General features: G+C 29.6%; 5 protein-coding genes, 1 long non-coding RNA gene and 1 pseudogene across 21 annotated transcripts; 4 read left to right on the forward strand and 3 right to left on the reverse strand.

Annotated features, from left to right (window-relative positions):
- The first annotated feature begins 12032 nt into the window (after nucleotides 1-12032).
- eIF3m (eukaryotic translation initiation factor 3 subunit m) lies at nucleotides 12033-15223 on the forward strand. Its single transcript, XM_088204196.1, has 7 exons — nucleotides 12033-12190; nucleotides 12307-12486; nucleotides 13010-13104; nucleotides 14098-14313; nucleotides 14391-14656; nucleotides 14726-14869; nucleotides 14939-15223. The coding sequence occupies exons 1-7, from the start codon at nucleotides 12146-12148 to the stop codon at nucleotides 15154-15156; spliced, it is 1164 nt and encodes a 387-aa protein (XP_088060322.1). The 5' UTR covers nucleotides 12033-12145; the 3' UTR covers nucleotides 15157-15223.
- A 79-nt stretch (nucleotides 15224-15302) lies between these two features.
- On the reverse strand, nucleotides 15303-20521 carry LOC148226490 (uncharacterized). 4 transcript variants are annotated; one of them, XR_015812303.1, is made up of 5 exons: nucleotides 19715-20521; nucleotides 19496-19649; nucleotides 16488-19415; nucleotides 16180-16386; nucleotides 15303-15549 (listed from the first exon to the last, which is right to left on the reverse strand). It is a non-coding gene; the product is annotated as an uncharacterized LOC148226490 (long non-coding RNA). The 4 variants fall into 4 exon arrangements; XR_015812304.1 differs by having other exon boundaries at nucleotides 16180-16324; nucleotides 19715-20520; XR_015812302.1 differs by having other exon boundaries at nucleotides 16180-19415.
- A 1123-nt stretch (nucleotides 20522-21644) lies between these two features.
- On the forward strand, nucleotides 21645-90829 carry LOC148226491 (uncharacterized). Of its 5 annotated transcripts, none has more exons than XM_088204204.1 (8): nucleotides 21669-21729; nucleotides 21912-21976; nucleotides 22042-22117; nucleotides 22320-22399; nucleotides 22480-22550; nucleotides 28528-29848; nucleotides 90553-90625; nucleotides 90696-90829. In XM_088204204.1, the coding sequence occupies exons 1-6, from the start codon at nucleotides 21711-21713 to the stop codon at nucleotides 28769-28771; spliced, it is 555 nt and encodes a 184-aa protein (XP_088060330.1). In that variant the 5' UTR covers nucleotides 21669-21710; the 3' UTR covers nucleotides 28772-29848; nucleotides 90553-90625; nucleotides 90696-90829. The 5 variants fall into 5 exon arrangements, with proteins under 5 accessions (XP_088060327.1, XP_088060328.1, XP_088060330.1 ...); XM_088204203.1 differs by lacking the exons at nucleotides 90553-90625; nucleotides 90696-90829 and adding exons at nucleotides 41475-41613; nucleotides 41684-42003; XM_088204201.1 differs by lacking the exons at nucleotides 28528-29848; nucleotides 90553-90625; nucleotides 90696-90829 and adding exons at nucleotides 25148-25289; nucleotides 25364-27418 and having other exon boundaries at nucleotides 21645-21729.
- Nucleotides 31955-34951, reverse strand: LOC148226492 (membrane-bound acylglycerophosphatidylinositol O-acyltransferase MBOAT7-like). Its single transcript, XM_088204194.1, has 6 exons — nucleotides 34230-34951; nucleotides 33666-34107; nucleotides 32921-33132; nucleotides 32664-32849; nucleotides 32356-32491; nucleotides 31955-32286 (listed from the first exon to the last, which is right to left on the reverse strand). Exons 1-6 carry the CDS (start codon nucleotides 34460-34462, stop codon nucleotides 32068-32070), a joined length of 1428 nt encoding a protein of 475 aa, XP_088060320.1. The 5' UTR covers nucleotides 34463-34951; the 3' UTR covers nucleotides 31955-32067.
- A 636-nt stretch (nucleotides 90830-91465) lies between the features above and the next one.
- rau (RA domain-containing protein rau) lies at nucleotides 91466-147409 on the forward strand. Its single transcript, XM_088204195.1, has 7 exons — nucleotides 91466-91829; nucleotides 94627-94771; nucleotides 136394-136650; nucleotides 136722-136899; nucleotides 136977-137126; nucleotides 137357-138048; nucleotides 146874-147409. The coding sequence occupies exons 2-6, from the start codon at nucleotides 94628-94630 to the stop codon at nucleotides 138038-138040; spliced, it is 1413 nt and encodes a 470-aa protein (XP_088060321.1). The 5' UTR covers nucleotides 91466-91829; nucleotide 94627; the 3' UTR covers nucleotides 138041-138048; nucleotides 146874-147409.
- On the reverse strand, nucleotides 141343-187244 carry Ca-beta (Calcium channel protein beta subunit). 9 transcript variants are annotated; one of them, XM_088204190.1, is made up of 12 exons: nucleotides 177811-178539; nucleotides 164008-164037; nucleotides 160378-160494; nucleotides 159483-159602; nucleotides 156158-156398; nucleotides 151971-152205; nucleotides 150284-150407; nucleotides 150070-150210; nucleotides 149830-149997; nucleotides 149609-149762; nucleotides 149460-149501; nucleotides 141343-146170 (listed from the first exon to the last, which is right to left on the reverse strand). In XM_088204190.1, the coding sequence occupies exons 2-12, from the start codon at nucleotides 164026-164028 to the stop codon at nucleotides 145773-145775; spliced, it is 1761 nt and encodes a 586-aa protein (XP_088060316.1). In that variant the 5' UTR covers nucleotides 164029-164037; nucleotides 177811-178539; the 3' UTR covers nucleotides 141343-145772. The 9 variants fall into 9 exon arrangements, with proteins under 9 accessions (XP_088060316.1, XP_088060314.1, XP_088060310.1 ...); XM_088204188.1 differs by lacking the exons at nucleotides 164008-164037; nucleotides 177811-178539 and adding an exon at nucleotides 186945-187244; XM_088204184.1 differs by lacking the exon at nucleotides 164008-164037 and having other exon boundaries at nucleotides 177811-178540.
- A 62148-nt stretch (nucleotides 187245-249392) lies between these two features.
- On the forward strand, nucleotides 249393-251724 carry LOC148226495 (uncharacterized; annotated as a pseudogene).
- Nucleotides 251725-288358: the final 36634 nt, after the last annotated feature.

Here is a 288358-nt window from a genome sequence, read left to right on the forward strand (position 1 = left end):
TGTCGCGTGCTATGTATGGTGAGAGGAGCAACTTCCCCAAGATACAACAACGTCATTATCTCGGGCAATCGCTCAGGTGTGACTTTTATTATCTGACGGAACTATTGCGCACGCTTTCATCTCTAATGCGATGAATAACTCGTTTGATACTATGTTTAGTTGATATGGCACATTAAGACGAACAGAGTATAGCATAAAGGGTAAATTATAAGTGGTGCATCTACAAGTTTTGATATACTAGCTTGATTTTATTACATATGAAATTAATTAAAATCACTGATTGAATTTTTGGATACATCAGCTTGGTATATGCCATTTGTAACAATGACATTTTTCCACCTTTATGGTAGCTAAAGGATTCCTATCTTGAATCGTAGTTTTGGCAGGTGCTCAATTCTGGTAAATTTGCACTAGAGTATCATAATTATATGATAATCTGAACGCGCAAGCCAGTGATGAGTTGTTGAAAATGAAAAAAAATTGTTAATCATAGAATCGTAAACAAAATTATGATCCATAAAATTTTCATCGCTCAATTGATGCGGCATCTAAGTATCGAGCTTATTGTCCATTTCGTACATTTCTCGAAACAGTAATGACAATAATATTTAGAGCATTATACGTATCTTCAAATGATCGGGATTCTATCCACGTTTGTTGTGAGGTTCAAGTCGTTCTTTATTATAAAAAAAACATCTCTAAATCTCCGAAACAACTTTCTGCACGTTGAATCTACTACAACATTTGCTTTACATACGAAACATTTTTTCGAATAACAGGTTTGTGATTCATTTCTATATTTTTGATAATTACAAATCATAATATGTCGTGAATGTTTTTTATTAGGTTAAATGATTAAAATATTACAAAAAATGCATGGATACTGATTACAGGCGGCCCTCGACTTTCGCACATAATTGGTTCCTGAAAATGTGTGTGAATGTTGAATGTACGAAAGTCAAGGGAAGTAAAAAAAATAGAAATTGTGTGTATTTTAAAATATTTATTAATCAAGTAAAACTAAGATGTTTAAGAGGCGTTTAAGAGACACGTTTAAATGGGGTTTGCGGGTGTTTCCTTTGAAAATTTATCAAGAGTTAACTGTTTCCCACTATTCTTTTTCTTTTCTTCATATAGTATTTTATAACATGCTATGTCTTTATTGATCGCCCCACGCACTTGAGATATGCGTTCTTCATTGGGATCACAATCTTCCATAATATTTAAAAATTTGTCAAGGTGCGTGAAGGCTTCATTCATATTTTTCATTGTTAAAGAGTTTTCCAAAATAAACCTGTCTCATCTACATTAAATATTTGGCTAGAGGAATATTCTCCATCTTCAATAATTTTGGATAATTAGGAAATAAATTCTTTTGCAGCATCTTTATCCGCATCAGCTGATTCTTCAGTAAATTTAATATTATGAAAAGAATACCTCATTTAAAATTGTAAAACCAACCGTTACTTGCTTGAAAAACCGTGTTAAAATATTTTTTTAATCTATCCTTCCAATCTTTGTGCAAACTACGAGCTTTTGCTTGAATAATTGAAATACTCAGAGGGACATCTTTATGATGTTGGTCATCGATCTACGATGACAAAGATTTTCCATTTCATCCATGTTTTTTTTTTGCTGTGTTTTTTTGGAAACATGTCATTAAAGATTGTGGAAATATATCTTTATTTTCCACAATTTTGAACGTATTCTTTAATTATATTTTTATTTTGCAAAATTGAACATATCGTAGACCTGTTTGTATCATACGAACGTTCGATTGAAGCAAAAGATTCACCGCTATCAGTATGTTTTTAAAAAAAAATTAAATTAAAAAAAATTGTTTTTTTTTTAGATGTGCGATATAGCGAATTGTGTGAAAGTCGAACGTTCGAAAGTTGAGGGCCGCCTGTATAATATTTTTTCTTTAAAATTCTACAATAGTTTTGTGCGAATTTGGTTCAGGACGAAACAGGATGAATAGATGTTAAAAGTATATGTGTTTTATTGGTAATAAAAAATACCATAATTTTATTATTTATTAAATTTAATGAATATTGTTTTTGTTAAGCCAGAAGATCTGATTTAGATTTTTTTTCTTGTAAGGCAAACACTGTGACAAAGATTGTTTTGAACTGCTAAACACTACGAAAAATCGCTATATTTTTTCATTATAAGTTTGTTGTAAATGTATAGGTTAATATACTTTTCAAACTAATTTTATCTAAGAATTATGTTTTTCAAAAACAAAAATTAAGTTGATTCAAGAGATGTCAGTTTCTGGGTAAATAAGCAAGAGGAAAAAATTACACAGCAACAATTTCACAGCTAAAAATACACAAGCAATAAATTTTACACTGCAGTAATTTTACATTCTCCAGTAACATTTTCAACCCTTTCGGTGTAAAAATACTGCAGTGTGAAATTTATCGCACGTGTAATTTTTTACTAGTGTAATTCTTTTCATGTATAATTTTATATTGACACTCAGTTGCTGTACTTTTTTAATAATAAACCATATATCCACTAGCTAACTACCAAATAAATAAATTAGTTAAAATAATAAACTCTCAGTATCACAGGAAATAATTGTAAAGATAAGTGTCACAATGAGCATCCAAAATATTTAAGAGATAAAAGTAATTCAACGAAAAGTCTTGGCTAAGGTCAAAGGTGAAGGATAAGATATAGCTTGGAGCATAACGTGGGCAAATCCAGGTGCAAAATTTAATTCCGTTCAAAAAGTTTTTATTTAAAAAAATACTAATGATACAGCTAACATCACTTTGTAATTCTATATTATTTGATCTTAGTGGCAAACATGTTGTTACAGAAGCACGAGAATGTATTATAAAATCACATAATTTTTTTTGAATTCAAGTTACTTGAACGGGAGCTATAGTAATTGTTATATTGTCGTCTCTTCATCTCTTGACTTATGTTTGAATTCAATACGTTTGATTTTTAATCTGGTTTTACCGGTTATACTTTATTACAGTTTTTTACGACGTATTTTTAAGCTGACAATGAGTCAATAATCAAACTATTTATTAATATTATACAATTAATTTATATTTTGCAAAATACATTTATTTCGATACATAGAGTAAATAAATAAATACAAAAAATAAAATAAATACACACAAGAGGGAAACATACATACGTATAATATGTACTTATGTGAGTCTTTTCGATTGGCCGACCGGACATGCGAGGGTGGGTTGCCGATAAGCGATCCGCCAAAGAGCTTGTATTTTTTTCTCGCTGCAGTTTTCCTATTTTTTATGCTTTTATATCCTTTGGTCATAAATTACGATCGAGGAGAGAGAGGGATGTGTCATCTGGAAAGGCCAGCAGAAGGAGGGCGGTTAGGGTAATGCAACTCTCCCTGCTATTTTTTACGTTACACCATCAGAATTGCACCGACGATAACGATACATATATAGACATATACACATATGTATTTTTATATCGTATATATAAGCAAAAAATACTATTTTTGCAACTCATTGTGGTCAACTCTTTCCCATGATCCTTTCGCTTCCAATCATATGCTCAGGTGAGCGTGACCCCATTGTAACCAAATCGATAATTGTAAACACATTAAATAATTATTATAAATATTTGTAACCCTTTTTTTGTTTAACGGTGGATAACATATTGTCGTTGTGTTTGCTGCGAAAATATCCAGTGCTTCTCAATATATCACTATAAATATATGTATATATTTGGCGGGGCCGGGACTAGACATTTTATTATCTGAGGCAAAAGGATAAATTTTCACCTTAAGCAAAAATAAAATATTAATTAAATTTGAAAACAAAATGGATTTATAATAATTATTTTATATAAAAAATGCCATAGAACACAATAGTACTAAAATTATCAAGTTTTGTAGATATATAATCTTAACAAAAAAAAATGAAATAAATATTATTTTTTTTATTTTGTATGAAATTATTTTTTATTTAGTTATTAAAGTATTTTTTTAAACTTATTTTGTTGAACAACTTACAACAAAGAAGTTGAGATCGTCACATAAAATATTTTTTTCAGAGATCCAAACATACTTTCTCAAAAAATATCAAATATTACAATAGAAACAAAATATTATCTTTTACCCTTTATCTTAAAAGCTTTCTTTTTCGTGCATTTATCTAAATTTAGCATAAAATCAATCTGTTTTGTAAAATCACACTCAATCGATAAAATTGCCGAATTCGATATTTTTTTGTGCAAGTGATGATCTTAAATAGGGTTTTATAATTTGTAATTAACTGAAGCTTCTTTCTGCGGAGACTACAGTGACCAGTAATGTTAGAATTATCCTAAATAAAATAACAAAATTAATTTAAAACTAATTATTTCTTATAATAATTAATTTGAATTATTATCGTTAGGATATTTGGAACCAAAAGCATAAACTGCTTTATGATAATTTTCTCCTGTTAAAAATTCGAATGTTGATGATATTTCATACACTTTTTCATATCCTAATTTAAGTTATGTAATCAAAATATCTGTCACTCCTTTTATGTATACTGTATATATAAATTTATCATCATAAGTTACAGATTATTGAGATCGATCATATAATTTGAAAATTTTACGCAGTCTTGTCTTGGCTCTAGCATGCATCAGTGGACACGATCATTATTCTTGAAGATGTTTCAAAAACCAAAACTAGAATCCCTCAAAAATAGTTTGATTGTCAACAGAACCCTTCAAAAGTTTGAAAAAATGCTTAATGACATAATTTTCTGCGAGAATTGTATCCCAATACTCCTAAAAGAAAATCACTGGGATACAAGAACGGATAATAACTGTGTCTTCATAGGTTTTTTTTCTGAAGATTTTTAATTAAGAGGGAGTATTTGCTCATTCCGACATTCCAAATTATTGACCTTGATTAAAAAATAGCGTCATAGAGGACGCGAATGACTGACGAATCGTCAAAGTGAAACATATTCCTAATAACAAAGCTGAGATTTTAGAGGTTTTGAATATTTATTTTTCAGATGTCGTTTACGTGTAGAGAATCTCCACTTGTTCTCATAAGTGATTCCGAGATCTTTAGTGGAAGTTTCTCCAGCTAAAACGTTTCCACCGATATCATAAGAATAATAAGAGAAAATAACACATCTTCATAGAGAATCTAAGTCACTCACACAAAAGTTCGCAATACATCGAATGCGTTAAAACAGTTTTATAACTGTCGTATTTATGTAATTTATGGCCCTCGAGAAGCTCCCGAAGGGATGAAACATTCTTACGGCAATCGGCCGCGATAGATTACGAATACGTTCAAATAACTCAGGAATAATCGAGTAAGATCATTTGAGTAACCGAAGTATGACAATATTTTCACTAATAACCTTTGACAAACTTTGTCGAAGGTTCTTTGAAAATCAATATATACGACGGCTATTTCTATTCTTGAATCAGGAGATTTCGTCATTGTATTGGTATAAGACATGAAAACGAAAACAAAATAAATATGCCAAAGACATAAATTTGCATAATTATTTCTAATTATTTAACAGGAGCGTCAAAATTGCGATTGGTCTATAGTTATTGATGCACAATTAGTCCCCCTTTTAGGAAATGATGTCATTTTAAGAATCACCAAAGATTAGGAAATGATGTCATTTTAAGAATCAGATCAAACATATGCGTTAGAGAAGATGTGAGACTGATTTGGCAAACATCCAAATCAGGCACAGAAAAATGACCCTTTTTCAACTTCTCAAAATCATATTTAAGATTAAAAACCAGTTATGAGTTATCATTGTCAGTTTATTTAGATTCGATCTACTTAGGTAGTATGAATTAGGGTGAAGTCAATGCTTCACACGCATAAGAGATTTTTATATAATTTACGATACATTGTTATTTATAAGCAAAATTGTTAGCCTTTGTTCAGTTTAAGAATCGCTGCTGCCTCTGGCAGTGGCGAATTTTTCAAGTGGTGTTTTGCAAAGGGTTGTATTTCACGGACGAACGCAACCCTTCGTGGCGCCGGCCAAGGGTTATGTCTGGCCCTCCAAATGGCGCACAATGGCTTCGACCGATTGGGGTCTAATCAAATTTAAACTGTGAATCATCCTACTACGAGTTTTTATACCATAAATGGAGAAATATTTGTTTCTCTACTAAATTCTTTAACGACGATTTAAGCAATACAATGATTTACTTCATTTGAATCAGAAATGAAATGTAAAAAAAAAATAACGAAATTAGTTATTAAGTGCTTTAAGTGAGACTTATAAGGTTAAAATGAACAATAGTTTTTAAGTCCACAAAATATATTTAAGTGTATAGTTAATATTGAAAAATAAATAAGGAAGTGTTCTAAATCAATTCCAAATTGAGTGACTTAAAAATATTACAATTAATTTCAGTGAAAAATGAATTTCATAAAAATATTTAGTACATGAAATAAAAATTAAACAACACTGGAGTTTTTAGAAACATATCAAGTTGCACATAATAAAAAACCCATTTTTAGTGCCTTTTTTTTAAATAATTATAAATTCAGAATTTAATTTATTACTTTGTGTAATAAATAATTGTCGAAAAACTGATTCAGTAGTTTTAGCAGGTGTTCAAAAGTTTTAAGGCATATCTACAAAGTTCTAAATAAGCAATAGTCTGAATGTGCAAGGTCCGGACTATATGGTGGATGTATTAAAAAAAAATTCTATTGACTAACTCTGCCTTTTCCTGTTAATTGATTATTTCAGTTAAGTTAACTTTTAGCAGTACTTAGTAAAATCGATAGTTTGATTTAGTAGCAGCTTGTAATATATGATACATATCCAATCGTACATAATCTTCTTTGGATAATGAAGCACAAAGCTCTTTTTATTGGCTTTTTTATATTTCTGTTGGATGCTTATTTTAATTTGAGAGCAGTATTCATAGTGGGCCTTTCAATATTAGCAATTTCTCACCCTTCTAAGATAGTGAAAATCTGTATCAAATTACATACATATATTTTCAGCAAACGGAATTCTTAATAAAGCAAAGTGTATTTTTGTACAAAAAATTTGAAATCTCTATGAAAAAAAATACATTTAGTAGAAAATGAATTTCTTTTGCAAGCTTAATGATTTCAGCGAAACAGATTCAATAAATAAAAATTATAACTCATATTTTGTATCATATTATTTTATCTCTGCGCGTATTACATATTGCGCGTTTGATATAACATAAAGCTCGTATACTTATGTGCATATTATAAGAAACGTTCATTAGGAAAAATTCACATTTAATATATTAGCCGCCAATGTCGAATCCAGCCTCCACAAAGAGCACAAGAGAGGCCGCGGAAAGAGCCCGAGCAACATCAAAGGATTGCCATGAATGTTTTATGAAGTTTGATGAAAATGAAAGCGCGGACTGGCTGCTCGCTCGCAAGTGAGCCACCGAGAGATGATAAAGTGAAAACACTCCACATCCTTCCCCTTTTCTCTCCTTTAAAAGCCTTCGACTGCGAGTTCTCATGGGCTTTCTCGGCGCAGGAAAAAAATGTGTAATCTACCATCCGTAAATGTTTGCAATAAGACGCCGAATTCGCACAAGCCGAAGGATCTATCTACTTTTAAAATATTTTCCAGCCACTTCTACATTTTTTTGGTATTTTTCTAGTTAATAATTTGCTAATGAAAAGCGAGAACGTTTCATCTAATATGGTGTCTATTGTTTTTTTTTTGAAATATTATGACACTCGGTGTATCTTTCATGCCGAAATATATCCTAGTTGTATCGTATCTATGATTTACAATTATTCGTAGTTTTCATCTATGGCAGTGATCTCCATACCTTTTGAACCGCGTATCCTTATGACGAAAATAATCATGAATTGTACCCCCTATTTTTTAGGAAATAAACGGAAATAATAAAAAAAAATATTTATTTTAAATGAAAAATAGTTTCTAACGTAATTGATAATTAAAAAAATATTTAATAAACAACATAGAATTTCCTTTGGTGATCACTGATCTATGGCATAGATTCTATGCAATATATGAATGTGTCGTCCGCAAGCAGATGTATTTTACATTTTTTTATATGAATAATTATATCATTAATATATAAGCAATAGCCCCAATTTAGATCCCTGTGGTACACCGTGAGATATTATTTTTCTTTGGGATACGCATAATTTATTATAACTTTTTGATTTATTTTTTTAAATAATTACTATACCAACTAAAAACTATTTCACTTATACCGTTATTCTCTAATTTCATTACCATTATTATTCTGTCTGTTATTTCGAAAGCTCTCTTGAAATCTAAGAAAACTACTTTAATGATTTTGTTTGTATCCTTGGCTAACAATCAATCATTTATAACTACATGTAATTTTATCTCAGTAGAATGTTTTTCTCTGAATCCTGATTGTTGTTCACATAGAATGTTTTGAGAAATAATGAAATCCTTGAATTGTTTGATTACTATTTTTCATTCGCATTTGATATACAGGGTAACATCACCTCAAACTATTTACTATTTTTGGTATAGGTATAATAGTAGCAATCTTCAAATTATCAGGTATTTCTCCTTCAAAGAGTGGTTTATTTACTAAATAATGTAATTTAATTCCTAGTATTTCCCAACTTTCTTAAATGTTATTTATATCTAATTCATAAATACTTGTTCCTTTTTCTAATTTACAAATTATGTTGTAAATTTCTTCTAAAGATACTGATTTAAATTCACTAAATTTTACATTCAATGTTTCATTATTGAATTGTACTAAATTATTAAACTAAGGTATTGAATCAGTGGCGTAGTTAGGGTATGTGCCGCCCAAGGCGATCCTTAAAATTGCCCCCCCCCCCATACATTTTTTGCAGGGGCATAAAATTAGCATTTCTTAAAATAATAAATTGGTTATTATTAAGCTCTTGTTATTCGTGGATTTATATATGTTTTAGTGCATTTAGGGTTAAGAACCACACTAGACGATCCCATCGCGAATATGCCGCCCCCAAGCTCCCCATTGCTACGCCACTGTATTGAATACACAATCTCTTCTATACTATCAATGTAGTATGAATTCATTTTTTCTATTATTATATGAGGATCTTTATATGTATATTTCCATTAATATCCATATATATTATATCGTTTCTCTGAGTAGAATTAATTATTTTTTTATTGTTTTCTGCATCTTATTTGGGTCATTTTATAAAAACTACATAAGAATAATCTCAACAATACACAATTAAGCGATAACAAATGTTAAGAAAACTGGACTTTTGTGTAATTGAAAAATATTATAATAAATATATGAAAGGTCAGTATTTATCTTCAGGTCAGTATTTATCATATTACCCTATATATCGGAAAACCAAAAAGTGAATGAAAAAATTCAGCTGTTTATTGAATCTTGTTGTCTATACCTATTGACTTGATGAGAAATGTAATCCAAAAGTATCGAAATCTTTGAAAAATCGCATCGCGAGTTGCATAACGAATGCCAATCATGGACATCGGTCTCCCGCTCGAAAGTCAAAGGATGGTCGTATAATTTATTTGGCACAAAAGGGCTCTTTGTGTGTCCCTTCGAGAAGAAGGGTATTTTTTGCATCAACCAGTCACTATCGGGGTGAGTTATTTCCCTTTTTTGAGTTGCATTTATGCGCACCAACTGGACATCGCATCTTTTGTTCAAATCGATATTTAACGTAAAGCAGAAACGGACTGGGGATATCCTTTACACTATATTAATATGTGTATAAATTTTTTTGATCGTTATACTTAGATAAAAAATTATAAATATTAAAAATATGTAAGTTTACAAATCTACTATGCTAAGTGCTCGCGCTTATACAAATAAATATAAATAAATTCACTTATCAGAATGGTGGGAACAATGTGACATAATTAAATCATATTTACACAAAAGTATAGCTATTTAATTTACACATGAGAATAAAACAAAATATTCAGTATATTTATATTACTTGTATGTATTATACATAAATATTTATTTTAACTACCAACTTTTAATGCAATGATTCTATTATATGGCATTATTATTTACCAATTCAGTTCTGTCTCTCAGCGTGCCGTCATTGGCGATGATCTATTCCTCACATGTTGCGCTATTCCATTGTTGAATCTTTAAAGGCTTTTGCCACTTTGCTTCTTTCGGGGCGCAACCCATTAGTGACCATGGCATTTATGGGTTACAGGAGCCACGTATTCTATTGTCTGTAATTTATATTCCTTGAACTATATAATAATGGCCAACTTCTGGACGTCTTGTGAGGACACATACATTTGCACATGTTCATACATATCTCTCCGGTGATAAATAAAAGATACGTACATGTTTGTAACCAACTTTCTAAAGGAAGCGTACGTTTGTTCGTTTTACAAAAAGGAACATCATTATTCATTATTAACGCCCCAGTGTAATTGAAGCTCGATTTGATTAATTATTAGTATTTTGTGACGTTTACGCTTCAAATGGACAGAAACTATCTTAATCGACTTTTTCACTACCAACCCTTCAATATAATACATGTATATACATAGTGCATATAATAAATTAATATCTACATATGCATATTTATAAAATTAATTGTTAATTTGTTAAGCTAATCTTCTAAGCGTTTTCAAAATATTTTATCATAAAAGTAATTTATCTGGACTTTTAAGATTTGCATATATGAACGGTGTGGCAATGACATAAAAGATCAGCTGTTCCTCGTTGATAATTATCCAGGAAATATCCTGGATTAATAAAATGTAACAGATTATGCGGCATTTCGTTAAAATATAGCACAAAGTTTTTTAACCTTTTATGTGCCTAGGTAATTTTGAGTGGTACGTCACCTCAATGTTATCTATTTTTAGAATTAAAAAAATATTTGTACCGTTTCCGGTCACTAGTTTACAATTTAAGTTCTAGAGTTGTCACAACAAACCATTTTATACAAAGTAAAAATTATTGCTATAGCTTCATCTAAATATATTTTGAAAAAAAATTAATTAGCAATTGCTATTAAAACTTACGTTCCTAATATTACAAAGACGTAATTTACTAGTGGCACCACTGTCGAAAAAAATCACATTAATTTTAGCCATTTTTAAGAAATCTATTCAAGTCGTTATAATCTTAAACGTTTCTCCATTGATGACTATATAAATAAATAATATTGTAATATTATTTCGTAGCGTAAGTGGTTCTTGGCAATACAATCGCGACGCGATTGAGCCCCGTACGTGGCTCATGGCATTAGAAAGGTTAATATCCTCGAATTTCTCGCTTCTTGCTATTTCGTATAATTATTATTTTACAGCTTATAAAACGTTAGATTGGTATTAAATTTGTCATTGACATCGATGACAAGGTTACTAAAAAATAAATTAGTGATACTTTTAGAGATACCGCTAATCTGTTTGATTTATAATAACAAAATTCCCTGCAGCTCAATAAATATATTGAACTTGTTAAAAAATCAAATTGAATTGAAAACTTAATGGGGTGCAATGAAATAATTATATTTTACATAATTACTGTTTATTAGTAATAATACATGATGTTTTTGAATTTTAAGGTTATTTTTTTAAATTATTGACTAACTGTTTTATTCTTTATTTGATTATTGCAGGTTTTTTTACATATTTTTTTTATGTATAAAACGAAATATAATCATTGAAAATGTTTTTTTTGCCCTTTATTGTAATAATAAAACGGTGAATTTGATATACATATAACTAATTTATTTCATAAATATTAAATAGGTCTTAACTATAATAGTTGTACGTTATAAGTTTTTAAAAATATATTTTTCCAATTATTTTCAGACATCTGTTGATAAATATGAACACTAGTTTATTAATATTTTGTAAATGTTAATATTTATTATTATTAATTAAATATTTAAATATTTTTTTTGCAATAAAAATAAAAATTGAAAAAAATAATATTTATTTTTAATTTATTATAGTAGTGTCATCTATTGTCAGAACAATTAAAAGTGCATCGGTAAAACAGAATGCATATGCATCGATATTGATCGGTCGGCTTAGTAGAGTTCTGTTTTGCGCACGTGTCATCGTGGCGTCCGTCTGCGGCATTTTGCGGATTTGAGTTTTTCCAACGTCAAAATCTGCAAAACATCATCATGCAAGCGCCAGCCGTGTTCATGGAGCTGTCGCTCGACGACCAGGTAATTAATTGCTCGCATTTCGCAACTACCTTATGGAGTCTAACCTCAAAATTCAATATGTTACTGTTTCCTTAATTATTGTCTCAATTATACGTTTATATATCGTTTAATAACAGGCTCAAGAATTGCGAAAGTACTTCAAGAGCCTCGGTGCTGAAATATCTGAAGAGAAATCGGCGAAAGGCGTCGAAGATGATCTTCATAAGATCGTCGGTGTTTGCGATACGTGTTTCAAAATTGGAAATGAAGAAGAAATCGACGCTATCCTCAATAGTATTGTTTCCATAATGGTTTCGGTAAGTGAATTTTAATTCAATTCCGTTGATTTTATGTACCAGTGTGAGTCAAATGAAAACCTTACATATTTAAATAACTTCTTGAGAGTCCACAATAATATGCAAAAGCCGTTGCACGTATTTCGCTAAAAAGCAGGGGTTTGTTTGTTACCAAAATTGAGCTGCGAAAAAAAATTCAGAAGGAATGGAAAAAATTGTCATCCACCTGCAAGTCATTAGTTGACAGTATGCCAAAAAGGGTTGCAGCTGTAATTACAGCTGAGGGTGTGTATTAATAAAGTAAAAATAAGCTTATAATAAACACTAAACAACCTTAATCGTTTTATTTTTTAAGTATAACACATTTATTGGGTTGCCACATTATTATGGCAGAAAATAAAAATTATATTGGGCATATGACATAAATGTCTTTGGACCTCTAATAGTTAATTAAAAATGTTATTACTGATTATAATACATTTATTGAGTAGAAAATTAGTCAGGGATTTTTTTTAATAATTCATTTATTAATTAATTATTTCAGATCATGTTGGAGAGAGGTGAGAATTTAATTCTCGCTTTTAGCGAAAAATTATCCAAAGCACCCGGTCAAAAGTTAGGCATGGTTGCCCTTCAATCGTAAGTTGCTTAATACTGATGATCCATAATTCCTTTTAATATTTATTTTCGTTTACTGTTTAATTGTATTTATTTTTATACAATAGAATTAAGAATATAATTTTACGAGCTTTATGTCGAGAACAATGTCACTTTAATGTTTGCCGTTTTCCACAAACGAAATTGCTTATTGCGTGAAATGGGGAAAAAATTGCCTAATTCGTGAAGTAGGCAAATTATCTCCTGAATGCGCATTGCACAGGGATTATTTTGCTTATTTCATACATTGATTTAAAATAGATAGTAGCACTCCTGTGGTGTTTTTTGTTACTAGACTAAATGTCATTACAGTGATGTTAATCTCCATTTTGAATACCAAAAAAGTCGAGAACTATAAATATGACGATGTGCATATATTTTCACGATTTATATAGTGGGTGTATGGTAGATTTTTAAACTCTTATGATGTAACTGTTGGACAGGTTAGGTGCTCGCGAGTGTTGGTCAGAACAGTGAACGCACTATGATTTGTTGCTGAAAGTTATTCACTGTTCTGACCAACGTTAACCTATCCAATAGTTACTTGAAAAACTTGTGATAATTAATAATTATTTTATTTCATTCAATTACAATATGCCAATCTCCTAGCACTAGTTGCACGACCAGATAAAGTATAAGTACATGGACCACTATTTTTAACGGCAAAAAATTTGGACCCTTCAATAAATGTGACATTTTACAATTGTCGAAAATGACATCGGCTCAGTTCAAAAAATCAATACTGGAGCGCTAGTATCTCATTGGCTTAATGCATGCATAATTTGGACATGCACTTTTCATGAATTAGACAATTTTTTGCATATTTCACGCAATGGGCGATTTCATCGATATTTATATTTAGACTTCATATTAAAAACATCTTATAGAACACATTATTATAATAATGAAGATATTCTTTCTAATGTCTCATAATATTTTTTATGAAATTGCAATTATGATTCAATGTTATTTTAGGCTTTGGAGATTATATAAAAATTTAGAGGCAAAGTCTCCTCTTCGCTATCACGTATATTACCACGTGATCGGAATCGCTTCCCGGATCGGACAAGTCAAAGAAGTTTTCACAGGCGTCGAACAATTGAAGAAAGAATTTTCCGCATGTCCTCCATCTTCCGAACAAATGCAAAAGTTGTATAGACTCCTCCATGACGTCCTCAAGGATACGAACAGGTATTTATCATAATGTAGAATATGCTAATATGTAATATCGATAAAAAAAAGTAAAAATTTATTTGTAAATCCGTTAGCGAATTGGCTTCCAAAGTTATGATCGAATTACTCGGCACATACACGTCAGAAAATGCATCATACGCTCGCGAAGACGCTATAAAATGCATCGTTACAGCTTTAGCCGATCCCAATACTTTCCTTCTCGATCCATTGTTGTCTTTGAAACCCGTGAGATTCTTGGAAGGAGAACTCATACACGATTTGTTGTCTATATTCGTATCGGAAAAGCTATCTAGCTATCAACAATTTTATAATGATCACAAAGAATTCGTACAAAACCAAGGTTTGTATTTGTTTTATATTTTATAAATCCAATAATATGGTTCTATAAGTATATTATTTAATACAATAGGCTTAAATCACGAGAAAAACATGAAAAAGATGCGATTATTATCGTTCATGCAGCTCGCTGAAAGCAATCCGGAAATGTCTTTTGAATTGATTCAAAGTGAATTGCAATTGAAGGAAGATGAAGTTGAAGCTTTTATTATTGAAGGTATAAACATATAATTATTCGGATTTAATTTTTCATATAAAATTTTATTAACTTATGCTTTTTTTCAAGTTTTGAAAACTAAATTGGTGCGAGCTCGTATGGACGAGTCTTTGAAGAAGGTCCATGTTTCAAGTACAATGCACAGAACGTTCGGAAAGCCCCAATGGCAACAATTGAGAGATTTGCTGTATTTGTGGAGAACAAACCTAAATGGAATACAGGAAGGAATGAAGAACGTCGTCGCAGCCCAACAAGAATTGATAGCTCAACAACAAAAAGTTCTTTGAACTTGATTTAAATAATTGTCACCTAAAGTATTTAACAATATTGTCTCAATATAATTTTTATTGATGATCTTGGCATTTTTTATTACTAATTTAATTTATTTCCCAACAGTCATTTATTATAAAAAAATAAAACACGTTGATGGCCATTTGTTGTGTTTAGGTGATTTAATGCAAACATGCTTTCCATCAATACTGTATACACAATTTGGCATATTCCAATTCTAGAAATCGGCTTCAATCTTCTTAAAATCGTTACACGTAGGAAAAGACATTGCAATTGGCGTTCATTTTTCTCAGCGGGTTTAAATCTGCTTTATGATTCTTGAAATGTAACTGCCCGAAATTCTATAAGATTATGATAGTGATGCATGGCTTTCTCTCGTTGCAAGGAACCTGAAACGAATGATTTTATAAATAATCTGTGGTGCTGTTGCTTACGCTTCTTTATACATTGTATTAATAAAAAAATAAAATATTGTTATAGCTGAGATTTTTAAAAGCCGGTGGAAGAATATAAGATACATACACATGACAAAAAAAGAAGATGAAATACTGTACAGGATCTGCAGCCTCTAAAAATCCAAGATACAAATTCCAAACATACTGTAGAATGAGTTTTTGAAAAACGTGCAAAAAGAAAGACAAAGTGTAACTAACATTGTAGATACTGGTAGTTCCAACATATTACTACCGGATGAATATAGTGCCCAAAAATCTCAACAAAACCATGTTAATAATTCTCCCCTATCAGAATCGGATAGGCAGTCAGCTGATAATCCAACTAATGTGGAATACGATAATCCAATTAATGCCGATTACGTCCAGAAACGAGATGAAGCTCAACCAATGTCACAAAATGCAGCATTTCATAAAAAAGATGACGCAGATGAGTTGAGATCATTTGCGACACATCAAAAATGTGTTGAAAAAACTCACACCGCTTTTGCACATTCGTACAAAAGAGTTGTTTGACGAATGTACTTACAAAGTACGAAATGATGGTAGTAGATCCTTCATATTTACCCAACATATAGCACTTCAAGTGCATCGCCGTCTGCCCAGCAATTCTAGTTCTTCTTCGAGGGAATGGACAGTCCACATTTAGTTATGAATCTCGCACCAACTAGATTCAGCTTGACACAGAGGCAGCGAACCATTGCGTACTCCTCTATAAACAGAAGTGTGTCAGAGCAAAATGTGGAACCTGCAGATGTAACCCTGCTACAAATACTGGATCTTGTTTACTTTCATCGAAATAATAGTAGTGCTTTTGAGCGAGAATTAATGTTTCCAATAATATGCATATTTATATATTTATATTAATTACTTACTTTAGTGAGAAATATTTTATTCCTCTGGACTAATAGCTCCTTAAGTTTGTGTTAAAGATTGTTGTAAATTAAGGACAAAGTTAAATCGGCAATATTGTCTAAATTTATCCAAACCAAGTACATTTTTATCAATGTTTTGTAAAATCCTTCCCTTCTGCTTTTAATTATATTGGGTTCGTAGGTTTTCTCTTTAAATGAAAGTAATATAATTATATATCATCATTTTCTTCCTCCAAGTATATTTTGAATATTTGCAGGCACTGATCCACCCATTGTAATAGAGAGCATACGCGAAACTGGCTGATTCAAGCAAGTAGTACCGCATGATGCGTAGGATGAAGTCAACGATGCATCATGCGACTGTCGCACCGCGATCGGTGCAAGATGCAAACCGTACTGCTCGGGATCCTACCTTTATTGTTATATTATAGTGCATTAATGATATACGGTACTAATGGCAATTGGTTCCCACCATTCTGATTCAAAATTTCAAGTAAACATAAAAAAGTCTCAAGATCATGTGATATATTCATTGTCACTAAAGGCAACATTGAAAATGTGTAGTTTGCGGACTTGTCTGTAAAGAAAGTTCATCAATGAATTGATAAAAATGTTGCATGTGAATTAAACAAGAGATGAAAAAGAACTATATTAATCTAGATTGTATTATAACTTAATTTCAACGAATTACAGTGAACAACAACTTTTTTTATTTTTTGTAAAGCTAACAATTTAAACTGTCTATGTATCGCTTTGTTAATAATAACTTATTAAGTCATAAGTATATGTGCAATATTAGTTAGGCTACTATAATTCATTTTTTTAATACATAAATTTCTAGCATATTATTAAGACAATGACTTCCAAATATGTATATCGAATTAACCAGTTCTTTCCACGAAGCTTCATATTGTGTGCTTATGAGAGCCAGTTCATCGTCTGTTATTATCTTCATAGTTTAATAATTCTCTATTTTGACTTTTAAGTCATGAGGTATTGAAATATTATAGGCGGTGCTTGGGTGACATTGGCTTGACGGCTTCTTTCGAGTGGCAACCCCAATTTCCAATCCGACTGCCCGAAAGCCGAGTGTAGTTGTGTGCGTGAATGCGTACGCGGCTTAGCGACGGTGCTGCCCTCAAGTGTCAATCGTGCGCAACTTGAAACGTCAAATTCGTGTAATTGCATGCTTGCGAACATTTGCCTTTGAAAATCGCCACTGAGTAAATGTATTTCAAAATGTATCGTAACTGCTCAAATAGAAGTTCATATTTTCATTAACCTTCATCCGTTTCTCAAATAGAATATACAGTTTAGTACCTCGGCTCTTTTTCGACCCATTTAAATATATTTACTCAACACAGTAAAAATGGTTATTTAATTTTTTATTTTAAGCGCCTAAGCATTGTTATAAGTAAGCAACATAAATAACGCTGTGTTATGTCCCACCCTTATTGTTACATTATTGATACTATTGTTTGATGTGAACGAACTTTGTATGTGTTATCATTAAATACCAATCAAGTGTAATTACATGTACTTTATATAATGAAATAGTAATTAACTAATAATATTTTAATTAAGAAAGAATGTAATGTATAAAAGGAGATGTTCTCTCCATACATGGCCAGTTGCAGCCAGTTGCAATTAATCGCAGGAAGTCGCAGACAGTCTAAAGACAGTCAGACAAAACTGAACTCATTATGGAGATTTAGCCAAGCGATCTCTCAGGTTTAAATTGTATTATATAATTTTATTCTATATTTTATATTATGTATATTTACTTCTTTTAACCATTTTTCTTATGTTCATATGAAATATATTTCTAAATTGTTATGTGTGTATTTTGTAACAATCCTGTGAAACTAGTTGGGATCCCGAGTTATAAAAACTGTTGTGTCGTTGGACTGATCCGGCGACACGGCAGCTGCTTTCGAGAAACTACCATCCCAAGACTCCGCTTAAAATGTCACGACCCCGACTCCAAAGCCCTAGTTCATGGCGTATATGAATCAATTCATTCGTTATTAATTTAATACAAATATTTTTTCAATATTTACATTGTAATCCATAATTATAGTTATAGCATCTACTTATTTTTTTGGCTACATTGAAGAAATCAATTGATGAAGTATAAGGATAGTTTGAAACAAATCAAAGAATCGTTCAGTTTTCAATTTTTTATTTTATCCGCTGATTCTACAATAATTATCAGAAAGAATCAGCAAAGAAAACTGATAATGACAGGACATATAAAAACAAAATGAAAAAAATGCATACATACGTACATTAATGTGCTGCCCCATGTGACTTTCCATTAGGTTTATTATTTTTAATATTAAAACTTAAATTATGCAACCGCTTCAAACGTTTTATTTTTAATTTATTTGAAAGTGCTGGGCGACCAGAAGCTACAACTGAGTTGCCCCTGGTTATACCTATCCTTCGCCTACTAATGGCCGTTGGTTGAACTTTAATTTTGGCACCAGAATTACGTTTAATTCTATTTTTATTATCAGTAGCTACTTTTTTAAAAGCGTCCTGAATTTTTTTGGCCAAATCAGGATCAAATACTCCCTTCATTGATGCAAAACAATTATTTTTAAGATCTAAAAAAAAATCGGCAAATTTTTCTTTCATGTCTACATTTAAGTTGTTATCAATTGAAACTATTTCTTTCTCTTCATTTAATTTAAAATCCCCATCAGCAATGGATATGTCACATGGAGCAATATTAATGCTGCTGCTGCTGCTGCTGCTGCTGCTACTAGCTGTAATAGAATCACAAATATCAGGCAGCGGTATAAATAATTCAATTGGCGGAGTCTTTTTGATCTCTTCAGATGGAGGAAAACAAGATGACGTCTCTGCGTTTATTATTGGGTGACTATGTTCTCCGATAAATTGTATTATTGTTTGATATCCGTCCTTAAAATTTAAACAGAATTCATATCATATATGTATAAATATGAATCATATATCAAAAGGAAAAACCATATTGAAATTACCTTCAGATATTTATCACGCCTCATTGTGTCACAAGTCACCTTTTTGACAAGAACGTCTATTTCAGCTTTGCAATACAAATTTTTTGATTTTCCATGCGTTGTTTTTGAAGGGTCAAGTTTGCAGGTTTGGGAATGATGACATATTTTCCTAATGCTACAATAATTATGTATGTGTATAAGAACTGTTATCTATATTATTAGTTTAATTAGAGTACTTACTGTGAAATATATCTTGTGGGGTTTTTTTTCATACTCTTACAGTTCCAACTTGTTCTGGATAACGCACTGTATTCTTTTATCCAGCGCTCCGCTTCCTCGTTAGTCTTTATATCACATCGAAAAGTTTTAGTGTCAACCTCGACGTAGTTAAAAGATTTAGGAAAATGTTCCATCGTGGTAGTTATTTATTAAGCAAATGACGCCCACGCGTAAACAACCGTTACAAGCAAACGACAATGCACTCGATTGACATTTGAGGGCAGCACCGTCGCTAAGCCGCGTACGCACGCACGCACGCACGCACACAACTACACTCGGTTTTCGGGTAGTCGGATTGCCCGCCTTGAACATTTTTCAGGCCCGCGAGATTCTTTACAATGTACGTTTAGTATCATTATTATTATATTATCTATGTTTACATGTAAGAATAATAGTAAACACATAATAATAACTCATTATGTTTCAATTTTTCACTCCAAAAATATGTCTATAGTGTATCTAAGGGCTTATTTACAAGCTGCCAGTTGCTGGCATGCCAGCTGGAAATTGACTGGCGGGTCACTGGCACGCGACGACTGGCATTCCAGTCCACTGGCGCCTTACCATTTACACAGTGCCAGCAAGTTATAGAATTATTGCTGCGAAAAAGCGCTACTCACCTTGCGCCAGTACGGTAGTGTGGTGGAAAGAGGAACTGGCGTGCCAGCAAAACAAAAGTATTTGTTCTGTTGGCGCTGCCAGCTGCTGGCATGCCAGTGGCGCACTGGCTTCTCCAGTGACTGGCGTTAAGCGTTTACATGGTGTTTTTTTGTTTGTTTTTGTTTACATGATGGCATCCAGTGACTAGCAACGTCGACTGGCGCGCCGACTGGCATCGTGTAAATCAGCCTTAATTGCCACTCGTCGCCAAATATGTATTATTTAAAGCAGGATATATATTTATTCTGGAATTTTCTCTTCGTAATGTTACTCTTACAGGTTTGAGAAATAATATTATGAAATTAAAAAATCATTATTTTGTAATGCTTATGTTTTAACACCTTACTCGAGAAGAAGTTGAGGTTCTATCTGTTCACCTGCTAAATTTATCCTTTTAGGAAAACTAAATTAACAGAGAAGAATCAATGAAAAGTCAACATCTACCTTTAAAAACGTTTATTCATAGAATCGCCGTCGGTTTACTTACAATAATTCCACCGAGTAGAATCGCATATCCACGACTGTCGGATGACGGCTCTGGTCAATGAGTTGCTACTGGCCTGCCATGGCTGTTGGCCATGTTGCAAATAAATCAGTACAGCATTTTTTGGTTTTTAATCAAAACATATTTTCATATGTAATATTAGGTTACAACCCTAAATTTAAAGGCAGGCTGTATGATGACTGTGTAACCAGAGTCACACTTGCCATACGTGTGGGGTACACGGGCAGCCGATTTTGGCGGAGTCTATTTCATAATCCTTAAAAATTATACAATTTTTATTCTTGTGGAATTATAGTTCTAGTTTCCAATTTATTTGCTTAAATCTCGAAAAAAATTCAAACCGTTACACGAACCAAAACAAACCACCACCAATTAATTTATAGAGTTCATAAAGTTTTGAAATATAGGCAAGATAAAAAAGCAATGGATTTTTTCAAATAAGAGTAGCTAAATTTTATAAAATACTTTGTATTGACGTTGTTGGGGCCTAATTAAATTTCGATTTTAATATGGCCAAAATTTTTGTTACAAATAAATCACATGTAATTTATACAGATCGTTGTATTTCGGAAATATTTTTCTTTAAAGAAATGTGTTACTATTTTTATTAAAACAAAAAAAAAATGAATTTGAATTACATAATATTTGTTATAAATTAAACAATCCATTTGAACGATAAAATTCTTAAACATTTTTAAATCCCCTTTTTGTCTATCATGCTCGACTATTCATTGTATTTAGACCATAACGATTATAAACATTTTAAGTCATACTCTCAACTTGACAGCTATAATGGCGTTTATTAAAACCGGTATAATCCATAATATTATTTATTTTTTTCCAATTGTCATCAAGTAATATATTTTTTCTTGACATTCCATGAAATTGATTAAGTTAATATTATCATAAGTTAGAAACGAAACCTATTGTATTTTCATCAATAATATACAATAAGTTTGATGTACCTCATAAGTATTAATGTTAATTTTGCAGAAGCTGACATAGTAAACGACGAAGAAACGTTCGCTCCCGTTGACATGGTGCAATGTAAAGACGAGGTAATGAAACATAATATGTTGCGCTTGTTAACCCATGTGATTTTAAATAATGTTTTCTTTTTAAGTTCCTAAATGTAAAGTCTGAATACGATAAGAGCGAAGATACACACGTAGATAGCGCAGACGACATGCTCGAAATAGGTTTGACATACTTAATACATAAGGTGACCAGACGTCCTCTTCAAAAAGTTTGTTCTTACAGCAACTCTGAATGAACAAAGATGTCCGAAATTACCTTTTTTTAGGGTCCTTCAATATTTTAAAAATCTGGACACCTTATATTTCTATTCGGTATTCGGTTACATTTCATATATTTTAATTGTTTATCATTATATGATTTTAGAAATGCATGATGTTAAAGATATTTTTAAGCCAAGTACTACCAGTGTGGACGTTTTATCTCACCAAATTTACAACGCCAAAGTAATAGTTGAATAGATTTTGATTTGTATTTATTTAAATATTATTATAAGCTGATCTAACGAATAAATTTTAAATTTTAGAATCCAGATAGAGGAAACTGTTCCAGAGTTCAAAGTATGCAAGAAGATTCTCGTAAAAACAAATGTGACAGGTGTGGAAAAGCATTTAATTCAAAAAAATATCTTACGCAACATATGGTAACTCACAGCGATGTTCGTAATTTTATATGTAAAACATGCGGAAAAGCATTCAAAGATAAAAGCACACTTTCAGGGCATATGAAAACTCATAGTGATGTTCGGGATTTTGAATGTGAAAAATGTAGAAAAGCATTTAAAAAAAGAGGTTTACTTACACAACATATGCAAAATCATAATGATGATCGTGACTTTGAGTGTGAAAAATGTGGAAAAGCATTCAAAATTAAGAGATTAGTGAAACAACATATGAAAACACATTTCAGCGTTTTAAGTGAATGTGAAAAATGTGGAAAATCAGTTAAATACCTTTCACAACATATGCAAATTCATAACAATGTTCGTAACTTTAAATGTAAAAAATGTGCTAAAGCATTCACAACTAAAAACATTCTTTCAAAACATATGGTAACTCATAGCGATGTTCGTGATTTTGAATGTGAAAAATGTGGAAAAGCATTCACAACTAAAAGTACACTTTGTAATCATATGAAAATTCATAGTGATTCTCGTGACTATGAATGTGAAAAATGTGGAAACACATTCAAACATAAATTCACACTTTCAAAACACATGCAAACTCATAGCGATGTTTATAATTTTAAGTGTGAAAAATGTGGAAAAGCATTTAAATACAAATTCTCACTTTTTCTGCATATGCAAACTCATAAAGATGTTGGTGACTTTGAATGTGATAAATGCGGAAAGACATTAAGATATAAAAGCAGCCTTGCAGGGCATATGCGAACACATAGCGATACTATTGACTTTGAATGTGAAAAATGTGGAATAACGTTTATAACTAAATGCCATCTCTTAGAACATATGAAAACTCAATGTGATGTTCCTGACTTAAAAACTTCAAAGTAAAATCCCATCTTTTAAGACATGTGCAAACTCATAAATGATACATGTAGAAATCACTCACAAATGTATCAAAAAAGGGGCCCTAATGATGTAGATGCTGCAGAAGTACAGTACTGTGTAAAAAGTCTTAGTCACAATTCGTTTTTACTCGTAATTTGAGAGTTCAACAAGCTTTTTTTTCTTTATGCATCGTTTTATGTTCTTGTGTAGTCCATCATCGCCTTAGTTACAATAATAGGCGAATCTTTGACATCTTTCACGACTTTACGTTTAATTCTCATATTTAATCGCCGAATATTAATAAACAGAATTTCTACAACATGTCTTAGTCCACAATAAGCCCTTAAGGTCTAAACAATGCATTAGACGTTAACACTTAAAGACGTTAACACTGCTGCACCAAAACGTGTAGTTTTGTGAGAATTTAGTGCAATGCAAAGTTAAAAGAAAAAGCAGTACCTCTTATGTTTATTTATTCCAAGTATTTAATTACTTGTTTTAAAAAAAATAATGTTATTTTGGAGAATATTTTAATGTGTGTAAAGCTAAATATTATTCATTGGTAGAGTACGCTCGGGATAAGGATTCCGGTTTGTTATTGTGTGCGTGTACATGTATATGAGAGGGAGAAGCGATGTAGCGTGTACTTCGTTGTCTCGCTTTCTCTTTTAAGGACAGTCGCTGATTCGTCAACGCTGGTATTCGTCATTAAAGTGCAGTGTGGCACGGAAGTTCGATCTTCTCTAGTGATTTATTTGAAATAATTTTGTGTTGATATTTGTTTAACCCAAATATGCCCACTGTCCCATGGGTAGGTCACTAAACTCGTGCCACTGTTTTTTTTACTTATAAATGAAATTTTAAGAGAACAAAATTTCTTGGACATATCTGGGTTAATTGATATCAAGGCTTCAAATATACACTGTAAGTTATTCATTCTCTTACCTGTGGATTAAAATATTTTAATTATTTTTCCATTAATTCGTACGTTGTTGGTTTTTTACAGTATTCTCTGTAAGGCTTAAAATAGTTATTATTCTTATCGTTGCGCCAATGATAATTTTTTAATTTATTCAATGAATTCTAATGATTTAATAGTCGTCGAGCCATTAAACAGTCTGCGAATAATTTCGTTCCCCATTTTATATCTTTTTGCTTTTGAAGAATAGCTAAAGACTTCATTATTTTTTTGACTAGTGAAAGATTTTGAATTTTGCAAATATTTAATTAATGACATCAATGTCTGGTTTCTTCGATTAAATAATATATTTTTAATTGTCCATTGAAATTTCCAACTTAGCTCAGATTTTATATTTTAAAATTTAAGCCCCTTCGGCTGTCAATAATAATCGTGAGAGAATTGCCAAAAACAGCTGTTGCTACTTTACAAAAACAATATAAAAAACCTTTTTGGATTATCGAAAAAAAATTTGTCCTTGATCTCTGTGTAATCGAATGGGATTTCTTTTCCTAGTAATAAAATCTGGTGTCTTCTTTTATTAGATCTACTTAAGCAGGAATTATTCCAAAACCCCTATAAAACCTTCCAAGAAGGATATTAGGCATGAAACCCGCCTTTGCTTACACAGCGTTAAAAAAAGGGAATAGAATTTAACAATAATTATTAAAATTAAATTTATTGTCTTTCGACTAGGATAATTAATTATTTATTTAATATTTTTAGAATAATGTCTAAGCTCGGAAAAGGAAAACCACTTTCTGCTCAATCCAAGGAAATAATTTATAATGTCTACCAATTTATGAAGGACGAAAGAGATAACGCTTCAGTGATTGCTAGCGTAGAGTATCGCGATTATTTTCAATCGGTATAAATGTCATTGAAATAAAAGCGTATGAAATCATTATTATAAATAACTAATATCGCGTATATTTTCATCAGGTTCAATGTCGCGTTGCTAAGGCTTCAGGGATCTCAAACAGAACTCTTTTTAATATTATAAATGAATTCGAAAACAACAAAGAATTATCTTCGCCTGGTTTTATATCACCAAAAAAGAAAAGAGCGAAATCAAAAACCATTCAGCTAGACGATTTTGAAAAAGCAGCATTAGTTCGTTTAATTCATAACTATCAGGTATTACACAAAAAAATGCCAACAGCACCAGGAATATTAAATATTATAAAAAAAGACAAGGATATTAATTTTGTTGGAGGTCTGACTACGTTAAGAGATATTTTAAAAGATGTTGGATTTAAGTGGAAGAAAACAGAAGACAATCGAAGAATATTAATAGAAACCATAAAATAAAATATTAGTTTTGATTATGCATTATTAAAGCCACAGCTTTATAATTTAATTAAACAGTACAAACCAAAGTGGCAAAGATATTATGTGGACGAGATATTGAAAGCTCACGGACATGTTGCATTGCGTTTGCCACCGTATCACCCTGATTTGAACCCCATAGAAAAAATTTGGGCTTTATTGAAAAATCACGTTGCAAAAAAAATATAACTAGAAAGTTAGAAGATGTCATATAGCCTTGATTAGGGAAAAGGAAGAAAAAATTACTCTGAACGAGTGGCATAATGTAGTGCGTCATGCAATTAATTGCGAAAAATTATTTTATGAAAGTGAGCAATTAGTAGATAAGAATATGGAACAATTTATATTTTGTATTAATAGTGAAAGTTCTGATGAAACACAATCATCGAGCGATTTAGAAAGTGAAATAAGTGATAAGGACTCTGAATAATATTAATTTTAATATAAATTGTTTTTTTAGTATGTACATGTTAAATAAACATATCATTTTCTGGTTAACTTAGACTTTATTTTAATTTAAATTGTTTTTTTTTAATATGTACATACATATGTATGTTAAATAAACATATTTTTAATAATAATAATTTTCTTGTTAATCTAGACTTAATTTTAATTTACATTGTTTTATTAATATGTATGTATAATAAACATATATTTTCCTTTAAAATAAAAAAAATAAATATTCTGAGCGAAGTTGTTTTGAGCCACACAGTTCACGCATACAATAACAAACCGGAATCCTTATCCTGAGCGTACTCTAGATGCAATCATATATGAGCAAGGTATTTTGACATAAAAAATGTTTTTTATTTTTATCTGTTTTTATGCATTTTTGTAGAAAAATTGAAAGAATATCAACATTCATGAGACGTCAAGTCGTAAAATATCATAAAGAAGGTTTAAGTCAACGGCAAATTGCAAAAAATATAAAAGTTTCAAGACATGCAGTGCAACAATTAATCAAAAAATTTGAAGAAACTGGGTCAGTTGAAGACAAAAAACGGTGCGGGCGACCAAAAAAGATTGATTATGATGCAGCTAATTATATAAAAATTCAAAGCTTAAGAAATACGAAGAAATCTTCGTCAGAATTAGCAAAAGATCTTCGTTCTACAAAATCGACTTTAGTTTCCCCTTCAACTGTACGAAGGCACTTAGTCAAAATGGGGTTAACAGTTAAAAAAAAAGTTCTATGAAAGAAAAATAAATAAAAAATAAAGTCAAACATCCCAAATACACATCCAAAATATTTGGGATAATTAGAAGCGAGAAAACAAATAAAAACCTTAAATTTTGGCCGCAACAAAGTCCTGATCCCAATGAAATAGAGTATTTATTGGAAAACTTAAATAAGGCTTGTCAAAAAAGAACTACAATACTCAATATTGACTATTTTTAGTTCTATGAAAAGAATGGATATAAATGCTTATTATACAAATACAAAATCTATTTGAAAGTGTGTATGAAAGAATTTAATATATATTACAGGCGAATAATTAAAATTAAAAATGCCTTTTAATTTATTCATCTCAAAACATAATTGTGCCTAGGTGGCCTCAATCTTTTTTCACAGTATTGTGTATATTATATAATTACAATATCTCATACTTTGTTACTATTGTTTTCATTTTGTATATATATTGGTTTTGTAATAAAAAAGAGCCTTTACTTATCATTGTTTTAATAAAATGGCCCTATATATTTAACATCCATATCTTACAAGTCTTCCAAGCCTTCCAAATTTTTTTAGTGTATGCATATTGCATTCACTAACTCAGAATGTGGCACAAATATTTCACCTAGAGTTATTTTATGTTTATTTTTTTAATATCAAGTTGTTGCCAATGTCGTTAATTTGAATACATACATTATTAATTAAGGATAAAAAAAGGATATCCGAACCTTATTATGTACTTAACATAATTGTCTGAATGATTTAAGACAATAAATTTCAACCGATATTATTTTCCATATTAGGTTGCTTCCATCCATTTACGTTGCGTCGAAATTATCTGTTATTAAAGATTTGTTTAAAATAGTGATAAAATAATAGATTTGTGTCCATTAAATTTTAATAGAAATCAGAATTTTTGTCGATTTAATAAGCACGGGTTGGCAATGAGACACGGGTTTGCCGCTGCTGATTTATTTTATTGGATAAAGCATAACATCACGTTAGTCGAAAGACACCATTCCGTCGTATTGGCAGAAAAGCGAAGAAAAATCTTAAAACAGCAGTATTTTAAAGTAATTGAGGAAACAATGAGTACCCAAAAAACGGATCAAGATTTATTTAGCGGTGCAACAAGTTCTTAAAAAATACTTGAATTAATATATTTCAACATTAATATTTGCAATTATATACATATTAGTATTATAATTAGTTAAAGTATCACATACTAAATCCAACAGGATTTTCTTTTCCTTAAACTAGATATATTTCACAAAGAGATTAGGTGGAATAATTTTTGATATTGAATGCTGATCTTTGAGGTAGAGATTTCTTCATGGTACCTTACTATTTCAAATAGTGTCAGAAGCCCTCATAAAATGCTATTTATTTTTATAAAATTTATCTTAATGATGTGTTTTTCTCACTTGTTTTGAGTCGTATCACACACTTCAGTAGTTTGTCTACGATGTTTTCCTCTTATACGTCAACTTATTTACATACGACTTTGACTTATGTAAATTTGTATGTGTATGTACATATAATTTCAGCAGCTATTCGTATTTTAATACAACAGCCTATTATATATATAAAACTTTCCTTTTAGTTCCATCATGGGTCCAAAGAATGCTTCCAGAACCAGCAGTTTCGAAGAAGAAGATAATCATGAAAAATACAAGTGCGCCATTAAGATTGCTGAAATCGGCCGCATGTACGGGAAGTCGTCATCCACGATAAGTTCCATTGTGGCGAAAAAGGAAGCAATAAAGGAGGCTAATGTAGCGAGAGGCGTGAATGTGCTAACGAAACAAGAAGATGTCGAACAGTTATTATTAATTTGGATCAACTAAAAACAGTTAAATGGCGATTTTGTTTCGGAGGCCATCATATGTAAAAAGGCCAGACTCTTGCATGCCGATCTCGTTAAGAAAAGTCTGGGGCCGAAAAATTTGTGTCCGAATTCAAAGATTACGTAGAGGCTGAAGGATTCATCCCAAAACAAGTCTTCAGGTGTGATGAAACTGGCCTCTTTTGGAACAAGATGCCAAAGAGAACATTCATTACATAGGAAGAAAAGACACTGCCAGGACATAAGCCTATGAAAGATAAGTATGGTAATGCTAGTGGTGATTGTAAAGTGAAGCCATTATTGGTGTAAAATTCAGAAACTCCTAGAGTATTTAGCAGAAATAATGTGATTAAAAGTAAACTGTGTGTGTTGTGGAGGGCAAACAAGGAAGCATGGGTTACGAGACCAATTTTCATTGAGTGGATGAATGAAGTGTTTGGCCCGAGTGTAAAAAAATACCTCCAGGATAATCAGTTGTCCCTTTAGTGCCTTCTGGTAATGGACAATGCTCTTGCACACCCTCCAAGTTTGGAAGACACATTGTTGGAAGAGTTTAGTTTTATCACAGTAAAGTTCTTGGCCCCTAATATCACACCACTCATCCAGCCCATGGATCAGAATATAATTTCAAGAAATTGTACATAAAAGCAATGTTTCAAAAGTGCTTTGAGGTGACATCAGATACGGAATTGTCCTTAAAAGAGTTCTGGAAAAAAATTTCAACATTCTCACCTGCATTAACTTCATAGATAAAGCTTGGCAGGGAGTGACATCCGGTACGATGATATCTGCCTGGAAGAAATTATGGCCAAGATCTATGCATGAGAGAGATTTTGAAGGGTTTGAGCCTTTCTCTGATGACCCTACATATGTGGTGCAATCAATTGTTGGTTTTGGGAAGTCCATGAGCTTAGAGACGAGTGGTGAGAATGTGGAAGAGTTGGTGGAGGAACACATTGAAGAAGTCGCCACTGAAGAGCTGCAAGATCTTCACCTAGAAATGCAAAAGACGACAGATGAAAAAGTTGCTTTAGATGAGGAGGAAGAGACAGGGAAGAATGTGCTCCGAGACCGAAAAGTGAGTTTTTCCTTTTACAATACATAAAAATTAGCATTGCTTCTGATTTAATGCACATATTCGTTAGCTTTGACTGAATTTAATTACTCGAATTGCAAATAAACCAGATACGTTTTAAACGCGAACTTGTAATATATACATAGTATGTATGAGAATTGAAAGTTAATGTCGATCAAACCATATAAATGCTAATAAAACGTATTTTTTTATCTATTGATATTTGGGAGGCTATCTTTCACGATGATCGCATGACGATGATTGTGATGCAGTTGGTTATTTAGCTGAAGAAATTTGGCTCCATTTTTTCATGGTCATCTTATGGCTTGCTCATGGCTTCTAAAAAATAATTATAAACAATAAGAACTACATCTGTACAATAATTTAAATCTGAACACAATACTGACACAGAGAACTGACAATGATGACATAATAATTTAGCTAGGATGCAAATATTTGAACTTTTAAATTTATTTTATATTTGTCCTAAAACGTCAGTCATGGGATCTCGCATTTTTGATTTTTACGTTTTTTGTGCCAAATAGTGATAATATTTAGGGTAGTGAGTGAGTTGTTGTATACACCAAGATATATAAACAAAATAAATTAAAATCATTATTGCATAATAAAAAACATTCACCTAGATCGTTCCTTTCCGAGCGACGACTAGCAATATATCACCCAATGGACAGCTTATAAATGTGTAGTTTTTTGGATGTTATCTAATGGACGACATTTTACAATGATTATAAATGTGATTGCATACCTGGAATAATCGATATCCAAAATATCTCAGAACGGGTTATTTTATAAATTTTTGTTCTGTGCAATTATTTCTTTTTCGGAACAGCCATATTCAGGATATTTAGTTACATCAAACTTATGTAGTATGTAGTATTCTTTATAAAAAGATAATACTTGCTGACAGTGACTTAAACTTGAGATGATTACTTTTTTTTATGTATACCAATTCTAAGTGGTCGTCATATATGACTGCAAAATAATTAAAAACAATAAGTCCTTTATCAAGAGTTAAACATTGAAAACATTATTTTTACTAATATAATTCATAAATGAAATTTAAACGACAACTGAAGAGCAAATTTAACAGAAGTTACCGTAGACCGTAGAGGATTAAACACGTATATTGGGATCTCTTCTTCATCTGAAAGTTGTCGCAATACGTCATATTTTAATTGTTTGCCATATGTAAATGTTATTAGATCTTTAATTACTTATGAAAATTAACCTTAACAATACTATTATATATAGTGGGTAAAATGTATCTTTTTGTTTACACTAATCATACCATTGTAATATGTTTAATTAACTTTGATATGTAAATCTTTAATTGCCAAATCACTGCTGTTTGTTTTATAATATTTGATCTTAAAGCGTTAATTGTAATTTTGTTAGAATTTCCGTGATATATTATTCATATAATCAAACACTTACCGGTAAATTCATAATTCAAAGTCTTGTTTATATTGTCTATAATTCCAAGTGCTACATCATTTTGAATCATTTTCAATTAACACTTGCTGTGATTATAACATACATATATCACTGTTTATTTAATTGCACTAAGCTCTGTGTTGCGCGCGCTTGACAGATGGCAGAAGAGTTGCCATATGTAAGCAAATTTTACAGTTAAGGGAAGTCCCGGTTTTGGTGCGCTTTAAAACGAACTACGCTATCGATTTTTTTTATTCAAATTGTAAATATATAGAAAAATTATGAAGTTCTAAAAAAATATTTATTAACTTAAAAAAATATTTTTAGTTTATAAGGAATTTTAAATATAATATAAATAATGTGGATTTGAAGTAGCTTCTCTATACAGAAAAAATGTGTAGTTAAATTTTGACGAACGTTGGCAATTTAAAGTTATATTTTTTGTAGATTTTTTAAAATTTCACTTAAAAAAACATTTCCAACAAAAAGGGGCCAAGTCTCAAAATGACTACTATACTTATTAATTTACTTTAAACTAGCTGTCTTACTGCAAAAAAACTAATAACACAACTTAAATTGCCGTAATTAATCTAAATTAATCTTATCTTGGTAGCCAAAATATTGCTATACAATATAATTTATGTGAAACTAAAATTCAACAAATATAATAATATTTATTTAAACAGCATAATAAGTATAACAAATTATTGATGTCATGTTTCATTATCATAAATATTCTATATATCGAAGATGACAAGATATTTTCTTTATTCAGCGATTTGTTGTTTATTATTCCTTCGATTAAAATGCTTATATGCAAAAAATGCTAATATATAAAAAAAAATTGAATAAAAAGCTGGAATCCAAAGCGTATTATTTAAAAAGTTAATGGTATTTTCATAGCTCATTAATAACCAAAGAGTAGTCGCAAATCCAAAAGAAATTTCTTTAGTGATAAACATCAGAATTATTATAAGTATAGACACCTAAAATCATATCTTAGGTTAAAAGTATGTAAGATTAAAACATAGTATGTATATAATTAAATACATTACCAATACATTTACGCTCTTATAAATTTTATTAACATATCTTGAAGCAATACCATATGTCACAATGATAAATTGATGAAACCAAAATCCAATTTCATATCCATGCCACAAGCCACTGACTAGTGATGTTGTTATTATACTGAAATTTATGTTTTGTTATTCGCATGATTGAAAAATCAATGAAAAGTTTAAACAATACATTATTAATTAGCAATTAATTTATAAGTGGGTATTTAGAACAAAAGGAAAAATAAATATAAAGCAGTTGCAATCACATTGAGATTAATATATAAAATCAACATTAAACTTACCCAAATGTTTTAAGTTTCGGATTATTATAAAACTGTCTATAGATCGATGAAGCTAGCCAATATTGTATAGACATATTCCAATATTTAGTTGATTCTAATACCCATGGTGTACAATATACGATTATACTATCAATTTGCTTAACTGTATTAAAATCATAGTTTGCGTTTGCACATTCCTCTTCGGACCTAGTAGAATAAAACAGTAAAAGATCATTACATTAATATAAAACTGGAATATTAGCATGTGAACTATTCACATTAAGGTCAATTTTTTATAGTTCTTCATAGGTCCGTGTCCTGATACACTTTCTCCTTCAACAGGATATGCTCCAAAACCAATCGCACAATATGTCAATTCCATTGTGAAAAAACCAATATGTAAAAATAATTTTAAGGCTTGGTTTTGAGTTAAACTATAGAGAACTTTATACCACAAAGTGCAGCTTTTAAAGTCTTCGCTTAATAGAAACTGAAAGTATAATAAACATATTGAAATATTTTAATCACTCTTTGTATGTAGTTGTTAAGTGCCAACTTGTGAATGATGTGTTTTCTAAGAATTGATATATTATTAATAAAAAATTCTTCGTATTAAGTTACTTTATCAAATTTGTTTCAACGATATATAATAGTACGTAAAATTATAACATTTTATTTATAAACATTTCTTGTACAGATATGCAACTATTTTATTAAATTATATTACAATTAGTAGATAAATAAATTAAGCAACTAATTGTTGGGTTTGTATTCTCTAATTTCATGCATGCCTTGTGATCTAAATATATTGTATAAAACAGTTTTAAAAATACGTTGGAGCATGTTCGCAGAAGTATTAAACGTTTTATTTGCTAAATAATGCAACAGATATTTATATGTTTATGAAAAAAATACAAGAAATACCGGGAATATATATTTTTAGAGATGAATAAATATTGAGAAGTATATTTTGTACTTAATGATTCAATAAATATATTATTTTAATTTATTATAGTAACATACCTCCTGCGGAAAGTATTTTCCATGGAATTCGGTGTATAGAAAATATGTTATCATAACTAGAAAACATTTCCTTATTATAATTTTGAAAGTCTTGACATGCCTTGAAAACGGCAGATTAATGAAATCGTCGTATGTCCTGTATCGATGAAAGGTTCCAAAGATCGTTAAATAAGACATACTGAAATGCATCAAGTCCCATAAGCCAGGATTTGTCAAATAGTCGTCTTGCGGATAAAATGTAGCTCCATTTTTTCCTCTCTCTTTTTCTCTTTTTTCATAATGAGAATTGTTTATATCAAAAGAAACTCCAATCATTACCGCAGAAAACTTCATATATAAAAAATCAAAAAAGATTGTCACGAAAGTTCCGTTTTCCCTATACAAGAATCGTGAGTAATTTATCGATACCAATAAAACCACCAGCGTTACAATGTGACAATATCTGAAATATTTATATTATTAGATTTTTGAATACGTTTACTAAAAAATATTCCTATAAGGAGCATATATTTTATAGATACTATTGAAAAGCAGTCTCTGTTATGTTAATCGCTAAATGCTTACCTGGGGCCTGATAATTTTATCAAAGCTGATGTTATTAACGCAGCAGTGATATATTCCCATATGCGAAATCCTATAAATATAACTGCACAAACAAGCCCTTGGATAGTCATATACCACTTTCTCAACCATGGATCTTTGATTTGTCTATGAAATAACGTCGTAACGAAAAATACCATTAAGGAACGGAAATAATATTTCTCACTAAGAACCACAAATTTGTAAAGATCAAACATTCTCAAACAAAAGTTAATCTTCTATTGACGTGCTTACCTGTGTGCGCTAACGTATATATGTACTGTATCCAACCAGATCCAACGTCTAAGACTACACGATAAAAAAGTGAGCATATATATAATACATACATATTTAATCAGGTCCAATATCTAAGATAATACGATAAAAAACTTTTTACCAAACACAAAATTTAATAATGGTACTGTAAAAAATGGACATGGACAGTATGTATAAGTGTAAATATACAGCTAATCACGAAAATTTCTAAAACCGATTATCAACTGTCTGAGGCTATATACATATTATACATACATGCACCTAATCTGTCCAACAGTTATGCACAAACAATTCGTTTATATGGAACAATTATTTAATGTATTACTCATTTAAATTGTCCTGAAATAAAATTGCAAAATTTATTTCAGGACAATTTAAATCCTCGTTATTTAAAATATCTGAATAAAAAATAATCTAAGGCCTTGAGATCAAGAGAACGTGCTGAAAATAAGTATATCTGAAAATTTTCATATGTGTATTTTCTAAAACAGAAAGCATAAAATGTTGAGTTATTCATTAAAGTTATGCTGTTTATATACGTTGAATATTTTTCTGTATACGACCAACACTACCTAGATACAGAAATACATAAAGGTGTTGATACGACCCATGCGGGATCATCCGCTTAAACCTTAAAACCTTAAAAGTAGACCTTGTTCCTGGAAAGCAATTGATTTTTACATTATATATTTTCCAAGTTTCTGTTCTTAGAATCTGGAAGAAAAACAAAGTAATATTTAATCCCGAAATAGTTATTTGATTTTTTTAAGTGTTAAAGTTTGACTCAACTTGTTTTTGGCAACTGATCTATGAAATTTTACTGCATTTTTATAAGTAATATTAAATTTAAAATCTGTAGTGACCTCACAGTCGATTTTGCCGTCGGAATCCTTAATCATGGTCATTGCGACCAATGAACCTTACCGATACTGCAACATTGAAAGGACTGATTCCTTTATATTTCATTATAATTAATGTACTCGAAAGACAATATAAGATAATAAAAATATTTGGTGAATAATAAGCCAGGAAAAATCTAAAAATAGATTTTTAGTAAGGGACGGACCATTCCAACTGTTTCATTTGTTTGTTTCATGAAGAAGACGCTCTTTGATAAATACTCTGAGATTGTACAATTCAGGCAGAATGGGGTCATTCTATTCACGACGTTTGTAGCGATTCTATAGGCAATTAAAAATTAGTTAAAGCTGGTATAATTTTTTACATTTTTTTTATGGACAGTTCTGTCTTACTGTCTATATTATGGCAAAAACCATTATATATTATTTTACCATGATTTGTATTATATATAAGGACGGTATAGCGTTAACGTTTTAGACTAGTAATTCTGAAGTTGTGGGTTCGAGCTCCGGCAGCATTTTAAAAAAAATTGGCTATTATTAAAAAACCGACCCTAGCTGCAGTCACACCTATTAGTTATAAATTATATTACATATAATAATTTATTATTAATAATATAGATGTCACCGATTCTTAGACTTTCAATCTGGTGGTAAATACTTACTTATAGGTATTCATTATATCTGATTGACTTATTAAGTTGGTACAGATTTACCCCATTATAACGCATTGGACTTACGCCTGTCATGTTACAACCGAAGATTTACTACAAATAATAATATGATCTGAATTATCTACACAGATATTTTATTCTGAAATTCGGTATGTAATACGTATTTTTTATGAACTAAATAAATATATATTATTTATTATATAATATATAACTATGTAAACACTTTTTTGTTTTATCTTTTTTGCAGACGGATGGTATCGGGAGGCAATTAGACACAGATTAAACCACTGCAGTAGTATTTTATTGAATGATGTACAGTTTAGTTATGCATTTTCGCGGCTCAACTTGTGCACTGTGATGTGAAAATATTTTTTTTTTCACAAAATTTTCTTGAGATTTTTAACTAATATTTTCAATCAATAACTGTTCAAGGACATATTAGGAAATCGGTTAGGTAGATATGCCTTTCTTATTGGTAAAACTACACTTTTCAGTGTATTTAATAACGGGATATTTTTAACTCTAAATAAACAACGGCAGTGGAGAGAAAATAATATCAGGTAAGTTATATTATACTTTATGAGTTTGAACTCGATTATAATGCGGTAATAACAGTTAAAAAATTTGTAATGATATGGACAGAGATGGCGTTAAATATATAAAGTGTCAAATGTGGTTCTAAAAATTACGTTCCGGAAATTTTGACATTTAATATCTGCGTAAGGGTAGTCTTAAAAGTTGTTAGTGAGGATAAGAGGGCTGCCATCAAAGCAGGTCCGATATTATCGATACAAAAGCTCAACGTGCCGCCTACACACTTCACAGAATTTAAATATGCTAATAATTAATGATTCTAGAACAGAAAGATTGATTTTTGAGCCGAATTGTTACTGAAGATGAGAAATAGATCCTTTACTTTAACACGTGACGTAAAAGGCAGTGGTTGGATGACAATCAACTCCAAATTCCAACCCCGAGAATAGGACTACACCCCTAAAAGATAATGTTAATGCTATGAAGGACATATCTCATTATGATTTATTGGAAATAAAAAATGTTGGTTCGAGTGTTTATTTTTAGTTTAATTGTGCATCTATAGATGTTGTGGGTAGTGGGTAGATAATTCTAGATAGATACATATTAAAAACTTAATTATTTAAACATAATTACTTACTGTATTTTTTCATTATCTTTTGTTTCTTCTTAATAATTTTCCATATTATTTATTTTATATTGTTATTAACTCCTCTATTTGTATTATTATTTTATCTTATGACTTTCGAGTGTGTTACAACTTATAAATTAAATTATGCACGTAAGATAGCTCCATCGTGTTATGTGTGGTCCAGATATCAAAAATAGCCTTTGTGGAAATAAACGATTGTGTTGGGTAATAGTTGAATGAGTAGAAAAAATAACGGAAGCCACTTCAAAGGCGGTTCACATCCCATTTAACAGCCGAGCCACGAGCCCGATGCGGAAACACCCGGTACTCCTTTATTTACATTATAAGGACTCGCTCATTAAAAGGACTTAACCGGCCAGGACATGTGCGGCAGACGCTACCAAATCGAGCTACTAAAACAATCGTAATGCTAACCGTGTTGTTAATTATATACTAATTTTTAAAGGATGCGTCTCCTACATCCGGCACGCATGTGCACAGGACACAATAAAACATACAATGTTTACGCTGTCATATTTCATATTCCTGATGATTTTATATAATACGTAACTCATGAATACGCGGATTCCTTTTCTGCTGGAATTACAATTTGCAAATTTAAGCTCATTTTCTGTTATGGTCTTGAATGAAGCGCGTGCCACATGGTTTCTATATTTCCGGTACACATAAAGGATATTTCGGGGAGTATAATTTACACAACGGTGGAATATTCAAGTTAGAACATGCATTGAATACCTATATAATTATGCTGCTGGCAAAAAAATGATCTAATGGACAATGACAGTTAAAAATTATGAAAGCTTATTAATCAAATCATAATTTTAGACAGCTTTTGATGTTAAATTATGTTTATATTTAAGGACGGAATAGCGTAGTTTTTAACGTCTCAGACTAGTAATTCTGAGGTTACGGGTTCGAGCCCCGGCAGCGGCACTCGAATTTTTATTTATAAAAAATGCGCTATTATTTAAAAAAAAACCGGCCCCAACTCTAGTGACATCTATTTATTAAAAATTGTATAGCATTTAATAATTTATAATTAATAAAATATAATAGATGTCACTAATTCAGGCTGGTGGTTAATACTTACTTTAGGTATTCATTATGTCTGATTGACTAATTCAGTTGGTACAGATTTGCCCGTTGTAACGCATTGGGTTTACGCTTGTCAGGTTACAACGGAAGATTTCTTGTAAATAAATATATATTCAAAGGATTATTTTAGTACTGTAGACTATTTTTCTTATGTTTTATTAGCAAAGAAAATAATATATCCCCATAGATAGATCAAAATACAAGCGCAAAATATTCCTAAAATAACAAAATTATTATCATTTTTCATAATCTTGGGTAAATTTGACAAGACGAACTGAAAAAATAAAAAAAGTGATACTGTTAACCCAAGTAGCCCTATCGAATAAAGTAATATATAGGGTTTCCTTTTTAGAATTGTTTTCAAAAAATTTCTCGAGAAATATTTGTCAAATGTTGTCTTTAAAGCTAATATTGAGAGCATAATAGAATATATAAAAATAGTTTATAAAAAATGTCAGTTAGTTATATAAATTTAACAAAAATTATCAGATTCCCGTACTTAAGAATATTCTAGACTAAAATATTAAGTGAATTTACTGTAACCTACTTGACATTGAGTTTAACAGAAGAAAACAAACAATAATAATATGCATAAAATTCTCATTTATATTCAATTTTTTATATTTTGAATTAAAAATTACTATTAAACGAGACTTTAGATTTTCGCTGATTTAAATAGAATATTTTTTAAATGCAAACATAATATACAGATCTAAGGCTATCTACTACATATAAACTTATTTTATGTAAAAATGGGAAACCGTCCTTGAGAGGCATAATTTTGATTAAAAAAAGTTCATGTTCCATTGTTTTTTTATTCACGTACAAGTTTGTACTTTAAACCACGTAAATATATATATGCACGCACGCATTGATGTACACGCCAGTATTTGATTGACTATTATTTGAAAATGTTAGAAATTCATCAGTTTGTGATCAATTTTGAGAAACATTGGTTTCCAATATTATTATTTTGCGTAACGGCGATATTTCATAGACAAATCAAAGACCCATGGTTAAGAAAATGGTATTTGACTATTCAAGGGTTTGTTTGTGCATATTTACTGATAGGATTTCGGATCTGGGAATATATCAGCGCTGCAATAATAACATCAGCTATGATAAAAATATCAGGACCCAAGTAAGCTTATGACAATTATTATATAGATATTTGGTTTTATCTGCATCAAATCAAATTTACTATTAAATTATATTTTTACAGGAATTGACTTTTATTAATGTATGGCTTGAAAGTCTAATTATATTTATTTTTCAGATATTGTCATTTTATATCGCTGGTGGTTCTTATAGTATCCTTAAATTACGGTCGATTCTTGTACAGAGAAAATGGAAATCTCACGACGTACTTATTCGATTTAATATATATGAAATTTATTGCTGTAATGATTGGAGTTTCTTTTGATATATATTATACGCAGAAAGAAAAAAGAGACGAGCCCGAAACTTACCCTAAATTATATCCGCAAGATGGTTATGTGACGAATCCTAGTTTTTGGGACTTGATGCATTTCAGTATGTTTTTTTTAACGATCCTGGGAACCTTTCAACGATACAGAACTTATGACGACTTTATCAGACTGCCGTTTGCAAGACATTCCAAGATTTCCAAGAATATAATTTGGAAATTTTTAATTATCATGGTATTACAGTTTTTATATGTCGAACTTCATGGGAAATACTTTCCACAAGAGGTATATTATTGTGTTATATTAAATTTACTTATTAACAGAAGCGAAATTTTCTTAAACTTAAAGTGCCAATTGATAAAACGTTATAGTTTAAATATTATAAAGGTTTCCTATAGAAAAGGAACAAATCCACCTGAACATGTTAATTAGACAATATTTTAAAATAGTTCACAATTAATAAAACAGGTTTCCAGATATGTCTGGTGATATTTCAATATCTACTCTTTCTTGTTGTTATCTCGTTGTAGTGCATTGGGTTATTAATTGTCATGTTACAATGGTAAATTATATAATAGTATATTATTTTTTTACATATCTTATTAACAATTCCAATGTTAAAAACAACGGGATACTACTATATTTATTTGTTTTTTTAATTGTATATTTGACATGTATAGATAACTTTTTTAACATTTGGCATTTGACAATCTTATGAAAAATTATAATTTAAATGTTATAATATATTAACCATACTTGCAGTTTCTATTAACCGAAGACTTCACAAACTGTTCTATGATTTATAAAACGTTTTACAGTGTGACTCAAAACCATGCATTCAGATTATTTCTAGTTAATTTTATGCTCACAATGGAGCTTGTACATTACTTGATGGGTTTTGGAGCATACCCTGTTCAAGGAGAAAATATACCAGGATACGGACCTATGAAGAATTATGAAAAATTTAGCTTAATGTGAGTAGTTTACACGCACATTATAACAATGCTATTACAGTATATTAATACTATACTCTTTATTTTATTATATTAGGTCCGAAGAGGAATGTGCTAACTTAGCTTATGATTTTAAAACTTGTCAACTTATTGACTTATATAGTGTATATACCTCGCCATGGCTATTTCATTTAGCAAAATATTGGAACATGACTGTACAGTACTGGTTATCTTCGACGACTTATAAGATTTTTTATCCAAAATATAAAGTATTGGGGTAAGTTTTTACATTTATCTCATCGTGTATAAATTTAGTGAAATAATATATAAAAACTCAGTGTTTTACGAATGTATGCATCAACATGGGCATATTGGGCATATAGGGTATATTGTCTATTGTATGTATCAGCATAGACAAAAAAATGTTTTTTTTGTCTATGTTGATGTATACATTAACAAAAAATTTAAAAGTTTTGTGATTTGCATAATTATTTGTTTCACACTAATATTTAATTTTTAATCATAAACTGAACTATTTTATCTCTTTTGCAGTAAAATATTTAGGGGAAGATCGTTTGTGTAAAATGGATAAATTTAGAATCCTTGCTTATGCACAAATTTTGAAACGAATATTGTCATATTTAATTATGTACTATAAACAAATAATATATTTTATGGTTAACATATTAGCTAACTAGTCCACTTATATGTAACAACATTATAATTATTAATTGATTTATGTTTTATTTTTAATTTCAGTATACTTTCAACAGCATTACTCAGTACCTTGTGGCATGGATATGAAATTGGATTTTTAATATCTTTTGTGATACTTACATTTCATGCAATGACTGCGAGATTAATTAATAAAATTTATAAATATCATACAAAAGGATTGGTAATTTTTTAAATTATATAAATAATATATTGTAATCTTACAACATTTTGAGCCTGAATTGTGTTTTTAGTTGTCTATTATTTTGATGGCAGCTATAAAAATCTTTCAAGAATTGTATATGGGAATGGGAATGACTTGTGCATTATTGGTCGGCAATGATGCTAGGAAATATTTAGACGATATGCATTGGATTCCTGTTACTTCTGCAATTGTTTTTTATATATTGTCATTATTGGCCTTTACGTATATAAACAAGAAGTATAAGAGAAAGCAAATATCTGAATGAAAATACATTTTACAATATTCGATGATAATTTTGTTTTGTCAATGTTCATATGCTTGTAGCATATATTAATAAAGATAAATTATTTAAATTATTTTTGGTAAAATAAATATTATTTTTATTTAATTTTTAGTTTAAAAATACCAAAAAAAAATTTTTTTTTCAAAAATAAAATACATTGATTTATTATACATACGCATATATTTGCTGTATTGCCTTGTTTTTTTTTGACAACATCGACAAATGGTTTTTCCTTACATAAACATTATCTTTGCTTTCGATTTAATACACATACACGTTAGATTTGACTGAACTAGGTATGTTTTAAACGTGAACATGTAATATATACTTAGTACGTATGAAGATTGAAGTTAATGTCGATCAAACCATATAAATGCTAATAAGACGTAATTTTATCTTTTGATATTTGGAGTTACTATCTTTTACGACGATCGCGTGACAATGATTGTGATGCAGTCGGTTATTTAGCTGAAGAAGCTTAGTTACAGCAAAATAAACTAAAACTATTATTGCAGCAAAAAAACTCACTCGCAACGTGACGACTCGCAATATACATATGTATGTGTAATTTCTTGGATGTTACCTAATAGACAACATTTTACAATTAATATAAATATGTGATTGCATACCTGAAATAATTGATAACCAAAATATCTAAGAGTGGCTTATTTTTAATTCCGATGTGGTAAAATTAGTATACGTCATGCGTTTTAATTAATTTTTGTTCTGTGTCATCATACCTCTTTGGGAATAGCCAAATTCAAGCTATTCAGTTACATCAAACTTATGTAGTATGTTCTTTATAAAAAGATAATACTTGCTGACAGTGACTTCAACATTAGAAGATTCACTCTTTGTTTATATACACCAATTCTTCGTTGTAGCCATATAGATCATCAAATTGTTCCATCATTGCTTCTGAAATATAATTAAAAACAATAAGACCTTAACAAGAGTTTAACATTGAACACATTATAACTACTAATATAATCCATAAATTAAATTTAAACGACAATTGAAGAACCAAATTGACGGAAGTTACTGTAGATGATTAAATACGTAGATATACATTTCTTCATCTTCTTAAAAATTGTCACAATGTACAGAAAAAAACTGTATTTACATTTTGGTGAACGTTGGCAATTTAAAGTTATAGTTTTTAGAGAATTTTTAAAATTACGCTTGAAAAAACATTTCCAACAAAAAGGAGCAAAGCTTAAAAATAAGTATTATTCATTAACAACCAACTACTAAACACAAAGTGTTGCAAAACTCCCTATTATTGACGCCTTCTAAACGAAACTACACAAAATTGTATAACACTAATTTAAATATTTTTTAAATTATCTACTTTTAGAATAAAATTTCAAATTTATTAAAAATATTTTTTTCAACCTTAAAAATAAGTTTTATTTTATTATGGATTTTAAATATGCTTAGTTTATTATTTATTTTAAATACAGTGAAAACTTTTTGCACTCTTTAATTATTAAAATATATAATTCTGTGCCGCAAAAATATTTTCTTTAAAAAATATATGAATCAAAATATTTTTTAATAAAAATAGACAAAGGTGTCCAAATTGTCAATATTTTTTAAGCGCACTTTAGGTCTAAAGTAACAGATTAGGTGCTTGTTATTTTCAGTTTATTGTTTCTTTCTAATTAGTAAATGTAACTAAAAACTGGCTTATATATTTACACATAAAACATATAAACAACTTTTTTAAATTATAAAGTAGCTTATGGTGTAACTAAAAAACGTTCTTATTACTAAAATTTATGATAAAATTGTGTTATATGCGGCGTTAAAACTGGCCCTCAAACACCTAAAATACGCTAAAACATAATCAATGACCTATAATCGCTCACATTGCACTAACTATTGGTGATCGATTGTGTTGTAGCGTCAGTAAGGTGTAACAAAATATTTTTTATTATCAGTAATATTTTTGAGCGAATTTGTAGCCGATGCTCTTTATTATTATTATTTATTTAAACTGTAAATCTACTTTTAAATGATACAAAATGTTACGTTTTAATATTATTTTTTAGGTTTTGGTATTTTTTTGTTTTATTCATATTTAGTTGAGCTACAAACCTATTTTAAAAGTTAATACAGTGAAATCTCTTTGTAACGAATACCGAAATAACGAAATTCTCTGTATAACGAATCTTCAATTTGTCCTCGAAAAACTTTCATACAAAATATTTTCACTGTAACGAAGACTGATCTCAGTATAACGAAATATTTTGATTCGAATTTAAGAATGACGTTACAACTTGACACAATATTTCTCCGAATTCAGTTCGTCTTTGACTTGGCATGTGCCAGATGTGTTCAGAAGCAACATTACAGGTGTTTCGCTGACCCTCAAACTTTTTTTATAAAACATTTTTTTCACAAATTTTATTGTGTTTCATACATTTTCCTTAAACAAGAACAAAAAACGATCTGTCAACCTTATAAGAGGTTATTTTGATGCTGTAGTAATATAGTAATTAAAAATAAAATAAAAATATATCATCTTCCTTACATTCAATATAACGAATTTTCAGTACACCAAAATTTATTCATTGGTTTCGTGAGCTTCGCTGTATTGAAATTTCATAGTACAATTTTTAATTTATTATTATCTAGCTAAGTTCTTCCTTATCCTTATATCCTTCAAATAGGACAAAAAACAATCCTTATAAAAGTTTATTTTAATGCTATAGTAATATGGTAATTAAAAATAAAATAAAAATATATAATTTTCCTTACATTCAATATAGCGAATTTTCGGTATACCGAAATTTATTCAGATTTCTTTGTAAAATATTATTAATAATTTATTCTATTAATAATACTATAATTAATTTATTATTATCTAGCTAAGTTTTAAACCTATTCATAAATGATTCACAGTATTTAGATTTATCATTAATCAAAGTTTTAAATCTAACGTTGAATAATATTAAATGTTTTCTTCTGAAAATATTTAGTCAAGTAGTAAACTTATTTTAAAATGAATTGAAAATGTTAAGTAGTTTTTTATAGTTTAAATCATTTTGACTATCATAGAAAATCATAAATAATAATGTCTAATTTGAACCATTTACCTTTGTTTACCTCATTTAATATCTTAATCATTGAACAATCAATTTCAATTAACGTTGATCTGATTTAATTGCAAAAATAATTGTCCAAATTTGAATGTTTTGTAATGTAAACTTTAAAACTAATATTGAGAGCCTAATAGAATAAATAAAAATAGTTAAGGAAACTTGAAAGTCAGTTATAGAAATTTAACAATAATTATCAAATTACCGTAAATTATATTATATTAGAATATTAAGTAAATTTACTGTGGGGACCTTGAGTATACCAAAAGAAGACACAATAATAGTTTGTATAAAATTATTCATTTATAGTAATTTTTTTATATTTTGAATAACAAATCACTATTAAATGAGATTTTTGCTGATTTAAATAGTATATTTTTTAAATGCAAACATAGTATACAGATAGAATAATCACATTATACATAAAAAATTATTATATACAAAAAGGTGAAACTGACCTTGAGATGCATATTTTGAATTAAAAAAAGTTCGTTTGTCATTATTTTTTAATTTACGTACAGATTTGTACTTTAAACCACGTAAACATATATATGCACGCACGCATTGATATACACGCCAGTAGTTGATTGACTATTATTTGAAAATGTTAGAAATTCATCAGTTTGTGATGAATATGGAGAGACTTCCAATATTATTATTTTGCGCAACGGCGATATTTCATAGACAAATCAAAGACCCATGGTTAAGAAAATGGTATTTGACTATTCAAGGGTTTGTTTGTGCATATTTATTGATAGGATTTCGGATCTGGGAATATATCAGCGCTGCTATAATAACATCAGCTATGATAAAAATATCAGGACCAAAGTAAGCTTTTGACAATTATTATATAGATATTTGGTTTTATCTGCATCAAATCAAATTAACTATTAAATTATATTTCTACAGGAATTGACTTTTATTAATGTGTAGCTTGAAAGTCTAATTATATTTATTTTTCAGATATTGTCATTTTATATCGCTGGTGGTTCTTATAGTATCCTTAAATTACGGTCGATTTTTGTACAGAGAAAATGGAAATCTCACGACGTACTTATTCGATTTAATATATATGAAATTTATTTCTGTAATGATTGGAGTTTCTTTTGATATATATTATACGCAGAAAGAAAAAAGAGACGAGCCCGAAATTTACCCTAAATTATATCCGCAAGATGTTTATGTGACGAATCCTAGTTTTTGGGACTTGATGCATTTCAGTATGTTTTTTTTAACGATCCTGGGATCCTTTCAACGATACAGAACTTATGACGACTTTATCAGACTGCCGTTTGCAAGACATTCCAAGATTTCCAAGAATATAATTTGGAAATTATTAATTATCATGGTTTTACAGTTTTTATACGTCGAACTTCACGGGAAATACTTTCCACAAGAGGTATATTATTGTATTATATTAAATTAGCTTATTAACAGAAGCAAACTTTTCTTTAACTAAAAGTGCCAATTGATAAAACGTTATAGTTTAAATATTATAAAGTTTTCCTATAGAAAAGGAACAAATCCACCTGAACATGTTAATTAGACAATATTTTAAAATAGTTCACAATTAACAAAACAGATGCCTAGATGTTCAGTCTGGTGTTATTACAATATCAACTCTGACGTGTTGTTACATAGTTGTAGTAATTTGGGTTATTAATTGTCATGTTACAATGGTAAATTATATAATAGTATATTATTTTTTCACATATCTTATTAACAATTCCAATGTTAAAAACAACGGGATACTATTATATTTATTTGTTTTTTTAATTGTATATTTGACATGTATAGATAACTTTTTTAACATTTGGCATTGGACAATCTTATGAAAAATTATAATTAAAATGTTATAATATATTAACTATACTTGCAGTTTCTATTAACCGAAGACTTCACAAACTGTTCTATGATTTATAAAACGTTTTACAGTGTGACTCAAAGCCATGCATTCAGATTATTTCTAGTTAATTTTATGCTCACAATGGAGTTTGTACATTACTTGATGGGTTTTGGAGCATACCCTGTTCAAGGAGAAAATATACCAGGATACGGACCTATGAAGAATTATGAAAAATTTAGCTTAATGTGAGTAGTTTACACGCACATTATAACAATGCTATTACAGTATATTAATACTATACTCTTTATTTTATTATATTAGGTCCGAAGAGGAATGTGCTAACTTAGCTTATGATTTTAAAACTTGTCAACTTATTGACTTATATAGTGTATATACCTCGCCATGGCTATTTCATTTAGCAAAATATTGGAACATGACTATACAGTACTGGTTATCTTCGACGACTTATAAGATTTTTTATCCAAAATATAAAGTATTGGGGTAAGTTTTTACATTTATCTCATCGTGTATAAATTTAGTGAAATAATATATAAAAACTTAGTGTTTTACGAATGAATGCATCAACATGGGCATATTGGGCATATAGGGTATATTGTCTATGTTGATGTATACATTAACAAAAAATTTAAAAGTGAAGTTTTGTGATTTTAATAATTATTTGTTTGACACTAATATTTAATTTTTAATCATCAACTGAACTATTTTATCTCTTTTGCCGTGAAATATTTAGAGGAAGATCGTTCGTGTAAAATGGATAAATTTAGAATTCTTGCTTATGCACAAATTTTGAAACGAATATTTTCATATTTAATTATGTACTATAAACAAATAATATATTTTATGGTTAACATATTAGCTAACTAGTCCACTTTTATGTAACAACATTATAATGGTAATTGATTTATGTTTTATTTTTAATTTCAGTATACTTTCAACAGCATTACTCAGTACCTTGTGGCATGGATATGAATTTGGGTTTTTAATGTCTTCTGTGATACTTACATTTCATGCAATGACTGCGAGATTAATTAATAAAATTTATAAATATCATACAAAAGGATTGGTAATTTTTTCAATTATATAAATAATATATTGCAATCTTACAGCATTTTGAACCTGAATTGTGTTTTTAGTTGTCTATTATTTTGATGACAGTATTAAAATTTTTTCAAGAATTGTATTTGGGAATGGGAATGACATGTGCATTATTGGTCAGCAATGATGCTAGAAAGTATTTAGACGATATGCATTGGATTCCTGTTACTTCTGTAATTGTTTATTATATATTATCATTATTGGCATTTACGTATATAAACAAGAAATATAAGAGAAAACAAATATCTGAATGAAAATACATTTTACAATATTCGATGATAATTTTGTTTTGTCAGTGTACATATACTTGTTGTATATATTAAGAAAGATCAATCATTTAAATTGTATTTTGTTAAAAAAAATATTATTTTTATTAAAATTAAAAATAACCAAGATAACTTAATTTTAAAAAAAAATCATTGGTTTACATAGGCATATTTTTGCTGTCTTGTTTTCTTTGACACCATCGACCAATCGTTTTTGTTATAGTTTTTAAAAATGTATTGTTTGGATTGAATATCCAAAAATATTTCAGTTTTAAGATTGATTATGTATGACTGATCAAATATGAATAATAAATTAATTTAAAATTGGGTTTTAAATTCAGTTGTAAATTTATCACTACAAAAAAATTGCTGTGAACATCATATACATATGTGTAATTTATTTATTGTTAAAAATCTATCTTTACTTAACTTAACATTTGTCCGTGTGTGTTCGCAGTGTGTGCTTGTGTCTGTCGTGCAATTAGCTAAGATTGTGGTAACCATCCTCTTTGGAGGTGAAAACCGGCAGATATAAATACATAAATGTTACCATACCTTATTAAATAATATAAATAAATAATTATTATCTTATCTTCCACTTCCATACGCGCATAACTTAAAATGAAACATTCTCCGTTCAATTCTCTACTCTGTAAATCGTATTACTTTGTATGAACGTAGACAAAGTAAATTTATTTAATTATAATAATAAATATTTATTATTAAAATTAAATATATATATTATTCACGTAAACATAGAAAATACATTTAATTATAATAATAAATAATAATAAAAATAAAAATTGAATTTGCTTCATTGCTTTCCGAGGCACCGGTAATGCATTCTGTTGTTTCGACCAATGAAAAATAAGCATTCAAATATAAAACAAGATGGCTGACAGTACCATGACAACAGTTTATAATAAATATTATTTAATAATAAAATTTTGCTACGCGACAATAATTTTCATTAATTCGTCATTTTACTGAATATAAATAATTGGATTGCAAATTAAGTAGGTGTGTTATAACTATGAAAATGAAATATATACATAATGTGTTGAGGATTAGAATAATACATTGACTAAACTAGATAAACAATCATAAAACAATCTTCGTAATGAAATCTTCAAATTTTGAAGTCCCGGCGACGGGCTTCGAGGCTGAAAAGTGAGTTTTTCCTTTTTTAATACATAAACATTACCATTGCTTTCGATTTTATACACATACACTTTAGATTTGACTGAACAAGGTATGATTTAAACGTGAACATGTAATATATACTTAGTTCGTATGAAGATTGAAGTTAATGTCGATCAAACTATATAAATGCTAATAAAATGTATTTTTTTGATATTTGGGGATACTATCTTTTACGACGATCACTTGATAATGATTGTGATGCAGTCGGTTATTTAGCTGAAGAAGCTTGGTGACAATAAAATAAATAAAACCATTATTGCAGCAAAAAAAATCACCTAGATCGCTCCGTTCCGAGTGACGACTCGCAATATACATATGTGTAGTTTCTTGGATGTTATCTAATAGATAACATTTTACAATGTTTATAAATATATGATTGCATACCTGGAATAATTGATAACCAAAATATCTAAGAGTAGCTGATTTTTAATTCCGAAGTGGCAAAATATGTATACGTCATAGTTCTTAATTAATTTTTATTCTGTATCATCATTACTCTTTAGGAATAGCCAAATTCAAGCTATTTAATTACATCACACCTATGTAGTATGTTACTACTAATATAATCCATAAATTATTACTACTAATATAATCCATAAATTAAATTTAAACGACAACCGAAGAACAAAATTGACGGAAGCTAATGTAGAGGATTAAACACGTAGATTGACATCTCTTCATCTTCTTCAAAATGGTCGCAATATGTCATATTTTAATTATTTGCCATGTTTCATTATTACTAGCATTGTAAAATGTTTAATTAACTTTGGTATATATACCTTAGTTGCCAAATCACCGCTGTGTCTTTTAATATTTGATCCTAGAAAGTCAATAGTAATTTTGTAAAAATAACCGTGATATAATATTATTATTTTATTTATTTTATTAATTTATTTAGCTTAATAGCTAATCTTTACATCTAACAAATTTAGTAAACATATATAAAAATATATAAAAAATACATAACAGAAAGAAAAAATGAAAATATACAATAATAAAGTCTTAATATTATAATTTATTTCTATATGTACGAAGGTGTTTTTTTATTCCATTTATGAAACCCGTTATATTTTTGCTGTTTCGGATTTCTCTTGGAAGACTATTATATAAATTAAAACCTCCGTACATAATTCCCCTAGCCGTACTCGTTTTCTTATACTTAATTATCTTTAAATTTTCTCTATTTCTAGTATTATATTTATGTACATCTTTATTTCTTATTAAATACTTATTAAAATATTTTGGTAATATATTATTTTCTAACTTATATATAAATACTAAAACATTCATACTCAATATTTCTTGAACATTCAACCATTCTAATCTATCAATCATACTTTTACAATTAGTTAATCTATTTTTATTTAAAATTACTCTCATTGCCCTATTTTGTAATTTTTGCAACATTTGTTTATCTAATTTATTTAACATATTTAATAGTGTTGCACAATAATTAAAATGGGGCAATATTATACTATTATAAATTTTTTTTTTTGTATTTATACTTAATATATTTCTTAATCTAGATAATAAACCTATTTTTCTACTATTTTTTTTTAATATGTAATTACAATGTTCTTTAAAATTTAATTTTGTATCAACAATTACTCCTAAATATTTTATATTATCCACTATTTCTATACTAGAGTTATTTATTACTATTTTGGTACTATTATCTAACACATTTTTATAATTAATAAACATACATTTAGTTTTATTCTCATTTAATTTAAGTACATTATTCTTTAACCATATTTCTAATATACTTAATTCATGATTTAAATTATTTACAATTTCTTTAATGTTATCACCTATGCAATACATTTATGTGTCATCCGCAAATAGATGAATGTTACATTTTTCCACATTATTAACTATATCATTAATATACAAAACAAATAACAATGGTCCCAATTTAGACCCTTGTGGTACTCCATAAGACACTAATTTCTCTTCAGAATATACATTATTTATTTTAACTTTTTGTTTTCTTTTATATAAGTAATTATTAAACCATCTTAAAACTATATCACTTATACCTATACTCTCCAATTTCTTTAACATTATTTTTCTGTCTATTGTTTCGAAGGCTCTCTTGAAATCCAAGAAAACTGCTCCAATGATTTTGTTTGTATCCTTAGCCAACAGCCAATCGTTTATCACTACTTGTAATGCAGTTTCAGTCGAATGCTTTTCTCTGAATCCCGATTGTTGTTCACATATTATGTTTTGAGAAGTAATAAATTCCTTTAATTGTTTGATTACTACTTCTTCTATTATTTTTTCTATACACGGTAGCATGTTGATTGGTCTCATTTCTTCAATTAATATAACCAAAGGCTTACGGGCACACTCATAATTTATAGTTTTGATTATATTGTCTATAAATCCAATGCAACATCACTTTGAATTATCTTCAATTGATACTTTGTAAGAAAAATGCTGTGATTGTAACATATTTCACTGCTTACTTAATTGCACAAAACTGAGCGCAGCGAGCGCTTGCCAGATGACAGAAGAACTGTCACATGTAAGAAAATTTGAAAGGGAAATCCCTGTTTTGGGCGCGCTTGAGAACGAACTACGAAATTGATTTTATCGATTTAAATTGTAAAACACTTATCAAAATATGTATAAAAAGCATGAAATTTTAAAATAAGTAGATTTTTAAATATATTCAGTTTATCCATTATTTATATTAAAATATAAAATAAATAATGTGGATATGTATTAGCTTCTCTATACAGAAAAAAGATGTATTTAAATTTTGGTGAATGTTGGAAATTTAAAGGGGCAAAGTTTCAAAATAATTACTATTCATTAACAACCAACTACTAAGCACATAGTGTTGCAAAACTCCCTTTTACTGACGCCTTCTAAAGAAAACTACACAAAATTGTGTAATACTAATTTAAATATTTTTTAAATTATAAAGTTTCAGAATAAATTTTCAAGATTTATTCAAAATATTGTTTTCAACCTTGAAAGTATTTTTATTTTATTATTGATTTGAAATATGCTTAGTTTATTATTAATTTTAAATACAGTGAAAACTTTTAGCACTTATTAATTATTAAAATATATAATGCTGCGCAGAATAAACATTTTCTTTAAAAAATATGTAAATCAAAATATTTTTTAATAAAAATAGACAAAGGTCTCAAAATTGTTAATATTTTTAAAGCGCACTTTTGGTCTAAAGTAACAGATTTATATTGTTATATGAATAATATATCACGGTTATTTCAACAAAATTACTACTGACTTACTAGGATCAAATATTAACAAGCAGCGGTGATTTGGCAATTAAAGGTATATATACCGAAGTTAATTAAACATATTACAATGGTAGTAATAATGAAAAATCTCATATTAGTGTAAACAAAAAGTTATATTTTACCCACTATATTGTACCATTTACAGTTCATTTTCAGAAGCAACAAAATAAGATTTAAGTATGAAAAACAATTAAAATATGACGTACAACTTATCAGTTTAAGAAGTGATGCTAATCTACGTGTTTAATATAATTTCTGAAAACAGTAGATATTTTACATTTAAATTAATTACAATAGATATTTATTTATTGCTCAATTTGCAGCATAACACATTAAAGGATTGTAAAGATCTCTAAACACTACGCCAAAAATATTATACTTAAATTTTCATGACAATTTGTGGTTGCAAAATTTGCAAGAAATAGAAGAGCCTTGTTGCATCCAGGCGGGGCGCGCTTTCTTGGCCTTTTATCATATATCAATTATTTATCTAATTTAATTGCAAAAATAATTGTCTAAATTTGAATGTTTTGTACTGTATTGATTAAACTAATATTGAGAGCCTAATAGAATAAATAAAAATAATTAAGTAAACTTGAAAGTCAGTTAAAAATGTAAGTCAGTTTTAGAAATTTAACAATAATTATCAAATTCCCGTAAATTATATTATATTAGAATATTAAGTGAATCTACTGTGGGGAGCTTGAGTATACTAGAAGAAGACAACCAATAATAGCATCTATAAAATTATTCAATAATGTTCATTTTTTTTATATTTTGAATAACAAATCACTGTTAAATGAGATTTTCGCTGATTTAAATAGCATATTTTTTAAATGCAATCATAAAATACAGATAAAATAATCACATTTTACATATAAAATTATTATAAGCAAAAAAGTGAAACTGACTTTGAGATGCATATTTTGAATTAAAAAAAGTTCATTTGTCATTGTTTTTTAATTTACGTACAGATTTGTACTTTCAACCACTTATATTACATATATATGCAAGCACGCATTGATAAACACGCCAGTATTTGACTGCCTATTATTTGAAAATGTACGAAGTTTATAATTTTGTGATCAATTTTGAGAAACATTGGTTTCCAATATTATTATTTTGCGTAACGTCGATATTTCATAGACTCATCAAAGACCCCTGGTTAAGAAAATGGTATTTGACTATTCAAGGGTTTGTTTGTGCATATTTACTGATAGGATTTCGGATCTGGGAATATATCAGCGCTGCGATAATAACATCAGCTATGATAAAAATATCAGGTCCCAAGTAAGCATATGACAATTATTGTAAAGATACTTGGTTTCAACTGCATCAAATCGAATTTACAATTAAATTTTATTTTTACAGAAATTGATTTTTATTAATGTATGGCTTGAAGGTCTAATTATATTTATTTTTCAGATATTGTCATTTTATATCGCTGGTGGTTCTTATAGTATCTTTAAATTACCATCGATTCTTCTACAGAGAAAATGGAAATTACATGACGTTCTTTTTCGATTTAATATGTATGAAATTTATTGCTGTAATGATTGGAGTTTCTTTTGATATATACTATTCGCATAAAGAAAAAAGAGACGAGCTGGAAATTTACCCTAAATTATATCCGCAGAATGGTTATGTGACGAATCCTAGTTTTTGGGACTTGATGCACTTCAGTATGTTTTTTTTAACGATCGTGGGAACCTTTCAACGATACAGAACTTACGACGATTTTCTCAGACTACCGTTTGCAAGACATTCCAAGATTACCAAGAATATAATTTGGAAATTTTTAATTATCATCGTATTACATTTTGTATATATCGAACTTCATGGGAAATATTTTCCACAAGAGGTATATTATTGTGTTATATTAAATTAACTTATTAACAGAAGCAAACTTTTCTTTAACTTAAAGTGCCAATTGATAAAACGTTATAGTTTAAATATTATAAAGTTTTCCTATAGAAAAGGAACAAATCCACCTGAACATATTAATTAGACAATATTTTAAAATAGTTCACAATTAACAAAACAGGTTTCCAGATATGTCTGGTGATATTTCAATATCTACTCTTACTTGTTGTTATCTCGTTGTAGTAAATTGGGTTATTAATTGTCATGTTTCAATGGTAAATTATATAATAGTATATTCTTTTTTTACATATCTTATTCACAATTCCAATGTTAAAAACAACAGGATACTACTATATTTATTTGTTTTTTTTTAATTGTATATTTGACATGTATAGATAACTTTTTTAACATTTGGCATTGGACAATCTTATGAAAAATTATAATTAAAATGTTATAATATATTAACTATACTTGCAGTTTCTATTAACCGAAGACTTCACAAACTGTTCTATGATTTATAAAACGTTTTACAGTGTGACTCAAAACCATGCATTCAGATTATTTCTAGTTAATTTTATGCTTACAATGGAGTTTGTACATTACTTGATGGGTTTTGGAGCATACCCTGTTCAAGGAGAAAATATACCAGGATACGGACCTATGAAGAATTATGAAAAATTTAGCTTAATGTGAGTAGTTTACACGCACATTATAACAATGCTATTACAGTATATTAATACTATACTCTTTATTTTATTATATTAGGTCCGAAGAGGAATGTGCTAACTTAGCTTATGATTTTAAAACTTGTCAACTTATTGACTTATATAGTGTATATACCTCGCCATGGCTATTTCATTTAGCAAAATATTGGAACATGACTGTACAGTACTGGTTATCTTCGACGACTTATAAGATTTTTTATCCAAAATATAAAGTATTGGGGTAAGTTTTTACATTTATCTCATCGTGTATAAATTTAGTGAAATAATATATAAAAACGAATGTTTGCATCAACATGGGCATATTGGGCATATAGGGTATATTGTCTATGTTGATGTATACATTAACAAAAAATTTAAAAGTGAAGTTTTGTGATTTGAATAATTATTTGTTTCACACTAATATTTAATTTTTAATCATAAACTGAACTATTTTATCTCTTTTGCCGTGAAATATTTAGAGGAAGATCGTTTGTGTAAAATGTATAAATTTAGAATCCTTGCTTATGCACAAATTTTGAAACGAATATTTTCATATTAAATTATGTACTATAAACAAATAATATATTTTATGGTTAACATATTAGCTAACTAGTCCACTTTTATGTAACAACATTATAATGTTAATTGATTTATGTTTTATTTTTAATTTCAGTATACTTTCAACAGCATTACTCAGTACCTTGTGGCATGGATATGAATTTGGGTTTTTAATGTCTTTTGTGATACTTACATTTCATGCAATGACTGCGAGATTAATTAATAAAATTTATAAATATCATACAAAAGGATTGGTAATTTTTTCAATTATATAAATAATATATTGCAATCTTACAGCATTTTGAACCTGAATTGTGTTTTTAGTTGTCTATTATTTTGATGACAGTATTAAAATTTTTTCAAGAATTGTATATGGGAATGGGAATGACATGTGCATTATTGGTCAGCAATGATGCTAGGAAGTATTTAGACGATATGCATTGGATTCCTGTTACTTCTGTAATTGTTTTTTATATATTGTCATTATTGGCCTTTAAGTATATAAACAAGAAATATAAGAGAAAGCAAATCTCTGAATGAAACTACATTTTACAATATTCGATGATAATTTGGTTTTGTCAGTGTATTTATGCATGTAGTATGTATTAAGAATGATCAATCACTTAAATTATATTCTGTTAAAATAAATATTATTTTTATATTTTTAGTTTTATAATACCGTTAACTAATTAGTTTACATACGCATATTTTTGCTGGTAGCCGGTCAAAAGAGCGTGCGTCAAATGAGCGCCGTCATGTGAACGATACATTATAAGCGCTGCATCATAAGAACGCTTACCAAAGTAGCGCTGTAACAAAATAGCTTACGTCAAATGCGCAGACAGTCATATTAGCTCTTGACAAAAGAGAGCACGTCATAAGAGCGCAAAAATACTTAATAAGTATTTTGCGCTCTTATGACGTGCTCTCTTTTGTCAAATGCTCATATGACTGCCTTTGGTAAACGCTCTTATGACGCAGCGCTTATAATGCAGCGCTCATTTGACACACGCTCTTTTGATCGGCTACCATATATTGTTTCTATTGGATACCCAAAAATATTTCAGATTTAAGATTGGTTATGTATGACTGATCAAATATAAATTTTAAATTAATTCAATATTGGGTTTTGCGCTGTCAATTATAATTACGATTTTTTCTCTATTATTAGTAGCAATAGGTAAATATTTATTAATCACTACAAAAAATCTATCTTTACTTAACCTAACAAGTCATTCAATTAATCAATGTATGGATAATTAAGATATCTATTTTTATTAATTGAAAATTATTTTATAATGTGATTTTAAAATTAATATATTGCTCCTGTAACTTGCATTTATACACATATCGTTATTAAGTTGAACCTAAGTCGATTTATAGTGGCAATTACAATACTATGAAAAAGTTTTGCTTTTCACTATCAAGTAAATTTAATATATATTTACCTTTGATTCAGGAATCAATAACAAATATATTTGTTCTATAGTTTTCATCAAAACGTCATTGGTTTTAAAGAAAAAGAAAAAAAGAGATATTTCTAGCCACAACATATAATCAAATATGTCACTATTCTTCTTTATTCTTTGAACGAATTCTTCATAATTCTTGCAAAACCTACCTTCTTGAAATAATGATACTGCGCTAATAATAAATTCTTTATTTTTCTTTAAGATTCAATCCTCTTTAATTTAGTGTTACTTACTTTTCCAGCAATGAATTGGGTTTCAGAGTGGTTAAAGTTTCGGTCAGATATTTCTCTGCAGTTTTAATGCAAACTAAACTAAAAATAATAGTAAAAAATAGCAGGAAGCCCCCGATAACAGAAAAGTAATATCAATATGCTTATAAAATGCGATGGACATTTCAGAGCGAATAATTATTTATAATTACATACACTTAATATTTTACGTAATTACGCATTACAAATTTATAAAGTGGATAACAATAAAATGGATTCCGATTTTCAAGGTTAAAAATGATAATTTATAACTTAAATATAATTTCATAAAAACTCGGGGTTTCCCAAACCCCAATGATAACGCCGAAATATTTTATTTTTATTTTACATGAATGGATTTGTTTCTTCAAAGCAATTTTTAGTATAAGCATTTAATAAAAATTTCGATAAATTAATAAATATTATCGTATTGATTGCAATAGCAGACTCGCATTAAAGCTTACCATAACGTAATTGAATTATAAGATTCTAAATTAAAATGGGTAAAAAATTGGCTAAGCTTTTTGTGTTTTTTTACTTTATCACAAATACACAAAAAATTGGTAAGTTAATCATCGAATTCTTTAAAGTAAAATAAAAAACGTCATAATTATATGAAAAGAAAAATAAGCTGCAAAAACATAATACATTATTTATGTTAATACATTAAATATTGTCGGAACTTTTGCGATTATAACTAAAAGACATTTTTATTTTACATGAATAGATTTGTTTTTTGTTGAAGACAAGAAAATAAGTGGGAGGCCGAAAAATAGAAATTACAATTCGGGCAAGTATTTTAGATTACGAAGTTGATCTTCACTGTTCAAAAACCATTTCGGTTGATCTTTTAACTGGTCGAAGGCACCTATATAAAATGGGGTTAAAGGGGTGCGAGGTGACTAAAAACCAATTCTAAAGAAAAATAATATTATAAATAAATATTTGTCGGAATACAGTAAATTGGGACAGGGAAGAGCATTATCAGGACCAACTAAAGAAATGGTTTTAAATGTATATACATACATATTTTAAAAAGATGCACGATACTTGCAGTTCGGTAATTATAGTTAAAATAGTATTCTATGCAAAATATTTTTTAATTAAACAATGTGTGTATTTTTAGGTGGTAGAATCCGTTATGAAGCAGGTTGCAGGTACAAAAAACAATTTAAAAATAACGAAATACGGATGGCCATAAGGAATCAATATCATTTGTAAGATCGGAAAAGACATTGGGTGGAATAATTGTCAATGATTTAGGATATAAATGGACAAAAACGCGTGACAATTAACCATGTTTAAAAGAAAAGAGTGATGTTGTATACAAAAGGATTGTATTTTTAAAATAAATTGCACGATACAGACAGAAGGAAAAGCTATTGTATACACCAACATCAAACTCAAAAAAGGCTGAAATAATGGAGTGGCTTTCGAGAAAACGTATACCCTTTTTACAAAATATATTGAGGGTCGAATTATATATATTGGTATCCACTCAAGTCCAAATTTAAAGAATTTACAATAGATGCCATTTTTTACGAATTTGGCCACGATGGATTAAGGATCGGGCTTTAATACATCGTGGCCAAAGAGAGTACTTTGAAGGAAATTAATTAAAATTTGCTCTAAGCTTATTATTTTGTTCGTAATAAAATGATTCATAGTAGTTTTTAATCACACCTATTATAGCTTAGTCTGTTGCATTATTTAGCAAACAAACAGTTTAATGTTACTGCGAACATGCTCCAACTTATTTATATTTTGATCACAAGGCGTGTATAATGTTTTGAACTACAAAATAAGAGTGGTATATATTTTTAAAATACCTAAATATATTATTTTAACAAAAACAAATATCTAAAAATTATAATAAAATTTATTAAAATAATTGCATATCTGTACAATAGATGTCTCTAAATAAAATGTTATAATCTTACGTATAAACATATTTGATAAAGAAACTTATACCAATATAATTCATTTGTTTCCAAAAAACTTCCCACAATCATTGGTACATGAAGAATTTTTTTATGAATATTATAGCAATTACTAAAAACACTATATATTATACAAAGAGTGATTAAAATATTTTAATATTTTTTTTGTACTTTCAGTTCCTATTTAGCGAAGATTTCAAAAACTACGCTTTATGGTATACAGTCCTCTATAGTGTAGCTCAAAACCAAGGCTTTAGATTATTTATATTTTTTTTTTTATTACGATGGAATTGGTATACTGTGCGATTGGTTTTGGAGCATATCTCGTTCAAGGAGAAAGTGTATCAGGACACAGACCTATGAATAACTATAAAAAATTGACCTTAATGTGAATTGTTAACATGCTAATATTAAAGTTTTATATCAATATCTTATACTATTTTATTCTACTAGGTCCGAAGAGGAATGTGCAAACGCAAAGTATGATTTTAATACAGTTAAACTATTTGATGGTATAGTCGTATATTTTACACCATGGCTATTAAAATTCTCTAAATATTGGAATATGATTGTACAGAACTGTTTATCTTCGTCGATTATTAGACAGTTTTATAATAATCCGTAACTTAAAACATTTGGGTAAGTTTAATATTGATTTTATATAATCTCAATGCGATTATAGCTGCATTTTATTTTTTTTCTAAATACCCACACACATATTAATTACACATATATTAAAACTTTTTATTGATTTTTCAATCACGCGAATAAAAAAACATAAATTTCAGTATGATAACAACATCAATAGTCAGTGGTGTGTTGCATGAATATGAATTTGGATTTTGGTTTTATCAATTTACCATTGTGACATATGGTATGGCTACAAGATATTAAATAAAATTTATAAGAACGCAAATAGATTGCTAATGTATTTAATTATATACATACTATGTTTTAATCTTACATACTTTTATCCTAAGATATGATTTTATGTGTCAGTACTTATCGTAATACTGAATCACTCGAGAAATTTCATTATGATTTGGGATTACTTCTGTATTATTAATGAACTGTGAAAATAACAGTAAATAAAAAATATCTTGCCATCTTCGATATCTAGAATATTTATGTTATTATAAATATTATTATATTTGTTATATTTTAGTTACACGTAAATTATATTGTATAGCAATATTATAAGATAAATTAATTTACATGATTTCTGTTGTATATTTTTATAATATTTTTTTTTTCATTTATTCTTATTCTTATCTTTAAAACAAAAAATAAAATGATATCGTTCCAATCTGGACGCATGCCATTCACTTCCTTTAGAATCGACTTCCATACCTTGAAGCACCTGGCGTTTCCAGATGCCTGTTTTCGTTCCTGTCGATTGCCCACCGCACAAATATTATCCACCTAAACGCTCTTGAATTGTATCCTTTTTGCTTTGGCGGACCTCGTCACAGGATGTCCTTTGTCACCTGTATTATAATGGTACCTGTTCATGGACTTAACATAATTTGTGCGCAGAACGAGCATACACATTGTCACATAAACACTCTTTTTTAAGGAATGCTCCCATTCATTTTTTTCATAAGGAATTACCATCAATATAGTGTTGTGTCGGATTTTATTTATTACTTCCCCACTTCACCGTAGAATTCCTTAAATTTTCAATATGGAACGCCGATATGGGGGAATTCTTGGTGACCCAGTGATAAAATGTTGTCGTTGATTGAGACCGAGCTATGCGAAGTGTTTGGAATTTCAAGTTTCATAACAAAACTTTTTATTTTTGGAAAGATAATAATTATCACAGATATCTATACTTCTCATTCATCACATTTTTTTATATGACCAGAATCTTTGTGATTTTTTTTATTAATGTCAATTAAAAATATAATTAAATAGATATCTTAGTATATGTGCTTGAATATAATAAAATAATGACATTCTAGATTCTAATAACATTTATAAAAATATATATTAAATCAATTTATAATAATATATTTTTGTATCCGGTCTTCATCACTTCAAGTAAATTAACCCAAAGGGTAATGAAGGCTCAATAAACCTAATATATAAATAAAATTACACAAAAATGTTTAATTTATTAAGCGCAGCTAATTACTACTATTATTTTAGCAAATTCTAGAAAAAGTACATCAAAGAGATTTTTGCCCCAACGATAAATCTGTCATTCATTACTAAAAAAATAATCATAAATAAATGACAGATTTGAGTTCTGAATAAATATCATATTCAAATACAGGATCACTTATTTTATTGTTATATATATTTCATAGATTCAGTATATAGAAATCAAAAAATCACCGTAAAATCTATAAATACTATAATTTACAATTTGTACGCAATTAATGTTTTCTTCACTTCCTTTGTGTTATATTTTATAATAACATATACACAGTAGCTTACACCTCTATTAGAGCTATTAGCATTTACGCCCATACTTTTAATTCCATTATTTAGATCATTATTAAATTATTGCACCATAAAAGCATACCCTATGTCTAAGTTGCTTAATCTTGAGAGCAGGGCGAGGTATGTTGCCTCAGGTAAGCTATGTAAATTGGCTATACTTTTAATCGATGCTATGAACTAAGATGAATCTTTTTTGCACCGGAAATCTTTTCGCGAGGGTAGAGTCACAGGCGAATTGTCAGACTCCTAGAGCATGTCGCCTCGAACAACAAAAGTAAGTCATACATAATTGGTGACAATTGGACGGAAATGACCCTCAAATCCGCTCGCATTGTGACCCCCCCTATTCACTACTGTGACATATCTTCTCATTTATCCCTACATATGAGTAACTATGATTCGATATTTGTCATGTCCGGCAAAATGCACTTTAAAGTTGCACTTAGTTTTAATTGAAACTTCTCTATATTTATTACCATAGATAAATAATCTGTAAACAATGTAACCTATTGCTTGAAAATATTGGTGTATTTGATAAAAGATAGTTATTATTCTAGTATGTTTATTTACTATCAACATCAATTAAAATTGTTTTATTATTTTTTAACAAGGTATATTAAAAAATAAAAAAACTTTAATAAATATATAAATATATATTTAAATATTAAAATAATTTGATAATAAATTTAGGCAAGTTTAAAACCATTTATAAAATATGTTTTATTTAAATATTGATTCGTCATAAACGAATAAGCGTATTTATATATGTAGATAATATTCATGTTATGGTACATAAGAACACTTTTAATAAGGATTTTTGTAATTCAATAAATACAATTACCTATGCTATAAAAAGTCTGATAAAATTGATATTTCAAGATAATATAAGCAATTTTATTTATAATAAAAACAACTTTTTATAGTATTGGAGTCATACATAAAAGGCAGGTATTTTCATGTAATGGTCAACGAGGAATACACTAACCTAAATAAGATCAATTTAGGAGTACCACAGAGTAATATACTGGGACCAATACTTTATTTGATAGTTACTGCTAAATCCTTAAGTACAAGACGATCAACAATTGCGACATTTGCGGACGACATAGATGTGATGGCTTTGTATATAGACTCATAGAATCTTCAGAAGAACCTTGATAAAATATGAGAACAGTTAATAAAGTGGTAAACCCATCAAGCAAATGTCACTTTCTGAAGAGGCATCTGAAAAGTGAAATTGAAATCAAACATGCTTAACAACAAAATGATTAATATCATTCGTGTCTATGCAAACATGTCATGCAATTGTCGCAGGTCGCGATTTTCATACTAATTTACTTATTGTTCGATTCCGTCAGATTCATTCAGTCAGTCAGAGTCTTCTAAACAGTAAATGGCGTGACAATACCCCGTGTGTCAGGAGAAAATTAACTCTACTCGAAGTACTTTCGACGAGACAATGCGCCGTTTAAATTGGTCGCTAAGGAAAACGTTCAATTGACATGTGAACCCGTGTGTCTTCTTCGACAGTTAGCCAATTTGCAATGGAACGTCACTGCCATTGCTTTTGTGTTCTTAACGGGAGGCAATTAAAAAATGCATGCGTAGTGTGTATAAAATACACGCGAAGGTTTCAAAGTGGGATTGCATTCCGTTAATGAATTAAAATATGTATCACTGAATCTGATCTAAGTAATCAGTTACATGAAAAACTTTTCTACTTTTTTGTATTAAAAATTCATGGACATATCCAGGCCTGCCAATAGCGGACAAATTCCCGGGGCCCGTTCTCATTGAGGGGCCCAACTCTGGTAAAAATCATAGCAAGAATATATTTATAAAAAAAAGTAAAAACCGACTTCTAATATAAGAGAGTTAATCAAAGTATTTTTAAACCGAATTTTAGTCAATAGGAGAGCGCAAAAACAATTATCACTTCGCAGAAAACAAAAATTCACGTCGAAAGCAATAAAATCGAGTCGGCGCCGTCGCAGTGGGAACGCTCGGCAACGAGCGTTCTCACTACGACGGCCCACTGAAAATCTCAGATTTATTTTATTGATCAAATGATAATAGACATATAATAATATGTTTTTTTTTTATGTATATATATATATTTTTTAATTTTTACTTTTCAGTAAGGCGATTAACTCCTGAGTAATCCGACGTAAATGTTTAGCGCCCATTATGAACCAACGTAAAATAAAAAGTTACTTTTATTTTTTTTAAGCAAAAGAATACTTTTGGCGGCATTGAAACGATTGCATAATAAGATAAAATTGGTCTTGAACGTTGTTCTTTTTAACCAATTTCTGTAACGGTAACAAAGTAGCGATGCGCAACCGACGACTCGCGAAACATATGGTATGTTTTGCGCTAATCTTGAACGCATCCTTTGTGATTCAAATTCAAGTCTTCCAACCGAGAACATTGTGCGGTTTTGATCAAATCTAAAATAAAAAATGCAGACGTCCAGTTCAGCGTGAATACAGTTATTTTAGACCGGATGTCTAGTGACCCTAACCCTTTGACTATTTTACAATTATCTAATATCAAATCACCGTAAACTATGCCATGCTTCAACTACGTAACAGTAATTATTTATGCTTTATATGAAATTGAGTGAAAACGTTGCCATTATTGCGTGGGATGAGATCGAGTAGTGTTGCAATTTGGTAGTTAAGGTTTTGCCTTTAACTCCTACGACTTTTTCGAAGGGACACAATAATAAAACATGTAGTAATTTGCATTTAGTTTCTAAATTAACATTATTTGATAATAAATTTAGAAAATAAATAGTGATCATGACATATAAATGCTCTTTGGTATAGTCCAAACAACAATATTGCTATTGACCGTAAGTGCTCTAACTGTTATAAAAAATATGTGCGAAAACTATATAAAAAAGACTAAAAGTACACCCTAATAAAATAGTTAAGGAACTAATAATTGTCAATAACTTTAATGTAAAAGAATAAGTATTTTACTTTAAAAAATCCATTAGTTTTACTTATACATATTTTTTATTAGAAAAAAGGCAAAATTAATTACTAAATATTTTATATAAACATTTTTTTCCTATTTTATTTCACAATCTGTCTTTTGATAATGAGTGATTTTTAAAATTGTTTTTCTCTTTCTTTCGGTCAATAAGAACAAGAGAAAGAAAACAACACGTTGGAAGATACTCAGTGAAATCTTCCTTTACTTGTTCTATTAAATTTTAATATATTTGTATTGAAAAATGTCTATAGTTAAGCTTTTAAACAAAAGCTCTCTTTTTTAGAGCTTTTGTTTTATTATTATGCACAGATTTTCTTCACCAATGAAATATTCTCGAATTTAATTAGAATTTTTATAGCTGCCGAATTATAACGAGTTTTTAACTATTATATACTAAACTTAAATGTATATTTTTTTAAAAAAAAAACATTAAAATATAATTGAATAATATAAGCTGAAATAATTCCCTTTAAGTGACATCTTATTAAATACTAAAAGCTGCAAATTTAAATATATATTATAAACATAAATCTTTTTGTATTAAATATCTATATATTATATATACAATATAAAAGCATTTTCATTATTAGTGGTAGTATAAAATAATGACATCATTCTTAAAAATGTTTTAGCCACAACATCACAATAAGTTTATTTTATTAGTTTTTTTATGTTATCTTTAAATTTTAATTATTAAATATAATAATAATAATAAAATTATTAAACCGTTAATATATATAAATTTTTTTTTTAAATGTTTCATGATTAAGTTTCTGAGATCGTTGATACTACAACGTCACATTTTTTATGCATGTAAATTAACAACGTGCAATAATTTGCAAACGCTTACATAATACTGCAGATTGTTTACTTCTCATAAATCCTTCTTGTAACAATTTCAATTCAATTTCATAATGGAAGTTAATTATTTCCCAGAGAATCTTTTAGTGCAATGAATAGATCTTCGACTTATTTTTGTTGTATTGTCATATTTTTAATGTCACATTAAATTTAATAAACAAAGTATAATACACACAATTAGTTGTGGACTCAAAAAATCATATCAATACATAAATTACGAACAGATTATGTTTACAATTGTTTCAATACACACTTTTAAATTTAGATTAATAGCAAAAATAGTGCTAATTACAGAAACAGCAGTTTCTGCATCATACCAAGTACATACTTTTAAATAAGTTTAGTTGTCTTAATAAACCGGGTTTCAATTTATTCAACTCATTATTTTTAAATTTTACTGTAAATTAGTCAATATCTCATAATATTTTGCGTATAGTGATGTTAATTATAGTTTTCTTTCGTAATTTTATTTTTTTAAGCAAATTCACAAATTCTTTGCTTGAAAATGGTTAAAAAATATATTTACTCTATCTATTATATTATATTACCTTTTAATGATATAAGAAAATACTGTGAAATAAAAAATGCATTTTTAAAAAATATAGGCCTTAAATAGTTGTTTGGTTGTTAAAATTAAACAGACTGTTCTAGATGTATCTAGTTCTCTTCTATCCCTATACGTTTTATTACTTTATTCACGTTAAAAATTTCTAGATTTTTGGGGGCATAAGTAGGCGAGGGCGGAGCCCCAGCGATGTAACTGGCTTCTTCTTCTGTTTTCGATGGTGAATCAATTGCGACTGCCAAAGAATTGTTTATTCGAACCTATTTTCTCTGGTGAGAGCTTAGAGAACGGAATTATAAGATTTTGATCACTAGTCGTAATTTACATTTATGAGTCATCTCTTATCTCGTCAGCTCGCCTGTGTCATTGGTATTACGTGTGACATATATCGAGTGTCAAAGACATTTTGAGGTGACAATGGAAGTCGAAAATGTTCTTATAACACAATTTTAAAATTACTTTTGTTGTAAAGATAAGAGATTACAAACATATAATATATATCAGAATGATTGATTTTGAATTTATTGAAACGAAACTATGTTTTTGTAGTTTCTCAATTTTTGAAGAAGCAATCGCATATACATATATTATCATATAAGTAATGCCTAAACTCTTAAAGGTTATTTTAATTTATACATTTGTATAATAAAAGATGTTTGTTGCCATAATTTAGTGAATATTTCCATTTTATGATATTTGTATTTAGTTAATGTTATCCTAATAATAATTTAATCTTGAGAAATAATATTATTTACTTTAAATAAAAAAATAGAGTTCTCATATTATCCATTTTGTGTGCTCACTGCAAAGAAGGTTTAAAAAAGCGTACTATAACAAGCTTTGTGTATTCTGCGGCATTTACGATGAACTCCAGATCCACTAAGCAGCTTAAGACCCAAACCAAATATACATCTTTTATTGAGCAGTTGAACAAACACCACCAAACCAACCAGTCAATAGAGTCAGCGAGCTTTAATCTCTATTTTGACCGACGCTTCTAAAAGGTTCTATCAAATCGAACTGTTACGAAAAATTGATTTTTTACTACGAGTGGGTGGATTTCGACCTTCGCCCACCGTAAACTCCTACGATGATACCAAATTTTACGCCTCTTCTAGCACTTAGCGCACCACGCACATTTATTATTATTATTATAATAATATGTGTTACAAAACGGCATATTTTAATAGGAGACAAGGGGTACGAACGTGGGATGGTCACGTTACACGTTAACACGTTACGTAACAACTCGTTATCGCAGTGTTTTAAAATCGTTAAAAAAATAACAGCAGTTAGCGAACTTACTTTGAATAATAAAACTTGTCAATGGATATTCTAGTTGCGTAATATTTTATAAAGTTCATAACGACCTTAAGGGCGCGATAAGACTTAATCCGGTGGGCGTATGTCAATACCGCGTGGTCGTGAATTAATTTAAAACATGACAATTATTGATTATGTTGTTATGATCAATTTGAAGTAATAAGATGTTGAAGTTGCTTAATAAACAAAAAAACTAAAAATGTAAGAGAAGTTTTAAATTTTTAAGTCCTATATATATATTTTATTAATTAAATTAGTATTTTATTATTTTAATTAGTTCATTGAATATTAAAAACAGTATTTATTTTGCGTTTTTCTTTAAAATTTATTGTGGTTAATTGTAATTCAATTAATAAAGTCAATCTACAATACCTATGACTCAATATTAGCGTATTATATTAAGGAAATCAAAATTTCAATATAATTGTCATAAAGGAGCAAAAATAATGTTCTAATTCACTTATTGTAATCATTTATTATTTTCATTTGTTGTCTCTAATAAATATTTGAATTAATTATTTACAGTCGAAACAACGTCTAGCGTTCGGCCTCCGTTCACAAATCCCACTCTGATTCTCCTTTTTACCAGTGGGTCGGGCCTATTTATACAGTTACATAAAAATTGAGAAATATCCTACGATAACATAAACAATAATATAATAATATATATAAAAGGATATTTAAGTGATAACATTATCTGTATATTTATAACACCTCCCCCGTTAAGAGTAAACATACGAGTGGCGTTTTGTTTACGAAAAATATAATACATGTTAACAATTATTATCACTGGTCAATCTATGCCACAATTCGAGTTATCCATTTGTCTGTTGTAATGTACAAAATTTAGAATTGTAGGTGAATGTATGAGTTGTGTGTGTGTGGTAAGTTATTTTATTGTGAAAACATATATATATACACTGCAGCTGTCATTAGCCTACAGTTGTTTAAATATCTTGATAACGTATATTGAACGGACTACTTTTGAATGGTTCGTCTCGAGGTTTGAATACTCGGACTACTTGGAATGGTTCATCTCGAAGTTTGATAACTCGGACTACTTGGAATGGTTCATCTCGAAGTTTGATAACTCGGACTACTTGGAATGGTTCATCTCGAAGTTTGATAACTCGGACTACTTAAAATGGTTCATCTCGAGGTTTGATTACTCGGACTACTTGGAATGGTTCATCTCGAAGTTTGATAACTCGGACTACTTCAAATTTATACATGAAATATATATATAGTAATAAAAAGAGAATATCATCCTTAACTTCGTAGGTTCTGAATGAATTTGAATCGTTAATTAGCTATTTTTACTCTATCCGTATGGACTTTAATTATTTTGTTTTTTATTTTAATTGTAATATTTAATGGGTTGTTTACTTTTACAACTTCGTATGGTCCATTAAAATTGGGTGATAACTTTTTTGATCTATTTAATCTTGTTGCGTTATTGGTTAGATATACTTGATCGCCTACTTTAAATGTTCGTAACCTTTTGTCAATGTTAAAATTTTCTTTTGTTTTTGCCTTTGCTTTAATTAAATTTTCTCTAGCCATTTCTCGCGATTTACATAATTTTAATTTTAAATTATCGGCGAAGGAATCATAAGTATATTTGAATTCAGTTTTGGTTAAGGTTGACGGCAAGTTTGGTGAATTACCAAAGATTAATTCGAATGGTGTGAACTTCGTTGCAGTGTGTGGAGTAGTATTATAACTGAATATAGCGAAGGGAATCCAAAGATCCCAATCTGTTTGTTCTGGAGAAATATAATGCTTGAGATAGTCCTTAAGGGTACTATGACTTCTCTCTAAAGCTCCATTGGATTCTGGGTGATATGCTGAAGTTTGGATTTGCCGTATTTTAAATAATTTTGAGACTTCTTTTAGAATATTGGAAGTAAATTCTTTACCTTGGTCGGTAAGAATTGAATTTGGAACGCCGTATTGGCATATGAAATTGCTAGTAAATGTCCTTGCGATTGTTTCGGCTTCATGATTTGGTATTGGATATGCTTGTGTATACTTTGTCAAATCGTCTTGTAGTGTTAGGATATATTTATTGCCATCCTCGGTTAGGGGTAATGGTCCTACTATGTCTAATGCGATTTTTTCAAATGCACATTCGCTAGTTGTGGTTATTTCAATGGGTTGCTTAATCTTTTGACGGTATACTTTGTTTGACTGACAAGATTCGCATTGTTTCACATAATTTGCGATGTCTTTGTGCATATTTTGCCATTTAAATTTAAACTTTATTTTATTTAGCATCCTATTATAACCTGCATGTCCTCCTATAATAGAGTCATGATATTCTTTTAAGATTTCATGGATTTGATCATGTTTGGGTACAATTATTTTATTTTTGTCATTGGGAATACTGATTTCTTTATCTCTGTTGGGTATCTGGTTATCTTTTGTTATATTAAGAAATACTAATTTGTTAGCTATCGGATCTATATTTATTCGTGATAATGCATCAGCATTGCAATTTTGTTTTCCTTTTTTGTATGAAATAGTATAATCAAATTCTTCAAGTTTGAGACGCCATCTTACAAGTCGTGAACTTGGATCTTTGCAGTTCATTAACCAGACTAATGGGCGATGATCGGTAATTATTTGGAAAGTTCGTCCGTATAGATATGGACGAAAATGTTGACATGCCCATACTATTGCGAGTAATTCCTTTTCAGTCGTGGAATAATTTATTTCTGCTTTGTTGAGTGTGCGAGAAGCATAAGCTATCGGAAGATCTTTGGTTAGGGTTCCTTGAGATAGGATTGCCCCTATAGCAGAATTTGAAGCGTCAGTTGTCAGGGTGAAAGGAATTGTAAAGTCGGGATATTGCAATATAGGTTCGTTAATTAATGCGTTTTTAAGTGTCTCAAAAGCGTCTTCTTGTTCATTTGTCCATTTAAATAATACGTCCTTTTTTAATAAGATAGTTAGTTTTTGTGAGACTTTAGAAAAGTTGAGAATAAATTTTCGATAGTATCCTACTAATCCTAGGAATGATTTGATATCTTTAACGTTTTGCGGTTTAGGATAATTCTTTATACAAGATATTTTAGAAGGATCAGGCTTGACGCCGTTTTGAGTAATGACGTGTCCTAAATATGCTACCTCATGGCGCATAAACTTGCATTTATCTGCTTGTAGTTTTAAATTATGTTTATCTAGTCGTTTAAAGATTTCGCGAAGTTTGTTCGTATGGTCAGTTATAGAATTTGCGAAAATCACGATATCATCCAGATACACAAAACATTTAATGCCTTGCAATCCAGTTAGTACACTGTTCATTAATCGTTGAAAAGTCGCTGGTGCGTTTTTTAATCCAAAAGGCATACGTGAAAATTGATAATGACCCGTTGGGGTTGAAAATGCCGTTTTATCTGAATCTTTGTCATTTATTGGAATTTGGTGAAATCCTGAAGCGAGATCTAGGGTTGTGAAGTATTTTGAATGTCCTAGCTGATCTAGTATTTCACTTATGTTGGGTAAGGGGAATGCGTCACCTACAGTTACGTTATTTAATTTGCGGTAGTCTATCACGATCCGCCATTTTTTAGTTCCAGAAGCATCCATTTTCTTGGGGACTACCCATAGTGGAGCTGACCATGGAGAAGATGAGGGTTTTATAATATTTTGGTCTAACATCTCTGTAATTTGTTTGTCAACTTCTTTTTTATGTACCTCGGGGTATCGGTATGACTTAGTGTAGATGGGGATTTGCGATGTTATCGGTATCTCGTGGGAAATCGTGTTTGTTTTGGATAATGGATCATCTTTTAAATGAAATACACGATTAAATTCAGAACATAGTGATATAATAGAATGGGATTCCTCTTTATTAATATGTGCGACTCGAAGTTGTTGCACTACTCTATCGTTACGTGTTATATCTATTTTGTCACTTTTTTGAAAATAAAGGAAACTTTTAGTTTCGTCGAATGGTTCTAGAATTATGTTAGTATTTGTCAGCTTTACTTCTTTATCACTACAATTAAGTATTGTAGCATAAGCTTGGGATTTTTCATTTACAGAAGTAATGGCTCGCGACAAATAGACATCAGGGAGTAATTCTGTTTCAGGCAAGATTCCTGTTTTTATTTCCGGATTTAAGACATTTAATAAAACTATTGTTTCAGTTCTAGGGTTTAACGTAACTTGTTTATCAGAATAATGGTGTAGAATATTTAGTCTCTTATCTCTAACGAGTAGGTAATTATTTTCGTAATCTATTATTGCCTTGTTTGATTTTAAGAAATCGTTTCCTAATATTCCGTCCAAGGGAATGTTTGTTTGATTAGGTGCGATAATATGAGCTTTATGACGAATTATATATTCATCGAAAGGGAAAGTCAGTTTGATAACTCCTAATGTTTTTGTTGGGTTATCAGAATTATCTATACCACGAAGGGTTACTTTTATTGATTCGTCGACTATATCTTCACTTTCTAATGAGTTTAATTTTACGATTGATATATCCGCTCCGGTATCGATAAGAAATTTAAGAGGTCTATCTGCTTGATAACAATCTAAAGTTACAAAAGCGGTTGTATTTTTCAATGTTAATATTCTGCCTTCAATGTTTTTTATATTCCGGGACACGGCAGCTGTCTCGGAATTCCTGGAGTTTAAATGATCGCGACTTTGATTAGATTGATTTTTACCGTATTTTTCATTGTTATATATTCTAATTCTACATTCGTCAATCGTGTGGTTATTCTTTTTACAATAACGACAGAATTTTGATGGATTTTTACTCGCGCTAAATTGGTTTATTTTTCGTTCCTCTTTGATATTTATGTTATTGTAGTTATTTTGGTATCTTGGAAATCGGTTATTATTATTTCGACATGTAGAAGCATTATGTCCGCGTCGTTTGCAAATGTTACATATTAAGGGTGAACTGATATGCATTTCTCTGAATGCGGTTAGAAACTTTTCTTCTTCTAATGCTGTATTAGAAGCTTCTGAAAGAGTTTTAGGTTTCGTAAGTCTAACAGGAGTTGAGAGTTCCGGATTTAATCCGAATATGAAAGTATTTAAGGCACTATCTTCTATTTGTTTAATACGTCCAAATATTTCCTTTTTATCTATAACTGATAGCCTTATCGATCCTATTAAATTGTTAGTACAGATTTCTACTTTTTGGATGAAATTTATGACTGGTTCTCCTGGTTTTTGTTTACAATTTCTAAGTTCGTATTCTAGTTGTGATGAATGTTTATTTTCTCCGAACGAGGAGATTAAAAACTCTTTAAATTCTTCGTAAGAATCATATTGAAAATTCGCTATGGAATATTTAGCTTTGCCTGTGACATTATGAATTATGTATTTTAGTAAAATTGGTTTTAGTTCTAAGGAACAGAGGTTTATCGCTGTGTCACAGTCGTAAATAAAAGGATAGAGATCTTTTTGATTTCCATCGTAGGTAGGTATGAATTTCATTAGTGTATCGAGAGATAAATTGATTGATCCATGATTGGAGTTGTTACTAATTATTGGAGATGTTGGAATAGACATTTTTGATTATGTGGTTATGTATGTGTGTTATGTGTAGTTTAATATGAGATCAGAATGTATCGGTATGTAAATAATTTGGACAACCCGAAAATATAGCAAAGATAGACTCACAGTACTACGACGTTCTTGAACATCTTGTCTGGTGTGATGAGATCTTGCTGGATTCAAGGGTAGAACTTCCTTCGTCGTTGCGTTCGCTCAATCAGGGAATCTTCCGTCTGCCGAGTCTGCTGCTGTCGCGGCTTTTGCTCGTGCGGAATGTAGTCTTCTGAGGGGCTGTGCTGGTATGAAGATCTTCGTTTTCTGAGTCTGCTGCTGTCGCGGCTCTTGCTCGAACGAGGTTTCTTCTGGGAAGTTGTTGATTCTCTCTACGTATTTCGTTTGAAATCGAAGGCTGCTCGTCTCGGGAGTTTCCTTCACGCAGATGTCCGTATGGCTGCTTTACTCGTCTTTGTATGGAAATCGAAGGTTTTACGTCTTCTATCAACTTGGTGGTGGACCCACAGGCGATGTTGATTTTCAGTCGTTTGATCTTCTTTGAGATTTCTTGACTTGACGATTTAAGTGAATTTTTGTTCGGGTCCCGGTTGAAAGACTGGAAAGTCTAACTCCGTAGTTTCAGGAGCTGCACTTCTGTTGTTCCTTCTTCAGTTGGAGTGTCGGGATCCCACCCGCTGCCACCAATTTTATTTTTGTCATAAAGGAGCAAAAATAATGTTCTAATTCACTTATTGTAATCATTTATTATTTTCATTTGTTGTCTCTAATAAATATTTGAATTAATTATTTACAGTCGAAACAACGTCTAGCGTTCGGCCTCCGTTCACAAATCCCACTCTGATTCTCCTTTTTACCAGTGGGTCGGGCCTATTTATACAGTTACATAAAAATTGAGAAATATCCTACGATAACATAAACAATAATATAATAATATATATAAAAGGATATTTAAGTGATAACATTATCTGTATATTTATAACATAATAAAACCGTGTTCATTAATTGAACCACTACTCTATTCACAATCAGAGGGGCTTAAGCAGACCATATATGTATAATATATAAAAGGACAAGTTTGACGTGCGTTAAAATGAAACACCGTGGGAGACATCCTAACGGATTAAAGTACGCGGCATAAATCATTAATGATTAAATATAACAAACATATATAATCACAATAAACCCAGTTTAATCTTAACCTTTTAGTTTTTAAATTCGTATTATTTAAGTTTATTTTTATTAAACAGTACAATGGGTTACAATACTTCGCATATAACAACTAAAGATTAAGTATTTATTAAATATAAATTATTAATAATATAATTTTAATCAAAGAATTTCAAACTATAATGTGTGTTTTTAATCAATGGCTAGTGTTCTGCAAGATATAGTGACTCAAATATTCGATATATCGTAGTGTAACATCGTAGTCGATATCAGTTTCTTTTATCAATTAATAATAAAATAATACGTACGTATTTATATAATTTAATCGTAGATAGAAGAGACCAACAATTCAGGCGTTTTATTGTACTTGAATATTTTATGAACAAAATTGGATATCAATGCTTCTGCCAAATCGAAGTGGTCGTAGAAGTAAGTTGACGGTCCTCTTTCATGCAGGTGCCTCACTATCTGCATTATCCGGGTCCAACGATCCCTTGGCAGTACTCGTATGTTGGCGTCGGCGTATCAATACGCTCTCTGTTTCGAATTTCGAATGGTAACATTGACATCATTCGAACAAAGTTGTAATATGACTAATCTGCTGTAAATTCAGACTGTGTGGACAAATATAACTGGAGTAAAAGCTTGTGAGTGAACTATTGAAATTTAAGTATCGTTGAAAGTAATAGTTATGTATATTCATTGGTGTATCGCGAAAATATTAAAATTTGTAAACACTGATCTTATTAAAATATTTAAAATCCGCATATATATTATTTATAATATAAAATAGAATATTTACAGGATATAACTTGTTTCTAATAATTACCTCGACATATTCTATGACGACACAATAAAATTTTCCTGTACATGTAACTACTTGTTACCAGTTGTTGAATATTGATACTAAATATTGAATACATATTAAAGTTGATAAAAAAATCAATATTCAATTAAATATACAATAAATTATAGGCCATCATATTTCTGATGAATATTGATACGTGTCATAAACAAATCGGTAATTATCAAGAAACGATTTCACCAGGTAGCGGATAATCCGATTTGATATGTAACATGAATTTACTATATGTAGTATTTGCAAAGCATTACGGATCATCCATGCATTACAATTTTGGTGCCAGTAGGTTCCATATAAACTGTTCTATAAGAAATGTGGATTTATAAACATCCACATACGAGTATATTGTAGGTAAATTATACTGAAAAAATCTTAAGTTCTGTATCTCTTAATTTTTTATAATAGTTAAATATTTAGTAACGCAGTATTACCCTACATATCCTTAAAAGTAAGTTTGATTATATCAACACATCCTCTTGGCTAACCGTCGAGGTCGTTGCACGCTTTTAATCATAAATATTGTCTTGTGTGACTGAGAAACAAAAAGAACTGGTTCGTACCTCGTCCGCATTCTGCACATGTACCTGCGTCATAACTGCTTCAGTTAATACAGATATATGTGGTTTAAGTCACAATAAGGACCTTATCACAATGATTTGTTCCGGAACCGAATTCAAGGTTCATATACATGATATTTGGAAACGATCGTGACTATATGCAAACATAACTATTTAGAGCAATTAAAAAAAAACAACATTTGATTTGCGCAGATTAATATAGTTCGATGCGTGTTACTGATAGTTTATTGACTTGTTTTGTTAACTATCTTGTTGATGGATTCGCTTTCACTATAATATTTATTTAATTTGTTTATTTACAAATTGTACACACAATCAATTATTGTTTTTAATGTATATAATGTACGTAGTTAATAATACATAATGCATTATGTATATTTTTTATTAATTAAAATAATCATTTAACCTTCATTTTCTGAGATCAAATTTCATTTCTCCCGTCCAAAGCAGACATGTTGATTAATGGTCCTTTGTCGTAGTAAGTATATTACAATGGCAATATAACATCAGTGTCCATAAAGTCTTCTTGCGCCGAAAATTAACGTAACAACTGTAAACTTGTTCAACTACAAATTAACCTTTGTCTTTTGTATTGTTTTTAGGGAAAACACAAAAACGGCAGCTGTGAAAATTCACACTCATTGTCGATTATAGTCGTCGTAACCGTTGAGCAATTCCTCTATATAATAACCTCATCTACTCGTAACCTTGTTGATTAAAGATGAGCCTAATAATTAAGTATCATAAACTTTGGAATGATAATTAAAAAAAAATGCAAAACAAAATAATTGATAACAATGGTAAATAATAATTTAATTTCCTTCTTACCGGATTAGTGTTTTTGTTTTTCTATTGTTGGAAGTTAGATAATTATTTTATTTATAAATGTTAATAACATTTATATAATAATTGAAATAAAATACCGGAAATTAAATAATTTAATTTTATATTACCAAAATAAGTTATATAATCTGTTCATAATTTTGTTACAGCCAATATACGTTCCAGGAAAATTAACTAAGTGCAAAAAGTCGTCAAATTAAATGAGTGGAGTGGGTTGATTATCAAAAAAAGTCTTTAGTACACATATTTTTATTTAGATACTAAGTAAGAAAAGTTCACCCAGACAAACAACTAAAATTTAATAAACAAGATTTTGGAGACAATCGACAAAGGTATTTGAAAATGTCCATAAGACAAAAACCAATTATTATTATCTCCAAATCTTCTAGTAACATTTGATTAATTGGATTTTAATTTATTCCCCACTATACAGACGGTCATTTAATGATCTGTTGCTTAAGTGTAAATGACTTTAAACTTCATAATTTCAATGTAAAAATCATTAATTAGAGGTGTAACACTGTTTAAATCTACAGTTAACTTGCAATATAAAAATGTTTACTCGTTGCTCTAACATAATAAAACTATGTAAATCTAATATATGTTGCTTCAATACAGGAATTAAATTACCGAATTATATAATAAAGAAGATATACGAGTGACAATTGCGTGGTATATCCAAGTTATTTTCACCAGTCATAATTAACACTCATTTCACCACTGCTCAGTTACTCCACATAATTCTATTGTGCAAAATTCTAATGCATGAAATTTTGCTAATTATAAAAATGCTATCATATACGAAATGCTTTCGTAGCACAGCACCTTAAATCTGATAATATTGTGATACAAAGTGTATGATATTTTACTCTTGCACGTGCGCATGACAAATGCATTCTTGCACGCTTGGAGTTTACTCTTAGATTAAGTATAAAATAAGTAAAAATATATTTATTACATAATCAGTTAACATATAACACGTCTTTGCGAATTTTTGTTTGTTTTGCAAATCCATTCTTGCATTGTTCGTATAAATACAAAAAAATATTTCTTTCTCACCTCTGCCCGCTACCTTTCCCATGCAGCTTACTTCCAATTTCTATTCTGTGTCAAACGATCGTCGATTATTATTTAGAAACGAATTTACGGCAATAATTATATCACACAAGTCTGTGATTTCCTTTTCACGGCGTGTTCTTACGGGTGAGCTTTATAATTGAAAAACTTTCTATTTCTGACGCCTTCGTATGTACGATTTCCTCCAGTTGTATTTTTTTTTGTATTTTTTACCTCCATTCGGATGCAATAAATTGTTTGTGGTTTTCATTAAATTCACACCTAACCATATAGTCCCTATCAATGTCGACTCACTACATCTAATTGGCGTTTATTGCTGTTTTGTGTAATTTTGAACCGGCTTTGTGTCACAGTTTCTATTGGCCTCGGGAAAAACTTTTTCTTTATAATTTTAGATATAGAGAACCTTAAAATTATATACACCTATTTGCAAATTATCTTGCCTTTAATAAGCAGCAATAATATAATAAATAAACGTATAAATCGAAGTGTAATGCGTGAATATAGTGAAAAGTGAAATGATTATTTTTTTGTGTTTAGATGTATTAGTGTGTAAATAATATTTTTATTTATATATGTATTTTTATATTGCCTGATTTTGTAATAAACTAGTCATCATTAAAAAAAAATGATTATATATAAATATACTTACTATCGGTAATACTAATATTAATTTTTACGAATTTTATGTGGTCTCAGTTGATCTTCCAACGGTAGAATAATAGTTGTCGCAATAAGCTTACATAATAATTTGTGATTCTTAAAAATACTTAAATTTCGTATTTTGCTATTAAGGCTATAATATATGCTTAGCTTCGAAAAAAATATGTTTTTTGAACAAAATTTGCTTTTATAATTTAATTTTATGTTTGTACTCTTTGGATACTTGCTGAATTTCCTTAAGCTATTCATAAATTAAAAATACAATGAGAGAAAAACATATTTAATAATATTATTTGAAATCTACGCTATTTAAAATGATGGATTACTTAACTAGATATATTAGAAATCTTTTATGATTTTGTCCATCTATATATTATGGGATGAATATAGTTATGTAATACTTTAGTCTTGAGAAAATATAAATAGTATTTTTACAGTAACTTCTTGTTGAATTTTCTTAAAGTAACTTATGAAACAATAAAAGGAAACTATTAAAATTCATAAATTGTTGTGCGAATTAAGATTTAAATCTATTGGGTTTTTGTATTTTTCTATAATTTATCTTGTCTTGTTATTACTATAATTTCCTCTCATAAACTAAAAAATGGCTATACTCTTCAATAGCTACCAGTATTTAATTTGTTATATTTATACAATATATAATCGTATTTTATCAAACATTTAACAATGTACTTAGCTCAATATTTGCATATAGTAAATTTCAGAAAATAATCATTAAATATATGTTTATATAAAAATACTTATTGCCAATAATTAAAAGTTATTGCTTACAATTTAAATTAAATACGATTATTTTGGCATAAAATGAATTTTATATAAATATAACATTATAACTAATGGTAGGATAAGATTATTATATGATTCGCTGAAAATTTGTGTTTTTGTTAATATTTAAATTTATTAATTTGTAATCCATTATGCATTTTAATAGTTTATTAATTTTGACCCTTAATTTAAATTTTTTTTAAAAAACTTTTGATTTACAGCAATTAAATAAGTCTTGTTTGTATTTTCTTGGTTTATGTATAAAATAGTTTGAATTAAAATATTAAAATTAAAAATTTTGTAAAAGTTAGATCCGACATCTTTTAGTTGTCGATATAATCTAATAGATATACACAACGATAAGAATAATAAATCTTTTTGTCAAATAAACTGAAGCGCTAACAAAGTGATATTTAATGATCAAAAATTTCAGGAAGATTTCACTGGGTAAATTCCAATGTGATATTCTTTCCCCTTGTTCTTATTAACTAAGGGAAAGAGCAAAAAAAATATTACAAAAATCACTTATTGTCAATATACAGATTGTGTAATAAAGGAGAAAAAAAATGACTACAAACTATTAAAAAATTGTAGAGGTAGACACTATAAACAATACACATAATGTTTTATATAGAGAGGATATTTTTTTTATTTTAAAATTATGCTTTAACTATTTTGTACAAAAATCACTCAAAAAATGAAACAAAACGATTTTTTACATTTAAATTGTATTACTTTATCTGTCACAAAAATAAAAAAATTAATATACGGTGCTATCAATACAATTGATATTATATAATATTTGTATTTTTAATATAATAAAATATCTTATATATAATTGTTCTAAGCCGCTTCCGGATGCACTTATTTTAAAATTAAAAAAATCTTCGTTCAATTTACTACTCTGTAAATTGTGTCGCTTTGTATGAACGGTGTTTGTACTAATACACGTAAACAAATAAAATATATTTAATTATAATAATAAAAATTAAAATTGAATTTGCTCGATTGATTTCCGTTGTTTAGACCAATGAAAAGTAAGCATTCAAATATAAAACAAGATGGCTGACCGTAACGTGACAACAGTTTTAAATAATTTTCATTATTTTTTTCTGTTCGTTGTTCAATTTAACTGAATATAATTATTCGGATTACAAATTAACTAGGTGTGTTATAACTATGAAAATTAAATAATATATACATAACGTGTGTGAGGATTAGAAGAATACATTGATTAAACTATATAAACAATCATAAAACAATCTTCGTGTTGAAATCTTAAAATTTTGAGTTCGTCGACGGGTTCCGAGGCCGAAAAGTGAGTTTTTCCTTTTTTTTATCTATTATTATTTGGGAATACTATTTTTCATGACAATTGTGTGACAATGATTATGATGCATCGGTTACTTAGCTGAAGAAGTATGGTTCTATTTTTGCGTAGTCATCTTATTGCTCGTTCATGACTTAAAATCTAAGCAAAATACTTACACAGAAAACTGACAATCATATGCCATAATAATTTGGCGGGGATGCAAATATTTGAACATATGAATTCATTTTATATTTGTCCTAAAACGTCAGTAATTGGCTCTCGACCTCTCGGCCATTTATTTTGTTGTATACACCAAGGTATATAAACAAAATAAATTAAAACCATTATTGCAACAAAAAAATTCACCTAGATCGTACCGTTCCGAGTGACAACTCGCAATATATCAGCCAACATACAGCTTATAAATGTGTACATTCTTGGATGTTATCTAAAAGATGACATTATACAATGATTATAAATATGTGATTGCATACCTGGAATAAACGATAGCCAAAATACGTATCTACGTTTACTATCAATTTTTGTTCTGTGCAATTATTTCTCTTCCGGAATATCCAAATTCACTTTTTATTTCAAATTAACTAGCGATGATTCACTTTTTGTTTATATATTCCAATTCTACGTTGTCGTCATAAAGATCATCAAATTGTTCTATCATTGCTTCTGAAAAATAATTAAAAACAATAATACCTTTATCAAGAGGTAAACATTGAACACATTATTACTAAAAATATAATCTATAAATGAAATTTAAATGACAACCGAAGAACAAAATTAATTGTTTGCCATACGTAAATGTTATTAGATCTTTCCTTGCTTCTGAAAATTAACTGTAAACAATACTATATAGTGGGTAAAATGTAAATTTTTGTTTATAACAAATGTCAGATTTTTAATTTTTATCACTATTCTAATATGTTTAATTAACTTTGGTATGCATATCTTTAATTGTCAAATCACTGCTGTTTGTCTTTTAATATTCGATTCTAGAAAGTCAATAGTAATTTTGTTTGAATAACTGTAATATATTATTCATATAACCAAACATTGCCATAATCATAATTTAAAGTTTTGTTAATATTGTCTATAATTTTAAGTGCTACATTATTTTTAATCATATTCAATTATTACTTTGTAAAAAATGCTGTGATTATAACAAATTTAACTGTTTATTTTATTGCACTAAACTGTGCGGCGTGCGCTTGACAGATGACAGAAGGGTTGCCATATATAAGCAAATTTGCCATTTAAAGGAAATCTCGGTTTTGGCGCGCTTTAGAACGAATTACGCAATTGATTTTATCTATTCAATTTGTAAAACACGTATGTAGAAAAATAATCAAATTCTAAAATTTTTTTTTTTAATTTAAGAAAAGTATATTTAGTTTATACGAGATTTTAAATATAATATAAATAATGTGGATTTCAATTAGCTTCTCTATAGAAAAAAAAGTGTAATTAAATTTTGGCAAACATTTTTAAAAATTTGAAATATTGGTATTAAAAACATGCTTCGAAATCAGTATTTCAAAGATCTATTTTGAAGGCCATAACAAATTAACTTTTGTATCTTATTGTACTTCAATCTGGGAGTTTTTAAAGCATCTTAGTATGTATCACATAATCAGAGTTTTGATAAAATCTTCATACCTATTCTGTCTTCAAGTTTATCGATGGAGACATAACTTTTTAAAGTTGCCTTTTACAAATCTATATTATCAGTAAAAAATGTCTCGTGAGAAAATAATTAAAACGTAGAAGTAAAAGTCTAAAAGTCGTAGAAGAACACTGATAAGTGTTTTTTTCAGGTTGCCCTATAAGATTTATTTAATTTTATTGTGCAAAGATGATTTTAATTAACTATGACGTTTATCGTTATATTCCTTTAAATACTAATTTATTAATTATCGATAAAAATCGTAATTAAGCAGTTATAACGATTTCAAAGGAGTTGGAAAATTAAATTTGAGGCAAATGATAACATTGTAAAATATGATAAACGTAGGATATATACATTTAATAAATCGTTTATACATACAAATACAAAAATATTCAATTGAAATTCATAAATATATAAAAATTTCCGGGAATTTCGCAAGTGCCGAAGATTAGAATATAGATAAGAGTGTATATATGTATATGTATCTTACTGCATATACATATGTATACATTCATATAAAATAAGTCACGATAAATCCCCTTTAAACTTCTGTATCACATTTTATATAAGATACAAAGTTCAAAAATTTCATGATGAAAGAAGATAGGTCGTTTATTGGTTTCTCACCGCATAAGATGCATTCCTTCGATGCAACAGCCGTGACGACAGGAAATATGATATGATCAACTTTTAGATTATATATTTTATTAATATGAACACGGTACATTTACTGTAAATATTTAAAAAAATCCCAAATCATATTGTCGAAAGAAGATTTGCCGGATATATCAAATTAATATTTGGATATATTTTATGTATCTGCTAGATAGGAAATCTATTAAATTAACATGTATAACAGATTTTAATAATAATCATAATATTTTATATACTCATACAATATTTTTTATAACGATTTTACATATCACATTGTACACTCGTGTATGGCTGATTGTTTTATCAGAGTGTTATGTCAGTCTGACATAATATACAATTACAAATTTTACGTTAATTCTCACGTTGAAAGGTCGAGCAGTTTTGTAACTGTATATGGGTCAAAGAGATCAATGTCCAGCCGATGAAAAATGAATGGCTTCTCAAAGTCGTCGGTGATACATTTGTGATCTCGAAACCGTGACCACATCACTGCGGTCGGTGAATTTTTGTGGTTTGCTCAATGAATTCCATTATCCTACGACTGTGAGTCTGAGAGGTCCTTGGAAGGTCTCCCGTGAGACGGCTAGTCACGTGGAAAATTGACGAAAATCATACAGATGAGTTGAGAAGAATGATATGCTAATACAATAAAAGTTGTATTAATTGCACTGCATGAATATTTTATTATTTTTACGATTGATTGAATTAAATGTAAAGTTTGATACTAATTACCAATAATCCATACAAAGTTGAGTAGAAATTTTCGCTAGCAAATATTTTTATGACTCAATAATTGACAATTTTACTAGAATGAAAAGCAACTGTGCAGTTTAGTTAAATAATAGAGATCACAATGATTTATTATGTTCTTTTCACACATCTTTTAGTTGTCAAAATTTATTGACTTTCATTTTTTATGATTACATACTTAATATTTTTTGTGATTTTATTTCACTATGATGCAAACCATAATAGTGCTTAATATTATTATGAATTGTAAATATATGGAATATTTGCTTGCACTCTATTCCAATAAGAAAAGTTATTTTGAATATGTAACCAGATCAAAACAATTTATTAGCCAACAATAATGAAATATACAATAATGGATTGAAATTATAAATATTATTCAAGAAACTTATTTAGAATGTTACTCAAAATAATTAGGGAGAATTGTGGATATTTGTTTCAGTCAATATATTTTATTCAACTAATAAAATAAAGTATGTGTGAATAATTACCGTTTATTTATGCATTCTTCTTAGAGCATGTTTGCTTTATGCGACCAAAAAATTCACACATTAGTATCCGATTCCAAATGCTTTTCAAACAGCCCTAATATTCTCTTTTAATTATAAATTAATTACATATTCAAATTATGAGAATGACACGCGACAATATTTCACACAGCATCGCGAAAGTTTCGAAATTGCGCTAATTAAAATAAGACTAATCCGATTAACGGTTAGAGTTAACTGAACCAGGTTACTCGTCGGCCTTGCAAGGTTACTAAGCTGGAAACGAGAATATTGTTTTGAGAGACGCCATGGGAAATACCAGGCCAGGCGATATAGTAATTTTTCGAGATACATCTAATTGCCATATCTATGTGCAAACAAAGAAAAATCGCAGATACATTACCGGTTATCTGTATAACCGGAAGCTGGCGTAGACCAAACTATAAATTAACCGCTCGGCCATCATTCTATCGATTGGATATAATGTAACCCACTGAACCAAATTTTCGGATTGCGAGCATATGACACCTAATTGCCGTGTAAATTGTTAGTTAAAATCTAATAACCGCCTAACTATCGAATTGCATGTCGGAATATGATATACACATGTATGTATAAAGAGAGAGAAAGAGAGGAGTGATTTCCTTGTCAATATTTGAGTTTTCACAAATGATTGATCTATTTCAAGTTTGTCGAGTTTCTTTTTAAATTTATTTATATGCATTTACGAATGTTTGTAATGTTATAATAATTTTAATAAAAACAAGAAAAAGCTGTAATACATCAATGACGCAAATAAGCACATATGAGATAAAAACTATTTTAACCCGATTTTTACTCGAGCAAAACGAACCGCGATTAGAACAAAACCTTCGTAGTAAATTACCACATATTTGATGAAGGGTGTTGTGTTCAATATTTATTATTTATTCGAATTTTTTGGGCTCCTATGCATAATGATGTTAACAGAATTTTAACGTATTTTTGGATGAGCTCAAACTAAAACACAATTAGGCGCAAGCCACGAGAAATATTAATTTGGAATATGGCGAAGGTACTGCTAGTCAGAAAACTGTAAGGCGATGATTCTAAACTTTTCATAATGTTTATATTTATTTATTCGAAATACGAAATTTTTCATAGTGATATTATAAAAGCATTTGATGACTTCACAACCTCTAAAAATGAATTATTCATTAATAAATCGTTGGCTAAAAACCATTTATGTAAATGGAGCATTTTTTGATTAATGAAATTATAGTTGAAAAATGTATATCTTTTTAAATATCGATCACTTATATGAGACAATTTAATATCACGAGTTATTACAATTAAAAATATTGTTAACGTATTGTTTTTAAACAATAAAAGCTTTTATTATACATTAAAAATATTATATTTTTTGGGGTTTATCAATATGATTGCGATATGAAAAAGTTAATTATCGATCGATTTTTTCGGCTCGTTTGGCGGGTGCTTTTACTATAGCTCTATATATTTGCTTCTGATGAAATACGCAATAATTAGTTTAAGTTTTTTAATGTACCTTTTACGATTTTAATTTTAATATATTACTGCAGAACTTGAAAGACGATGATTTTCAAAACGGCTTCCATATTATTAAAAATCGTAAATCAAAATAATTTTTAATAAATACTTAATTAATTCTTTATTACTTAAAAAATTTCTTAATTGCCAAATAAAATTTTAATGATTTTCATTTTTAGCGAGATAATAAAGAGAACATAATGCGTATCATATTGTCACTATTTTTCTAGAATCTCATTTTTTTCAGAGATAAAGTTGCCTCACATCCGTCGCCTAGGAAGTGTTACGAATTTGTAACTGTGCTTCTTTTGCCTTTAATTATCGTATGAGAAAATTGGAGACAATGCGTTGGCAATTAAGCAGTTTTTACTTGGAAGCGATTTTATAATATAAATTCTCTAAAAAATTAACACAATCGTCGCGTCGCTAATTAGATTTGGAACGAGTAGAGACATTCTCAAAAATTATTAACGGTGTCATCTTAACTCTATGCAAACGTCAGATTTAACCAAACATTTCGGTCAATTAGTACCTCGTTGTATTATGTGAGAGATGCTCATTTTTTGGTTGTTTATGTACATTTTGCTATCAACGTCTCTCTAGTCACGTTCGTTCGATTCACATGGAATAATATTACGACAGGTTCTGATTTTATGAAACTCTCCATCCATAAGCATTACGGCTCGTTGAAAAAAATGGGTCATTCGGATCTCACGTAACCGTTAATGAGAAAGCATTTCCACATTCTTCCGCAAGTGTCTTCTTTTTCGCTGCGGAAGCACCCGGAAAACTGTGAGAAAATATTTAAACTTCTTACGTCATGTTTATACAGATCGATTCATATTGGAGGCTCGCTAGATTTTTCTCTTAAAATAACAAATATTGCGTCAGTGTATGATATAATAAAAAAAACAGACGCGTAACACCGACGAAGTTTTATTTTTTGTAATATCAGACTCAATCATATTAGAGTTGCATTTCGATTTCCGTTTAATAAATATTACAATTATTTGTAATTGTATTTATAAAAAATGTGCATTGAAACACTTTCGCAAAGAAATGGTTCGGTTCTCGTAAAATCACTACATAAGAAAGAATATTACGTTTAATAATATTGTCTGCTTCCTATGTCTCAAAAATTATACAAATCATAGAATGAATAATTTTCTTCAATGTAAGTCTCATATAAACGTAATAACTCCATATACAAATATATTTTATATGTATGAGGAAATGCATTTATTAAAAAAATATATTGAACAAAACCGGCACAATAAAAAATACGTATAAATGAAAATATAAACTATTTGTTTGTGCAGAAGCTTTGTATTGTTATACTTAAAGAGTAGTATTTTATCTTTCATGTAAAGATATTAACAATATATTGTACATAATAAATAAATGAGATTTTGTTATTAACATATATATAAAGCCATACTTTAATATTCCAAAAAGCGCTCATACACCTGGTACAGAAAATTTCTAAAGTCTCAGCGTTTTATAAATTAGCAACCGGTCTCCATCCATTCGGGTCGTAAATATTCATGAACTTCCGACTGTTGAAATGCGCAAAACCAGTCCAAAAACCATTGATGAATTGGAGCGTTCTTCATTTGGTCGAGGAGCAAACCGGTTTTATAACTTGAGAACAATAAACTTCAACCGAATCGTCGTTTTACCCCAAGCACGCGCCTAGGAAGCAATAAATCGAATAGAATTGACTTTATGAAGTTAGTAGGAAGTAAATCGATCGCCTTTAGGGCTAATTCGCCTAAAATGGACAAATAAATCATTCCATAAATGTAATACATAATTCACACGATCTAATTAGTTCTACATTGACATCTACAATCATGTAATACAATTTAGCTTTGAAATGATTCATAGGTGCTATGGAATTTTTGTCGGACCTTTACTTTCATGTCAATTTATAAATAATACTTGAGATTTTAACCTCCGTTATCAAAGCTTTTTAGACCTTGCATCGTAGAGCAGGTTTCTAAAAACGTGTCGGTGTTTACGTTTCTGGATGGATATGGTTGTTGAAGAAAGTCAACAAGATTCTAAAACGGGTCTATTCATATCGCTCATAGAGCGGAGATTGCTTTCCGCAGACGAAAGCAGGATATCTGTAAATAGTGTATTTTGAGAAACTTCCATCATAAAGTAAAATATTTTTTATTAGAGTTGTTTTATGGCGTTCTTGAAAGTCCAATTGTCAGTCGTAGTTTAACTTGTGATTTGGTTTATGGCACTACCTGTTCCGAGCTTTGAGACGCCGCTCTTCAATAGATTTGGGATACGGTAGGTTCGTTTGTAAATCGTAAACTATAATTGGTGTCATAAAAAAGGCGCCTAAGATATGATTCTATATAAACAAAATGCTTATATCGCGTGCTATTAATTTTGCGTTACGTTCATAATTTAATTATAATAAATTTAGAGGTGATAACTATTTTGCAAGTTGTATGTATAAATAATTTCATTAGTGTTTCTTATATTTGTATTTAGAAAAAATGAATTTAAAATCCATGGCCAATCATACGTTAAAATTCATCTGAGATTTTATAGATATAATATATTTATAATGCTATTTTTTATAATTTTTTCACACTTTTTTAGACGAGCTCAAAGTCGTACAATTTTTAATTTGCACAAAAGCCTTTATCTTTTATCATGACATTTAAAATTTATTGATTGCATTCGATCAAATATGTACATCTGTTTATGTAAATTTATGATGGATCAAGAGATTTTACGACAATTCCAACTAAAATGGTTATGAATTACATAATCTTTTGACCGTAATATTTAATATAAGTATTCGCGTGAAACCAAAGAAATAAAATACTGAAGTTTTTTTATCAAATCTTTCAAAAAGACTACAGAAAATATAAATAATATTAGGAATGACATGCATATATGCTTTTGGACTGTAGCGGTAAATCAATTTTGGGTATGACATACTAGCCTTACAACTTCAAAGGGTTAATAATTGAAGCACTGTTCTAACCGTTTACTTTGTTTGTTTCATGCAAAAGCGTATTTCATAAATACGTTGAGGTTGTGATATTCAGGCATATATTGTCCGTTCCATTTGTAACGTTCGCAGCATTTAACAAAGACGTAAAAGTTTTTTTGTACAGAATTTTGATTATTTATAGAACATAACGAGCAATGAATGTTTGAGTACAGTTTTAATAAGTTGAATTTGCTTAAATAAAAAGGAATTATAAAGAAATAAATTACATTTTAGGCAAATTCAAGCTATTCTGGAACAACTTATGACATTATGAATACATTAAACCTGCCTCATTTTGTCCACATTTAACACTTTAAAAATGTATATGATGGAATGAACAATAATTGATTTACTTTAAACTTAAATTACATTTATGTATTTATATATTATTATTATTTATTTTATTAATTTATTTAGCTTAATAGCTAATCTTTACATCTAACAAATTTAGTAAACATATATAAAAAATACATAACAGAAATAAAAAATAAAAATATACAATAATAAAGACTTAATATTATAATTTATTTCTATATGTACGAAGGTGTTTTTTTATTCCATTTCTGAAACCCGTTATATTTTTGCTGTTACAGATTTCTCTTGGAAGACTATTATATAAATCAAAACCTCCGTACATAACTCCCCTAGCCGTACTCGTTTTCTTATACTTAATTATCTTTAAATTTTCTCTATTTCTAGTATTATATTTATGTACATCTTTATTTCTTATTAAATACTTATTAAAATATTCTGGTAACATATTATTTTCTAACTTATATATAAATACTAAAACATTCATACTCAATATTTCTTGAACATTCAACTATTCTAATCTATCAATCATACTTTTACAATTAGTTAATCTATTTTTATTTATGATTACTCTCATTGCCCTATTTTGTAATTTTTGCAACATTTTGTTTGTCTAATTTATTTAACATATTTAATAGTATTGCACAATAATTAAAAAGGGGCAATATTATACTATTGTAAATTTTTTTTTTGTATTTATACTTAATATATTTCTTATTCTAGATAATAAACCTATTTTTCTACTAATTTTTTTTAATATGTAATTACAATGTTCTTTAAAATTTAATTTTGTATCAACAATTACTCCTAAATATTTTATATTATCCACTATTTCTATACTAGAGTTATTTATTACTATTTTGGTACTATTATCTAACACATTTTTATAATTAATAAACATACATTTAGTTTTATTCTCATTTAATTTAAGTACATTATTCTTTAACCATATTTCTAATATACTTAATTCATTATTTAAATTATTTACAATTTCTTTAATGTTATCGCCTAAGCAATACATTAATGTGTCATCCGCAAATAGATGAATTTTACATTAACTATATCATTAATATACAAAACAAATAACAATGGTCCCAATTTAGACCCGTGTGGTACTCCATAAGACACTAATTTCTCTTCAGAATATACATTATTTATTTTAACTTTTTGTTTTCTTTTATATAAGTAATTATTAAACCATCTTAAAACTATATCACTTATACCTATACTCTCCAATTTCTTTAACATTATTTTTCTGTCTATTGTTTCGAAGGCTCTCTTGAAATCCAAGAAAACTGCTCCAATGATTTTGTTTGTATCCTTATAACTTATTAAAATAAAAACATAATTCAGAGCCATGTATTTAATTCCAGTAGTAGATTTTTTTATGAAAAATTAATAAGTAATGATAGTATATTGAACATATATCCATATCACGTGCTTTAGACTTAGAGCTAATAATAAGGTCGTTAACTCAACCTTGCCATTTCTTTCATAATTATGAATAACGATGAAATTGATAGCTCTTGAACTGACTGTGTTTTTTTTTGTATTTCTAGAATTATTTACGCACATCTGGTAGGGTGTTTGATCATTCAGCCGACCGCTAAACCGCCTTCAAATGCTCAATAGGTATGAAACAAATTCATTATTTCGAATAACATTGCGTTGATATTTAAAACATATATTGATTAAAAATTAGGCGCACCATGATGTGCCTTTTACCATGGCGCCCTAAGCCGCTGCCTCAAACGGATCCCAGCTGCTTCACAAAATCACAGCCGTCAATAATACAACTCGACACTCTAGCGAAGCCTCTCTGACATTTCTCTATAAATGTACAAATTTAGGTATGTTTAAAAAATTAACTGTTACTAACTTTTCCGGCGTCTATTTGGCTGAAAAGTCACAACCCTCCGCCCTCAAAACTCAAAACATAAATTCAAATTATTTTAATTTTACTGTGATAATTTTTTCAATAATTAAAATTCTGTACACTTTATTTTTATATTGTACATGTTATTGTATTAGCAATATTTTTTTTCTTATTTATCAAGAACGGCAGATTATCTGTTACATTTAATGTATTATATATACATTTATATTTTAGCTAGTTGCTATTTATTTTATAGTTCACCTAATTTAATCTTTCTCAACACACTTCTATCTCTCGCTCTCCCTCTCCTGACTTTTGATTTTAATAATTATTTTTTCCGGTATGAACTAATTATAAAGGTATGCTTTTTAATTTTTTAATGCGACTAAAGAAGTTAGGAACAAAAATTGGTATTTAAAATAATATTATAGAATATAAAATTATTACATTAATTTATTAACTATAAAATAATAAAATTATTTTTCGATGAAATCAATAAATTTCTATGTATCATAATATTGTATTTCGGCATGGTTCGGCACTTAATAGGTTAAATGCGACTATATGGGCTTCTGCTTTGCCACCGACCGTCGTGCACACGAGCGATTGAAATCATCCTGCCTCTGCAGCTCATTCGCGCTTGGCGCGTATTCGTGTTCGGACGTCTGGTTAGTGACCGTTTTTCTAGTAACTCGCGTTCGCGTCTGACTGACACCGTCAAAGTCAAACAAACAACCGGTGAAAAACCGAAACTGCGCAACAATAGCGATCTCGTGTCGGAGTTCTGTGCCAATAACAAATTGTCGACACTTTTTCGACATGTTGACCAGCGACAGTGTTGAGTGATTTTTGAAAACCTTGCAGTGATTTTAAACCTAAAATGCGAGGATCTTAAATTGTGTTGTGTTGAATCTAAAAGGATCGGAAAATACAGCGCTTGGATTTGATAACAATTATCAGGTATTATTTTATTCATAAAGCTATAACAAAATAAATTTTGTAGTCAAAATTGTGGGGAAGAATGTGTCTCAAGAAAATTTCTTATTACTCAAGAAATAATTATGCTTTTTATTAAGAATTTTACTATTTCATATCTAAATGGAATTCTTTATATATTTAAATTATACTCTTCTACATATATCCTTCCAAGTACACTAGTAATTTCAATCAGACGCATTGTAGTAACACGCTTTGTGTTTTTCAAGCTGATTTAAAGCAATACATATATTGTACCAAATATAAAAATAGGGTCTTTGAAAACAGCCAACATATTTGAGCAGAGAAGAATGCACATTGTAAAATGCGGAAGGGGTACTTATAGAAACATTGACATATCAGTTTGTAATTATGAACTCGGTCTTCAAAAAAAAGGATCCATTTGTAAAGCTGATGAAAAGATTTTAAAAATATTCTTTGGAAGCAAAAAAATATGTCTGATTTTATCGAAGATAAAGACTAGCATGGACGTCATTTGGTAGGGCGGGGGGGCATTTGCCCAAAAAATACATGCCATTTAATAAAATATTATGAATCTTAATGAAATCGAAACATTAAAAAAACTACCACTGACTGAGCCCTCCCAGGGGTAATATATAAATAATACATTCAGTTTTATTTAGTTGTTCCTGAAATAAAATCTAAAAAGTACGGTCTTGAATCTATCACCAAAATATTTTTTAATAAAAATATGTCATTACTGTGAAATCATATCGGAATACATTTTCACCAGTAGATATATTTTTACCAGTGAAACCATAATTTATCTGGCAGGTGCTAATAAAATTAATTAATTTATGTAGTAATATTTACTTTTAATAAAGTATAAATACATTTTCACCAGTAGGTAAATATATATTATACCTACTAGCGAAAATATAATTTAACTGATAGGCGCTAGTGAAATAATATGCTGTTCTAAAATATCTATGAAACTCAATTTACCAGTTGCGAAACGTTCATTGTCTGTTCAAACCCAAACCTAACTAAACCCAACTTTATCTAATAAAAGTTTACTTTAGTCAAATCCAATATACAAACTAAGTCAACTTAACTACCGATATTACTATAGACTTATAATATGAGAATATTGGTCAAAGTGTATTCAAATCGAATGTTGGTCAATAGGAGGGCGCAAAAAAAATTATCACTTCTCAGAAGTCAATAATTCACGTCAAAAGCAATAAAATCGTGTCGGTGCCGTCGCAGTGGGAACGCTCGGTAACGAGCGTTCCCACTGCAACGGCGCCGACACGATTTTATTGCTTTTGGCGTGAATTATTGACTTCTGAGAAGTGATAATTTTTTTGCGCCCTTCTATTGGTCAAAGTTCGGTTTAGATACGCTTTATTTTATTCTTACTTATTGTAAGTCGTAATATTGTTATAAAAAATCTTCATTTAATGAAATACCACGAATCTTAATGAAATCGAAATATTAAAAAAACGATCATTAACTGACCAATTTTTGCCCTCCCTGAAATATCTAAATTAATCTCAAGATAATTTTATTAAAAGGATATATAATATTGTGTTTTAATAAAACAGTATGATATAAATATTAACGCTTGGTAAAAGGGCTTTACTTTAAATTTGCTGAAACCACGCCAAAGAGATGCCATTATACTTAAAATTATATTCACTTAAAACGGGCAGAATTTCTCGGTTAAATATAATTTTGTAACTCAAAAACATTCTCAAATACCAAGCTCAATTTTAATGTGTGAGTAGCAGAAGAAAAATTGTAAAAGATTTGATGTGGTTTCAAAATTTCTCATTAAATTAATTTAATTTAGTTTTCTTAGTTATTAAATTTATTTAAAATGATTCAACATTTTTGGTAAAATATGCTTAGAAAAAATATAATAAATTAAAAAAAATGTGTATACAATGAATAATTTACTATTGCGCTTTTAAAACTAGCCTAGCATACATAGTATTTTATACGATAGTCAATATAGTATCTATTGATTTTCTAAATATAGTATAAATTGATTTTCTAAATCTTTTACTTCAACAATCAATCCTAATTATCCAAATAGAGCAAAACTTATAATTTTCGTAGTTTTTGTAAATATAACAATATTAAATCCACGAATTATATTTAATATGTTTAAAATGTGTTGTTGTAAAGCGATATAACTCTTCATAATTTTATATTTATAGAATTCCTTAGAACTAAATTCAGTTTAAAATTGACACAGCTGAAAACAATCAATTTTAGAGTGATATTTCTTATAAATAATCATAATGTTTCTTAATAATTTATTTATAGTTATTGTATTCAAGTTTAATGTTTAACAATTGATTATTGAATATAATAAAATACAAGAGCAAAGTAAGACTATTTTAATTTACTAGCGTTTTTCTTAAACATTATTTGTATAAAATAAAGCTATGAGGAAAACATCGAATAACAACCATAATCGCTGTTTAAACTGTCTATTGTTAACATATTAATCATCTGCAGATTGTTAGTCATACATTACATCCACCTGTAAATCATGAATAATTGATGGAACTGCAATAAATAAGAATCGTTATGTTGATATACTAAAAAAAAGAAAGTAAATTTATAATCGTTTTATTACTACTGGTCAGTATTATTTACCATAATTTTCATTCATTAAAAACCAGAAACAGTAGTACATACATTATTGAGAAAAAGTTAAACGGATATCGCTCTTTATACCACATGGTATCCAAGCCTGAGTTTTTGACATGTGTGTTATTCGTCCATTGACTACATTTTTTTTCGACAGAATGTTGAAGCACGTTCAAGTGTCTCCCCAGAGGTCCAGAGCTGATTCTGTCAGCCTCAGTTCCACGGCCAGTCTTTGCAGTTTGGCGGAACCATTGCACAGCAGAGCTCCTTCCTACACTTCTTTGAGCGAAACTTCTGGACAGGTAAATACAATATTCAATGTTAGTAGGTGTGCTCGGTATTTGCCGACCGACGATAAGAACGTTCCTTTGAACCGATCGATTAGAAATAATGAATGTCGATACATTGCATATGAATCAAATCAAATACCACAAGAACGTTAATTTAATTAAAATAGTATGAAAGAATTTCCTAATGGGAAGTTAACCGTTAGGTTAATCTATTATTTCATATTTAAATTGAATATTACAAGTTGATCATATTCGATATGAATATTACGAATGCAAAATCAAGATGCGTATTGCGCTCACGTTTTACTCGTTAACAATAAAAATGATATAACGTTGAGTTTTGCATTTTAAATAAACATACATTTTCTGAATTCGTAAACGTACGCTTCATTAAATTTAATATACTTGTCGTTTATTGTGATGTAGATATTGTTAAATAATAATGAAAATTATAATAATTTAATATAAATACAGTATTGGAAAAATGAGTTATAATGGGATTTTTTGTAAGCATCGGAATGCATTTTTTACATTCCAAGTGCAATCGATCAGAATTCGTTTTCGTAATGATGTTATGATTCAATTTCGAACCAGTTCATCTCGTTTTACGTTTTACGTATCAATGAACGAAATATACGAAACACATATTGAGTTACGCAAATATTGCGCAAGTCGAGCGAGCGATAAGATGACATTTTCTATTGCTTTTGTTCCTTTAGTCGATGCACGTCGAAGTCTTTCACATGAATCTCGTATGACGTAAAAGAGAGAACTTTTCTCATAATTCATATCCAGCATGTGCGCTGCATCCACAAAACGAGATGCGTTTTAATTGCATTCGTGGTGAAGTCGGCTGTGAGAACTGTTGCAACTGTTCTCCTGTTTTCGTTCATTGTTCTCTCTTGCTTTCTACGTACTTTACTGTGAAAAATTGCATTAAATCAACGTCGATTGGAAAAAACTGGTATGTGCACATGTGATGGCTGAGATCTAAATCACAATGAAATTACAAGTCTATTGTGATATTTTTTTATTGATTCAATATCGATTTGAAAGTATGTCCATACATATATGGGAGCATAAAAGTTTGTTATTATATAATAAATCACAATATTTGGTCATCAAGCACGAATAAATTATGTTAATTATTAGTTCTAAAAAAGTAGATTTACATAAACCGCGGTTGTAGTATTGTATCATTATTAAATCATTTTGTAAATTAATTATTTATATTCGACGCCTTTTTCTTGTAAAATTATATAATAAAGTGTTTTTAAAATATTTTAATGTACTACAAATTGTAAACAATTTATGTAAAACAGCTACTTGTATGCACCATTACCGTTTCTTTTAATTTTTATATTAATTATGAATCATAAAAAATAAATTAAATCAATACGGACTACATAATAGTGCCGTCACCTATCACCAGATAATGTATTTGTTTTCTCTTTTGTTTTCTACGTGGTGAAGGGTAGAGCATCAATATTATCAGTATTGATATATAATTATTTAGTCATTGTATTGTGATAAATATATTGTATTTTTATATTATTCATTTTAATATGAATTATAGTGGTACCTACGTTTTCGTTGACTTCGGTTATCGTCGATTTTTTCCGCGAAAAGTTTGTCTCGGTTTTCGTCGGTTATACATACTACAAATAATTGCCTCGGTTTCGGATTTCAACGATTGTTTTCGGACGGCTTATTACCACTGTATATTCTTTCAAATACTATTGAATCTGAAAAAAGTGATTTGAACCTTTGTTAGTTAAATAATATAAAAAAATAACTCAGTTTAATTGAAACGGAAATGTATGCTTACATCAATAATATTAATAGCATATTAAAAAAATATGAAACGTAATACAATTAAATTATTAGTTAACATAAAACTCATATGGGAAGTAACATACTGAATTTTAACATTATACATTCCTTCAGCAAATATAATCAAAATGTATTCACATGATTCCTATATCCGGCCCAAACATAAATTTCGCATAGGACGTTTCACGATTTATCAGCACTTTTGCAGTGTATCGTCGTTTCGAGGTCTGTTCTAGCATGTTAATGCGACGCTCAAGGTACAGGATAAGATACATAATGTTGGGAAATATCCATACAACCTCACATTTTTATATATTATATTTTTTGAAAAACCATTGTTTCGAATCGACCTTGCCTGTCTGCCATGGGCAATTGACCCGCTATTTCTTCCACGTTTATCGCATTTTCAAGCAGTCGATAATTTCCGACTACCGTTCGTTATCAACTAGTATATTATTACAGGAAACGTAGACAATTCCAAATTCATTATCTATTGTCGCTATGTCCTACGCCAATACAGTTATGTTAATTTATGCGTAACGTTGAAGAGCAACCTTTTTCTTCGCTATAGATTTAATCGATTCGATCATTTTTATTCATGGGGTATCCTGTGTTGTTATTTTTTGTGTGTTTATACCAAAACGCCTACTTTTATATTATAGTTTTTATTGTTATTACCGAATTCGGTCTTTCGATGCGGATATGACAATGTACCGAAAGGCGTTTAAACATCTTCGTGATCGGAGAATGGATGATAAACGCTTTGCGAATTCAAGGCGACTATTTTATAACAATATTATAAATCTCATTTGGCGTGTCATGACATCACGATCGTGGGTCTATATTGAAATGAACAATGCAATTCATATTACTAATGATTTGTGCCACTTGAAAGGCAAATTGTTTTAGTTTTTAATAAAAAGGGCTGGCAATAGAAGTACGGTCGGATAGCGAGTAATTTGGTTAACGAGTGTTTCGCAATACGAGCAAATTTTTTTGTAAGTATTGCGCCACTTTCTCCCCAAACTATTTCATCGATGCTTCGTCACTTGATCAAAGGAACAAATATTACCCTTAGACACTTTTGAAAAAATATATAAAAATAAAAAAGTCATAGGATTATTTATAGTGAGGGCAATTTTTTAATTTTTTTTTTCAAATTTTTTTAATGAGAATCGGTTCAAAAATTTTGTCACTTATTTAATCGTTTATCCAAGTTGAAAAAATATGATTGATTTCGTAGCTTAAGATTTTTTTACTTTTCAAGTATTCTTACTAAATTCATAAAAGTCACATTTAATTTAGAGTTAGGGTCACATTTATTTTACACAATAATCTGTAAACTCATCAATTAGTATGGAAATCATTTGCGCGTTTAATCAATATTTAATCAATTTGCCAATTTAGCAATTTTATACTTGATACAAAATCTTCGCTACTTATAATGTTATAGAAATATATTTTATCTAGACTAATTATAAGTGCTCCATCTGTAAAAATTTCAACTAAATTTGATACTAAAAGTTGATTATTTTTAGAGACTCCAATCCAAATATTCAAATATCGAATATATTCCTCCGTTTTTCTAATTTTTCGTAGCTCGAATATTTGCTCAATTATTCGTTTATCAAAATTTCGATAAATATAATATATTTTTTTATATGTATGAAATGGGTTATATTGTATATTTTATTGAACGTTCAAGCTTTCTCATTTTTTCTATTAACACTTATAGTAATTCTTATCTCATTTTTTCAAGTATTTTCATAAGTTAATCCGAGCATAGTATTGTTGTCAGAAAACCTCTAAAAATATTCGGAGAACCACTTTGTGGTATTATTCATTTACCGAGCCGCCAATTTCCTGTTAACTCGTCTGAATAAGCATGCAGGTACAAAGCCTAAAATTATAAGCTGCAAAAGTGATGATTCCCCATGTCCATATAAAGCTAAATGTACAATTTAGGTACAATAATAATTGATAAAATAGGTTCTCACGTAGGTATAGCAGATGTTCTATTATCAATCTTTTTCTTCATATCCTATTAAAAAAACTTTAGCAAACGCGGATGCACTAGCAAAGGTTAAGGACGTTGATGATCAAAACACCTGTTATTTTACCTGTGAGAAGAAAGGAGCATTTCTACGATAATAGCGGATCTCACGGTGGATCACCCGGACAGCCTTGACGGTAGTACTCCATGTCCCACAATTATTCCGGAACTTCATCCGAGATCAGGGCACGTTGGGATATTCCCATGGCTCGGATGACACCGTGTGGTTTGAAATGATGAAAAAACTGTTCCTCTTGTGCATCCGTGGTATGTGAGCGAAACTGTGCATGTGTTCGTAGCGTAGTGCGTAGTCACAGAGGCGGGATTTAACCAGTAGCGCTACGTGATGGATTTAATTATAGGCTATTTGTAATTACGTGTGGTTTAAAGTGACCGCGGGGATTTCATATTTTGACCACAAGCGCATTTTAATTATTTATCTGATCATTGTTTATTTAAGCGTTTTGCTTTTTTATTTATTGTTTATAATAATTTAATCTTATGACTAATATTACATTAAATTCCACAGTGTTGATGAATTCAGATAGCGTTACTGTATTTTATTGGTTAAAAGTAGGAGAATTCATTTTTCCATAATAAATTCAATTCAAAAAATACTTGTCGCTTTTAAAATATTTAATTATTTACAAGTTTTTTCAAGAAATAAACCTCATAATAGACGCAACGAAAAATAGTAGAAATATAAAAAAAACTTTCCTTATTTACGTATCTTTTGTGTGAAAGGTACGCTATATTTTATTAGGGTCTTAGAGCGCAACTTAGAATTTTTTGAACGAATGGTATTCCACACTTTTTAGTCGGGTTGCGATTCCAAGAGAATATATAATATATGTGCATACACAGTATATTTAATTGTTTGGCGGGCAAGATTGACGCGTGACAATTAGATACAGATTGTACCGCTACAGTAGTATTTATTTAAGTTTTAGGTTTAGTTACATAGTTATTGAATGTTATCAGCGAACGAGGCGCCGCCGGTCGTTGTACGCTCGTTGTGGTCAACGAAAGAATATTGTTGCTCTCGTTGTCACGTCAGTATTACTACAGTGCCGCCTAGCTCGTGGCCAAATAAATCACCCCCCACAATTTTATATATAGAATATCAAAATATACTATAAAATTATATATGCTATTCCTTGATTTTAAACTAATAGAGCTATATCTATATATATTTTTCTAATATGAATAAATATAAGGAGCAATGACATATAAACAAAATAACTTGTAAAATCCTTTGTCCTTAAAAATTGGACGATATTCAAGAATTCGCGTTTCTTCCTTGAAAATAAAAATCACGTCACGAGGCGCCCTTTGTGTGTGTGTGAATTTTTAATAAGCCCCGGGATGCGGGTCAGGTAACCCACGCAGTAGGCGCAGGCGTCGTAATCCTTCAAGTGTTATTTATCTTTTTAACTCGATTTTCTATATATAGTAGTCGTCAACAATTGTAATTATAGTTATATGACTATTTATTTTTGTAAATATTGGTTGGTGATCCCTAACCAGCGCCACCTGTGAAGCGACAAGCTTTTCACGTGGGAATGATAAGCGAATCGCACCACCTGTAATTTGCAACGTGGGTTAATTTTACAGATGATTCAACACGAGAACACGATCCGTGCCCTTTTGGTCGTTTTGTTGCGATTCAATGAAGCTTAATCGGATTGTGGTTTTATGCGGAAAAATAAAAATACAATGTTTAGTTAAAATTGCATTAATCAAGATAAATGCAATTTTTCCCCAATTTATAAAATATAAAATTTGGTAGTATCCAAATATAAAACATATATAAAACCTTATCAACCTCCGGTCGTATTGTAAACACCAGTTCTAGCCTTCGTTCACACTGTTAACGAGCTGATAAAAATGCACCCTACCTGAGCGTGTGATTCGAACCACTTTTTCATTATAAAAATCTCACCGCATTCTTCCGCCCCCGAGGCTGTGGAATGACAACGATTTTGGAACTTCATTGAGAGACCCTATGTAGATTAAAGATTCCCTTTTTTATTCATTCTCTCCTTCAATGACGGCTTCATCGTTTTTTCTACATACTCTCTTACTTCTACCGTATTCTTCTTACTTCTACCGGCATGAAGAATGTGGATGATCAGGTTTACACCAAACGAACGGCCTTTTTACGTCACATCCGATCTTTGGCGATTTAATGCCGGTCGTCTGCCATATTTATTAATTGCGCTGCTTTCCCATGGAAACCGAAGAAATTATCCGCGGTTTAACGGTAACCAGATAAAAAATGGGTTATGCGTTTGATGAATTCACACACACGTATACTTTATTAATGTATTGTATTATAGTATAGGTATACCTTTTAAATTTAGCGAAAATAAAATAATAATAGCCGTAAGCTATGTTTATTAATAACGTCGTGTTATGCTAACAATTCCAATTAGTTTTTTACCTTGAAATATTTCAGACGTGTGAGTTATTTTTTAAATTGTGATTGCGTTAATTTCTAAGAATTTGACCAAAAACCAGAAGATCATTTTTTAATGAGATCGTTCGAAGCTATAAATCTTGTGATCGACTTTTATGTTGATAATTAAAAATGTATAAATAATAAATAAAATGTTTATTAAAATACATTTCAAACAGTCAATTAATACATTCCATTTTAGTAATGACTTAATATATCATATAATTTTCGGCGAATTTAGATCCCAGCTATTTCGTTTGTCATTTTTAGTAATGTAATTTAAGAACTTCGTTTTAAATGAATTCGTTTAAAATATAACACTTCTTAAATGACTTAATAGACATAGATTTTTTAATTTTCAGATTGCTTGTTCTTAAAAACAAGTTAATCTATAATCATTTCACAAAATAATATTACATCCAATGTATAATATATAAATTAGCTCCTAAACGAAAGACAGATAGTACTGCTATTTAATGTGCCACTTCCTTGGAATATAGCCATTAACCTAATATGAATTATTTGTTGTCTTTTTTTTATTACCTTCCTTCATTTTATTGTAAAAACGAGAGTGAAAAAGTGTTTTTTTCGGGTATTGTGGGCGAAGAAGTGTGACTTTGCACCTAAAATACACGCCGAAAATGCTAGTAACATTTTATTTTATAAACATATGTATAAAAATATAGATGCCGCTCTGGTGATAAAATCGTAGGTCTTGCAAGTCGGAGAATCTTCGCTGGAGTGTCGAGTTGAGTTATTGTCGGGTGTGATCCGTTCTTGTGATGATGCTAGACGATCCGTTGATGTGTCTTGTGCTGTGACTCCGAGGCGTCTCTCTTTTTGCCGAATCTCTGGAGCGTCTTCCCCATTTACATATTTTATAATGTGAGTTCGAGACAGCTTTGACTAATCTCAGATAAAGATGTATGCGGGCTTCTTGTACACACCCAAGAAATCTATTTACGCCTTAAAAGAAGAACGGTCTAGTCTAGATGGTCACTCTGGTTATCAATATAAAAAAATAGTAGCATGCGCAGAGTAGAATGTATTATCTAGTGCGCATCCGTTCCAAACAAAGATTAGTTTTAAGGGGTACTTATGAGCTTGGATACGAAATAATTCTTCCCGTTGCTCTCTTTACTTTTATTTTATTAACTCTTATTTTATTATTTTATGATGTGTCGAAAAAGTGCATTGAATTTTTTCTTAAATCACGAAATGAAAGTCTCTGCAAGTCTGCCTATTGCAGATCTATCTACCATTTTTTTTAAATATAGAATTAAGAGGCGTTGTGCTAATCGAATAATCTTAAGAATTTGCCTTCTTGTTCATAATTAAATCTTTTTTAATGATTATTCGTGATTTGGGAAAATAACATGCTACAAAAACGAACTATTTAATCAAAATATAATTGCAAACCAAAAATAAAATATTGGTAACAACACGATAGACGTGTTTGTGTGGTTTAAGTCGGTGATTATTAACTGAAAGACTAGTGTTCAAATCCCATTTGGATCTTACTGTTTTTTTAATTTTCTATCGTGTCTGGAAGATCATAATTAATGATCTTTTAATAATTACATTTCCGACTGATCATAACATATTAGGTTTTAATAGATTAATTTAATCTCACGGATAAATATGGTGATGATTATTTAAAATTCAGATAGTTCGTTCATATAAAGTATTAAAAATTATATAATAATGAGCTATTTTAGCACTTAGAAAATATATTATATTATTTATATAAGAAAATGCTTTAATTTTTACTGTGAGAAAAACTTTTTACGCGTTAAAAGCGCCATAAACCAAATCATACTAGCGACAAGTTGTTATGCCTTTGTGCATACTGTACCTAATAATGAAGGTATTAACTAAATTATTTCTAAATTCAAAATACATGCGCTATTGTATTAAATTGCCAAAGTGCACATATATTGACACTTCCATTTAGAGCTCGCTTCCGTCAGCACTTCATCGAACTTGGACACACGAGAGTCCATTCGATCTCAAAACCAAATAAGTCGACCATCGACACTTAAAAGACGGAGAAGTCAGCCGCTTCCCTTTTCACCTCTTCACGATTTTCTGAAACGACTGTTTCTTCAGACGCAGATAAGGTTCGGAAACTTCACGTATACAAAATTGTTGCACAATAATTATTTATAACAAATACATAACTTTATTTTCAATAAAGCGGTCAAGACAATTCGATGACTATGGAGTATAGGGTGTTAAAATTCAATTTTTCGACGATTATTTGATTATACCAGCAATCGTATTGGTTAAAAATATCAATTGAATAAACGTAAAGCTATATTGTTCTGCTATACATTAATAAAAGTACTCTTATTATAAGGTTAATGTAATAATGATTTGTGAAGTTACTTGCAAAATTCCAAAGTGATCTTATGCGACTATTTCGTTGCTTTTTTCCATTTTTTCACATAAAAAGGTCAGTATTTTCCAATTTCAAAGTCTTTTTTTAGATGTTCTTTCGTGATTTAGTCTAGATAACGGATGATAGCACGTGCTATGTGTCAGCCGTCACGCCCGGTGTCATCTTGACGCAAGGTCTTCCATGACTACCCAAGCGAAAATCTCATTGTTTTCGTCTACGCCCTTTTCCATGGCCAACTGGATTTATTGAACTGATCCTCTAATTCGGCATTGTTTACAAGGCAATATAACAAAATATACTAACGTAAAATAACGAGATTAGTTTGATTTTTAATTAAAAGTCATTCAATTAACCGAGCGCTTTAGGGAGAGGAAATTGAACGACATCAATTCGAACTTTCTATTTTATATGCGTACATTTACAATTTTATTACATTGCTATTATTTTTACAACTTTACTTATGAAGGTCGGATGAATTTTAATTGAACAATGCGGGTGTTGATGTATTTTTTTATTACTTGATTATACAATAAACATATTAAGTTCTCTTTCAATAATTGCGAGTAATTTTCGGGTACTTTTGTAATATAATTTTATTGCATTTGGAATTGTGCCATCAGTTCGCCGTATGCGCAATCCATCAATTTTAATACGACAGGTATAATTTCCTCAAAAGCGACACTATTTCCTGATACATTAACTCTAAACGCGTTTTTTGGATGACACATAATTTTCATCATGTTTATATAACATTAATCGTCTTTTTTATATCATGTGTGCTTTATTAAATCGATTAAAATTTTATCAGAATGCATTTGAAGTACTTTACGGTGTAATTGTGTAGCTCAAGTCTGTGGACCGAAATCTTGGCTATTTTGACATATCAAGACGTCCCTTTGTGTTACCCAATCGAAATCGATCAAAATTCGTGACGAGCGACCGCGAAAATCCCGTTTTTCTCTGTTATTAAAATAATAAGCGGATCTGCAACAATGCGCCACGGATGCCGAATTGCAAAAAAGGCCTTCACGTCGCGGAATTCTCGTCGCGTACAATTTCAATAACTCGCTATTCAATGACCGCTCGGTGTACGCAACTGACACATTCTCTATACGTCACGCACTAGCACGTGACGTCATCCAGATCCGGTTTTTATCGTTCGCGACTACTGTAGAACGTATTATTCGCGCCAAAATAATCGTGACATAGGTGAATTGTTAACCGTTTTTTAAATACTATTATTGAACAGTAATGGTGATCCATTTTTAGGTATTATTTTTTTTATTAAAACATAACGGGAGTTTGTTAATATCTAACACATAAGAACCGGCATTTGTCGTTCCTTAAATTTGACTAGAAAAATGAATGTCATTTAACCTCTATAGTGCCAAGCAAAATTAGACAGTGTATGCTAAGAATGCCAAGCATTTTTTTTGCAAATATAGATGATTTTATAAATATATTTAAAAAAAAATATTTTTAATTTTTTTTTGTGTGAACCACTATTTATTATTGAAACAAAATTAAATCTATTTTATACAAGTAAACATAAAAAAATATTTCATTATTTTACAAAATTAGAAACACACCCGCGGCCTAGCGACATTCATGTCGTCGTTCGTAAGCGGACACATTTGTGTTTCGTTTTAATTTCACTTTTTCAATATTAAAATATGCTTAAAATGCAATACAACTAATAACTGTGAGGCTAAATCTTTTTATAAAATTTAACATATGTTTTGAGGATGTGGAAAAAAGAGATGTGCTCGATTTGCTCAAATAAAAGCCTTTCCAAAGAAGTCATTTCCTTTTTACGATAAGTACATACATACATACATCACATCTACAATAATATTATAAAATATTATTATAAACATCTTACTACAATTATTATTTATACAGTACATATTATTAAGGACTATTCTTAATAAATAAATAAAAAACCTTTCTAGTCGATGAATTTTTAGTAGCTATAGATTATAAATAAAGAGTCGAATGACTAATTTAATCAGTCTATAGAACATAAATATGTTTTATTGTTATGGATTTCTTAAAAAAATAAATGAAATAATAATGGTTTATATGAGTCATTATGTCACGAATTTAAATACATAAACATGCCATAAAAATAGTTTTTGTGTGTTTTATGGTTTATTTAAAAATGCACGTGGGTCGCGCTTATTAATCGCGGCCCACGTGCCACATGTTTTATTCGCTTGATAGACGTTTAATTAAAATATATTCCTTGAACAATGTAATGTAATATGTGCTAATAATTCTGAGTATCACATGTTAAGTTTTTTCAATATTTGCAAAATCACCTGCTTATATAGTCGGTATTTCATCGTACAATTGCCCATGAGCGAATGTCAAGAAGTTCAAGTGGAATGAATCATGAAATAATTTAGAAAAGCTGATTCTCTGAAGTCGACAAGTAATTAACATAGCAATATCTCCTGTGCGAGTGCTAATGCATCAGAAGAATCAGTCAGGGTCGTCGGACATCGTGAAAGGTCTTGTTCTTGTGACTAATTAGACTAATTGGTCTACACTCAAGCTGAGGATGTCAACTCTGTATCGACTCGTTATGAATTATGTAGCAATTTTTGATATTTATCAGATCAATGTTCACCTGATAGTGATATTTTTTGCTAATATGAAATTGGGTCGATGAAAATATTGAATAATGCAATGTCTTTCGAAATGGAATGCAGTTCAATATTCGACCTCAACATCCTTGGATTAATTTAAAAAAACTCAGATGATTACAGCATACCGACAGAAATCCGTACAGCATCCTGCCTGCGTTGCGAGACCGGTATTCGCATTTGATTAATCCATTTCTCATTTAGTAGTAGTCAAAGTAGAATAGACATGTCTTCAAAAAAAAAACTAGGTGCTAAAAATGTTAAATATTCAAGGATTTTATTCTGATTAGATGCTTCGATGTGTTAAAAACATGTATTTATGTCAAACTTGAGGTTACATTTTCATCAGCAATTTTTTTTAGAAATCTCTATTACCAAGAATCTGCACTATGTCATGAGCTAAGAATGTTCGGGAAAATTTGCTTGCATAAGCAGTATTGAGCTACTGTGGCCGTGTATTTGCCAATTATTAATTTGCTATTCAGGTGAGCGTTTAAAAACACATACCGAGAATAGTTATTCGGAAAATCACGCTAGAAGTGACGTCAACCGATTAATCGAAGCATTAAGAGATACATCTCAATTTGTGTTTTTTTAGCCAAGATGATGTTTTCTATTTAACTTTCATAGAATCATGAGTGCTTGTAATGTGTGAAAGTAATTCTTAATTTATATCGAAATCTTTTATTGCATTTAACAGTAATTTAATTTCAATTTGCTCATAAGACGTTGATGTTTAAGATAAATAAGATAAAAACATTCAACACAATTTTCTCATAGTATATGTAACTCATGAACTAATTAGCAACTATTCCGAAATTAAAAAAAAGTCATTAAGTCAATGAGAAAAATTATATTTTGACATAATGAATTAAAAATGCAAAATTATTTATTTTAGATTAATTAAAACCACATTAATGCAACGTTTTGTACCTCATTGTTTACTATTTATGTGAAATATTCAGTTGCTAAATTTTAAGCGTCTTACATGCATACTAATGAAGCCTTGGAATGTTATTTATTTATTTTATTAAAAAGAAGGCTTTCCACTGCATTATTAAATAATTTATTAATGATCCATGAATCCACGTCTTAATACCCATGTCATTTTTTCAAAGGCCGCATCGGTCCAGGTAATTAATTATGATTTAATCGGCGTTAAACTTCATTCGGTCGTCTAATGTGTTAATAAAATTTTAATTTATTTTTATGATATCCTATGCTAATATTTATTTTATATTATTGACATTCTACGCTGCGTACTTAGTTTGCGTTTTATCGGAATTTGATGACTTGACTGATATTTCACACTAACCAGTCGAAGTTATTTCGAACGTCGGTCTTTTTTCTGAATCACCTGTTTTGAAATTCGCATCAGTCATTGGCGAATTGTACTACAATTGTGACTGTCGAGTTGTTGACATAAAAAATGCAGAGTTGCATAACCTTGTAGGACCCCAGTCATTTTATTTTTATTTTTCAATCGAAGCAATGCCTCGAGCTATATAACCACACAGATCATAACTGTATCGTTTGATCGACCGTGAAAACCGAAGAATTTCGTAAACGTAAGAGCAAACATCCCATTGTGTTTTTTGCTGTATACAAACTTAAGTAAAACCGCAACATTTTACCATATAACTCATCAAAAGTACCACAAATTGAAGACTATTTACTTAAAAAAATCCCTTATTAAATATTAAATCCCGTAAATTATAATAAAACATACATTATATATGAACTTCAACTTCATATTATTTAGATTGTGATAAATCCATAAAAATTAAAACATTGAGCGGCATATTAAAACACCATCAATCGTGACATTCTTCGAATATCGATTTACAATAAAACGATTCAGGCGTGGGATTGTGATTGTATCTTTATAAGAACACTACACATAGATCGTATCATCTGTAAAATGATCGAGAAGTGCGTGTATAAAAATTAAAACCATTAAAAATAAATTTATGATCCATTACGTAAGAACGCATAATACATGTGTTTATAAATTAGTAGAAGATTTGGAGATAACATTTTATAATTTATGAATACTATTTTGTAACACGTATGATTTTTTGATAGAAGTACTTGCATGTGCTATTGGAATCATTTGTACCAATAATGATGAATGTATCCAAAATAAAATAATACAAGTTAACCGGATGAGTTTTGACCGACAAAGTCAGTGGACCGTCACGTAAAGATTTTAGTTAACCCTTTACGGGATTAGCGCGTACGTGTTCAATGCTGCGTGAATAAAATAATATACGTCTTATTGAAAATTTAATTCTTTATTAAAATATTCAACGACTGGTAGCTTTGAGCGTCCGATTGCATCAAATATACGCAATAAAAGCAATTTGCTTGATTGCTTCAACCAATTAAGATATTTCGCGTAATGCACAAAAAAGCTTCTGGTCATTGTGTAGATATCAAATCATACGAATCTTAATATTGCTTGTGATATTTCCGGTTCTATTAGCTTCCTAAAATATAGAACAAATTAAATAATACTCACGGGAAATACGGTTCAACACTCCTGTTCTAAAACGAATGGTAAACCATAATAATGTACCCTTTAGGGTGAACTGATTCATCCGGTATTTATTGCGTGCATATGCAGACCATAAAGATGTGTCGAGTTTCCGTTCCGGAAGTACATTAAACACGTATTATAACATTTATAACTTTTGATATGTGCGAAAATGTATTCTTACTACAAGATGTTCCATAAGTATATTAATTTAAAAAATGTTATATTAATAAAATAAATTCATTACGGAAAAAATCTCCTGCAGCGAAGTAGTTTTATTATAAATCAACGTACAAATTTTTTTTTTAAATGGTGAAGCAACTTTATCAATAGTGTTTTTACTTAGTATACTTCTTCCTGTTATACCCAAGCATTTAATACGAGTAATAATGTTTTGTCTGTCGGCAATTCAAGCGAGACAACATACGCGCCGTTGTTAATTTTTATGCAACTTTTATGCAACGATTTAACGCATAAACGGCACGAAAGTGAAATCACACAAAGGCACTGTACCTTTAATATTTATATAATTTACAAACTCACTAACATGCTAGCTCAAAATAATCGCTATGTGGAATCGATCCGCGGTCATTGCCGGCGTTCGGATGTTGACCGTTAAGTCTGAGTATTAAACCTTTTTTTGCCTACAAATTCATCGCGTTTCTTATACGTACAAATAAACAGCGATTAAATCCGATAACTCGATAATGATGTTATCACTTACATATAAATTGCCGGTTAGGCAAATCAAGTTGTAAACTAGGATTATTATTGAGCGCGAGTAAAATCGATTCGATTCATTGCATCTTATCTATCATATCACCTGGTTTTTCTCATGATATATAACATTTTTGACATAATGCTAGCAATCAATAGTATTCATATTTATACAGAGAATTCTTTGTAGTGGTTTTTATATCCTGTGTTATATCACCGACGAGCCTATAAACCTTTCAATGCTTCTTATGTGTTTCACTTTGTATTAAATATAAATTTGTATTTTCTCAGGACGTGCCTTGTGTTAAAGAAAGATTGCTTCCGTCGATCAAAAGGTTCTTTCGTAGAAGTGCAAATATTTTATATATTATTGGAACTTCTACTTTTTAATAAAATATTACATTATATCTACGATTTTCATCAAATAATGACGCTGTTGTTGTTGCTGATTTTTGGCGAAAATATTTCCCCCTTAATTATGTATTATATTTGGATATTAGAATTATATAATTATTCCTTATGTTTTCTAATATATTTATTCCTTAAAAAAATCCAGAATATTTCAAAATAATTTAGAATATGTATTGTCATATTTCATAAACACGTATTTATTAAATTTGTATAATGAAATACTTAGTAGTGAAATTAATATATAAATATATAACCTTTACCTGCGTTTTTTAAAACGTAAAAATGTTGTTCACTCGAGGACGTTAATAGATATTTTTCATAGATTCGTGTTTCTTATCAAAAATTATTTATACAACATTTTCACACAAAAAGCAAACATGGAATGCTTTAAATATCGAGTTGCTGTATAAATATGATTAATATAATTTTCAGTGTTGTTTCAAATCTTATGTTATGTTAAGTCGAATTCCGTTAAAATAGTTGAACATAATTAAACAAATAAGTAGAAGTTCATAACAAATATGATATTTTAAATATTAATTTGCAATACAAGACAAAATACCACGGGGACAAATTCATTACTATCACTAGAATATCTATGACAACAATACAACTAGAAAGTTTAATCCAAATATTTGACTATTCGATTACCGAATATATGTATTTGCCCGTTCTTAAACTATTTATTTATCGAATATTTATTCAACTACTCGTTCATATTTGTCGTGGATTATTTTGCAATTATAATTTATAAAATCACCGCAAACCTACCCAACCTAAAAATAATTTCCTTAGTTTCTGTGTATTATATTATTATGTAGTATTTTTTCTTTGATATTCCGCTGCTTTATATACAGCCTAATTTATTTATTATTTATTTATTTTATTAATTTATTTAGCTTAATAGCTAATCTTTACATCTAACAAATTTAGTAAACATATATAAAAATATATAAAAAATACATAACAGAAAGAAAAAATAAGAATATACAATAATAAAGTCTTAATATTATAATTTATTTCTATATGTACGAAGGTGTTTTTTTATTCCATAAATGAAACCCGTTATATTTTTGCTGTTTCGGATTTCTCTTGGAAGACTATTATATAAATCAAAACCTCCGTACATAACTCCCCTAGCCGTACTCGTTTTCTTATACTTAATTATCTTTAAATTTTCTCTATTTCTAGTATTATATTTATGTACATCTTTATTTCTTATTAAATACTTATTAAAATATTCTGGTAACATATTATTTTCTAACTTATATATAAATACTAAAACATTCATACTCAATATTTCTTGAACATTCAACCATTCTAATCTATCAATCATACTTTTACAATTAGTTAATCTATTTTTATTTAAGATTACTCTCATTGCCCTATTTTGTAATTTTTGCAACATTTGTTTATCTAATTTATTTAACATATTTAAAAGTGTTGCACAATAATTAAAATGGGGCAATATTATACTATTGTAAATTATTTTTTTTGTATTTATACCTAATATATTTCTTAATCTAGATAATAAACCTATTTTTCTACTAATTTTTTTTAATATGTAATTACAATGTTCTTTAAAATTTAATTTTGTATCAACAATTACTCCTAAATATTTTATATTATCCACTATTTCTATACTAGAGTTATTTATTACTATTTTGGTACTATTATCTAACACATTTTTATAATTAATAAACATACATTTAGTTTTATTCTCATTTAATTTAAGTACATTATTCTTTAACCATATTTCTAATATACTTAATTCATTATTTAAATTATTTACAATTTCTTTAATGTTATCACCTATGCAATACATTAATGTGTCATCCGCAAATAGATGAATTTTACATTTTTTCACGTTATTAACTATATCATTAATATACAAAACAAATAACAATGGTCCCAATTTAGACCCTTGTGGTACTCCATAAGACACTAATTTCTCTTCAGAATATACATTATTTATTTTAACTTTTTGTTTTCTTTTATATAAGTAATTATTAAACCATCTTAAAACTATATCACTTATACCTATACTCTCCAATTTCTTTAACATTATTTTTCTGTCTATTGTTTCGAAGGCTCTCTTGAAATCCAAGAAAACTGCTCCAATGATTTTGTTTGTATCCTTAGCCAACAGCCAATCATTTATCACTACTTGTAATGCAGTTTCAGTGGAATGCTTTTCTCTGAATCCCGATTGTTGTTCACATATTATGTTTTGAGAAGTAATTGTACTATTTTTTGTGTTATAAAATTTATCTTTTTATCGTTGTATTATTTAGGCAATGGCCATAACGACTAAAAACCGACAAAAAACACTTTATTACTGCCGAAATTTCAGAAATTACTCATATTTCTAAGATAATGTTGTACTGCTGTGTACTTTTTCAATGTATGATATTTTTTTTGTTTCTTTCAAATTAAAACGAATAATGTTTTATTAACCTGTATTATTTATTCCAACTGCATTCTACATAATTTGATTATTTATCGTTTACTAAGCGATGTTCGATTAGTATAAAATAATGAATATTTGTAAACTCTAGATACAAACTGTAGAATGTTTGTGCAGAGAAGAGATCGATTATTGATATCATATAATTTTATTTACTACCCCTAAAATCTTATTCGATCATTGAGCTAGATATGCATTTTTAAAGCTGACTGCAAAAAAAGATAAAAAACATTTCTGGAAACAATCAAAATAATCAAGACTGTATAGAACAACAATTTTTCTCTTGCTACAATCTGGAAATAACGGTGATGGTAAATATTTTATGTATTTGAAACGATTTTCTTATTCTGGAAAAAAATGTAGAGAAATCAGAAACCATCGCTAAATATAATTAATTGTATAATAATATAATGTATATTTATAATATTGTACAATACTGTCTGATTTTATATAATACAATCATATTATTTTCACACGCCATAAATTTTATACTGTCATATTGAGGATGATACATATATAATAGTTTATTTATTATTACTTTTATGTATGGTTATTCTTATAGAAAGTAGTTAAAAATCTGTGCATTATTTACATGTGTCATACACGTGTGATCAAGGCTGCAATTACAAATTCATACTTTTACCAAAATAACAGATCTTCACTTCTTTGTGTTGTTTCTCAATGCCGCATCAGTTTCTCATACATCTACTTATTTGTTTTGTGTATGGAGCATAAATGATCTTTTGATGATCGACAATTATATGGCAAACAATGTTATATAATTCATGGGATTAACTGTTGACTGTAGGATGCTATTGTTTAACTTTTAACGCACAACAAGCGAAACGTTGCTCATTGATTCAATATGATTCGTCTGTATGAAAACTTGACAAAATAGAAAGTTTTTTGGTAAAGGTAATTAGGAATTTATTCAAATGTCGTGTAGGTCCTTTCAATAACGTCCTGCGGATGTTGTGTTATTATTTAACGGATTATCCAGAGAAAGGCAGGAAGAGCAAGGACCTCCGGACGTTCCTCGATGCAGTCTCTGTACCATTTGACATTCAGGACGCACCTCGATGCGTCGAATCTTTCGATGATTTCTATTGTGTCTGTGCATACAAAAAAAAACTATGCCCTCAATGCATTTTTTGTATTTGAATTGTTAATACGTGTCTTTGTGAGGGCTATAAAATAGATTTATTCCTGTGTCATTGTGAGTGGGACAATAAGAAGATATAAAGTGTAATATGTCATATCTATTTTTTTTAAATATAAATTTAATATGTAAGATGATAAGTCTGGTTTCATAAGATCATCATATTTTCGCGATACATTAGTCGCAAATCGCGTTATAGGTGTTATATAACATTAAAAAATATACATAAAACATGACACGATATGATAAGCGGATATTTGCCCACTATTACAATTTCTCACCAAATCTCGTCTCTCACTAGATCAATCACGCTTCTTTGCATTCGATTGCCAAACGTTATTAAATGCACGAGGAAATTTACAGAATCATAAAACATTAATGAAAAATTACATAATTATTATTCATTGCATAAGTCGGTATGCAAGCGCGTGAGTACGTTGTTATTATGTAGTATATGTAATTCTTTCCAACACTTCCGCCACATTAGAAGCATCCGTTAAAACTCAATTGAGTATTCCTACCCAGGGCTCGGAACATTGTGTCAACTTGGCCCTATTCGTCCAATTCCATGGACCAATTTACCTAATTGAGCCAAGGGACGGGGACCTCACATCGAGTTATAGAAATGATTTCAAATGTAATAATAATATTCAATACAGTTAACCTTTGTAGACCGTTGCGATTATAATAAGTAATTTTAGGTCAATAGTACAGTGTAACGCGTTTATAGACAAACATCTGGAAAGCCTAGACTTGATTTGGTTTCATTAACATCTAATGTAACTATGTACCATTTACGTGAACCTCAAAAATACACCGGTAATCGATTCTTTATAGAACCATTTAACCGAGTTTTTTTAATAGACCACGAAATCAATAAACACGTGTATATGATTTGTGTATGAACATGTAGTGTTTTTGTAGATTATAGGTTTAGTGTTAATTATATGCAATCAGTGCACCTATGTTAGCTAAAAAGTATTTAATGCAGGATGCGTATTTAATTATGTCGTTATATTTTAACCGTGAAAATTAATCGGAATTGTCCTTGTAATTTAAGGAAATTAAACGGAAAATCCCAATAAAATACAATAATAATAAACAATCTGACGTCATTGATTTTTTTGTCATAAAAATAATTTGAGCTTTGATTTTGTTGTATAAAAACTCATCTCAACAGATAATGACGATGATGCATAAAATGCAGTTTTTGACCTTCGTATGCCGACTTATTCATTTTACTGCACCTGGTTAAAAGGTATAATAAGCGATGATTAATTATTTGCATGAATGCGCTTATTTCGAAGAATAATTTAAATAAATAAAAATAATAGATTAAATTACTATCAACGTTAAATTGAAATAAAACTTAAATATTGCTAATGGTTAATGTCAAAGTTTATCGCTTTTCAGTACAATATCTACTTGTTTGCTTTATTAAAATATTGATTCGATTCAATTATGGTGTGGTATGATTCATTTTTACTGTGATACAGTCATTGCGGTTTTACTTGTTGGAATCTTATGGAACAGGTTTAAACGATACACTCACTCAAGGTGACAGCAATATCTCACAAACCAGTCGCTTTACGAAACGACCTTATAAGGCCGAAATTTGCATTTCTGGACATTTTCCGAATGACATTCCAAATGTGTAAACCATGATGGCTGACAACATCCTGTCGATCGTCTGCTATTTTTCTGTTCTAACGCATCACAGCGGATGCTGCGAAACATATTCCTTTATATAGAAATATTACAGACAGGTTCGATTTCCTTATATGATTTTACTGTTCAACAACTTGCACGTACAATGCATACAATTGTAAAGGGAATCGTTCAACGAACCACTATTACATGATATCGCAGGAAGTTATTCAAACGCGACGATTTTATCATATCCTGACATAAAAGTGTCTAGCCGACCTCAAAGTCTAGATTGTTTATAATATATTGTGATTACGTAACTGCATTTAAATATAATCTAAATAAAGATGCTTAATTCATTATTTATATGTATATTTAATTAATTATTTTATTTTATTTTCAGGTATGTACCACACACACAAATCCATGACGAATGTCTCTATTAACGTGAGTGTTTTCGAATTAATCGCTATTATCAATGTTATAATTGTCTGGTAGAAATGCCACTTTCGCGTAATTTTTACTGATCATATATGTTTATGTAGAAAACGCAGCTTCTTAACAGATCTTATTTCGCGTGTCACACGATACATGAAAGTATTATATGTGGAAACGAGTCATTTAATATGAGACATTTGACTACTTGCTGAAATATGCGCATTTTCACAATATTGAAACGGTTCAACCGTGACAGTATCCTTTTTCGAGCGACCTAGTTTCTATTAAATCGATCGGTTAAATCTGCTATTTATAAATCTGATCCAATATATTTAAAAACATATTTATATATAGAAAAGTATTTATCACTAAACTCAATTGAATATATTATATTATACAGTATACTCTCGATTTTCCGGCTAATGCTAGGGAGAAAGGGCACAGATAATTGAAAAACACGGATAATCTGAATTATCAATTTTTATTTGGTTTTAATGTATTTATTATACAGATTATTATTTTTTAATTTGATAAGTAAATCAGTGTTTCTAATTTGCTTTTAAGAATCTTTCGATAATTTTTGAGTATTAGTACGAATTTTTCTAAGAGCTATTTATATCGTTATTTGGTCGATGTAGTACAGTAAAGTTTCAACAGAAGTCAGTGCCGTTTTGTGACAAATTTAATTGTTAGTATCTTCTTAATTTGTATTTTCATTATCATTTCTTTTCTCTTATGCCTGCAGTACACTCCTTGGAAGTTGTCCGAACCGAAGTTACAATTGAAATCGGCCGAGACCTAAAACTTCGAGTAAGCGACCACACTGTCGCAAATTATATATGGCGGCTTCTGTCACGTACAGCCGGCATATTTACGCACGATCGAAAAATGTGCCAAATAATCGCAATTTTTAAATTGTCATATTATTAAAATTACGCTACTGATAATTATAAAAGTTTGTGTGGGCACTCACCAATACAATATCAGTGAAAACTTTTCGGTCGTAAATAATCAATTTACGCAAAATCTTTGTCGGCTTTTGCAAAATGCCATAAGGCCTAAAAACTATACTTCATAATACACACACCACATCTGTGACTATTCTAGAATTTGTCGCCATCGATTCTAAATAAGAATTCGTTATGGTGTGACATTTATATAAACCAATCCAGGAAAATACATAAGGATATTCGAAACGATTTTTTAAACAAAATCAAGTACCACTAATTATTTAATTTTATATGAAAAATAATATAATAACGATATCTGTTAGAGGAGTATACTATCAAAAATATAATTAATCCCTTTTGGTGCCCTAAAATATTCAAAGATGTCAGTAAGAGTCTGTTGAAGTCCCCGATAAGCATGTGGTATTATAACTTGACCACGTGACCACGATGCAGCGCTCGACATGCGTGTTAACCATAGGACGCCTACGCGCATACTGAAATTGAAACGAGTTACTCGTTCCATATCAGTTTGCGAAACACCATATCATTATCTTACTCACTCTCGTCACTTAACACGTGAGAGAGCGAAAGGGAAGTATCTCACCGCTCTTGCTCGAAAGAGCAGCTCCGACTTCGGTCCTTCTGTGACAATGTTCGGAAGCGCTCCAAGCTGACTAAGTCGACTGAATTACCCCCACTTTACCTCCCGTTCTCGGTAGCCTCGGACAACTTCCGAGAGATTTTAGAGCGGGCAGAACCGAACTCGACCGAAGTAACCCACTATATTCTCCGTCCTTGGCCAACCTTGGCCGACTTCCAGAGAGTGTAGTGCAGGCATTATGTTTAAGTGACAATAAAAACGATATCTGTATCATTCAAGCTTTGAAAACCCAGATCATTTGAATCGCGATCAAAGCAATCCTCGATATTTTTCCTATCAACATTTTTTTTCAAATTAACATTTTGCAAGCATAAAACTGTCGCTCGTTTTCAACGACTTTCTGTGAAAACCACTTACTATTTAAAACATCTCTCACTTCAGTGACCCATTTGGTATTGAACCAATCTTTAAAGATCTCACTATGCATACATACTTTTTTTTAATTATAATAATCAACAAGAAGATTTTTTATTTCAGTCCTCTCACTTTACCATACCGTTTGTTTCATATGTCACAACAGACGTGCATTTTCATTAAAAGAAAAAAAAAACATTAAAAAAAATAATATTTAAAGCACGGATAATCGAGAGTACACTATAGTTCGATTGTTTAAAAGGATAAAGGTTAATAAACGAGAGGTAAAAATGGGTGAACTGCAAAAGGGAAAAACCATAAAAATTTACAGAACAGGAAAATAGTTTTACCTATAAATTTATATTTGAACTTTAATAATAATTATATTTTTACCATAATATCATAAAAAGAGCAAACTTATCTATTTTCAATTATTTTTTCTATGTGAAACATTGTGGATAATAATTTGCAATTATTTTTTAATAATCTAAAAGAGAAAATAGGGCTAGAGGTTATTAAATATTGATATTGCTGTAAAATGCAATTTTATTTTAAGCACTTTAATTTTTTATCTGAATTTAATAGTTTGATTAATCATTGTTAACTTATTAAACTTATTACCAATCAATTTCTTAAAGTACGGATTTTTTAAAGGTTTATATTTCACAGTCATAGAAGAAAACTGTTATTTCTAGTCAATAAATAATAATTGTGTCTTACTGATTCTAATTTATTTTCACAATTAAATTAATATTAATCGAAATAAAAAAAACTAGAAAAAATATTTTTCTGTATATGCTATTTATATTTTTTTGGTGTTTTCGATTAATTGTCACAAAAAATCCACTCAATTTTATAAGATTGTACAGAAACTAATTTCAATTTTATTTTAAATCATAATGATATAAATGTATTCCATGAATTTAGATATCATATATGTTAAAGGAATGTGAAGTCTTCTTCAAATCGAGAGTTAAATCTAAAGTGTATTTATAATTTCTTGGAATCTTAAACACCTAGTGATAAATTATTCAAAAATGTGTTTCTCTCACGTCATAAAAATAGTGTTTTCTATGTATTTGATTTTCATTAATTATTTAATTTACAATGAGAAGTTAGAAAACATTTGTATTCATGCTCCTCTTAGAATCAAGTATTAATTACCGCATTTCTCTACTTAAAACGATGCAGTTGAATGTCTTTTACATGCTCATGACCCTTTAGACGAGTGTTAATTAATCAAGTCCATCCAAGAAATGCGGCGCCATCGAAAGGGTAACAGTACGAAACAAGAATCCACTCAAAGAACAAACTTGAAGAGAGAGACTATCCATCCATTGATAAACATCTTCACTCCGTTGAGAATATTAAGCGATAACACGGTGTGTTTACGGATTCGATTATGACGTGATTTGGTTGTACAACGCCAATAAAACTCAATCGGCAGTTTGGGATTTCATTAAAGATTCATAACATTCAGTGTCAAGAGATCCGAGTGATTTTTCACGAGTGAGTGGTTTATGGCTTCAGATCGAATTGAAATTCACCAGAGCTTTCCTAGTTATTATTTTTAGGGCTTACATGTGTGATGCGATTGACAAACCAAAGAGAAGGTCTGGCGTTCGTCCTTCTTTGGCGATGCGATACGAATCCTAATTCGGAGGGGACGAAATTTCCCAATTTCATTTTTGGAACTTTGACGAGGTTGACGCCTTTCAATGACCTCGGGTTTTTTTGATAAAATCTCGAGCTTTTTAGTATTAGAAACAGTCGCCAAATATCCGGTGCTGGGCTTCGATTGTTGATCGAATTCTAAAATGTGTGATATTCAAAAGTTCATTGAGCTAATATTTTAATTTAAATTTATAGGAACATATTAGCATTTTTATAATAAATATAAAATATTATGAAGATTAAAAAATAAATAAATATAAAATGTTATCTATCTTATGGAAATAAAAATTACGTAGGTTTACCCTTTTACCTTTAAAATGGAAATGAATTCATATTATATTTAATTTAATAATACTATAAAACTATATCACAATCGAGCTTGTTTAAAATAGTATCTTTACAATTTAAAGTTATGATTATATGATACTATCAATTTCTTCTACTATATATAATTGGCCTAAATTCGTGGCCTACGACATTTCGATTGTTCATTGGCTTAAAAATCTGAATATTGTTTAATTGAAATGAATAATTAAAAATCACCTGTTCAATTAGCATTATATTAAAATATTATGCATATAAATAATGAAATACTATCGCTATTTTCACGGTTCGCTAGAACAAACAACAATCAAACAGACGCCAGTCCACAGATAACGTTTCCAAGAAAGTGCAGAAAATATCTTCGCTAAATATATAATTTTAATTTATCGTTGGGATTTTTTTAATTATTATTAATTACACACTATAATAACAATAGTCGCATTACTTTCACTCTCGCTATTTTGGTAAATTTTCGATGGTTGTATTAATTTTCACGGTCATTCACTCTCACTGTCACGTCAGAGCGATGATCCCGAATTATAACCGCAAACTTTAGCCATTCAGTCAAACATGTGCGCCATTTTTTCTTATAACATTAAAATTTAGAGGTTCGGCATAGTCAAAAGATTTCCTTGGCGCCTAAACCTGACACCAATATGCGGTTGCTCCAATTTTAACCAACCTTCTCAGAATAGATTTATCAACCTGGGATATGAATCACAGACTTGGGAGATTTCGATTCATTCAAAAACTAGTTGATAGCATGTTTTTATTATTATCTGTTTGCCATCGGTGTCCTCTGATCACATATCGGCTTTCGTTCCGAGAAATGCATGACATGCGTGATTTATGTCAGTCTGTTGACTTGCATATGGCATTGCAAATTTTTGCATCACTTGCATAAAGAGGCTCGTTTCAGGATTCGATTTCGCCACACTCGAATCGCTGATGTTGTGATAACTCTGCATTCATAAACTCTTGTTGTTTAAAGACACTCGACCTAACAACATAACACTTTATCGTTGTGAGATCAATTAGTGAAAGGGCTCGCTGGACGTTGCACTAATTAAGGCCCAGTACAGTGCGTCGGCTCGTTTTGACGATTTAAGTTGTAAGATTTTAATCAGTAAGCTATATGTGTTCAAAAGTGCCGAACGAACGACGTGTAGTGAATTTTCTCTTCCGTTGCTCGTGTAATTAGACGAAAATAATGCGAGATGAATGAAATCGATCTTTTATACAGTACTGAAAACAACCAGGAAGTCAACGAATCTGCCCTTCTCTTTTAACCCGCTATGATAAATATATTATAATTATAAAAAATAGGAAAATATATAAACTACACAGATGCAGATTTAATATTTTTTTGGATATATCATCAAGTTTTTTAATTGGAATGCGAAAGTAGTTAAGCTTAATCCTATCAATAAAAAAAGGTATTGATTCGGATTACTTCTTCTCTCTAAATTTTCTTTTGAAAGTTTCTGATACCTCATTGAAGAGAAGACACGCGTTAAAATACCATTCAATCTCACTTTACGCGACGCTAATCGTGCATTGTGGTATAATAGACGATACGCAGTAAATCGGATTTCAAGTACATTTTAAAATTATATTGTTATCTTCTTTTTGCTTTTGATTGTGTCTAAGACATGTCCATTTGACCCAAATAGGCATTGGTTAAAAACTAGAAGCACTTTGATGAACCGACAATGCAAATCGCTATTGCGTTTTATATAAACCAGCTATAGAAACACGCGAAGATGCTAATTTACATAAATATATAAAATGCTTTATAAAAGCGTATTAACACAATAAGGTCTTTATCATAAAAATATATTATTGTGACCTATTAATTTGACCGATAACAGGCGATACTTGAATAAACATATATAGTTCAAACATTAAACGTTTCGTAAGGTAAAAAATGAATAAAAACATCTGTATCACATATATGTATGTTCATAAGTATTACATACACATATTATATGAAGAAAGGAACGTATGAGGAATTTTTAAGATTTTATAATCATGGGAAGCGTATTCGATATGTGCGCTTGGTAATGACGTACTATGAAAAATTTCATGAATGATTACTACGAGTGTTTTTGTTGTTGTATAATATGATGGACAATATCGTAATTTGTGTTTGATTATGGCTTTGGTTTCGCCGCCTTGTTTGGGTCAGTGCAGTGGTGTGAAACCATCGCTTTGGTTCCTCTAGATTTAAAAAAAATCTGTTAACGACTATCCCAAACATAGAATCAGTATTATTTTTAATTTTCATTGTAACTTTATATTTATAATTAACCAACAAAAAAATCCGAGAGCAAAATATATGTGGTCCATCGAAGCAGATGCTGCAAGAAGATGGGAGGTAGAGATGCCAACATATGGCCATAATATGTACGGATTCTATCCTACATTGTATTTTTTCCATAATAAATAAAAAATAACTTCCTGATTTTTTTTACTAACCATTTGTAAAAACCTCGGCAGATTGTTACACTTTTGACTGGCGTTTAATTTTAACAACTTCCCTTATGAAATTAGATTTTTTCTTCGTTTTGGAACAGGAAGAAAGGGCGGGTTTCAAGGGGGAACATTTGAACCGTTTCTTCTAGTTAATTCATTTCCTTCGATAGAATCTTATTTGTTTCAATATCACATTCTTTGCTGGTTAAATTTGTAACGTAAGAAACTTTTTATTTTGGAACTTGAAAAAGTTAAAGCCGTAAAAATTTTAACGATACACCAAAGGGATCGTATTTCTTAGGGCGGCTCAAGATTTGATATATAAAGACACTTATTATAGATCTTTTGATCTGTTTCGATAATTTATGGCAGACTATTTTTCTAAAAGTATTTAAAAATACACTTTAATCTATACATACTAAATTGCGATAAGCAGTCATAATATATCGCCATAATGCGTTTAGATATATGGTATGCATCCGGCATTGTAACTGATTATGATTACAGTATTTACACTGATTTTTGTTACTAAATTTGTTTCATATCAAGCGAATAGGGTCACTCGGATACGGTTGCAAATTTGTATTTTTAGATAAATTATGATCGTATTATATAAATGAACGGAAAATATCACACGCTTACTTAAAACATTGAAGTTTCCTTCCTATACGTATAAAAAATGATTAGATATTTCATATGCACTAGAATAACGTAATATTATACAATTGCTAATGGAATGATAAGCATATTTAACCTTGTTTTAAAAATACATTGATAAAGTTCATTGCGCTATTGGAAACAGCGATACTCATGCCTTCAATTACTTGAGTCGTTTCAATTGATCTATTTTTATGATCTAAAATTTTAATACAAGTTATTCAATTTGCCATCTGTCTACGATAATTAAACAAATGTTTGATTTTTCCTTTAAAAATATTCATAGCGCTAATTGATTTCATCTTAACGGCGCTAGATTAGAGAGTAAGCGCATCAATCAAAACGCCCCAAGAGTAGCAATTATCAACACCGAATCGTGTTGAAATGGATCTATTTTAATTGGGCTTTTTAGATGTCAGAAGATCAAGGCCTTAACGGTTATCCAGCTTCTTTTTCGCCACTGGCGGCAATGTCTCTCTAAACAATGAAATCGCCAGATCTTGTCGTATTAGCCATTAGTTGCGACTTCTAAGTAGGAAGTGGACACTTTCGCCATAATGAGTCTCTTCCCACCGGTCGAAACAGATAAGGATCGACTCGAATCATTTAATCGTCTCTAGAGACATCGCCCTATGAGGATGAACTCAATTTGAGAACCATTTTCATGTTGTTCGACACGTCAAATAATGACAGCTGCAAAGTCTTCCAAGATAGCTCGATAGTTTTAGGAAGCCATTAGGAACACTGAAATACGATTCCGCTACCGATTTGTTTTTGTTCGTGAATCTGCGACACCCTCTGCCAGTTCCACGTCGAAGGAATGTGGAAGTGTGCCACATTGTGGTCCTAAAGGTGTACAGAACGCGATCCACATTAAATTTAATATCGCATAATGTCTTCATGTACGTGACGAAATTTAGAACGACATTTTAGGCTCGGATAATTCGGGTCTCGAAGGACCCAGGGAACAAATTACACACGCATACCTGAAATGATCTATCGCGTGGAAGTTGATGACAAGCCGCTGTGATTGATTAGCCTTCAAGATCGTGCTTCAATTTGTAATGTTTGATTGGATTCGTATTTTTAGGTCGTTATAAGTGGATTTTTGCGACGCCCCATAGCGTGACACAATGGCTGGGATGTTTGGAACACGATATGGGACTTCCTTTAGCCCATCCTTCTTGTTAGAAAAATTTTGGGTGCGACTGTTCCTCGTAAGCGTGACTGAATATGCACAAATATTTAGTATTGATTCTTATTATATGTCAAGTGAAATTGGTCATGTTTGCATAGGTGTTCTAAGACTGATTACATTGTAATTTTCCGTGTTTTAAAACACATGCTCAAATTTAATTTGCAAATTTTGTTTGAGAGAAGATTCGTTCTAACCATAATACTATACACGTGGTGTGATTAAACACATTTTTAAATAGCATCAATGGTAATTAAGAAAGGTATAAAACAAAAATAAGTTCTATCATATGTATCATAATATTAGTTTTTCCTTATATGATTATTATCATATATTTTTCATCTTACTCATAGAGTTGAAATTTACAAAAAATTGAAACAAGACAGAATAAATTAAATAAGAGAAATTGTAGGAATAGTTAAAATAAGGTGGGAGGGTTTCTGTTTTTAGTGAATCGTCCTAAATATTATCCAATATTTGATATGAAAGCAAAATATGTACAAAATACGACAAAAAATATTAGAATCCTCCCTCCCCCATTTACCATTTACAACAAAATAAAAGAGTGGAATAATTTATTGACTAATACAGGCGGCCCTCGACTTTCGCACATAATTGGTTCCTGAAAATGTGTGCGAATGTTGAATGTACGAAAGTCGAGGGAAGTAAAAAAAAATGAAATTGTGTGTATTTTAAAATATTTATTTATCAAGTAAATATAAGATGCTTAAGAGGCGTTTAAGAGACACGTTTAAGTGGGGTTTGCGGGTGTTTCCTTGAAAAGTTATCAAGAGTTAACTGTTTTCCACCATTTTTTCTTTTCTTCATATAGTATTTTATAACATGCTATGTATTTATTGATCGCCCTACGCATTTGAGATATGCGTTCTCCATTGGAATCACAATCTTCCATCATATTTAAAAAATTGTCAAGGTGCGTGAAGGCTTCATTCATATTTTTCATTGTTAAAGAGTTTTCCAAAATAAACATGTCTCATCTACATTAAATATTTGGCTATAGGAATATTATTCTACATTTTCAATAATTTTGGATAATTAGGAAATAAATTCTTTTGTAGCATCTTTATCCGCATCAGCCGATTCTTCAGTAAATTTAATATTATGAAAAGAAAACTTCATTTTAAAATTGTAAAACCAACCGTTACTTGCTTGAAAAACCGTGTTAAAATATTTTTTTAATCTATCCTTCCAATCTTTGTGCAAACTAAGAGCTTTGGCTTAAATAATTAAAATACTCAGAGGGACATCTTTCTAAGATTTTTCATTTCATCCATGTTTTTATTTGCTGTGTTTTTTTTGGAAACATATCATTAAAGATTGTGGAAATATATCTTTATTTTCCACAATTTTGAACGTATTCTTTAATTATATTTTTATTTTGCAAAATTGAACATATCGTAGACCTGTTTGTATCATACGAACGTCCGATTGAAGCAAAAGATTCACCGCTATCAGAACGTATTTAAAAAAAAAATTGTTTTTTTTTAAATGTGTGAAGTAGCGAATTGTGCGAAAGTCGAACGTTCGAAAGTCGAGGGCCGTCTGTATATGAAAATCTGGGTTCGAATCCATATGGACCCTAGTGGGTTTTTTTAAATTTGTGTCGTGTCTGGGAGAACGGAATTAGTGCTAATTTTTCGATCGACCACCACATATTAGGGTTTCCTAGATTTTCCTAATCTAAAATAGTCATGATTAAAATAAAATATATATAGGTCCTGCATTGTGACATATATTAATTGTATCTAAATATATAATGGTTTAAAATTAATTAAATATATGTCACTGATTTTTATACCTTGATTCAGTCTGGTGTCTCAATACTGTTGGTTGTTGTAGTTATTGATTGTGTTTACCCGGTTGTAAGGCACTGACTTAACTGACGCCTGTTAATGTATGTTGTAACGGATGATTTACAATAAATAAATAAACACAAATAAATACATAGGTGTATCAATATAATTATTATTTATTTTAACTTAGGGTTTAAATTCTTTTTATATTAAAATTTTATTTTGTAGTTTTCTCTATTATTCGCCTAAAATTTTTCTCAGAAACATCAGATAAATTTTGATACATATTTTATTTTATTTTTAACGAAATTTGAGGGCACGATAACTGCCACAGTTCATCTTATCGTCATGAAAGTTTTTTTAAAATAACTTGGCTAAGTTTGTTAGCCAAATATTTTTTTAAGAGGTTAAAAATATTCTTTAATAGAAGTATTTTAAAAATATAAAACTTTTTTACACAAAAATCCAACATATTCTTGAGGCTTTTGTCGGACCGAATTTTTTTATATTCAATATTAAAAATACGGTTAGCGTAAAATGTCCACATAAATAAATTACTCCGCGGTTTGCTTTAAGTAAAATAATGCTGAATAGTAGTCTGTTTATATGACTTGTGAGTTTCAGATTTTATTTTTTACCTAATACGGGGTAAATTACACTGATTCCTGACCTCTGATACAACGACTTACATACAAACACAAGACGTTGAATAATTTGAAATACTTATTTAATAACAATAAAATGAGCAATTCGTTATAGATAAGATTTTAGAGAAAATTACGTTTTTTCGGCACCTTTCGAGATTTTTTCTCAAAAGTTTCGGAAGAAATGACAATTTCAATTTTGCATGAACAAAAATTTTGATTTTTTTTAAATGCTAAAATGTGTAAAAATTGAGCATAAAAATTGTTTTTTTTTAAACATAAAAAAACGGTTTTAAAAAGTATAAGACAGAAAACTTCATATATTATACAAAATAGTATAAATATGTATCATACTTTATAATTGCATACTTATTTACTAATACTTGTCTAATGATATATAATTATATAAATATCGTAAATATTAATATGTACCTATACGTTTTATGAAATTTATATGAAAGATTACATTATACTATTTCGCAATTTTCAACCCTTCCTCCTACATCAATGTAACCTCGCACTAACATATTTTAATCTAGCATTACATAAACACCAATCAAGAGAACAATGCGATCGGAATTGGAATATTGGCAAAGGCATCAGTGTGCCAGTCGGCCAGCGCCATATGTGGGAGTGCCGCGACTGACGCTTATAACCCAATTAAGATCATATTCACGAAACAATTGAAAAACCACTCATAAAACCGAAGCCGTGTGAGCACTAGTCATATTTATTTACATTTTAGAAAGCGTGGGTAAAACAGGGTGGATAATACTGAACAAAGTGCGCAGAGAAAGAGAGAGATATCCATCGCAGTTGCGCTTCTCGTCCTTAATTTAAAGAATTAACGCCAGTAAATTGAGACAATTCGTCATGCAAAGATTTCAGAGAGAGATTAGAGGAATTGAACCGAAAACCAAAAATATGCGGGGAAGTAACGATGGGAAGATTTGGCGACAAGAAATCGTGTCACGCGATTTCTTGTTACTAAAGCGTTGGTATAATTTCTCTTTGCCTTAAAAGAAATATGTATATACAATAATAGTATGGTTTTTGATATTGAAGCTGTACGTATCTTTGATTTAATCTAAGACTTAACGTTTTTCTCATAATGCATTAATATCAACAATCAGTTTATTAATTCAAGAGCAATATACAATCGTGGTTTATTATATGCAGATCTATGACGTTAACGTATGTTTATAGTTTAATTTACCTTATCATTTTGCTATGAATGTTAGTCAGATTTTACGTCATATCAATTACAGTACATTGAGCATTTTACATTATTTTTTAAACAACGGAAATCAGCATAAATGATTCAATATTATACAAGCACGCTAATCGATGTTATCTTCGATAAATTTCATGGCGTCGCAGAACCAACGAAGCATCACCGTGGCGATTACAAAGCGTTTCCGCGGCGAAAGTACCAAAAACAGGACATTGAAAGTGAGTTCCTGTTACTGTTTTAATTTTTTCAGGAAGTACATTGTCACTTTTGTCGGATGTGACGCGCGGCTGATTTTGCAGCAAATAATAGGCCAAGTACTACCAACAATTGCTTGATATTTTTATTATAGCATAACACCCTAAATGTTATATTTTACAGTTACGCGCTGCTGCTTTAGTAATAATGAGTCAAAAGAAGGAATCATTTGCACTTTTTTTTAGCAAATCAGCTCATTAACCTTCGCTCTTATAAAATTCGCGAAAGTTGAAGTGTGTCGTATGTTAAAAACATTATCTAGTAATGTTATCTGTTACACATTGGGCAACTGCCTAGTTCCCACGGGTCCTACTGAACAATGTTACATCGACTGCCGTGTTCTATACTTCTATACAACACTTGTGTATTTTCTTCTTTTTGCTTTTCTTACACCTTTTTACGATCGTCATTGCGCAATCGGAATGTTTGATTTCTCGCATCGAAAATAAGAAGTAAAAATCGAGTGAGAAGCTGACCTTTCGCCACATTAACGCCCAAACGGAAAGTTGCATTTTTATTAATTCATTCATTGAGTACCACTGCCAATGCCCTTTGGCTGTTCTCAATCATAAAAAAACACATTCATTCATCAAAACCTGTCAAATTTGAGCAAAGGTTATCGATAGCGTCTTCCTCACTTGAACAACGCATCCAATTATTGCTCAATTCGTTTGCCAATAGTATCTGCTTGCTTTAAATAGATCCTTATGTATAACTAAAATCCCTCGAGGTATGCAGTTAGGAATCTCAAGTGCATAATTGAATATGGTTAACGCTTTCGCTTCGACACTTAAAATCTCACAGAACGTGCGAATGGCTAAAAGGAAACGGCTATAAATATTGCCGCCCTTAAAACTTTGTTCGTGTTCGCCCTTTTAGTACTTTTCGTGACGAGTGCCAAATCTAGTTTCTTACGTTTCGCGATACATATAAAAACCCCCTGCGTGGTTCTTGAACGATCTTGCTCACTTGAGTGGTTTTCAACACGTGGTTCTAAAGCGTCTAATAGACACGTTTTACAGTAGGATCACATTAGATAATGATGTAAAACATGGTGACAAAAAATGAGCGTTGAAAAGCTTAAAAATATATGACATATAAATACGATGGAAGAAAAGCGGTTTAAGTCACATTTTATTAAATATTACTTCATTTCAATACAATACAATAGAATCTTCACTCAAATTTGGATTTATCCTATTTTTTCAACTGATTCAGAAATCAACAATTAATTAATCGAATGATTTTAACATATATGTATATATATATACACCATTTCTCTAAATTATAATATTAATACAGATCGAGATATTTGTGAATATGTAACAATTGTATGAAATACAAATTAGTTTTAAATTTTTTTTGTTACAAAATGTTACAAAACTTACACATATTATATATGAACCCTCAGGGGCACTACCTTGTACTTTCAGACTTGCTCTCTATATTAATGAATACGTAGCTCAAGATATATTTTTATTTTCTTCTTACAAGAAAAGATTTTCATTTTCATTTCTAGCATAAAATATATTTAAGAGTATGTATTAGATTTTTAATAATATTGAAACTATTGTACAAATCTTTGATCATTGATACTGCACTATTCTTATACTTTTATAAAAGTATGTGAATTAATTTACGTTCAATAATTTTAATAAAGTTATAGTAGATTTAAATTATAAATATGTTTATTGCTATGTAAAGTATATGATATAATTAATGCTGCTGTATGTAGCTAGTGAAATTATATTTTCACTGTAATTGCAGTGAAATCATATCGAAAACATTTTCACCGGTTCTGCTAGTGAAAATATATTTTATATAACAGTGTTAGTTAAACTATATGTTACCCTAAACTGTAATTTGACAAGCGGGAAATATGTAAAAAAAGGTAATTTAAAAAAATAGTTTTAGGACAAACTAAATCGACCTGGATTTTATAATCAAAAGATTTTGTCACGGTCTTCGAAAGGCACAAGAGGTTAGTGACTGTGGAACGACGTGGACGAAACCCGTGATTGTGGATATATCTGTGAATAATTATATCAAACATCTTAGTCTGGTGTGAAGTTTTCGATACACGATTTATCATTCTTTTATGGATCGGGGTGACTCGTACATCTACCGGTAGAAATGATTTCACTGAATACTAGTAAAAATACTCATTCACTGTAACACATATACATATATAAAAATATATAAATATTTCTTGCTACACACGAGCCACCCATGTAAAGTCTGTTAATACGCGTAATTGATAGACAGCACATGCCCTTTTCTTCATCTTTAGCTGTTGTGGGTGAGATATAATTAGAACATATTTATGCATTATCCTTCATGGCGATGCAGTGTATTTATAAACATAATGTAATTTCTTTATGTTTGACAGTTGTAAAAATTCATTTGAATGCGTGTGGTCTTACTGGATTAATTTATTACTAATATGTGTCATATAAACAATTTATTTTTAATATATCCACTATTAAGCAGGAAATTGTGGTATATATTATTTTAGACACGATCAAAACCCACGTATTACAATTTTCTGGTCACTCCATAAATATTGTTCTATGGGGCTCGATACGATTCTGAACTTAACCATTGACCTGAGATTTCTGGGTGAAAGTAATCTAAGTCTGAAGTGAAGGCACATAACCACGGATACGTCACAATCATTACTCATACATAGTTGATATAACCATAAAAACAATCATGATGATTTCGATTGACAAACAGTCAGATTATAACATTATTTCCGTATCCATTGAGAGCAATTTTTCTCACACACACTTACCTAATGCAATTCGTCTTAAAAGCGCGGAAGTCTAACTATTATTCTCGGAAATTTTGCATAATTTTAAATAGAATAAAAAATAGCATCGCTGAAATGGCGCACGTGCTCTCTGAGATCGATTTTCTAAGATTAGCAAACTCTGTTTCAATAACGATTTTACATTTTACGACTTGGTTTTATTATCAATCTCGATCATTTTTAGTTACTTTTTATAACCGAATTTAGATTTAAATGTTAATATGATCAAATATTGTATTTATAAATCTGCCAAGATTTATTGACTCACCCTCATGCAAACAATCATACCCGCATTTAGAGTTTTGCTTACATCTAAAATTTTAGACGTGCCAAAAATGTTTTGTATTTTATAAACATTCGCTAAAAGCTATGTCTAAATTGTGTAGCACGCATTCTGCGCTCCAGACGAGTTAATTTATCTCAAAAAAACATACCTCTACAATTATCTCGGCGTGTCTTTAACAACATCACTCAATTGAACTAACAAACGCTCGCCACAGTATATCATTTAATTAATTACCGGTGCCAAAATCGCTTTACAAAATTGATTTACAGCGAATTGAAGCTACGCTTCGTTAGATACAAATAAAAATAGCTATGATTTATATTTTTTTGCATAACAATGTAAAAATGCTTATGTTTTGCTCGTCTTGAACAAACAGCAGCAAAGCTTAAATCAATCATGAGTCACTGAAAATAGATATTTGCTGTGCAATCGTTTACTCAGACCTCCCCTTCTTTTACACAATATTAACAGTAACCAGTAATCCAATATCGAAGTTATTCGATATGTATTGGAACACCAGGAAGCTCCCTTTTGTCCCTTGGGCTATTGTCTGTCAGTATGTACCATGCTTCATTTTGCTATGGGAACGATTAAAACGTCACTTGAACATGCACAAAATTAATATTAATATATACTATAAAATTATGAATAAATCGTACAATCCTTGAACGAACATCTCATGCATGTATTACAAAGCATTGTAAAAATAATCGAACAATGTATCGTTTCAATGCTACAATAATAGTGGCAAGGCATGCGTATGATTGATCATATCCGTCTATTTTATAAGAACTAATTTTGTGACCTCTCATAATAAATACATTTTAGTCTAGAGAACATTCTATTATTTATCTAAAATTAGGGCGAGTGAAAATGTTATTGCAATATATATCCAGGCACGAAAAAAAATTATCAGAGTGAAATAATTTGTGATATTTTGTTATGCTCAAGTGTTTCTTTTCAACTACAATTGTGATTTCTTCATAGTACTGCAATTTCAAGAAATAAACACGAAAAACAGCTTCGAATACTTTCGTAAGAAATACATAATCCTTTATTCCACGACTAGGTTTTTACGAATTCGCTTATCCTCCTCATTTATTACTGTTGTGCACTATGTATTTTATTATTTGTGCAATCATATATTGTTAGTATTGTATCAATTTTAGTATCACATTTAAAATATAAGTAAATAACAGATAAGGTTAATCAGAAGTTACGTTATAATTTATGAAGTCAACAAATTATTAAAACCAGATTGTTATGGTTTGAGTCACGTCTGAGATCTTCGATGTATCACAAAATACAATGTATTGCTTTTACTTTCGCTTGAAAAACATTTTAGACTTTAGTCTGTTGTAAATCATTCAAAACGAGGATGATTCAGCCATTGAGCGAGCGCGAAAGTAAAAATGGAGAATTCTCCGCAGCGGTCCAAAGACCGACAGTGAGATGAAGTCTTACAGATTGCATCTTGAACAGGTGCAGCAGAATAAACTGAGATGTTTAATTTATGAAATATGTTAATGTATGGTTATATGGCCATTTGTTTTACTTGTGTGTCAATGGCGTGTCGATATTTGTGTTGTCATCCAATATCTCCATCCTGTTATTGAAAATAACTGGACAATGCCAATGTCCGTATCTGTGCACGTGCTGACCAATATAGTCAGACGTACGCAGCATCCTTATCTTATTTATTTATGGACAATAAAAAATGTTATCTTTCTTGCATGTGACTCGCAAGCAAACATATGGTTTACAAAGAATCAAAATACCTTTTAAAATCCTTTTTTTTTAAGTCAAGAAACAACGAATCGCTTCTTTGGTCTTATTAAGATTTTATGATACATTATATTGTATATAAAAAATGTTAATGTTGCATGAACAAGTCATTCGTGATCGAATAAGACATAAGCGTTCCTAATTCGATATTAGTGATAGGAATTCGTTTTCTGTACATCATATTTTTAAATCGAATGTTGAAACGCATTCCATTAAAATTTTTATTATTCTTATATAATACTTCCATACCTATGTTCATCGTTCCAATTCATGTGTATAATTAGATATTAATAATTTAATTAAGACTGGTATTTATTTTATCGATCCTTTTTGATTGCACAAACATTTATGATTGATATAATTTGCCTTATATGATGTTCGTCTTATTCATTTAAATGTTAACCAAAATAAATTAAACTAAAATACTAATATGATTTTGGCTTATATTCTAAATATGATCCCCACAAAGATTTCTATTAAATAAAAAGTAGCATTGATACTTTTTTATTCATGGTAATGCAATAATTGATTCAATAAAAAAAGTCATTGACATCAATGATTCATATTACACAGAATATTTTAAACATCCGTAACACATCTCCCTATGTCATAACTCACGTTAAACTTAAAATATGTTTAAGCAATTAAACAAGGGGCACGCTTGTTCTATATTCAGATACAAAAGATTCCCCTTTTGGCAGATAGAGTAAAAACAATGTTTCAGAAGAGACGCGTCTCAAGGGCGTCGAGATCACCAAAGCAGAAAAGTCATGAAAACTCCGGAGCGTGACGACAGATGATGGCAAGTCAAATTGGTTCGCTGTCAGGAGCGGACTTATTAGTCATAAGTTACGCCAAGAACAAAATTAGTGTGTAGAAGTTGACCGAAGAGATCTGGGGAAGATTTGAAGCGGAGCAAAAAAATCGTTCACGCTCAACATCTGCTCATGATTGTGGTTTATCGAAATATGTGTATAAAAAGGTTCATATTTTCGGCCAAGAAAAGAAAAAAAGAAGAAAGCACGCGCAGGTGTTTAGCAGGCAGAAGAAGAAGCACGTGCGAGCGCACCCGCTTCCTGTCGCAATGAAAAAGTTCAATAGGAAGCGATGAAAAGGAAGAAACCAAAGGACCAGTTTTTAGACTCGAACGACCGTCTTTCACCGGCAAATGTACATAGAAACCATATCCGTTCTTTATTTTCACTGCTAGAAAACACTATCGTTTGTTGGGATGGATAGTGAAACTTTGCCAATTCGAAATCTGCGACGCAAATCATGTAATGTTTAGAATCAGATGAACAAAGCGGGACGCAACATTTTCAAGACATTACGACTATGGGTTGCTCTTCCAGAAATTTTTTTCAATCCCGAGAGTCGGGAAGGTAGTTTTTTTTTCAGAATTTTACACACTGAGCTCAAAACATTCACGATCACTGCTCTAGCATCTAAATGTATTTTTTTAGCTAAAAATGTTCAAAATTATTTTTTATAATAGCTACAATATTGAGATCTTGTTAAGAGTTGTAAAATTGCTACCATCCTTCAAATGTACATTTCCTGGCAAAATCAACCGGCCTTGACCGTCGCGGAGCTGGTGCTTCTCTTCAGACAATGTCTGCCTGCCATATCTCACAATGTGGTTATTATATCCGTAATGGCAAATCCAGATCCACATCTTATTAGTCATCAATCACCGTGCGGCCTTCGCATCAGCAGCGTCAAGTTCAACGATTCGGTGATGTTTAACTCATTAGGCAACAGTCAGACTGGCGTAGATTCTTGTGTTGTCTCATTATCTCACTAATCGGTCGTGTCCGATATAATTGCGGCTGGTGGAAAGGAACCGACGGGGGCACATTCCAGCGCTCGTGATGGACACTTCCCGTCTGTCCTGGCCCGTTCACTATTGCACCAACTAACCAGTTTATTGTTCTTGAATTTATAATAAAAAACGTCAATGTGGTCAGCGCGGTTTGGTGCTGCTGTCAACTTGCGGTGCTAAAACTCCCACCAATGATTTACTGGCGTAGAGATCATAAAGCGGAGGACTGGGAACCGTGGTAAATTTACTTCCAATGGGGTAAAAATAAAAATCTTAGGCAATAAAGGCGAAATAAAAATATAAATACAATTGTACCCTAATGTATTATTTATAAAATGAGACTATATAAGTTCAACTTATACGACTGTATGTTATTATATACACAAATGTATTTAATAAACTATTTAACTATTATATTATAATAGTTATTGAAATGGTAACCGAAAAGTTAATTTATTGCTTAAATATAATATTTTGTAAATAATATATAAATAATGTCAGACTAAATAAATATCTATAAATATAAAAATTAAAAGCAATTTACATATTAAAAAGGCTTAATCCTTAGTTTTCTTTTACCAAATAATGAGTTATTAAATAAAAAATCTATTGCGTCTTCAAAATCAGTATTAAATAATACAATTATAATTAGATTTTATTATATGTAAATGTAAAGTAACTAAATTCGCTATGAGACTATATGAGTCCACGGAAAGAAGAGGAACATCAATACAAATATCGATTTTGTAAAACATAATTGCCACGAGATATCTACCACAATCTAATATAATTATTGTAGATTTTCTGTTGAAACATGACAGGCGTTAACCCAATGCGTTACAATGTGGTAAACACCAAAAGAGACACCAGACCGAAATCTAAAAATCAGTGAAAATTATTACAGCTAGCTCGATTTTGTTTTAATTTTTCATCACGATATTCATCCATGAAATTAGGAAAAACTAGGATAACCTAATCAGTGATGATCGATCGGAATTATAATTATATAATAATCACTAACTCCCAGGGACGAAAGAAATTGAAAAGCATTAGGTTATATGGGATTTGAACCCAGATCTTTCAGCTGTTAGTTTTAATAAAAATCAAAGAGAGCGGAATATCCTTATTTTTCAGCCTGAAAGAATAACCACCCAAATAATTTATCGTATCAACAGGTCAACATCATCCGAAAACCTAAAACCAATACTCTCGTTTGATCTGATTTATTACTTCGGACATGCGTGTTTTAAAGTCTTGATTTATTAATTCCTGAACACGTCCAAATATTGGTGCGCCGCGTCAGAGTTACATAATTGTGGTCTTTTTTGATTTTTTCGTCTATCCACCTTCGGATTATTTCGGTTCTCCCTTGTCTTCTCGCGGAGTGTTCACTTCCGGTGTGGTGCGCATGCGCATCTCTCCCTTGTATGGCTTCGGAACAAGATCTGGTCACCGTCGGTCAGGCGACCACTTCAGTGGCGAACGAGACTTCCTCTGATCGCACGCATCATCGATCGATCCATATCGATATTTAATTAATATTAAAACGCAGTTACATTATTATAAAACTGTTGTTTGTGACGCATGAGTGTAATTGGTGATGTACAACGCCAAAAAATTGAAGGGAAATAAAATGGTGTTCTTGATAAACCCTCGAAATATGCACGTAAGATATTTTATTTTAAAATCAACTGATACTTAATCTAACCGACAATTTAGTTTTAATATTTTGTATACACAAATTTTGCGAAGCAGTCCAAATGCGCTGGCTCTGACGCAATCTGTTTTGATAACGCGCGTCGGTTTGCAACCTTTTATAATTATTATTGTTCCTAAATTTTGCATTATCTCTTACAGACCACCATCAAAGTTTGCAATCTTTTATAATTATTATTGTATCTAACTTTTGCCTTATCTCTTACAGACCACCATCAAAGTGTACGCGAAATGTCTACGTTCCGACATAGAATATAAGACATTGAGCGTGACTCTCCAGACCACCAGTCGAGAAGTAGTTTATCAGTTGCTAAGCAAATTTCGCATGAAGCATCGAGATCCACGACTATTCTATCTAACTATGGAAGTGGCTGTTAGACGTGCTGGCGTCAGAACTCTCTTAGCCCTTGATGAGGAGGCCAGACCTGCCGCTCTTCAAACGTGCCATCCGAAGGGTTACTCCAAGTCAGTATAACACCTCAAATTCAATCATATTAAAATTTATAAAAAACTAATATTTTTTTTATTTTTTTCAGATTTTCTTTACAAATGAGAAAAGGTGGATTAATCAGGATATACGATTCTGCATTGATGAGCTCCTCTCAGTATAAAAGCCTTCTCATCAGCGATAGGACTACGGCAGATGAGCTATTAGCACTTCTATTGTCTTGCTATAATTCAAACGAGAAAGTCGAGCAGTTTTCTTTGTATGAGGTATGTAAATGAATATTTAATGTCGTCGATCTTCACAATACAATGTTTTTTTAACATTCATTTTGTGTTTGATGTAGGTATGCGAATCCCAAGAGTATCAAAGGAAGCTTCATCCGGATGATTTACCGCTTCGTGTGCAGCAAGCTTGGCAAAGTGCAGCCGGACAACAATGCCACTTTCTTGTTAGACGGAATCCCGACTATTGTCCATTGATGCAAAGGAAACAAGTATGTTGTTCATTTTAATTTACTAAATGCGCAGACTTAAATATTTAATAAATGTTTATCTATCATTATTATTTTTATTTGGTTTGTCTTGTCTGCAGGCTGAAGCGAAGTGTTGTAAAATTTGCTAGTCTGCTATACATATTTTCATTATAAATTTTAAAAGTGTTCTCTTATATAAAAAAATATATATAAATAATATCAAAATAAAAATAGTCGTTCATTTTTTTCAGATGTGGACACCAGACTTCCAATTGTCTACGAAACAATTACCTTACTTCAACAATATGAAGCAGACGTTGGACTCTTTCTCCAGTTTATCTTTATCTACTCCTTCAGATGTTAAAAAATCCATCTCAGACAACGTCTTGAATGCGTCAGATACCAAAGTGTTAAAAGCGAAGAACAAGAGTATTGACAGCATACTGGAGGAAAATGGATGTGACAAATGGGGAAATTACGTCAATTTCAAATGCGAATCTCTCAAACCACTCGTGACTGAAAAGTCGAGAAGCTGTAATTGCGAAAAGAAGGCTCTCACTACTTGCGGTCATTGTGAAAATAAAAATACATCATCTGGAAAAACCAGCATCACTTCTAGCAAGAGTTGCCACCAAATCGGATGTTACAGTCCAGTATATAAATATCCGAGTATAAGTAGCTATAGCAGTAGTCATAGGTTTTCTGGTAAGAGTTTCGATACGTCGAGCTTGAGCAGCTTGGAGAATGAAGATTTAATAACCAGCACTCCGAATCAGTCGCCCATTTCGAAGACTTTCGGAGAAAACGGTCCCTCTAGTTTAATAAGCCCTTCTCCTACGCCATCATATCGTCTATCTAGTCTTCCTCCCCTTGCTGCTCCAAGAAGAAAAGCACCGCAATCCTTTGCAGATTATGAAAATTATTTTTATATATGAATTAAAAAGTAAGTAAATATAATTTGTACCAAAGTTAATACAAAAGGCACGTTATTATTACACATACAATTTTGGTTATTAAACTACTTAATAAAAATGTAAATTTTTGTATATACAACTGTAAAAATTATACCATAAGTAAATCTGTACAATTCATACCAAAATTGTATGTTAAAATAAAAATTAAGTCATTATTATGTATAATTTTAATCCTCAAGTCTTATTATTTTCATATTTATTGATAAAATAATAGATAATTTTTTAATGTTATTTTATTATAATAATATTTATGTAATGTACAATACGACTATTGCTTTTAGTTACCATTCTTGGCATTTCGATGTATTCCCTATATAATATTATTAAGTAATTTCTACATTCAATATTGCATTAAAAAGTAACAACTACAGGCATAATATAATACTTAAGTTGCCATAAACGTCTTATTGATTTATAAACTCTTGAATTTTCTATTCAATGATGCAACGTTGCATGTGATAATTTTTGATCGCTAAGTATTTATTATAAATATATTAATTTTGTATGCGTTTAAGAAATCTAAGTCAAATTTTAGATGTAATTAATATGGTTAATGTTGCAAAAAACAATTATTACCGCAGATTTATTAATTATATATGCCAAAAATGATATATTAGTAGCAAATAAATTCTTTTAAATGTTTATAATTCATACTAAAACGACAGTAGGTTTGCCTTTGATAATTTATCAAACATGTTTTATGATAAATCACACTTTTTCCAAAGATTAGATTGTAACAAGTAATACGCATGTATGTATATAATATTCAATAATATATTAAAAACTATGTTTTATTAATTAACTAAAAAACACTGAATGTCGAAAGTTTCAACTTACTTTGTGAATTTATAATTCGGTAGTGTTGTAGTTAACATGAAGCTAGTTATTACCAAAGATATATAGATACATATATTAAATTATTATGTATTTGAGTTTGCATAACTAGTGTACCTCGTTAATGTTAATTTATGTTTAAAATAAAATAAAACAATAATAAAAATATAATGTTGTTTTCTATAACCAGACACTATCGAGTTTTCCTTGTAAAATATTTTATTTTCAAAACATGTAAATGGTTCACTTTGCTATTTTATAAGCATTTAAGCAGGTACATAGTAGATTCAGAGTAATATATAGAAAAATTGGTACATATTTAATCGTTATAAAGTATAAAACGTAAAAATCTCATAATGCATACAAATTTACTAAGTAATTTATTTTTGAACAAACTGGTAGTCATTTTAGCACAGATCGGGCCAATAGTCACTTAACTATTTGACATTAGTCACTCAACTACTTGCAAAATATTAATTTTATGTGTCGGTAAAAAATATCCAGTTTAAGAATATCGAATGAAAGTTATTAAATTTTAAAGTCTTAAACCGTTGTCATGCGTTGACCAGGTCAGAAATGGCCAGTACGCCCACATTGGCGTCGGTGTATCAATTCAAAGGTGGTGTAAGTGGAAGGTCTCATACTGAGATAGGTGAGTCAAAGTCGGAATAGTTATGTCAACTTTGGCAGAGTAAAGCTTTCTGTGTGCAGCGTACAACCATAGATCCAGGGCTGCAAATCAGCTGGACAAAGAATTAAGTATTTGCCTACTGACCAGTTGTATGATCACAGTTCACAATAAAATAAATGTTTGTATTTTACTTGCGCCAGTCTCACGGTTCAAATAGATTAGAGCCTTTTCAATGGGCTACATTTATTGAAAGCTTTGATGTAGATTGCAATGTCTTCCTAATAATTAGTGCTACTGGAGAAAAAAATTTGTGTTCACCACCGTTTATCTATTGGAAAGATTATACTAATAACCAGTGATGTAGATATAAAAAAAGAAGTACCGGAACGCTACTCCCTTTTGGGGTAATTAATGAGATTTCAGTTTATGTGAACTCTTAGAAGAAAAACCTGGCTATTTTATTTGTTTCATTGTAGTTGAGTTATGCAGTGTGCTGCTTAAAAATGTGCTATCGGTGAATAATCAATTAAGCTCAAATAAATTTTACCAGATCTTCTAACTGGAATGTGTTCCGATGATGGAAAAAAGTAGCAGAAAGAAGTTCCGGCCCCACTACACTACTGCTTATAATATACGCAGAACCTATCAAGAATCATCAGCAATGTGAATTTATTAATACAAGTGTTTTGTTTACTTGTAACTGTTTGGGTATAACATAACATCTTGCGAACAACTATAGTAAGGCTTTCAACAATTAATATTATAAATCGTGCTGAACACACATATTGCACAATAACCATTCTAACTTAAATAAATCATTAATAGTCATCAGTTACCGCAGCAATACTCTTGACCTTGCATTAGCATAGTTGTATGGACCCTTTGGTAATTATTGACAGTTGCTTAATACTGGACCTTGAATTTTGCTTTCGCCAGAGGTGGGGGGGGGGGGGTCAAATCTTAATGCGAATGGCTCTGGATTGGGCTCATCTGATATTCGTCAATGTTTTCTCGAAGGACCTGTATAAAATATGTTACACTTGGTCGCATCACCACTCACGGAGAATCACTAGTATTAATCACTGAGAATCACTACGACTGATTGACATAAGCAACGTGAAGCACATGACAAATGGCAAAGACTACTTGACCATTTTACTATACCGACTCAGGCTCTCAAGACTTCCTTATTTTACTATATCGCTTGAAACCGACATCTACATTCTGTTGTATATAGTATTGTAGCGCATGTGGTTTTTGAGGGCTATTTAATTAAAAGACCTTTTTTTGGAGAGCTGGCGGGGACGCGGCGTGCTAGACCTTGGCCATGGCAAGAGGGAGAGTGTATGTATTGTAGTTGTTATAAAGCACCCGCTTCTCAAGTTGAGCGATGGTGTGGCAACACTAGGAACTGTCAAAACGCCGCCACAGTATGTATATATACTTGGTAAATTATATATTAATGATATAAACTGTTACAAACTTTTTTGACGTCTATCTGGCTTTAAAGTCAGCGCCAATTCCGAAATAATAATAATAATGCTCGGTTCTGTAATGCTTATTCAATTTTTGGAACGATCAAACTTCAAATGTCCTAACATCCGCCGTACTCAATAATTTTCACATCTATGGTCCGCTCAAATAGGCGTTTGATAGAAAATTGTTCAGTTTTGCCAAAGTTGTAACAAGCCATGCACTATTGGCTGCGCATTCAGCCAAAACTTTTTTCCAAAGGTTTTCTAAAGACTGAAAAACAAGAAATTAAAATAAGTAAAATTAAAATAAATAAAAGCGGCAGTCTGTGGTTGATAAAAAGTATTCTTTTATTTACAAATTGTTGCAACAATTATTTTTATATAATATTAATTATAAATTATTAAAGTTGTTGAGAATCTTATACAAGAATTATAAGGTAGTCACAATTTTACAGTCTGTAACCTGGCACAAAGTCGGCAACGTAGTAGCATTGCCATTTTCCAATATTGACCATATGAAATTTACATACTGTATTCTTTTTAAATATATATCATATTATAAATACGGTGAACGGACTATATCAGATTTTCTTCGATAATTCATTTAATTTTCTCACATCTCTGAAAATTCTACCTAATGGGAATCAATAAATTTGGCTGCTAGGGATTTCTACACAATTTGCGGTGTAATTTATACGAATTGGTTCACGTATATGTATTATATATATATATATTTATCTATACATATGGTATTTATTATATATTTCCGAAATGAGATATGTGACTAGAAGAGATGGATCACTAGATAAATCGTAGAAATATTGGTCACATATACAAATACATACTAAGCATTCATCATAAGGCAAACCACACTATATATACATATAGTGAAAATTTATTATAACATTTAGAAGAATCTCTTTGAATACAAAGAAAAAGTGCTTTGCTCAAAGAAAAATTACTGCAGTAATAAATAATTCATATACTAATAATTATACAGCTGCGACGATTGCATTCTTCAAAATGTTACAATTATTTCGACTATAGATGCATATACATATATTAGATACATAACCGTATATGTATTACAACTAAAGCGGACAATTTGAGAATTGTATCTCAATATTCTTAATATGAAAAAATATTTACAAGTATTTGTTCGTACAATATAATGGGTCTTATAAAATGAAGAATAATCTCAATAATATGAAGATGATTACATTTAAATTCGGAACGGCGTAATCCTAATATTTGACGTTAAAAATCATTTTGTGCATTTTATGCAACAATGGATTTTTTGACGTGACATTAAGCAATATTGATTTGAGCTGTTACAATACAATACAATACAATACAAATTACAATAATATGCGATGAATGAAAATACAATAAATTCGAATGTTAAATTAACTGTATCATTAAAATGAAATAAAAACAATTTGTTTGTCAGTATTTGTTTAAATATGATTACAAGTGGATGATTTGTCGTATTTGAGATATCACTTTGAAAACATGATTATATTTTCATTTACTAAATCATTTTTTTTCATAAACATCACAGCAATTCTTAAGAGTCCAAGTAACCGAGGACACTAGAAGTATAAATATAATTACTAATATTTATAAAAATGATTCTATTACCCGCATAAACACACAAATCATATATCCACATGGCTTAATGCAAATTTGAAAACCCAGTCATATCACCCTATTTTTTAATTATATAATATATATAATTTTCTATAATTTCAATTATGACCACAATTACACTTTTTTGGTGGTGTTATAATTAAACACTTTGGGAAAGAATCAACGTTACATATTATGTTGGTTTTCAATAAACATTTTATAATAAACTAAACAATTTAATTGTCAACTATTTTTTTAGCTTTTTGGCGTATAAGGAAATAAATCGCTTACCCATACATACGCTTTACTCTTTTAATTGATTATTTTTTATAAACGGTGTAATCTCCTAACGATAGTCTTGACACAGGCTTAGTAATTTTAGGTGAGAATCTAAATAATGTTAAATTCTAATTTGTATACTTTAAAAAGTTCAATATTTTTACAAGCAATGTTGGGATATTAAGAAAGTTGTAAATTTTCTCACACACATTTTTTTAATTGCAAACATTGCAACTTCAAATAATAAATCACTATAATAATGCAGTTAAAGCAAATGGTTGCAATAAATATTTTATAAACATAACATTCATTGGTTATATATTAACGACCATTCAGAGTTTATACTATGTATATCAATTAATTTGTATCTTTTTTTTTATATATTATTTAGAATTCTTTCACGTTCATGTAGTATATTTATAATATAATAATAAAACAATCTGAATAATACACGAACAATGCTAAAAGTAAAACAACCAACCACATATTGCAAAATATATTAAATACAATACACAAATCGTCGATAATGAAAAAATAAATAATCCAAACAAGTACATACAGTCCTTGACTTTAATAGTCAAATTTAACTATTATAACATAAATAACGTATTATGTAAGGCATATCAATCATAAAATTTATTGTAATATGGTGCAAAACTATAAATGTCCGATGATTCAAATATGTGATTTTATTGCACATTATTTTATCTAATCAGAATCAAACTACTCTGTTTAAACATTTTAGTGCTTCACTAGTCGAGGACTTTCTGTACTAAAAAATACGAGTTATGTGAAGTACATGCTGATTAAGAGAATATGCCTATAATATTTATTTAATATAATAGTGAAATTTTCAAATATAAAAAGAAATGTTTTAACATTATTAAATATATTATTTATATATTGAATGACATTAACGAGGATTACTTTTAGTAATATATTTACACAAAGTGTTTACAGACCCTGTAATCATGCTGTAATGAATGTTGATAATATGATTGAACATTGTTACCATAAAAATGGTCAAAAGCTGTAGTTTGTACCGTTAAAAATTAACTATTATAAATGACAACACAGTTTAACTGTACATGATAACATATTATTGCTGTACTAGAAAGCTTAATTTTGAATATAAATATGTATGTAAATTAGTATATATATATACATAATATATATTGTATAAGCAATGTTTGGACATTAAGATATTACGTATATTTTATTTATAGTATTTAAAAAAAATATATCGTTGTGTTATAACAGTGGATTATGCATAATGTATATTTCTATTAACAACTTTAAAAGGATTTGTGAATGTATTATTTAATTAAATCATATCAAGATTTCATAAATACAATATTTTTTATTAATATATAGGCACCACGATTAAATGAGAATTTAGGGACAAGCTTCTCATAATTTTATCATTAAAATATGGAAGAAATACAACACGATCAAAATCATTTAACAAACTTTATAAATATATAAAACATTGAATTTAGGTCTTTATTTTATTTTAGTATTGATATAACATAAAGAAAAATAATATACAATATATTCATGAATTGTATAAGCAATTTTATGTAAAAATAAAATATATAACAAGAAAAATTCAATTTTATAATAGTTTAAGATTTTTTAAATAAATATTAGATCATCTAATATCTGACTTAGAATGGAATAATGCAAGGGTTATATATATATATTTTTTTTTAATACATGTGAGTATTTATATTTCATTTTATTACATATCAGTTTCATAATATGCGACTACATTCAACAGCAATAAAAAATTAAGCTAATACATGTCTTAAAACATTGTAATGTATGTTTTGTAGTTCAATTACAATTGTAAAAGAATTATGACAAAATTATTATTAAAAACCGTGAAGTCATTTGCATAATATATGATTTTTTGTCAATTACCTAATTAAATTAAGTATTTTACTGTACACCTACATTATTTGTGGTTCATGTCATCGACGAAATATAAATAATATTATTAGATTATATACAGTGTCTTTCAAAGAACTAAACGTAGAAATATAATATATAATAAATAATGTTAACGAATGAGCATTTAAGCAGTTTTAACGCTGCAGTAGTCGCGCCCATAGAAACAACATAGGTCACACCATTTTCCATAGGTATATAAATTTTATAAATATATTCGTAAATAAATTTGTCCTTATTCAATATAAATTAGTGTAAATACATTTTTTCCCCATTAAAAACCTTTTAGTCTCTTAGAAATTACAATGTTTTTGTTACCGATTAATTTCTTAAAATTTTTGTTAATTAGGAACAATCAATTTTATGATACAATATGTTACATGCATATAATTCATACAATTGATATTATTAAATTAATTCAGGGACACAATATTAATCAAAATCAAAAACTTTTGTGTCTATATCAGTGGTTCGAGAAGTCGTAGGCTGTGAAAAGTTTTAAAATGTGAGAAAATAGTTATTTAATATGCAAGCATGCTTTATTGAACATATTTGGTTATATATATATATATATTAATTTACTTAGTCTTGAAATATTCAAGGAATGAAAATGAGTATTTTTAACGGTTTAAATCAACAAATATATTAATTTAAATGAGTGAGTTTTGGACCTAAAACTTTGAGAACCACTAGTTTATATTATATAGACACAGGGCGACTTATGCAGAGTTAAAAAACTGACTTCCATTATTCAATAAATAAATTTAGGAAATACGCATATGGAAACTCTTAAGAAATACATACATACGTTTATATTTTATATATATGAACATTAAAATAATAATTATAATAATCAATATTTGTCGAATAAATCATATTCGTCATTATGTGGATACTAAATAGCATTTAATGCTCTCCTCGAAGAGCCATATTCATCACCGCCCGAACCACGTCCGTAACGTTCTTCGGATCTTCCACTCTCTCTGGGGTGGGTGTTTCCGGCACCGCTCCCCCTATGATGGTGAGCATGACTCGAATGGTTCGGATGGTCTCTTCGATCGTCATAGTCTCTATGGTCGTATTCGTCCCTGGACGAAGAGTGGTGCGACTGGCGATAGTGGTGATGAGAATGATGCGGGACGTGATGGTGCGGCGGATAAATTATGTCTCTATCCGAGCCGTAGTCATCGTCGTATCCGCGAGCTCGTTCGCGTTCTAATCTATCTCTTTCGCGATCTATCCTAGTAGACCGTCCACGCAGGTGACCAGAATGGTGAGGATGGTATGAAGGACCTGGATGTAAAAACAACACACATTAGACAAAATTTATTATATACATATATTATCAATCAACAGTTTCTAGATATTTTTTGTGAAATATTAAGAATATGGGGCAATTTTTTCTTACAACATGACAATGCCAGCAATGATGCATCATGATAGAACTCCGTTTCAGCCCACGGGCGATTAATACTACACCCAAATTTAATAATGTAACAACAATTGGACAGCACTGTTCTTGACTTGCCAATTAAATAAAACAAAGTACATGTGAATCTCTAGATTATTCGAGGAACTAATATTAGATATATGTATAACTCATCAACATATAGGACTCCCCGACATGCTATAATTTTTCAATTAACTTAGTCTTTTCCACATATTGATACTGACACCTGATTTATATCTGTATGTTCGTATACATAATAACTTGTGCAGTTAAATATAAGCCAAACAGATCTTCCCACCATTTTACTGGCTGATAAAGTCACACTGCTCGGTATCAAAACACGAAAGTGACGTCACAGTTCATTGCAGCAGTTCAAAGCATTGAGAAAGAAAATAAGCAAATAGCCCTGAATAAAATAGCCTCACTTCTGGAGATAGGTCATGGATCACCACACCATGTCGTCCAAGATGTTTTGCAGTTCATAGTGTCTGTAATATTGGCACTACTTTGGCTGAATAGATAGAACTTTTGTTTTTTGTTTTCTAGGATATCAAGAGATAGTGCTATACCTTCTTATCAAACTCGAATAAATTCTGCACACAACCTTCTATGGAAAAGATTATACTGGCACTCTTATGGGATGAACGATTGTTTAATTTGGAGCACTACGTGGCCAGAGGAACACAGATCTATACGCTGATCTCCTCAATAATCATGGTGTGTTTTATTGCACCGTGATAAAGCTTGGCTATATAAACTGCCCGTTCAACGGTTGCAGCAATCCAAGAATGTCTTGAACATCTATCGTATTCCCCAGATATCCCAATCAGTGATTTTCACATCTGTGGAGCATTTAAAGAACCGACAGGAAGAAAGAAGTTGAGGTCCAATATAAAAATGCAGCAGGCGATGCACGAGTGGCTGGAGACTGGAATGCAATGTAAACTACATAGAAAAATTATGTCCTGTACCTTCACTGAATAAATTACAATATGAAAATATTTACCATTTTAATGTGATATCATGATTGTATTCTCATTATTTTACAAAAATATATCAGTAACTTTATAATATATAGTAAATATTATTTTATTAGTAATACACTTCACTATAAAATATTTTTGTTATCATTATTGTTTTTTTTTTATTACATAAATATAGTAGCCAAGACAATTATTAGTACTTATTATTAAGTATTAAATATATAAAAATACACACATTAAACATTGCTATTGGTTAATTATGAAGATATTATTCATAGTAAACACAAACAAAGCATTTGTTACTTACACATCAAGTGTAGAATAGCAGGAATGTTTTATAAGGCAAATTGAAGCACTTGAAAAGTGTCCAATAAGAGATTGCATCATAAAACTGTCAACTTTAAAGCGTTTCTTAATTGTTAATTAATTAATTTACGTGACCAAGTTTAGTGAGAATTGAATAAATATTTCTCCAGTGCTGCGTATTTTCCCTGGAGACGGAAGAACGACGACAGCTGCCGGATCAGCTAATGCGTTATCAACTGTGTAATAAACAAATTTAATCAACTATCTTACTTTACAGAATGATAGTATTAAGCTGCGTTTTGATGTTATGCTTGTTAGTTTAAAACGTGTTAAATGTTTTTTTTTATTATCATATTTCATAAGTTAGATTTAATATTAAAATAACACAATATGTATAAAGTGAAACCTGGTAGGGTAGCAAACGCTCTTGAATATAAAAATAATATTTATGAAAAACGAAATGTTGATAAACAAGCAGGCTTCCTATTAACGAGCACGACCAGATGCATGAACTGAAAGATAAATAAAATATAAGAGTAACGGTAATGAAGATATGACAATTGAAATTTGTTGACCCTATCAACATTATAAAGGTAGTCTGAAAAATAAAACAATTTTCAAGAAGTATTGTCATGGGTGAAATAAATAAAAAAATCTGTATTAGGAGAAAACAATTACAAAAGAATTCAAGAACACATATTTTAAAAATTATTTAGTTATAAATGTATAACTAATTCAATCGGAGCTCAAAATATATGCTTATATAGTATATAACCAAAATATAAAACTCTGATGTAACTCTAATTAGTGATATTCAAAGAAAAATAGTTTTTATTGCAATGTATCATTTGGAGAAATAATATATTTTTAAGAGCTATTGGTACATACTAAAAATATTTAAAAAAAATTAAAACATTTAGTTTAATATTATTTTCCTTCTCCCAAATTTTTAAGCCATTTATTCTAAACTTGAATTGAACAATAGAAGTATAAGTTTCCAAGATATATCTTCTCAAAAATCATTACACTTATAACACAATTTTAAGAACACATGCCATGAGAATTAATGATCACATAATAAAATAAATTGACTATCGACATTCCTTGCATTACCGAACATTTAAAATGAGTTGAAGGATATGAATTAACCTTAAAAATAATAAAATAATAATATATATACATATATTCATATTCTCATAGTGCTATTTCTTCATTTATTAAAGATGATTACTTGAATAGCGAGGTATACAAATTTTCTTGGAACACAGATAGATGTAGTGTTGCTATATAGGATTTGTGACAAGGAACTATGTAAAGGATAAGGTATTTTTATTTAGAGGCATCTAAATAAAAATATATAATACACAATTGAAATTATTTTTAATACTTTATATAAATAATTCTTTTTAATACTTTATATAGATAATTCAGTTTTTCTTCCATATATTGTTATTATTTTAATTTTGTGAGTACTGAAATAATAATAGATTAATTTGTATATAATTATTTTTCGTCATTCAATGAGGATGGTTATTTGAATATCAAAGTATATAATTTTTTTTAGAAAATAGATAAGTGTAGTAGTTTCCTGTTGCCTTTTACACCGGATTGTTTATAGGATGTGTGGGAAGGTATTATGAGAAGAAAAAGGATTTTTTATTTAGAGACATCTCTTGTACACATTTGTCTCTTTGATAATCTATATTAAATAATTATAATTATATCTTATTTCTAGCAAGTTTTTTATGGTTTTCCATTGCCTTCTACACCGAAAGTAAGTTAAATTATATTTCTTAACATTTAAATAAACCTTTTTAAAGATGTATTAAATATGTTAAATTACCTCTATCCCTTTCGTGTGAGTAACCGTACGAATCATGGTGTCCTGAACGCACCGAACAATTTAGATTGAAATTAAATGTCGTAATGTATAACATACGATTTTTTAATTTTTATCTTAACAAATCTACATTTAATATGAAAAGATCATACCTGGCAATTGATTATTTCTATCGTGTGGATTGTTCGGTGTGTTCGGAGTTGTCGGAGTAACTTGAGATGGTTGAGGCGACGGGTTTGTGGGTATAGGTCTAGGCACACCTCCGACAGTATTATTTAAAACAGGATGCGTAGCTCTCCAATATGCCTTTTGATTAAAAAAATATATATAAAACAAATAAGATCAGATAAGCAATATTAAAAGAAAAGCATACTTCGAGATATTCGGCTATGTGTTCGCAAGCGTCTTCTAATTGATTCTCATCTAATATCACATCAAACATTTCTGGCGGACACTGAGCTAATTTTTCAGCAGCTACCATTTGAACAGACAAATTTTTCGTTTGTCCCTTACCTCTAGATTTGATTAGTCTTTGTAAAACCTATAAAACAAATAGATTTATTGCACATTTCATGGTAAGTTTCAAATACAATCATTGTTTATTTTTGCTTACTTTTGGACTGGATATTTTAAGATAAACTACCGTAGGAGCCAATGATGTTTTTGCTAATTGTGAAGGATGATTTATCGTATCACAATCTAAAACTACTAATTGTAACGTTCTCGCTAATTCAAATATTCTTTCAATCTCAGCCTGAAATTGTATATTTGTTATCGATTTATTAAATCATAAGTAGATATTGTAAAAATACAGATAAAATACTAACTTGTACTTCGGCTAAACACGACGATCTTGAATTTGACCGTTCCATAATTGCCCTCTTAGAAGGATTATTTAATAATGATCGTTTTGCTAAAGATATATCAGCCATTACTCTAGTGATGATAATTCTGAAATTAAATATAATATACAGTTAGTATTATGTTTATTTTATTACATTAATTGGTAATTTGCATTCCCTGAAAATATAAAATCACATTTTCCAAAGAATATAAAAAAAATATGTAGATTCTCATCAACTAAATAATATTTTTCAGTCTTATTTACTTTGGATAATCACTTTTTGTACAGTATTATCGAACATATTTGTTCGATTACTGAAGAATAATACAGATTATGTTGTGTGGACTGATTTAAGTTGGCTACCCTAGAGCCATACAGTACTAAGGCAATACTGTCACCGACAGTATTGCCTTAGTACTGTAGCCTGCCTAGTAATTGTTTAGTATTAATTTTAACTATGTAACTATTTAAACGTAAATAAATCTTTTTCAGTGGCTAATATGCGTTTTATTACCAACCCAACGATCACCTATTTGTTATAATAGAAAAGCTCTATTTGTGGGTGCCACTTAATTACTAGCACTTGTATTTGTTTATATTGTCAGTGATCTTACATAATTGTCTATTAGAAAGTGTCATTTATACGACGGTGTTTTATTAATAAGCCTCCAAAGAAAATCGTTGTATTTAGAACAATCAAAAATGTCGTAAACAATGAGTCTAACAAGCCTTTGAAAATTATAAACATTAATCATCATAACCAAAACCATTACCAAATCATTTGTCACTACTTAAATAATGTATTGTGATCTCCAAAACACAGTGATTTCGCTTATAAAAGGCTACACGAAAAATTTATGTTTAATAATAGGTGGAGCTTGAGAATTCTAATTGATCTAAATAAGCTTTTTTCCCCATTCATACAAGGGTTGACATTTGCTAACTGAAGAACAGCGCCATAGTCAGATCAGCGAGATGAAGAAAGAAACTTACTTTGATACATTCACTCATCAAGGACTTCCACTTCTACATCATTACTGAAAAGACATTACAACTGATATTTCTATTCTGCCACTGCAATGAGTACTTTATAAAGAACTCAACTGGCTGTTAAAACCTTTTTGATCAATCTGGACAAATAAGCTTATTTATTATTCGCCCAAGCTTTTGTGAGAGAACGTAAAAGAGGTTGATACTCGCTAACTTCAACACATTCACGCGATTCGAGGGTCAGCAATATCGACTCCTCAAGGACTACTCTACTTCGGACTCATCGTTGACATCATTTACCTCTGCCCGCCACGCACACCCGAATTACATCTGTATATTGATACAAATAATAACTTGTGCAATAAAAACATATGTGAAACATATCTAACTGGTTGAATAAGTCACACCACTTGGCATAGAAAAACAAAATTATTATTTACAGTAGCGATTGTAAGGAATAAATACTATAAAAGTCTCCGATATCTGGCTTTTTAATCAATTTCTCAACCTGATTCTCATAAAGTACATCTTTTAGTTTTTGTTTAAACTAGTATCATATCAATTGAAAAATCAATCAATAGAGGATATAATTATAATTAATATATGTATATTTGATTTCTTACATTCAAGTGATGCTAATTGTATTGAACATTACTCAGTGATTAGAGATGAGTACTGACCTTCCCTCAAAGCGATGCTTGAGAAAATCAAAAAGAGCTTTCTGCATCATATCGGTCACTTCGTAACCCTTAAGTGAAGGTCCCACGAGAACTACAGGTCTCATAGACGGCACTACATCATAAGGAGTTGCTGTTTCTTGCTTTTTGAAAAACGGTTTCCGTTTCTCTTTCGCTGGTGGCGTTGTTAAATTTGATTTTCCGAGGCGACCACCTCCTTGTGAATCAGAATCTTCGCCTGTACACAACATTGAAAAATAAAAGTTGTTAGTAATTTTTTACTTACTATTAAATTAATAATTTTATTTATTATTATATTTAGAAGTAGCATTGTATCTTAAAATATGTATTGAAGATTATAATTCTTTGATTAGATTATGTATATATATAATATACATAATAAGTATAATGTTATATTATCTTGGATTCATTCAGTAGCAGTACTGATGAAATTATTAACTGATATAAGCAACTTCCTGATAAGTAAAGTATTTACATTTAATTTATATTAAATTGTTACTTACACAACTGTGCCAAAAGTCACTCATAGGTTTTAATTTATTTGTATAACTTTTAGTTATATCCCTATAATTTAACAAAATCAATTGACATATTTGTCTATTTTGTTTTTATGTTAATATATAGTAATTCTAAATACAATTTTGTTATATAAGAATAATTTTATAATAATTAATATACAATATTGATTGTTTTATATAACCAAATTGTATTAACGTCAATGTCACAACAATTTTACAACAACCCATTCAATCAAGCAGGTACATAATATTATATTAAATAATATAATATAATGTATTTAACATATTCTTCATCACAGCAAACATCAAATGTTCAACGTCGATATGTATTATTTATAAAGTAATCGATAACATATTTTTTATATACAACGTTACTAACATTCAATGTCATTTTTAATAATACACAATTGGCTTTACATACAATTAATTTACACATGCTATATTTATACCACCATTGCTGGGACCTTAAATAAAAGATAAACATTTAAATACACCATATAATTATATATTATATCCATCACACATACATATATAATTATTAGGAACAGAATTGGATGCATTCTAAAACTGGTTTATGTATTTTGCTTAATAATTTATATAAAAAAATCCAATTCGATTCCTTTCTTAATATCCTATAATATATATATAATAATAAATATTGGACTTGGGTATTGGGGTAAAAATAGGGTATACAGACGGGATTTTTGGGGAACGACCAATAGGAATACATGAACATGTGTGAAAATGATTGATAATGCACGTGTATGATTTGCAGTAAATTAAAAATCTTAAGCACATTGTGAAATTGAACACTATTAGCAAAAAAAAACTCACAAGGTATTTTATATATTAATATAAATATTACAAATCAATTTCACAATGATTGTCATTTATGCAAATCTTCATATCACATTCTCGTTAGTTATAAGGAAAAATAATATTAAATCAACCACTTTATATGTGGAGATTTTTAATAAAACTAAATTTGTTAATATACAAGTATTTTTGTATTAATTTAAATAAATTGTTATCCAAATTCATGTGAGTAATCATTATTTTTATATTAGAATGTTTAGTTATACAAAATTTTGATTTTAAAATCCATCTAGTATCGGTCGTTATCAGTACACATGTCCATTGGAATATTTTCTTATCATGCTTTAAAAACCAACTAAATTCCTTTGAAGTTTGTTCATAAAGCTTACTTTTGCAATTAAATACCAGAAATAGTATAAAAAGGATAGTTTCAAGAGACACTCCTTGGAAGTGCACATCAAAATATAATCTCACATATATAACAATAATAAAACACAGAAGGAAGGTATAAGTTCAAACACAATTACAACGGACAACACCAAATCAAGCAAAATTATACATTAGTCGGTTACGTAAAGTTTGTAATAAGCGCATGCAACAAACATAAGCCTTTATAGTATATCTTTTGATCATTCATGCAATTGACGACGATAACAATATTCACATATACCTAATAATGAGCACGCATGTCACATTTATGTTTTCGGTGATCTCATGAGTCGATTTACATAATAAAGCATTATTAACGTTGTTAAGCTCTCTTCTTGATATGACAATTTGTGTATATATGTATATGGACATATATATATTATATACAGTTTTTACCTAAGTTATTAAATTTTATATTCCATAATTCTTATAATAAATCGCTAAGTGAAACTACCACAGATTTGTTTAAGTGGAGGGTGAATTAAAATATTACTTCCAGTTTTTGAATATTAAATATAATGCCAATATCTATGTGCTTAGTGTTTTTATTAATATATTTTTTATCAATTAGGTACTGTATGACTACAACTAATTGCAAAATATTTATCCATAAACTTTTACTAGTGAATCCAATTATTCGTTTTTTATTCTCTTATTCTATCTGACGTGTGTAAGCATTTTCGTAAGCATTGCTTGACTTTGCCAAAGTAATATTACTAATTCAATAATTCTGTTACTCTACTATTTTTTGTAGACTATTCAGTCCTTAAATGGGTAATTCTTTTTAGAATAATTAATGCATTATAGAGTCAGAGTAGTATTTATAAGTAAAGCGATCATAAAACAATGTAAAAATATGTAATTTTTAATTTAATAATTATTGATGCACTATGAAAGTTCGTTAAGTTATTTTTAATATAAGTTTGTAACATAATTAATTTTATTAAAATTGTTGTCACTAGTATTTTTTGTAAAATTTTAACATCAAAATTAAAAATCCGTCACAAATTTGTGATTTTTATTGTATACCATAGATACAATCAGGACCCTGATTTACAGAAAATAGTCAAGAAGCTTGATACTTGGGTACAGCATCAATTAAGCAATAAAAAGTTGTGAAATAAATTTCTTCTTGGCCTTTGTTACTTAAATGTAATGAAAATTAGTTTTTTCTCTAACTCATCACTGGTGTTGAAAAGTGGATCCAGTAGAACAACGATAGTCGAAAAAGATCTCACAGCGGGGTGAGCTAGTATAGACTTTTTCAACGGCTGGAATGCATCCAAAGAATGTCGTGTGCTTGTTGGGTTGAAATGGTATAATGTACTACACCGATTCCACCAAGTACTGCTCACAATTAACTATACTGAAAGAAGCAATCGATAGGAAGAAGGCCAAGAGAAAATACATTATTCCATGACGGCAATGCTATACCAAACATTTCTATGAATCCTCGGCAAACATTGTTGCAAATTGGCTGGGAAGTTTTAGTGCATCCACCATATAGTTTAAGCCTTGCACCTTCAGACTATTATTTGTTTAGTTTTGCATAGGTCTTAAATTTACTGGATTTTTTCTGATAAAACCACTGGGATCAGTGTTTTGTTAAGAAGCCCAAATAATTATTTAAGAAAGAAATACTATAAAAGAAATACTACTATAAGTAATGGAAGATGACCATTGAGTAAAATGATGTATATATATAAATAAATAATTTTAAATTCTCAATGAAATTGGAGTTCTCAAATATAAGATTTAGATAAGCTTTTTATGGTGGTAATAAAATGATATTATATCTATTCTGCCATTCATTTTTTTGGATGTAAGCATAAAAAAAGTAATATTTTTTACTGTCTCTATAAAATTTAATTGTATTTATATTTCCACTGTAAATACAAATAATATAAAGGGAAATCTAAGATTGTATATAACTAAATATGATTACCCCCACCCCTAATATTGAATTGAAAGTAAAAAATTGCGATTTCTAGGCATTGCAAACATTTATATCGATCGTTAGCATTGCCTTTTTATGGGCTTATCGGTCATTTATATTATCGCGGGAATGGGGTAATTTTATTATTTTTGACGTGAATTTTTGAACTCTGAGAAGCGATGAAAAAAATTTGCTATTTTTTAATCTAATGAACGAGCGCAAAATTAGTCACATCTTAGAAGTGAAGAATTCACATCAAATGTAATGAAATTGTCCCGTCGCCGTCGTAGTGTGAACGACCGGTAAGCATGTTTTGGTATTTACTACTACCTATGACTCTGTATGCAAATTATCTAAAATAAGTAACCCAAGTGAAGAGAGCCCAACGACGCTGCAGCTGCAGTGCACTCGATGTGGATGTAAGCGAGTCGTCGCGCGTCGTGAGTCGTGAGTCGCGAGGAGGGACGTACCGGGCGTGGGGGGAGTGCTACCTCTGCTGGGCGGCTGCGCGGAGGGCGCGCTCAGGCTAGCGGCGGAGCTGGCCCCCGCGGGGCCTGCGCCCCCCGCGCGCCCCGTCGCGTACAGCCGGGAGGTGCGCGCCGCCGCCGCCTGGACGCGCACCTGCTCCAGCTTCACCGGCGACGGGATGAACCCGACGTCGCACCCTTCCTTGACCAGCCGCCCGATCCACCAGTTGTTATCATACTTTTCCTGGAACAACACCACATACAAACTGTAGTTATTTTACATTTTATGCAACTATTCATGCAACAGATACTATACTCATGAGGGAGGTACGACCCGGTATTGAACACATTTTAGGAAGAACCGATGAATATGTGAAAAATAATAATTTTTATCATCTAAAAGGTTAAGCTAAAATTTTCTCAATTTATTGAATATTGGGAGATATTTTTCTACGTGGTCTACGTGGCGTTTAAAAAAAGTTTTCTAGCGCTTAGAAGGTGCATGAATACATATAGAAAAAAATGGTTTAGTACGTAGCTACTCGTGCACTGCTTGCTTCAGCTCTTCATCGGACCTGAACCTGTTTTCTTCCATCGCCCCTTTGAGTAAAAATCATTGGGGGCGAGATCTGGCAAATACAGCAGATACTCAATATACTCATGGATTTATATGGCTAAGGGTTGCGATATTTTCAAGAGTCATTCGTCTTTAATTGCTGTCAGTAGAATATAAATTTCTGCGCATTTTGTTTTTTTTAGCGTTAGCATTTCCAGCAATTTAAGTTGGATATCTCTACATATCTTATCCCTTATCCGTCACTTTAAATTGATTAGTGATGCTAAAGATCACCAATAGTTTCGTGTCGGCTTATCGGTCACTCGCAAAAGCCTAGGTAGGACGTTGTGCCTAGTCTCAGTCCGCGCAGCGTACTATAAAGCGATGTTCGTATAGGTTTTATTTGTAGTTTTTAACTATTCGAATCTCCTGAGATTATGCAAATACTGCACAAGGACTTAAAAAAATACTCCTCTATATAGAACCCCACGCAATCTTGATTAGATTGCAGATCAATGATGATTCATGCAGAGATTTCTTTCTCTTTTCCGCATATAACTGTAAGCGGGATTTATTCGGATTTTAGTAAGAGGTTTCCAGATCGTAGTGTAAATCAGTAACAATTACCAATAAGGTAAATTTTTGGTTCAAAGTGCTACAATTTTTTTTTTAATTATTTAGTTGGCGCTATACCTGCAAATCTGCATAGTATGGACTGTGGAACATCATAGACTATGAAGTGATTTACTCTGAAGTCATGACTGTCTTTCTCACCTGGTAGAAAGACTAGTCGACTTGTACATTTAAAAGTTCATAGGTTTTATCTATTAAATATTCAGAACCGAATGACAGCGCTGCTTCATTTTATTTAGTTACAAGTGCTGCGCCCATTTAGTGTTGCATGCTTGATTCGTACAGTCAAATGTTAACCCCTAATCAAACTACTATATACTATATGTAACAGTGCTGCAATAAAAACAAGAATAAAAATAGAACAACACTTTTAAGGTTTACATTTGAATTACTTTCGTGGATTATTCTCGAGCACTATATCTACGCGAAGCGATAAATCACTTACTGCGATTAGTAGTACCACTAATTTTCAGGATAAATATATTAAAAATATACAATAGCTACAAAGTTATATAAATTCAATATGCTACAAAGTTATATAAATTTAATATAAGCATACATAGAGAAATTGGTTAGCTTATTGACTGCAAATACAGTAAAATTGAATTAACTTTTTAATGTGCTACCCAAAAGTTTTGGATATTTTGCTTTTGCGCAAAAACTTGCAATGTTTTTTAAATAATAATTTATTATTTTCATTAAAAAAATTCTTTCTAAATATCTAATATTAATAGGTTGCAAAGCTTTTTATATAGAAAGTAAAGGTGCATTTGGCTGCCGTGTACATTTTTTTATATTTTATTAACATAAATACAATTTTGAGGTTTAATTAAATCGTAGTGAGAATCGTTTCGTGAATTTTAGTTATAATTAAAAATTGAATACAGCTTTGGACAATCATGGCTTGCACAAATTATTATTAAAATTTTATATAAAATGACAAAATCTCCCATGGGAGCAATAAAAATTGCATTTCAATATATTTTATTCATTATTTTAAACGTAAAATCAAACTGGTTGTTGCCATTTACACGGTAGTAGCCTTCAGTGGTTTTATAGCAATAATCAAACGCCTTTTTACTGCTCTATTTAACGAAATATACATTTTTTTACAAAGCTTCTAATAAAATCATACACTATTTCTAATAATTTTGTTATCATATTTATTTATAATTATTTTTGTTAAAGGTTTTTCATTAAATCTAAATTTATTAGTAGTGAAATATATCGTTTGTGTGAAAATGTATTTGTATCTAAGATCTGCCACTAATTAAAATTCCATATGAATTCACAACGATTTTCGTGTATGTGAAATTGGAATTAATAATTATTATAATTCAAATTCAGCGTAGGTTTTCTTAGTTTTTCCTAATCCTACGGGCACATATCGAGGATATTAATAAAATTGGCATTAGTGCGAAAAAACATACCATTTTTTCATTATAGAACGTTTCATTAGATGGCGTAACAAAATACTATTTTTAAATATCTCCGTAGAATCTTTAAGAAATAGTTAAAATGAGAATCTATGAAATAGATCCGTCAAAGTGAAATATCACTTAAAGTACTTCTCATTAAAAACGATGGTGGTAATAATTTGGTTGGTGTGAAAGCAACATTACACGTTTTTCACTAATGCCCGATTCACACGGAAGCAAGTGGGTCGGGCAAAACTGGCCCCTAGAGGCAAAACTTGAATTTATTGCACCTTAGAGTATAGTATCGTGCACCTTTGGGAACTATAAGTTCCATCACTTGAATACTAATGACTTTGACCAGCTATTTTTTTAAATAAAAAAGTTCTCTTTCTAGATTTTTGATTCCTTAAAGATGTAATCGTGAATTTTCTGGCATTTGATTGAAGGCAATACAATTTATATTATAGTAATTACATTTATAGATTACTTTAAAAAGATTTTGGTCATTTGTAACTAATTATAATAATATATTAAATAACAAGATAACGATGATATTTAAATAATCTTTTTAATTTAAAAAAATATATGAGAATGTTATTCAAAGAAGAAAATATGTTTGGAGGAGATTGAAAATTAATAGACTGCAAAGAATCTCATTTCGGAAATTATTATTTCTAGTAGAGCTTTTAGACTAGTATCTTAATTTATGCATTGTTCATACCTTAATGTGCAGGAAATCTCTGACGTCGAACGATATAGCATTACCGTGCACGGGTGAATCATCGTCCAAGCCGCCATCATAAGACACGTTGGTGCGCACCGCAAATGCCACCGGTTTCGACTGAAAATTATAATAAAAAATATTATAGAAACAATCGAAAAATATCAAAGAAAGCATTACAAATCACAAAAAAGAGAAAATGTAGAAAAAGCTTTAGAAAAATTACCATTCGAGATTCGAATCTCTGGACTATGCTATAAGTTATTTAAAAGCAATATATATTTAAAGAAGTGATACAACTATTGATGTATTACATTATAAAAGTCGTCCCACATTGTCATAAGCTTACTAATAATGATACGCGTTAGATAACAATAGTGAGTTAGGCCTATAAATTGTATTTAATCAAACAAGTTACCGTACACGTATTCGTTTTATTTGCTTTCCTAAAAAAACACAGTAAATCTTACAAAAATATTACCAAAACACTCGTTATTATGTTAAATGTATAAAGTGATATCTTATCGATAAATGATCGAATAATAAAATAAAAATTGTAAACAATAAAAGGGGAATGATTAATAACGATGAAAGAGAGAAGAATTCAAAGACTTTTCAATTCATAACTTTAATATTAATTACTCCTATTGTATCAATATTGTTTACATCACATAATCAACAATTACAGGCGTGTTTTTAACATAGAATCAATTATTAAACAAACACTACACATAAAAAGAGTGTATTATATGTATATACAAGGCGATCTTAAATAAGTTAGTCTCGTTCAAGGCACGACGGTCAACGAGTATGGCTTCTCGGCCCTTATGCGAGTTTTTCTCACTTTTTTATTGCAATAATTATTATATATATGTTATGTATAATCAAAACAAACCCTCGCTTTCTCTAATTGACCCAGCGCTTGGCGTTCCTTCTCGCGCCTCAGGGATTCCTTTTCTTCGTCCAGCGAGAGATCTGATGAAGGCTGCGAGTAGTTTGAGTCTGCTGAGCCCTAAAAACCACATAAAACAACATATAGCATCGCATTTGAGAGTATGTCTTAAATCTAAAACGAATCTGAATCCTATAAAACTTCACGTGAAATCTATTTGAAAATGTTTTCATTCGATTTAATGTATGTAAAATGTATTAAAGAAAAGGTCACGTTTCTAAATTGAGTTGTTTTTTTTATGTTCATGTAGATCGTGCAACTATTATTAAATATTTTAACATGCTTGTTTTGTTATAATTTTTCTGTAAATCATGTGTCTTTTCTTAATGATTTAATTTGTTAAGTAATAAAGTTTATAAAAACACTAATTTTGATTGCTTGTATTAATTCATTTATAGGACTGTCAATATTTTTTTAATACTAGTTAAAAATAATATCTATAAGCCATTTTTTTATTTTCCGTTAAATGCTTGAATACATCTCATGATTATACAGCACTGATTGTTTACAAAACTTTTGTGAAAACTCTAAAAAATCTCTCCATGAGTCTATAGGATATGATGGTTATTAAAAAACATGAAGTAGTAAACATAACTTATAGACGCAAATCGCACTGATTTTTATGATGTTGAAAAGCTTAACGTATGCAAGATTTGGAATATAATCTTAACTTTGAAGATGTTAAATATTTCGTAAATCAAAGTATGGAACGGTGCATCTATTAAAATTCCATAACATGTATGAAGGCTATGGCGACCACACACAGATGCTCACGTTTGAAAGGATCTTATTCTCAAAACCTGCGTTAATTTACTGTGACCAAAATGATCGTCCATCAACAAGGAAGCAAGACAATAGCGTAAAGGATGGACTACACAAAAGCCCTTGTTACGAACAAAAAAAAAAGAACACGCATGCGTTCTTACTGTAAATATTCTCCGTCATTGAGAGAATATCTTTGTTGCGAAACGATCACGGATATAATAAATCACTGGATCTACGAGATTCCCGTTGCAATTCAATACGACCTTTGACAATGCCCGTATACCCATAAGTTGTTCTAAGAAACGAGTACATCTATTGTCTAGATGATCGCTGCGTGAGTGTGTAGTCAGCAAGCTTTGCAGCCCTGGATATTTAAGCCTAAACTGCGATGAGGAAAAGGGAGCGCAGACTCCGGCAGATACTTGAAGAGACTAGCAGATTTACACTGGAGGAACTGCCTCCAGACATTATCGCTGCAGGCACCTACAAGACCTCTGAGTATCTTCCACGGACATCATCCCTGCGCCAGCTTCTCCACCACCGCTCAGAGAAAACATGTCGCCATTTATCTAATAAAACTAGATTCATTTGGGTCTCACTGGCTACGAAGTCACACCCCTTAAAAGGCCTTATATATGTTTAAGCCTTAATGAAAGTAAATCCAAAACCGATCAAAGTGCAGAATAATTAAAATTTGTGTAGTACAAAAAACCGCATCACAGATGTCAGCGAATAGTCGCTAAAACTCAAATACAGGTTTAAAATAATATTTGAAAACTAAATGTATCTTATTTAGATTCAAGCATTTAACGGAATATTAATTTTGCGACAATTTGTTTGGGTTTTAATATCTAGAAAAGTTAAAACGTTTTAAAAATATTTTTATCAATTTTATTATGTAAAATTTTAAATTCATTAACAAAGTGTTTCTAAAGTGACTATTTATTCGGAAAAATAATAAGATTTTACAAAAACACCTTAAGAAAAATAACTATCAATCACTACATATAGCTTAAAACGAGTGTCTGTTTTATTTTAAATTCCAACACTCGACCAAATTTTGTTCAATAGTTAAATTTTTGCTCTAATTTTATTCATGCTTTTTATCTTGCAAATACAAAAAGTCACTAAAACAAATATAAGAATTCGCAAAACCTTTTATGTAACATTAATAACAATCAGGCGCGTACGGTGAGATACATTCCCTTTCGCTCGCTCGCGTGTGAGTGAGAGATAAGGGGATGCGGAACGTATGTAACGCACGCCCTTATCTCTCACCCATTCCTGTCATTTAACACGCGAGCGAGCGAAAGGGGATGTATCTCACCGTACGCGCTTGATAACAATAAAAATTATAGCAGCATATTTTTTTAAATGTATTATTTCAAAATAATAGATATTCACTTTAGAAACACACTATATATAAGATCCTTTAACAATTTTGTTAGTAAAAAGGACTACATTTACTAGACAGTCTAGCCCTTTTATTTCAATGACTTAATACAATTATTATTAAATATGTTTTTAAATCTTTCGTTGTAATATGACAGACGTTATTAGCCCAATGCACAACGGGGTAGACATGATCAACCCATACAAGTATTGATACACCAGTCTGGAAATTGGTATAATATATTTTATTGATTATAAACTATTATTACAGATTTTTTATTTAAAAAAAAAATAAGCCTGCTGCAAGATTCTAACTCGCAGCTCTGGAGTATTAACCCAGCACCTAACCCTTAAAATATATACATTTTACCAATAAATATACAATTTTGAATTAAGAATACTGAAACATTATAAATAATTTCAGCAATATTTTTTAAGATTACCCCTGACATTTCTAAACATTTTTAGGTTCATTGGAAGCATGTATTAGTTTAATAATAAACTGCACAATATAAAATATAATGAAAAGCTGTCGGAGTGAATTTAGTAGCTTATGTTTCCTTCAAATCTTATTATGCAATAGTCAATAGCTTTATTTACTACTTTTAGTATATGAAAATTTTCTAATAGAATAAACTATGATCTTTTTGAAAATTTAACTATGTCAGACTACAACTTCGATCGAAAAAACCTGCGATTCTTCAATATAGGCCACGCTGACCGTCAAACGCATCAATTTGGCTTTATTATTATCTCATTGGCACATTTCGCCCATAACGTGTCACGCGATAGGTCAATTCAATTAATTCCTTCCACAGCCAGTTGTGACGGTGAATATCCTTGCTAATCCACAACCTGGCAGTGGTACGATTGTAGGTATATTATGTAACGTGACCTGTATTTCTAACTAATGAAGTGTTAAAACGATATATGTGTGTGGTATATTATAAATGACATATAAATGGTATCCATGTCTCAATTTATTTACATATTGTACAAACCGTCTGTCCTGTATATGTGCTAGGGTCGTGCGAGTTCATATCGATCTTTTTTTGCAGGACATTGCATGGCATGCGACATCTAACATTCAATATTAGTCCATAAAATGCATTCGACGCAAGCTAGGCCGCTTGCATTATTTATTATCCATAGAGCCTTCGGTTTGCACTCGGAACGCTATAATAATAAATTATAGCTGTAGCGTTACATTAATAATGAAATGAGCAAATTTGTACTAAACTATAAAACAGAAGGCTCCATTATATGCAATCGAACTGAGTCCATTTTAATACGTCGTTAATAATATTAGTTTGTGTTATATATTTTTTTGTAACAATGGAACAGTTAGATTGCTTTCATATAGCGTTTGTTATATTGTATTATATATTTTATTATATAAAGAGAAAAATATCTTACCAAAGATGTATACTTGGTCATATGTTAACACTTCCAGTTGTGAAGATAAGAGTGGGCATGCAAATAACGGAAACGGTAAAAACATGAAAAAATAAAGTGGTTGAAAGTTTGAGAACAGTTATAAAAAATCTGACAGCAGTTATTAGACAGAGGGTGGATAGAGGGCGAGGGATAGAGGAAGTGTTCATATGCGTATCTATCGTACGTACATATAGTAATATTGCGGTAAAATATTGTAGTCAGTAAGTATAGTAGCATTTAGAGTTATATAAACTTGAACGTACTACATCGATAATAATGACATTGAAAGTTGAATGAAATGAGAAATGTTCTGCATCGATTAGTTAGATGTATTTGTAGCACTTATTAAATTAATGTATATATTAGGATTCGAGGAAGTCAACTATATTAGTAAGAAAACAACATTTTATTTTATAGCCATATTTACCGTAACAAATATATACATACATACATACACACATAAGTCAAAATATGTTAGTGGCCATTGTAAAAAATCTTACAAGGTGAAAAATACATACTTATTGGTTTTAAGTGGATATATGTACAACGTTTTTCAATCTTAAGAGGAAAACTTATTGTAAAATATACAAAATATAAATATATATATTATATATAAACCAATTCACGCGCATGCTCTTTCAGGCATTCAAAAATATTTTTCATATCATTTCAAAAATAATAATTGAAAGAAAGAGACAATTTTATATAGTTTTGGTTACTCTGCTTTAAAATAATTTAGTAGTGATATATATTATTTATTATTAACATATAATGTCTAAAGTATCCTGAAAGAGAGTAGAATTTTATCATACATATATGCTACAAGATATTTGTATATTTATATGGATTGATATTATAAACAGTTTGCTATTAACTAAACATATGTTTAGTGTGATATATATCTAAATTATGTAACCGCTGTAACGTTGCAAAAGTTAATTTACAGCACATTAAATATTTTTACTTTAATTTTGATTTGGCAAGTATTGATTCAATAATCCTGATTTTTTTATTTAATTAAAAAAACGCTTAACTATTATCTAAGGCACTTTTTCAGGAAAGCAACGTTTTTTTATCTGAATATAATATAAATGTGCTATCTGGTTTTCTTCAGCAATATTAATTTTAGCACTATATTCCGTGTGTAATAAACAACTCGTAGAACTTTGTATGGAACGCGAGTTTTAATCGAGTGACTTTCTCTATTACAGGATTTTTTTTCATCAGACAACAATGAAGACGCTTTGAATATGAGTCATGATGCGGATGTGGGATGAAATGGCAATTTCGAGAGAGAGATAGAGAATGAAAAATAAACATAATGCGGGAGAAATGACGACAAAAAGCAAAAACGAGACGAATGCATTGTGCATAAAAAATGACCGAAAAACGTAGATTTTCCAGCAGACGTCACAGAAAAAAGCACTTCATTTATTTATTGTGCTTCAGAAAAATGAATACACTTTTCAATTGATCTTAAAATCGTATCATTACCATATGAGAACAATGATTTTTTTTTTATATTTGTAGATAGCGTATGTTCGTTTTTTGGTACATGTCATATTCTCGAGTGCGAAGTACGGCGTGAATCAGCAACAATGGCACTTTGTGTGACCTTCGTCATTAGTGTGCACTTTTGCGAAGTGGTCCTTAGAAAAATCCATGTATGCCTATGAGACTGTTGTAGAGGCTGCGAGGTCACACATACACACATTTGTGCCTTTGGATATTAATTGTGGGAGTGTATTCCATCGCAAATGGCTTTGGTTTTATTCGAACGGCTGACGTAGCAATGCGACATTTTCATCCGTTCTCGTTTGTCTATTCTATTGTATATTCATTTTCTTTCGAAGAAAAAACAGACTGAATATATTTATTGAAACCTCAATTTGACCGGCGAGTCTGTAAAGTTCCGTTTGAAGCGACTATATATTGAATGGAATATTTTCTTACGTAGTTGTGGAAAGTGTGGTACAGTACAGCAATTATTTATAAAGTAAAAATATAATTACACAGTTCTGTGTGAATAGAACCAATTATTTTATATACATAGTATGTATTTAAAACACTTATATGTTGACATTTGACTTATAAGTATATTCAAACTTAAAACTATATTAATATGATTTGATGAACACTTATTTTTAGGTATACAATTGTAATTTTAAGTAAACTATTTAATACTTCTTTTAACTGCGATATTTGATATGCTACAATATTATAATTATAAGTAACACTTACTTGGTTCAAATTTTATCAAATACATTATACATATTTAGGTTTATCCTATGAATTCATTTATGCTAAGATTATTGTGCTTAAACTGTTCACCCTAATGCGTCAATATATTCAAAAAATAATAAATAGTTTAAAAATCATAATAAATCAAAATAAAATTATACGAAGCTGACATTAAATAGATAAATTTGCAATGCTAGCGTATTAAGGAACTGGATGGCGACAGGCGAGCCGGTCAGTGCGGACTTTCCGATGTTGGGTTCATCAATTTTATTCATACAAAGAACAATTTAGCACGTAATAAAACGTTTAATCAGTCTAAGAAAAAAACTATTTTTTCGTTAAAATGGACATCACCGCGAGAAACATTTTAACAGCTTAAGTCACAAAGTATCCACTATAATTGAAATTAAAATATCCATCGCATTGAGAAAAGATCGTGCCTTAAGAATTTACCTTAAATTGTCTGTTTGTAATCTGCTATAGCCATCTGAGCAACGAAGGTCCGACATTTATTTTTACTAATAACCCATGAGAAACTTTGTCACTGTTTTGGTGAAAGACTGGAGGTTGGTGACCGTGGAAAAGGTGGGACGAAAACCACGTTGTTGGTCTAATACAAATTGATAAAAGTGATTTAAAACAACACTGCGACTGGTCTATAGTTCGTAATGCATGATTTGTTACCTTTTTAATCAATAGAGGTTACATTTGTAAATTTACAAAGATCAGGACATGAAGACTTCTTGAGAATCAGATCAAAAATACCATTTATATAATATACCTTGAGAATCAGATCAAAAATACCATAGAAGTGCAGCAAGATTCAATTTGCAACATTTCAAAATAAAATCGGGAACCAAATTAGGCTCAGAAGAACGTCTCGTCTTTAAATTTTTAAGATAATATGTAAATTAGTAACTTAGTTTCATTGGTAGGAAATACGTGATAGACATAAATATAAAAAAAATATAAAAAAGGCAAAAAAGATTCCTCGAAAACAGAAAACCTCAGCAATATTTTGTCATCTAAAAATAAAATTAAAATAGCTACACTCGTATATATATTTATACAAATTTTAGTAACAATTAATATATGTATTTTAATATTTTTTATGCACATATAAAGTAATAATATATCTAATTTTCAATATAAAATGTTATTTATGTGGCTGCGTGTCAGGAATATTTCTACTCAATATTTCAGACACGCGTGCAAGATTCGATATTTTTTCCCAATATGTCTATGAAATACAACCAAGACTTAATATATAATTTCATTTAGATCCTCGTCACATTCTACATTAATTTTCTATATAATAATAATATATTATCATATATCGGTATATCATGTTAATTCAAGACGAATCGGGCGTTGTTGTTGAAATTTCTCGTGGGAAATATGTGAATACAAATCATACAATATATGACTTTATATGCAAGTATTGTGATTATATAATGGAAATATATTACGTATGTGTGTACTAGGAAGCTGCATAGCTTCGAAAAATCCGCAATGGGATTTAGCGCGACCGTTTGCCATTTTGCGCATCGGTTCACACTAACCAGAATAAATTATTGAAACCGACAATTTGCCGGAAAATTAAGCTGATTCTAATTTCCTAAAGCCAAAAGTGTTCCTGCCGCTGATTTATGGTTTAAATTTAAAAGAAAATGTAAGTAATTTACAGCCGGAAAAGTTTTTTGGAATACGGAGAAGCGACGCAGGAGACTCATTAATTTGTGTTTTGGTTATACACATAACAACTGGCAAAAGTATATTTTTAACGATTTGTAATAAATTTGTTGTAAGAATCTAGTCACAATATGGTAGTAATAAAATCATTAACTTATAGAGAATGCATTTTTTTGTACGTTTACTATTTTAAAGGAAAAGATTGACTTGTCTGTATATTTATTTTTAGTTATTAGTTCGACAGTATACAGTGTTAGTATACAGTGTTTCTTAATATGTTAAAATACATTTTTTTAAATAACAGGATTTATTTTAGAAATATATTAATTAGTATTAGTTTATACATGAGCTTTGTAAGTTTGGCGTGATTAATACTTTCTCTCAAAATTATAATTATGTATGGTTCACTTTAAATTTCATTTTTTTTTGTATTATTAATATAAATATTAAACCTTAAAAAAATTCTAAGCAGTTACAAAAATTGTAATTTTTAATTTCAACGCCTAATTTATTTATTTATTGTAAATATTCCGCTACAACTTGCCAGGTATTACAGAAGGGTAAATACAACTAATAACTACTATGTAAGTAGTGACACACCAGACTGAAAGCAAAGTCTGAAAATTAGTTACATCTATTTTATTAGTTATAAACCACGTGTAAAATTTATATCGGTCGTAATTTGAATAGCTGAAGATTTGGCAAATTATTCAGTAATATTACATTAATTATAAACTATTAAGACAGCTTATAATTAATAAAAAAAAATTTTTTTTTGAACAATATGACCTAGCTCGATTTTATTTTATTTGTTCATTACGATATTTATCCGCGAGATTAGGAACATCTAAGAAAATCTAATCTGTGATAATAGATCGGCATTAAAGATATATAATAAACACTAATTCTGATCTTCCAAAGACGAAAAAAGGTGAAAACCACTATGGGTGATTCAGATATTAGTCACTAACCTATACCACTGGTCTACTATTTTATTGGTATTTAAAATTCCAACTGTATTTTTTTGTATATATTATAGCTTATATATTTTTTTCAGTTCATGATATTATATATGTATAAGCATTATGTCGCAATTTACATAGCATCTTGATAGTGCCATCAATATAAATTACAGAACAGTTGTATTTGCATCCACAATTTTATTACAGGACTATCTCAGAAAATGCGCCCACTCTAAAGTAAGCGCCACACACCGCACTCTTCAGTCCTTCGTAGATTTAAATAACCAAAAGATCGTGCTCAAGGGTGCGTGAGGGGCCATTATGGCGCCGGATCCTGCACCATTTCGCCCCTTTGCCACAGGGGCAAATTGGCCGCAATAAATAATATCGCCGCTCTCTGCTCGGTGCGCCATTGCGGGATTATTCCAAACCTAATTTTTTGATCTTTGACATTGAGAAAAAAATCACGCTGGCGCCGGTTGACGACCCCTTTTATAGCAGACTCGTGCGAGAACCGCGTCTGCTATGGCTGTGTACTTATTTACTTGGTAAATATACATATGTGTACATTTTCATATTTGCAGTATCCGTATCCGTTCGTTCGTCCTTTCCGCATTATGAATCACGAACAAAAGCCGACGTAAAAGTTAGACGGATTATAATATTTAATTTCCCATCTCCAGACATTGTATGTATAAGATAAATACCAATTCATTTACCAAAAAAACATGCAGAGATCGTATGTCGGGTTCTTTGAATTACTACAATGTTTTTAATATCAGAAACAATAACTACGACAAAATTCATCTTAAATTTGAATATAATCATTTAAATAAAAGAAAAGGAGATTGGTAACTTTTCATTTCATGTGACAGATCAAGAAATATAAGTTTTCAGTATAGCAAAATTTTTTTTAAAGGTTACATAAAAAATAACTTCTTTACAATCTATAAAAATAATAGTAATAAAAACAACGTATAAATCCGATTATTGAATTTTTGTGGAGAAAAATAATCTAGATTATTTCTTAGGATACTTTTTATATCACTCAATATCTATACTAATACGAGAAAATCAATTTTCGTATTTTAAAATTGTTTCCTTGATTTCGGTAATTTTTGCATTTTTATTTTTACATTAGCCAATAAGTACTAAAAAGCAATTTAAAAAATTTCGACTGCAGCTAACTGTGTTTGTTTAAAGACAAACATTCTTTGAAATAATGTAATAATTACGCTTTACACTTGGTCAATAAATGCTAATAAAAAATATATTTGCAGGGAAAACGAATTATATTCAATAGAATTATGATTTTTATACAGATAATTCGATTATATTAATTTACAGCTAAGGCATTTTGAAAATATGGAAGCATATTCAGTCATAAAAATTTTATACAATATTACTTTTAAATATATTTTTTCAAGGCAAAAATCATTGACTTTGTTGAAAGTTTTGAAAAATAAAATCGGCAAAAATATGACTAAATTAAATTAACTACAAATACAGCCGTAATCAGCAAATAAATTATCTTTTCTTTTGGGCAAAAATAACTTTTGTTAACGATCGCCAAACATATTTCGTGAGTGTATCTACGAAGCAATGAAATTGGTCCACCAACATCCTCATCTGAGATTCGCCAGAGCTGTCTTAGACCAGGAATATATAATATGTGAAAGACGAAGGAAGACGCACCACAAGAGAAGCCAAGGAACAAAGCACGAGACACATCAGCGGATAGTCTAGCATCATCACAAGAACATATCACAACCGACAATAATTCAAATCGACGCTCCAGATTTTATGCCTTTCAAGACCAGCTATTTTAACTCTACCACCTGATAACGGCAGCTTTATTTGCACATATATTATATATGCTTAATTAAATAAACTGTTTTCAGCAGCTTTTCAGACAGCTATTTTGGCTGCAAATTCACACTTCAACACACCATAATTTATCATAATTAGTATATTTTTCAAAGTAAAACTGTTGATAAATCATATTTTATGTTTTTTTAGAAAATCAAAAATATTTAGATGTTATATAAAAATTGAGATTGTATTAGAAAAAATACTTATTTTACTTCACAATTAAGCAAATTATTAAAAAGACGAATTATTTTATATTTTTGGCTAAATACTACTGTAGAGGGTCAAAAAGTTTTTATAATGTAAATATTTTGATACTTAATTTGTAGTGATTTAAAATAGTAAAATTATATGCAACAGCTAAAAATTTTGACTTTAAATTATTACGTTATTGTTTTTCATAATCAATACTGAAAATATGAATCAAAATTATTTTTGAGTAATTTTTTCAAAATAAAAGTGTCGAACATGAAAGATTTTTTACAAAATTAAAATAAATAGTTGCTCTCTAAAAACTGATAAATTATTAGAGTACAGTAGGTTCTCGAGTTACGCGGTTTCTACTTACGCGGATTCGTAGTTACGCGGTTAAAAATTTCGAAAATTTAAAATTTGTTATAATATCGATGTTGATATAGATTTGCGCGTAAATTTTTGTTCCTGGTTGATAATGCACCGGGACATCCACCGTGTGATCACGAACATATCAAAAAAGCATTTTTGCCTCCAAATACGACCTCTATAATATTATACAACCTATTGATCAAGGTCTAATACAAAGCTTTAAAAAATATTACTTAAGGACAATTTTTAGAAATGCCATAAAGATAGCTGAAGGGCAAACAGTATATCACTCACACAGTTTATGAAAGAACACTATATTTATGAAGCTGTTAAAAATATTGGTGTTGCCTGGAATGAAATTGTAAAGTCTACCATGAAAAACGTTTGGAAGAAGCTTACTCCTCAATTTTTTGAAGTTGTTGAAGACCCCATGCAGGAAGATAACATAATTAATGATCTTGTTGAAATGACAAACCAATTAAATTTAAATATAAATGAAAATGATTTCATTGAATTGTTAGAAAGTCATAGAGTGGAATTAAACAATGAAGATTTAATAGAACTTGAAGAATATAGAAACAACAGCGGTAATTCAGAGGAGGAAGTCAAAGAAACAAAATAATTTGAGTACAAAAAATGAAAGAATGCCTCAATTTGATAGACCAAGGAATGGCTGGTTTAAAAGTACAAGATCCCGACATTTATCGGTTTGAGAAAGCCAATAAAGCAGTTCAGGACGCTATTTCCTGTTATAAAAATATCTATTATGAGAAAAAAGATCTAGTGTACAATCTTCACTGGATAAGTACGGTTTCTTATTAGATAAAAGAAATCCAACACCTAAAAATATTGAAATGGAATAGTATAGACATTATGACATGATATTTTAATGACTATGTATGTATAAATATTATTTTTATGTTTCTCATTTTATTTTGTTAAAAAAGTTAAGATTATAATGTATGTAGACATTTTACACATAGAATAAATTTTTGTAATGCTTTTATTTTCATTTTAACCTAATGTATACATACAAAAAGACGGCATTTAGTTCTTTTAAGTATCGTTCGGATGATTGGGGGAATGTATTAATATTTAATACATATCGGATGAGTATTCCTCTACTTACGCGATTTTCGACTTACGCGAATTTTTCTGGAACGAATTAACCGCGTAAGTCGAGAACTTACTGTAATTGAAAAAATTAAGTAATAATACATTGTATTTTTCACAAAAAATAAATTATCTCATATCGTAGCAAGAATCTTGTAATTATAATTTTATTATTTAATTTATTAGTTCACGATCCTTCACATAATAATAAGTTAATAAATTGACTACAATTTTTATTTAAAATTACTTTAAATTTACAACAACCAACATTTATATGCAAATTTTATTGAGCAAAAAAAAGTGTATCTACATTTTCATTGTTTAACTTTTACAGCCATAGTAGACATTTGGCCGCCATTTTCCGGTAAAGAGCTTCTTTCACTTGGCTCGTTTCCAAATATAAAAAATAAATATTAACTAGACGCGACCCTTTTAGCATTTTTAGATGTTTATACTTCATTTTGAAAGGATCTGTCATTTTAAAAAGATAAAAGATCAATATGAAAATAAATATTTTCTCTTTCTCGCGCATGAAATATAAGAAAGCTAACTATTAATGTTATTTTAATCGAGCATTACATACAAAACACGACGTGGAGCAAGTGCTGTATAATTTTTAAACAGCCGTGAGAGAAAAGCGGAAAATTTTCTATAGAGCGTCGTCCAAATTTTCATATATTTTTTCGAGCGCTCAAGGAAAGCTCTATTGTTCATCGCCCGAAATTTAATGGTGCCCTACAAATTTACATTAGCGAACAAAAGCTTATAATTTAGGCAACACACTGTATAAGTATATTTTTCGTCGGACGATTACGAAAATAATGCAAGAAAAAATAAATAAAAATATCTTAACGTTAATAAACCGACATTTATTGCTAAATTTAATTTAAACATTGTAGGCTCAAATCTCATCCATTTATAATAAAATTAATTTAGTGACAATGCAATTAATATATAATAGCAAAATGTATCTCTATACATTAGTATTAATGAGAAAAGACAATATTTTATTACAGCTAAGTATATTTTTAAATTTGATAAATTATAGATCATAATGATTGTTTTTATTATGTGTATTTTCAAGTATAATTATATCATAATTATAAATATATATCGATCGATCATGTAGTAGAAAAAGTAACATACGCGCTCGCGATATTTTAAGATACGCTCGTTTGGTAGTGCACACACGATGTGAATGTAGTGACACGCAATTCGGTCATAAATATGAAAAAAATCTTTTTCATCTAAAATATGTATACAATATATACTATATATTTTTATTATTATAAACACCGTGCTTTGGGAAATACGCGAGAACGAACATTAACGTTGTTTCTTTCACCTGTTGTAAATTTATAATAGTTTTTATAGTAAATATGAAAACGATTGTTATGTGATGACTTTTGTTTAGATTTGTATGAGCACAATTTAATATCTTCATGATTGTTTATATTGAATAGAAAAAAACGTATCATTCGAGAAACAGCTGTAAGCGTTTCAAATTCGGAGAATGATTCCGGATTCTCTGCGGAAGATGACCAAAATAACTTACACTAATACAAAAGTATAAACAGTAACGATATACAATTTGAATGCATATTAAAATCTGTTTATGTCTTTTACTATTTAGATACATTTTTATGTCAATCTCGGACGTAAAAAAAAATATAATTAATACATACAATACATTATATCAACATAAAATTATAAATTATATATTAGATGGAAAGTAACGCATGCTTTAATATCATCTTATCTTATATACTTATGTCACAATACATATTACTTAACAATAAACAGGGGTTTACTAATGAAAAGTTTTTCGATATTATTAAGGGTTCGCGAGATATCAATTTTATTGCTTACGTTCAAATTATAATTATATTCTTTATTGGTACAGGCATTTTTTTTACTTATAGGAAATTAATTAGCATAAAGTAATACTAATATTATAAACGAGGTTAGGGAACACATAAAGCACATCTCTCAATAAATAGTATTGTATATTAAAACTCACGTGTAAACTTTTGTGTGTACATTTTCCGTGACGTCATCACGAAACGTCAGATTCGAATCTCGATGGTGATTTTTCTTTCGCTTTCGTGCGCGTATAGGTAGGTACATAGGTAAAAGCTTAGAAGCAAGCGTAGTACGAGTTTTTAGCACGGTTCATAATTGACGTTTGAATCGTAATTGGCTTACCTCCTTGTGTTGCATCGATTGTTGCGGTCGAGCTTTCGTGCACAAAGGGTAGACAAGGTTGTTCGCCGACGCCTTTAGATTCCAGATGATATGTTCTGGCGTCGGAAAATGCGCTACCTACGCTTCAAGTGGAGGGTCTGTCTCGAGAAATCTGATCTGATTTAATTACCTTGTTGACATAGTGGATACGTGTGATTATTGCCATTGAAAAATATTATAGTCGATAAATTTCAGAATATATCATATATACTTATATCTACGTGTTTTTTTACATATGGCATTGATTCAGTTAAATTTTGAACCATTTCAAATGATAAATATAATTAATACTTAATAAAATAAATAATATAATAAATAAACATATTGAAATAAAAATAAATTACAGACAGTTGAATCTCAATATTTTTTTTTTGAAATTTATCAGCATATTAACTAATAGATAATATTATATCGTATATTATATTGTTTACAAAAATTTGACAATTCAATTTTTAAAAAATATTTTGTCTATAAATTTTAGGCAAAATTAAACTTTATAACAATAAAGCATATAAAACATTTTTAAAAATTCTCTTTACTAAAGATGAAACAAGTCAAACCTTACCAAAATACATTTAATTATACAGTATGAATATTTAGATACAAAATATTTGATTCTCTTATAAAATAATAGCTAATTACATTTTTTATTTGTGTGAATAGTTTTTCTTGTAATATTTCATTTATTCATATACTCGAATTTGATTTAATTTTACAATTTTTGCTTCAAAAATATATGTTCTAAAATTATTTTAAATTACATTTTAATGATTCATTATAGCTTCCTATAATAAAAACGTCATATAAAATGTAGTTAAAACTAAATTATTCGTTCAAGTAATTATTAGAAAAAGTAAAAAAAATATTTAAATTTCCATAGATTTTTATATCCCAATTATTGTTTTGCTTAAAATACTATTTGTGATTCGTAGTTATGCAATATATAGGTACATTACTCCATCATAAAATAATGAAAACAACTATAAATAAAAAGTTGCATAACAAAATTTTAACATTTTCTACCATAAAAATCCATAATATTATATTATTTTGTTTTAAAATTTTTTAACTATTTGAAAAAATATGGTTTTACCGATTAAAAAAAATACAAGATTTTATTTTGTAAAAATGCTATTAAAAAAATTCATTGAATTTATATATTACTGATTTATATTAACTTTGTGGTAAAATAATTAATGTGTAGTGCAATCAAAAGGTTTTAATTTTGCTTTTTAATAAAAATAAATATAGAATTAAAAAACCCGTCAAAGAAATTCGTAAAAAAACCCCTAATGAAATGTATAATTTTGATTTGTGAAATTTTTTAATAAATGAGCTAATGTTGCATATACAGTGGCGGCCACCTAAAAAAGACACTTTTGAAGTTTTGTCAAAATGCGATGTAAAGTGCAAATTTTACATAAAATCTTTTCTACTTTTTATTTTTTATCAAGATTAATTGTGAAGAATACTATGTTGTAATAAATATTTAAAATATTTATTTTCAATTTAAAATTAAATTTATAAAATTGATAGTCAAATTCACCTATATGCGAGATACATATGAGTGTATTCTAAAAATTAAAAAAAAAATAATACCATTATTATTTTGTAGGGTGACCTTTTGTCCCTATAATAGCCCTACAACGGTTAGGCATTGACTCGATTAATTATTGGTATTTGCGGCAGGAATCAGATTTTCTTTCTAGTACATCTAAATCTTTGTATTTAAATAAGTTCTGCACTGTTTGCTTAGTAAATTAATAATATAATTTACCAATAATTGATATGTATTCTCAGTTAGGTATGGTATGTTTTTGAATCTTTACAATACACTTAACTCTTTATGTGCTAGTTGCGGATAAATCAGAATCACTGTGTACGGCTCTTAAGTGCAAAATTCGGATCTATTCCATGATCAATAAAAAAAACATAAAAAATCACGAAGTTAGGCAATTATACAGTAAAAAATAAAATTAAAGATTTAATCCTATCGGTACATAAATAAAGATGCAGTATATAATAAATCTAAGCATATAGAAAATAGTAAAATTAATTCAGTACTTAAAGGGTTAATCGATGCACTGAAACGTAATGTGGCCGAACAGTCTTTATGACATCATCGCTAATAAGATAAACGTGATGCACATGATAGATTTTCGCCTAATTTCATTTTAATTTTTCGACAGGATTTTTGTTGTATTAGTTATATAGATTGTCTTAGTAAGAGTGCTCCACATAGAGTCCAATTTATATGATATATCCTGTACTACCAAAAAACACGGTATGACATAAACGTTAAAAATAAGATCATTTAAATGACCGCCACCTGTCTGTTATAATTCTTTCCATAATTTTGGTTCTATCTTATTTTAATATTCTGCGAATTATAAAATCTGGATATTGATGAAATCCATGTCCGTTTTGAATTTGTCTTCTCTACAGGTTATCCAGTTAAGGCCAAAATCGTATATTCAAGTACACTTGTATCACGCCGTGTGCTGAAAAAGTGTTAAAGCTATGACCCTTAAGCTATGCATTTATCGTTTTATTTTATTATTATAACATAAATATTTATATAAAAATTATAATATAATATTAATAATAATAATATTTATATAAAAATTATGTCAATGTGTTTTTTTATGATTTTTTAGCAAAATTATAATATTTTGCTGCTGATGGAGGTACTAATCATTACCATTGGCTATCTGATACATAAATTAAAAGTACATATTTTTTAATTTTAGGGGTACGTTGGAAAAAATTATTGAGACTATTTACAGAAGATCTAATACTACTTGGTGTTCAGAAAGAGTTTCAAAAATACATTTCACGACCGAGGAAATTAGACGTGTCAGCAAACCACAGCGACCAAAGCTCGAGAGGGGAAAATGTCAACAAAGGAGATTTCATTGCATCATATGTTTTGTAATAAGGTAGGTTGGAGTCAACAAAGAAACGGATCATCCGAGGTTGTTTAGGGGCGGGGGTGGTTTCGTGTCAACAACGTACAAAAGAAACAGACCCTCCACTTTGAGGTTATGCGTGCGTGCAAATGGGGAGGGTGGTTTTCCACCGACGGGGGTCGTCTAACCTGCGTGAACAACTTGTTGTAGCCTTGGCCGTACGAGTTGTATCCTATCATATTACGACATGTTCCAGGGCGTTCGGCGGCGCCCCGCACCATCAGCGGCTTGCTGCTCTGGTCCGACGTCGTGCTGGGCTGGGACGACAGGGCTGCTGGGCGCGGGCCCGCGCTCGGCGGCCCTCACAACCTTTCGACCGAGCTAACTAGCACTGGCACACTCGGTCATATGGCGCTTTTCAAACGTATCTGCTCGCTCTTGGGGTGCTTGCCCTCCGGTAGGCGGACCAACACTATCTGGCAGCCTTTGGCCCAGCGTGTTCGGCACATAGAGACGTGCTTGTGCGGCGATTGGATCGGTCGTGAACGTCGGGTGTGTAAAACACGCGTCGCATGGAACGTGTGTGCGTGTTGTATGTGTGTGTTATGTAAAGGGAGCACGCGGTGCTCGCGGCTCGGCCGCTGCGGGCCCGCGACTGAATGAACTCCGCTGCGCCCTACATTGGCGACGTCGCCGAGCCCCGAGCCGGACTAGGGGTCGCCCCACAGGGTGGCCGGAAAATGTCGGATGTGCTTTTTCACAATGAAGCGATCGAGGCATACAACGGTAGCTTCCAAACTGAGAGACATGTTGTAAGTTGTAAAAACAATCATCCCGATTTTGAAATAATTTATATGTAGTTTCTGTATTCTTGTAACTTGTTAGCGATTCCATTTTTTACTTCTTATTGATTGCTTATTTCATTTTGGTAAATTGTGAGCAGCACTTAGTGGAATAGACCATTTGGTTTGGTGGCAGTAGCTCGTAGTACGCATTAGTATGGAATAGCGCAGTCCGTAACATCTCAGACTAATAACTCTGAGGTTGCGGGTTCGAGTTCCGGCAGTGACACATGAATTTTTATTTATATAAAAATGAATAAAATCTATTAATAATATCCGTCCCTATCTGCATTGACATCTATTGATTATAAATTATATTACACATAATAATTAATATATTACAATAGATGCCACCGATTCAGACTCAGTCTGGTGGTTATTATAGGGTAATAATCAACTGTTTGCTACAACACATTTAAGAAGTGGATCGCTTAATCACCGCACAACGCATTCAATTGTTCAATTGTTCTACAAAAATAACAATTCTGCACGAACTGTGTATCAAAATTTACAGGAAGATTATGCTCAAATTTATCGTCCTACGTAGTAAAAAAATTGAAGAGAAAGGAAATGTTGGAGATAGGGTAAGACCTGTGCATCAGCATGGCGCCCGTTTAACCTAGAATATTTCTGCTTTAAGTAAAGTGTGGCCGAAGACCCAGAATTTTTGATTGGTCGGCGTTTCAGGCTTTTGGGCTTTTCTTATGGTTCCCTTTGGCGCATTTTGCATCAAAATTCAGATAACACAATAACTGAAGTCTAGAGACGATGGCCAGTGAATAATTCTTACAGATTGGGTATAAGACTAGCAGTTAGTTAATGCTGATTTTTCAAAGAAAATATTCTTCTTTGATAAGGCATAATTCTACCTCTCTGAGTATGTTTATAATCAAAATTGCCGCATATGGGGTGAGAAAAATCTTCGCGTGATTCACGAAAGACCATTACATGACCAAAAAGTGACTGGTGCGCATTGTGGTCAGGCGGCGTCATTGGGCTTACTTTTTTTTAAAACGATGAAGGTCAAACTGTAACGTCAATAGTGAGCGCTATTGGTGCATGATAACCGATCATTGTTGGCACGATATCGAATATATATGAAGGACATATGGTTCCAGCAATTGCCACATATCGGGTGCAATGTTGGATGTTTTGCGTGAAAAGTTTCCAGGTCACATTATTTCACGTTTTGGTGACGTCAACTGGGCGCCAAAATCATGTTAAAAGTTATGTTTTAATTTTTTTACATTTAACCTATATTTTTAAATGAATGTAGACAAACATAAGGAAAGGCGCGTTGAAGTTTCGTCCTTGGAAATTTAGTTGCAATGGATCGCTTCACGGGGGGTCAACGCTCATAGTTCGACGCATGTATCGTGCTCATTACCGATTACATAGTATGAATCAATGTCCGAGTGTTAATTTAATAAATCGTGACTCAGAAAGTACGAAGTATGTAATGCCATAAGCTATATTTAGAGCTCTAGTAAAAAATGTCTTGAAATGTAATAATACACATATTTTATTTGTCCCTTTAAAAATATTTTATTTGGCAAAAATATTAATTTTTGCCAAATAAAATATTATTAAGTTTCTAACCAATGTACATCACGAAATTATTAGATTTAAAAATACTCTTATTAATTTAAAGTAATAACATATCGATGCTCGTCTTTTAGTAGCAGCATTTTAATTATTTGTATGTTTACAGTTTTGCAAAAAATATAGCTTTTCTGTCTAATAAAAAGAATTTTAATTTTCTCTATACCCATCTTAATGTACCTAGCACGCTCATTTGTCCCACAAAATCTTAACAAAAGTTGCATGCAAAAAAAGCATAATTTAAAATAAAAATAAAAAATGTAATATTATTTTTTAAAAGTTAGCCTCTTCTTTGCCATTTACAAATTTTTCATTTTTTCTGTTGAATGCGAAATGGTTAGTTTAAAGAAATCGGTCTGCTTAACTGCGAAGCAATACTGAAAATACATGGCACAAGACCCTATTTTTAATTACAAATATAAAATCACTTTTTAAATAAGCACATTTTTATGCGTTATTTTGCTAATATTTAATCAAAAATAATTCTGGTATTTAAATTATACATCAGTCTTAAAAAACTGCATCGGCCATTTTGAAAATAATTTAAAAACATAAATAACTATGTTTCGGTGAGAGCATAAGTAGAACATTAGACATTTAAAGACAATTCGTGAAAAATACTTTTGCCAGATTAATGTATTATATTGAAGGCTGCTACATTGTCAATTATAAAAACTAACTATATATTAGGTTAAAATGAATATGAACAAAAAAAAGTTGGAATATAATAATATTTAAGGTAATTCATAAGAGACCTTTGCCGACCACTATTATATTTTAGTTTATAGATAAATTATACAAAAGCTTCCACTGCTCAACCATAAAGATTTTTTTATTTAAATATAGAAGCTTATGTGAAGATAAATTATCTTATTTCATTTTATTAAGAAAAAAATTGGTTTATTAAAAAATAAACATTTTGAATTTTCATCCTGTTCAAGTATCTCGACATTTTATTTGAAGTAAATTACAATTAAAAGTAAAATATAAAAATATTGCATGGCAAAATGGACTTATTTTGTCCCAGTTTTGTAGCAGCATCAGTAACTACATCGACCAAAGCATAAAATCTGCACTACACTCCGTTCCAGCCTTCGGATGAGTGACGCTATAGTTCAACTAGTCTTTCTTTCCAAAGAAAGTGCTTCGAAATTCGTTTTATTTTAAAAGGTAATTAATGGTAATTATTTTAAATATATAATAAAAAGAAAAAATACAAAATTCATCTAAAAATTGAGTAAAGGAGTTTTGTGTTAGCTTCAGAATTTAAAAGATATAGTAGATTGATATATTTTATCCAATATTATATTACAGTATTCCTAATCCTTTATGATCACTATTATATAAAATCAAATACGAAATTGAAGCTTAAAATGAAGAGTTGTAAAACTTTAAATTAATAAAAAAAATATTTTTTTTCAAAACCCATTTTAAAAACAAGTTTATTTTTTAAGCATATTAAATGTAAATAAAAATGCATTGAAATAAACATAATATATTGCCGTCTAGTAACATAAAATAAAAGTAAGATTGCTTTTTTTTGTAAATAAACACTATAAATTTATACATACTATTTGTAAGTATAATACTAGGATGATTTTTCTTAATTTAAATAAGGCTAGAATGATAAAATATGAAATCGAAAGTTAGAGGAAATCAAAGCTTCCTTAAAATTACGATAGAAACGAGACTCTGTGTATTTTTTTAGATTTAGAAACTTCCGATAGACATCTTTGAACCAGACGAAAGAGTTTTATTTATATAAAAAAAATGTTAAACAGCTGAGCACGAATTTACTTGGCGTGTCCCGCCGACTGCTGGGAACTGATAAAGTAATTAACGGTCTTTAGCTCTGCGTTTAATTTTACGTATACCGAAATATTTTTACCTCTCGCATACAAAGAATAGAGATAGAGAGGTAATTTAAGAGAGGTAAGATTCATCAAATCAACTTTTAATAAAATCCTATGGCATAATAAAGATATTTTAAAAAACTATTAATATTTGAAGAAACGTTTTGTTAAATTAACTACAGAAACGTGATAATTATACGAAATATGTTTCACAAAATTTTGTGCTAATGCTTATGCAAAAATATCCCTACTATAGAACGTAACTTACTTAAGAAAAAAATATTTCTCAGATACGCTGAATTAAATTGTAAATACATATCAATTCCTTTCATTATAACTATCAATTATTTTGTACGGATCTGCATTATTATAAAAATTACAATACTGTTTAAAAAAATTAAAAAGCTCTAATGAAGTGAGCTTTTGCAAATGAAAAACTTTAAAAATCGTTAAAAAATAAATAATCTTATCAGATAATTATAATAAAATTCAGACATACTAAAAATATTATTTTATTCCAATTAGTGGTTCTCAAACTTTTATTTTTAAATTATTTAAAAACTTGTTACGGTCGGAATATTTTGTTTGATGTAGGCGGGTGTATCTGTGTCTTAGTAACATTTAAAAATTTCACAATCATTTTCAAGAAGTCATTTCATACTCGCTACTTTATTATTATAAGCAAACGTGCAGATTTCGGTGCACGGTGTACAAAGCGTAGTGCGGTGCTTTTCTATCGATCTTGGCTCCCGACTGGTACCGAGTTTAGCCGAAGGCTGCCGACCGGCACCGGGAGCGACCGTGTTTTCACGATTTTCCTAAAGCCTCCACCCTTCCTTGAAAACTTTACGATTCCTTCAGGACCGCATTGTCTATACTCTGCAGTCTTGCAAGACGCTTACTCTTCACAACACACAATCGTAAAACAGAAATACACATACACTCGGAAATGCATATATTTTATAATATTACATAAAGTAATAAGCATACAACAGAGATGAACAATCTTCATTTAAAAACTACATTTTATTCAGTACTAAAAAAACTTAAAACTTTACAACCCCCACCTCCCAAATATATGTTGCAAAAATAAATAGTTTTTCTATGTAGTTTCATTTTGCTTTAATAACATAATTAAAAACATAAAAATAATGTAAAATAATCTACTACAATATAACATATACATAGGTATATGTATCATTACTAGACATATACATATAATATATGTATATGCTACATAACTTTACACACACGGGCTGAAAATATAGTTTAAATTTTTAATTGAAGAAAGCAAATATTATTTAATTGATCATCTCAGATAAGATTTCACGAATGAATATCGAAGTGATAGTGAAACCCTTAACTAAGGAACAAATATAGCAAACCAGAATATTAATACAATGTAGGTAAACTATTTATAATATTATGATTACAATTTTCCTTAAAGAATATGCTATTGATTAATTAATATTTTTTTGGCCTAATGTAAATTAATATTTTATTTAAAGAAAACTTTAATGTTTTATTGGTCGCATATATAGTATATTTTCATTTCTGAAAATATATATATATTGTAGGGTTTTTAACCACACATATAATATATTATAATTTAGAGATCGTTCTATCGATCATTTCGAGCATACACATATAAAAAAAAACACGTGAACTTTCCTAAAGTATCACTTAAACTTCCTACTTTACCTATGACTTGAAATAAAAGAAAGTTAGACCCTGAACTTACATTCAGTGGAGCTAACGCTAAATCAATACAGTCATGGAAGTGGCCGCTTATATTGCACTTCGACCGTTACATTTGGTTCAGTCAAGCAGCCACCATGAACGTTAAGAGTTTAACTTGATTTTAGAGATGAATTGCAAGACTTTATGACACAACTCGTATCTATGTAGTTATTATTATTAAAAGCTTAAGATGTTGCCACTATTAAAATTAAAATCTAGACTGTAATTATTAAAATATTTGCGCTAAAAGCACTAATGATATGATTGTGCTGCAAATTTGTAAGGCAACGAAACAGTTATTATATTTATTTTACAATACAGATGTCATTCAATTTTGCGTTTTTTTTAATTACAACTTGACGTCATATTTAGTATTGTTTGCTTGAACTATTTATCATATGGTTGAATTCTACATATGTTTAAAAATCATACGTGTTTGCCGAAAATATTATTGGTGGCTCTGTATCGCATCAATGATACAAAGTTATAGTATAAGTTTTTTTTTAAATGGGTTTGGAAAAATGAACAGCGCGAAAATTGTTAGAATAAACATGTTTGATGATGCATCTATTATTGTATATTAATTACTCTTTTATTTGTTCCAATAACCCATTAGCAGTGACTTGCTAATCACATATGACAATGTTGATCCATTGCGTTGCTGCCAATTCGTAATGGGTCATTGCGAAAAAAAATGTCCACGCTTGTCTTATTAGCCGTGCGAATTTATGAAGGTCGTCTTAAACTAGAATATCACGCCTAATTAAAACATGAAAACGTTATTTAGCAAAATATCAATGACACAATATTCTCGCATGTACGTCATTATACATATTATATATAAAAGCTCGAATAATTAATCGTATAGATATAATTAAATCTACCTAGAGTAGACCGTATCGTATTTTTATTACAATTGAAAGCAATAATCATTTAAATACCACGAAAAATACTAAACTTTAATCTAAGATTTGACGTCATCCCACATACTTTCATTTTATTGCCGGTAAAATTTAAACATCCTGTTTTTCAAAGATACGTGTTTGGACATGCTCATAAATATTTGCTCAATATTTACGTTTTACAATTTGTATTTAGAAACTTATACTTATCAAGAACAGTAATTAAATTAAATATGCAACATTTTCAATAAAAATACATTATTATTAATGTTTTATATTAGCAGATTTTCATTATTTGTCACGTGAAGCTGCATAGATATTTTTAAAAATATTGTTATATTGTAATATTTTATCATAATATAAACAACTATACATTATATGTTAATTTTTTTGTCACAATTATTTTTTAAATATTTGAGACAGTAATTGTTATGCTTATATCTAACATATGTCGTTGAAATGTCAACCAATTCGATTCCTACTCTCTTCAAACTAAGCATTTAAGTAAGTAAGAAAACCTCTCAATTTGGCTAGTGTTGGTAGTTTTAATATGACCCACCTTATTTATTAGATACTAAGACGTGCAATAATGAGCAATAACGATTAATTTTGATAAGTTGATTATTTTTTAGATATAGTTTGAATACCTCAAACGTTCAAAAACCATAGGAATTGCTAAAGATTGGTTCCAGAAAAAATATGGATTCAAGAGATAGTGACAGTTTTACATAATTGTAAGATATGTTCTTAAAAGTCTGAATATAAATTGATTATCACAGAACACACTAAACCTTAGAAAGATTTTATTTAATCCCAGACATCTATTGATTTTAATATAAAACATATGGAGATATAGTTGTTTAAAGACGTGCACTAACGAATAATTTGCTATGTTTTGACAATTTTTTGCTTTGGGTATTTACTAGATGTTGCAGCTAGAGCTTTCTTTTAACCGTCCTCGGCAAATTAAGATATTTTATATGTTTAATTTTTTATTTTAAGAATTATATATGTACATATTTGCTTAAAATTATGCATAAAATCTAATTTCATTGCTTTTAAATATAGGATTTATGGTAAAATAACCAGAAATAGATATATAAATACCCGGAAAAAGTATGTAATATATTTGAGATTTAAGATAAAATACAATATTAAATAATGGACAAAAACAAGTTTATTGACCAGAAAAAGACAAATGGAGTATTATTTTATACATAGCTAAAATTTGTAGGAAATATATTAAAAATATTATAATACAAAAATAGGAAAAAAATACCACAAACAATTATAAATTATAAAGACATGTATTGCAGTTGCAAAACTTTTAATGAATAAAAAATGTATGTAATACAGTCAAGTGTTGCAGATACACTATTACATAATATTCTTAAAATAACCCTAAAAACACGTTAGCTTGCGATTGACGTTGGTTTAATTGTCAATAAGAAATTGTATATTTTTTCGAGATTTATAGTACGCTACCGAAAAACCGATTAATTATTTTTGGTTATAACCGGTTTGGAAGCCCTAGTTGCAACGTCTTAACATCCGATGTCTTTAGAAATTGCGAAATATATATTCCAGAAAAAAATCTAGGAAGGAAGATATAAATTCAAAGTGTCCAGATTTATTTATTCATCGATTTTGTGCGTTATTTATATTTTTTTAGGAAAAAATAATATTCTTTATTTAATTTGAAAATATTTGGTAAACCGAGTAAAAAAAACCGGTTTTAGTATTTTTTAAATGACCGAAAAACCGGTTAATACGTTTGAGTTTTAACTGGTTTGGAAGCCCTAGTTGCAACGTCTCAAACATCTGATGTCTTTAGGAGTTGCTAAAGATACATTCCAGAAAATAAAATCTAGAAGGGAAGACATCAATTTAAAGTGTCCAGATTTTTTATTTTATAGGAATACCTCAAAAACAAGGTGTGCCAATCAAATTAAAACCAGCCAATTGAAGTACAAAATTCGTGCAAAAAAAAGATACAGACATTTCAACGACATTTTCCAAATTTAACCGTGCATCAAATAAGTATTTTTACTAATGTTATTTATTGTAAACTTCTTTATGGATTATCTATTATATATATAATACTTTTACATATGTTAGTACATACATATACAGAAACGTTACACACTTTTGTATTGGTATTTCTTTTTGTTTTAAGTATCCTGGTTTTGTTTGTGTTTCAATGTATTTATGTATCATAGTATATTGCAATGTTGATAGATTCATCCTTTTCGCATTTATTGATTATATAAAAAAACACCGCCGAAAGAGATAAATTACAAGACATGTCATGTCTAACGATGACGTCACACTTGACGTTTGCTCACCATGAATGAAAAACTGTAAAACAAATTGTAATATTTACCCTCCTGTTGGTCCTGCCATACGGCGACTTGTAAGGTTTTGCTTGGCGCCTCATGTTTGCAATTTCGCTGCTCAATCAATCACTATGTCACAATCACTGGCGTTTGATAAGATGCGTGTTTGGTCCAGAGAGAGACGCTGGACGCCATACCGCCACGAATCACTGGGTTGACAACCAAACAAACTACCAGAAATAACTTTCGAACAATGGTCACACCAGAAATACACCGGTCACCGAGTCCCTAGGACCACCGCGGGTAGACGTCTTAGACTTCGCTCACACGGACCGATTATAATATCCCGAGTCCCGAGGGAACGCGGGAAGGGGTCCCGACTTGAGGAGAGGGACTGAGTACACGGGACTTTGGCCCAGATGGAGCACGCTAAAAATAAAGCTGTTCAGACACGCCGGCCGAGTTTCGCGGCTCAGCTGGCCGAGAGAGCTGGTCTCGCGGGTCTTTCAGTCTTGATTGTGAGTCATGGGACTCGGATGCAGCGGTGCAACGGACCTTGAGTCTGCTCAAGAGATGTAAACATGACTGGCTTTGGGATTTTAGGATGATGAATCACAGAAGAAAATTCTATGAGCGCGAAAAATTCTGAGTAGTCCACAAACAACCGATTTTTTAGCATATTTTTTTAAGTAAAACGATTATTTCCATGTAGAAATATTTCTTAGTATGAAGAATCTGTAATAATATACTGGGCCGAATAGCGAGACATACATATAATAATTATGAGTGGAAAATGGAGTCAAGGCGCGTAGAAAGAATTTTATCTTCTCTCAATGAAATAAATATTACGACAGAAGCATGCGTAGCAAGAAATTTTATTTTATTTTATTATAAATTGTTTTAAGCGTGTTTTTTTTTCTGTTTTAAAAATGCAGTGCAATGCAATAAATAATTTAAAACGCTAATGATTTCTGATAAGAATTCAAACTTTATCTAAAAAGGTTCAACGACTTAAAATCGTGCATGAATATATTTTATTTATTTAATATGAGCCAATATAAATGAAAGTGGTTAAAGTTAATTTATTCTTGATTTAATTTACATTTACATTTAAATGCATGTGCACAAAAAATCACAGTTAGTCTACAACGGATCCACCAACTGTGAGTACCTAGATGAAAAAATAAAAATACTGTGTTTATTGGGGAGTTGTACAATATTATTGGTCTTGAATGCAGTACTTAAAATAAAACGGTTTGTGTATATTTCTACTTAGTATCTTGAATAAGTGCTCTCCAAAGTACACTTGTCGACGCGACTCGAGGGAATCATATTCCAGCATACCTCGTAAGAATTTCGTGTATAATAATTTTGAGTTCCTTAATTAAAATAATAATATAAACAGCTTAGAGGCTTTATTGCATGTTTTGTTTACTAAATGCTAATTGAATCTGTAGTATGACACTTAAATCAGTTACCATTTATGTGCGATATAACACATTGTTATCCATTTTTAAATAAAAATAATAATGGTGTTATTGTTAAATGACAATAAGTAATCTTATGAATAATCCGATTTCAAATCATAGCATAACGACTTAAACAATAACTATTTTTGAGTAGATTTTTTTATCTCTTGCCGTGACGTCTGTTTCTTATTTTAGTTTTAAAAAAATTGGTCGACTGTTATGAAGTGATAAAGTAGATTTCTGCTTTAAATAAAAAATATTAACGACAATAGATATGCATAAATGAGAGAAATTTCAACATTGCAATACAAAAAAAGGTTCGTCCTCGTCTCCCGCTTTTAACCGATAAGCGTAGCGAAACGGATATGCTCGTCTCTTTCATAAGTATTTAACTATAATTTGAATCCATATACTTAATAAATTATATATATTAATATTAGTACTTTTATTAGTGAATATTAAAGATAGATATATAGTTAAAATATGCTTTATTTTATTAAAATGGTTAGATGTTCAAGAAATAAACAAAAATAATGTTTTTGTATGTGTATATGTTACAGTGAATGTGTATTTTTCAGATATTAAGTCTAGTTTTACAGACTCAATATTAATAAAACTGTATTTGTTCACAAACAGATGATCTGGTACGTGTATTTACATATGATCGGAGATTCACATGATTGTGACCTCACATGGTTCAAGAAAATACTACAATATTCAATGTAAATCAAACCAACCCCAAACCAGGAAAGTGCAAAAACTATAGTTAATTTAAAAACTATCATTATGTCAAGTTGAGTTTAGTTAAGTCGTATAAGTTAAGTTTAAGTTTGAACAAATTTTGCAATTGTCAAATTGAGTTTCATAGACATTTAAAAAGTGAAACTGTATTCATATATAATTTCAATGAAACGCCAGAAAAAATACAAATTTATTGATAATACACATGTGAGTATATGTACACAGATTAATAGACTGTATTTATTCGGTAGGTAATTTATTTAAACGATCACTAATTTTAGTAAATTCTCAGTAATTATTAAATAAGCTGTTTTTTTATAATATATGTTAGGATTTAAACTAAATTGTCAATTCTATTTTGACTGAATGTAGGTATTTTAAAAAAGAATCATAATTTTCATTGCTAGATATGAAATTTAATGGCTCATTAAAAGTTGTTTATAAAGTATTTTTTTACAAAAAATATATATCTTTTAAGGAGTATTATTATATTAAATGAAAAAATGTATTATATTTTGCTTTTATTGCAATAGCATTTACTCTAAAAAATAAGTATTTATTCTAAAAAAATTAATCATTTAGTTTGTTGACTAGAAATAACGATGGGAAAATTGATCGATGGGAGTTGTGGGTATATATAATAGTATTACAAATACGAATAAAATAACACCTACAATATTACATTTTATATGCATGTTTTAATCTTTAATATTATGTTTTAGCGTTAACCTATTATAAATTAATAGATATACATATTATTAAACACTGACTTACAAAATACTGTTACAAAATTAAAAAATATAAATAGACACTAGTCTATTTATATTTTTTAATTTTCCATTCTTCGACTATAATAATATACAAAAAATATGCAATTTGTTATGTTATGATTCGTATAAGAGGATTATATCAATAAATAAAATACATATACTTAAAAATAAATGATTTTATTGATTCATAAAATAAGTTCCTTGCCAAGCAGATTGTTTAGATTAAATTATGAATGAAAAACTGACGTCAAGAAGTGAAGAATTCGAAGAGACTTTAAAAACAATACTTGGAAAAAATACTAAATATAACTCGCGTATCTTTAGTCAGAGTGTTGTAAATTTGATCGAAAGCTTTAGAGGCTACAATCGAAGTCAAGGTGATTATTTTCTACTAATAAAAGATAAGCTATAAGATCCTGGTTGAAATATTTTTAGTGACATACCTTTGTTGATAAATTGATATAGGTGTATAGAAGTATATTTATGCTTTTTTTTTAGTTCTCAGCATGAAGGAGGAAAACTTTGTATGTAGATTATGCGTGTAGATATAGTATACGACAAGTGCTTAAACTTTATGATGCCATTAATTTAAATGTCACTTACGCGAAATCGATAGCTCGAAAATATGTAATATTATACACATTTTGATATTAAATAAAAAATAATTCTTATCAATGTGTAATAAATTTAATTTTGTTAGTACATTTCGACTATAGCGACTTAAAGGTAAAATTTAAACGACCTCAGATCCCTCGAGTTTATGTCGCTGATGATGAAAATAAAGTGTTATCGTAGAGTTAGTAATTGTGTCATGATTTGAAATTTTAATTGCGCGGAGACACGCGATTATATTTTTAATTGGACATATTTCGAAAATGATTCAATTTAGTAAATAAATACCGCGGAAGAATTATTAAAGTACATTTTCTGGAAATACTTGGAAAATTGGGGTAAAGAAGTTTACCGTATAACTAAATAATTTTAATTCTACACTACAGATGTCCATACATAACATAAAATAAAATATTATTTTATTTGTTTAAAAAAAATAAGCATTTATTAAATAAATATAGGATTTAATAATGCATTTAAATATTAAAATAAATTAATAGTAGAGGTATATGATATGGTTTGATACTTTGCTAAATAATATTATTATTATATAATTTAGTTTTATTTTTCAACCATAGAGGTCTATAGCATTCTGCTATGAAAATTTTGTTGATCTGAAAAGAAAACTATTTTTCTTTGCCCGGAAAAACATTTCAATAATATTTGTAGAGGATCGAACTTGCTTTTATCATTGGAATATTCCGACTAAGTATTCAAAATAAAATTCATGCAGTATGCAGTGTTCTATTTTAGACCATATAATTTCTAATTCCCGAATGGATCACGGATGCAATAAACGGGATGGATATTCCGTCCGAGACGAGTCTCCACATGTGGATGTCCCCTAATGTATGCAATAAAGTCGTGCGGGTATTTTGGGTGGTGGGCGGGTTAGAATGAAAACATTCCCGGAGGAGGAGAGGAAAATATCCCGCGGGAGAGTAAGAACACACTTACGCACTATACACACCGGCCGCTTGCTACCGATTTATTTTTAATCCACTGTTACGAAATGTAACGCAGCGCGTGCGGGGAGGTTCAAAGCATACATTATTTTATTTATAGGCGAATTTTACGACTCTAGCGGGAAGAGGGAGACGCGTGACAGGGGGGATAGTATGTACAAACTGTTTGGCATGTGTGCCATTTTTTAAATTTATACATAAGTAAGACATTTTTTAATAATTTAGAGTATGAGTCATGAAAGTAGTTGTAAATAAATGCTTATATTCAATGCCTTTCAATGTAATTTATAGATAGTTTAACTACATTTTAATAATATTTTAAGCATTATTAATATATTTATTAATAATTACATTTACATTTCGTAATACTACTTGATAAAAACAATGATTCCGGAGCTCATGACCAAAATGACACATTATATATTTTTTACAACGTAATATAATTTATTAAATAAATAATAATAGGTACGAGTTAACCCTTTCTGTGCTACAAATACATATAAAAATTTGCCACAGTTTGAAATCATATTTTATGAGAAAAAATATTTTAATTAGACATTCAAAATTATTAAAAAATCTATTAATAATATTTTTCTGATAATTATTCGTGTTTTATTTGTTGCTCAGTGTTGCTATATAGTGAATTTTCAGTCCAGGGCAAAAGCAATAACGCTCGATTAAGACTTTTTAAACCAATATTAAGAGTGATAATCGAATTAAGTACATCTAAGCCAAATTTTTTTAAGCATTTTGAACGGCTTCGTGACGTTTCTCAAAAGCATAATAAAATCTTGAAAACCGTTAAATTATCCCACGTTTCTAAGTACTTCCAAAATGCGTCTGTATTTTGTATTGAAATGCGAAAAAATGAGACAAAAAAAATACTTTTCCGCATTCGAAAAACATTTGTGAATAGAATGTTTATTAGCGTTATCTACTATGACGGAAATTCGCAGAATTTATTCGTTGAACGAAAAGAAATGTTGTAATGGTCTACCCTTGTTTATCGTTTAATGCTTATCTCAAAAACAGGTGTGTTGCAAATTTTTGTGAAGTTCATGCTACGTTTTTGTGTTTGTTGTCTCAAGACGAAATGATTTTCATATAAGATAATCAGTTTAATAATTCGATCGCGATTAATTTATTTCTAGCTATTTAATTTATATGCAAATCCATACAAAACAAACACCGATATGGATCCTATCTTTGTATAAATAAAATTCGTTTCAAACATTATTATTAGCTATTTTATATATTTAAAATAAATTAAATAAAATTAGGTATATGAAATGTTTCATCAATTTTGCTGAATTAGTTCAATCTCTGCTAATTTTAATTATTTTGATTGGAAAAATCTGAAATAACGTCCCTGATCAAAATGTATGTAAAAATAAATTAAGTATTTTCTTTTTAACGCCCTTACGGATTAGTAATTCGCATAGCATTGTGCTATGCATATTTTACAAAATTAATATTAACAATAATGAAAGTTAATAATGATTAATTTAAATAATTATTATTTATTTTTTATTTAAATAATATTTTACAAGCAATTATTTGATTTTTATGAACTAATTGATTAAATAATTAACATCGGTGAAAATCAAGAAAAAAATTATGAATATATTCGAATATTCGAATACTTCATCCATTTTTTATTCAATATTGAAAACTACGAATAATTGAGAACTCTAATGACGATTGAGCTGATGAAAGATTGTCTAAAAGTCGTTTGGAAAAATAAGGGTGCATATTATAATCGATGTAATACGGTAATTAAAACAAATATTTTTTTTTAAATACTATTTAACTTTACTGAATTGTATTAATATAACTTGACAACTTAGCTGTCATTTTAATTATCTATTGTTGTGACCAATAGGTTCTAGGGTTTTATGCGAATGCTTAAAACATGTTTTGTTCGCCATATAAGATATCGTTTCGTGGAACTGCGTTTTGAGAAAGGTAAGAAAGTTTGATAAGACCTTCAAGACTCACTTTGTCAGGCACCCATCAGGTGATTTTGGGTCGTTAAGCACAGTAGAGTGGCGTCATAGAGATCCGCCATTCACCAAACTTCTGTCCTTGTCCGGGCGGCCCCATTGAAGCATCATTATCAAGTCTCAAATTTTTTTCGAAAGCGGAATTCTTTAGCTATGCCATTATGAACAATAGATCAAAATGGCACATTTCTGATTTTAAATTTACAAATAAATGAACCACTAAATATACTACAATCTAACGATACACGAATATATATTACAGCCTAAAACTAAATATAAATTGTGTAATATTTGCGAAAAATAATACAGAAGGTTATTAAATGCGTAATTAAACCACAGTATTTATATTTAAATGTAAAGAAGCCATGTAAACACGTTTTAAAAATTAACGGACGTCACAGTTTTGTGTACTTGAGAATAAAGGATTGCCTAATACACCTTGTTGTGAAACTGTTGACAAAAGTATTCGAAACAACATATTGATGTTTTTGAGCGTACGGAAAGGAAAAAACTGTATTGGTAACATTGTATTAATATATATTTTGGATTTATATAACTTTTTTAATGTACTCAGGATAAATTCCATAAACATGCGTTTTTTTTTAGTTAAAATGATGTTAAATAATGATTTAATATTAAAATGTATTTTTTAAACAAAAAAAAAACATAATATGTTTTATATGAAAATCACTCATTTGCAACGATTTATGTAAGGGAAATCGATATATAGATGTATTCGAATAGTTGGAGCATAAAAGCTCTTTCAATAAAGCTCACAATTTTTTTTACAAATGAGCTATAGATAGATTGATTGATTGTACTTTGTAGGGAATGGAAATTGAAAGCCATTGAATGGAAAACAGTATGAGTCAAACAACATATCTTTTCCAATAGTTCGTTGGTGCTTTTCATATAAACATAAAATCATGATTTATTAATTTTCCAGATAGAGAGAGAGCGACTGAATTACCTAAAAATATATTTAATGTAATAATAAATAGGTTATATTTAATTTATGTGAAAAAAAATTGTTAATGAAAACGAAAATGCTTCATTGAACACCCCCGTGTTTTTCCGATTTCCGCTCAAAGAATTCCGCTATTTCTTTTTGTGTTCGGTTACGAAGAGCGTTCTTTACGCTTACACAAGTTCCAGTCGCGTGATAGGCAATTGTCAATGAATACAAAATTGAAAATAACATATATAATAAATAATGAAAAAATCATAGAGAAATCGTTCCGATATCGTTTAAATTCTATGGAAAAAACAATTCGAATCGAACGAATCTGCATCCTATACGATAACGATGCAATAGCTACTACGATACAACATTAACATATTTCATTATGGATTGATATAGGTCACACAAACAACAATAAATTATATAGAAGCGAACGGATTTTTATTTAACAATGAACCATTTATATTTTAAAGGTAAATACGCAGGCTTTCATTGCGTAAGGTGAAGTTTATATGATATACAAAAAATACTATATAAGCTTTATAATTTATTTTATAAATTATTTAATAATGCAGATAGAAATCATCGATAATAAAATAATAATTTTCGAGGAAGATCAATGATATTTACAATACCGATCAACGGTTCAATTGGCGTTGAAAGCCATTGCTTATTCCTGGGTTAGTCTCACGTTGACAAGTTTTCAATTTTTGAAATATCGTAATTAACGGTATTGTTAATTATAATTCTGATTCGATTGATTTTCCTAGCTTTTCTTATAGAACGTATGAATATTAATGTAAATAATATCAAGGTAGGTCATAGTCTTATATAATACAAAGTTACGTATCTAATAATATTATTAATAATTAATAATATAACTAGTTATTGATAGTTTTGCAGTAATATACATACATATATGTATATATTTTTAAGCAATTTTTTCGGATCTTAAGATAATATGACACATTTTAGTTAATTCATTTATGTGTTTTAAGGTTGCATTTCAATAATTTAATACTTTTCTTATATCTTATAGCCATTTTTTTTTTTAGAATTCAATAAATATAATATTTTTAAATGGCGTTACTCTTCTGACGATTTTTATATATGCATGTATTCGGGAAGTAATAATAGTCGACTTAAAAACAACACCGAAAACTTCTGACACATCTGAATACGATAAATCGACCAAGTTGCATTGTTTTTTTCTCAAGAGCCCCCGAGCGTTTCGTTTCGTAAGAGCGTCCGAGTTTTCACTACAGTACGATAAAAATGTATCAGTTCGACTAGTACCAAACGGATTCTGGCATTTTCAACGTCTCATTTATAACTACTTTATTTTTTTCTTTCATAACGTGCCGCGTGGCACAATGCCAGAGCGTCTCCATGCCGCCATCGAGACGTACTCCTACTTTGTAATTTGGAAGCTCGAAACAACACACCGAGCATTATCGTCTTTTCTTCTCTTCTACTTCTTTGACGACGTGCTTAAAAAACGACAAAAATCACAACAACAACAACAAACCGACACAAAAACAGTAATACGATAATTGACGCTTTTCTGCTGTTGTACTTTCGCCAACCTGTTCACATGTGTAACGAACCGAGGTGGATTACAATCATTTACATCGGACGAATCTGTCGTGAAGTAAAAATTTGAGAGGATTTTAGACAGATTTTTATCATTGAGTAATTGGTGAATATAACTCTGAGCTTAAAAAAATAAAAATAGAAGCATTAATTTTAAAAGTTGATAGAATTTTTTTGGTCCAAAAATATACTTTATTTTCTTAATTATTGTGAATTGTATTATTTTTAAATGATGGTTAATATAATAAAGGTGACTATTTATATATTGAAGAAAATAAATAATCACTTGTTATCCCTCAAATTACCGTTGCGCCTAAAATGAGCAAGCAAGAAACCTCTCCAAAGATAGACTAAGCGTTTATACAACAGTTCCATTTAGAATTCGCTTCCGTCAGCACTTCATCAACAAATTGTACCTGATATGCCCGACTTAAGACACAAGGGATATCATCCGAACTCTTACCAAGTGGAGTTAAGCCGACTGCGACTGTTGACAGAGACGGTGAAGACCAAGAAATAGTCGCTTCCCTCTTCACGTCAATCCAATTCTTATGAATAATTTTATATAAATGTTACAATAACTATGCAAACTATACGCTAAGTAAAATTGTTGTAAATTATTAATAATTAATTAAGCAAGTTAATAAGCATCATAACATCGAGTCAGAACAATGCTATTAAAATAAACAGTGGTAGTGTCTCCGATGAGAGCGAACCCGGGGCCTGCGAAAACAATGATTCTGGACCTCATTGCAAAAATGGCATTTTATATATTTTTTAACATTATAATATAATTTCTTGAAAAAATAATAATAGGTGCGAGTTAATCCTTTCTATGCTGCAAATATATATAAAAATTAGCCACCGTTGCAACATATCATATTTTATGCGAAATATTTTAATTAGGCATTAAAAATATCTACTCATTATATTAACTTGATAATTAGTCGTGCTTTCTATGCTGCTCAGTGTTGCCATATAGTGAATTTCAGGTCTAAGGCAAAAGCAATAAAATCGCAGTGAAAATGCTAAATTATCAAGACTTTTTTCTAACAATATTACCAGTGAGAATCGAATAAAACACATCTAATCCGAATTTTGCCAAATAGGAGATCGCAAAAGACAATTATTCCTTCTCAGAAGGCAAAAATTCACGTCAAAAGCAATAAAATCGTGTCGGCGCCATCGCAGTGGGAACGCTAGGACATGATTTTATTGCTTTTGACGTGAATTTTTGCCTTCTGAGAAGCGTTAATTGTTTTTGCGTTCTCCTATTGACCAAAACTCGGTTTGAATATACTTTGATCAGCCCTCGTATATTTGATGTCCATAGTAATGTCTGTAACATAGTGTAATATCAAAATGCAGACAAACTATGGAGCAATATGTGAGATGCGATGTCTGTCTGTACTAATTCTTTCGCTTATTTTCTTGGCTTAGTTTATATTTTGAGCTTTACCTAAGAAAAGTTCTAAACTTATTATTAGTTTTAGATCTTTTATTAGTTTAGGTTTTGTTTGAACAGTAAATGGACATTTCGCAACTGGCAAATTGAGCTTCATAGACATTTTAGAGCAGCATATTAGCACCTCTCAGTTAAATTATATTTTCGCTAGTATACAAATATATTTACTGGTGAAAATATAACTTTACCAAAAAATACTTTGATATTAAATTTTTAGTGGCTGTTCAAAATATGTATTTTGTAGTTATTAAAGACATTTTTGTCTATAGGATTGGGTGTATTTTTTTTTATAAACTATAATATATAGTTTATCTCAAGGAGATAGCTATTTAATTTGATTAATCTTAGCGTATGCTTGTTCGGGGTCTAGCCAGAGTGTCAACTTCAATATAAAGTTGAGCTTATGTTTTTAAATGTACGAGGTTATGTTGTTCTAATTCTCTTAAAAATTAAATATGCTATTTTTAACTGATTTTTGTATTTATTTCTTCAATTAAATATGGTTGAATGAAAAATATATTATATATTGTATTTAAATACTTTTTTTTAAATATGAAATATTCATTAAATTTGACATACTGCGATTTTAATGAAAAGGTGAGGTAAAAATATTAATAATACATTTATTAAAATAAGCAATACGTGTATCTTTTAGATATAGAGTTATATTAGAAAAATCAAAGTTTGTTGATTTTAAAAATTATTTTTAGCCTTAATCCTAAGATATAAATATGTAATTTAATTGAATTTACGGTATAGTTAAATTAATCCTATTTTAATATATTCAATATTTTAATTAGCAATTCTGAAAAAGAAGTGTTTTAAGATTGGCATATTTTATCAACAATGCAGCTTAGAAGGTAATGAGAAACCCAATATTATTATTTTTTTCTAAAACAAGTCACTCTACGTAACGCATAATAAAAAATATTGTATTCGTAATTAAATAAATGTATAATACATATGTATGTATGCATATAATAATTTAGTATTTTACTATATAATTGTTTATATTATAGTATTAGTATATCAGACCACTAAGATAAATCTTTCGACTGCATTTGATGAATATGTATGTTTACAATACGAAAACTATAATAAGGAAAACTTAAAATACTTTCAAAAGTTTCGATGTCGGCAATTAAAATAGCTATGGCCGTCTATAGAAGAAGCGACGGCATTATACGATTCTAAACAACGACAACAAAGATGGGTATACACATGCAACGTAAAAGTCGTTTTATTTCTACATTTTATACTAATAAAAAAATAAGTAGCGAGCGGATGGACGAAATATTCTATAGACAATGTGTGTCATTGCATAAATTGACCTTTCGGATAGTAAAAGCAAGACCGCTGGAGACAAAAAGGCCTCGCCGCCAGGAATCCGATCTTGGTCCGAGCGCAGTTTCCTGGAAGTGGAAACTGGAGCCAAGGCCGATCTTTGTTTTGTGTCCTGGCCGGCTCCTTGTTTCAATTATGTGCGCTTGCAAGTGTGCCACGGTCGGCTTGATTTATCGCATCGATGGGGGCAAATTGACTAAAAAATATATACTGTGGCAATTTCGGCTAGGGAAAAAATCGGCTAAGGAAAAAAGGAAAATGTTCGTGGACAACACTGAGCCAAAGTCACGTTGCCGCATCGTAAAATAATGCCGGATGAATGCTTGTCCCATTTGAAGGTTAACTCTTTTTTTATGAGGGATGCATTCTTTGGTGGATTTCACCGTGTCGGCTTATTGAGAAGCGGCGGCGAAGTGCTGCAAAATTTTAAGACGAATAAATGATTAATACATGAATATTTTTTTTTATTAAAACTAAGAAAAAACAAATCATCTCATTAATATTATCTCCGATTTCTAAGCCTTTGTGTATTTTATATAACGACTTAGTGTACGCGTATCTATAATCCGGTTACCGTATAATTCAACTGATAAAGAAAGTTCAAAATAATTCTCAGATATACCTATATATAGAATAGGACAGTGGCGAAACCTAAGCATCCTACCCCTATATCCCAGTTTGATTTTATCTGAAACCCTCATGAAAATATGAGTAAAAATTTCATGCAAATATAAGCTGTGTTATTTTAATAGAATTTTAATTTAGATTTTATTAAGAAGCTTAAAAATATTTTTAAGTGACAAACCCGAATATTGGAGATAAATAAAAATGCACTCAGCATTGATCTATACTTACTGTCAGACTAATTTTTTCAAGCATAAATTTATTTGACACAAAGATAGAAATTGTGTAAAAATTAAAAAAAGTCATGAGTTGCTTAATAAATATATCAAATGTTTTCAGTGTATTTATTGTATTATAAAAATGTTATAAAAAATAAACTCAGACTATACGCTTAAAAAATAAAAAAACTTATTTAATATATTATTTGATTTTATTAATGAAATATTTTTGTCTGTATTTTCTACGGGAAGAAAATATAAAACGTTAAAAGTATTAAAAGTGAATTAAAAATATAAAATGCATTGTTAATAAGTTCGCCTTTAATATTCTGAATGCTGTTTATTTTATAGGCCTAACGTACGTTTTGTATTAAATGGTAAATTTAAAATGCCAGTATTTATCGTAGTGGCAGCCAATTGTCTCGAAAATGATTAAATTCGAAAGACTTGAAAAACTGTTGTTGAAAAATACGTTAATATATAATATTACTTCTTAAGATATTCTCGCTACGCGGCTAAATATGTATATAAAGCCTTTTAAAAAGTAGATATTTAAATTAAATGGTAAAGTGGTTCTGGTGAAAATATTTTTGGATTTCAATGCTGAGGAGGGGAGGAGGATGACTTTGTAGCCAAATATACCTCGTAAAGTTGGTTTTAGTATATTTTATAAACATATATGAATTACTACATGTATAGAGAAATTTAGATTCCGTTATCAGGCGGTGAATTTAAAATGGCAGGCCTTGAAAGTTGTATTATTGTCGGCCGTGATGTCTGTGGGGTAGCTCGAATTCGTGATGCTTTGTCTGCGGGCCAATTGCATCGCTTCTTAGACAACCCACGAAACATATACGCATTAAAATAGAAAAGGTTCAGATTGCCACTCTGGTGATCGATAACCTAAGGGTAGTATTATGCGCAGAAAATATTGTCAAGCTATCGCGTATTTTTCAAACAAATCTGTGCAATTTTTCTAATTAATAATGCAATTTTTTGGACACGAGATCTCTCTTACATTGTTTTGTGAAATATTATGTGTGGCATACTTTTTAAGCGTTAATTTATTTTTATGTTTGTTTGAAAATGTCGTTTTAATGACTGTGCAGGTGTTTTAAACACTCCACAAATATTTTAAATAAGCAGTTAATGAAATACTTCTTAAGAATTATGTTAAAAAATTTACTCTGCACATCTCAAAATATTCCATTTATTTTTCTTCCCCCTCTTCGCTCGTAAACAAATCCGTATTTGGATTATTGAATCAAACGACTACATAAACATTTTTAAGTACTAATCGCAAAAAGTGAATATACATTTATAATTCAAGAAGATAAAAACTGCTAGAAATTAACTTTTCCTTTTACCCTTTTCATATAAATTAAATCAGAAAGAAATCTAATATAAAATATATTAAAGGCAGTTATTATTAGAAAACAATAATATACACTCTGAAATTAGTCAGAAATGTTTTAAAATATATAGAAATTCAAACATATATTTTATGAAATATTGAAGCAATAAAGATAAGCATAGCACAAGTAAAACAGGTAATATTTGAAGGTAAACATAGTTTTTAAAACTTTGGTAAATAATTATACTTGTACAGCATAAATGGGAGTAAGCAATGAAATATTAGGTTGAATGGATTGTATGAAGTTATAATGGTATTTTTATTCCTCCAGCGGGCAATTTGGCTGTAAAAATAATTGAAGAAATCCATAGGGGATGATTCACGACCATCGTATTAAATTTATATTAATAAGTAAAATTCATTAAATATTTTAGTTATGCTACTAATTAAACCAAAGTAAAGTTTTGCTTAAATTACATGACAATTTATAAGTAAAATAAAATATAAAACGCACTAAATTATTTTTTAAATAGAAAATAAACTATGTAATAAATAGCAATTGATTATAAAAATATCATATGTAGAAAATACCAAATTTTCACTTTACGTATATAATTATATTTTAACATTACATTAAATCAATACTAGCAACTTTTTTTACATTAATTTCCTGCGATAACGATGATACGAATCCCTAGTAATATGGATTTTGAAAGCACTTTTTACTGTTTTTTTAAGCACTATATAAACTACGTTATTGGGTGCCGCATAATTACACCACACACATTAGATAAAATAATTTCACGCCGAATTTAACTGCGTTGTGTTCCAAAAGATCTAGTTAATTTTATTAAAAAACATTTTTTTAACACATAATCATTTTTAGAAATTTGTTATTAAGTTTAGTGCAGTAATTAGTTATTTGCTAGGATGCAAGTTATTTATCAATATTGAAGTTAATATTGAGATTATTGTTTGATCTTTGCCTTTACGGCACAATTTTTGTACATATTGTTTTTATGCATCCTCACACCACATTGTTTGTTTTATTGTCTTTAATTTTTATTCACACTGAAATCAATAAAGTAATTCAATGTTTATAAAAATAAGCTTTAAAGTACACAATGTGTGAAATATTAAAATGAATATAAATAATTACTGTTATGCTTACAATTTCTTAATTTTAATATTTATATTGATTTACAATTAGCGGGAATCAATAAATATTCTGTGAAAATTTATTCATAATATTGTTATAAAATGTTGAAAAGAAATAATATAAACAAGTATTTTTATAATTAAATATACATCATTTTAATTTAGATAGCAATCATTTAATGATTGCTTTTAATATTATACATTTACCGGTAAATATTTTTTTACAGTTATAATAAACAAACGCTTAATCATATGAATTAAAAATGTATATCCGGTGTAAAGCATTGGATCCAAATTGTATTTTATAACATTTTAATAGATCGTTAAACGGCGATTTATCTCTTATGTACTTTCATTTTCTTTTCGCTTTAATCGTAATTTTTTTATTTCATAACATGAACCAGAAAAGCTTTTTCTATTATTAATTAAAAGGTTTTATTTATATTAACACAGCATAGTCTAAAAATAACGATCTCGTAAGTACATTAAATCAGTTATTACGAATTTATTGTATTATTTGTGTGTAACAAAAATCATGAGTAATCGTGGCAATGTTCCAAATTGTAAAAAACATCAATAGTACGTTTACGTTTTTACATAGTTGTATCATTTTTATAATTAATTTATTGTAAGCGATCTCTAGTTAATTCTATAAGTAATATTAATACATTAATTTAAAATTAGATATTAATCAAAACTTATTATTTATATAAATAAGAATGGCATTACTTTTCGCCTGTATAGCAATTTAGATGTTGAATTATTTTTATTTCAAACGCAAAAATAGTTTTTTCGTCATAAACATCATTGCACATCATCGATACATCCTGTATGTAAAAAATAATAAAAAATCGCATTTTTGGCTCCAAACAGTCGTTATTTTTAGAATAAACAACATGCGCGTAAAACACACACGCGATATGACTTCTAAAAGGTCATAAATACATATTATAACATTATATATACATACATTTTATTTAAATTCAGCTAATTTTGAATTTTCCTTGTAATTTTCTCACGCGTCATGGGTAATTTAAAAAATCTCAATTTTTCATGTGCAAAAGAATTCTTTGCTATTCCAGGAAAAATAGTTGGTCACGGCGAATGTATTACCAATGTTTGTTGGCAAACTACGAATTGAACGGAAATGAAAATATATAAAAAACAAACATACATATATACAGTTTCATTGCAATATCATAATATTCTTGATCGGTTAACTAAACAGTGAATTTTATGATCGAGTTATTTTTGAACTGTTTTTCTTGCAATCGGAATGCCCTACTGAATAGAACGGATATAAACATTAATAGCTTATTTTTTAGACAATTATTTTTTGCAATCCTATTAGTATAAATTAAATATTATGTTGAAAATAGAAAGATCTGGAGAGCTTATACAAAAACTTGAAAAAAATTCAATCATGAACGAGATGTATTTATTTTTATTCAGATACGCCTATTCATTACATACGTCGATACGTTAATATTTTTTATTCCATATACAAACACCATAAAATTGAAATGGCATTGCATACAAACAAGTTAATGACGATTTCATCGAGTTAACAAAGTAATTTATTACTAAGAATTAATCAGTTATTACAAAAAAAGTTAATTGGCATTTGAAACAGTTATGTATATAAAATATGAACGTCCGTTCATGTTTGACTTTCTCAGATTATTAATACAATTTTTTATGATATTATCTGATAATGAACACATCAAATAGTCCATAAATGGAAACTAGCGCGTATAAAATAATATATTAGCATTATTTTAATAATTAGCTCTGTCTTATAATTTTAACATAATATTTATATAACTTATAATTACGTAACTGAATGACTATTACATGTTGTTTATTTTTCTACATTAAATTTTATTTTTATTTACAAAAACACCATTGTAGAAATGTTTGGTTATATCATGTAATTAAATTTAAGTGTTTGATTATACTTTAATATAAATACATATTTTTTTTAAATTCTATGCGTTTTTATTTTTAATATTAATTATGCTCGGTTGCGTAGGTTTCTTTCTGATATGGGTTATGACGCAGGAATTGTAATGTGACAGAATTTTATTTTTTATAAATGTGTATAATAATATACAATATAATATCCACACAATTTATAAAATGTATACATTTGTTAGCAAAATATGAAAAAATAGAATGGTTTGATAATGAATCCGAATTTTGCGGTTTTATTTTTAATTATTTGTAGACGTATTTCCATATGTTTAAATTTAGACTTTCGAGAATTTCAGAACTTAAGGAATATGAACCAAGGAATTGTAATCAATTTATTGTTTAGAAAATGTAAAAATAGTATAACAATAGGTAAAACATTAAGAAACGTAATATATATACATATATTATCTAATTTTGATACAGTTTTATCGAATAAATTAGCTCTTTGTGTAATAAAAAAAAACAGTGATTTTCCAGCAAATCAAATTAGATCTTTAAAGTTTTTTTAAAGTTCAAATCATTCAACTACATTATAAACAAAAAATACGATCAAAGTTTGCCGCTTCATCTTAATTTTTGCTTAATTGTAAATCACATAATGTATCTATAATTTGTTGGCTTAGCACGTCGCTTTTTTGTATTTATAGTTTATAAAGTTGTATTAAGCATTTTTAACTCACAACAGTTAATATATGGCGGTTAAAATTGTGCAATAAATGTGATGTGTTGCGAGTCTCAAGTCGTCTGTAAAATTGATTTCAACTCTTAGAGATCAAGGTGACTACTTGGCGGTATCAGGATCACTCACGGCTATTCATCTTTACGACTTGCCGCAAAATGTATTTGTTGGGCTGCCGTACGTGACGATCAGAGATTTGGACGGATTAGGTAAATGCATCTCTTAATGACTCCTAATAAACAAAGACTGTTCGGTACATTTACAAATGCTATCGTATTTATAGTGGAATGCACTACACTGCATTAAAAATGCCACGCCGTGTTGCAGAATTTACAGCTGTTTAAATTACGTTGCAAGACAATAGAAAATAACAAAACTAATTTTACTTCGGGAGCAAGTAGAGCAAAATAATCTCCCCCATACATATCGGCGTAATTGAGTGAGAGGTCTTACAGCTGCACGGTTAACTCTGAGATTAATCAAATGACCAGCTTAAACTTATAAAAAAGAAATAACAACTCGAAATGTGTTTAACTTATTAAAGGCGGGAGAATATTTCGTTGGTAAAATATGCCAACATTGCGCAACCAAAATCTGCATCTGTGATTCGCAGAGACGTCTCGAATCAAAAGCATAAAACATCTTATACTTTTTCACATCACTAGATGATAACCGACTTGAGACGGCAGACAACCAGACCGAGACCGAGAACAAACAACCTCAGCGAACCTCAGCGGATCATCAAGAGGACATCATTTATCCACCAGCATCCTGTCTACGGAATACAACTCGACACTATTTCTCTACGTTAGTAAACTGTACTGCTTTAAAACCCAATACTTGCGTTTGAAGTTCACTTAATTTAGAAACTTTTAACAATAAATTCCACAAGGTGCCCCTGACTAGTCAAAAAGCACAATTGTTATGCTAACATGTGCATTCGAAGCCATTACAAACTTAAAATAATAATTTTGCATTGAAAAGGCGAACAGCCTGTGAAATGTGCTACATGGAATGACAAGTGAAGTGTTGTCAAATTTTCACATGTTCAAACTCTAACTAGAAATAAATACATTTAATTCTGATTCCAAATCGTCGCATTTAATGAATGCGGCAAAAGGGGCTAAAATACATAACCCCCTCAGTTCTATAAAAATATTATGGCTTATATGCGTTCAAAAAAGGGAGGAGATCAATGTCTCTAATCTCTTCTTACCCATTGCTATATCTAGATTATTTGGATTGAACTGGAAATATTAACAGTGTACATTCTTTCGTTATTTTCTTTTATTAGTTTTTATGACTTTTTAACGAAATTTGTACAAACTTATTGCAACGTGATGTTACGGTCCTTGCAAAAAATGTCAGTGAAAATAGCATACGAGAATGCACTGTAACAAATTTTAGGTAAAAAAACTATTGTAAAAAGTGATCATACGAGACCTATCAAAAAAGTTATTATAATACACTTTTTTCACGGGTACGTCGTCACAATTGGTGAACGAGTCAAGACCAGAAAAATCTCTTCCATCTCGACTAAGCGTATAGAAGCACATACATAGCGCTAAAAAATTTGTTACTTTTTATTTTATTGATATTAGTGAAATATTATTTATATAATGCATACAATATGTATACATTTTATTGCTTAGTTTGTCCCTAGGGATATTGGTTAGTGCATATTTAAATAATATACGCTGTTTAATTTTGTCAAAATATTATTTATAATTATATTAAAACATGAAATTTTAAAATTTAATAAATCGACTCTTAAGTGTTTCAAATAATTTATGATTTAATAAAAATAATTTAATATTATAAGAAATACATTTAATTATAATTAACTATTTAAATTATTTTATTTTCAACATACATACTAACGCCAATGATAGATCAAACGCAAATATTCGGAGAACTGTTGTATACACAAAATGTGGCCATCAATATAATTTCTGAAAATCACTCAACATTTATTGAAGCTCGCTTTCAGCCCTTTTCCCTTCAAGCCATCGATTTAATAGTATTATTTACCATGGCGAAACGAGAACACGTCGTTGCACGTGAGCGTAGTTTCCCATTGGGCGTGCATTATACGAAAATCCGTTTGCGGATAATAAAAATGTGTTCGGTTGTTTTCCACAATGCGCAGTAAATTAATTCGTGTACAATGGAGATAGCGGAGAAAAACGGTTAATAATAAATAATATGAGACACGCACGACGTACTGATGGTACCCTGCCAAGGGAGTAATGGAGCCAGGAGGCGACGTCGCTGCACCACCATCTACCCTGGAGATTCGCCCTAAGGGCTTCTTGCCACCCACCCTCGGTTTCAGGGCCGTACTTAGCTATGAAACAGAATGAGAAGGTGCACAAAGAAAATACCAGATTTAAACAATTTAAAATCACTATAGAAGCGAATAAAAAAATTAAAGAAAAGCTGCTTCATATTCTATAAAACTATATTCTCAAAATATTTTCTTACATAGTAAGGATATTGGTATTAGCTAATACAAAATTGATCATTAAGTTATTAAAAATGTTCGGTTCTTATTGCAAAGTGCAAGGAAAATTTATAATTCACTATCACTCTAGTCTTCCTCTATATAAATATAATGTGAATGGAATACTAGAGATACTTTTAAAAGCCTTTTACAAGACTGCAAATTAATATAATAATACAACTGTTAATTATTTATAGCTATAAAGTTTTACAACCACAGTTTAATTTTCCATATAAGAGTTGAAAAGTCTGGGTTTCCAAAATAACGGTTTTGGGCTGTAAAATTAAGTTTAATTGCTATTTTAGTACTATCAATATAACATATTATTACAAATATGTTACGTTTCTGTATTACAAATTTACACAATGCTTAATAAGGTCTGTATTAATTTATAACATAATTAACTGACTATTAAATAATTCTAAGGTAATACAGAAGAATAGACCAGAGATAATTCACATATCACTTAAGGGGGTATGTGTGGACAGATAAAAATAATTCAATGAAAACATTGTTAATATACAAGTAGGTGAAATAATATAATTAATATAATAATAATTTATATGTTAAAGGAATCAGTTAAAAATATCTCAATAAGTATTTATTTTGAAGGGAAATAGTATTTAGATTAAAATTAACTGCGATCTTACACTTTTTAAATCATTCATCCGATCAAGTGTGCACTTAAGATTACCACTTTAGTGTATTGGGTTTGATACTTATGTCAAGCTTTAGTGGCGGATGTAAAAAATACTAAAAAATCTTTAGTACAATTTAGGGTAAAGTCTCTTAGTACAACCCTGACAACATTGCAGGGGTGTCATGGCAGCCTTACAATGAAGTCATGGCGTGCTTGTGCGTGCATAATTGTTTCCACGATTCATTCGCGTGGGTAGCCCGAGTCACGGTGCCGGGGAACGTATCATTTCGATGGTTCATTAGTGATTATATGATATTTTTCTTCATTCAGGACCGCGCATAATCATAATGTTTAGCACTTTTGTTGTTTAATGGCCCATCGATAGTGAAAATACAATGAAAATATAATATTTTCCAGCTTGACACCATTAGAAATTTTGTTTCTTGGCAACGATACTCGCTATATAATACGTCCTGAGAATTGATTTTAAATATAATATAGTTAAATGTATGGATTAAAGAAATAAACAGTATTCAATTTATTATTATGTGGAGAAAACACAGAGCATTTGTTTATAAAGGACCTTTCTGGAGACTTGCGTAATTACTGTAACCAAAAGTGATTATTTAACAATAGTGCGATTACACAAAAGCACTCGTTATGACTAGAACTAAAAGGTTTCCTCATAAATAACACGCAAGGATTCTCCAGAGCATTGGATGTATATTTATTTGTTATAAAACGGTCACGGGCAACAATATAGCATTCATTTCGACCTCGGAGATTACGACTTGAGACTCCGGAACACGATCATCGCAGCAAGAGACACTGCCACCTACAAGATCCCTGAAGATCTTCTATGGACATCATCCCTGCGTCAGCTTCTCTACCACTTCTCGCCCAACATAGTAGCCGCAATATATGTAATAAAATCTAATAAAATTCTCACTAAGCTGCCCTCGTCACACACTCCTCAGGGTTAAAATCCCGAAAATTGTTAATTTTAAAATAGTATCATTCTAGATATATCATTTTACAAATATTAATATATCCTGTGTTGTAACTAGTCTGGTTTCTATTCCAATTAACCCGGGTATTTCCAACTCTTTCTCAATACTAAAGTGGCAACACTAAGCAGCAAAGAAAACACGACTAATTAGCTAGTAAATGTTGTGAGTCGATATATTTAATAATTTTAAATGCCTATTTAAAATATTTTGCATAAAATATGATTTCAGAAAATATGTCGCAACGGTGGCTAATTTTTATCTTTATATGTAGGGCTAGGTAATGAATCGTAAGCACAAATTTAATACATTAATTTGTATCGCTAAATTGATGTTTTCGCAAATGTAACAGTAATGTTTAGTTTCCGACTAATCTCACGGTTCGTCAAATGACAGTCACTATCAATTATGTCTTAATTGTATTCATGATCTACGGAACTATATTCTGCATTTGTCTACAGTTATAGGTGTAGCACAAGTTTGCAACTTGTTTATTCAATTTGTTTCTAATATCTAGAAATTCTTAAGCAACTAGTTTTCAATCGACTAGATCAGGCATGGCGAACCTAGGGCACGCGTGCCCGAGGTGGCACGTTTGAGAATTTGGATTGCACGCGAATGATTTCCAAATTCAAAAATATTTTTTTCAATTTTTAAATTTAAGAAATTAAAATCTTGATTAAATAATCCGTGAATTATTATTTATTTCATTTTATTAATTATCAAATGTTTTCTAAGATAAACGACAATCGTTTTAAAAAATAATTAATTATTTTTTTTCTATCTTGGTAATTTTTTTACTCCTTGGGCACGCTACATAATCGAGGAATAATATTTAAGAATTTTTGGCACGCGAACCCAAAAAGGTTCGCCATGCCTGGACTAGATAATCAATTATGTAACTTTTCTGCAATTTCTGCGTATATATCTTCCTCATTGTGAATTAATTTATGTATACATATGTATATAGTTTTTTTTTAAACTAGCAAATAGCTTGTAAGAGAAACATTTAGTAAATGTCACTGTGCGCCGGAGAATGTCGCCAATTTTTCAATTCAAAACCCCAAAATCCCCGGGTATTGTACGTCGCTTAACGGAAAGCCCTCGACACATTTTTCGCGAAGGTCTCGATGACCCTCCAGGTCATACGATCCACTCGGGGGTGACGCCACGACGCGAATAATTGAATCTCACGATATTGAGTCCTCTCGTCGATGGAGCTGATCAAGCAAGAAAGATCCTCGAGACTTATCGAACGGATCTTGTCGACAAAAGTCAGCAATTATTATTTGTTCTATCAATTATACGATTATTCATGTTTATAAGAGCTGTACCCTACTTACTAATTGTAATTATATTATTATTCAAATTGCGTGATTCCGGTGGAAGCAATCGATAACTACAACGCATTAAAAATAATTTCAAGATTTCAACATCACCTATGGTTACAATTTTTCACAGCAATAAAAATGTCATCGATTTGAGAAAAAGTATATAAAATATTACAGCATTTCCCGATAGCACTATCGCCTAAATCTCGATCAATTGCCACAGTTCCATGATCGTTATAAAACGTATTCGAATTGTAGCTTATTTACAAATTCGGGCATATCCTCAATAAAAGTCGTGACATTTCGGCAAAACTTCCCACTATATAACGAATAATCGTCCAATAATGATGCTAATTGAATCACAGCCGGGCAAATCCGGTATATCAACCATGTACCGTTATATAGATTTTACAAATGAAACCGCGGATGACCCATGGTTAATTGAGAATACATATATTTCCTTTCACTATATACCAAAAATACTTATTTTACTATACAGGTTTTTTAGATAAATATATAAAAGTTTAAAAAAATTAAAAACACGTGTAACCCGATTTTTTTCGATTACGATAGTTTGTCATTTAAATAAATTATATGTAAAATATACATGTGTTGAATATAAAATAGATTTTATGGTGAGGTGGGCAATAATCTTAATATAAGCCTACGTTTGTTCAATTTAAGTTAATTTTTTACAGAAATGCTATAAATATAAGTTAATTTCAGCTGAATTAGTTTTTTTACTATATTATGTTTTCAAGAAAATTTGAGGTTTAAAAATTAAATAAAGAGAAAAAATCACAAGGAGACCTAAAACTGCCCTTTGAGCAAAAATATGTATAAAAAAATAACTGTTTTTAAGTCATAACAATATTCAATTTCAAATAAGCTTTGCCAAAAATATATAGATTATAAATATCACGTGAAAGTTCATTAAACAGCTCCATCTAATATATTGTTTCTAAGTTGTGGCTGTTCAGAAAAATCTATTAAAATTTGTTAACAAGTTCTTTCATCCCAGAAATCTACTTGATTTTTCAAATTAAAATTGTTTATACAGTACAGATTATATTTAAGGCTTAGCTTTGGGCTTTAGATTATAACTTTTATTTTATTTTTATGAATATTTATGCCCAGTTTTATAACCCAGCATCGACCGGGATAGATTTAATATTTATTCATTATATTAAATTTTATTTATACTGTTATTACAAATGTATATCATTGTACGTTTTGTCTGATTACTTACTACTGCGAATTGCAGTAGTACGTAATCGGTCATCAGCACCTCGCTGTTCAGTTTCTTCAGCGGTTTTATTGGCAGGTATTGCAGTAGCATGTAATCGCCTTAATAATTTAAAATTGAAAGTTGGAAAGAGTACAGTGTACCAAGAAATAAAAGTCAGAATGACATGTGAAAATGTCACGTCGGTATTATTCACTGTTTGGGAGAAATTCTTGTAACAAACAGACATTTATATTTTCTGTTGAATAGATATATTTTTTAATACATATAAAATACTCTTTATGAGCTGAAATGGCTCATTATTAGAAGATTTTTAATACCTAATATGTAGGATCTAGCTCGATTTTATTTAATAACCCATTGTAAAATTAGGATAATTTTGGTTAACCCAATTTGAAATTATAATTATATAAGAGTCACTAATTCTGAGAAACATAAAGGTCCATATGTGATTCAAACCCAGATCTTTCAGGTTAATAGTCAGCGACTTATACCACCCGAGTATTGTGCTAGTTTTTATTTAAACATGGCATCATCTTAATGTTAAAGTTGTAACTGCTGAATAATTTTAGAGCTGGTGTTTAAAGTACTTTTGAACTTTCTGAATTGACCGTCAGCGCATGTCTTAGATGAAGAAAATAATATTGACTTAGTCTGGCGCTGAGCGGAGCCATTTGTAATTTAACTTATTATTTATAGGAACAGTATATGTATAACGTATACCATAATAATAATAAAAATCAGTCAATGAATCGTACAAGGGCTAGAACGGTTTAAAATTTATTTTAAATAAATTCATTTTTGTATATTGATTTTGGAATGAAAACTTCTTAGTGTATCGGCCTGTATTTGTGCAAATGCCTAAACATGCTGTATCCTTGGGTCAAATCTCCGAGTTGAACTCTTCGATGCGATTTGTGTACGTGAAATAAAGCGACTATAAATAACAACAGTGAACAAAAAACTATAATACATTATACGTATATATACATATACATATGTATAGAAGTTTATATGGCGCACTGTTAATCAATGCGATATTTCAAAGCAGCATTTTTAGCCAGAGGTCGTAATAATTGTACATACCGACAATGTTGATTGTGAGGTAGAGATTGTGCGCCAGAATCATTGTAGTGCTCTATAAAATTCGGCTATTGAGCTTTAAAGTAGGCTTAACCCATATATTGCTGAATTTTGTTTGTATTAATTTTTATTTAATGAGAAATTGTGATAAATTAGTGATAGCACAACGAATGCCTATTACAAAAATATAATGTAGATAAAATATATCTTTACGATATCATTAAAAATATATTATATACATAAATCATAAACATGTATTTACTTTTTATGTGTGTGAGTGTATATCGTGACGAAATCTAATAGTTTATATTCTAGCTTAACGGTTTCATGTTGAGTTTATTTCTATGTTAGTAGTCGTCGGCCATTTGAATTTTGACATTTTTATGGATTTACACTCGAGATTTCGCCTACTCTGTGCGACATGTGTACAAAGAAGCCATAAATACGGTTTACGTGTACTTTTGGATTTAGTTAAATTGTTTCTTTGTTATTTACGACCACTTTTGGCAATAATAAATTTCGATTTTCCTTATATCAAAATATTAAATTTAAATATAAGAAATTTAATATGTGAAATCTACTTTTAGAAATATATTATTAATTTGTATAACACAAACGACAACAAGCAATGTATAATATAATATATTGCATATGAAGTAAAATAATTACATATTTATTATTTTATTTCATATGAATCTTAAATATACTCGCAGATAGATTGAAGCTAATATGCACTGAACAGAAAAACAATAAATTAAAACTATAATACAACACATACATATATTATATTTCATTAGAGATTAAATAAACTTAACCAAAAAATATACAATAGTAAATAGCCTTAACAAAACATGCATTTTACGGTTAAGGAAAATTTACCAGTATGTTAGATTACATAAAGATGTATCAAAACAGATGCACATACATAATCAAGGCTTTTATAATATTTTCTTGTTATATTTAATATATAAACTTATATAAAGGTCACACGAGCGTAGTTAGGTACTTAGTATCGCATAGATTTATATTTAGACTTGAACCAGGAAGACGAAAAAGTACATACATAATTAACACGTGTACACATTTTGACCTATATAACACGTAAGTTACATATATATAGAGGATTTACCTTTGTTGTAAAAATATTTATTTTATTTCGTGTTACTCAAATTATCAATACACCTGGAAGCTTAGAAATGTTACCAGAGTTTAATTGGAAGATCAATTAAATAAGCTCTCCCAAAATCTTTCAACGATAACTTGTAATAAGAAACTGAGAATAGTTGCTGAGATAATATCAAAGACGAACTATTTATACAAAACCTTTAGAATACATTCACAAGATCTAAACGACACACAATATAATTAAATTGCATGTCAGATAGAGCTGTGGCAACTTGGGGTAGTTTTTTTAGAATCAAATATAAACTGCTATCTAAGAAAAATATAAATCGTTAACTTAAACAAAAAAGAAATAGGTGTCATTAATTTTCTAAAAATATTTTTTGTTCAGAAAAACCCTTTCCCCTACGAGACACGAAGGATAAGCTAAGCATACACGCACAGATATGTCCGACGGACACCTGGACAGATCTGTCCGAGCTTCGCCACACACACAAATTGTCTGAACTCGGACATCAGTTTTAAAAAATAAATAAAATAAAAACGGTTGTCTAATGTCTCTTTCAAAAGAGCAAAAATTTGCTATAATATGTGGTGCTTTTATCTATTTGGTAGACAAACAAAAAGTGCACACACGTGCAAACGTGGTATTCGATCAGTTCGTTTTGTGTTTTGAAGTCAGCCCCACATTTAAGGCATCCACTGGAGAAGGGTGCACCCAGATACCGCAGCCTTTTGAACTGCATACACGGAGTGAGGTTCTCTGAGTGAGTTTGCGCCACATCATCATACTGAGGACGACTACACTTTGTTGCTCTCATACAGCGTACTTCATCAGCTTCTCAGCATTTTTGTTTATAATATATTTAAACCGTCCGAATCTCCGATCGTTACGAACGTTACCTTAACTCATATTTTCGATTAGTCGTAAAACTAAAAGCAGTTTGATTTACAATGCTTTTAACGCGTATTTATTCAAAGTCGTGGTCCTAGCAGTTTTGCAGACTATGTACTTTTCTCATGCAGAGAATGAAAAAAATAAGAGAAAGTTTTATAAAAAGCTAAAAACTATTTGATCTAACTTAATATTAAAAAGCAAAAAAAAGTAATTTTAAAATAAAATAAGTAATTTTTGATATTGAAATTTTGAAGAGTAAATGGTAAAACTCAATAAATACTTCTCGAATCACCCTAATCGTCGCATTAAGATGACTATAATATATTTACGTTAACACAGCCAGTTCGAGAGCTATTCATTTCATCAATAAAGAGATGGCAAGTTTAGGTTTACGCCCCTACTATTAACTCTAAAGAACACGATACGGATATACGTTCGAGATAGTTATCACTACTCGTCTTTATATTTTGAACAAATGTATAGAAATTAAAATCATTACTATATTTTTTATATTTATCAATAATGATGAAATGGATAGCTCGCTAACTGACTGTGTTAACGCAAATAGAGTGAAGCACAATAGACCAGTAATATAGTCGATGACTAAAACTCGAAAAACTTGGGTTCAATTATGAACCTCATATGAACCATTATTTTTTCGATTCGATCGGTATTAGTGATTATTATATAATTATAATTACGATAGATCAACGCAGATAAGATTTTGCTAAATTTTCCTGATAATACGGATAAATATCGCGATGAATAATTTAAATCAGCTAGGTCGTACGTATTAGGTATAAAAATTGCTAATAATGAGTTAATAAAGTTCATAGAGAAAATCAAATATTTAATATAAAAAAGCTTGTATGAGATCTATTTAAAGCAAAAATAACAAATGGATGGATATATGTACTAGTCTGGCTAAAATAAATGCGGTTATCTTATCTAGATAACCTCAAAAAGCCGTTTTCATTTCAATCATCATAACTGGTCCATCCAAGCAGTCATCTTAAAACACCAAGAGTATATGACGAATTTACAACGCAACGTCATTATAATAACTACACAGCGCGTATTTATATCACAATATTCATTTACTGTACAAATTGTATTAACTGTTCTATTTTTAAAATAATTTATAAGCACTAGTAACATACACAACAATATTACTGTACAACTTAAAGCAGTTCTAAGCATTTATTATTTATTTACAATATTTGTTAGATAAAGGGTTTTTCAGAATAATGCATTCATGTAGTTAATTATTATATCATATATTTTTGTATATAATACCTGAATATATAAGGTGGCATAATTTAATATGGGTTATGCTATAATTACTACAATCATAACCGTAACGATAGTGTAGGTAAATGCCTAGGGCACCGATTAAAGGGAAGCGCCACTTGAATATTTTACCTCTCGTATATAACGTAGGTATTGTTTTATCTCTTGTTATAGATGACCGATGAACACTTGGGGGCGCTAAATACATAGTTTGCCTAAGGACAAAGATTCATTGGGGATGATTTTTATTAATAAAATTATTAATAACTTTTTAAGCATGACTCCGGTCAGGTCACCTCTCGGTCATTGGAAGGTTCGAGTGAGCATACTCTCGGTCACGGAGTCAGTAATTACTATTGGCCGAATCAAGTGTTATAGATGAATAATATTTATAGGCGTTCGTGTAAAACATTACTCCTGCGGCTTGCGTCACGCCGCCTATGTTTGCCCAATTAATACCTGGCAATGCGCTCGTTGCTCAAGTCAATATCTGGAAAAGGTTTATATAATTATTATATTAATATAAATTGCTTACATAAAAACAGAGCCTACGTGTTATTTGCCGAGTAGTATTAGCTGTATTAATTGACACCAACGCGGAACCTTTCAGGATTTAAATTAATTTTTCACGTTGAAAATTTTCGAGTTATAAATAGACGTTTCTGAGGCTCATGTTCTTAATTACGCCATTCGAAAGGGTATTTTTTTTTGGTTATTTAAAGAGTGTTTCCGAGAAGAGTTAGAAAAAAGTGCAAGTTAAACGTAGCCCTTGGGGATTAAACAGAGTAAAAAAGACAATTTTAATTGATTCGCAAAATATAAATTAATAAGTCAGGTAGAAAAGAAAAACATTAATAATGTAAATTAAAAATAATATGATACAATTGAGCTAATAATGTTATTTCAAAGAATGTTTCTAAATTTAAATCATTATTAGAAAAAAAATATACTTTATTTTTCTCTGATTTGTCACAAATTAAATAATAAAACATATTGTTAAAAAATATAAATAAATTAATGTACGAATTTTTCTTACTGTAAAGTGTACCTAATGAAAATAAGATTTATAATTAGCGAAGTTTTAAAAGCCGTCTTAGTTTTTCATGATTGACGTGGAGAAATAATTAAACATTATGATATATGTATCTCCGAAGTCCTTTTAAAAAATATAATTTACATAATTAAATACAATTATAACCTTCAAACTTTAGATCACTAAAAATGTGATTTTAAGTAAAATGAAATTATATAACCAGCACTATAGACGAGTGGTATAAGTCGCTGACTATTTATCTTAAAGAACTGGGTTTGAATTAGTGCTTCTTCTCGAGAATTATTTCTAGCAAATCGAGAATTTTCTTATTGCATATTTTATAAAAAGTAAAATTTTTACGAATGTTTTACAGCCCCTGTAATTACTTATTATCACTGCATAAGAAAGAATGGGTCCGTGCCAGATGTTTGAAAATATGCTTTTAATAGAGGTCGGAAGTATTTGAATTGCAAAAAAGGAACGATTTTCTCGATCATTTTAATCACTTTTATATTTTGTATTAATAATCAAATAAGAAAAACCGCCCCGCGGAAGAATCGGCAGATTGTAAAAATGTATGGGGGTTTTTCACAGAGTTACGATATAAAATTTACATGTGGACGAGCTTAAATCTTGTTTTTTCAATAATCCAAAGAGGTTTTTTTATCTTTATCTTGTTTGAATGTGAAAAATATAAAGTAGCCAATTTTTTATACAATATGGGGTAATTATTTTTAGCTATTATATATAACATCCTATTAAAATTTATTTTCGTCAACAATCATCCAGTTCTCTGTTCATCAATATTATTAAAATTTCTTAAGAAAATCGAGAATTAAAAGTGATAATTTTTAAGAAAAATAAGAGAAATAAAAAAAATTAAGAAACCAGAATGCCTAGATCGAATCCCAAATGGACCGCGCTATTAAAATACGCAACAGCAAAAATATTTCTTAAGAATTGTAATTTATTATTGTTTATTTTTCAATATAGCCATGGCTTTTATATTATTTATGTAAAAAATTATGTTATAAATGTATTATTTATGTAATAAATTCTAGTAAGCAAGGGCTCTACTATGTTAATTAAAACATATTAAAAAAATATCAGGGGCTAAGATAGCATTTTATAAAAATATTTCTTAAACTTTGAAGAGTATCATAATAAAAAGTGGGTTCCTAAATAAATATCTAAAGATTTAAAAGAAAGGAATAGACCTACAATTTCTGTTACACTAAACCCGATGGTGGAAATTCTCAACGCTTTATATTACCGATTTATTAATTTGTATTTATTTAATAAAAATAATGGCGCATTTTAAAATGTCCCCATTAATTATTTAACACAATTTAGTTGAACATAGCTAGTTGATAATTAAAAAAATTACTATAAACAAGGAAACGATAAAAATTAACGCACGATACGGTAATTTGGTCATTCGACCAGTTCACCACGATCGCCCATAGCGGATGATATGAGCCCGTGGATAAATAACAAGCAACTTTTTAGGCTGCAATAAACATGTCGTATCTGAAGGTTGAACTCGGCATTATTCAATTATTTCCACGGTAAAGACATTTGTGGATTCGTTCGATCACCTTTTATCTATCTATCTATCGTTCTCTCTGTCTGTTGCATCTCGGACAAGTAAAGTAATATCGGACTAATGGCTAATGGCCATTCGATACACATAATACATACTTTGATATTTGAAAGAGAAAAAAAACTCATTGCGAAACGAATCATGTCGTTATAAATTGAACCCGGCCATTAAACACGAAAATGCTATCATTATAAAAATTTAGAACGCCTTTTATGCCCGATCACAATTGCGTTATGTAACAATGTGTGCGTACTTAATTTTACACGGGTGTAAATTTTTGACACGGCAATGCCGATCGTGTCCGATGATTGATTGATACAATACGTGTGTTTTAATAAAATGTTATAATATATGATTCAGCGCATTTGAGAGACAATGCGCGTCGTAATGGATTAATTATATTTTACATTAGACGATATTTATCGATCGCATGTCGACGATGCATTCGAACATTGAACACGTTTTTCAATTGAGGCGAACCGTTCGCTAAATCTGTAATTTATTGCTGATTAAATTTTTAAACGCAAAAAATACTTCCATTTAGATGTAAATTATGATTTACGCCACACGTGTGCGTATTCTTAATCTGCGGTTTACTTGTAAAGTTACCAGAATGAACGAAAAAGTATTATATTATTATTTTAATCAAAAACATCTACTCGTTAGAACTAAAACATACTTATATCATTTTTAAGGGATGAAAAGTCAATAGAAAAAATCAGACATTTAACAACTGTCCTTTATTTCTATATACTATGGAATTATATTTACAAATATACAATACTAACTGTCAAATTGCGATAAGTATCTAGTGCAAATCCCTGATTTATATGTATAAAAACGTACATATTCCTCTTTCGTCCAGTGAGTTAAGCTCATTGAAGTCTTCAAGAATACAACTACAGAGAAGTTTGATGAAATGGCGCATAACTACGACATTATGTTTAAATTTGCAAAGCAATCAGAGACAGTGCTGTGAATATAAAAGTGATACAACCATTTTTATCTTCACTACTATGAGTTGTGTGGCACAAATTTCAGGTTATTTTTAATCAAGAAAATATTTAATCGACTATATATACGTGTAGATAAATAATTTTCAACCAAATCAAGAAGAAAATATAAATTCAAGACAGTTAGCATTTTGTCATACAAAACACTTTGTTTTGGAACTTTTGTATAATGTTTATATTTACTCTAGAGGAAACATCCCAAACCTTAGGTCCATACTGGCATCATAATTGCTTTGCATATCAGTATTTTATTTTCAAAAGATAATTTTGAATTACGGCCTGTTAACAAATACAGCTTGCGAAGCTGGAGTATTGTTACAAATGTGAGTTCTTTAAGGAAAACCTTTGTCAAGATGAATCCTTAGATATTTTGTACTGGTTGATGTTGAGAAGACCGGAGGACAGGTATCCCTGTTTAGCGTGAAAGTAAAGTAGATATATTTGATTTCGTTTGCCTTACTCCTCCATTTCCAGAGCCATGATCTTGTAATCTCTTTCGGCTCCACCTCTGATGCTATGATTATTAAATCATCTACAAAAGTTGCTAAGTAAGTTGCAGCTGGTAGGTCCGCTGTGAATAACATATAATATACAGTACTGTTCCCAGAACACTTCCTTGTGGCAAACCTGAAAAATTTGTGGTGAAGTCTCCAATTTTTTTTCTATTTACAATTATTGGCTATATAATTGTAAATAGAAAATATATATATAATATTAGCCTTTCTAATTTGTTGCCATTATCGATAGCAAGCTTATTGGTCTGTATGATGTCACATCTTCTGGCTTTTTTCTAGGTTTTAGTAGTAGAATTATTTGCGCCACCTTTCATTGAATTGGAAAGAATTTCAGCCTGATTTTTACATTATATAAATTGGTCATAAATATTATTGTCTATTCCTTTTATCAAGTCATATCCCAGTGGTTTTTAAATGTTCATTTTATTTTTAATAATAATAGATTGAATCTATTTCATAGTAAAGTTCCTAGTTGGCAAATCAAGTTGAAGAGGTGAGTTTAAGAATAGGTTTTTATAAATAATTCATACGAATTTAATTACATAAACATATAATAGTCCGTCAACTTTTATGCCGAACTGTTGATACATGTTAAGTAAAAAATACATGGTTCACATTTTACGCGCGCATAATTAATCCGCGGGCCATAATTGTGGCCAAGCTGTAATGAGGCGAATTGTACGATTTATAAATTTGCATAATCGACAGGAAAAAAATAGAGGATGTGTTCGCGTTTTATTATTTTTCTAAGTTTACGTATGAATAAAACACACAAACACATATACAAAAATCATACTTATTTTCCGCCAAAATTTTACGACTCAGCTCGATGGAATAAAAAATAAATTAATTGCGACGACGACGCAATGAATAGTGTTTCCTGTTTTAACATAAGTTGTGCTAAAATCTTTACAAATACAAATGTAATAAGTGATCATATTTCAAGCTTAAAACGACTGGCAGATAATAAATTGACATTCGGTATTAGCAATTTAGTCAATTTGAGTAGATTCTTGTTGCATGCGTACCAGATCAAAAATAACACCCCGAATGCAAGATTAAGTATAGATCGTTAATATAACCGTTATTGTGCTCATCTGGGACGGCCGCACTGATGTTTTAGTACGAAAATTACAAACGCTATCCGCCGAAACGTGAATTTATGCGATGAATATTCAATAATAAATCATGCACTGTGTGCAGAATGGCATACCGCCGTATGCCGAAATGCCTTAGGGTTTCTAAGGTCTCAAAATGACGGTAGGGTTGGGCGGGTTTTAACGAAATGTGGATTTTGGCAGTTCGCCGCGGAGGCGCCAATTTGCATTGGATATGAATTATGAAATATTAACGTGGTACAACATCCATCGGAGAACTATTAGATTTGATCGTTCGGCTACCTGAATCTAATTTGGCCAGTGGTAGTTTTGGGTTGTATGTAATATTCATATAATTATGCTATAATAAATGGAACAACTTAATTTCTAAAAATTAGACAAATTTGATTGTTAGACTGTATTAATTTAAATAATGTACAAAAACGATTGACGCACATATTTATATTGCTCGTAAAAATCCTTATCAATAATAAAAATCATAGAAATAGGCATTTTAAAATGGCAGGTTGTACAGTCACACTCATGATCCGTAGATCCGTTATTTGAACTATTGACTAGCTTTCCTGTTTTACGTGTTTTTTTATACTATTTAAATATATAATTTGAATGGATATGTACATACATATATTTGAATGTATATGTACATTTTTTCTCGAATTTCTAAAGAAAACTTATGATTTCCAATTCTTGATAAATTTGAATGGTAAGATCCGCTAAATTCATGAAATTCAGAACAGCTGATTAAAATGAGACAGAGTTTCCGATTAGCGTTCTAAAAACATTGTTTAACAATGTAAGTTTTATGACCAACTCTAGGAATCACGATTAGCAAACATTTTGTTTCGACCCCTTAAACATTTGCTAGTCAACAAAACGTGAATGCATGGATTATTGACTTACTATTGATTATAATAGAAGTCCATGGCAAGGATTCGTTCACCGGCTAAATAAAACAAGAGTTGATGTTTCATGTAAATACTATACAAATCATAAAATAAGATGTTAATTAAGCATGCATTAAATATTCTAGTCAGAATTATAATAATATTTAATATAGAAATTCGAGGAAAAATAATAATGCACTCGTATATTTTAATAAATGTTTTACCATTCTTTGTATTCGTTTATATGTTTTAATTATGTATTAACTACAATATAAATTAAATTATGCATATAAATATTGACACAAATTATTGTAAATGAAATCAAAATACAAGTATATACTGTAATTATATGAATCAATAATGTTAAATACAGATATTTTTATATGTATCCAGATTTATCAATAAATTAGAAACATCATATGTATAAATATTAAACAATAATAATAAGATAAAATATTTATTTTAAAGAGTGAAAAAAATTGAAATTAAATCTCATTTTTTTATTTTTACATAGTTTACAGTGACCAGATTTTGTTCAAATTGCCACAATGACCATAATAATAAAAAGAGCGTCATAAACATGCCAGCTAGTACGGACTGTACGTGACAATAGACGGAATAAACTAAAATCACAACAGTAGCTATTCGAGAATTTCACCAACTGTTAATTTTATATAACAACTGACAACACTTTGGAATCCATAAAAATTGGTCAAGAAGTAGACAGATTTTACACCTGTTTAAAATATTTAACGGCCGTTCTAAATCTTTAGATGGTAGGTTGCAACGCAACGGTCATAGAAGTTCAGTAAGAAAACAAGCTAATCATTTAATTAAAATGAGTGAAATAAAAACTATATCTATTTATTAATAATTTTGATATCACAATCACTGTAAATTTTTCTCTTATTACAAAAAGTGACAATATAAAATACTATATTTTCACCAATATCAAAAATTTTATAAAAAAATTCGCACTTTTTATAATGATTTTTTAATATACTAGGGTCATTATATCAATAATTAAATATCCATTTAAAATGTTACTTGTTTGTAAAAATCACGGTAGTGGTCCCCGGTGTACAAACTTTTGAGTTTAATGGTCCGTGAAGTCGGTGAAAAGGTTAGTGACCGCTGGTCTGAATAACGTATCCTTATTTATTCACATTTTAAATAAATATAATATTACCAATAGTAAAATCTCATTTGTTTATATATGGAGGGGGGGGGGCAGAATCATATAGCGTTCTGTATCATACAGTTTGTCAAGACACTGATAATATCAACCGTCGCCCGAGTCGCAGCTAGCTCGTAACAATGATAATTATTTTATATCGTGTCAATAAGTTTTTAAATAAAACGTGAAAGTTGGAGAAGACCTTTATAATCACAGGATTCATTAGGAACACCAAATAAAAAACAAAATCAGTGACTTCGGTGAGCTTCTTCAAGACTCGCAAATTTATGATGTATAATATTTATAGTTTATAATCAAAAAGAAAGGCAAAACAAATAAATAAAACAAACTATTAATATAGTATTGATCTTTAGAACACATAAAAGAGCGCAATAGATTTGATTAAACTAAGAACGACTTTATTGATTCTAACGTCATTGAAGTCTCGCGCCAACTTTTTATGGCATCTGATACTATTATATATTTCTTTTTGATACTTTTTGATATACTACATATAATTAATTTACTGTATTTTTTATTATTATGTTTTCAATAAGTTCATCATTAACAACGGATACACTTACATTCAATTCACTTATTTTTGCTTTTAATCACGATACCATTTTGTCTATTTTTAAACAAAATAAGTTAATAAATAAATTTAGCGGCAGTTTCTTCTTTTACATAGAATACATTAATGATACAACTATTTAAAAACTGCAAGCATATAGTTTTTTTCACGTCTAGCAAACTAGAAAATACGACAGTCTTGAAAATCGAGTAAACAAAGTCGCTTCCAATTTTTGTAACCTTGTATTTTTACGTTTCGAATATTAAAATTTTCTCGTACATATTAAACATGAACTATTTTCATACATCATTAATTAAAATAAAGTTACACTAACACAAAAACAAAATTAAATCTAATCTATCATTAATGCCTATTTTCAGCATTTTATATAATCAATGTCCTTTTCATATCATAAAAGCGGATATTTTTGGAAAAGCACAGGAAAAACTCTTTGGCCCCCTTGAAAATTTTCTCAAAAATCCTCGTTCATTTACCTCAAAAAGGGGTACCAGAATAATCTTAAGTGAAAATTTTTCGCCTCATTAAATTTTATTATCCTTAATACACATGCACGCTTGATTGCGCACCTTATCGCCACGGGGTCCTTTCTATTAAAAGACGCCTCCGTTTGATCCTTGGACTGTCAATATATCCGATATGATAAAATCCGACACAAAATCTCTTTGCGTCACAAGCAATACTTTCTCTTTGAAATTTTACAAATTGTACGTAAATTTATTATCGATAATTTTTTTTCAACTGGTTGATCTTTCATTATGTATTCATACATAGTAATAAAACGAGCGATTTCCTTTATTTATTTTCGCTAATATAAGATACTAAGGAGAAAGCTGTTTTTTTAAATAATAATGTGCGTTATATCGAAATTAAAACGCCTGACCTCACACCGTCTGGTACACAGCCACAGGTTTTGGATTCATAGAAAACGGGTCTAGACAATGGCGTGGTCTAATTAGACATGTCTGCATGCGGCCCTCGTTGTTGCTAAATGCACCATTTAGAAAAAAATTCAAGGTCTCAATATAATTGGAGGTCTACATTTTGGATGTTCTGTGTCTCGGCGATAGATGGCCAGACTAATTATATGTATAATGTATAATATACATATCGGTTAAATGCACCATGATTATAATTTTTGAATTTATATATAAAATGCAGATATTTTGTAATTTTTCACGATATACATTTAAAGACTATGATAATATATAATAAACGAAAGCTAACTAGACAAGTATACGTTTGATTAAATTGCAGTGTTTACATGATTGGTTTATTTTACTCTCGTTCTTGTAAGTAGTATATAGGAAGATGCACAAAAGTTGCAATTGTAAAAATCACACAACACAGTTATATTGTAAAAGGAATCCAGTACTAAAAGAATAGTAAATCTAACATAACTTCACAGAAAACACCACGATCTTCACACGAGTAATATGTATCTCTAAGAAAAGTTTCAAGCTGAGAAGAGTACTGAGTTTTAATCACAATACCTTACACAAACCTTACTTAAAACCTTCCACATAAAAATAGCTTATTTAATAGTAATATATAGTTGCAATATTCAATAAGAGGTATCCCTATAATGTGGTAGTTGGTTGTACTATTCGATAACCAGATGATAACACACAAGTTTCAAAATGTTTTCGAATTCATCGTCATACAAACTCCCAGCATTAAAATTATTAAAAGCTTACAATCGATAATTGTATACGATGAAAAATGTATGACGTTTAAAACAATTACAGACAATTTGAAAATACTATACGTTACACTTTGAAAAGAAGCAATTACATATGTAAAGTGTCATTTGAGATAAACATGTAAGAGCAAATATCTTAGTAAAATGGTACGTATTATTCATTTTTTATCGTAAATGAATGTATCAAAAATAATAATTTATTATTAAAAAATATTATAACGATAAGTATATTTTTCTATGTAATATTTCCAGTGTGTATTAAATTACCAAATACCGCTTTCGTGACGAAACTCGAACTTTCCAGCGCCGAATTACCGAGTGATTCACGAGGAAAGAAGTAAAATAAATTCCTGTTTGTGCAAAGCATAATTACTCAAGTCTCTTTGAGTCATCTGGCTATAATATGGTTTGCCGGTCATGACTAATTACTGTACTTGTTCTTGGTATTACATTTTTTTTCTAAATCAAGATCTGGTACTCTATGAAATAGCGGCATGACGACTTTGATTCAAAATATGCAAATAAACAACGTCGACGCTTGATAAATTGCTCGTATGAAATTAGACAAATATTTATTGTAAATAATATTATTGGTTTTATGATTATATAAATTGCATAGAGAAAACTTATATTAACCTATCATTTAATTATATTTAAATATATTAGTGAGTGTTGTTTTAATAATATAAAAAATAAGAATACTTAAATTAGAAAGTGCTAATTTTAAAATGTTATTTTTTAATCATTATGAATGTATGTTTTATCAATATTTTAAATAATAATGTAATAAAAAGCATCACTTTAAATAATTTAAGAAAATGCTAAGATAAATTTTAAAAGTGCTGTTAATCATGCATTTGTATTAGAAAAAATATGCCACAAAGCATAGATTATTTAAAAAATAAACAAACACAGGATCTATCAGAGGAAGGGGGGCAAGAGAAGCAGTTTCCGGGCCTCATTTGTATGAAATTCGATCAAAATAAGTTACACCATCTCACAAAATCTCACTAAAGATAATTAGATTCCATAAAAAAACATACTTAAAATAGCTGATAAAAGAATAGAAAATTTGTTTCTAAATTAAATAAATATCTAAGCAAAACATAGAAAAAAGCTGCTGGAGTCATAATATTTTTTCTATTTAAAACAGAGCTAGCGTATTTTGTATCTGATACAGGAAGTCCACAAAACGGTAATTTTATTGTATTAGTTAAACTATTAAAATTCAATATTAACGAAAAATGTTTCAAAAGTTCGAGCTGCACAAGAAGACATCAGAAGAACGCAAGTTTATTATCATTCAACAATAATACAAAACGGGTTTATTAATAGTTTGTACAAAACGCGATCATTGAGGAAGTTAAGAAGGCTAAATATTTTGCTGTAATTGCTGATTTGACTCTAGATTCTTTTCGTAAAGAACTAATTACATTATTTATTCGTTACGTAAAATTCAGTGCATCAGAATTTTTAATTCAAGAACGTTTCATATGCGCTGATATTTTTCAGATAAAATGTGTAAACATATTACCGAGCGCAGCGATTGTGCTTCGATTTATTTTTGTAAAAGATCATTTAGTGTTGAAAAAAATTAAAAACTTTAGAATTAACAATGAATCAGGATCAAATAAACTAAATGAAAACACTTAAAATGAATTACAAGACTATTCTGAAATAATAACCGAATTTGCTAATGGAAAAACGCGCAAAGCTACTATGAAATAATTAAATGTTACAATCGAATCAATATTTAAATCATTGATTTTATTATTTCGTATAGATTTTTTTTAATTTTAACGAGCCTTTAAATATAAGTTGCCCTGGACTCGCATTATCCCCAAAATGCCCTGAAAATGCATATGTATTTATTATAAAAATATTTAATAAATAGCAAGATTATTTATCAGTAATATATAATCATCATGTCATGAGTTCAAATTTCATATGAACTATACATATTTTTTATGCCACCTCAGAATATATTTCGCAACTCACTTCTAATAAGGTCGCTATTTTTCAGTTTTTTTTGCGATCAGTAAATGTGTAAACATGCAAATTGATATTATTGCAAATAATAATTTAACGTATTTATTAAGGATACCCATATCGAATTATTCAATATTATCAGGTTTCCAATAATAATATATCTTTAATCATCTACGCATATGACGCAGAATTAGTTGATTATATTAGACATAAAACGCAAAATCTTTAAATATTATCTAGAATCAGTAGACCATATTAGACAGGTAATATTCTTTGACAAATCCTTTTATACGTAGGAGGAAAGTAAAACTAAAAATATATTTAATCAGACAAATCGTATAATAATATCTTCGCATACATGTGTTGTCTATTAGATGATTTTTAGTTATAAAAAAATATTATATATGTATGTGACAAGTAGTATAAGGCAAAAATAGAAAATATATGAGAGATAAATAAGATCAAATAAAGAAAAATCTTCAATGAAGGAACAATTAAAATATTAATAAAATTGCACAAAACATATTCAATTATACAAAAGAGACTCGAATTAGCACAGATAATAATTAGGCATGCATTGAATTTTAGAACAAAACAGATTTTTCATTTTAGATACATCGCAAATTCAAATACATTTTTATGCTAAGAAACGTGAAAGCTTATGATATTGCACACAAGGAAGCTATACAAATGTAGCTGCTCTTTGGAGTAACTTATTTTTGTGAAAAAGGAATAAGTTAAAAACAGAATATTGTACAAATTATTTGTAAAAATTAGTTAAATAAATAAATAAATCCGATAGACCTTGTACTACACATTACCCAACTTTTTCTAACATTAAAATGTCTATTGATTTCAGAAAACCTTGATTTTTGATGTCGTACCAAAATAAAACTATATGATTTTACGGAAGTTCTCTGGAGATAAATTAATTACTTTTGTTTGCTTTTATTTTATACATGCCAATTTAAAAGTTGACTATGAATAACAAATTGCACTTTGCAGACAACTAAACTTCTGCACTTTTAAAATAAATCTGATAAACCCTTGTAACATTTACAAACGAAATCTTTTTGAAGGAAAATTTATAAACAAAATTTCCTCGAGTAACTCTATTGTGGAATTTTCTTTATTTTAAATGTAATTGTAATACTGAAAAACTTAGCACTGCGTAGTATAATGGACTTATTTTTTTATTAGTATTAAATACAGTAAATGATTTTGAAAGTTTTAATATCCAAGTTTATTTTTCATTTATTAAAAAATATTATAAAAAATATAACGAATTTAAAAAAAGCTACCACAGAGACTATTCTGATTGTTCTTAAATAAAATGATATTATAAATGTAATAAAAATGAAAGTAGTTGTGAATATATATTCATAAATAAAAACACCTTTTTTACCCATAAACCAAGAAATCCTGCTCAGAAGGCTATTATGATTATTATTAACTGATCGATACAATTAAAATTAAAGTTGTAATTTATTACAAAGCAAATCCTTTTCCCACTGAAATGTATTTAAATAAAAATATAGGGCAATCAAGATATATTAAAAGCTTTAACATGTGGATATCCGTCAGGCGACAACAAAAGCTCTTTACGCGCGGAAAAGCTCAGCATCGTTTACACCTACCGGTCGAATCTGCTTCGCATGAAACCGGCGTCGTTTTTGACGGCGTTCTTTTGAACCCGAAATAAAATGTCCGTTTTTCCTGTTGCTGCTGCTGCTGCTGTTCATAATGATGCAGCATAATGATTATTGGGTAAGAGCGGCGTGCCGAGGAATGCTAGCTGGTGAGTGTCTGCGTGCCCTATTATGGCTGGTGAACCGTTGACAGAAATAAACTGCTGGGCAGCCGCGTTTATTGGAAATAATCTCGTGTTAAATTCCCGTAATTCTGTCCTCCTCTTTCCGGATCATACGCCACTAAACCACTCCGTCTTCGTATGAACCAGGGGCGCGCGTGACGACTAGGAAAATGCTCCGTCTCTGTATCTCAATCCGAACTAATCCTTTTCGAATAAGCTTTTCGTCACCGTTGGCGTTCAAAATAAGCTTATTTAAATGCATACTTAGTATGCTTTAAGATCAGATTTATATACAATTACACATTGATATGTAATCTGTTACTATAATGTATATAAATATATAGATTACAGTCGATTTTAAATATAATTTTAAAATGGCAACTTATGCTATTTCTAAATACAAAATAAAATGTTTGATTATGTTTTTTTTTGTAAATAATTGTTTATGACTGATGATATAATATGTAAATCTTTGATAATATTTAAAACTAATGAAACTTTTTAAATACATATTTTACTGAATCTGTAAGTTGACCCAAAAATTAATAAATCTGATATATTTGGACATAAAAATACAAGACCAAAGAGCTCATATATATACAATTAATAATTGCGTGTGAATTTAAATGTATGTATTATAATTATCTGTCAATACAATTTTACAGCCTTTGACCAACTAAAATAAAATTTTGAACATATTTTTTTTATTTTAAATTTATTTTCGCAACATGAAAGGTGTTTTGCCTAATGCGTCACAGCGAGATAAACACAGGTAACGACTAAGTAAGTTGTGAGAACACCACACTGAAATTAGTATTGTGTGACATATATTAAAATAATTTATTACAGCTTACAAGTGATCCATATGGATGACTTAACTATATTTTATTTCAATTATTCATATGTGAAATAAGTAAAATATAAGAAAACTCAATCTGTCATGATCGATTGGAATTATAAACAGACAATAATCATAAATTCAGATCTCACAGATACGATAGAAACGTAAAAACATCAAGATCCATTAGAGATATGATACTAGGTCCTTTACTTCGACCTGGGTTCGTGTTAAAAACTAGTGTTTTCTTAGTGCATAAAAACTGCACTTCTTAAAATTTGCAGGGTTTATTGTTATTTATTGCAATTACTTGGGTTTGTTCCTTTGAACTTATAGTGGCCATTACCTTGCGCTTACAAATTAATAGTTAATATCGCATGTGCGTAATTGCTTTCTCTTTGGTTTTGAGTATGACGATTTACGATTGTGAGAATTTAACTATTTGAGTAGTACCTCCGTACATGTAAGAACTAAAGAAATGAATAAAAAAGATTTAATCAATGTATTTTTTTAAATTTGATTTTGTAAATGATTTTGAGAAGTAAATAAGTAAGAATAACAAAGAATATTTTTTAATAATTTTATAAAAATATATTAAGAGCATCTGAACTGAAAAATCAAAAATAGTCATATAATATATAAAAAATATGTGAATTAAATGAGCGAAATAGAATAATATTAATTAAAAAATCATTGTTTTTTTATAATTTACCATAAATGCAAGATAAAATCATAATAAATAATTATGGAAAAATACGTAAAATTAGTTCACTCCCATGTGTATATTAACAAATTAACAAATGTGTATAAGTTAACTCATTACTCAAAGGGTTAAGAATCTCACAAATAGTTAATCTTTGAGGTTCTGCTTAAACATGTGTATCCTTTAACCTCTCTTATAATAAATTTAATTCAACATTAAGTTGATGGTATTCAAAATTTATGAAAGCTATGTAATAAATAAACTAAATATAGCAAAAATCAAAGAAATCAATTAAAAGGATGATTATTTAATATAAAAATCATATAAAGCACATATTATATTAACATAAAGAAACTCAAACTAAAATTAAAATAGAAAATAAATAAATATTTAAAGGCTGTGCAATATTTCCGATTAGTAACGCAATTGTTTGGTCACAAGATCTTACTGTGTATACTTTACTTTCGTGATATGTTGATTTCACTTTTCATTTGTTCAAACTGTTCGTTAGAATGACCTCTAAATTATAACATATCGTGTATGTGGTTTTACCCCACAATATATTTTAACATGCTTTTCCATGTTCCAGGATCTCTGAATTCAAGACTATATATCATATCTATGACATCACGATTACTTATTACCTGCTTATATATAATATTAACTTCATAGTCAATAGCGAATATGCAAAAAAATCAGTAACGCATTTAATGACACAGAATTGAATATTTTATGAGATCAACAATCGGAAATTACATTTGAAGAAGTTTCAGACTTTGGGACATTAAAGACGAAAGTATATAAAATACAATAGTTCATACTGCTTGTATAGGTTTTTGTTTTTTATATTCATAATACGATTTTTTGGGTTTTGATGTCAAAGGCAGACAAAATAGATGCCAGTAACAGTTTATTGTTAAGTTATACAATTTACCAAAGCAAAATAGTGGCGAATAGTGATATGTAGACAGTGCTGATGGATAAGCTGGAGGAGAAGTGATATACTTTAGATGATCCGCTGAGGTCTCTTGTTGTTATTGTTGATCTGCTTTCGGTCTCTGTCTGGTTGTCTGCCGTCTCGAATCATGTGTTCGTCTGCTCTTGATGCGTGTGATTGTCTCTGATCCTCTTGTCTTGAATCAGGGATGCAGAAATTGGTTATCCAATCCCATTACTTGTACATTCGGCCAAAGAAATATATTTACGCTTTGAAGTAAAACTATATGGTGAACTTTCTAAATCATAAATGTAAGAAGAAGATTACAATAGCGGTTTTTACGCTGGATAGACGCATTTTATTGCATTCTTTATGCACAAAATGGTAATTATGGTATCTGTTAGCACAACTGTTGCAATTATAGTATTTATTATTCTCCTATTGTTAGTTAGGTCATTTGTCAAAACGCGTTGTTATTTCCTTTTCATGAATTTGAAATTGTCATTTGAATGACCTTAGCGTTACCTGCGCTGCTGGGTTGATCTCCCGCAGATTTTATATATTTTTATTATTTGTAAATATCGGTATTTAAAAATAAGGGTGCACCTTATAACCGATTGAATATGATATTATTTAATTTAAATCTGTATTGTAATCAATATATTATCTTGACAACCCTGTACCTACACGAGTCGTAATAATAAACTCATGCTCAGTACATCTTTTCTACGTTCACGTGGTATTTATATCTGGGTCAAATTTTCAGCTTGCGTAAATCCGCGTGGGGTCCGTTGCTCACAATCTAGTTCGAAAGTCCGCGCGCCGCCACTGTCTTTTCGGCCATATTGCCCCACGTACCGGCCGACACGTGTGCACGGGCGATTCTTGGCTATTTTAGAACCGGGACGCGTGCGAATGCGTTAGTCATAACATGTACTACGGCCCCTTCATGCTCTCTTCTTGTCCGACTTTTAACGTGTTTATCCGAGACGGCGACAGTCAGATACGCCCAGAGAGGCGGCCCTCTCGAGTGCGGCCCTTGTAATCCCTCCGGCCGGGCAGCGATTGTCAAAGTGTCGCCAAACGGCCGCAATTGCCGATTATTTAAACACACGCACTGTCCACCTAAAGGGAGCCCCTGCGATGAAAATCATTCTCATCATCTTTACCGATTTGTGTGCGTCACGTAATTGGAAGACGTCACAGGCAATGTTTTTGGGATAAAAATATCTGAGGAGCACTGATAAATGGGATTAGATCATACTATGAAATCATTCACACAATTCCATGCATTCATTAATACTTAAAAGGATAATATGATGACCCGACAAATCAATACATTTGCTATAAAAATGAACTAAAATTATATTTTAGAAACGTTTGAAAGCCACTACACCGAAAACTTTTATAATAAATTGCGATTTAATTCGAAACAGCAGTCGCGTAATGAAAATTAATGAATTGTCATAGAGTTGTCTTGAAAACTTGGATAATTATTAAACAAAATTAATTGTACTTCTAATGCATGTATTTAAGAACGTTCAGGGTAAGCAAAAACCTGTTTAATTTTTAAGCCCAGAGCTTGGTAATTATTTATCTTAGTAAACCTTATAAAAAAATAGTTGTACAATATATTAAATAATATTTAATAATAAATTTGCATATAAATGGCTATAAAATTGAAAAGTAGATCTTCCTAATATTTTCACAGAACAACCTGTATATGTGGTATGAACTTACAGTCGTTTTATTTTGAGTCGTCGGGATATCCCTTTTGTACCTCTCCGTTTATTATTATCTATCGTTTGTACAAACAAGCATGCATGAAGTCGAAGTGTTGCGTCACAGACAGAGGCCGTGTGAAAAATGGAGCTATTATTAAACTTTTCGCCCTTTTACAAAGGCGAAAAAGATGTTTTCCCCTTCGACGAAATACAATTGATTCGCTGATCCATCACAGGTTGCCAGGCGTTTTATTTTCGGATGATCCGCCCGTTGTTTGGGCCATCCGGTGAAACTATTCGCGAATAGGGATGCTTTTGACGATGTTAAATGGGAGAAAGATTTGTCTGTGATTTATATAGCGAAAATATTTACTGCAAAAAATAAAACGGAATACGACCGAATCGATTGGTATTATCGGAAAAGTGAGCATTGGAGAAAGTAGAAAAAAAAACTATAATATATTTAGTATCACTTTTGACCGTACAATGAATTTTACTTTACGAATAATAAATAAAATAAAATTACACGCACTTGTAATTTTAACAAGACTAGTTTATATAAAATGTTAGTTTAATTTCCTAAGAAAAGCTACCTTTTGCTTTTTTGTAATCGTTATATTAAATTATAATATATTAAAGTAGTAAAGGGTGAACATTAATAATAGGTTTTTAGTAGCACTCTTTTTTTAGTCGATAGCACTTTTTAATTAAATGACAATTTCTATTATAAGATAAATACAAATATTAGTAATAAATTAGTATAGTATTCCGTAGTTGTAATATAGAAAATATATGTGATAGAAAAAAATAACATAAAATCGTTTCGTAAGAAAAATGTTAAAAACATTATTTCAGCGGTTTCTGTATAAAAACAATTTTACAGAATAAAATCCTAAGCTCAAAACTTAGTTTTAAATTAATTAATGATACATATTTATAATAATTTAGCATACTCGATCATATATATTTATTTAAAGAAAAGCAAAAGTATTGAAAGCAATTAATCGAAGTAATCGAAAAAAATAATAACTAATGACATAAATCAGTGCGAAATTATACACATAAATCTAATCTTAATGGAGGAAAAGTTTAAAATAGCTCCAATATTATTATGACTATTTTAAAATATCGACACAAGGTGATCTAACAAATTAAAAAATATATCATCAATTCACAACTATTATAAAAACTATCGAAACTTTCTCAATAGTTGTATTCATATGAGAGGATAAGTAATTTAAATAAAATATATTCCTAAAAAAGTATCGTTGATAATTCTAATCCATTTGGGGAAATAATTCCAATTTTAAGCGAGACCTAGTACATCAGATCGTTTTCGCCGCGAACGTGAAAATTTCCACCCCATTTTCTCCACGATCGAGCTCGTGTGTGTGGAAATACCCGCAGTTATGGAATCCCTTAAGATCTCGTTGTGTTTATGTCGCAATTTGACCCTAAAAAATAAAGCGCCGAATGGATACACTCCGACGTCGTAAAAGTTTCGATCTTCGATTCGACACCGGTATATTATAGTAGTGAGAAGAGTAAAGCGTTAGTGCTTTCCGTTCTTACGGTCGTGATTCTTGAGAAACAACAATAATGGCTACAGGGTTGAACGTAAGTGCGCATCTTTGGGTGGGGCACGTGCCGGGGGTCACTACCCTTAAGACTACAACTACAACTTTGTACTTATAAAAAAGATTCTTACCTCCCGACTGTGAGAAAGAAGTTTATATAGAGAAGGGATTCTTGGGATTTAATGTCCCTTAACAACATATTTAAAAAACAAATTTGTCAAAATTAATACATATTGTATTAGCAAATCACTATATATACAAATAATGCATAAATTACAGCACAATAAATTTTCTAAACCTATATTATAATATTCATTAAAATACACTTATGAGACAAACTTTTTTTAGTATGTTTAATACATAGTACATACAAATATTCATATTATATGTATGAATGTATATATATATAAATAATATTTCTATAATTATTATTAAAAAAAATGCTCAAATGAAATATTTGATTTATGTAAGTCTGCTTGATTATCACTCTCTAGCTTATTTAATTTAAAATATAATAATATATACCGTTGTTAATAGCATATACTTAAATTTAGCTTAGTTTAGATACAATTATATCATTTATACATAATTTAAAAAAAATGGGTGCAGTATTGATCCTTGAGGAACACCGCAAGAAACAACTTCTGAATTGCTAAGATCTCATTTAAATACTTGTAATGATATCATTTAATTGTTTGAAAATTATGCTTTTTATCTAGGAATATATAACTATAGAAATTAAATAAAAAAGCTTAAAAACCAATAGTTGGTTTTATATATAGCCAATTGTTGATCAATTGTAGATCAACCTGTAGCCATTTTCATAATTAATCATAGGTTGATCGTATAAATATTAAGCCGGATTACCTTACTTGATATTTTTAAGTAAGGATATTGTGCAAATTAGATAGGATTATATGTAATTCAATAAAAGCAGCGTCAGCACCGGAATTGTCACAACATATTTTTCCAATTGAATTTCAAAGTGATTTTTTTAATGATCATCCTGTATAGATCGTTGAGGCTCACACATTACGCATCAGCGTAACGTAGTACGTGTGCCACATTATATACGTGTCATATCCCCTAATACGGGGATTACCAAGATAAACTAGAATAAAAATGGGTCACGTCGGGTCAAGAGGTCACGCGCCGGTTGTGTACTACTACGGGGTGTGTACTCGCCAAAATGGCGTCGCAGATTTATTTACCGCTAATTCCAAAATACACCTCGGGTGATTAGGTTAAGGCGGGAGATAAGATAACGAAAGACATTGGGCCGTTCGGAAATGGCGTTCGGTGTTTGCGTGTCAACTTTCAATACCTCATATAACTGTGGATGTTTTCAAGGGGGTGAAGTACTTTTAGCCTCCTTATCCATCTCCTCTTCCTTCTCCTTATTCTCATACTTCTCTACTTACACACGGGAAAATACGCCTTCATATACACTTACAAATACAAGGGATGGATTGCGATCGTGCCGAAATCGACACGCCCAGATTTTCTAGAAATTTCATGAAGAATTATTATTTTCCATATAACGAGCATACTATAGAACTGATATAAGTTTTATTTTTTTAATTTGATAATAATAGTTAAGACATCATACAAACTTCAATATGTTTAAAAAAATCAGTGACATAAAAATTGAAACGGACAATGTCTCCTAATTTTATTTTAGGCATGTGTTTATATGCAATAAAATGATTATTAAATCTCTTGATTTATAAAATATCATAATTTATAGCAATACTAATTTGTTGATATTATGTGCTATTTTAGATTTACTTTGAACAATAATTTAAAATACAAAAATGTTAAAACTATATATAATGTATTTACTGACAAATATTTTATACCCTTTCACGCGTAAATAGGGCAAAATCCCAAATGCAACACGTTCTCTCCTCTCGCATTATTGATATTCTTCTCCATACTCTGGGTTCTATTTCTGTTTCAGAGGTTTCGGGAAGTCGTGCGGTGAGACGCCCCGTCGCGATGGTAATGGTTAATGGTTCCTAAAATCATATAGTACTCCTTTGGAATAACATGAACCAAGTGGCACCATGAAGTTTCTTCGAGCAGTCGGACACATTTCTCACTTTAACCTATTTTCGTCCGGGTCACCACGATGTCGTGGAAAGTATTCCAATTTGTATCTCGCATCCTAATGGACTTGTTCGGTTCGTTTATTTTTTAATATCGACGCCTAATAGCTGTCGATTTAACCGACCAGCAAATTGTTGCAGGGGAATAAATAAACAATTTGATAAATAAACTGAAAATACTCGAGCTTTCGGAGTACTTGATTGTTTTCAGCAGTAAAACCGTTCGAGCACGTAAAACAAACGTAGCAGCTTGACTTTGATTTATTAAGAGCGATCCCCGTACTGGATACGGGGATGCTTTAATGATATTTGTCTGTACAGCACGCAATCCAGTTAATGAACTTCAGTTAAATGAAAATATAGTTTTTTTTTTGTTTTGCCAAGACTAAACAACACCCTCGCACGTTTTCGCTTAATGGTCAATGCGAAGTAACAGAGCCCAACCCCTATTTTTATTTATATACACGTTTCGACCATTGTCTTAGATCAGGCTAGGCGTTGAAAAGATATAAAATAGAATACATTTTCTAGAATACGCGGAGAAAAAATGTTGATTACCTAAGTAATGCAAGTAATCTAAAAATATAAATTTAATAATATTTTATACTTGTTATTGCACTAAATATTTATTATATTACTGTATTACGATTTAGATTGTAAGCTTATGATAAAAATATATTTATGTGATATTTTTTTGATTCATCATTTAAGAGAAATCTGAAATAACATAGCTGTAGACAAACAAGACAAACACGAAATGACTTTGAAATAAATTAGAATACAACAACACGGAATTTGTTTACTTAAATGCGTTTATTTTAAGCGGATGTGGCAAAAACGTGGTTAGTGATGCAAGCTAGGGAAAAGTCAAGAAAATTTAGTAGCAATATTGTAACATAATTTTTATAGAAATTTGCGAATTCTACGCAATAATAAACTCTATTTTAATAAAATAATAAATATATTAAAAAATAATCACTCTATATTATTATCGTTAAAAGTAAATTGTTTTAAACAATAATATATTTATACATGTTCTATAAAAGAAATGCTGAGAATAATTTTAGTTTACACACAAACATAATACCTTCCGACATATGTATTATTGTATCCAATCTACTAGATTAAGATGACAGATTTAAACAGATTAAATATACTTTCCTATTAGTAGATAAATATATGGGTAATCGGAATTAGTGTTTATTATAAATTTATTAAAAATAGGTCATACATATTATTTATTAAAAATTCTCTAATAATGAGGTTCTTCAGCTCATAGAAAATATATTATATGTATTTAAAAAAAATACAGACATAAAGACAAGCGATTTTTATCTACTGGTTTTATCCACTAACAAGCAATCCCTATTTAACAATAACTATGGACATAAGGACTCGTATACCATCTAGCTTATAGATGAAACAAAGACTCGTATTTAATTTGAATTAATTTTCGTTTATAAGTCAGCATTAAAAATACATATACGCAATTAAAACTGTTACAAATAAAAATATTTTGTATAACACAAAAAATGGGTAACGTATTTTAACAAGGGCATTCAAAGCAATTAAAGAATATATTTTGGAGCCAACCATCATTATTTTTATTTCAGGAATCATTTTATCATACACGGCAGAAATATAAAAAAAATATTTTCGACAATCATGTTTCATGTTCCTCCATCTTTTTATCATTTACAAATGATAAAAATTAATCCCTTCATAAACATTTACACAAAGTAGACGCGCGAATAGATGACAAGATGCTATTGTGCTAACAGGTCAAAGCAGTCAGTACATCATCATACGAAGGGTAGAAATATCCCCAAGGTATTCAGATTTTTCCTCCTTTATATATAAATTAATAAAAAATCTATATTGGTGATATTTACATTATTTTTAATGATAAAATAAATACAATTATAAAAAACGTATCTAATGAGAATAACAATTCAATAATTTAATTATTTAATTTTTTACATATATTTGTTTATTCGAACGATGTACATAATTAATTTATTATGTATACTTCAAAGATATTATTTATAGAATATTTGCAACGAAAACAAAAATGTGTTTTCATTAGCATTAATTATCTCAATTAACCCAAAAACCTAATATCATTACTCGTGCTCCATATAAACTGTACTTAATAAAATATTGCCCCTAATTTTTAGAGTCATGGAAAGGAAAAAATAAAGTTTTATGGGATGCCCTGTATGTGAACCGCGAGGCGCGTGTGCCTTGTTCCTTCTGTTCCGTTGTAAACAAGATGAAAAATTGCCGTAAAGTCGAAAGGGGCCAAATTAATAGAGAAAGAGACTCGGCTGGAGCTTATCTCGTATAATTAGAATAAAAAGCTCCCTAATGACCTGTCGCTGTACTGCGCCTCTGGCAGTCGGCACGCACGCGCCCTGCAAGACGGAAATAAATTGACTTACTAGACCTAGTTATTTTCTAGAAAAGCTCGCCATTAACAGTTCGGAACAGGGATAACGAAACTTTTACGACGTTTGTTGTTCAACTTAGTGGCTATGCGAAGCCATGCAGTTTTTTATTTATTTTATATAAAAACATCCTTGCACTAAAGTGAATAAATTTATAAGCTTTTCAAAATATATTATAACCATATTGATTAACAAAATACGACTTACCCCTGTTTTAATATTATAGGCTGCATTCTTGATTCTTGCGATAAATATTTTTAATTATATTTTGATTATTGTAAAATTAATAAACTAATGAATTTTAAGTATTAAAAATATTAACTATGCAACCATGGTTTTAATACTTTCAGTACAATGGAAAATAGCGCGGACTATACTTATCCAAAAACAAATAAAAGACACAATACGTAAAATCCGACAAACCGATAACAGTTCTTAGAAATTATTCGAATGGCTATTACATAAATGAAAGCTTACACTAGAATAAATACTGCTTGGAAACGGTCTTAATAATTAATCAAGCTTTCGAAAATATGTGGCACATAAGATATGATTTTTTTAATAATGTTTATTTTAATCATATGATATATAATATATGTTTCCAATTTTAATATAAAAATAAAAAATCTGCTATTTCAACAATTATGTTAGGAGTGCTTCATATTATTGTGCACGGACAAATTTTATATTTGATAAGCATAGAAGTTTTGCCAAAAATGAATCAAAGTATCGTTGCCACCCTTGAGCATCTGAATTTATACTAAAAATACACAAATAGCAACAAATATAGAAAATTAAAATAAAATTGCAGAACCATATCCAATTTCAATTCCTAATGGAGATGTCTGATGTACACTATGTACGTGCTTATATACGCTTTCGAAAATGTATGAATACATATTGTTATTGTTCATTACTTTTCTTATAAGAAAGTTTTTTTGTAACGGTAATAATTTGAACAGCATAAGATTTAGCAACACAAGATGAGATACTTGTCAATACCATATACAATTTTGTATGTATTTTTAAATATATTTAAATATAATGAAGCATGTAGCTGATGTGTCCAAATCTCCGATCGTAACGTACGTTAGCGTGAAGAATACACTTGTTCGGCACTTTTTGATTTATAAATCTTTTCTTACATTCAGTTTGTCCCGACAATATATTAATTCGTAGATGGACATTGACACAAATAAAACACAAATCTACTAAAGGCCAAAATTGAAGATATAGTATGAGAAAAAAAACAATTAAAAATGTACTACTCGTATATAAATACAAATTGAATCAGACATGGATTAGGTTCAGAAAGCAACTCTAATAGAAAATTCATAAAAATATTCCATAAAAAAATACTAACAATCATTGTTTGCCCCAAGCATATAAGTGATGCATAAATCACAGACAATGAAATGCTATATTTATAAGTAAGAAAAATATGACATTATTTAGGTATATCGCCCTACTATATTTATTTATTTATTAATTGTAAATGTTTCGTTGCGACATGACAGGTATTAATCTAGTATATTACAATAAGGTAAGCACAGTCAACAACCACTGACTGAGAAGTGAGACATCAGACTGAAATTAGTCTTTAAATTAGTGACATTTATCTTAATAATTATAACAAAATTAATACATGTAATTATGCACGACATATGTCCATTGAACTTTAATTATTGAAAATATAAAAAACCGCAATCGTGATCAGAATTATAATTATATAATAGTGATTAATTCTGATTCTCCAGATACGATAAAATTTGAAAAACAATAGGGTCTATATGGGATTAAAACCTAGATTTTTCAAGTATTAGACATCGACTTATACCACTATTATGGTAATTTGTTAATGTGGTAAAAATTATCTGTTTTCTGAATCTATTTCACAGTTATTCGGTAATTAAAAGCTTAGTACAGCTTTTAGGCATGCTTTTAGTTAAAATAACTTTTAAGAAGGCTTTTTATTCGTCTCATTGAAAAGTGCTTAAGTGAGTAGAATACATTATTATTAGAGCTATACATAAAATTCATGAAATATTAATATATATAAAAAGCAATTTTATTTAAAATAAAATATGAACTATAATGACTACAGATTAATAGTAGAATATCTTTTGAAGATATTCTACTATTAATCTGTAGTCATTACTAATTTCATAGAACCTATAATAAGGGTATGATAAATTACGTTTATTGTATTTATACATTTTTAGAAAACAGGACACAACAATAAAAATACACCTAAAAGCAATGAATTGATCAGTAAAATAATTTATATTCTTAAACATGCACCTTTTTATAGAGATTAATAAAAAAATAACTAGTTTAAAAGTATATAACAGGCTTATACAGTGAAAACGGTTCAATTAAATGCTTTACTTAACGCTCCCGATTGACTGTAATTTCTGAAAGTATAGTAACCTGGCAAGATTTAAAAATATAAAAGATAAGATAAATAAACATGAGCCAAATATAAAAAAATCAGGCTAAAATAATACCCCAATATATTGTCTATTAAGTTCACTAAAATCTTAACTAACAAACAAACAAACAAAAAGAAAGAACATACAGATTTATAGATATACATAGGATATATAAAAATACCGGATAGCCATAAAAGCGGACAGATTTCCAATAAAAAATATTTTTTAAAACAGTAAAACACAGTGTTAGTTTTATGTTATGCTGAGAAAGTGTTATTGTAAAATTTTCATTATAAAAAATAAGAGCACGATTCTAAGAATTAATTAGGAAGATCATTAACTCAAACATATTTTTTTAAATGGCATCATTATTTTTTTGTATATAATTATTTTTTATACAAAAAAAATAAAGCAACATTTCATAATAAACTAACAATTTTAAATCGCTCGAAAGCCAAATATTACTAACGCCTGCTTGCGACTTCTACAAGTCAGTGAACTTTCACTCAACTGCATTGTGTGTTTTTCCAGAGTTTTCATTACAAGAAAAGCGAACATTACATTTCCATTTCTTTCCACTTACAGAAGTTTCCAGATTACCTTCGATCGATACACGTACCTTCCAAGAAACATTTTTGTACCTGTTATCTCTGATATTATTTCATATACACTCACATGTATTGTCATATTTACACACAACAGATAATAAACATTGCCGGTTCACAGGTTACCGCGAAAGCTTATCGCGTGTGGGCGACCGTGGCCGCTTTTTCATTATTTTATTTCCTTTTGTAATAACCTATCATTAGGTACAAAGGAAAATTGGTGTAATGGAATTGGATTCGAGATATGCTTTTATCGGTTCCAGTTCCGTGCCCGTAAAAAGCTCAGCTCTCGTGCGCGCAAATACGCCACTGTAAAAAAGCTCATGTACGAGCAATAACACGAAAGCTCATGCGTAACAATTAATTTCATCTAATTCCCTCATTATTATTATTAAAAATATGCAACATTTATACACGTGTACGTTCTAAAGTTACCGTGTTATTAAGAGAGTACGATAAGTGACAATAATACTTAAAATGATATTTGGACGGTCGCCAAAAATATCCAAAGCATTTGTCAGTGGATATACGAAAAGAAAAATGGATATAAAAATGAGTGTGATGTGTTTCAAACATATTTTAAGTTCGTCGAACAAAATGTATTTGACGTTATGTAGTTTTGCGTCGCTTGCAATTAGTTATATAATTAATCTAGTGAAGTTATACCTAATTATTTAAATGCATTAAAATAATACATCAATATAAATAAGAGATGTTAAATAATAATCTTATTTTTGTTATTCCAATCTGTGTATTTATTATACAATAGATGATTAATTTTCTCATTTCTGAGATATAAATAGAAAATTAGTCTTGTATTCTTTCTTTTTATCACTGTGGAAAGATTTTTTCCTGTTATCGTTTTTTCTCTAGTGCATATGTGCTTGTTTATTACATTTATAATCTATCTAAAAAATGTATCACATTTGATTTGTAAGCTTTAAATTAAAAATATGCCTAACCTTGGAAAAATGCCGTGTAATTTATAATCATACTATTTTATTAAACATATGTTTAATTATTTTTTCAGATTGTAAAAAAATACTGTATAAGTCAATTACTTAATCAATCATGAAAAAAATACTGTTACTGTTAAAATATATAATTTCAGCTTAAGTATTTATATTATTATCATTTTGTATCAATATTATTTAACAAAATTATATTTCTCTGATCTATCCATAAATGTATGATACTTAACATACACAAGATAGATGCTCAAGTCTCTCAATAAAGATCATCATCTCAACGGATAGTAAAAACGGCTAGCTAAGACACAAATAGCCATCGGACAGATGCCATTAAAACCAACCATTTTGTTTTAATTTGTCTTTTAATGCTAGCCCAGTGAGACATTATTCGTGACAGTTGACATTTTTAATAAGTCCCCTTAAAATAGATTGAAAAACTATTTTTAATATCTCAAGGGATGCTGGGAGGTCCATATTTTTAAATGTAATATGCGTACTATATAAAGTAATCGCAAATACTAAATTGCCAGATGAACTATAAAACTGAGCGTGAGATAACTGTTAGCCGTTCGCAAATTCGTGATATATTAATTATTTTTTATAACCACGTATGTAGCTTTGACAATATACATCATATGCATCCATCAACGGTATTTTTTAAGGTTATATTTAATTTTACATTAGCCAACCTACAATCTCGGTAGCTGTGATCGAAATTAGTGAACCGGTTTGTTGAACTGAGCGATCGATATTCAAAATCGTGATCCATGGGTTTATTTTTTTTTGTACATACTATATTTCGGTTGCCGAAGTTTCTTGTACGTGGTTTGAATCCCTCATCGACCAACGGATATAAACAACTAAATTAAGTGAACTAAAAAGTGTTAGCACTTAGCCGCATTGGCTACCGTTCACGTTCCGGCGTTAGATCACACGCGATTCCCTTTACGTCAGAAGTCAGTCAAACATTACAAATTATCTTTAAAATAATAATGTCTCGTGTAAAAAATCAGAATGATCAAATAAATTGCTGAGATTACAAAGAAAATTTAAAATTGCGCTAGATAAATAATAGTTTTCTTGAAAAACAATTCGGTGGAATACTGCCAAACTAATGCATATAAATAAAACACTAGTTGCTAAATAGTTGTGCATTTTGATATGTATATTTATGATGAAACGCGTTAATTATTTTCTTACATTACTTAAGTATTGAGTTGATTTTAAAGATAAAAAATAAATAATATGCAACGAAGCAACAATTCAAGAGTGATTAAGTTATTATATTTAATAATTTTATATGCAACTATTAGAAATAATATAAATAAAGTTTATAAAAAATAATGAATAAAATTATTAGAACTTTATTGAGTTCTCAACAAAAAAAATCAATACAAAAATTAGTAACATTAGTATTAACTTTCTAAAGGTTTATATTCTATTTTTTCAGTTTTGATCGTGTCTAGAGGGTTGAGATTACCACTTTTAATTTATATTGTTAATACATAGATTTTTCCAATCTCATGATTTAATATAGTGATTGATTAACTAAGAACCTCGATGGGCGTTATATTGTACGTGTTGTGTGGTTCAATAATAAAATATAAATACAACAAAAATTGCATAAGAATTGTCATTCAATACATTCTTATTCGCGTAGAAAATAAAAGAGAAACCACTGCTCTGTAATTTAATTCTTAAAGCCTATGTTAGTAGCAAGAGTCATTTCAAAAATTTTGAAATTTATTTTGAAAAATCCTAGGAAATATTAATAAATCAATTGATTGTGTTGACTGTAGTAATTAATCACAGGTTAAACCTATGTTAGTGTTACAGAATAGTAATGATAAGCGACGATACTCTAAGAAAGCAATTAACAATAAATTATAGTTTATATGATACATTTTATTAGTTATAACATTTATTACATAGCACCTACCCATAATCTACAGGATATCCTTTTCATTTTCAAATAAACAGTGATTTTAGCGCCCTGATTAAAAAAAATTAAGGAAAGTAGAACAATGCATATATTTTCCGTAATTAATTAATGTAAAAATCAATTTATATATGATCTTTTAAACCAACCGTTATTCAAAATGACAACACCATTTCTTCTACAGAAAACACGTGGTAAAATTCATTGGACTTCTACAACCTAGAACTAAAGCAGCTGTTAAAACAGCTAAAAAGTTAGATATAGCGATTCTAGGATTGCTTCATATTATTAAGATTAATCTAGGAGTTGAGAGAGAGTAGAATCTCTGATCCTCTATCTTTTCAACGCTCTATAGAGACGCGATTACGTCCTTTATTCTTACCTGTCGCGGACAGGACGTCAGCGTTTGAGAACGCTCTTCTTGCACTAGCCATCCAGTTTATAAACAAGATTACTTAACACAAATGTTTTTGGCAATAGCTATGAATGTATATGTGATGGTGATTATATATTTATTTATAATATTATTTATAATAATACTGGCCATTATGATGTATTAGATAAACCTTTAAAGTCATAATGGTCAGATTTTTATTAAAAAATAAATAAAATTGAATTGTATTTGAGCTTGAACACTGCTACAATAAAGTAATTTCCACTTTAACTTCCGTTCGAAACTCTCACTAGAACTTTTAAATCCGCACGAGATACACATACACGAGATGTCAGTCCTAAACTTGCATCCAGTGGAGTTTACGCCTTAGCGTCACAGACAATTCAAATGCCATATAAAAGCAGCGACTTCTACATCGATCGTAAGATTTTGTATAATCAAGCAAAGCTAAGATTTTAATTCGAACTTTGTGACGAGTTAAAGACTACTGCGACACAGCACCATGACATAGATAATTATATAAATCCCTTCTTTACCATTTATAAATTTGATATATACATATGTATATATATTGACATTTTGAAAATGTTACAACAGATATTTTATGATCATTTTCAACATGACTCATATTTATATATAATTTCAATAATGCATTATAAAATTGTTGTTGTGACTATTTTCTAAAGTAAATCAACAATGTGAAGAGCTCGGTATTTGCGCTAGGCTCAAAAATAAAAATTGATTGATATTGGTTATGTAAAAAAATTAAGTAAATGGTATGCAAATAAAAATGTTTCTACTCTTTATATACATATATCGTAAAAATTGTAAATAAAATATTTAAAATCGATAAACATATTCGACAATATTATTTTGTGTACGCGCAAGTGAGAATAAGTACAAATATACCGCTCACGAGGCGCTATAAAGACACTACAAGGGCCAATAAGACATAAAAGCTCCTTCAAGAGCTCATCACGTAACGTAAGCGAAGCTTTCGCCGCACCGTACCATCATAGGGGAGCTTTTATTACGTTTGAGAGCATTCTGAAAAAAAAACAACTCTCATTGCGTCAAGACCGATTTTGTGACGTAAATAATACTTATTTATACGCTCTTGTAATATGTAAACATTTAAAACATCTCGAATGAGTAAGAACCGTTTCTGAACCCGGTGTAAATCATCACATGGAAGAGCTTTTAAGATTAATCTTGCGTAGCATTAAAATGCGTTTGGAATTCGTAATGTCTTTAGTTCGATAAGTACACTCGAACACGAATGTAGTGACATACAAATATCAAAGCATGCGATATTGATAATATGTATCATCACGCCAAACCCAAATTTCTTCGAATTAGCCAGGATTAGGGAGCGCCACTCGGATTTTGTACGGCACGCCATGTCTACTCGGACCATTAATTTACCTTTAGTCTACTTTTATTTCTTAGCGCACCGACGCACTAAAATATTGATCCGTCGTATTTATAGACAGAGTAAGCGAAAATTGCGCTAGTTGTATTAAGTCTATTGTGAGAATCGCGATAATGATTGGGCACAATCGTACCGCATTGTGAAAGTGTACACAATACTATATATTGATTGCAATGCAAAAGTAAAAGTTGGGTATAAGTTTGTTTAAAGATAAACGCAGTATTTTTAACATTAACCATAATATATCAGATGCTTTTAGGGTGCCAACAATTATGATATAATTTTTGGAGTTATTAAAAGCTCACATACGAATAAATGTAGATTCAAGAAAACACGATAATCTGGCAAAGTGAGTTTTTTTGGGTTACTTAAGGACCGGGTGTATGTTTTTCGATAAGCTCTGGTCCATTCGATAAGAAATTCAAGCATTGGAACCATCTGTTAATAGCAGATGAAAAATGCCGTAAAAACCTTACTTTGCGAAGCAGAAAATGGAAGTCTTTTACGAGACATCGATATCCATATATGTATACAACTACAGCCTTAGTTATAATAATGGGGTACCCCTTAAAATAGTATGTAACTATTTACAAGTGCATAGCCTGACCGTAATATTAATTTTATATTAAACATATATTAATTTTAAAATTTTGCTTATTGCCATTGCACTGTTAACACTACTAAGACTAAGTTTGCTTTTTTACAGTTGCACTGTTAAAACTATCGATATATCTATAATACAATTATATTTTATTGTATTATAATTAGAAGCGCATATATTATCTATATAAAAATAATGCAAAAAAATGACCTTAGCGTTATTCGAAACAATGAATTGTAAGGATGTTAACGCTGCATTTTTATTAAAATAAAAATATGTAACTTAACAAACATATTTAAATGCAATTAATTATAATTTACAATGACTAATTGTTATTCTTGGAGTAGGTACATCGTGCATTAATTGCGCTTTATTTTTTCATTACGAAATCTCCTCCGGAACGCTTCAAAGTAAATATACGTGTTTTATTGTGCTATTGTTAAATTTTGCTAATTAATTTGGATGAAAATCATTAAAAATAATTATTACTGACGTGCACAAAAATTATTGCGCGTTACAAAACGGGTCTTTTATAATTCCGATGGCGATGCGTGTACAGAGCGGATCTAACGACCAAAAAAAGGTTAAAAGATAAATCAATAAGTGAAGAGGTTTCCGATAGGTCATTTTTTCCTAATAGAAACAAGTTTGGCGAACAAAAGAAGAAATTAAGGCGATTCGGATATTGCCGCGGGCTCCGAGCTACAATCGCTTTATATCTGTGTATGTATAAAAAAAACTTAATCCCATTAATAAACATACCGATTCAGGTGTGCTCAAAGGCGATATGCATTGAAGAAAATTAATAATGTGCTTTAATAATTTTCCAACCATGTGGAATGAATGCAATGTTCATACTATGTATATACATATGCATATAGAAAATTGAAAAGGGCACAGAAATATATACGATAGAAAGTTTTTAATGTCGGATTAAAAATAGCCATGTAATGTATATTTACATACACACACGCACAGAAAGAAGCATAATTTTATTTATTTCTTTATAAAAAGCTTAAATAACTTATAAACGTATGTATTAATAGGTAAAAATATATCAATATATTTAAGTATCGCTAAGTGCCACGTTGTCACATTTTCCAGATTCCTTTGCCGAGCAGAATTCTCTTACAGTTTAGGCGGTTTAAGTGCTTTAAGCGGAAATACTTCCGCTGATGACTTGGGAGTAGGTCATTCGAACCGGGTACCCGGTTACCCGCCATGTTTTTCATGGAACCGAAAACCGGGTAATTTTCGACGGGTATCCAGTTAATTTCATTTAAATATTTTTTTCAGTAGTTATGAAAAAATACGGGAATTTGATTGGGACCGAATTTCAACTATGTTATAATCATGCCATTCATTTATCAATAATGGATGTTTTTTACAAAAATAAAATTTTAAGTAATATCGATGTGTTACCATTGAGTGATACTATCACTGACTGTGATAGCGTAAGCGAGTCTGATGAAAATGAAGATACCATTAGTTTTAATGAAGATAATTCTGATTATGATAATTGTCAACAAAGGGATTGTCATGTTGAACTAAAAAATATTAAATCCATCGTAATTTTTTTTAAGTATTCAAGTGTACGAAATGCGATTTTGCAGAAATATGTTTTCGAACAAGAGAAAAAAGAATTATCCTTGATTTTAGACTGTAAAACGCGATGGAACTCTTTAACTCCAATGGTGGAAAGATTTTTGAAAATTTAAGAATGTTTGAGAAAGGCATTAATCGATTTAAATCACCCAAATTACAGCTGGTGTTCCTCAAGGAAGTATACTTGGCCCGTTTCTCTTTATTCTATATACTAATGATATTCCAATGTTAAAAAATACTAAGCTCTCAATGTACGCTGACGACACCGCATTCCTTACTAGTTCTTATGGGCTTAAATCTATTGCAGTCAAACTTTAAAAATCCCTTGAAAACTTAAAAAAATATTTTATGAAACGGAGAATTAAAATTAATCAAGACAAAACAGAAGCTATAATATTCACTAAACGTAGATAACCCTTGCCTGCACCCATTAAAAGTGAACAAGGGCATAACATTGAATGGAGAGCGAGCGTTAAATACCTGGGTATACACCTGGACTCCAGACTAAAATTCAATAAACATATAACTGAACTCCGGTCAAAAGGGCTCGGCGCCATTGCGGCTCTAAAATCAATATTTAATAGAAAAAGTGCGCTTACAATAAAAAATAAAATTCTAGTCTATAGACAATTAATCAGACCTGTTTTAACTTACGCTTGTTCAGTGTGGAGTAACGCGAGTAATAGTAATTTTAATAAACTTCAAGTTATCCAAAATAAAGCCATAAAAATAATTTATAATACACCGTTTTATACTAACCTTAAAAAACTCCACACCAAACATTTAATTCCTACCATTAAAGAATACTGTTATCATCAAACCGAAAAATACTATAAAAAAATCTCGCGAGACCACGCAAACCCAATAATTTCAAGGATCGGTGATTACGACAAAGCAAAACTTAAATTTAAATACAAACATAAAATGCCTAAGCACATATTGCTTTGATGCAGTTAAGCTCATCGCAGTGTCATCAGTTTCAGGTCTACAGGGCTAGGTTTATTTACCTTTGTATGTGTTTTATTTTGTATAATATATTATGTATTTTGTATAATTTGTTTTTCTCATCTGCTTCATTCTTTTCCAAATTTTTTTTTTTTTTTTAGATTTTTTAAATTTGTAAAAGGTTTTATGTATTTTTCCTTTAATTTAGTATACTCTCGTATAATTTAATATTCTTTTTATGTTATTGTATAAATTAACAATTTGTAAACAATGTAAATGGTTATGAACCAGTATTGTGCATTTAATATATCTGTATGCTATTTTACCTATGTCTATTTAAGAAATAAACTTTTATAAAAAAAAAAAAAAATCACCCAAATCTGAATAATGATATAAACTTTTTGTTAATTGAAGATTTAATACATGTTTTAAAGTCTATAGAGCTTGGTGTAAAGGAATTAAGCAAAACAGTTACAAATATTTTAGACTCGGAAGGTATTTTAATTTTTATGTTAGAAGAACTTAAAAAATTCAGACATCTACAAGTTTAGAGTTATATACCGTTTTAAAAACAAGAATTTTAGAACGAAAAAACAAAAATCTTGTTTAAATATTTACAAGCATCGAAACTCCCAAAAACAGTTTTCGATTCAATCTAGATCTATAGTAATTGCATATGCTGATAGCATAATAAAAAGGCTATATCCACAAATACCGCAAGATACAGATGACAATAGAAATGTAGAAAATGATAGTATAATAGAAAATGTAGAAAACGGTGGTAATGAGTCTTTAATTTAACAACTAAAAAATAGCATTACTTCGATAAAGACTGTTGCCAGTCTCGATGTAATCAATTTTTAAATACATTTTTAAAATTTAGAATCCACTGGTAAAAGAAGTCCAGTTTTGGTAAATCTGTTTAATTCTTTATTGTATATACGGCCCACTTCAACCGAAAGTAAACGTGTATTTTCCATGGCCAACAATTTTTGTTCAAAAATTAGAAGTTCAATGAAATATAACAAATTAGATTCGTTAGTGTTTTTAGAATACTACTTTTTACAAAAAGAACATCACTAAAATATACTTTGTTTCTCTACCTACATATGATACATATAATAAATACAATCATATAATTTCTTTTATAATTGTAATAAAATATATTTGCCATGTTTTTTTCATGTGCAATTTGTAATATTATTATTGCCAAATATGTGTTAAAATGAATATTTCGGTTTTGTACTGTTACACATGTATGTAGTATGTAAGTATATGTATATATGTTCATACCGATGGAATGTAAAAATATTTCGATTGAGTAAAGTATTAATAATTACATAATATATTGATTTTATTTCAATTCCCTATTTTAAAAAAAAAAATATATTAATTAATAAAGTAAAATTTAATTTAATTTAATTTATTAAAAAATTAAAATATAATAAAAAAGTAGTTTATTTAATAGCTTACAAAAATTACCCGGAACCGAACAGGGTACCCGGTTCTTCTTCGAAAAATACCCGTAGGACCGGGTAATGAATTAGGCCGGGTATATGGATGCCCTACTTGGGAATGTATCGAGATTTTGTATACACATCGCCAAATTTTGCGATAAGGTGTCGAGGATACTCGGCTTCCTTATGCGAAGCATTTATTATCGATTCGCATTCTGTACGATATGTTAGTACGTAGTGTCCTTGAATCTCCATTGTCTGGAATTCAAATGAAGCAAAATACTCTTTTTTGAGAAAATGGAATTGAGAAAATGGATTCTAAGATATCTTTAAAAGAAATACGTATTTCTTGTAAATATATCTTTTGTATTTATCTTTAGTTTATGTTTATTTATGATTTTTTTAGTTCTGAATGGATAAATTAATTACAGTGAAATTATTCGTGTTATAAAAATATTTTTTAGACAACAATTTCATATTAAAAGAGTAATCATGCATTGTCATATTGTTGAGAAATATACTTTGTATTTTTTTAATAAATTATTTATGATAATATATAGGATGAAAGCTCAAATAAATATAAATATTTATGGCTCAGGGTGCAAAATATGTCATACTTGCATGTTTTAATATTTTGTAGAAATGCTAATTTCGCAAGAATCTAGTTCCTTAATAATTTCAAGTATCATAAGCTTGGAAGCACCTGCCTCAAAAGAAGAACACAGTTCGTCAGGCGTACCGTCGCTGACACTTTGATAATACCTTTATGACGGGACGTCAGTGCTGAACGAAGGTGCTGTAATAAGACCCGGCTAGAAGACAGGGTCGAATCGGACGCTGAGCACCTCCGACAAAATAATTATGATATACAATTACAACCAAGGTCATTTTGGGTCATGTGAATATCATTGATACAGTTAAGCTGTAAGCTTTTCTAAATACCAAATATTATATTTTAGATTGTTTATAATGTATTTATTATCAACTGCTGATTATACTGTTTATATTGAATCATATCTTCAATGGCGCAATTGAATGTTATCTTATTTTTTTCTGAATCAGCCTCGCATTCACAAGAATCACTCGTGGGCTTATTATGTGACTCATTCAAGATACAAAATCGATACATGCGTCAAGTGCGATTCCGTATAGTACTTTTAACGAGCGACATTCCTGGAATACCTGGCATGTACACATCCGACTCATGAGAATTAAGTATAAATTTCTTGAAATTTTCGGGTGCAGGCTGTGAGTCACTGATCTTATACACCAGAACTGGTTATCGTATTATAGACACCATTTTCGCCATTTACTATTCGGATCGAAAGTCGGGTGTTGTTCACCTCTGACCCAGCATTTTACGAATTTGATGCAAACAGATCATCCGAAATGTGAGACTGGTTTTCTGGGCGCTTTTTAACGACCATGTTTTCGTGACCTCGAACAACGAGCAATACCGATGACATTAAAAAAACAAATTTTACAAACTAATGTGGTACCCGCGCGTGTATGGGTGTGATATTTTAGAAGACAATATTCCACAATGGCACACTGTGAGACGATAACATCGCAATAATTTTTATCTCAGTGTTTTTAGTATGCCGTTTACCTTGAGACATTATTGTACAATTTGGATAAATTGATCGTTACGAGCGGACGTTTAGCGAAAAGTCACGCGTGAGTGTATGTATGTATTATGTATAATGAATTTTAATTACACACAAGCTTATTTTATCTATTATTTGCAGGTGCGCTAAAAACTTGACTGTAATCGATTTTTTTCACAAATTTATTGATATTGATTCCCAGAATATTTACAATAAATTGAAAATATATTATAATATAAAATACTTCTTACATACATAAATATAAAAAACTGTTGCACCTAATTCGTTTCTCAAAAAAACTAGCATGCTAAAGCAATTGAGTCACCACCCTCTTAATATATAAAGAAAATTATTCATTGCAATGATTAAGGATATATTAACTACAAATCAATCAAAAAGCGAGCTTGAAATATGATGAGCTATTTAAAAAATACATTTTTTAATTTTTGTATTATTTTATGTTTGACTTGCAAAATATTTACTATAGGTTTGTAATATGAGATAAACTAAGATTAGCACCATTAACAATACATTAGAATATTGTAGTGTGTTATGATATATTATGTTGTAATATGATACGGTGAGTCATAAGTTCTACGATTGATACAAAACAAACTATTTTGATATAATTAAGCAAATATATTTTATTTAAACATCTATTAAAAATTATATAAAATGTATACTAAGTAAAGTTAACCAGCAACATAACAAAATCTTAAGGTTTATTTTTATATTTTATATTATACATATGTATATGTTATTACCTATTGCATATTTTATATCGAGTTATTGGATTCGGCAAAAAGTGGCTATATCAAATATAGATTAATTCATTCAGTGATTATTGTGGAAATGAAAATTGCGCACAGCTAAAATTTCTCACAACAAAAATTCAATGTACACAAACATGTATATTTAAGAATACGTAAATATACAGCCTTGGACATAATAATGGGGCACCCCTTAAAATGGTGTGTAGCTCTTTACAAGTGCATAGTCTGATCGAAATATTTTAGCAGTTTATTGCTCACTTGAGTTTTAAAAAAAATATTAAGGGTTTAAATTATCCAGTCTCGCTTTTGCGTGATTTCGGCCTTTATTTGTCGTAATAATTTATTTTGAAAATTATACAAACATAAAAAAAATGTCAAAAATACAGAGAATTTAATTTTATTAAATTCGTATATTGCATATTATTGACTGATATATAAAATATAATAAAAAAATTTGAAGCAATAATTTTTAAAAATATTCATACTTTTTTCACATTTTTTAAAGTTTTTGGGACCCCTGGTGTAGTACACGTACGACGAAGAATCAGAGAATAATATCTTACTGATTGCGTACTACCCAAAGTCAAATACGATGGCGGAAGCGTTATGTTCTGGTGTTGCATGGCAGCAGCAGGGGTGGTCTGTACACTTGCGAGGTTAGTATGAATAGTGACATATATATTTCAATATTGAAATTCACTTTAATGAATTCTTACCGGAAAATATTGCTTCCAGCAAGAAAACGCTCCATGCCATACTTTGCTAAAAACAGGGGTAAATTTGCGTCAAGGAGTTTGACGCTTTTAAGATGGCCTACACAGTCACCAGACCTAAATCCAATAGAGCATATAAAGAAAAGGTTGTCCAGCACAATTGCAAAGCCAGAATTTGGTTGCGCTACTCTTTGTTTGGATAGGATGCGCCGACAACTAGACAATAAATTATTCCCTGCGCATAATTAAACTGTTCTTCTATCGATTATCGACATGGCCATCTTGACAGTTTCTATTATAAAGCGTTAACACACATACATTTCGTGAGTGTGTTAACATGTTTTTTAACATCCTTATCTACGATTAGTAAAAATTTGACATTTGGTCACATGAGGCAGAGATGCGGTGAGAAACTCAGACGCGAAAAACATCAGCAGATCGTCCAGACAGTATCTCGAGAACGCATCACGATAGTTTCAGCCGCAATATCGAAATCACAGTTGACAATAATACAACTCGACACTCCAGGAAAGACTTTTTGACTTTTAGGATCTGCCATTTTAATTCCACTGCCCGGTACGAGCTTTTCCACAAGCACACAGCTTTTCCCTCATAATCCGAAATATCTATCATATACGAGAACATCCTTTGATAAAATCCAACCTTTGATTTTTAGCTAATTCTTATTTTTTTCTAACAAAACATAGTTAGTCAAATAATGTTATTATACGTTAATCATAGTAAATTCATGTTATTGCCATTAACATACATAAAATATAATGTAAATTTTGTCAAAATACAATTGGTGGTAACAAAGTTATAAGTAATGTCTAACATTAGGCGTTACTACGATTTAAACCACAGATTTATGATATCTAACTTCACACATCAAATTACCTGATAACAGTAGTATACTAGATATATTATGGTACTGAATGTATGGCAATTTTTATTTTATGTTTATATGCCCAATTTATTATATATTTGATTTAAAATATGATCATTTTTTATCTAAAGTATTTTATAATGCGATTTATAAAATGTAATGAAATCCTCGCGTGTTTTGCACATTTTTTCACATATACATAAAAAAATCGTACATGTTTTCAAATCGTATATAATAATTAGCATATTTTATAGATGTACATCTAAATTTATTGTGTGCCCGTTGAATATGTCATTGGTCAGCCGGTCAGCCAAATGTGGTCATCCGATCGCCCGCGTGTATTTACGTGAACATTACTCAGTGAAGTCACGCCCACGCCGCATTTTTCTACAAAAGCACAAAGCGCGTAATGGCTCATTGTAAATTATGCTTAGAAAGTCGCCCATCTTGGACGCCATATTATATATATATATATATATATACAAAAAAAAAACAATAATCGTATATGCGTGTATTGGATCAAATTCAGCGGAGAGGTCCATTTATGGGATCGCACAGCATCCACAGCAATAATAATTGTGTGTGTACCACTCGGTAGATGCGCTCTGGAGATAAGAGCGACAGAAAACAAAATTGATTATACGTCACGAGACGACCAAATGATGTCATCTGCATGTGGGCAATAATATAATACTTTTTGGTCTATCGAACAATAATAATCGAGATGATATAGGACCATGTATATATATATATATATATAAAATCTTGTTCTACAATGCATACTATGTAAGATGCTGCGGACGATATTGAAACCTGTAATTATTGATTGCTCAAGATATAAATTAAAATGTGTGTTTATGTTTATGTATCATACGCTAGCTGTAACGTCAATAATAGCAACTACCATCGTTATTTATTAATTCATTTATATATTTTACTTAGGTAAATTTTTATATAAAAATATCATTGATTAAATTAAACAATATATTACCTAACTTTTTTAACACATAAAATCTAAGGGAGGTAAAGAACATGTGGATGATAATTATTTAGGCAACGAAGACTACTAAAATATAACTAATTTAAAAAATATCCTTATTTAATCAAACATAAGTGTATTGTAGATACCATTAAGATATAAAATAAAAGTAAAAAATAATTTATAAAAAACATGGAAATGTCCTTTCCGTTTCACGCGAAATCTACCCGGTTCCTGATATTTTTTTATTGAATAAAAGAAAATACAAGGAACATGTTGGCTTTAACAGGTGACGTGTCGCCTTAAAACTATGCTTTGATAATATAATTTAACTAATAAGCGTTAGTGAAAATATATGCTGTTCTAAGCTGTAGGTAAAACTCAATTTGACAGTTTCAAAACGTTCATTTGCTGCTCAAACTCAAACCAAACCTAAGCAAATTAAACAAGCTAAACTTAACCTAAAACTATAATTAGTTAATTTTTTTTCAGGTAAGGTTCGGGTTTGAACTGCAAATTGACGTTTGACAGCTATCAAGTTGGGATGCAACGACAGCTTAGAGCAGCATATAATTTCACTAGCACTTATTAGTTAAATTATATTTATGCTAGTAAAAATGTATATCTACCGGTGAAAATATATTTTGATATAATTTTATAGTGTTAACTATTTTCTTAATCATGTACCTGTATAATAATAAGTAATATTTATCTGTACTTAGATGAAAAAAAGTTGATAAAAACCTCTTATTGACAATAATTGGTTAAAGTGTTAATGTTAGATACATATGTTCGATATGTTTGATAAACAAATATTAAAAAAGCGAGCATATTATTTCGAGTTTATATTATCATGTACTGGTTATAACAGCACAAAAAAATCTCGATATCTTGAAAACTTTTTTGTGGTATTTCAAACGAGTATTACCCTAAAATTATAAATTCTTAAAAGGGGATTCACTTAAACTTTTCTATAGCATTACCGGTTTATAAAATATCAGTATTCAAATAGCATTTTTTTTATCCGCTCTGTATTATATATTGGGTGAATTATAACCAAATTGTAAATATATGTTTTTTTAAATGTTACTTATATTTAAATAATATGCATATTTAATTTTAAATACTAGAGATAAAGAGTTAAAAATCATATAAAAGTAAATTATCGTGAAAATTGAGTCGTAACTTCTCATTTTCATATATATTTAAAAACTTATAATACAGCATTGATTATATAATTTTTAGTGAATATAATAAGATTATTATTTTTATAACTTACATAATTCATCATTTATAGAAAATGAATATTAGTGAAAGGTGAGTGTTTAAAAAAGGCATATATGTAAATAGATATGTCCTTTGATAAAATATTAAAAAAAAAAGAATACTAAGAATCTTTTATTACAGTTTGTAAAATACAGAATAAAATGTATTCCATGTGTATTTTAATATTTAGGTAGTTTAATAAATTCTCAATAACCATAATATATGGTTATTTATTTAAAAGTCAGTAATTATTAAAAGGTCTGTTTTATTGTTGATGAATTGAATGGTTAATTAAAAATCACATGAGATCGAATATTTTTTTTAATATGAATAAAATGAAAAATTAATTTGGTTAAGAATTGTTGCAATGAAGGGTTTTTAGTAGCAGCAGTTATTAATTTCACTTAAATGTTCAATCATGGCTAATTATTTTTTAATACTGACTTTATAAACCAGTTAAATATTAAAAATAAAACACTTAAAAACAATATCAATTGGTTTTAAATGTGTAACGAGAGCAGTACTTAAATGTTAATGATTACTTTCCAGATGACAGACAACGGATACACAGTTCCGTAGATCAATAAATTGGAAAAGCACTCTAAAATAATATTAACGTTTTTTTGTATCGTTGGATAATGCAACGACATAAAAATCAAATATATATAAATTCAATATGAATTATTTTTATAAACATAATTTTATATTTTCTGTGCTTCTAAAAATATATTTAACGTCATATTTTTTATATATCCTTGCACTCGCGAATAATAAGTCGTATAATACAATAATTAGGATCGTGACCGGTCTGACACATGACCGGTTGAATTCGTGGTCAATTGTTTTCAGCTTAAGTCGGATCAGATTGTGAGAAATACTCTTGTAATGATGAAATAATGTGTAACATAAAAAAACATGAACGCGATGACAATGAGATATGATTATGTACACACATCGGGTATTAATATTAATATAAAAAAATCAACACAACCCAACCGACATTTACACGTAGATCGTATGCAGAGAGTGCAATAAAATAAGGTGTGTTCAGCTGTTTGTCGTAGGGTAGCCTTTCATTAGAGGTTCAGTTTTTGTTCATTAATTTTGATATTATTTACATATAAATTAAAACCAGATTATGTCGAACCTCGAATGTAATATCAGAGAGCCGGGTAAGGAATGCAAAATATCTGCAGGCTGCAATGGAAGATTTTTAGCGTTATTAGTAGGCAGTAGAGGGTGCCATTTAGGACATGGTGGCATGACGATGCAGGGGACAACGTGGGACAACACACCTTGTGGGGGCGAAGCTCCCGGCGCATGGCTCAAAGGCTTACCTTCGACGAGATTAAAGTCAATGTCGGCGAAGACTCCTGAAAGAGATAAAAATACAATAATTAGTTATCAATCAATTCAAAAGCATAGGTGGGCTATAAAAAACGGTATCTTTAAAGTTGCTTCAAATCCCATATAAAACACAAATTATTCAGTGTTTCTATGGTGTCAAAGATATTGGAATTAATCATAAAGATAAATAATAAAATCGTTATTCCAATTAAGGATTATTATCCCACAATTTCTCGATCAAAATCTAAAAAAAATCAGTCTTGAATCCTGGGTCATATTTTTAGAAAATCTCTTTAGGTTTATTTAATTTAATTTTTGATTAGTTCTTTCTCCAGAAAAGCTATAAAAGCACAGTCAGAGTAGATCTTCACATTTAGGTACAAACTAGATATTTTAATAAGTCGTTTGTACCTAAATGTATTGAAATTTAAATATTATATCAAAAATTGCTACAATTTAGCTTTTTGTCGACTTAGGTAATAACTTCAGAACAAATCTTCGTCCTGTATCATCAGCATGTTAGTACTGCTGATGCCTTTTTCCTAGAGGCTTAAAATTTAATTCATTGTATTACAACCTGATGTACTAAGACCTAATGACTTTTCTTAATAAATAAAGAGATGTTTTCAGATACTGATTTATTATTTACTAATTATAATCACAATGCGGATATAATGATCGCAAATGAGTTACATAATGAAGTTTTAAGGCAAATGGTAACTAAAATATTACATATTTGAGTTTAAGTTAGAATTCAAGCACACGATTTGCATCGACATGGAGCATTACAACCCAAAAGAAAATATTTCAATTTACACAATTGAAATATCAATAAAAATATTTTATAAAGGCACACAAATACATTATTTTTAAATGGTTTTTGCCACATCAAAATATTATATATGTATGTAATAAAAAAAATTATATGATTTTATTACTATATATTAAATATATATCATAAATACATAAAAATCCACAATCACTATTTTTATGTATATAGTCATATTTATATTATAGTTATAGTTTTTCTTAATAAATTATATTTATTTTCTATTTAGTTCTACAAATAATTAAAATATTCAACTTTGCATTAAAATCATAATAAATTTAAGATTTATATGTAAAATAATTCAGTTTCGGAAATTTACAGAATTTATTAAAGTGTGAGTCTTGATTTCTGGGATCTAAAAAATGAAGACTATGTTTTTTCTTGAGAGTAAATACTGTAAGATAATTTAAAAGCTCCGCTTGTGAAATACGACAGATCTATACGCAGTATATGGATCGAACTGAAATTTGGTTTTATGAATACATTTCAAATACTTCAACATCTGTCAATGTCTCGATTTTGTGGATTTCTTATTTATCGATGTCAATGGATATAAAGATTACTTCGTAAATCATCCACACTACATCCACATTTGAATTTTAACTATAATAATAGCATGTAAAAAATGAGTTGAACCAATATGAAACATTTTTGTTATATTTTTATAATCATAATCAGCTGTACCTTCTATTTATATGAAGAAATTCTTAAAATAATAATAAATTAATTATTTTTTAAACTTCAGAAAAAAACATTTATACGTAATGATATTTCATATAATGTGTAGGGGATTCTACACAATTATCCAGTATAAAGCGCCAATTGCGACCACAATGGTTTCGTTTATAAAAGGCCCACCGGAAGATGTATTACCATGAGCAAAGATTATGGGTTCATGATACTGACATCAACGAGGATTTCTACTACAACTATACCACTGCAATATATCAGAGCTTACTGCTTGCTATTCAATTTATATCAGGGCTGACTGCTCACTAAACCGTTTTGATCAAGCTGAACGCTTTCACGTTCGATTTCACCGCCCGATACTGACACCAAAGTGACGAAACGGAACATTCTTCAATTATATATTTTTTAATTTTTCCTAATATTTTTTAAATATTTATGAAAAATACAGTTGATTTGTCATATAATTTGGAATATGAGAGGATTAGAATGAAAGCGATGATCATAGGACGCGTGATAGCCCTTATTAAACCAAAATTCACGGCCATAAAAAAGTGAATGCGCGTCTGAATGTCTGATCAGAATCGCGCTAAAATGGCAATCATTTGCCGATAAACGCTCTCTCGATCACGGTTACCGTTGATTGGTAACTGGTTATTTGTCTAATGGCACCGTCGGAAAGTCAACCCGAATTAGCAGCAAAAATATTGAGCACCTATAGCTGTTATTTAAACAATGAGCGCCAGTGGTTAACAAAAGATCCGAAAAAGCAGTATGCTAATTCGTCGATGATTCGACGTACTTCTCGGAACCGAAGCCGATAGTTTCCACAAATTATATATTTCAATGGGACGTGCTTGATGGGGATGCATTTTTTTGCCATTCAATAAACCACGCTTCAGACACTTATTCACCGAAATGCATAATTGCATACATATGTATGTGTGTGTGTTTATAAATTAGAAGAACTGACACGCGAGGTCAGACGATGCATTTTTTTGCGACGTTCTACTAACCGCGACGTTTAAAATTAACTAAATACAATGGCGAAACGATATACGTAGACATAAAAACGGAGAGGATTTATAATTTATGTTCTCCATTACTTTACGGGGTATAAAATGTTTGCAACTCTTTTTCGAAGGTTGAAGTTTCATTGTGCATTTGCAAATGGATGATGAGAACGATAGAGACCGGTTCGGTATGTTGCGAATTTTGGGCTTGACTTTTTAAATGACCACACTATAAAATACGTACATATGTGTTTTGTATTATAAATGCATAAGTATGATATATCAGTAGCTCTAAATAAAACATTTGATAATGCTAAAAAATATTTAATAATTTATAAAACACACTGTTAACATGAGCGTAAAAGTAATATTTTATTTGTTACTATTTCAAAGCAATCCTTTATACATATATTTTTATAAAAAAAGTGAAAAACTTAGATTTAGTAAAATAAATTGTAAGCCATCTACAGTCTATCTAACTATATTAAATCGAAAAATCATTCCTTGTTTTAGTATAGACAATTCAATGGATATTAATGAATTGCGTATTAAATAAAAACTGTCTATACATAAATATATTTTATATAAAATTATAGCAAAACGAAAAATATATAAGGATCGTATAATTAGGTTAATCAATTGATATAGTATATAATCGAAATGGTTCGCCCCTCCGGGAACCGGTACATGTGCGTGACGATACCAATAAATGCAGCCATAGCCCGAGCGCGAGTCGTCGATAAAAAATGGCACCTGAGCCCTATCTAGGTGGGTGATACCTGTACCCACCTTGTGTGCACACACATACACACACATACTTAGACGAGGACCTCAAGGTGACCAGGGCTGAAGGGCGCTGGTTCAAGTGCACGCGGCGGCCGCAAGCATCGGGGCCAGTGGGGTCGTATATCATTTGTGCACTAAAAGCTCATATTATATTCTTTTCGGCGTACTAAAAATTTAACGCTTCGGCGAGAAGTTCAAAAGAAAGATTGAATAGTAAAAAAGCTGGTCGGTTCGATTTTGGTGCGGTTTTATTGTCAGCCCGTCCCCCGGCCGTCAATAGATGTTGTTATGACGCGGAACGTATCGCAAAAGTTCATTATTTCAAGCAGGGCGGGTCAAATTTTGAGCTCATTTGAAGGGTATGAGGATCTTTGTTGGTGGTATTCATACATTGTATGGAACGAGAGTGACTAAATAACTTTTAGGAGCCGACCAATTTCGTGGAATAGCTACTAAATGGCAAGTGGTAAAATTTGCTTAAATTAGAAAAGGTTGATTAAAAGTTAATCGACTAATGTTAATTCTTTAACAGGAAAGATTCGTGTTTGCAATTAATTAAGGATCATATATATTTATAACAAATAAAATCTTCTTGTAATCTGGAATAATTGTAGATCTACAACTCTTACTTTTTGAAGAAAATAACTTAATGACACTGAGACATATATTTTTAAATATCACGTCTATAAAAAATTAAAAATTTTATTGCCACGAAAATAACATTCCACAATTTTGTGTATGAAACTATCAGAAAATAAAGTATATGTGAATATACTGATCCCCTATTAAAAAATACAGAGTTAGCTAATTTTCATTTATTGCAATTAAAAATATATCACCAGATTCAATAGTGGATCAAAATAAAGTTTCAACTTTTGTAAATAAACTAAAAATCCACATACAAAAAAGGTTCGTCTAATGCTAATTATTATATTTGCATATGGTATATTAGAAAAAAAAATATATATAAATTAATTATTAGAAAATTAGGCAACACACATATAATAATAAAAACAATAATTTAGGTCCACTTTACCTTAAATTTAAATATAAACATAAAATGCCTAAGCTTATTTTTCTTTAGAAAATTGAATAATATTGACACATTCCTGTTTTTTTTATAAAATTTTAAATTTGTATTTGTTTATTACATTAGTGTTGTAAACTTTATAAAACTATTAAACTTTGTCTAAGCTATTAATTATGTTATATAATAATAAAAAAAATGTACTTAAATAATAAAATAATCTCAAACATCAGTAAAAAAAGCACTGCACTATTTCATTTCCTTTACGTTACTTAGTTAAAATATATGAAAAAAATGAATAAATTATTTGTATATAACTGGACTTTTAAGTACGAATTACGTATATTTTATATATTTTTTTCTACAATATAAAAAGATTCTATTTTTTTTCTATAAAAGAATAAGAAAATTAACTTAATAAAAATATTCTATTTGAATATGTTTTAAGTTTTCAGAAATTAATGAGGATTTTAGAGTGAACATTTTTTAATAAAATATCGTTCATCTTAAAAAATACTTAATAGTCTTATTTAATTTATTATTAAATTAATGGAGTTAAAAAATGTACTAAAATATTTAAAACTAATTATTTAGTAGGTTGGTTTAAAATAAACATTTATTAATCATTTATTTTTATTGTGCTTTCAATATTGTTTTTATTATTCTATAAAAAGATTGAAAAAAACACACATAAAAATGTTATTATTGAAAATTAATTTTTATAATACATTTTATAAAAAAATGTAATATAAAAAAGAAAGGTGCTTTATAACTATAAAACACTCATGCACCTTTTTAATATACATTTTATGTAAGTCTAAAATTTAAGGTTGGAAAAACGATAAATTTTCCTTGAAGCAGTCTCTAAATTTTGTAGTCTAGGGTGCTACATTTTGTCAAAAATCTTGCTTATATCTAAAAATACAGCTGAGCAGTATTTTTCATTTATTAAGTCTTCAATGATATATTTTGGTAATTTATTTACTTGCACTATTGCATATTGTTTATATTTAATGCCAAATTGATGATTTGGTAAGAGATATAAATATAATTAAATAAATATGAAGTTATTATGTATTAACCTAAATACAAGCAAATTAAGAGAGAACTAAAATATAAAATACATTTTTAAAATTTATATTCTACTTAAATCTCACGAATCGTAACTAGTATGATATATAAATAATTTATACTAAATTTAATGATTATGTACATCTAAAACAAGCAAATATTTATATAGCAATTAAATAATTAAAGCAGTATTTTTCCGTATTCTACCCCTTGAATTCATTACACAAAAATACAATAAAATATTCAACGCGTATCTACCGCGATATAAATCTAAGAAAAACCCCTAAAAGCCACACCTTGCGAACCAACCTCGTTGTATTTTTTTAATATTGGCAATAAATTACACTTTATATACGAATGCTGACGACTGAACAAAAGCGGCAGATTTTCTATTCATCACGCATGTGAATCCAATATAATAACATACGTATAATAACATATTCGATCCACACAAATGATATAAATGTGCCAAATTTGGTTCGCAAACTGCATATGCACTTTTGGCAAAACCTTGCGACCAAATGTTCGGTGTAGGTTTTGTTTTTTGCGTTTGATCCCAGTAACCTACATACGGCTTACCTACCGCGCCCGATGCATTCCTATCGCGATGGTGTTAGTGCAACCAGATTCAGGGATCATAAACCGTGTAAAATTACTCTATATTGTATGTACAGAAATGTCGTTTATTTTAATATTTATTTTTAGATCCATATATGCGTGAGAAGATTTATCAGCAATCAATTTGAAACTCAACGCCTAATAAAATATTATAATATTATGAATTAATGACTGTTTAATAAACTTGTTATTTTATAGTGACCTTTAGCTGTATATATCTAATGACAAATAAAAAGTTGACATATTACCATCTTCGTTCAATCAAAATGTGGCATTTCTGTAATCAAATCTAATATGTAAATTCATGCCAATAATTTGAGAATATTTTAAATGATCAATTATATTTATTTTTATTGCTGTGATACGTTTAAATGGGCTTAAAAAATAAGAAAACCACAATTATGCAAAATAAAATAATAAGTAAGATTTAATCTTTTACTTTATATGTGAAGTGGAAAGATAAGTGAAAGGCCGGAAGATAAAATCTATAAACTCAAATAAAAATACAATATTTTTTATTAGATGAAAAATACAAAGACCAGGATATTTAAATATATGCTTGTTTTCTTTTAAGTAAAAAAATCATTAATTAAATAGCTTATATACTGATTTAGTGTCTGCTATTGGATTTTCAATTTTTTAATTTATTATATGTAGATTGACAACACCTATTTAAGTAATTTAATTCATAGTTGTTTCGGACGGACAATTACATAAATATTAAGACATTTATGAAAATATTTTATTAGGATGCATTAAGTAGCATGTCAAATTATTAGGTAGATCATTGGATCATTATCATCGCGTTTTAACTCGAGGTATAAATATAAAAATAAATAATTATTAAAAATGAGGGTCGAGTATAGCGCAGTATATATGTATCTGCTTTTTTATATGGATATTAAGTTTGATTCTCAACTTATACTAATTATTAGTCACCAATTTCAATACAGAAAGGAAAGGATTTTGAATAGAACACTTACGGTTATATATCATATATCTATATAATAAAATAGAAAATACACGTGTCTCTCCGTCATAAAAACTCTTTTTTAAAAAACATAAATCTTTTTCATAAATAGTAGCGACGTGACATTTGCACATTTCATTCTAGTTGTCACTATTGTGTCAACTGTGCTATGTTAAACTTTTAATTTTAAACATAAAGTTAATAGATTAAAATTATACATCAGCGTACGATTACGTCACGATTTCCAATTTTGTGTAGTCACAAAAAGAAAGTCGTATACGTCACAAAAAAATAATTTTTAATATTTTTTTAATTTTGTATTTACATTTGTTTTAAATTTTGCCTTTTTACATTCGTTCCGTTGGATTTTTTTAACGGAATTATGATTTTTTTTATTTTTCAATGGCCACTATTTTTGTGGATCAGCTTAACCACGGTAAATTTATAAAAAATATATGGAAATCTGATTAAAAGTACGACAGTTATTGCGTACAAATATTGAAGTTAACCCCTTAAACCCTTAAAATCCCTTAAACATTTTTTTACGAAAATTTATAAGATTTCTGAGATTATTTAGTTAATAAGGTTTCGCGAAATATTTTAATAGTAATTTTATTTTGAGTATAATAATTTTTTTTTAATAAATTATTTTTATTGTATTATTTTGAATGACTTGTAGTTTAGAAAAAATAGTGTTAAAATAAGCCTGATGAATTGTTTGTACATTAAAATTTTATTTTTAGTATTTAGCGATCTGAGATAGGTTCCGAAATGTTTATTAAATTTAAGTTTAGAATTAAGATATATAGCTAGATATTTAACGCTCAATTTCCATTTTATATGACTACCCTATTGACGAGAGTTAATTGCCATATCGGCTTCCCTTGTTATATTTTTACAAAATAGCTTTATTATTAATGTAAGATTCTAGTGGCAATATTTATAAATTGTTCGCAACCCCTGTCCCAATAAGTTAATTGCGCCAAGAGATGCATGCAAGCGTCTGCACCCCGATATCAGTATGACATTCGGAAGAAAAGAGACCCTAGCTAGAATAGAGGAGAGGTGTTGGGGTCCCGAAATGTGCACGAGTGTGGGAGCGGGCACCCGCCGGTCAAACAACAATGCACCGACATAACTCAGAAACACACATTGTTGCTGCTGCACCGACTGAAAACCCGGAGAGACCATCTCAAGGTCAAAGAGGCGCAATTGTAACCCAAGGCCAACTCTTTGAAGTTCATCCCAATTTTGCACGGACGCTGACTTCACTAATTACTTGAACATGAAAAAAGTAAGTGATGATATATGTATACGCCCAAAAGTGCATATAATAATGCATGCATTGTGTGCGATTAGGGTTACCATGACATACTTTGGTTGAAATGAGACAGCCAAACAATAATATCTTAAGGCACCTCCATATATGTATGTACAAAAAAATCAGCGATCACAAACATCATCACGCTAACTCTTTTTCTATATGTCAAGCAATATCAATCAATTCATTGTATGCACATTAATGAGATGCAATAAAATTCCAAATACTTAAATACATACATTCCAAAAATTGCACTAAAACATATTTAAGAATCTACCTATATATAATATTCTGATAAAAACACTACTGAAATTACTTCAATGCAATTTAAGCATTGTTCCTCACATACAAGTTAATCTACTCCATGGTATATTAAATGTATATTTATTTTTAAGCATTTTTTGCCTAAGCCAGGAAGCAGATTAATAAAACGTTGATAAGCCTACTATAATTTCAGAAACGTATATATGATTTTGAGGGGAGAGAAAGTGAAGATAACTAAAAAATATTTTTCTAAAAAGTGTCATTTTTTTCTTTACCAAATATATACATATTTTATATACTTATACATAATACTTATATTTCATATTAAATTATTTCACTTAATAATTATTGGGCCGCGTAGCGCAGTCTCCCATAATATATATTATATGAAAGTATTTTCAACAACAGTGCACACCAATTACTTCCAATCTCTATCGCGACTCACATAACTTTATCTTCAAATATTGCCCACTTCTACAATAAAAATTCTCCTTGATAAATAATTAAAAATCAAAATATAAATTTGAATAAGGGATAAAAACACTATTTTTTTACAAAATGCAAAATTGAATATGTTGAATGTTTTATTAATATACTGATTTGTATTTTTTTGTCGTCAAAACTCAATCAATTAAAAAGCGTCACGATGGCGTCCGCGGGACGTAACGCGTAGCTCATACATACGCCAGCGTGGCGTCAGCGGTGTATAAAGTGTTAATTTTAAAGAAAATGTCGAATTTTCAATTTTATAATTTGAAAATTAACTGTGTCATTTTAATTTCATCATATGCAATTTCGACGTGTTGTTTAAAATTGTACTACTTAATAATAGCAATTTAGTTTGCAACAATAAAAAGGTGAATTAATACAATATATACAATTCTGTTGAGTTATACTTTTGTAATATTTTTTCTAATAAATTATTAAGTTTGTCTTACATATTTCTGTCGTATAAGTGCTATCACAAAAAAATCGATAATTCTCAAACTATGCTCAAAAAATAAAATATACTGATTAATAAGAAAAAAATTAGAGCAATGCTCCAAAGCTATTCAATATGTGAGGTCTATAATAAAATAAAATATATTGTTTTCATATTTCTTACATTGATTAACTGAATAATAATAATTGAATATATTAAAATTACATGATTATGCACATTAAATAGACGAGGAATTTGTTGCTATATTTTTGCATACACATGAAAGGAGAAGCAATTGATGAAAACATTAAATTAAACTATTAACTAACTCCTAGACTGCTGCTATTACTCATTCTAAGTGTATTTAATAAAACAGTTCAAAACTTCTATTCTAGATATAATAAAATAATAATAATAACTGTGTTTCATTTTTCCTCTATAAAAATATGGTTTCCTTACATAAAATTTAACACAATATACTCATTCATAATTATTGCAATCATATGCTGAATATTTTTTATCATACAGCATATAACTATAAAGCTACTATGTATAGCTGCAAACATCACGAAGAGTGCATATACTTTACAATGTAAATTATTTCTCCAAAACAAACTTCAAGGTTAACAGACTCAGACCACCCGTACCAGAATCAGTACCGGAAACTTTAGGTCCTATAAAAATATTTTCATTCTCGTTCAACGAATAATAATAATAAAAGTCCGAAAGGAAAAGGACAAACGCATTCAACGCATTTATAAACATTTGCCGAATTCAAAAAATAAAATTTTAATTTTTGCTTACATATTTTTGTATAATATTTTTTACATAGAATATATAAAAAAAAATTTACGTGCTCCAACACCGACACATAATTGCATTATTGCAGTGAAAAATGCACAGACACGTTTCCTAGACAAAGACAGCTGCGTTCGGCATTAGTTAGAAAGGCAGTGGTGTGGAGTGGCGCAAATTAAATATTTATTTATTTATATGGAGTTGTATACATAATGTTTTATCGCCGGCATCTACTTATTTTAAACGTAATGTAGACGAAATGGTAGCTGTCAATCAGATACATGTATAATATATTATTTGTTACAAGATAACGAACACCAATGAATTTTCCCATTTCGAAGCGTTTTAGCACCACTTTGATGAAACCGTTAAATATTAATATCCGCTTCGTGAGATTGGGCGATGTGCGAAAAGGAATCACCAATTTGTTAAGCTTGGCTTATTAGTACACATTTGTATAAGTATACTGATTCTAAAGAATATTAATAAATTAAATCTGTGAAGAAATGTTTAATGGCATTGTTCAAATAAACATGGTCAGTTTTTTAACCGAACCATAGAATTAAATATATTGTATTTTTAACTTGAGTTTTTATACATTTGTATATAATATTATTTATGAGCTGAAATAGCTAATGAAAAAATAAATCTTTATTAACGGTCACAATTTTTTATACATAATATATATATAACAATCGATTTGAATTTTATTTTTTCGATATTCATCCGTGAGAGTACGAAAAACTAGGAAAACCTAATACATGATGATCGATAAATAATATAAAATATATAATAATCGAGATTCTGATTTCCAGACACGGGCTAGAGAATTTTTCATACCTAATATGTATGACATATCTCGATATTAATCCATGAGATTATGAAAATCTAGGAAAACATATTTTGTGATGGTCGATAGAAAATATAATTATATAATAATCAATAATTCTGATCTCTCAGACACGATAAAAATTGAAAACCATAAAGGTTCATTTGGGATTCGAATTCATATCTTTCGGGTATTAGTCATCGACTATAACCACTGGTTTGAGGTGTTGTTAATATATCGTCAAATTATGTATGATGCTATTTTATATCTTGTGGTGAATTTTCACTCAGTCGAAAACGGACTGTATAAGGAACAAGATATTCGTGATAAATAACTGTATTTTGTATTTATTTGATATCTGACCCAGATATTAATCCATAAGAACATATACAATTTATTTGTATTGACCTTAACATGAAAGAATTAAAGAAAACAGTACTAAGATTTCACGGCTCTAAATTAAATCCCCCAGGTGTTAAAAATAGCAAAATATCATTGGCTTTAATTGTAAGATTATAATGAAACCATAAATATATTTCTTAATTTTTAATTAAAACAGGAACGACAAAATTTTCACATGGGCGATTTATTTAAACATTAAAAATATTAATGTCGCAAAGACAGCAAGGGTTTTATCTCTGGGGGGAAATATCGTTTAAATAAGACAATGTTTGCTTTTTCATGTTTTTATTTGCTAATCATATTATGCAAATAATACATATTATTCAAATTAATTAAAAACGTAGCTCTCACGAGTCGCCAATGATTTAATCGTATAATCAAATTTTTGACAGCTCTGATCGACGCAGTACGTATATGTAGGTCATTTTTAATAATGCCCAAGTTATAATAGACGCCGCTGCACTTTAAATATGGCATTGACTCTCGTGGTATATAATGCGAATGTCTAGAGTGCAAAAAAATGCGCAAGAAACCTGCCGTCTGGGATTATTATTAGCATTTTTTGCACATGTCGAGTTTTGCGGTGGTCGCACACGGTCCGAGGAGAGAGAGACCCTTCGCGTTATTTACGGCCCCCAAATCTAACTCACTTGCACCGTGTGTGTTGTAGTCAACTTCATATTCGATTTCACTTTCATTAGTGCCGGACTGACAGCTTCCAAAATTGCGAGCCGCGATGCAAAAAAGTGTAAACACAAAAGCGAGACGCGTCAATCACTCCTTGGAATCGACTCGTCTCAATCACTCAATTAGTTGAATAATAAAAGATTCGGAACTGATGCTATATTTCCAATATCTTTCAACGTTACATGACTCAAAACAAAATTTTTAGCGTAAAAATGCTATATTTCCCAATCTATAATAATTAAAAATATATAATTTTTAATAAGTACGGTATTATTTGATACGATCACAATACTGAAAATACTAACATGAAGAAGCTCATGTATACCCAAATCCAAGAAACGTCAATCACTCGTCGGATTCAACTCGTTCCAATTACGCTATTAGAGGATTAATTATCGAATTAGGAGTGTTCGTGTTTTGAAATAAAAAATATATTGATATTCGTATAAATCAAACGCCGCCACTGGCAACGACATTTTTATTGACGGATCGAGGTAAGATCGATTCGTAAGCTTAAATTAAATACATGTCGTTGTAACTATGTATAAAAGGTAAATCGAGGAAAAAGAAGTAATTAAATTTATGTCGAACGTTTCGGGAATGCTTTATGTGCGTTTAGGGCGTATGTATATAACCCAATTAAGCATATATTTTAAGACTTAAAGTTTAATTGCCCCCTTATAAGTGTACGTACGTTTCTTATCGGGCATTAAAATTGTGGTTCGAAATTATCTTTATTGTTCATCGGACCTTCTCGGTACAGTATGCCACCATATTGATTTACAAATAAATTATTTAATTAATTAACTATTCTTTATGAAATCGTACTTTTCTGTCGCATTCTTATTTATTAAGATTGAAGCTTAAAATAACATAAAACAATCTCACAATATAATTTAAATATATAAAAATAGTATGAATCCGTTTCTTTTCTGTTTGCCAAATTATATTTTCCTTAAATTATTTTTATGGTGCCACCTATAAAGAGCGGTTATATATGATATAATATATAATTCAGTATGTCCTGATAAAATGCTTTGAAAAGAGGCAGTGAGAACGTAAAGGAATTGTAATGTACGTCAAGATATTTAATATATGTCATCCGAAGGAGACGTAAAAAATGGTGAATATAAGAGAATAAGTAGATATTTTGAAGTAGACTTTAATTTGGCGCAACTATTTTATGATAATAAAATGTTATATTTATTTTTAATATGTATATTATCTCGATTTACAGTAAAATGCTAATTGTATACTATATAATTTATTACTTAATTAAATAAATTGATGTAAATATATAGTAGCAATTTATAAAAATAGTAGCATGCTAACTGGTTAAATAAATTGATGTAAATATATAGTAGCAATTTATAAAAATAGTAGCATTATTTTATCTAAAAATATCATATACATATGTATACCTAGTTTGATAATAAAATATAACGATATATTTTTAGATATGTCTCATCTGAAAGAGACGTAAATAAATGTGAATATAAGAGAATAAGCTTTCGAAAGAAACTAAATGTTTTTTTTCTAGAGAAATATACAAAAAATGTAGTAATCTTTCAATTTACGATTTTCATTTAAAAATATATTTTATACTACATAATTTATTTAATTATATAATAGCAATTCGTAAAACAGTAGGACTTATTTTTTTGATATGTCTCATCTGAAAGAAATGTAAACCAAGGTGAATAACTACCGAAGTAAACTTAAATGGTTTTTTTTTTCTAGAATATATACAATAACAATTTATAAAAACATTAGGACTTATCAAAAAATATTAATTACATATTTACATATGTATATATAGTTTGATAATAGAATATAACGATACATTTTAATGCCTATTCGCAAAATTTTATTTAAGTATTTTAATACCCAAAGAAAATGATCCAAAAAAGTCAGTGTAAATGTGAATTTATTTGAGGTGTATGAAGATATTATGTACAGATACTTTTGAATTTGCAGCAACATATGTAAAAACCCATAACATAAATAAAAAACTATTGAAACTAAATTATTTGCAAATAATCTTAGTATTAAGCCTGTTCTTATTAATCAACTATAGTTTATAAACTTCAACATAATCTACTTCAACAATATACAATAGATGGGAGAAAAAATATGTAGTTTAGGATAAAACTCATATATTAACTCGACTCTCGGTTTATTTAAAATATAATAATAATAATTAACCTAATTTATATAAATATTTAAAATAAAAATACCATATCTAAAAAAATATTTGTATTTTCTTCTATTCGTAATTCATAATTCCAGCACGATAGACCAGTGGTATACGCCGGTGTCTAATATATCAAAGACCTAGGTTCAGATCCCATATGGACCCTAGTGCTTCTTAATTTTTATCGTATCTGGAAGATCAGAATAAGTGATTATAGTATAATTATAATTTTTAACAATTTTTGCAAAATAGGTTTTCCTAAATTTTTCTAATCTCACTTATGAATATCGTAATGAATAATTAAAATAAAATTGCACTTGATCGTGAATAGTGACATCAATTGCTTGTAATCTATAATAATAGTTATGTCACTGATTTACAGACTTTTATTTCATTACTTGTGATGTTGTAGCGAAATATTTACAATAAATAAATAATTTATATGAAATAAAACAATATTTCCTTCCGATTATCCATCAATTTTCATGGTAAAAAATCCATGTACATATAATCCTATATTTTAAAGTAAAACTTATCAAATATTGAGAGCTCCTGGAGTTGCTAAAATATATTTTTTACGAGTTGCACCTAGTTTCAAGGATTGAATGGGCACCGAATGCATACAAGTGCACGTTATTGGTTCGACCGGAGAATATCACATTTCGTTTCTTAGAATCGTTCAAGGGGACGTATTAATTATGTTTGTCGTTAAAACTGAAGTCACACATGTACGACTTTGGAAAGTTGTTTTTTTTCTGCTAGCGAAATATTATATATGCCGAAATTTATGTTTCTCGTAAGCGGGAGCAAAAAAATACATTGCACAAAAGACGCCGATGCGTCCGAAGAGGACCGCGTTAAAAATAGTGATCGTGATAAATCATCCATTGTTTGAGTGTGTGTTCAACTGTGATTGTCATACATATATTTGTCCTTTGTGTTCCAGGATACCAATCTACGTCTCAGGTGATTAAATAAGTTATGGGCGATTTTATTTCGATTGTTATGCGGCAGTTTATAATACTGCATTGATAACAAATTATGATGTAATTAAATTATTAAAAAAATAAAAGTATATATTATAATATGGATCATGGATCTAAGTCTTTTTTGTTTGACGCTTTAAAATAGCGTTTCAAATATTTTACTTTAATCCGTTTTCTCATTCGTTAGAACTAAATTGTTCAATGAGTTTTGTTTACATCGATAGCATGAGTCTTGTTTAGTCATCTAATCTAGTTGGAAACTATTCTAATTAAAAAAAAAGGTTTTCTACCCCTGTCAGCGTGTATCAATCGATCACGGTCACGTCCCGGCACAATTCCACCAAAACGCAGATAGATCCACCCGCATTTTATTATTTGGATAAATATAAGCAACCCCCGCAATCGCAGAGGCGATCTATCAGATGATATACCTACCTGCGCATGCGCACACATGACCGTGGGGTCCGAATGTGCGCATGTAGCTGTTAATGGGGTACCTGGACCAAAAATTAAATCGGCATTTATACAGGTCCCGGCGATAAAAAAGACCATCCATAAACGTACAGCGTTTAATGGCCTATGTGTATATTACAAAGGATGTATAAAAAAGAACGCATATAAATGGTGAGACTGAGAGAAGACCGTATTATCCAGGTATGCATAGGTGTGTGTTTGTGTGTATTTATTTATATAGTTGTGGCACAGTGGCACACATATAATGCCAAGGATAAAATGACTTCACGGTCACGTTTCGCTGTTGGCGCGAATTTTTCGAAAAAATAAATTAATTCTAAAAACGCTCGGTAAGCGTTTTTGAAACAAGGATAATAATGGAAACGCGGACCCCCGCTGGGTCGGTCAATTGGATGGACTTCAAAGATGAAACATACGGTCAGCACTTGGTTTGTGCACAGCATGTTCACAAAGGAGCAAATAATTAGAGTGCTTCGTAAAAACAGACAATGGTACATCAAAATCGTTTTAGGACAGCGAACACTTTACAGTGATTTACATCTATTTTGAGTACACATGTTAGGTTATTTTATGTCTTAAGTACGGACCAAAAGTTACTTCTATATCTATAGATATACAATAAATAATATGTACACACACATTGATTAAGCTACAACAAAAATATTGAAAAATTTTCTAACAATATTTATAAATAATTAATTAAAAAATACTAAAGTAACATACAAATTAATTTCCTTATAAATGGGACATATTTAATGAGTAACTAATATTCGAAAAATGCTAAACTATACGAAATATTGTATTTATCATTATTTACTAGAACCATACCTATGAATAATCAACGGGGATTACCGATACACCGATAGTTTATGTATTACTAGTGATTATTCTCTAGTTAAAATAGTATAAATTAACTGTCAGTCTTGCATATTTATTATTAGTGTTTATTTTAATCCTAAAGCATATTTTTACATAGACTTATTTTAATATCGAAACTATATATACTTCCACGTGCATAAACAACATCAGATGTGTTGTAAGTAGTTTCCAAATACTCGTTATTTTCAACAATTTTTGAATAGATAAGTAAACGATAAAATATTTTAATATTACAAAGTATTGAAAAATACAGTTTGTATAATGAATACAAGTTCATACAAACATAATTATATGTTATAAAAAATCAATACAATGTTTCATTTGCATCATTCCTGCTGGCAAAAAAAACTTTACAATAATAAAGTATCTTAGATTAAACATAATTCATATTTATTTAAGAGAGATATATTCTAAAATTCCATATTAAGCGTTGAAAAAGTTCACATTTGCACAATATTAACTGGAAGTGTGCGTAATTTCTGAAATTTCGACAATTACAAAGTATTTTCTTTCGTAATTTTGTTTGTCAGCTACTATTTGTTATTGCTACGGCTGTTATAAATAATATAAAGATAAGAAGATAAATTTCGCAAAACATAAAAGGACACATTTGTACCATATATAATAGCACATCAAGATAGAAACTGACTACCTGCGTTGCCAAAATACACAAGACTTAAAAAATAATTCACAACTGTGTTTATAGAGTTAATCTGTTTTTATACCTTTTTTTAATATTCTACTTTACAAATGAACGAATGGCCAGATAAATATATTATATAAACAACGAATAGTTAAAAAACGGTTCAATATATTCGGTATTCAATATTCAGATATTGTAATTGAAGTCTTTAGTTGTAACAACAAGATTTACAATTAGGTGAAATTGATATAAGATTATAGTACATATTCAAAATGATGGTGCTCCTGTTATTCTAAGAAAGACTATATTAGCAGTTTCGAAATTCTTCTCTTCTATGTTGAAAGGAAGAAAAAAATTGAATTGGTAAAAATATTATGATGACAATCATAATGATACTAATTATAATGAATAATATACATCATCTTAGATTAAACATAATTCATATTTATTTAAGAGAGATATATTCTAAAATTCCATATTAAGCGTTGAAAAAGTTCACATTTGCACAATATTAACTGGAAGTGTGCGTAATTTCTGAAATTTCGACAATTACAAAGTATTTTCTTTCGTAATTTTGTTTGTCAGCTACTATTTGTTATTGCTACGGCTGTTATAAATAATATAAAGATAAGAAGATAAATTTCGCAAAACATAAAAGGACACATTTGTACCATATATAATAGCACATCAAGATAGAAACTGACTACCTGCGTTGCCAAAATACACAAGACTTAAAAAATAATTCACAACTGTGTTTATAGAGTTAATCTGTTTTTATACCTTTTTTTAATATTCTACTTTACAAATGAACGAATGGCCAGATAAATATATTATATAAACAACGAATAGTTAAAAAACGGTTCAATATATTCGGTATTCAATATTCAGATATTGTAATTGAAGTCTTTAGTTGTAACAACAAGATTTACAATTAGGTGAAATTGATATAAGATTATAGTACATATTCAAAATGATGGTGCTCCTGTTATTCTAAGAAAGACTATATTAGCAGTTTCGAAATTCTTCTCTTCTATGTTGAAAGGAAGAAAAAAATTGAATTGGTAAAAATATTATGATGACAATCATAATGATACTAATTATAATGAATAATATACTAATGATGAGTTATCATAATATAAATAAGTAAATATACGATTGTTATGTTGAAAATATAGAAGTCATAAATGTCCAGAGGCGAATAACAATTACAGTTATATGAAAGACTTTAACTTGTCTCCAGTTAGTACAAAAATATGTATAATAATTTGAGCAGAATTGACTCTCGCTGACTTTTTATTCCAAAACAAGATACATGGAATAAATAACTGAACCATTTCTAAGAATAAAAATGTATAAGCAGATAATATTCAACAATCAGCACTATATACATGAAAATCCCATACGAACCCTAGTGTTTTTTAATTTGTATCGTGTCTGAAATTTTATGATTATCACTACACATGAAAGACCTGGGTTTAAATTCCATATGAACCCTAGTGTTCTTAAATATTATAGAGGATCGGAATTACTGATTATTACAAAATTATAACTCTGATCAATCGATCACAGATTAGATTTTTCTAGATTTTCTTAATCTCATGGTTGAATATCGCAATGAATAGTTTAAAAAATTTAGCTAATTTATAAGCCTTAATAATAATTTATAATTTTAAACTGGCATCTCACTACTTGTAGGTGTGATTGAATTTAACCCGTTACAACGCATTGGGCCAACGCATGTTGTGTTACAACGTAAGATTTACCAATAAATCAATTTTAACAACAAAAGATGCGTTTAAAGTTTTGTTAAGAAATTTTGCAAATATTAATAGTAACAAAAATATAGGAACTTCTTATTAGAATATAAATGAAATAAACAATGAAAGATTATTAAAATCTTACTTTAAAATCATCAATAAAGAAACGCATTAAACACAATTATTATTAAAAAATATTGTGAAAGACAGGACTTAAAATTAAATGAAGGCTTTAACGGAAGCAGTGACTCATCTACAGTAAAATTATTGTTTATTGTAGTGACAATATGTTCTAAAATGATATTGTAAAATTGATAAAAATTGTAAAATACAGCTGAAAACTAAAATTATAAGTATAAATATAATAGGAAATTATATTTAGGCCACCTGTGCTTAGTTTCAATCATTTTTAGATTTAATTATAAACATTTTTTTGGTGCTAAATCGAAATTAACAAAATACGGCAATGACTATGGTTTCCTATCATTAAGGTAGTAATAGATGTTCTTACCCGAGACTAATATTAATTAAGTAGGAATGTCAGAAAAAAGGATCTCCATTGAAAATACACAGCGCACACACAGGTACGCTTTTTTTTGTTCATAGCTACACTTGGCCTTTCGCGGTGATAGAAGTTAAGGTCTCAGGTGAGCATAAAAAGATCCCTTGTCGATGTGAAAAAAAAATATAAAAAAACTGAGTGCGTTTTTAAATTGTATTATTTTTCGGATAATTGACTTCTGCTAGGATTCAAGATGGCAACCGTAGGTGTTTATGTGTAGGAGCAGGGTCGCAATGCGGCCTCATGAATTTAAAGATGTTCTACCCTCTTTAACAAAGGGAAGAAGATGATTTATTGAAATTAAAAATATAATAAATGGTGTGGCCGTACAGAGGATCATTTTATGTCCCTTTTGTGTATACCTGGGAATGTTTTTCGGACGAGTAAGGATCAAGGAATCGCATCGAAAACAGTTTCCAAAGATAAGGAAAGACGTTTGTCAAGTTTTTGGACAAGTGCCTCGTGAGACGCGGGTGTTTCGTATTGTGCAAGCTCTGATACGATCTCTGATTTTAATACCACTTTAGAAGTTCGAAAAAAATCGTTCTTATATAGATTAAAAGTGCAGTTTCGAATTTAAAACAACAGCTGTTTCGGCATGCAAATTTTTATTGCTGGTAATAAAACTAATTTGCATAATGTAATTTGGTACTTTTGTCCGGTTCATGCATATGAAAAGTGCCCTTGACATTGTGTTTCAATTTATTTTTAAAATTGAATATGTCTGGCCGTAAAAAATAACATCGTATTGCATGCATTATGGGTGAGAATATAATTTTTTCATACATTAAGCTTTTATAATAACTACTTCAATACACAAAAATTTACATATCGATCCCTAAGTTGTATTAACATAGTTATAATTATTAGCAGTATATGAGCAACGTTTTATATGAGTATTATTTTATATTAGTTCGTCGACACATAAGCATTTTTCTTGGTTAGCAAAAATAAAAACATGTATTATATATCCAACGTCGATTCGTTTCAATTTTATATTCATTCAACATTTTCATAGAATTCCTTAACAATTATTCAGAATTTTACCCCGAGCGATACAAGAGGCAAAAGTTCAAAGAAGACACGGGTCGGAAGTGCCATTAAAAAAATATAAATTATGAACGACTGTTGTCAGAACAGGGAAAATCGCAATCTACTTTATGAGCGTATGTGCGGTCTTTGAAAAAAGTAGTAATACATTATAATTGGCGTTGGGCGCCGCTGAGGATGCGGTCTGAGCATGTATGAGGTACTATACAATATAATACATACATATGTTTAAAGTATGTCGAAAAAGGAAACGATTCCGAGAAGCCCACGCCTGGGGCCGCTCGTGTCTGGACCTCAAGCTCAAGGACAACACTTGTTCTGTTGGGCTAGGGCCGACAATCGGGACCTGCGAAAGTGAAACCTGCATACAATGGAAACACTTTCTTCGGAAGCGCCCTTGCATTTGAATTGAGGAAAACGCGTGTAAGAATCCCTTTTCTTCGAAGGTGACTAATAGTTTTGCAGGTGTATGCAGAGGGACCTACTGTGTTCGTAAAGAATTTTATTATGAAAATTATTCTGCAAATTTAAATGGAATATTCAAATATTGCCTGTATATTGTGTTATAAATTATTGAAGCTCACTGATATCATTGATGAATTTTTTTGAAAGGTTTCGGTGAGGGTCTGAACTCTGAAGTCTTTAATAAAATTCAGCGACTTTCAAAGTTTATCACGGTAAGTTTCGAGGTGGGTTTGAGGTCTTTTAATTACTATCGGTAAATCCAGTTTCCAGATATACTGAATAACTTAATATACAAGACATTTATCTTTACAGTTTCTATCTCTACGAGGTAGCTATGACTCGGGGTAAAGATCTACATTGTCAATATATTGACTGACCTTAGGTACAAAATGCAAATTCATAAGAAAATATTTTCTATTTATAACGGTATGCTAATTATAATGTATTGAAACAATAAGATGTTATTTCGTCTAAAGATAAACATACTTCCATTTGGTCGCTTTGTAAAAGTTCGTTGCTGAGAAAACTCGGCGGCTCTTCTCAGTTTCCAGATTCAAAGTTTATCGCGGAAGGTTTCTTGGAACGTTAGCGGTTTTTGATTTACACTGTTGGTAACACGATAAATATCGATATTATCAGTATTTGGACTGACTATCTGGTATGTAATGTAATATGATTATGCTGTCAGGACTTATACTGTATTTATAACATTATGCTATTTAGAAAGTGTCATTTCGCCTCAAAATAACTTTACAGTGCTTTGGTCGCTACGCAAAAGTTCATTGCTGAGCGAGTGACCTTCAAATAAACCCATATTGAAATGAAACTCTTTAAACATATGAAAACAGGTCAATACATCTCATGGAATTTTGTTTATATAAATAGTAATGGATAGGCAGTAATTGATATTTTTACAGATACATTAAATAAGAAACATAATCAGCAACATTATTTTAATATTTACTTTTTATATATATTATTTTTTTTATTTCTCTGATAATTTTTTTTTAATTATCTGATAAAAAAATTTTATAAATAAATAAAATATCATATATTATATTTTCCATTGTCAGTAAAAAGGTTTAAAAATAAAATAAAAATTAAATAACATAAAAATAAAATTCAATGAAAAAAAATACAAAATCAGTATTTTTAAGACTAATGATGATTTTTTTAGATGCTCTATTAGGATAGTAATTTAATTGGGCGTATAACTGATGCTTCAACTTTTCTTATTACATAAAAAAAAACTTTAGAGATTAATTAATTAATAATGAAGTAAGCTTGCTGTGTCAGGATTTTTAATTGAAATTTACCGAGAAAACTTAAAAAATCTTTAAATATTCTAGAGCAGGGGTGCTTATTATTAAAACTGTATTAGTGCACATCTGGAATAACATTCCGATATTTAAAAACTAAATTGGCCCTAAAATTTACAATGGCAGAATTTTTACCAAATTAACAATTTATACAAAATTGCATAAAAAGTACTTAAATTACAATCACTAAAAAAAAATCATTATATTATATTTAAAAGTGATTCATAATATATTCAAAAATTTCAAATATGGTTTAAAAAACTCGAACAGAAAGTTAAGATTTCAAAAATAGTCCTGGATGTAGAAATGAAAGCAAATGCTACTGAAATAATCCACCGGCTAACCTAAAAACTACATAGAAACATTAGGATCTTTGAGAAAGCTTGGAGACCAGCACAATTCAAGAGACAATTCCACAGGAATTGAGCGAAGAAAACAAGTCGAGAGTTTCTGGATCTCTTTGATTGATCATTTGATTACCGAAGATGAGAATAAGTGTTGTTCGACAATTACCGTCATAAAATACAGGCTCACTACAAAAATGTTATTTTGTGTTTATGGTGAGATTGTAAAGGTACTGTGCATTGCGACACTCTTACACCTGGCCAAAACCATTGCGATAAGCTAGATCGATTGCACGAATATGTAGAAGAAGAGCCTGCACTTTTTTTTACCATTTACTTTGTCAACAGAATTCGAAAATTTATGTAACATCATAATGCGCGTCCTCGTGTGGCGAAACTGACTCTTAATACAATTAAGGAACCTGTCTGGAAGATTTGATCTCATCCTCTTTATTCTCTAAGCTTTGCTCGTTCCAACTACCATTTATTTCGATTGATGCAATAATTCCTAGACGGAAAATCACGGAGAATAAAAAACAGGGCTATCGGAATATTTTGCATCATAGCCTCCAACATTTTATGCTAATGTAATTAAAAAAATGACCGAGAGGTGAGAGAATTATTTTTAGAAGGACATGAAAATAAACATTAAAGTGTTATTTTTATTAAAAAAACGACATTCATTTCGGGATTACCTAATTGATTCATCTGAATATACTTATAAAATAAGTGAATTTATTTTTCGTTTACTTATACATATAAATAGACAATGGATTTAAAATCCAATTTGCATCATTATTTTTGTATATTCTTGGAATCGATTTTTTCGATTCACAGCATTCCGAAAATTGCTAAAACCAGAATCTTTAATTAAAAGGCAAGTCCAAGAGTTTTTACCAGCAATTGCTCTTGATTAGCTTCTTTTGATTGTAAATTCAAAATCTTTAAGGATTATATAATACATAAAAAAGCATATAAGATATAGTATTTAACACTTAAAATTAAACCTGAAATGCGCATTTTAGTTATTCTAGCAATGAGACCTAAACACATTTTTTTTGGCGTACATAATAGACCGTGGATGCGTGCACTCGATCATCTCACCTAAGGATGCACTCTTGACTCCGTACCTTCGGTTGAAAGTGTGCTTAAAAAAGCACATTTGTTTGATTGAAGATGCAAGATTAGTGCAGGTAGATGCGTTGTCGAATAAGTGAATTCACCCTCGTCAAATGACGACTGACATGCGACCGATAAATGGACCGAAGAGTTCTATTTTGCAGAAATAACGAACCTTTTGTCTTTACACTTCACGTTGTAAGATTACTAAATTTATATATTAAAACAAGTAATTTATTAACAAACACGTCTTTAACAAAGCACTCGAAATTCATAGCCGTGTAATTGTCGGTTGCTGTGCAACCTTATCGCAAAAAATCTGTTTGTTCTGATGAAACGAATTAGTCACGCCATTTATTCAAAAACCAGACTAAACGAAGAAGGGGTTACAACAAAAGAGTTGCAAACTGCAAATGCAAAAAAACATAATTAAGTATAACGTTTCATAATTGCCAAGTCTTTCGGAAACAGCTAGACGCGATACACACACTATGCCGTGCAGAGAATTTGATAATATGCATCTACGTTATATTATAGTACGCATTACGAATAATTTCACGGTTTCCATTACGCTTTATTTACGATATGTATTAAATTGTATACGATTCCGTGACGGTAAAACGAAATTATGATATATTTCGTTGCGTTGTTCGGCGTTAATGAATTATATACTATAATTTTTGTTTGTATTCCGAACACGTTTTATGATACGTTTTTTTAGATAATAAAATCGTATTATTTATCGTGTACGTGAATACATAGAAACACTTAGAAGCAAAAACGAATCGGTAACGCCCTATCAATTTGCGGTCGTGATATAAATAATTGGTCGATTATACCAGGAGTGGTAAGTAAAGTGATTCGAATAAATGTTTGATGATTTTTAACTATTCACGGAAATCTGATCATCGACATTAAGGGATAAGAGTAAATAATTCATTTTTAGTTAAATTAATTATGACTGAATTTCTAGTTAATACTTTAAGATAAACGTGATAAATATAAATATTAATAAAAACCACACGATTTTTCATATCTTAATGCCCAAGAATTCAAGGGACATTGTTTTGAAAGAAACAGTTTTTGCAACCAGAAAATGTCACTCTTTTTCATATCACCTCAACGACAGAACAGTGGTATAAGTCGGTGACTAATAAACGAGACCTGGGTTCAAATCCCAAATGGACCCCTAATTTTTTTAAATTTTCATGGTATTTAGGAGTTGGAAAGTAGTAATTAATACATAATTATAACTACATAAACATATTAAATTTTTCTAGAATTTCCTAGAAATAAAAATAAAAACCAGCTAGCTCGTTCATAGTAACATATATTTAATGTAAGCTGTAATGGTAGCTTATAATTAATAAAATATATGTTACTGTTTCATAGACTTTTCAATTTGGTGACTCACTACTTACTTAGGATACCATACTTGCGGTAACACAGTCAGTTCGAGAGCTATCTATTTAATCGTTATTCATAATTGAAAAGTGATGACAGGTTTGGGTTCACGCCCCTACTATTAGCTTTAAAACACACGATACGTATATATTTTACGTATATATTTGGAAAAAAATATATAAATTAAAATCTTTACTATTTTTTTTATATAATATTTATCAATCAATTAGAGTAATGATAAGTACATCGAACGTATATTTATTTCGTGGGCTTTAGAACTAATAATAAGAACGTACACTCAAACATGCCATCTCTTTCTCAATTATTAATAATGATCAAATGGATAGCTCTCGAACTGTCTGTGTTAACGCAAATAGAGTATAGTTATCGATTGTGTAAGATGAAAAAGAAAGAAGATAAAAAAGAAAATACTACAAATTTACAGCATTGAGCTAACATTTCTCATGTTAAAACGAAAAATTTACAAAAAAAATATTTTAATAAAATATAGCTTTTTAATATATAAGAGTATTATTTTATATTGGCTTTAAAATCTACTTATTTAATACTAAACCTTCAATTTTAATTTTAACTCTTATAGTTCCAAGCAAAATAAAATTAAAGTCTTATAGTTACTGGTAAAATTGTTATTTTATTGAATTATTGCTACAAATCCGTTTTTTCTTAAATTCCTATTAAAAACACAGGCAAAAATAAAATTTATATCAATACAGAAAAAAGTTATTAGCACGATTCCGATGATGTCATAGTCAATTTTAATTACAAGACAATATGCTATTTAGACTTCCTCAATTTAGATTCATATGCTATGAAAATGCTAAAAATGCGTATTAGTCAAATTTAACACTAAAATAAAATTACCGATATATCGGTATTAAGTTTAAATATAACAGACTGGCAAATTGCACGTCCTAATCTAAATGATTAAAATTTTACATTTGAAGAAACATTTTAGAATCTCTGATCATGGCCAACCCCATTCGCACCAGACCAGCTCTAGACGACGCGTCTAAACCCGATCAAAACAAAGTCTTCCGACGTTTGCGGCGAACATCCTTCAATATCCTTGCGACCTTTGTGCAAATCCCCTCATGCGGATCTGATACGGATCCGCTCGCTGTACAATGCACCCGAGATCCTGTGCATAATATTGCGAAATAAGAGGATCACGAGACTGACATTGTTGCCGGTAAGCGCATTAAAAGTACGCCAAGCATTAACGTTTAATACGTACAATTGAAATTAAATACCATTGAATAGCATTAAGATGCTCTTTTCATATATTAAGTTTTTTAATTCTTTTTTTATTAAGAATACAAAAGCTTCGACCCTTTTATTTAATACGTTCTATTAAATCAGTGTCTAATGAATGTATGATGTGTACGTGAAAAATATTAAAAATGAACATAAGGGTTTGAACAGAATTCGTATTAATGTTTATCATGTATATTCATAGCTTTTACAATAGAATATAAGAAAATAAAATTACCAGTAATTCTAAGGTTTAATTATAAAAGCTGAGAGTTAAACATTACCAGAATTAAAAAATAATTTTACATTTAACTATAAACTCATCTAATACATTAAGACCCACCCTAAAGTTAATTTTTTTGCTTTGTTGCATGATAAAGAAGGTGCAAGGCGTAATAGGTAAAGCATTTTACAATAATATAATTAATTACCCAACGCACAGATTTTATCCAATTCCGAGAATCTGAAAGGTTGTGAGATACTACATCTTCTAAAATAGTTCCTAATTGAGGTTTCTCTACCGGTTAAAAGGTACGTGAAAAAAAATTCGCTTCGCATAAACAATGCTAGGGCAGGTAGACAGGCGTTCGATACGCGTTAATATAATTTTTTCCCTTTGCTTTATATTTTTATGGTTTACCGGGGGTGGTTAGTCTGATATGCACACGTACCAATATTTTTTTTTCTATCGTCCAAAATGAAACTATTTTTCTTCAATTCGCCATGCAGGTAAAAAGACACACATATACCCGAATAAAATTATCGCGGCGGTCGGACGCCATAAAAAGATCACCCCGAACGTGTACAGAGGTGCAAAAAAAGGTGTGAGTGAGATAAAAAAAGAAATATACTCGAAAACGATGCGTGGGTGCGAAAGGAATGACACGATCGTTTAGCAGGTAACCGTCGAAGGAATCATGTGTGTAAACAGACTTTTGGTATGCCCTGTATGTGTACATATACGCGCTCGTATTATTGGTAAGAATACGAGCTTCGATCTCGATCAGTGATGCGAAACAATTTAATATAAATATAATGATTAGTTATATAAAATACTTTAAACAATGCATATAAAAGTATAGATATTCTAAATTAAATAAAATTATTTACTTCTGTCACTTATAAGAGCAAAACAGAAAAATGTTAAATTCCACAATTTTTCAAAAATCAAGTATATGTAATAATATTTTTTAATAATTTTGCCAAGATGTATATTATTTTGTACAAAAAACTAATCAAAACAATAAATTGTCTTTACCAATACAATAAGAAAATAATTATTCAAACGAAAACTTAGCATTTTTATCTCATTTTTAATATATATTAAGACTTTTGTGCAAGTACATAAAAGTCCATTACAAATAGTTATATCTTGCAAAATCATCATCACTATACCTTTAATCATTTATCTAAATGCCTTATTTTAAGCCTTTAAATATTTTAATATAATTATAATAAGATATAAATATAATTTTATTTATCTACCTCCTTTTTAAAATGGATTTCGGAAAAATCTAATATGACATTTGTAGCTTTAGAATCGGTGATTCATATTATTAATTATAAATTATTACGTGTAATATAATTTATACCCAATAGATGCTACTACAGCTGGGGCAGTTTTTTTATTAATAGCGCATTTTTTATAAATAAAAATTCGAGTGTCGCTGCCGGGGCTCGAACCTGTAACATCAGAGTTATTAGTCTGAGACGTTTAAAAATTTAAAATATATTTAATTTTATACATATATCATATTCTTTAAGCTAAAGTATGCCAATACTAAACATTTTTATACCTAATACATACGACGTATCGTGGTAATAATCTATGAAATCAAGGAAATCTAGGAAAACCTAATCTGTGATGTTGGGTTGAAATTGAAATAATCACAAATTCCGAACTTCTATTTAAAGAATAGTCAGATATTATTTTATAAAACATTACATTTATTTTTGTGCTTGATTATTTTTATTAAAACTAAAAATATCTTAATATA

Source organism: Plectrocnemia conspersa, unplaced genomic scaffold (genome assembly GCF_051122295.1).
Source record: "Plectrocnemia conspersa isolate PC_06_02 unplaced genomic scaffold, ASM5112229v1 ptg000014l, whole genome shotgun sequence".
NCBI lineage: Eukaryota > Metazoa > Arthropoda > Insecta > Trichoptera > Polycentropodidae > Plectrocnemia > Plectrocnemia conspersa.

Coding starts and splice junctions, on each gene's coding strand:
- LOC148226491 (XM_088204201.1), top strand. Junction 21,977..22,041: donor TGGTGCAATGTAAAGACGAG/GTAATGAAACAT, acceptor TTTCTTTTTAAG/TTCCTAAATGTAAAGTCTGA. Junction 22,551..25,147: donor CGTAAAAACAAATGTGACAG/GTGTGGAAAAGC, acceptor TAATATTTTTAG/AATAATGTCTAAGCTCGGAA.
- eIF3m (XM_088204196.1), top strand. CDS start 12,146: ATGCAAGCGCCAGCCGTGTTCATGGAGCTGTCGCTCGACGACCAG. Junction 12,487..13,009: donor TTGTTTCCATAATGGTTTCG/GTAAGTGAATTT, acceptor TAATTATTTCAG/ATCATGTTGGAGAGAGGTGA. Junction 14,657..14,725: donor AGAATTCGTACAAAACCAAG/GTTTGTATTTGT, acceptor TTAATACAATAG/GCTTAAATCACGAGAAAAAC.
- LOC148226492 (XM_088204194.1), bottom strand. CDS start 34,462: ATGTTTGATCTTTACAAATTTGTGGTTCTTAGTGAGAAATATTATTTC. Junction 32,492..32,663: donor CCGAAACTTAAAACATTTGG/GTAAGTTTAATG, acceptor CATAAATTTCAG/TATAATAACAACATCACTAG. Junction 32,287..32,355: donor ATAAGAGCGTAAATGTATTG/GTAATGTATTTA, acceptor ATATGATTTTAG/GTGTCTATACTTATAATAAT.
- Ca-beta (XM_088204184.1), bottom strand. CDS start 177,903: ATGGTGCGGGGCGCCGCCGAACGCCCTGGAACATGTCGTAATATGATA. Junction 160,495..177,810: donor ACAACAAGTTGTTCACGCAG/GTTAGACGACCC, acceptor TGTGGTTTTTAG/GGCTCAGCAGACTCAAACTA. Junction 150,211..150,283: donor CGTGTTTAGCCGAAGTACAA/GTTAGTATTTTA, acceptor ATACAATTTCAG/GCTGAGATTGAAAGAATATT.
- rau (XM_088204195.1), top strand. CDS start 94,628: ATGTTGAAGCACGTTCAAGTGTCTCCCCAGAGGTCCAGAGCTGATTCT. Junction 94,772..136,393: donor TGAGCGAAACTTCTGGACAG/GTAAATACAATA, acceptor TATCTCTTACAG/ACCACCATCAAAGTGTACGC. Junction 136,651..136,721: donor CATCCGAAGGGTTACTCCAA/GTCAGTATAACA, acceptor TATTTTTTTCAG/ATTTTCTTTACAAATGAGAA.